The sequence below is a fragment of the Sceloporus undulatus genome, chromosome 6 (genome assembly GCF_019175285.1).
Source record: "Sceloporus undulatus isolate JIND9_A2432 ecotype Alabama chromosome 6, SceUnd_v1.1, whole genome shotgun sequence".
In the NCBI taxonomy this organism is placed as follows: Eukaryota; Metazoa; Chordata; class Lepidosauria; order Squamata; family Phrynosomatidae; genus Sceloporus; species Sceloporus undulatus.
Genome location: NC_056527.1, coordinates 160,279,447 through 160,536,768, shown reverse-complemented (window position 1 = coordinate 160,536,768; position 257,322 = coordinate 160,279,447). Strand labels below are relative to the sequence as shown.

The window sequence follows — 257,322 nt, the reverse complement described above, 5'->3', positions numbered from 1 at the left end:
TATACATATACATATTATATTATATAGATTAACGCTTCTTAGGATGCATCTGCACAGCAGAGAGAATGCTGTTTCTCACCACTTTAACTGCTTTGGCTCAATGCTAGGGAATTCTGGGATTTGTTGTGGCAATCAGAGCTCTCTGACACAGAAGGCTTTGCTCTGGTGCCACAATAAACCACAAATCCCAGAATCCCATAGCACTGAGACATGGCATTTAAAGGGCCAATCCACACTATAGAAATAATCCAGTCTGAGGCCACTTCAATGCTCAATGCTAGGGAATGCTGGGAGCTGTAGTTTTGTGAGGCACTGAGCCTTCTCTCTCAGAGAGCTCTGGCGCCACAACAAACTACAATTCCCAGAATCCCTAACACTGAGCCGGGGGGGGCATTTAAAGCATTCTCAAACTGGATCATCCCTGAAGCGTGTTTTCTGGCCCAAAGTGGTGTCAAACCGGATTATTTGTGCAGTGAAGATGCAATCCAGGTTATGTTCGGAGCAGAGGACATTTTGGAGCTCCTCCTGGGCAGATGGTTGAAATGCATGTCCTGGGAAAGGAGGACAGGTCTGGTCTGCCCCTGCTGTGTGTGTGTGTGTGTATGGGGGATTCTGGGAGTTGTAGTCCCTCCAAAGGAGCCTCCTACCCTCCTGAGGGCCTCCTTGGCTTCTGCCAGGCGTCCCTTGAGGGCTTTTCTGCGGAACTCCTGGAGGTTCTCGAAGTACCGCTCCTCTTCCTGGAGGTCCTGGGCGAAGAGCAGCTCCAGCAGCACCTTCCTCCCGCAGAGCTCCAAGGCCCAGCCCAGGTAGCGCTCCAGGCGGCGGCACAGCGCCTCCAGCTCCGCCTCGGAGACTTCGGGCACCGGGAAGAGCAAGGACCACAGGCCCCAGGCGCCTCCTCCGTCGTCAGCGAGGGCCGAGGGCAGGGCCGGGAAGGCGGAGGCCAGCTGCGGGTCCAAGGCCGAGAGCTGCCGGTGGGCGCCCTGCAGGGCCCGAGGGGAGTAGAAGCCCGCCCAGCTCGAGGCCTCCTCCTCCGCCTCCTCGTCCTGCTGCTGCTGCTCCTCCTGCAGGGTCCGGTTGTGGCAGGTGACGGCGAACATGCCCTCCACCCGGTTCCAGGCCACTAAGAACCGCAGCCTATGCGCCGGCTCCGGCTCCGAGAAGGCCTCCGCCTTGACGGCCACCCAGCCCTCCAGGCTGTCCGGCTGCGACGCCTCCGGCTCCGGCTCCATAGCTGGGGCTCAGGCCGGAGCGAGGAGAAGCGGGGAAGCAAGGACCCTTCCGAAGGCTCAGGGCCCTTTAGGGGACATTAGCAGCACTAGAAGGCGGAGGAAGGACTGCTTCGGCGCACTTCCGCTGACGTCATCCCGACGCGACGTCTGCGCGCCGCTCCCTGATTGGCTGAGTGGCTTCCAAATGGGGCGCCTTTGAGGGGCTTTAGATTCAAGTCTATCTCCTCAGAGGAGCATACAGTATACAGTATAGCCCGAAAAGGACTGTTAGCATTGGTCAATGGGGGATGACCCCAGCCATTGCTCTGCTTAGCAGTCCCTGCAAAGACATGCTTGTGACCTTAATAAAGTCCCTCCATCTAATCTGTGGTCTTCCTCTCCTTCTGCTTCCTTTCACCTTTCCTAGCACTGTCGTTTCCCCCCAATGAATTATGCCTTCTCATGATGTGTCCAAAGTACGACGGCCTCAGTGTTGTCATATCGTCTTCCAGGGAGATTTCAAGCCGCAGCTTCTTTCCGTGGTGCCATTATGACGCCGCAAGGTGCCAATGAAGGCGCCGAGACGTGCGGACACTAGGCGTCCGTCACGTCAAAATGGCGGTGCCCATGTGTATAGGGTGCCGCCATTTTTATGCCCTCATGTGCGAGGGGCAAGGCGCATCAGGAAGCACCACCCCAACGGCGCCTGATAGGCCCCATCTATACAGCACCTTTCTTAACTGTCGCATCTCTCACATCCATGTGTGGTAATAGAGACTGGCTTGTATGATTCAAACATATTATATTATTATATTATATTATAATTGCTGCAATTATAGTCTTGGCTTCCTCCATGTCTTCGGGGAAGCAGAAGGCGCTTGCGGACATCCATGGCCAGCCTTAAGGTTGCTTCCTCACAGCAGAAATAACCCAGTTTGAAGGGCTTGAAGTTTGTGGAGGCTGCAGTTTTGTGAGACATTTAGCCTTCTCTGCCAAAGAGCTCTGCTGCCAAAAGCAAAGTACGATTCCCAGCATTGAGCCATAGCAGTTAAAAGCTGCATCCACATTGCAGAAATAATCTGATTAGACTTTAAGTGCCTTGGCTCAATGCTACAGAATCCTAGGTACTGTCGTTTGCTGTGGCACCAGAACTCTCTGACAGAGGGTCCAAAACACACTGCAGAAATAATCCAGTCTGAGACCACATTAACTGCCCTGGCTCAATGCTAGGGAATCCTGGAAAGTGTAGTTTTGTGAGACGTTGAGCCTTCTCTGTCAGAGAGCAATACGGAAAAGTCAAAAACAGAACTAGTTGGTGCAATTGTGCTACAAATGCGTTGTGTGACATTTTTCTAGGGGGGGAATGTAACTGTGAGTGAGGAGATAAATCAGGGCCTTGCCCCCACAGTAAGAAATATTCTTTCACTCCCCAAACCTCTAGCATTGAAGTAACTTCCTCCAGCTGAGTATTTAGAAATACAATGAAGAAGAAAAGAAAAGGGGCAGACGGAGTTATCAAGGTAGGGTTGCCATAGTTGGCGAACTGAAAACCGGGACAAATGTAGGACAAGGTTTAAAAATGTAGGACCTTTTTTTTTAATTTCCTAGGAAATTAAAAAAAAAAGGTCCTACATTTTTAAACCTTGTCCCCTCCTCCTTCCCGGCCTGGGAGGAAGCCTCGGCCGGCTCCCAGGCCGGGAAGGAGGGCGAGGGTCGCCCCTCATCGCGGCCATCGCCGCGGTGGGAAGCGGCCTCCTCCTCCTCCTCCCTGACCTTGCTGGGGCCCAGGAGGGAGCGTCTCCGCGTCTGGAGCTCCAACCGCAGAGAGCCCTCCCAGGCCTCAGCAAGGCCTTGGAGCCGCCGCCGCGGCTGAGGTGGCCGCGGTGGGTGGGGCCGTCCCGGTTTGGGCGCCAAACCGGACCGGGACCAGGACGGCACCGCCCAAACCGGGACTGTCCCGTCGGGGGGCGGGATATGGCAACCCTATATCAAGGGAATGCAAACAACAAATTTCAAAGATCTAGGCTTGAACAATTTTCAGTGTCTGAATTTCTGCAATGCTAGAAATGTTGGAAACAAAGGAAAACTAGTGGAGGGCAGAATTCTTCTGGGGAGGCAATGCCTTGACTTTATTCCCCCTCCATATCTGCATCAGCATATCTCCATTTAATCAATTGAAGAACTGGAAATTAGAATTTCTATAAATCCCCCTGATTTGATGGGCCTATTCTATTGTACCTGGCATGTCCCTGTCCCCCTTTTGTCAATTTGGACCTCCCTGTCCTCCTTTATCCATATGTCCCTTTAAATAATTTAACACACCTACTAGATCAATTCCTAATATAAAGCCTTTCAGCTCAACTTAAAGTATCCAAATCTTGGAAAACAGGATTTGTGTCCCTAGATAATTGGTAGAAAAGGGTCTGGGGCCAATGGCTAATGGAGAAGTTACTTTTAAAAATGAAATGTAACGCAATTCAACAAAACCAAGAATCCTTCTATGAAAAATGGCTTCCTTTTATTGATTATATTGATACAAATTTTATAACTGTCCACCCTCCAACTTGCCAGTGGTCATTATGGTCTGATTTTTTTCCAAACAACTTAAATTGTATAGGATTCTGTGTGTGTGTGATGTATTTGAAAGTTTATAATTGTAAGGTTTTGTGGTGTTTTAACCATCTTTTACTGTTCTGTTCTTTGTACAGTTTTTAAAATAAAAATTTAATTTAAAAAATGCTAATATAAAGCTTTTAATCTGACCTATATTTCCACAAATAATAGATATCTAGCTCATAGATAATTATTCCAAAATTGTAGCTTCAAAAACCAGCATTTGACATTTCCACATTTTCAGACAATATGGAGGCTGCAATCTCATTGTTCACAATGTCCTCAGAAAGTCAGTTGCTAATTAATCCTAAAATCTGCCCTCTTCCCACTCTTTAATTCAAGAGAGGTTTGTTGTCCAAGGACCTAGCAAGATTTCAAACTTTTAGATCCCAGGTTTTCTCAGGAGCGTTTCAGATTTGACATTCTGCTTCATGGCGCTCAGGAGGTCATCATTTGAAGAACAGCTGATGCCAGGATATATTCGTTCCTCTGGGTCATCACAGGCATGCTGCTCTCGGAAAAAGCAGCTGTCTAGAATTACAGCAAGAAGGCTTCAGTTTCAGCAGTGGAAAGCTGGCAGGGAATGGCTGTCATACGAAAAAAAACAATGTTTGTTAGGAAAAATAGACTGGCGGTTTGCTGTCATTAGGCTGTAAGAAGAATTGTGGATCCTTAACACACGAGGCAAGTTTTTGAACAGCAATATTATCTGTTTTTTAATGGGCTATAGGATGCTGAAGCTCCACTACTTAAAGTACTGCATCAGTGTTTGTAAAGTTGGGCATATTATATCATTTAATCTAAACCTTTTCTACAGATCTTTAAGATGTAAGCGATTAATGATTTTTAGCCCAATGAACTGCGGATTAAAAGAGGGAAAAATGAAAACACTTTGTTGCATATTATAACAGGTATTCTGAAATCCACATTTTGTAATACAATAATGTATCCATATTTAAATAAATGGAATAGACATGTTCTAGCATGCAATTTGTCCCTTTATGATTGCAATGCTTTTTAATGTTTCTTTGATTCTTGATAAAAAGCTAGGTTTGCTTAATGGGCACTTTGTGGTCTTCTTAATGGAAGGTTTCTAGTGCTACAATTCAAAAGCATTGGTAATTGCTTCATCTGTGACTGCAGTCCTATTTCTAGCTCCACTAGAAAGTCCAGGATTCAACAGTTTGGGACCTTTGCTACTTGAGGCTGGGCCTTTGTCTTCTCTGTTCCTCCCTGAGCAATAAGATCAGTTTTGTGGGGAGAGCTCTGGTATGGTAATGGCACTCTCCATAAAGAAAGATGCACTCTCCCACTGGCTTATATCTTTCCATCTGCATGGAGTGGAGGGGCTTAGAGTCACCATAATTTGGAAATGACTATTGAAAACTGTGCACTTTTCAAAGACTGTTTGCTGCTCAGGACGTATTCTGTGCAAAATAATGCATGTGTGTGTGTGTGTTGGTGGGGAGCATAGAAAATGTCATTCTCAGTTCGGAAAGCAGGTTTCCTGCTCATAAAACAACATTTTCTGTGCAACTCCATTCCCCAGCAAATGCTATCTTCTGGCCAAGAACATTGTTTTCTGTGCATAAATGTTTTCTACATAGAAAATGCTATTTTCTATGCAGGAAACTTGCATTTTGTCCATGTTTGCATGTGCACCATCCATCCACAACATGCGTTTTTCATGCCAAATGAGTCCTGCCCTGCAAAGATGCTCACCCATTTACGATTCTTCTCGATCTTCTCAACACTAAAGAAACCCATTTTCCAACCATTTAAAAATATTTTTGAATAGCCTTTCCACCCCTAAAGAGTATACATTACATATGGGGAGGGCTCACTGCCAACCTCAGAAGAGTTTCCCCACTTAAGCCCTTGAGCACTGCTGCCAGCCTTGCTAAACAAAAAGGTTCACAATGGGTCCAAGAGCATCTCTCCCTGAGATTCCTTCACTCCTGGCTATAGTGGTTTGAGTGTTGGACTAGTCCAGAGTTTGATTCCCTGCTTGGCCACGAAAGCCACTGGTTGACCATGAGCAAGTCACATACTCTCAGCCTCAGGGGAAGGCAATGGCAAAAAATCATCAGAACAAATCTTGGCAAGAAAACCCCATGACAGGCTCACCTCAAGGTTGCCATAAGTCAGAAATGACTTTAAGGCACACAACAACAACAAACAACACACGTACAAACACCTTTGTGTTAAACCAAAGAGCACTGGAGGCTGGTGGGAATGGTCAGGAATGGATGCTGAGGTTTTAAGGTCAGCTCATGAACAAAAATCATGATCTTCTCTTCCAGTGCCACTCAGTCTGAGATTTGTCTCCTCACTTGGCAATCCAGAGAAGCACAGCAGTTCCCCAAGACTTTGGTTGACACCTTGAGGCTAGGCAACCCTAATTTTGAACCTGTTTTGCTATCTCTCTCTCTCATTCTTGTACTTAGGAGAATCAGATAGGTAAATAGACTAGATCATACTTTCATTTTTAAGATGCTGCAGGGCTCTGTTTTTGATCTATCAAACCAGCAGAGCTATGCTATGGATTACTAAAGTCCCTATATTGCTTCTCCCTCCCCTTCCTGTGACCTTTTCCTATACAGCTTTTCCTTGCCTTGTCCTGAAGATCTTGTAGCATATGGTGTCTCTCCTGCTCTTAATCCAAGAAGCCCTTCAGCGTGCTAGATTGGCAGCCAGTATTCCAGTTACCCCAATGGAGTCACAATCTGAAGGCAATGAGCCAGAAGGCCCCAGATTGTATCATCTTGAACTTTATGACTCAACTGAAGATTTAGAAATGTTTTCAGAACCTTTTCGAAGACGAGATCTGGCTGTGCAGGAAAACATGAAGCCTCAAGCCCCACAAAAACCCACAATCTCTAGTGGGGATTTTGGGGATCAACACCCAGAAAATGAGACAGCAAGCAATGAAAATGACCATGATGATCTTAAAACTATCTCTAGTTACAACACAGAAAACAAAGAGTCTTTCAAAGGCATGGATACGTACTGTATTACTTGCTGCGTTCCACTTAGAGCCCTTGATACACAGTGTAGTGACCATGAGGAGCATGAGGTCATTCCTCTTGTCAGTGTGGTTCAAATTGCAAAGGTAAGGGCAACAATGCAAAATGATGTGGTCTGGAAGAGGAAAATGTTGTCTTTAAAAAATAATATAGCATGCTAAAGCTGTTGTATTTTGGCAGGATGAGCTTCAGAAAAACATATGCAAACTGGAAAACCAGATCATTCACCTGGAGAGTTTTTTCGAGCCATTTGGAAGAGATTTTCATCACAGTAGAGGTAAAACATATCCAACCATTAATGACGAGAATAGTTTTCAATGAAAGAGAGAACCATTCCAGCCTGATTTAAGCTCTTGAATTTATTATGTGCACATTACTTCTCAAGGAAGTGAGAAGTTTGAAGCAAGGATTTTTCTCCAGATTGGGATTACTAAAGCACTCGTGAAAGATACCTACCCAAACTGTTTAAAGATCTCCAAAGATGGAGAGTCCACCATCCTCCAAGGCAGTCCATTCCACTGCAGAACAGGTCTTATTGTCAAGAAACTCTAATGTCTGGATGGAATCTCTTTTCTTGAAATCTGAATCCATTACTTAAAGTTCTAGTCTCTGAAGCAGCAGAACAAAAGCTTGCTCCAATACTCTAAATGACATCTCTCCAGATATTTAAAGATAGCTATCATGTCATCTGCCAGTCTACTCTCCTTCAAGCTAAATATAGCCAGCTCTGTAAGGTGTTTCTCATAAGGCTCTGTTCCTAGTCCTTTGATAATCTTAGGCCCGATACAGACAGGCCAAAATAAAGCTGCTTCAGGTCACTTTGGAGGTATGCTGTTTAAATAATACATGCACTCCAAGAGTCCAGAAGCTGCGCCAAAGCTGTGCTCCAGTCCTTAGGACTGGATCATTGATTTGGTGCAGCTTCCAGCCATTCTCAGTAGTCACAAGCAAAAGCAAACTGCTGCAGCTTCTCCTATCTTATGTGCTTTTCATAATTAAAAACTTTTGACATCTTGACCACACTCTCATGTTGCTTGGCCACATGTATCTTGGGTTTCATCTCTGAAATGTTGGGGAAAGGAGTAGGCTCTGTAGATGTGAATTTGGCATGGAAATTGGCCATAAAGAAACCAGCCCTAACTATGGGTATACGCATCAAAAATCACTCTGTCTTTCTACAGTTGTCTTGCTGTTTCTAATGTATGGACTAGAGAAATGGTATGTTCCCCAGCATACCAGAGTTTGAAACATTCCTCCATTTTCTAACTATAAACTCCAGAATCTGATAGAAAGAATGTCCAGTGGCCAAGTTACCTGAAGGAATCTGGGAGATGTAATTCCAAAAATAATGGCTGGAATCATTTAAGAGCCTTCCACGGAACATTGGTGATAAACTCTATAATCCAACCTAAAAATTATTTCCAGGAGAATTTTGCCAGGGAGGAGCACAAATTTGAGAGGCGTTATGATGATATGATGCAGATCCTTGAACAAAGATATGAGGAAATGATGCAGGTTTGGGGGGAAGAAAAGAAGGAGAAGCTGGAAGCCTTGTATGAGCAACTGGTCAGCTGTGGTGAAAACCTGGATACCTGCAAAGAGCTGATGGAAACAATAGAGGACCTGGGACAGGGTGCAAATAAAGTGGATACAATACAGGTAAGGAAATGTGTATGTGTACCATATTTTGCAGAAACCAGCCTAGTTGCTGTAACTAAGGAGATTATCACTGCTTTTAAAGTGCCTTATCCCCAATGGGATAAATATGCATTTAATTTTAAAACCGGGTGTTATCACACTCACCAGTAGTCAGGCAACCGGTATGCAGCCTGGATCCCAGCCACGCTTATCCAGCAACTTTTCAAAAACAACAAAATCTCATTTTTGAAAAGCTGCTGGATAAAAATGGCACAGTGCAGCTTGTACCCACAAATGCCCCATTTTGGCCAGTTTGTGCTTGGAGAAAAAAGTGAGCAGTGTGGACTGCCCATCAATGTTCAGCTTGTTACAGGAGCTGGAGATGAAGGCACCAAGTTCTTCCTGCAAACTGGGAAACCCCAGAGGTACCATTTAAACATCATTTTGTAAAATGTACCATTTAAACATCATTTTGTAAAAAATTCTCTTTGAGGTTATAAGAGTAAGGGGTTGTCTGCATGGGCGAAATGGCCTGTTTTACCCCTGGCCTTGTATCATCTAGTGCAGATGATGCAGGCCAAAAAAACCAGGGGCAGGATTGTGCCCAATCTTGCCTGTGCAGATACAGATCTGGAGGATCTGGTATCACTTTGGGATAAAGAGCCATCGTTTTCCACAGAGTTTGTAAGAACAGCCCCCCGCGTGCTCCTTACCTTTCCGGCTGTGGAGCCAACTAAGAAGTCACCCTGTCTGGTGGGGAAACCCACACTTTAAGAAGCTTTGCATTAAAAAAACAGATGACTGCAGTCTTTTGTATGTTTGGTAACCAGCACAAACAAGCAGGACCTATTTCTTGGTAAACATGAATAGTAGTTTTAATACAATACAATACTCTCTCTCTCTCTCTCTCTCTCTGTGTGTGTCTCCTTCTCTCTATATATATATCAATACATACACATATCTGCAATATTTACCCACTGTTAATCTCTCTCTTTCTTTCCTTCCCTTTTCCTCAGACTGCTGTAGCTACCATGGGCAGGTAATATTGAGTGTTGAATTTTTAATATATTTTTTTCTTATTAGCATATTCAAGACTAATATGTCAAATACCTTTATTACTATATTGCTATATTTAATTTGTAGTTTTAATGTCGTTTGATTATGTTGCTGCTTGTTTCATAAGTTGCTTAGAGTATTGCCTCAACAAAAGTGGGTATGTGTTGTAACAATAGAATAGCATACAATTTAATAGGATGCACCATCGCACAAATGTTCTGCATTTTTTGTGGTTTTTACAGATTGGAGAAATTCTTGAAAAAAGATTTGGATGTAGACCTCTCAACACCAACAGACTATGAAGCCAGAGTCATAGAGTTCTCTGATGTTCAACAACTAATGGATTCTGTTGATTGTCTCCCAGGTATTGTCATATATTTACTCTTGTTTCAGATGTATAGTCGGAGTAAGTAGAAACTGCCTATTATTTCAGTAAGGTGGGATTTACCTCTGAGTACATATGCTGAGAATAGGATTCCACTATTGCAATACTGGAATATGTTTGCCATTTCCTCAGACAAGCAAGAGTTCTTAAGGGGAGTGTCATAGATTGAAGGAATGATGATCAGCTCTCATTTTTTCTGACATTTATATTGAGTATGCTATTACTCCGGCAGCCAAAAGATATGCAAGAGAGCAATATCAGCAGGCATAGGAGAAGTATAGAAAATTTTAAGGGCAAAATATCAAAGGAGTTTATTACACGTGAGGGATCCCATGGAAAAACGGGATTTAAAGTGGAAAAAACCCACGAAAACAGATTTATTGTTAGACAACATCCAGGTTAATCCAACATTAAATGAAGCAGAAAGTAGAAAAGACATGCAAAAGTGCAATTGGTTTTCAGATGACGTCACTGTTAAGGTGCATTAACACGACGTTAACCCAGCTAGAAAATCAACAAAACACAATTCTTTTTTACTTCCAGAAAATCTCGAAAGTAAAAAGAATTGTGTTTTGTCGACTTTCTAGCCAGTTTCATGTTACGTTAACCCCGAAGTGTCTGAAAATCACTTGTGCTTTTGCCTGTCTTCTTAGGGTTTTTTCGGGGTTTAAATCCCGTTTCTGCACAGGTTGCCTCCCATGTGATAAACTCCTAAGACTGGAAACTCTAAAACCAACTCAGTAAGGATTACGTATTTAAGGGAAAATGTTTTCCCACCCTGGGCTGGGTGGATGAATTAATTTGAGTTTGTATAAATCAGCTTCCTATTTTGCCATGTTAAGTGGCACTGAAGAATGGAAATTTCCTGATCTTTGGCGGCCACCATGTAAAATCTATAAACAGATTTTCCCTTTCCTTCTTTCAGCTCCTTTGCCTCCTTGTGCACCAGTCATAAACCCCCAGGATCCCAGCTCGGCCACAGGTACCTCTGTGCGGGTCTGCTGGAGTTTCTTTTCAGAAGATCTTGTGGAAAGCTACCAGCTGTCCTACAAACGAATAAGCAATGATACATCCAAAGAGGAGCAAGCTGGTAAAGAATTGGATTGGCAACATCCATTTTTATGTGGTTTTCAATATTGTGTGGGTCTGTAATCAGTTCAGACAGTGGAGGGACTTTTACACTACACCATTATAGCAGTGATACCACTTTAACTGCCCTATGATAGGGATTTTGTAGTTTGGTGAGGCACTAGAGCTCTCTGGCAAAAAATTGCAAATACTTTTCTCTAAACTGCAAATCCCAGAATTCCATAGAATGGAACCATGGCAATTGTATATCCTCCAACATTTCACACATGAAAACCAAGACATGTTTGGCCAAGCTATGTCAGCGTATGATCAACATGTCAAAGGTTATTAAGAAGGAAGAACACGCAAGCTAAGAGAGCTTGCAGCAGTTTGCTTTTGGGTTGCCATAAGATGGAAACAACTTAAAAGCATATAACAACATATAACAATAACAAGGATAGGAACAGTACTTTTATGAAAATTGCCTTAAAACATTTCTTTTTTTACATAGGACCCCTCCATATTCTTTATTTCCACTGCTTGCTAATCAAGATGCTTGAATACAAGAACTGCAGTGTAACTCCAGAAACCCTTGTATAATTTCCCCCCACAATTTGTAAATAACTTTACCAAGTTACAGATTGTTGAAGGTTATGAGTGCAAAACTACCCAGGTCCAGATCAGCAATCTTTGTTGTATGTAGCCTGTGAACATGTCTTTTGATTTTAGAAAAGGGAGAATCTTGCTTGTCAACACAAGGTGTGGAAAAACAATCACAACAAAGTGTTTGGTTTGAATTTCTTCAATCTTGCTATGGCTTTCCCATCAATAGTGCACCTGTTACTGTATAATTATTACTGTTTCAGAAGATCCTCGAGGAAATGCCTGCTTAAAATAACAGTCTGCATCTTGTATATTCCCACTGCAGAGTTTGTGCTAAATGTGAAAGAAACCTATTGCACAGTTACAAACCTGGCACCAAATACGCAGTATGAATTTTGGGTGAAAGCACTCAACAGAGCTGGGGTCAGTTCATCGAGTGAAAGGGCTGTTTATATGACAGGTAAAGTAATTCTATACTTCAATTTATGAAATATTTTATTTTGAATTATGTGAAATGGATATATATAGAAATGGGGCCCAGTTCACTCAAGACTAAGCGCCAGGGACGGACATCGTGCTGCCTGGAATGAAGGGCAAGATAGCGCCCATTATGTTGTAAATTCTGAAGCTTTTTGGAGTGGCAATTGAACATGACATTCACAGGAGCAACAGGGTAGCAGACCCAGGAGAGCTGGGCAATGTAGGAGATATAACACAGGTTGGCTGGTAGTTTTGGCCTCAGAGGGGAGAGGAGAAGGCAATGGCTGGGAGCTCAGAAAAAATGTCCCTATTGTACCCCATTTATACCTGCTGTTTCAGGTGGCTGCTCCATTGGGCCTTAATCACTTCAATTCATTTAATTACTGTAATTAAAGGTGGGTCAGCCCCTCACTAAGCACTTGGTAAGTTACACACTAAGTAGTCCTCTCTGGGGAGGGGGAAAATGGCTGGGAACACAGAGGGAATGGCAGTGTTGCATCCCAGTACCTGTCACCTGAGATAGCTCCTCTACTGAGACTTGTTGACTTTGTATTCAGCTCATCTTTATTATGGTCCTCGACCAGCACAATGTTGACTTTGTAAATTGCAGTCAAAAAAGACTTGTGGCATATCATGTGATGAATTATTTATGTTTTAGCGCCTCTGCCGCCTGTTATCAAAAGGAAGGCAATTCAGAGCTGTGAACATGCAGCACTTGTGTGCTGGGAATGTGGCAATACCAACCCTGTTGATTCCTACACAGTTGAATTGTCCAGGCTGACAGATGGAGAGGATGAGAACTTTATTACAGAGTGAGTAGTGAAGTGTTTGATAAGCGTGTGCTTTCTTTGAAACCTTGTCACATTTTTGAAAAAGTCCTGGCATTCGAGGGAAAACAAGGGAAGGTGTTCTGTATGTCTTTTGCCAGGAACTGAAGACACATTATTCAATCATATCTCCAACACCTATTTTTATTGCTTTTACTTTTGATATATAATTGCTATTATCCTGATAGTTATGATGTCATAAATTAGACTTAGGATATTGCGGACACATTCGGGTTGGGATAGATGCATGCGTACATGTCCCTTTTGCATGTGGATCTGATTTTTCAGGCCCTGTGGAGGTTGGTATTCCTGTCTTCTCCTCCATACAGTGCCCAAAGCCCCCTTTCCTGACTTACTTTAAAGCACTGAAGTCACCTCATACAGACATTCAGTGGCAGCAGGATTGGAGAAGCCAAACACACAATGGTTACAGAAATCCTGAAACCTCTGGAGGAACCCAATGGGGGTAGTCAAACCTTTTCCAATCTTGCCGACCCATGTTGAAGTGAGAATGCCTGTGTGAAACAGCTTTGGGGCTATAAAGTAAGTTGGTGGGATGGTATATGGGTCAGCACAACATAAGGTCTGCTATGGGGATGTTGAATTGTAACTGTTTTGTGTTCTTATTTACAATCGTAGCACTATTGCTATGACTGCAAGTGACCCTGTAAGCCACCTTAAAAGCCAGCCAGCCAGCCATCTGGAGTGATGGAAGTCTAGGCTGTTGCCAAGTGGAGTGCTGCAGGATGATTTTACCAGCCTCTTCCCACCAATATTGAGGTTGTGACAGTTTTGCTTTCTGGCAAGAGAGGACTGGTCATGTCATCCTGCAACACCCTGCTTGGCAGCGGCACAGACCTCCATTGCTCCAAATGGCAGAATGGCTTTTAAGGTGGGTTTCAGGGGTCATGGGGAGTTAAAGCATAGCTATCACAGCTACGTGTTTGATACAGGATCTTGGCCGACATCTTTTACTTTTACTACTGCTATGTTTAGGTTTTGCTTTAAGTCCTGAATGTATGCTGTTACTGATTTTAGAAATTCCCTGTCATACTTGCATATTGGATTTAGGCCACATTTATTTGTACTCGGAATAGATCCACTGACATCAATGGGACTAATGTTGGCCATACGTTTTCATGAGTTGAGTTATTCAGATTGTCTGCTATGATTAAGAGTAGGATTTATTGGTGGTAGCCTTCCTTTAGATTGTTCACAATGTACAGTAGGCCCTTTGTATATGCAGGGGATCACCTTTCTTTTGCTGCTTTTTGGGGAAGAAGGGGAATCAATACTGATTCACAGATTTCTTTTTCTCTAGGTCCATTGTTGGAATTCCAAACTGTGAAACTCTGATTCAACTGGAACCACAGCAGAATTACATCATCTCTGTGAAAGCCCTCAATACAGGCGGTTCTAGCGAGAGGAGTGACACTGTCTCCATCTTTAGTACAGGTTACAAGAACAATAAACCATGTGATTTATGGTGACCGCATGACTTTCATAGGTTTTTTTTAGGCAAGGAACACTCAAGAGGTGGTTTTGCCAGTTCCTTCCTCTGAAATATCACCTATAGCACCTGGGATTCATTGCCCATCCAAGTACTGACATTGCCTATCCAAGTCCTCCCATCCAAATACTGACCAGGACTGATCCTGCTTAGTTTCCAAGATATGAGTATTTATCCCCCATAGAAAACAATAACTAGTATTTATACTGGCAAAATTGCCTGTATGATCTAAATTGTAGAATATTCCTAACAGCTGAACTTAGTGTAATGGGAGCAGGGAGCCTTTGGCCTTCTGAATCACAGTCTTTGAATTGGAAGAGACCTCAAGGGACATCTATTCCAATCCCCTGCCATGCAGGAATACAAAATCAAAGCACTCTTGACAGATAACCATCCAACCTCTGTTTAAAAACCTCCAAAGAAGTAGACTCCACCATACTCTGATGGAGTGTGTTTCACTCTCGAACAGCTCTTACTGTGAGAAAGTTCTTCCTAATGTTGAGCTGGAATCTCTTTTCCTGTAGTTTGAATCCATTGCTCTGGGTCCTGTTCTCTGGAGCAGTAGAAAACAAACACTCCATCTTTAGTATATTATCCTTTTAAATATTTAAACAGGGCTATCATATCACCTCTTAACCTTCTCTTCTCCAGGCTAAACATACCCAGCTCCCTAAGTTGCTCCTCATAGGGCATGGTTTCCAGACCTTTCATCATTTTCATCGCCCTCCTCTGGACACACTGTGGTTTGGGGTTTTTGTTTGTTTTTTGTTTGTTATAATGCCCAGAACTGGACACAGTATTCCAGGGGAGGCCTGACCAAAGCGGAACAGAGTGGCACTATTACTTCCCTCGATCTAGACACTATCTATACTTTGATGCAGCCTAGAATAATCTTGACCTTTTTAGCTGCTGCACTGTACTGTTTACTCACGTTCAACATGTGGTCTACTAGGACTCCTAGATCCCCTTCACATGTACTGTTGTCAGGCCAGGTGTCCATATCTGTATTGTTTAGTTTCCCCTTTCCCCCATTTCCACCTAGGATAGTCAATTTTAAGGGACTTATCTGAATCATGTGGAGGGCCAAAGGTTATCCATACTTCCTGGTGAACCGGCATTTAAGAAAACTATTTTTGGACTACAGGTCCCAGAATCCACCAGCTACACTAGCTGACAAAGAGTAGTAGTCCAAAAGTTCTGTAGAAGGGAGACTTATGAGTGGGTGAGAAACATACATTGCATGTCTCAACAATGCACTTCCAGTATTCAGATGCAGCCTCATAGGAACATATCATAGAGAAAAAAATATCACACCACTATAGGTTTGTGACTAAAGGGAGCCATTTGACAAGAATGCTTACAAGTATTTGGGGGGGCTTTTATGCCACATAGATGGAGAATTCTTATTCCAGTTTGATTGTCATGGTTGCATGCTAGGATTTGCAGTTTTGTGAGGCTTTAGAGCTCTCTGGCAGAAGATTCTAAGTACTGCTCCCTATACTGCAAATCCCAGAATTCCATAGGATGGAACCATGGCAGTTAAAGTGGAACCATAGGGCTACAGTTGCTTAGTGCAAAAGGGTCTTTAGTGATTCCTGCCAATGATGTTATTCTCATTCTCTTACAGGCACTTCCTTTACTTTGAATGAGGAGACAGCACACCCTTTCCTGTCTGTCCTAGAAGATGGACTGACAATTTTATGCCGGAAAACGGAGAGGCCAAGAAGTGATTTGTCTTTCTGTGAAAACAGTTTTACAAGGTATAGAATCTATATGCAATTTTATTTCACCATTTGCTTTCGAAACTGGTACGTACTGTATATTCCGGGGTGGAGACATTATTGGAAGTCTAAAATGGCTGTCCCTTGGACTGAGTTGGAGGAATAATCCAGGATAGAATAACAGTAGTATTGTATCTAGTATTTTAATGTTTGAAATTTGGCTTCTTTACATTATGGGGTATTGCTTTTTATTCTATTTTTGTATGTATCCTAATTATCTACACTGTAGACAAACAAACTCGACCAGAAGACTCTCTGGGGCTGGGGAAGTTTAAGTCAATTGGCCCAAGCTCTTATTCTATCTCTTTCACCACATCCATACAAAACACCCTTTCAAAAATGAACTTCCCACAAGTAAAAAGGTATAATTTTCATTTCGACTTTCCATTCACTTTATTTTCGCATTATTGCTGTTTGGTGCAAACATGTCTGAAAAATATCCTGCATTTGCAGGTATTTTCTACTTCTAAAATCTTGTTTCTGAGCGGGATTCATCTAGTGTGATGAGGCTCTATGAAAACCCATGCTGCCAACTTCTTTCTTTCAGTTAATCTCAAAGGTGCTACAAGATCTCTCTACAAAACACCAATGCTGGTCTCTCCTGTTAGCTGTGCTATGTTATTCGAGCTCCATACTGGCTTCCCCATTCCTCTCCTTCAGTTCCTAGATTTCAGGGGGCAAGAAGCAGAGGTTTTAAACATCCCATCACTTAGCCCTGAGCAGTGTGTGTGGTTCTTAGCATGCCTTCCAACACTTCACAAATTAACACTGGCACACCTATGGCCAAGCAACATCAGAGTGTGGTCAAGATGATAAAAGTTATTAATAAGGAAGAACACACAAGCAACTAGAAACTGCAGCATTTTGCTTTTGCCTAAGTCTACTGGAAAAGGCAAGATTCTTCACCCTCTGCTCCTCTTAAGCCAATTAAGTGAGTGCAATGTACTTTTGCACGTTGAACTCAGTTTCCAGTAAACTGGAGGGAGAAAATGGAAGGAGGCGAGAGAAACTGGGACAATTTAAAAGCAGCTGAAAATATAGGATGACAGAAGATTATTTGGGAAAGTGCATATCAAATCAGGGCTCTTAGAAGGTCTGTGCTTGTGTGGACTCCAGATCTTCAGCCGAGAGTCTTGCAGGTCAAAGGGGGTCAAAAAGCGTGTGCTTTCCCAAATCAACAGATGAATCACCTTTTCTGCTTCCTCGTTTTACTTTAGAACTGCACAAGATTATTTATTTTTCTAGGCAGAAGAAGACTAGTTTTTTAACAGATAATTGCACCATGGCCATTCTGCCAAGAGGAGCTGGCTCATTTTCATGTAGCATCTCTGAATGTAAATTCTTCACACTGTGCTTTTTATTACATTTTCCTCTTCCATCGATTCCACCTTGGTTCCATGATATAATAAGACACCCTCCTGCTCTGATCTGAATGACCAACAGAGAGTCTGAAATACAAGAAAGAGGATCAGTATCAGACGCATCAGAACTCTGTGCTCCTACTTCTGACCCTGTGGGGCTGAACATTGTTACACAATGCTGCCTAGTAGAAATCTGTCGTTTTACACCAGTACTTATAGAGGTGTGTGAGTGGGTGGGTGTTTCCCAGTTCTCCTTCCCACTTGATTCTAAAAATCACTGTGATTGCTATAGCAACCCTAGCTTACACGTCATCGGACATGCATGCGTGCATGCCAAAACATCTTTCCTTTTTTTCAGCACACAGCTGACAATTGGGGATAATGTTTATAGAAAGCCAATGAATCAAGAGATAATGAGGCCAGCTTAGGTGATGGATGTTATTTGCCTACTGCCCTAAGAGAGAGTAGATCACATTGATCACATTCCAAGAGAAGGTAAATTTGGAAATCAGGAAACTGTGAATTTGCCCAGCTACTAAACATGCCGGTGAAGAAGGTCTTTAATGTTCTCCTTCCTTCAGACTTTCAAAAGCTATGTTTTTCAGGTAATTTAACGTGTTGCAAAGCATGAAGAAATACCAGTTGTTAACATTGCAAAGCAGGGCCAGAATCCTCTGTTATGTATGTTATGTACCTTGTATAAAGGTGCTAAGAAACCCTGTTGGTGAATTGCAACAATGAGTTATGGGACACTGGCAAGAATATCCTGATGCACATTGGCACATTTTAGCTGGTGTCCCGATGCAAAATGGGATTAATGCACAACAGGACCTATGTGCATTGGTCCATTGCACACCAGTCACTTTGCTGGTGCCCCTAACAGCAGTCCTATACTTGATACAAATGTTATGGCCCAGTTCTAATCCCCACAGATCTAAGTCCACTTATAAAAATGTAAGTTCCAAGCAGGATTCTAGCCCAGATTTTGTTCATATTATGAAAAACATTATTTATTACAAAACAGTCATTATGTTACCCATTACTTTTCTATTACTTTTTAGTTCCTATTGTAAAAATCCATTTAAAAAGATAAGAAAATGATTTAAAATGATTTCCTTTTTGCCAGATCCATTGCAATATTGGGAAATCCAATACCATTTCGAGGAAAACATTACTGGGAAGTAGATGTTGATGAAAATATTGAATATCGTGTTGGCGTAGCTTTTGAAAATGCACCACGGGACAGCTACTTGGGCATGAGCCATTCCTCCTGGTGCATGAGGCACACTGTCACTGCTTCCAGGTACGACTCCAATACCCCTGTCCTTTCACCGTGATTGTCCAGTAAAGTGTGTAACAGACAGGGTGTCGTCATGCTTTGTATCTCTCAGGGATGGAGACTTTCTAGCTTTCCAGATGTTGTTGGACTGCAACTCTCACTATCTCTCACTGAAAGAGGGCCTTCTGCTACCAGGCAAATGGGTTTTAGAGTTCTTGGCCCAAAACAGACAGGACAAATAAAATGGCTTCTGGCCACTTTTGGGGCATAGCATTTAGATGATGCACACCCCTAAAGTGGTCCGGAGCCACTGCTAGGCCGTGCCAAGCTTCAAAAAGCCAGTCTAAAAAGAAGTCAATTTAGATGGACTCCTGGCTGGCATGGCTTGGGACTGCAATGGAGATCTGCTTTGGGAACAGACCATGTGGTCATTGCAGTCCTGGTCTGATTGGGGCTAGAGCTTCATGGCCATCCGCTTCACCCCCTTGTTAGCATTATGACTGGATTTTTATTTTTGTTTTTATCACAGCCAGACATTAACAGCTGTTTTATCATGGCCAGACACTAACAGCCTGAAAGGGTTTGCATTAGTGGTTTTGTTTCATCTATTGACTTGGCTGTTTAATCTGGGAAAAGATATGAACATTGAGAATAGACCAAGGAAGTGATTTTTCAGGGAGCCCTGATAGTTAAATGCCAGAACTGCAACCAACATTGCAACCACAAGGTTCTGTGTTCGATCCCAGGACTCCAGGGTTGACTCAGCCTTGCATCCTTCTGTAGGTTGCTAAAATGAGTACCCAGTTTGTTGGGGCAATTATCTTACACTAAGAGACTACTGAGTGCTGTATTAAGCGGTATAGAAATGTAATTGCTCTTGCTGTTGCTAACCTGCTTGCACCGCTCTCATAGCTATGGGAGGGAGATGATGCATACTGATTTTCTTTGTTTGCTTCTGCACTATATAACCCTTGGAAGTCCATCTTTCTTTGCCCTCCTCGCCATCCCAGACTCCCCATATAACCAGGGATCAGGAATCCTGGTTGGGGATAGCTTGGACATGAATTAGTTTGGGGATCCAAATCTACTATTGGCTGTGAGGTAATGCTGGACTCCACCAGGAAAGAGATTAAATATGTCCATATTCTGCATGATTTACCACCAATAAAGTGTATCTTATTGCAGTAATGTATGTGAGTGTTCAGAATCTTGGAAACTAATGCATTTCCAGTACAAAAGGCACACCTTTGGCTGCCTGGCTAGAAATGACTGGAGTTGGAGTCCAGCAACATCTGAAGGGATGTATGATTCTCATGAGTGATGCACAAAGATCCTTTCCTATTTCTAAATTGCTTAAGTCAAAATATGGAGAGTCAGTTATCATTGTATGACAGGAGAACACTGGCTGTATTCTTGTAATTAACAGGGATACATTACAGTTGTTTCCTATCCTGTAGATACTATGACATATCTCCATTGAATATTACTGCCAGGACCATAGATTAGGTGGGGCAGGGCCCTTATGAATGCAAAAAGTGGAAACCCTGCCTCAAAGATGAGCACCCACAGAGGCTCTAGGACGGGAGTGTGCCCCCAAACCACTTCCCAAAGCCCTTCCAAAGGCTTCCAAAGCTCTCCCCCCATTTAGACCAATGTTTGGGCCATCTGCAAAGCATTCCAGGCCATACTGCAGTTTCTGTAGCTCCATTTTGTAAATAAATAAAATGTTGGAAGAAGACACACAACGGAGCACCACATGTTCCATGGTTCAATCTGAGAACACATCAGAAGGTGCATTCAGTTCTTGCCAAAGATGCCAATGCTTTCTTGTGGTATATAAGTGGACATGTCCTATGGTCATTTCCTTCTGACTAGATGCATTGCACTGTACTACCAAATGCTTTTATTTTATACTTGCTTAAATACTTGTAAATTATATTCCTTTGACTTGAAATTTAAGTGGAGCATATGCTTTGGATCTTGCATAACCTTGATCTATGGGAAGTGGTGGGTAAGAAATAAATAATTATAATTATAATTATTTTAATTACTGTATACAATTATAATTATTATATCCTCATTGCAGCAAGCAAGACTTGCATTCTTAGCTCAGGATAATAAATCCTCAGCATCAATATGGCCAAAGTATTTTAACTACTTTATCTACATAAATTTGTATTATATACATTTTATTTTTGAATTTTGACCATCTTATATAAAAATATACATCTAACCCAGGACTATATTTTGCATATATATTTTTGACATCCCCCCTTTCCCTATTTTATATTCTTTTCAATTTTAGTTTTTAAAATGGGCTCTTAACCCAAGTGGAAAGAAAAGGGAAAGGGGAAATAATTATAAGGTTCTGAGGTTTCAAGAACCTCTCTCTCTCTCTCTCTCTTTTTCATAGGCATACCTATGAATTTCTGAACAATGGCATGACACCAGACATCAAGATTACCATCCCACCTTCCAGAATTGGCCTTCTGCTGGATTATGACAAAGGAACTCTCTCCTTTTTTAACACCTATATCATGCAACACCTGTATACTTTCCACAGCCTCTTCCAAGATTTTGTGTGTCCATGTTTTGCTGTGGAAGAACCTGGTATGCTCAAGATTCGAAACGGCATTGCAATGCCCCCATACACTCTTTCATGAAGGAGGTTACAATCCAACAACTACTGTCTTGAAAGTAAACCACACTGAGCTTAATAAAATTGGCTTCTGAGTAGACATGTCCTGCATTGTGCTTTTGTGCCTGACTTTCAGTTCACTATTGCAACCCTGCTCTTGCTTTTTTAGTTATAAAAATCACATTGTTTTTCTTGATGATGACAATAATTAATAATGAAATAATGGATAAATACAAATTAGTTTGCAAAGGCTGAGCAGTTATGACCTTGTTTTCTGCTGCTCCAGGGACTATGACACAGAGCAATGGATCGTGCAAAGTACAGGGAAAGAGATTCCATTAAACATTAGGAAGAACTATCTGACAGTAAGAGCTGTCGGAGAATGGTGGTTGGAGCCTCCCTTTTTGGAGGCTTTTAAACAGAGGCTGGATGGCTGTTAGAATCCTTGGATTCTATCAGAAGTAAATAGATATTACAAAGGTTGGGGATAATGGGATAATTGTGGGCTGAGAATATTAGTTTAGTTATAGACTGGATAAGCTTAGGAGGAGAGCAGATATTGCCACTTTGTTATTTGTTGCAAGAGGCCTGGAGTGTCAAAACAGTAGAATGTGGTGTTAGAAACGGTTAGTTAAGTAGAAAAAGGGGGGAGCAAGGGGGATTTGTAGATGGAAAAGGAGGGGAAAGAAAGTTGGGGGTGGAGTCTCTGGGGATTTTATGTATTGTAATTGCTGAAGATTGGGCAGTCTCAGTTTAGAAACTGAAGGAGTCAGAAGTGCTGCCTTGCAAATTATCAGTCAAGTGCTGTTTGGTTTTAGCTCAAATCTGACTTGATTTATCCAAGAGCTGACTGACCATTCTGACAATGGCCATTTGTAGGGAATGCTTTGATTGTGAGTTCCTGCATGGCAGGGGCTGGGTTGGGTGGCCCTTGTGGTCTGTGCCAACTCTGTGATTCTAGCAGAACTGTGCTCCAAGAAGAAGAATTAATACCATAAACATATACTATACATGCAACTGAGTCTGTGGGGTTGTATACATAAACAGACAGAAGAATAGAACAGCAGGTGGCAGAATAGCCTTGTGGTTCATGGGTTCCCTGTTAGGAAGAAGATATGGGTTCTAGCTCTAAAGCAAAGGGTTAGTTATCTCTTGTTTCAAAAATAGTAAAGTTGAGCTGGTGAAGTAAATTGGTTCAGTTGATGCTGCTCCCCTAAATTTCATGGTAGAAAAACAAGGCTTCTTCAAAAATAGAACCAGGCATTACTTAGTCTTCCAAACATCCAGTTTTGAGAAGGCCACACAGGAAAATAAGGTGCCATCTGTGATGCTAGGAATAAAAACACATTAAAGAACTGATTTGGACTGTATTTGCCTTACAAGGAAACTATCTACTGTCATCTAGTTTCCCCCTCCTTTCCTTACAACTTACTTTTAAAAAAATCAAATTTGGTGAAGGGCATCTTGTCTAGTCAAATATTCTGGGCTACAGATCCCAGAATCTCCTAGCCAGGAGAGATGTAGTGCAAACATTAACCTTTTCAAGGTTTTTAGAAAATAAATTTTCAGTACAGGTTGATAGGGAATCTCAGATTTGGAGTGAGTTTTGTAGGCCATGCAGACTAATCTAGGGTTGTCATACAAGAGGGTACTGAAAAGTTCTTGATCTGACCTAGAACTTAGGCAATGACCTAGAGCCCTGAAACTTACATACTATTCCACTCCAAAGTTCAACACACTTGGCACAGAATTTCTCAAGTTTCTTTAACCTTTCCAAAATAAATAAATATTTCTGATGTCTGATAACGTAAAATACAACTCTCTGCTCCTGCTATCACCTCTGAATCATTTCAAATTCGTTTCAAAATTTGGAAACAGGAAATAGTCAAATGGAGCAGAGTGGATGGTCTATGCTCTCAGACCCCAGATTCTTCAAAACGTCTGTTGTCTTGCCATGCCTGTGAGCATGATCCTGCATAGTCTGGCAAAAAGACCATAGTTTCTCTCACATTTTTTTCCTTCGATGCTGCCTTTAATGGACACAACAAATTAGATTAGTATTCTGCATTAACTGTTTGGCAGCAAGGAAAACAATCAATCAATCAAAGTTTATTGATTAGCCCTTAGGCCATATCAAAATAACACAAAAGCAGATAAAACATGCTACAATAATTCTATAGAAATTAGAAAAGCTAAATATAATAAATCTAAAATATGAATGAAATTCCATACAGATACCATGTAAATGCCATACAATTTAAATACAAAACCCATAAATGAAATATAATTATAAAACCTGATTATAAACATCTATATAAAAGATTCAAAATACAAAAATGGGTGAAATAGAGGGGGGGGGGGAGAAATACAACGTTAAAATGATAGTACATTACAACAAAAGATTTTATCAAAATTCCTCATCACTTCTACAGTTGTCCCCAATTGTCCCCACATATCTAGCTCTAAACTGTATTGCTTTACATAGAAACCGAGCTGTGGTCATAGATATTTTTGAATCTTGACCACTCATGAAGTATGAAGTTCTAACATGGGTATCCCAGAACATTGATATTGGGACCAAGATACTGGTCTCTTTCCTGTTGGTACAAATTACACTTGAATAGAATATGAGCTAAATCTTCTATCTCTTGGTCTCCACAAAGTTCGCTCATCGTAAGGAATACCATTAAATCTACCATATCTTACTATTGTGTCAAGCTGATCAAATCTAGTTCGAGTAAATGCCTCCCTCAGTTATTTTGGCATTTGTATTTTTAGATAATTAGGTCTTTGAAAAGTGCATTTAAAATGGCTCAGCCATTTTAAACTGCCTATCTTACTAAGGGTGGCTATATCTTTTGGTGCCTCGATGTCCTGTTTTCTCTGTCTCGCACTCTTTTTTGCTTGATCATTGACTGCGGGTTACAGGGAGACCACAGCTCATAATTGAGAGAAATGGATTTGAATCAAACACATAGGATTTAACAAAAGAGTTAGAAACACATGACTAGAGTAGAAAGGATTATATAATCGTATGCTATAATTAGTTTACATATATAGATAGTATGGAACCACATATATACATGTATACTATTATAATCAATATATCTAATGAGATTGTATAAAGTTCAGGTGAGGCCCTTTTACTGAAGGGGAATTTTATTAAAAAATTAAGTTAGTAAAAGAAATAGTTTTTAGATAAGTTTTTATATTATGCTCACTTTATAAAAATATATAGGACTTCAAGTTATTAAATATATAACACACTTGAACACCCACACCTGAACACTGTTATCTATTAAATAAATTGCTTTGTAAGAATTAAGGGGGTTTATATCTTTGATAAATAAACATGATACACATTTCTTAGAGGTCTTTAAACAGAGGCTGGAAGGCCATCTGTCAATGGAGATGTTTTGATTGAGAGTTCCTGCATGACAGAAGAATGAGGTTGGACTGGATGACCTTTAGGATCTCTTCCAATCCTATTATTTTATGATTTTGTGATTCTAGAATATGTTAGTTATTTTATAAAACATAGACTGAATAAGTTACTTTTGGCTATATCAAGACTATTAAGATGGCTACTGTTTTGTTTAGAAAATAAATAAATAAATAAATAATAAAGTAGACATGCATTACAAATATAGCAATTAAAATTAGACAAAAAAGCTTCAAAGGAAAGAAACCTTTGTCTGCACCTGCAAATCAAGGACAATGTTATAGGGAGAAATAAATCAACAGATAAGGGAGTTTTATTCTCACTAATTGACGAGAATACTTTTTTCATAAAAGGGTGACTTAAAGTTCACGCCAAAATCTAACTGACCATGTGTAATAGGGGGTTATAAATATTAGAACACACCTATGAATCTATAATGACTAATTTAAATGGTCATGAGATGTATGATATGGGTGGTGATGTTACATACATGCAAAGGAGGTCTTAAGACTAATCACATGTCTTGATCTGGCCAATGAAAAATATGATGATAAAAATGATGATATAAAGAACTGTATAAAGAAGGTGCAAAATCTGTGTAAACCCTGTGCTATCTCTCTCTTTGCTTAATTTTGCTGATAGATTGATTGCACCCGATTCTGCAGAATTGATTATTTTTTTCAAATAAATATGGCTTATTGCGCTTTCACCTGATTATTTGTTTGGTTGTTTTCTTAAGTCCTTCTTGTCTTTAGCTCAACAAATTGCAAAGTGGATTTTTATATCTCACTGTAATAAAGTTTGTTATTTGCCTAAACCAAGAGGACTATCAGCCCGTCCATTTATGTTGTATAATTGAGACTCTACTGTATTGCTTTTGCTATCTCTAGAACACCATTGTGGGTGGTTATCAAAAAATTCATCTGGCAAGTTGTTCTTTTTGGCAAAATCATAAAGAGATGGACCTAATTTGGCATTGAAGTCACCCAATAAAATTATTGAGGATTTAGAATTGAGAATTATAAGTTCTACCATTTGAGCTTCTAGAGATGTCCACAAATTGGTATTATAGAAGGGGAAAGTAATAGGGGACAAATGTTGGAAGCTACCTCTTTGCCTTTTTGGCCTCCAGTCTCATATTCAGAAATTAAGAGTTTGATAAATCAACTTAAACCAGCAAAGGCCCCAGGTGTAGACCTTATTACTTGTGAGATACTTAAAAATAATTTGTAATGTAATGTAATATAATTTATTTCAGCCAACAAGCCATCAACATCAAAATACATATAAAAAATATAAAACGTATAGAGCATTTGAAATATTTAAAACATTAAAAACATTAAAATACACAGACTTTTAAAGATAAAATCATGGAATATATATTCATAACCTGCGCAAAGGATAGAAATTTATATTTATTTTTATACAGAAAAGCTCTAAAAATAATAATAATAAATGTATAATACAAGGCCTTAGGCACAGAGCCTAGATAAATATTTATTTGGACATACCAAGTGCAAGTTGCAAAAGGCCAAGCTGTTCAATTATGTTGACTCATAGTCTTGCGTGTTTTAACAGCCGAACAAAGAAACTTAGCCACTATTTCCGTTTTACTTTTCTCAGCATCGTTCAGCAGGTATTCCATATACCAACTGTTCGATCTGCCTGGAGACTTGAGCAGGAGGGGAGAAATTAATCTTGCCCTCTCGTCTTTATAGAAGGTACAAAAGAATAAGACATGTTCTAACGACTCAATAGAACCATCACCACAGGGACAAACCCGTTCATGGTGGGGGATTCCCTTGAACCGACCCTCTAGAAGTGCTGAAGGAATTACATTAAATCTGGCTTTAGAGAACACAGCTCGGTACTTTGGAATAGTCAAGTTTTGCAGATAAAATGCCTCCTTCTCTGAGTTAAACTGTAGCCCTAGGCTAATGGGAGAGCAGGTGGTACAAGCAGAAGACAAAGAATATTGAGTATCAATATCTTTCATGCGGCGTATCATAATCTGCTGGGCTCTCGAAAGGTCTTGTGACATTAAAAAACTACTTGAGAAACCCAATCTCAGCAATTTCTCCTGGATATTTTTAGACCATAGGGTGGTATAATTGTCTTTCCGTATAAGATGCCAGAGACCTGAGTCAGGGCCTGCATAAAAGAGTTTCAACCAGTACTTTAAAGTCCACGTCCAAGCAGAGCATTCCACAGAGTGGCAGCCCGCTTCAAGTCGTAAAGCAGCTGAAGGGACGCAATTAGGTACTCCAAATAATTTGCGAAGATAAACGGAAAAGACCTGTTCTAATTTTACAGAGAAACCTTGGATCCAGATGGGTATTCCAAATAACAATTGTGGTATAACCTTGGCCTGAAACACCTTCAAGGCTGCAGATAAAAATTGGCCTCCTTTAGTATAAAAGAATCGGATTAGGGCTTTGGCACTACAGTGGTACCCCGGGTTACGAAATTAATTCGTTCCGCGGTTAATTTCGTAACCCGAAATACCTTCGTAAGCCGAATTCCCATAGGCGCTAATGGAAAAATAGCTCTCTGCTGCCCTCCGGTGGCGGAAAATAGCGCCGCGGTTTTTTCGTAACCCGAAGAAACCTTCGTAAGCCGAAGCAATAAATCCCTATGGGATTTTTTCGTATCCCGAAAAATTCGTAACCCGGCGCATTCGTATCCCGGGGTACCACTGTATTATTTGCTGATTGAACAGCTATTGAACTCTGGGATGTCCAGCCAAGAGATGCTTGAAAAGTTATTCCTAAATACCTAAAAGTGTTAACTTGTTCTAACCTATGTCCATTTAGAATCCACCTGGATCGGGTCTTTTTTCTTGAGAAAACCATAATTTTTGTTTTGCTATAATTAATGATCAGGCCGTTATCTTCACAATACAGTAACTTCCAAAAACTCTCAATATATGTTTCAAGTCTATTTCCGAAAAGGAAAGGAGAACTGCATCATCTGCATACAAAAGTAAAGGAATACTAACAGAGGCTAGTTTAGGAGAGTGGCGTGCTTCCGCGGAAATGGAAGCAGAGAGATCATTAAGATAAAGGTTAAATAATAAGGGTGCCAAAATGCAACCTTGACGCACACCTTTTTGAGTGGGGATAGATTTCGTAAAATTACCCTGAGTGCCACATCTCACCTGTATAGTTGTATCTCTATATAGATTCATAATTAACCAAAGTAGTCTCCTATCAATAGAAGAGGCAAAAAGTTTTATCCACAGCCTTTCTCTCGGAATAGAATCGAATGCAGATTTCAAATCAATAAATGCCACGTATAGTCCTTTGCTTTGGGAAGTAGAATATTTCTCAGCCAGGTGGTTTAGAACCAAACAGTGGTCGAGAGTTGTTTTGCCTTTCCTAAAACCAATTTGTTCATTACCTATAATATTCTCACTATCTATCCATTCTGCGAGGCGGTTATTGAGGAATCGGCCGTAAAGTTTGCCCACAACTGAGAGTAAGCTTATGGGTCGATAATTAGATGGATCGTTTCTAGATCCCTTCTTATAAATAGGGATTATAACTGCGTTTGACCAACTTGGAGGAATTTTGGCCGTTTGATTAATAAGAGTGAATACAGGAGAGACAATTGCCAGTTTTTGCCCCAATCGTATTTTACCACCAGAAAACAGTATAAACTACTTCTAGCAAGGAAAAAGAGGGAGGCTATTCAAAAACAGTGGTCATCATTAATAAACTTCTCCTTACAAAAAAATACTAAACTTTTCTGGGCCACAGTAACGGGGATGTTAGGAAACACTGGTGGCTCCCCCTCCTGTAACATTCCCATTAATGTTTGGGAAGATTACTTTGCCACACTTTATAGTGACTCCAGGGAACAAACCTCTGATGCTTCCAACTTGTTCAATCGACTTTCCCTTGATTGCTCGGATATTCCACAATGGCCCCCCGTATCCCAAGAAGAACTAAAATCTCTGATCACCCAGATTAAATCTGGAAAAGCCCCAGGGCCTGACTTAATTCTGCCGGAGCTTCTGAAAGTTAATATTTCTTGGTGGGCTCCTCTTCTTGCTTCCCTCTTCACTCTTATTAAAAAAAATAATTTGAATTGGTCGGTACCTGTGCTGTCCACACTATTTACTGCCATCGATCAGGGAGGATACCATCTGACTGGGGTCTCGCGACCATAGTTCCAATTTACAAAAAAGGAAAAAGAAATGATCCAACAAATTTTAGACCTATTAGTCTTCTCAGCCAGATTAGCAAAATGTATGCAAAACACCTGCTAGACAAATTAATGGATTGGCTGGAGACAGAGGAGATTCTGAAGGACGAGCAGGCAGGGTTCAGGGCTGAAAGGTCAATACTCGATCATGCGTTGGTGTTACAGCATTTAGTAGAAAAATATTCCAACAAAGGACAATCATTGTATGTAGCATTCATAGATTTCAAACTGGCTTTTGACACTGTCTCCAGAGCCAAACTGTGGGACAAACTAATGAATAGCACGATTGATAAATGCCTTCTCTTACTGCTTGTCAAACTGCATGAAAACAACCGCTTGAGGGTTAGATGTAGCTTTAAAGGACATGTATCTAAAGAAGTACAAGTCAATAATGGAGTTAGACAGGGGTGTGTTTTAGCACCAACATTATTCAACTACTATATAAACTCTCTAATCCCGTTTTTGAGCAACCTCTCTTATCACCCTCCCAAAATAGCAAATAGACACATTAATGTACTATTACAGTGGTACCTCGGGATACGAAATACCCAGGTTACGAAATTTTCGGGATACGAAAAAATCCCATAGGGAATTATTGTTCCAGGTTACGAATGTTTTTTCGGGTTACGAAAAAACTTTTGGTGCTTTTTTCGGCTTTTTCGCATGGAATCGCGGCTTTTCCCCATTAGCGCCTATGGCAATTTGGCTTACGAAGGCTTTTCGGGTTACGAAAGCGGCCGCGGAACAAATTACTTTCGTAACCTGAGGCACCACTGTATATGCTGATGATGCAGCGATTTTATCCTTGACTCCAATTGGCCTTAAAAGAGCCTTAAAGTCTCTAGCTATCTATTGTGCGGAAGAAAACTTAACTATAAATTACACCAAAACTAAAATTCTTTCTTTTGCTAAATGCCCAAAAATGAGAAAATGGAGGCTAGGAAAGCAATCTATTGAACAGGTCAAAATCTTTAAATATTTAGGAATTGTGTTTCAATCTACAGGGAGCAGAAAAGCCCACCTGGATTATGTTACCCGGAATGCCCAAAGATCGACAAACGCTATCCAAAGGTACTTTTTCACTAAGGGAGCCCAGTATATTCCAGCTGCAGTCAAACTCTTCCTGGCTAAAGTAAAACCACAATTACTCTTCGGAGTGCAAATAGGACCCTATAAAGACCCTATTTTACTAGAACAAATTCAATCAAAGTTCCTAAGGAAAATATTTCAAGTAACTAGCAGTGTACCAAATGAAGTTGTTAGAAGGGAAGCAGGAGTTAGCAAGCTGGAGAAAAGTATGTGGATTAACACTTTCACATACTGGCTCAAATTGAATAAAAACCCTGGAGGGTTGATCAAATTTGTTTTGGCAGATACCTATAAATTCTCTTGGGAAACAGCAATAAATAAGAAACTGAGCACACTGGGTTTTTCCAGGGACACCATCCTGAACTTAAATTTAGATCTTGCAAAATTGACTATTAAACAAAGATTGCTAGATATTGAAGGCCAGTTGGAAACTGCTGCTTTCCCCAACTATATTGTAGCTGATAAACAAATTCGGGTCACTTCACCTGCCGCATATCTGTTCCAAATTACTTTGCCTAAATTCAGGAGAGCTTTTTCCCTGGCCCGGTTCAATGCCTTACCTACAGCAGTATTGGAAGGCAGGTTTAAAAGAGTGCCCTATAAATCCCGTCTTTGCCCATGTGACACGGGTGTAATTGAAACCATTGAGCACGTTTTTTTATATTGTCAATTTTACAAAGATATCCGTCTCCAGTTGATTGCCCCCTTGCTGGGAAAATACCCTGGTCACTCTGACGTTTTTTACATCAGCAACTTACTAAATAGCCAGGTACCCGAGGTGATATTTAGGGTAGCAAAGTTCTGCTACATTGTATGCAAACTCCGACCCCAAATGGTAAATGGGAACTAACATAGGCAAGTCTGTAAATCTGTTAGGTTAAGACATTTAGGGAAGAACCTAGGAAGTAACGAAGTTCGACCTAGGACATGTCTGAGTTCAATGTTAGTCGACAAAAACTGGGATCATAATATTTTAGAATATGATATCCGCTGTTTACCATTTAAGTTGCCGCCTTAGTTTGCTTATGCCTCAAAATCTGTGCATACTATAGACAGAAAGTTTTAACGCAAGGGAACTGGGAACTAACAAAGCCAATTTTGTATAGACCGTATGATCTTAGGAGAACCCTAGGAGAGTTAACGGTTGGCACCAGATTTGCCTTAACTATTTTTTGAAATGGTAAGAGCCCTTGCTTTTATTTATGATTTTAATGCTTGTATAATTGTGTATGATGTTAATGTTCACAATCGTGTATAGAAATCTATGAATTTCTATTGTGACTTTCCATATTTATATGCTGTGATTTTGTTGGTCAATGACCGAATAAATTTTTATACATACGTAATAGGGGGGATGTACACAGCTACCATTACAACTTCAAAATCTTTATGGGTAAATTTCATAACTAGGGAATGGGAGTATTTATCTCCAGTATATAATTTCTAGCCATGTCAGTGTAATTCTTGTTTTAAAACAATTTATGAAGCTTCTTTTAATCTTCAGCCATGTCCACTACAACCCGTTTCTGGCAGAGTTGGGGCAGGGACAGACGTATCTTCTTCCTTTAATTAAAACTGATTATCAGTTGTGTATAACATTCTCAACTTTAATCTAATCTCACTAATATTATCTTGACCATTTAAAACATTATCTTAGAACTTTAATATTTTTAACATTAACAAGCATTATTTAATTTAAGATAGTCTTCTTAAACTCTTAGGCCAACTTTAGGGTCTCAATAAGTAATTCTCCCCCCTTAGACACTTAAAACTTTCCTTAACACCTTTATCAACCTTTAACTTTTTATCACATTTTTCTAAACCCATTTTTTCAAAATATAAACTGAGCATTGTACAGTCTGTCTATAGCAGTGGTTCCCAACCTTCCTAATGCCTTGACCCTTTAATACAGTTCTTCATGTTGGGGTCACCCAAACCCATGAAATTATTTTCGTTGCTACTTCATAACTGTAATTAAATAGGTGCTTTCCAATGGTCTTAGGCGACCTTCATGAAAGGGTAATTTGACCCCCAAAGGGGTCCTGACCCACAGGTTGGGAACCACTGATCTATAGTATTGACCTAACAGTATCAACAGAAAGTTGATTTTAACAAGTGTAAACTCTATCTCTTTTGTCTATTTTTTTCATTGTTTTCTTTCTCTTCTGTCCTCGATCCTTCTGTTGTCGAAATCTCTCCTTCTCTGTCTTTCTTTCTGACATCTCTGGGTCCTTCATGAGATCATATCTCTTAATGGTTTTTTTAAACTTTACAAACGTGCTTTTGCCTCCTGAATACATTTAAATTCCTTCTTTCCAAGTCTTTCAAACTTCCGACTGCTCCTAAAAACGTTTCTCCTGGCAAAAACGTTTCTCCTGGGACTTTCCTTTAAGACCCCAAGCCTTCTGTCATCTTTATTTTTATTATTATTATTATTTTACTTCTTTATTACGGTCAAAGACCAGCATCAATATAAAATAAAACGTTATAATGTTCACTATAAGAGGGGCTCCAATATATGGTGGTGTTAAATAGTTTTATATGCCCTTGCATTGTTTTTTCAATATGCCATTATTATTCTTCTGGGACGCCCGCGAGGGGCTATAATTTCACTATCTGTGCTCTCATAACTATCTGGATTGCAATTGTGACAGCAAATGAAATTTGTAATATGTGTTTCTGCTAGATTAATGAATAATAATTAACCCCCCTGCCCCCTCCCCTTGGCTACGTCCCTGCTAGTATGCAGACAGCCCATACTTTAAAAAGAAGCACGTACAGTAGAGTAACTTGATTGTGCGTCAGCATCCATGGAAGTAAGGGGCAAAGCTGGAACAAGAGCACCTGGCGCAGGATTCGCATTTGGCGTGGGATTAGCGGGGGATTAGCGGCTGCCTCTCAGCTAGGGTTGCCATAACTGTCAACCTCCAAACCGGGACAAATGTTAAAAAAATGTAGGACAAAATTTAGCCCCAAAATTTAGCCTTTGGCATGAGAACAATAAACCATTCTCGTCAGGCAGCTTAACAAATAAATATACAATTTAATACTGTCGGTAAAAGCTTGTGGTTCTATCTGGACACTGAGTTAAAAGATTCGTTGTAATTGAGGAATCTGAACGTTTAACTATATAAACTTTATGTCTGGAAAATTAATTCCTCTTGGCATGAGCTTTTCCCCCTTCCTTCTCTGTCTTTCCTCCTCGTCCCTTTCACCAATTCAGTCAAAATTCCTGGAAAATTCCTGTAATGTTAATATGGTGGATCTTTTGCAAATAAACGTAGCCCTAATTGAATAAAAATAATTGAAACTTGAAGTCTGAAGAATAGCCAAGACAATCTGACAAGAAAGAGGGCAAGGCAGGCAGGCAATTGGGAAGCCAGCCACAAGCACAGCAAGCCAAGCCAAGCCTCCCTCACTCCTCCTCGCAGCAACCGGCTGCAACCCACTGTAGCCTCAGAGCCGCAACACAAGTGACCCAGGCAGAAGCAGCAGCAGCCTGCCTCTCCTCCCGCCTCCGCCCTGGAATCATTTCCAAAAATCCCAGAATCCCCCCATATTTCCCAGAATATTCAGTTAAAAAGAAGAAGAACAGGTTGCTTACCTGTAACAGTATTTTTTTAATTGGTCATCTGCTAATACATACAAATGGGTTTTACTGCACTTGCGTGGGACCCACCCACCCACCTGTCCTTCTTCGTGGTCTCTGCAAATCATGCAAATGGGTTAGACTGACAAGCTCAGGTCAGTGGAGGAGAGTGTCAGGACTCCAGATATAATGTTCAAATGAAGTTGTATTTATTGAAACAACCATAATAAAGTTTTGAACCCAAAACACCTTGTTTTGAACATTCTTAGAACAGCAGTGCACTTTAAACGATCAGGCAGTATCGGTTTAACATAAAATGCATAGAAATGAACTAAGAAAGTCTTCGGCATTACAAAATAACAGCAATATAACTTAAATTAAAATAATTTAAAATAATTTCTGTCTGTGTGCCAGCCGTCACTAGGGTCTTATTAATGGTGGAAGGCAAACTGCCTGATGGGCCAGGCAAAGGGTCTGCTGTGGGAGCCGAAGCCATTGCGGGTGCCGTGGTGGGAGCTGGGGCCAGCGCAGTTCCTTGTGGGAAAGAGGCCGCGACAGCTTTTCTTACCACTTTGTTGACCAGAAATTCTATATATTGTTTGGAGGTTCTAGCAGGGGAGCGCAGCTATCGTATAGCCTTGACCGAAGAACGGTACACTCCTTCTATCTGGGATGGCCGTCCTCTTCCACCGAGCACGCAGCTTTGGGAGGGACGCACATGGAGTGGCGAGGGAGGAAGGGGACACCCACCTAGCCAGCCAGATCAGCCAAATCAACCCTGGCGATCAATGGGGTGACAGATGTCGCAGCCAGATTGCTTCACAAATGTTCTTCACAAGGTGGCAAAATCTTGCTACATTGTATGTAAATTATGCCCCCAACTGGTTGCTGATGAAAGCTGAAATGTTTACACCTGATCTGAAATTGTACAAACAATTTTTTATAACTGTACTGTGTAATTGTTATATTGTCAATTTTTGTATTGGTCAATGACCAAGTAAATTTTACTACTACTCTATATATTTGCTTGTCAGTATTAAAAGTATAATTAGGCCTAAAACCATAGAAAAAACTTCAATAAAGCCAAGCACCATGATGGCTATTCAAAAGAGATGTCTCTTGGCCAACTGTCACTGACTTCTCCTCTTCAGCAACTGAAGTAAGTTGGGGACAAAGGGAGGATACAGCAATAGCAAGTACATTTCTATACCTCTTATCAGTGCACTTAAGCACTCCCTAAGCGGTTTACAATGTGTAAGCTAATTGCCTCCAACAAGCTGAGTACTCATTTCAGTGACCTCCTCGGAAGGATGCAAGGCTATCGACCATGAGCCCTTGGCTGGTATTGAACTCACAACCTAGCAGTTTGTGAGTATCTGCAGTATAGGCATATAACCCCTGCACCACTAAGGCTCCTCCAAGGATATCAGAGAAGGAGAAGAGAGAGACTGGGATATTTTAGAAGCAGTGTGATGCCCCAAGATTAAGCAGGACTGTCCCTGCCCTCCAACTGTCCCTGCACAATTGAAAGACATGTTGTTGCCCTAGAGTATGGTCCAGGACATTTTCCCATAGTAAGGGTCCGAACAGACAGGCCAAAATAAAGCTACTTTGGGTCACTTTGGACGTATGCTGTTTAAATGAGACACGCATCTTAAGAGGCCAGAATCTGCACCAAAACTGTTGGTTGTTGTTTTTTTGTTTTGGTTTAACGTGTGGTCGCTTGAAGGATTTTTTTTAAAAATGTAATACTGTTTATTTTTGCTTCAAAAACATTTCAGCATTCTAAACATAGAAAAAACCAACATAACATTTTTGCAAATTTAGTTTCTTTTAAGTACAGAGTGTTTTTGAACTTCAGTTTTCTGCGCCCTCTCTTCACTTGACGCTGACATTGAAGAGACCTACAGCTTCCATTTAAAAACTACCCCACTTAACCAAAACGGGGAAAAAAGATTCCATACAATTTCTCATGCCAGCTGAACTTCCCCTCCCCTTCCACAACTAAGAAAGGCCGCAGAATGCTAATTTCCCTATATACAGAAAGACAACTTTAAGCTAAATGGATGCCCACTGGAGTGTACATAGATCTACTTTCATGGTGCATTCCATGAGACACATTCCCTCCAGGGAGAAAGCAAACAGCTTTCCATAAAGCTGTTCGCCTTTCTTCAAACAAGCTACAATATTGTGATCAGAATCCAAATTTTATCATTAAACCTAATAAAGGGCAAATAAGACACCATCTCAAATAAGAGGTTACTTTTTATTTCCAAATGTGTTTCCCCCTACTCTATGGTATTCACATGGGATACCAAATATAACAAAATATACAACTGTGTGCTGTTTTGAATTAACGTCTCTTGATTGAAGTCTTCTTTTTTGACTTTCCTTTCTTCTCCTCCTCCTCTTTCTCTTCCTCTTGGAAGTGGGAATGAAATGTTGTGTGGATGCAGCCTGGGTTCTTAGCTCAGCTCAGAAATTGGAATGCAGTGTCTCTGAGCATGAACAGGGTGGCTGCTGGTCGTTGCTTGAGCAGCTGCACTTTGCTTTATCGACTTAAATTTATCTGATGTAAACACCTTCAGAGGAAGAACTCAGTTTGCATCTGCACTGAAAAAATGCTGGGATTTGCTCCCATTCGCAGGGGCCTCTCAGCTAGGGTTGCCAAAACTGTCAACCTTCAAACAAGGACAAATGTAAAATAATGTAGGACAAAATTTAGCCCCCCTCAAATGTAGGACATATCCAAATTTTATCATTAAACCTAATAAAAGTCAAATAAGACACCATCTGAAATAGGTGCAGGTTACTTTCCATTTCCAAATGCGTTTCCCCCTACTCTATGGTATTCACATAGGGGCAAAACGGGACAAATGTAAAATAATGTAGGATAAAATTAACCACCACCCCCTCCAATGTAGGACATATTTTTAAAATGGAGGACACACGAACAACTAACAAAAATGTAATTATTTTAAAAAGCATTAATATAAACACGTTTCTTAGGGATGCTCAAAATGGAGGACATTTTGGCATTATTCCTAGACAGATGGCAGAAACGTAGATCAAGGGAAGTAACAGTGGCACTCTATTCCACTATGGTCAGGCCTCACCTGGAATACTGTGTCCAGTTCTGGGCAACACAATTAAAAAAGGACGTTGAGAAGCTGGAGCGTGTCCAGAGGAGGGCAACCAAAGTGGTGAATTTGCACCTGGGATGGGCTCCCAAGGGAAGAAAAAGGAAGGCCTACTCCATCTGTGAGCATACCCTCATTTTCTTCTCCCTCTGAGCTGAAACCACCTGCTACTTCATAATCTCAATTGCTCCCTTCCTTCCTTATCAATAAGTAGCAGCAGAAGTGGACCCTTCTATGGCTGGGCTGGGAGAGAAACACAGAAGAGACCTGCTTAAAGTAGGATCTTACTAGAATGCAAATGTCAACAAACTAACCAGGACTTATTTCTGAGCAAACATGGAGCTATTGGATTGTACTGTAAATGAATCAGATGGTTCCAGTTCTCTGTGAACTAACTCCACTTATTTCTTGTAAAAATTATTTACATCTCCCTGGTTTTCATAATTCCTCTTCCGGTGCTCACCTGTTTCTAAGCCTCATTTGTAGCTTGGGATCCCGCTTTGAGCATTGCAAGGATGACAAGAGTCCTCCCAGTTTCTTTCAGAAGACTACAATCCTCGTATCCTTTACAGAAAATGTGAGTGTTAAAATCACTTGTGAATCTGTATTAGAGCACTTGCCTCCGCCCTCAGATATTTGAGTATGATATGGTCCTACCCTATGCAGATATTTTACTGAATTAGGGGAGATTTATGTCTGAGTAGGAGGTAGGTGTATGTGTGTCAATTGTCATAAGAAGCTTCTGCTACCAATTCAGAAATCCATTATACACTTCATTAAAATCAGTATAGTTCAATAGATGCTTTTAAATATGACAATAGTTAGTACCACTCATTGGAATCCTATATGACTTATATTATGTAGATTTACATATACCTATGTAGCAGAGGTGCCAAGAAACCCCTTTGCTGATCAGGACCGATGCACATCGGGACTAATGCTCAACAGTTTTGTTGTGTATTGGACACCAATACATATTGGGCAATAGCAATAGCAGCTTCATTTATATACTGCTTCATACTGAACAGCTTACAACTCCAAGCTAATTGCCCCCAACAAGCTGGGCACTCATTTTAGCGACCTCAGAAGGATGCAAGCCTGAATTGAGCTTGAGCCCTGGCAAGTATTGAACATACAACCTTATGGTTTTGAGTGAGTGGCTGCAGGACAGGCATTTTAACCACAGTGGCACCAGGGCTGGGCACTTTGCTGGCTCTGCAACAGCAGCCCTCTGCTTTGGACCACAGGCCAGCTCTGGTGTTGGAACAACACGTCCATTTCGTTCCTCTTCCCAGTGCTCCATTGAGACTTTTGATAAAAACTTATTTTAATTAACATAAAATTGAACAATATTTCAACATACACATCTATCCTTACAGTGCAATAAAAATGTGTCCTCATTGTATGGCATTTTGCATCATGAAAATAAAATGCATAATGAGTATGAATCATGTAAATCTGTAATGCATCTACAGTTGGCTTTGGCTTTTAAAGTCATTATAAATTCATAGAAAATATTGAACATCTTACAAAATAAATAAAACAAATTTTAATCACAGATGCCTAACGATCAACTTCAAAAAATCTGTAGGTTGGTTTTGTTTTGTTTTCCATTTGCTACTAAATTTATTTTAAAGAGAACTTGCTCTCAGTAGTGCTCAAAAGTGAATGATTGCACCTTCTGTGATGTGAAAAAATAGAGCTATGTCCATTTTTCAGAAGATCAAAAAAGTCCTCCTTCATAAAGGGTTTGCAAGTCAAATGTTTAATTGTTCAATGTAACTGTTCTTTTTTTTAAAGTGCTTATTAAAAAGCATCCTCATAATCCACACAAGTCATCACTGCTCTTCAGGATTTTCACCTCCGCTGGCAGATTGGATGATCAGTGTGCTAAAATCTTTTCTTTTAAGGCTATCTTCAACCTTCATATTCTGGCATGAAGATCATGCAGAAATCAAAGACAACATCTTTGATAAGGTTCACCTTTAAACCTTCTTCAGTACAGGCAATGCAGCAATCCAGTGTTAACTCAGCTTGAAAGGCTTACTAGAGATCACTTGTCTTCTGTGACAGGTAGCCAAGGGTTCATCATTCCGGACCTCAAGGCTCTCCTGACTGTTCAAGACTTCCCCAAGACTGTTCACAGGAAGGCGTGATAATAATGCTGAAAAGACCAAAAGAAACCTGAAAATGCACAATTCAAATGCAAGCTTGCAGGAATGTGTTCCCAGATGGGATGATCTGGAAACCAAGAGGTCCAATCGCTATTCGGTTGGCAGCCGGAGTGTCCGTAATTTCCTGTCATCCAGACCTTTCCAATATTTGAAGTTGTTGTCCAGGTGTTGCATCAGATTTGGCAGGTCTGCAAATGCTGGTGAAGAAAAGAAGTGTTTATGCTCTCAGAAAGGGTTAAATCAGGAATGTGGAAATGGCTGTGGAAAATGAGGACTGAGCATGCTATTTAGAGAAAGTTTTAGCTGATGCCTCCTCTGTTTTGCGATGCCACAAAACCACCAGATAAAATGATTTGGCAGTGATGGATATGCTAACTATTCATCTGTTTGACAGACAGCTGATAGCTCTGATTTATCCTCTGCACTACTGATTAAATTTGTAAACTATTAAATATCATATGACACAAATTCAAAATAACTACTACGGTCGCCCCTCCTTATCCATGGATTTTTTTATTCACAGATTCAAGCATCCATGGCTTTAAAATATTTTTTAAAAGTATACATTCCAAAGAGCAAACCTTGATTTTGCCATTTTATATAAGGGACACCGTTTTGCTATGCCATTGTATTTAATAGGACTTGAGCATCCATGGATTTTGTTATCCACGGGGAGTCCTGGAACCAAACCCCAGTGGATAACAAGGGCCCACTTTATTAACCTACAATGTCCCTATTGTACTTCTTTGAAAAGTGCAGGCAACATTGTCAAAATAACAGTGTGCCCCCTTCCTGTGAAGAAAGGCTAAAGCATTAGGAAATGCTCAGTTTGGAAAAATAAAATATGGTTGACTGTGTCTCTGATAGTAGCCACTATTCCCATCATTTTTGGAAATCTAAAATGGTGGCTACCTCCTCAACAGAGCTTTGAATAGCTTCCAGAAGTTTCACTCTTGTCTGTGAAAACTGTACCTGAGCCTCTAAAAATATGGAAGATGGTTGGTTATAGGTTGCAATCCTGTATTGATTTACTTAGTAGTAAATCTTTACTTAGTAGTAAATCACACTGAATTTAATAAGAATCACTTCTGAGCAGTTATGCATAAGACTGCACCATAACGATGACTTGACAAAGGTTTTGTAAAATTATGCAAAGTGTGGAGTAAATGAATAGACAAGAGCTTTCTTCCCCCCATTCTCCCACAACGAAAGAATTGAAAAAGACAGAAAAGCAACAGATAAAATAAAGCAATTCTTCACATAACATGTTAATTAGTTAATGGAATTCTTTGCTGCAGGTCATGCTACTGGGCACTAGTGCAGCTAACTTTAAAAAGGGATTGTAACAGCTTTCCCTGGGCACCTTTTTACACCATACATTTATAGTACCGTGATTCTACTTTAAGAATTCTCACCCAGAGTGCTTCAGTGCCTCAACAAACTACAAACACTAGAATTCCACAGGGTGCATCCATGACACTTAAAGTGGAATCACAATGCTCTAACTATGAAGTGTGAAAGGGCAGCTGGTGCTCTTCAGATGTGTTGAAGTATGAGACAGGCAGAGCCGCTTCTCTGCCCTCTTCTGGGTTCAGTGTATCATAGCCCTTAAAATGTTGTGAAAGAATGTGGACAGAAGGACTGGAAAACCAATTTTGCTGTTACACACACAGCTAGTGTAAGTTCTGCCCAACTAAGGAGACCACCAAATGATGGCCATCAAGTGAGACTGCTTTCAAAAGAGGATAAGACAAATCCATGGAGGTTAATACTATTAATGGAAAATAGACAGCTACTAAGCATGGTGGTTTTATGTTCTCCTCAAGAGAGCTGCTGGAAACATGAGCAAGTTGGCTGCTGTGGGAAACAAAGTGCAGGGCTGGTAAAGCCTGGATAATCCCGCAGGGCCCTTATTGCATTCTTAACCATTCTATTTGGCTCCTAAAGAGAGTGAATTAAACTGGATGAGTCTCAAGGTTCCAGCCTACTAGAACAAGGAAGGGAGTCCTCCACATCTGCTTCATTATGATGTGAAATCATGCCATATACTCTTGAACTGAGCTGGAAAAAAGTTATTTATCTGGGTTAAAACTCCCCAAATCACACAATCAATCAGCACAGCTACTAAAATTTTGGGAGTTTGGGTCCAGTAAAGCAACTTTCTCAATCTTTGTGCTTGACTTTCTACTGCAAGCAAGACCAAGGTATTTTGCCCTTTGAAGCAAAGGACAGGATCCCACTATCTTGTCCAAAGGAGACCACATTGGCAGCTGAATTTTTGCATCAGTGCTGGTGATGAGACAATGCCCTCCAAGACACTTAAAGGCAGAATATTTTAGGAAGTGTGGGACAGCCTATGAAGTACACCCACTCTATCTTCTAACAGAGGGAATGGCTGGGAAGAATCAAGAGGTATGGTCAGGATTCTGTTACTGTTGTCCCCCACCAGCATCTGCCACTTGAGGCAGTTGGCCGACCCTTCCTAATGGGGGATCCCAGTTAGAAGTAGATGAAGAGACAGCTTACCATCCCAAGCGTCAAACATGTCAGTGATGAAATAATCAATGAACGATATTTGTGACTTGGGGATACTACAAGTATTTCTGTCAAAAACTGGCATCACAACTGGCAAGCCTTGCCTTTTCTCTTCATCTGTCTGCAAAAAAGAGAAATAAAAAAGCAGCTTTAATAATAATAATAATAATAATAATCAGGAATTCAGTATTGTAATTACAGAATTGCAACAGGGATCTTGCTTCTGATCACTGCACTGGAGATTACTGGAAGGAGGGTGGTGAAAATGTCAGTATGCTATACCCCAACTGATAGTAGAACCGACCTCCATCTCATGCAGCATGTGCTGTCCAGTAAAACAGGACTAAGGTCAGGAATTGATAATTGCTTATATATATTTAACTAAGTAGCTGATGTAGGATTTTAGATCTTAGCCATTATTGTTATTATATTTTATTAAAATATCTCCAACTCCAATCATGAGATCTTAGAGCAGCATATAAATAAAATAAGATAGTATTGTAAATGTGCTCTCCTACAGTGCAATCTTCTCATCTGTGGTGGCTCACTTCTGGGGGGCCCTGTGAATGGGTGGAAATGATGAAGCTCAAGCCCATATTAGTCAATGAGTGGCAACATGAGCTTACCCATGCTGCGTGGCTGCCTGCATGTACTGCCTTTGACTAATAAAGTCTTCAATTTATTTATCTGTTTAAAAGCTGCACTCTCAGCTGACAAACTGACACCCCAGTGGTATACAAAATCAGTCTAAAATGAATTAACCATGATTCATAAAAGGGGCACCATTCAAAACAATACATCATTAAAGCAATAAGTCTTTAAATTACAGACAGAATAGTTTCAAAAGCAAATCTACAGAGAATTGAAAATAGGTGCTTGCAATTGATCACTAAAAAGGCAGGGAGCACCACCTGTTTCCAACATCTCATGATAAGTTCAGATGCAAAATGCATGCAAAAGAATGCAGTCCAATTTCTTTGTATTTTTTCTCACATGCACACTATATAGATTTGCTTTCCTATGCAATGCAACCCTCTTTCACCCAGATGTTTCCTTTTTTCATTAAAAGTTATTAATTTAAAAATATAATGAAATGCTATGTCATTCATCTATAAACCCAAACATTCCCAGAATGCATCCATACCTCAATTACAACACACTGAATACAGTACAACAACAACTAAAACATTAACAACATTTTTAACTTTTACTGATGCATTTTAGTTTGTATTGGTTTTATATACATTAATGTTATGAGTTGTGTTATTTGTTGTTATTCTGCACTCAACACACAGGGTAATAAATTGTTATTGTTGCATTGTTGCTGTTGTTGTCATTGTTGTTGTGACTGTTGTTATTAAAATCCCAACTGGGAGTTTTTATTAAAACATGTAATTCATGGGAAAATATATTGCCTCTCGAGTTACTGTGAGAATAGCTAAATTCCATGGGAACAAATGGGTCCGAAAAGGGTAACAGATGATGTCATAGTCCCTGCTAATAAAAAAGGTTGCAACTTGACACTTTTACATCACAGCTCTTGTATCTTACCCACCTGTGCAAAATATTCCTCAGAGATGCGACCTGCCCACTCAATGCACTGTTCCAGAGGCCGACACGGGTTGGAGACATCAGCGCACTTAATTAGCATCCGCTTGATCAGGATTCGATTTTCAGGAGATGTGAGGACATTTTTGAGGGAATCACTATCTCCATTTGCACCCTTGTGAAATTAAATTAAAGTTTACAAATGTAAATCGTTATCATCATCATCATCATCTGTGAAGAATTTTATTTTATTTATCCTTTACATTTATCCCTATTGAAATTAATTTTGTTAGATTTAGCCTAGCTCTACAACTCATTAAGGTAATTTGAATCCAGCTTCTGTCCTATTCCATCATCCAAGTAGTTTATAAAGATGTTGCGTCACACCAGGATCAGATGGAGTCCTGAGGCTCCCCACTAGTAGCTTCTCTTCAGGATGAGAAGAACCATGGGTTGAACTCTTTGAGTTCAACCACTTGCAACCCACATAACAATAGCATTATCTAGCCCACATTTTCTCATCTTGTCTGTAAGAATTTCATGGGAGACTTTGTAAAAAGGATCCTACCAAAATCAAGGAAATCGTTCACATTATTTCCCAGAACAGATATAAGATTAGACTGACAGGATTTATTTTTGAAAAGCCCATGCTGGCTTTCAGCAGTCACAGAACTCTTTTCTAAGTGCTCTCACACTTTTTAGCTATCTGCGCTACAGCCTTTCCTGGTATTGATAACAATGACACATTATTAGTTAGACGGGTGGAAGATGGAGGTACATCCTTATGAAGGTGCAGAACTTCACACATACATGGGCACAAGGGGGGACCTGAAAACAGTGGTAGCAAAAGTCATTAAATGAGACACCCTGTCATTATGAAAAGTACCTCTCAGGTTTCAGGGCATTTTCATCCTTCTGTTTGGTTTCACTGTTTTTTTTGTTTGTTTGTTTTTTGGCTAAGTGGATGTGAATATCTGTATGCATTTATGATGTAGTTTTTATTTGTGCTGCAATGAATCTCTGATTTTAAGATACCACAATACTGAGGAGATGGAGTGTAACCTTACACTGCTGGGTTAATACAGTGGTTGTGTAGTGCTGCCTAATTGATGAATTGTGATGTTGTACAACCAAATCACAGAGTTGGAAGAGACCACTTAAATATGCATATTCATGTGCCACGTCCATCTGTGTGCAATGAACAACACACACGGCAACACTGCACATCCACGCTCAGTGTGAAATTGTGCACAACAGCAGTGCCTGTGCACCCCTGCTTCAGCAACTCTTGAACTAAGTATGGATGTTCCACAATGGACAAAAATGTTCAGCTGCTTCCAGAGGGAAACACAAAATGTTCAGAGACCAACCATATATTTTTTGCAAGTGCTACAATTAAAAGTGGCCAAAACCAGCCAGTTCTCTCTTCCACTACTTTTTCCACACATTTTAAAAAACCCGTCAATTGAATGCTTGAAGGAAGGTTTTTTTCCCCTTTCTTTTTCATGTATGTTTATGGGGAGAAAGTGTGATTTCAAAGAGCACTAATAACTAGGGAGGCAGCTGTTCTTGATAAATTAAACTATCACACAAAGCTTTGAAGGTATATGACAGAATCCAGACATTGACTCTGGTATCCAAATTCCCATCCCATGCTCGGCTTCCCCATTTGATCATATTTTCAAATGGTGTCTCAATGAGATTCCCATTGTTCATCAGGGACCAACTGCTGGGTTGGCCAAAGGAAATTGGTGCTTCAGTTCTTGTTTCGCTCACTTCAAAATACTTGGAGCCAATCCAATTTGAGGCTGAATAAATGGAAAGATCTCAAGGGAAGCTCAAAGAAGCCCTTTGTGCGAATATAAAAACAGCCACCTCCTGCATGGAATCATACAAAGAACTACAAATTACTTCCGCTCACTATGAAAAAGTAAACAATGTATTAAGGGAAAAATAGAACAGCTAGGGACTCAATTTCCAGTAATTTTTTTGTGCGCATGTGTGTGTATGTGGGGGTAATTCAGCAGTGTCCATTTCTTTTTCATCACAAGGAGAGAAATTTCTCCCTGCTGGGAGGCTGGATTATCAAACTAGTGCAAAACCAATTGGAAATTGGCAAGCTACTTGTTGGGAGATGCCAAATCTCCCTTCTCAACAACTCCAAATGTTGAAATAATTTCCTCAGTCACTGGTGACAGGGATGAATGGGTATACAGGAGGAAAGATATAAAAATTTCACTTCCTTCAAAGGCATTGCAGAGCAGGGAAAATTGAAAGGAATGAAAATAATGACCCAGGGACAAATGTAGTTCAAATTACCACTCAATTCTTGGCCAAGCAGTGCTTCATACACCAATATGAACATATTGACATATGCAAGTTTCATGTGTGTTTGCAAAATGATAATGTAATACATTTATATATGCCACTAGACACTACCAAAGTAGAGAAGAGAGAAGTGGTTGAGACAGAGCAGTGGTGCAGATAGGTAGTTTTCCATATGCATTTAGATCACATGAACGGCATTTTACGAATGGCGAAAAGGCTCAATGTCAGAAAATACCCTTTAGAAATTACCAGATGTAATGCCTGAAACCCAGGATAGGCCATACTAGTCAATGCAAAGTAATGTATTTCCACATAAGTAATTAATCTCCACCAGTAGCTGCTTTTGCTTCTTTAAAGGGACTCTTACCCCATTCTCTTCGAGGGCAGCCAACGGTTTGTTGATGCTGTTGACAAACTTGTTGACATGCTCAAAGTGCTTGGTCATTTCTGTGGCCAGGACCATGTCAATAATGGCTTGTCGGAGGGTTCGATATTCATTTCTGCGTAAAGAAGGAGTGGAGGAAATGCTTAGGAAGACATGCTCAAGATTATTTAGTCCTTCTAAATAAGAGGATAGGAGTATCAAAAGACAGAGCCTCACAGAAACATCTTCACAAAACAATCTGTAAAATTCTTAACATCTCATATGAATTTATTCCAGAGATATACCTCCTTAACATGATCTATAAAACACAAATAGGCAACAGGAATAAATACTGGAAAATGTTTTTGTATATGACCTCCACAGGCAGAATACCTCTAGCACAAAAATGGAAGATGGCAGAAGTTCCAGCTATTGAAGACTGGATGATAAAGATGACGAAGGCTATCAAGATGGATAAATTGACAAGAATTATTGAAGGAGAATCTCACAAAACACCTGAACAAGGATGGCAGATATTCCTCAATTATTGTGAAAAATACCTGGGGCTGTGATAATCAGATACACCAGTATAGAATACAAATAAACTAACCTTAACATGAGATAACATGAAAGTCATTTTACAAACATGGTTATTTTGTGAGAACATCCAAAACATTTCCCCAAAGTTCCAGATGTGCCCACGGCCATCTGAAAAGGTGTGAACTCCACATATTCTACATTTCATTTGTTTTTTTCTATATTACTGTGAATTTTAATGTTGTTTTAAGATACAAAGAGACTGTTGTTTTGGCATATAACCACTTCTTAAAATAAACAACAACAACTCACCGCTCCATGTTTTTAAAAATATTGCACTTATCATCTCGTATGGTGATCTGGAAGGCCAAAGCTGCATGATGACTTTCCAACACAGCAGTGTCATTATATAAAATGGCAAGTTCGCTTCCTGCATTGCACAGAAATGAATTTGTTCGACCTGGATGATCCACATCATGAACAGTGGCAGCTATCAATGCAGCAACTTCATCAATGGGATCCAGAGTTTGCTGAGGGGGAAAGGACAGAAGAATATTTACAATATCTGCAGTACAGTTAAAACACCACTGTTCACTTGTCCAGTGCTAGAATATCCCAAGCAAAGGGATCTTGTAACACCTTTGATATTAGCTGTACGAAAGAAGTTGTAGCATAAGTTTTCATAGGCCCGAAACAGACAGGACAAAAAGAGCAGCTTCCAACCACTTTGGGATCGGGGCATGCAGACAACACATGCCCCCAGAGCGGGCAGAAGTTGCTCCAAGACCACTTCAGGCATCCCAAAGCCACCGGAAAAAGGAACACTAAAAAAGTGCACCTCGCTGGCGGCTTGAGACTGTAGCAGCAGTCCACTTTGCATCTCCTTTCTAGCTTTTTGTTTTTCTTTATTCAGTTTGCCATCACAACATTTCTTCTTACATTTTTTGAATATTTTCAAGCCATGGATAGTTAAGGTGAAAACTTCTTTCAGACAGTTAATCTCAAATATGCTACAAAATCCTTTTGTATACTGATATGCCAGACCAACGTAATTATATCTCTTAGGAGTTTATCACACTGGGGCTGATTGCAACATTAAAGAGAGATTTAAGCGCATTTAAAGCATCCCGCAAATGAAGCGGAAATGGCGAGTAATTGTGCGAATGATTATCACATGCAATTGCGCAAATAAAGTGATATCAGAAATGTATTGTCGCTGAAATCCTGAAAGTAAAAAGATGCACATTAATGCTTCTTTGTGACCACTAGTCCTCGCCAAAGTAGAATTTTGAGATACACATGGCTAAGTTAACTGAAATCAATATTTTCATTGGGTATTCAGGTAGAACAAAAACTTGTTCATACCTACATCCTGATTGCCATCTCTGCATATCATGAATTTCAACTCTCTTACTGATATTTTGAAGCTCTGGCAATACTAGTCATCGCCAAAGTAGAAATGACAGTGGTACAACCAAGAATTGATGTCCAAACAAGTAAGTCGGCCCTTCTTATACACAGATTTTTTATACACTGATTCAAGCATCCACAGTTTGAAAATGTTCAAAAAAAGTATAAATTTCAAATATCAAATCTTGATTTTCCATTTTTTATAAGGGACACCATTTTGTTATGCTATTATATTTAATGGGACTTGAGCATCCACGGATTTTGTTATCCACGTGGGATCTTGGAACCAAACCCCACCACTGTAAATGTTCCCATCTCTGAGCTAGATTAACAAATAGTCTAATCCAGTATAAGGCAGTTCTTCCTATGGTCACTTTCTTCCATCCCTTTTTGGTGAAACTGCACTTACTTTTACCCTTTCTTTAGAAAGGAAATAGGCGGTGGCGTGTAAGACGTCAGCAGAGTGGGTCGAGTTATGATATGAATTGGATGAGTGATAATTAGCCTCAATGATTTGCAGCCATGACCGCAGAGTTGACTCTGAGCAATTGAGGAATTCGCAGAGCCGGAAACGAGCAAACATTTTGAGACCGAGGTAAACTAAAGGCCTAGAATTTTTTAAGAAAAGAAGAAGCAGTTTATTTCATCCTTCCCCAACATAATAGCATTGGAAGCAAAATCAGCAACAATAAAAGTAACAACTACCTGTCATTTTGGTAGTTCAAATACCCACATTCACTAATCCATTGCACCGGATTCAGATTTTAACACATGCAGCCCCTTGAAAATGCTAGGCAGAAGAGGAAGTAGTCTGACATCTACAAAACCTCATGCTGCCAATTGCTTTCTTTCAGTTAGTCTCAAAGGTGCTACAAGATCTCTCTACATACTGATTCTACAGACTAACACGGCTATATCTTTGAATTCTAATTTGCAATGGATTGCTAAAGCAAGTCTAAATGTATGAGCAAAATTCCATGAGTGGAAACGTCCTTCAAATAATCTGGTCACAAATCATTGTGGTTTATGGGCTGAGCAGATGGGCCAGGATAGCAAGGGCCAAGTTTGTGCTATTCTGACCCAGGTCCTAACCAGGACAGTGTGGGGAAAAGGTGGGTGTTTACATGCCTGCCTCCTGACATGCCATGGTCTGCTACCACCACAAGGCCCTAGCAATAAGACTCCCATCACCGCATCTGACATGGAAATGGGGTACCTGGATGTACCCACATGGCCAGCCACCCTGTTTTCACATCAGATGCAGCAATGGGGGTCTTCTCAGTAGAGGTGACTGAAGAGGAAAATAAGGGTGTATGGGGCCATCCAGTCTGCAGGGTGTTGCTGTTGAGTTTTGGCAAATGGTGTGTCTTTCTGACCTGCACTAAGATCCCTTTTTGCTGGGATTGCACCAGGACCACTGGATCGGTGTCTGGTCTGTCCAATCGCAGCCTAGGAGCATTTCCCTGCATTGTCCAAACAGGACAACATGAGGCCGGAGGGAACACAGACCTTTCAGCCCATGCAGACATCCCCTTAGAAATTACAAGTTTATTTCTATTCGCTTAATCTCAATACACATTTTTAAAAGGATAAAAGCTTGCATTGCATTATAGTGGGCAAAGTGAATCTTCAACAAATCCGTTCTATAGAGGTTCAGGCAACATGTGAGCAAAACCTGGTGTTTAGATGGCCCAAGACCTACTGGACCAAGCCCTGCCCTATGTTTTGGCTGGGTGAGGTGGCCAGTCTCAAGCAGCAAGAGGCAACACACTATTCGGTGTTATGTTTTTACCACCAAGATGGGATGGAGATAAGAAACATCAGTGGGATTTTCTGTCTAGAGTGTGAGATTGGACTGCCTGCCAATTTTGTTGCTGGGCAGGATTGTAGAGGGATTAAAAAGAAATCAATTATTTATATTCTGTACTGCAGATTAGAATGACACCTTCTGTATTTAGGATTTGATCACAAGATGGCTGTCCAAGTATGTTAATGCTTTTGACCTCTTATCGCACACTGTCATCCTGGCCAATCTGTTTTAGAGGAAAAGGAAAAAAAGAGGGGGGAGGAATATACAACCTTGAGCTTTTGGGGGGATAAAAATGGAATGCAACTCTACAGCTCCACTTGTTTTCTTTCTAACAAACCTTTTATGGGTCGCTGCTTCCAAATCAAAAATGTTAAAGTCCCAGTGTTCTTCATTCTCCATTGCTTGTGCTATCCTTGGTGGTATGTCATTAAGGGAGATTGGTGAGATTAAACTGCCCGGAACCTGATGAGTTTCTATAAAATACAACAAACATGGAGGGAAAAAATTAGAAATATACTCTAGCCTAAATACCCTAAAGTTACCAGATCCTGTCTGATCTTGTAAGCTAAGCAGGGTTAGCCCTGGTTAATACTTGGATGGGAGACCACCAACAAATATTAGCTGCCGTAGGCTATATTTCAGAGGAAAGAACAAGCAAAACCACCTCTGAGTATTCCTAGCCTAAGAAAACCCTAAAGTCATAGGTGATGGAGGCAGTTAAAAAGGCAAACAAATAGGTTCTTGAACAGATTAAGCCTGCAATCTCCCTGGAAACCAAGATGATCAAACTGAGGCTGTCCTATTTTGGCCATATCATGAGAAGACACGACTCATCAGAAAAGGAAATAATGCTACAAAAGATAGAGGGGTAGTAAGAAGAGAGGCCACATATCAGATGGATGGACTCAATCAGGGAGGATATGTAACAGGGCCGAGTTTGCAGGACCTGAGCAGAGCATCTTGGCTTCCAGTGGAGGACAGGGGATCTTAAGAGATGTCTCATCCACAGGGTCACCAGAGGTTGGGGCTGACTCGAGAGCAGTTAACCACAACAAAACTGAATGCTATGAAATACATTACAAAAATAAATTAGCATTGATATTTATCGATAGACTGATGATGTAAATTGGTCATTCATGTTGGAAATACTAAAAGAAAAGAAAAAAAACGTCACACTTACGCTTTGCTGATAATATATATTCATTCCCTGATAATCTTCGTAGGCCATCCTGTTTAAGAATGAAAATAATACAGATATTAACTGAGACCCTCATTCATTGTTCATTGTTCTAGATGAACAAAAAAAAATGGTTGTACAATGCAGCCAGATAAACCTTTAATAACGTAATGTACATCATAACTAGACTGAAACAGCTAGGGTTCAAACTGGGCTGGCTCACTCTAACACATTTTACTGGTCCCCAAATACCTTTGTTGGTTATGAGTTAATTCATGGGTCGAACAGAATGGAATGATTTTACACACTAAGACCTCAGATGGCCTGGGCCCTACTTACTGGGCCCAGTTTCACCAGTCCTTCCATGTTTAAAATACACTGTAGATATTTCATCTACTAGAGAAGCCCCTATAATGTAGAGCAGACTCTCCCAACTTGGTGCCCACTAGATTTTGGGGATGATAACATCCATCAGTCTCAGATATCCTGATATCTTCCTACAGTAGTCATGTTGGCCGGTGACCATGCTGGTTTATGTTTGTAATGACTGATGGGCATTGTGGCCTAAAACACCAGGAAGTCATCAGTTTGGGAAAGTTGATTTAGAATAAGGGTGGGTAACTGTGGCATATCTGGGAACCAATTTTCTCCCCATGGGATAATATGAGGTCTGTAAGGTCTGCATAATTGGCCCTGAAAATAAAATAAAAAATGGAAGTGACTGGAAGTTTACTTCTGGTTTTGCAAAACTGATCGATTGATTTATTGATTTTTTAAAAAGCTAAACAGTGAAAGGAGTGGGCTGTGACCTATTTAAAAATGAACTGCCACTCTTAGAGCCTTCCAGGAAAACCAATTCACCCTTTCGTGGGCATAGTAAATGTTCTGGGGAGTCTGACGGAGCAATGATCAAAGCCACACTTTGCCCATTGCTGATCTAGAGCCTTCTTGGTGTTGGCTTTCCAGTTGTTCAGGCTCTTGATTGAAGAAGCTTACAACAACAATTCTCTGTTTCAGCTATTTAAGAGAAAACATCTACAGATGACATTGTTTTAGGTACACAGTTCTCTGCTTCCCAGTGTTGCAATAAGGTCTCAGTGCAAAAAACATTATCATTTGGTTAGGAGAAACCTCTTAATGGTAATTGATATTTGAGACTAAATCATGGTGGTAGTGTCTGTTTTCCTAGGCATATTTAAGGAAAGATTGGGTGGCCATTTGGGAAGGGATGCTATAATTGCATCATTCCTGCACTGAGCAAAAGGCTAGACTAAATATAGGAATACTGGGTCCACATCTCGGGGCCACAGGTTGACAAACTGGAACATGTCGAAAGGAAAGCAACCAAGATGGTAGAGGCTCTGGAATCTAAGCTCTGTGATACAGAGATGAAAGTTCATGCTAAAATAAATCAGTCTCATTAGTATTGCTTAATGCCTTCATTCTCCCTTGCCTTCCATTTTATGCTGAAACAGACAGGCATGGCTATTGCTTTGAAAACAACTCCTATGAGGAATGGTTGAGGGAAATGAGGACATTTAGCCTGGAGAAGACTGACTGCTAAGTATCTGACTGTCATGTAGAGGAATGAGTAAACTTGTGTGCTGCTGCTGCTGCTAATGGCAGGAGTCAAAGCATTGGATTCATACTATAAGGAAAGATACCAGGAAAAAACCTCTTGAGAGTAAAAGCTGTTCAGCAGTAGAAAAGCCTAAGTCTACCTCAGAAGGTGAAGGACTATCCTTCACTGGAGGTTTTTTTAAACAGAGCTTAGATGGCTACCTTTCAGGGGTGCTTTAACAGCAGATTGCTGCATCTTAGGGAAGTTCCATCTCTGTGATTCTTCAGGACCTTTCCAGGTCTAACATTCTATTATTCTACTTACCGTCATCAAACCTCCAACAAGGTCACTTGTATGTGGGTCTTCATCTTTTGTCCCAAGCTGGGGAGAATACAACTCGGTAGTCCTCAGAATCTCAAGGACTCGATCTAAAGCTTCAGCGACAGGCATGGGACTACTTTCTTGTGCAGCATTGATAATATTTATTACCTATGTTGGAGGAAAGAAGTAAATCTATATATTTTTGTCTTTCTTTCTCTTCCATGAATGCTCCTGGGAACAATATTTATATCATCGTTTAGCATCCTCAGAGGGGGTCATCTGACTATATTTTCAAACAGAATGATAGCTGGACTCCAGGGTGTGGTCAAATCATCTCTTTGAGCAACACTTTGGCTCTCTTGTTCAAAAAGAACAAGAAAAAAACCTTACCTGAAAGGAACTATCCAAGGTCTTGAATCTACTGTTTTGAATCTATAAAATCCCCACCTCACTGAAAAGTAAATATACCCTCCCCAAAAGTGCCAAAACCCTTTTGCCCATCACTAATATTCTCCCCATTACTATGGGAGATTTATGGCCCCAGTTAGAGGGACAGACAGAGAAAGTTGCAGCTAGCAGTAGTGAATTCCAAGTAGTAGTTCAAATACAGTCTGTTTATGATTATCAGCATAGGAACATAGGAAACTGCATTAATAAAACCATGGGTCCATCCAGCTCAGTAGCATCTACACTGGCTTAATTTGAGCACAATGCTAAGTGATAGTCCACAGCATAACCATCTTCCCTCTTCCCTTCCTTGCTCTGCCAGGGCCACAAGGAAATCAGACATTTTTACATCCATTTATCAATTAGCCATAGTTTAAAAGGAACTATCTACCTAAAAAGAACTATCCAAGGTTTTGAATTTATTGTTGGAATAGAGTTCAGCATCTTGGATTCTTCCTTTAAAATCTAAAACCTGGAGTGCATTTTCCACCTCGCTAACATGGGAGACACCAGCCACCATTGAGCCTGAAGGTCATGGAGGCTCATGTACCATGGCTTCTCATTATGCATGAATTAGAATGAAATCTACAAAGCATGAATCATGAAGCAGTGATGCCAGTGGCTGAAAAACAAGCTAAAAGGTATAAGAAGCATGTTGTCCTGTGTAGTTCCCTGCAAATGTGTGTAAAGCATGACAACTGAAGAAGAGGAAAAATAAATTTCCCATTTTATTATTATTAAGCAACCAAAAATAAGATATAACCAAAAGAAAATCATTAATAAGCAATTAAACAGTACAGTAAAAGATAAAAAGAGGATTAAAATATTCAAGAAGGTATCAAAGTATCAAGAATTCAACAAACAAATGCAAAACATACAAATACACTTTTTGTGTGCATATTTCTTAGGAAAAACAATTAATCTGAATTATTCTCATGGGCAATTCTGAGCTGGATTATCTATATTCATGGCATAATGGGAACCAAGGCAACTTACCTTGGTAATAGGTGCTTCAATTGTCATGGAATGTATTCTGGCCATAGATGAGTGCCTTCTTTGTGAACTGCCTATGCAAAAATAAAATGGAATGAAATCAGTCAACAGATCATGATAGTCAAAATTTGCCTCCTCCTCTTCCTCCCCCCATCATGACCATCATCATAATCTCTTCCCACTTTTCAACTGATAGGTCTCCAAGAATGCTCACATTTGATGATGAACATCACCAAATAATAGCAAAATTCAACTTCAAATTGTTAATGACTACACATTTTAAAAGATGTAAATCCATGCTTATTTTGACCGGTTGGAGAGGTCATGGGGGGAAATGATCCCTAGAGCATATATGGATTCGTTTTCCTAAGGTTCTCTAATTTTGAAATGAAATCCTTTTCTATATCAGCCAAATGATAAGGAAGAATATACAGTTCTGAGGTGTTTTATTAATTTTCTTTGATGCAAGAAATACAGATACAAACAATTAATATCTATAATATATAGGGCAGGGAACCATCTATTAACCCCTCTGTTGTAAGCTGCCCGGATTCCCAGTGATTGGGTGGCATATAAATAAATCCTATTATTATTATTATTATTATTATTATTATTATTATTATTATTATTATTATTAATGTTAGGTACCACTCAAGCTGAGATATCAAGGGCATGAGGGTCTTCAATTAGGAGATCTGGTGGGTTGCTTTAACAGAAAAAACTAGCCTTCTATGCGTCTCTAAACAGAGGGGAAATAAAAAAGGACACCTTTATGGAACCCTTCATAAACTATACTATGGCTCATTATCTGCACAAGATCTATTTTCATTCTATCTAAACTTGTGGAATAACAGGCCATGAACTCGGATTGATTAATAAAACAACATACCATCACTGCCACGAGAAGTGGTTGATCGGACATCCAAGGACCCTTTCCTTCGGTCTTTATGCTTGCAACTCTGGATATCTGTAGAGACAAGGAGGTTGCATTGCTCCTACTGTGAAAAAGTGCATTCTTATTTACAGAGGCAAGAGAACCACACTGATTGCTGCTGTTGTGCACATGTAGCCACATCTCCAATTCCCTTCTCCTGAGAGGCAGTTTTTATTCAGAAAGTCTTTGGCCATTAAATGACTACACTGTTCTAACAACTAACCCCCCCCCCCAAAAGGGATGTAATTCTTTGCTATCTTTCTTCTGAAAGCAAGGAGTTATAATTTTAGCAATTTTCTTCCTGCTGCAACAAGGTATTTGAAAAACTATGCTATTTTGAAAGACTATTTGCATCTTGGGACTTATTCTGTGCAATATTTGCACATGGTTATTTTGCAAAGGAAATAATATTTCTCTGTAGAAATAGAATCTTCTGTACAGAAAATGCTGCTTTCTGCATAAAGTAATCTGGGGCAGAATAAATCTCCAACTACAGAATTTTCTGTGTGGGAAATAGCATTATCTGCACAGAAAACACTTCTTCACAGCAGTATTATTGCCTGCACCAAAAATACTGTTTTCTGTACAACACAATCACATGTTAGTTTTGCATGGAATAAATTTCAAACTGTGCAGATTTTTAAAAAATTGTCCCAAATTTATCTTGTCAGTATTTCTCGATACCTGAGAAATGTTATTCGGCCATTTAAAAAATATTCTTTCTTTTCTAATTTCACCTCAGTCTTAACTAATCGTATGTCATTCAGATATGTTGAACTAAGATTCTAGTCATTCCCAGCCAGCACAAGGGAAGGTGAATGTGTTACCCAACATACTTGGAAAATATTTTTTAATTAATGATTTGAAGATTATTTTGTACTGTCTGAAGTGCATTCCAGTTACCTAATATCCCAAAAGCATATCTTTTGGGGTCGATGTGGTCTCCTGTTTTCCCATCTACTAACTATCATCCTCTTTAAACTTCATGTAGACATTCTTTATTATAACAAATTTTACTTCCTATGTTTATTATTGTCATCACCCTGAAGATTATTTGCTTCAAAAGTAGATATTAATTTAAGAATAAATAAATAATATATCAATGTCTTCTGTTGGACTGATGACTGACTTTATTTTTTATCTGTCTCATACTGTATATTTTTATTGACTGCCTGTAATTCACCAAGACTTTTAAAATCCTTCATATAAATACGTTTAGTGAGAGCCAGCGATGAGAACAGCAGACTTGGATTCAAAATCCCTGCATTTGAATAGCACTACAGCTCTTTGCTAAAGACAAGTCATAGTAGCTTACAGTTACAATAACTTATAAAAGCAACAAATGATCAAACAGACAGGTGATGATTTTCCAGATACTAACATAAAAAATGGGGGCTCAAGAGGATGCAACAATGGATGGGGGTTGCACCCCATCTTCAAGAACATCTGCCACTTGTCTGGACTATTGCAGAAGGAGCCATGTAAGCACACCCTTCATCAGTTCCCTTCCAGCCAATACAAATCTCAGACTATGGCCTTGACATATGAAATCTAGACTCCGAGGAAGCCATATCAGCAACTCTTTCTTAGCAGAAAGCCAGCTTGGAAACTCTTTCTGTCCTATGTACCCATTAAGTAGTCAAGGTTGCTCTCCTTCCAGATTTTTTGAAACACAGCTGCCCAGGTCTAATAGTTATTTCCTCCCCCTTTTATTTAGTCTCCCCCCTACAATCCCACTTCATTTGCTATACAAACATGAATGCTCTCCTTGAGCTGCTTAATCTGAGCTTGAGCTTTTCCATTGTCATCATCTTTTTAACACTTTCTGCCTATACTGCAAGAGAGGAGGCAGGAGATGAATAGTGGGAAGTGGGGCTACCTCACTGTCCTGCGCTCAAAAGTCAGACAGACCACTTGGTTCTTCGTGCAGGTGTCCACTAGCAGCCGTGAAACCCATGTGTAAGCAGATGCCAAATCATGGAGACTTGTGGGTACCTAGAGGTAGCAGCACCCAATGCTCGGACCACTGTCCCACTCCCTACTAATCATATAATCCTGCAAACAACAAGAGCCACCAGGGTGTAGTGGTTTGAGTATTGGACTAGGACTTGGGGAGAGCAGGGTTGGCATCCCCACTGAGGTATGGAAGCTCACCTTGTGACCTTTTTACACTCTCTTAGACTCAGAGGAAGACAAAGGCAAACCCCTCTGAACAAATCTGCCCAAGAAAACCCTGTGATAGCATTGCCTTATGGCTTCCATAAATCAGAAATAACATGAAGACATACAACACTGCAAGTAACACATGAAAGAGCTGCAGTGTAGCATCTGGAACCGGTTTGGGAAGCTTTCAGCCCTCCAGTTGTTTTGGTCTATTCCATCAACCCTAGCATTAGAATGACTAGTGGTTGTGGGAATTGTGGTTCAAAATCTCTGGAATGCCAGAGGCTTCCCTCTTTTGGTCTAGACATCCTAGGAAAAGTATGAGCTGGGCATTTTAAAGTTTCACTCTCTATTCTACCCTCTACTCTACATGCCTCTGATGGAAGAGATTTGAGTCCTGCAATCTTCATGAGTGTGACAGTACAGGGGTTAGACACCAGAAAGTTTCAAAAGGGAGGGTGACAAGGGATAAGACCATATTTTGAATGACGGAAGTCCCAAAACTAGTGCTAGGCATCTTCAATTTGAGACAGATTAAAAGAAGATCTCTGTTAGTGTCAAAGAGTAGAAGACACTTGGCAAAAACCCTAGAGCACAGGCACCAGGTGCAGCGAGATAGTCAGCTTTTATGTACAGCTTGGAAAAGTTACTCACCCCAATCCACCCCAGCTCTGATATATAGAACTTCCATATCCTCGTAACAACCCACTGTTCTCATTGTCTTCATCTCCAGTATGGCGACAACAACAACAAAAACAACAATTATTTCTTACCTGCCTATCCTCATGGATTGAGGCAGGGAACAACAACAGTTAACAGACAAATAAGAGACTGTCTTACAGGCAGCAAAGTTCAACAAGCAACATACGTATGTGTGTCTGTGTCAAGGTAAAATTCTCACATCTGAGTTATATAATGGCTAAGCATTCTTTATTTCATCAAGGACCTGCCAGCACTTCAAGTCAGTTTTCAAACTGGATTGTATATTTTTAGTTGGAAGTCTCATCTTCCATCACTATCTCTTGCTCAGTTTCAGACTGTCTCATCATAGGGTTTTGAGGGTAAAAGACATTCAGGAGTGGTTTATCATTGCCTCCTTCTGTGCAGTTCTAGCAAGAGTTAACTAAAGTCCCATTGCCAATGTATCAGAGAGATCTGCTGCCAGTGTAACTCCCCCAACTACTGCTGCTGTTTCTCCTTCGCACTTTAAGGTATTTGCCAAATGTAGTCTGCCTCCTCAATAGTATTTTATTTTTTATTTATTAATGTCATTTGATTTATATGCCACATTTCTCCCAGAGTGGGCTTCCAAAGAAGATCAGTTAGAAATTAAACTTAATTTAAAAAAAAAACAGTCGAAAACCTCTGCATTATGTGATATTAAATCAAGCAAGCCTCCACTAGGCTTAAACAAACCAAAGAGCCTTACCCCAACAGACCCTCACTCTTGACCCAACACACTCTCCTAAAAGGCTTTCTGGGACTGGGGAGATTTAACCCATCTTTTCCTCCACACTCACATGAAACACCACTGTTTTCCAAACCTGTTTGCCAAGCTCCAGTGATAAAAGTCTGCAGTTGTATCGCCTTTTACTGCTTTACCTACAGAAGACTGATTTACTGATTTGTGGGGGGAGACTTCAACGAGTTCTGACAGAGAATGAGGGAGATCACCCAGTGGGTTTCCATGCCTGAACAAGAATTTGAATTCTGATCTTCCAGACAATTACACCATACTGCATTTTCTGTTTGTATTTCTATAAAAACCTTTTACTGGCATGTTTTGCATTGCATTTTTAATCTGATTTTACATTTCTATTGTATTTGCTTTTATGCAATTTGAAACCTTGTGTTTCATTTTTCAGCAAAAACAAGGGGCAGGCATTCAATAAATACATATTATATTTTATATGTATATTTTCAAGCACTTTTTTTGACTCACTGTGAGCAATAATATTTCAATTGTATTATAAAATAATTCTACATTAAAATTGTTGTTGGATGTCTTCAAGTTATTTCTGACTTATGGCGAAACTAAGGGGAACCTATCACAGGGTCTTCTTGGCAAGATTTGCTCAGAAGGGATTTGCCTTTGCCTTCCTCTGAAGTTGAGAGGTCAACCAGTGGGTTTCCATGGAGGAGTGGGCTGCAAATCCTGGTCCCCAGGGTCATAGTTCAATGCTCAAACCACCACATCATGCTAGCTCTGATATATTAAATACAAGTACATACAGTGAGCCTTTCTCTTACGTGAGGGATCCATTCTGGATCCCCCCCCCCGCGCAAGAGAAAAAATGCGTAAGCTCAAGCCCTGTAAGAAGTAATGGAGCTTGTGCCCACGGCGTGCCCCATTATTCCTTCCAGGGTGCTGAGCCTTTTTTTCCGGCGCAGCTTCCAGCGTATGTTGGAAGCCACGTATGGTGTGCCCGCGTATAATGTGGGTGCACTGTATATACAAAACAAGCTGAATTTTTACATGAACATGTGACAGATTTTCTTTTTATAAACTTGTACAGTGGGCCCTTAGTATTGGCTGAGGATCGGTTCCTGGCCTACTCATGGATACCAAAATCCGTGGATGGTGAAGTCCCATTAAATACAGTGGCATAGTAAAATGGTGTCCCCTACATAAAATCAAGGTTTGAAATCAAGGTTTGCTTTTTGGAATTTATATATTTTTGAGTATTTGCAAGCTGTGGATGGTTGAATTTGTAAAGAATCCATGGATACAGAAGGCAAACTGTAGAACTGTACCTGTCTGGGACTCTGCTTGAACACGTTCACAGACTCTTTCAACCTGCAAATCATGAAGGAAAAATACAAAATCAATCAGGATGCTAAGACGGGAAGCACTTTCTCGTGCTATCAATTAAGTTATGTCACCTTTTCCGCTTACCTTGTTGTCATTGCATGGTCTACTAAGTGACACATAGTGTCTAATTTTTCTGTAGGGGAAAAATTGGACAATAACATATTTTGGCACCTCAAATTTCAGCTCAGATTCTCTTAGATTTGAAACTTTTAAAAACAAAACATACCAACCCCCACCATGAAAGTTCAAACTCCTTCAATGGATTACACCAGAACTTAGAAACAACAGCCTTTATGTGAACACATTAACATTAAATATTTAAAGAAAATTATTTTCTTAACTGTAAAATATTAAGAGGAAACATAGCATTTATGAGTTATGTTAATCATTATTAGAACACAGTTAAAGTAACACTTTTAAAACTAAAACTGTTTAAAATTACTAAAAATAGCCAAGAATATCTCCACTTTATTCCAAAATTACTCCGCAAAGTGACAGAGTAATTTAATGAAAAATATCATTCATTAGAATTAATGAACTTGAAAGAAACTTGAAATACCACTGTTGGTATTTAGCAATTAAAATAACATATTTTGAGTGAAATTAAGGGAGCAAATTAATTTTAACTGAAACCTTTTCTCTCTCATCCCATATCAAAATTTCTAATGGCACTTTCTGCACATCCTTCTAAGAAAATGCAGCACAGTAAAGGAGAGTAACAGTATGTCTTCAAGAAAGTCCCTAAACTAGTATTGCTCCCTCCCCACAGCTTTATCCTATTAGATATGAAAGGCTTACAAAATACACTCAAACTGACTTCAGATGGAATCAGAGCACTTGATCTTCCCAGGAAATGAAAAATGAGCTCCATTCACTAAACGTACCTCTTTATATCTTGTGTGCTGTTGTAGCTAACAAGCTTAATACTGAAATACAGTATTTATTTAGGGAGTTAACAGAGAGGCTGTCATGAATGGGCCAAGTGATTCTTTTTTTCACCTCTACTGTAATAGTTGTATAACAGACACTTTATGTATAAAAGCTGCACAGCTTGATCCCTGATCAAAATTGCTCAGGCAGCAGTACTTTGGAAGAATATCTACCTGAGACATTGTAGGATTGCAGCCAAACAGGAAGACAATGGCCAAAATTCAGGTTCAAACATGCAGATCTGACTTTCTAGGCACTGCTAGGGTTGGTATTCCCATTCTCTTTGTATAGCACCCAAAGCCTCCTTCCCAACTTACTTTATCACACCAAGGGAAATCAGGGAGAAAATCAGGGGTTTAAACTATCATTATCCTGGGAAAGTTGTGCGATTGCGGGAAGATTTTCACACACATCACAATTAAAGAGGACATATTCTAGCAATTACCAGGTAATAACCAGAAACAATATGGTTATTGCAGGGATATGTCCTCTTTAAATTGCAACGTCGTATCAAAATTTTCAGTGCGTTCACGTCACTTTCACAGGATAATGACAGTTTAAACCCCTGCTTTTCCACAGTTTTCATTGTGTGATAAAGTTCAATGTGAGACGGCAGGATTGAGAATTGTCTGGTATGAATCCTGCCAAACACAGAATGATTACAGAAGTGCTAAGACCTGCAGAGGACCTCCACAGATCTATGTGTTTGGCTATGGATAAGGTAACTAGATCTTCTCCAATCCTGCCCTTTCATGCTAAAACATGGAAGGCCTGTATGAGGCAGCTTTGGGACTATAAAGTATGTTGGGAGGGGTGCTAGCTCTTGGAGAATTAAGATCACTATTAGTACATGAATTATGCTTTAACAATATTTTGGAGGCTGTGTCTCAGATGAAAAGGGAATAAAAGGAGAGAAGAGCACAAAGATCAAGAACAGATGAACAGAAAGGGCAAGATAACAGATGGCAAACCTTTCAGAAGGAGAGAAACAGTCCCCACTTAAATCACTGGAAAACGCATTCTCCTTTGCAACGAGAGCCACAATCTCCCTCTTTTAAAGCATTTGAATCCCTCCAGATTCCTGAGTTGGTACTTGATAAGAAGTTATTCTTCATAAATACATTCAGATTTATTTGTTATTTTTTAAATGTACAATCCCTTGCTAGGTCACACATCAATACTATGTTTTGATTTTCAGGCTTACCCTCCCTGTCCAATCACAGGTATTATCTTCACATTTTGTTGTATGCTCTCTCCATTTTTCTTTTTGGTGTAGTATGTTCCTTGCCATTCCTGTAGATGGGATTCAAGGTCATGTAAGAACAACACTCAAAGCATGCAGGCCATCTTTAAAGCATACTCTCTCTCTCTCTTGGCTGAACTCCATGCTCATATATTCTGCCAATTCTTAATACGTATTTATCTAATAGCTGATCCATTTATTTCCTTTTGGAAGAAGTCTGCTTTGATCAAAGATCCTCTCTTTCAGCTTTTCCACATGAATGTCTAAGCATACACAAACATGCAAAACATGTTATTCTGCAAAGATGCCAGGATATTGAACCTCTGAATAATTTAGCTCATTCTTGGCATTCTGGTCTTTTTTGACTCATGGTTTGTACATCCCTAACAGCACCCCCCCTTTTTTTTCCCCTCTTTTTCATGAGATGTGTCTAGATGTAGAAGAGCTATGCTATCTATGGTAATGAAGGTGGCTTTCCAGGAATGCTGCTTGGAAAAAGACTTTGGGGCTATACAGACTGGCCACAAAGGCCGCCTTGCATCCAGATGACGCAGCGCCAAAGGGGCACCATATAGCCATGGTGCTGTGGCTATGGTGCCCTTTCGAGGGCACAAAAAGGAGCAGATTTTTGCAGTTCCATTTTGCACTCTCAGAAGGCCAGATCGGGGCCATGCATAAGATTGAGGAAGCGGTGACTGGAGGCCACCCCTTCAGGGCTGTTTTTACTGCTCCTTTGTCCTTGTGAGTGAGGTTAGCATTCATAGGAAATTCACTCCCCTTGAGATAATTCAGAAATGCTAGAGGGAGCAACGTTTCCATGATGATTGAGGAAGCATGCCTGGCTTCCAGATACATGCGCTTCCTCCACCTTTGAGGGATGTTTGAGTGACATTTGAGCAGTGATTCAGCCAGGTATGGAAATTTTCTGTGTAAGGAAACCCATTGTCTCTACTTGTTCAGACCACAATTCACACCACAATTCAAAAAGGATGCTGACAAGCTAAAGCGGGTTCAGAGGAGGGTGACCAAAATGGTGAAAGGTCTGGAAACCATGCATTATGAGGAGAGACTTAGGGAGCTGGGTATGTTTAGCCTGGAGAAGAGACGGTTAAGAGGTGATATGCTAGCCCTGTTTAAGTATTTGAAGGGGTGTCAAATTGAGGATGGAACAAGCTTGTTTTCTGCTGCTCCAGAGACTAGAACATGGAACAATGGATGGAAGCTATAGGAAAAGAGATTCCACCTCAACATTAGGAGGAACTTCCTGACAGTAAAGGCTGTTCAACAGTGACACACACTTCCTTGGACAGTGGTGGAGTCTCCTTCTTTCGAGGTCTTTAAACAGAGGCTGCATGGCCATCTGTTGGGGTGCTTTGATTGTGAATGACTGCATGGCAGGGGGTTGGACTAGATGGCCCTTGGGATCTCTTCCAACTCTATGATTCTAATGCTATTTAGCTTTGATAGAGCACTTTTGAATGTTCATGGCTGTTCAGAAATATGATCACACTAATGCAGCCCACAATCTGTACATAATATAAAAAGACTGACTCATGTGAGACGCACTTTGGAATAAAGGAGGATGCACATAGATTTACAGCCAAGCAATTCACACACTGCGGTTGTCACAGTTTGAACCCCCAAATGAGAAGGATTCCTTTTGAAAGAGGGTAAATACATAAGTGGCTACTAGTCATTATGATAGTTATAGGCTAGTAATCTACTACTAGTTATCATAATTACTATATGTCTATATACCACTGGGACTGGAGGCAGTGTTAGTTTTATATCATTAGGTAGACAGACAGTTAGCTATACTAGAGCCTGGCAAAGTTACTTTTTGAACTGCAACTGTCAGAATCCTCCAACCAGAAAGTTTAGCAATCATGTGGGCTGTGGGATTCTGACAGTCCCAAAATGCTCCACATTCTGAATTATGTATAATAAAAAGAACAAATGCCACAGAACCATAATGAAACCCAGTTAACATCAAATACACTTTCCCAATAGTGCAAAACCATGTCATTTTAGCCTTTGTTTCTTCAATATATTCAAACACACTCCTGGGAAGAGTGTGTCACTTATGTTCATGGCCAGATGCAAATGGCAACCACAGCATTTTCTTTACAGATCATGCCTTTGATACATAAACTCCATGAGTCATTCCTTCTTTGCATCGTCTTCTGCATTCATCAATGCCTAGATGTGCGTAGTCCCTGTGATTAATTGTAGCATCTTCAACAAGCGTAGCATCAACATCTTTGTACTTCTTAAAATGGCATCCACCACCACATCTGACTCAGACAGGGCCACACGTATGCTGTGACAAATGCATATCTTTGAAGTGGCGACCCTCTCTCTTACTGTCTGTGCCAGCACTACAATGACTACTTTCTTCCTCTAAGAAACAGCAATGGTCTTTTGCACTCCATGGCACAGTAAAGCTACCCTATTCTGGAGAACATGCCATAGACCAAGGTATTGTTGAGGATTCTGGGTTGCACTTTCTGTGTACAGGGGGAAGCAGCCATGTCAAAGCAGTTGGAGAGCATGGCAATATTTTGAACATGGCTGAGATCTGCAGAAATAATGCAGTTTGGCACCACTTTAACTGCCATGGCTCAGTGTTACAGAATTCTGGAATTTGTAGTTTTGTGAGATATTTGAAGGACGCTATAAGAAGATCCCATATCTGGAAAGACACTGGTCCTGTGATTCCAGTCTAACAGAATCACTGGAACATGTACTTTTTCAGTGTCTATACTATAGAGACCTACATACTGAGCTTATTTTGTCAATACTCCACAAACATCCAGGATGTTCAGAACAGTATTTTGTTTCTTTGCTGTTTTCAGACATTAATCCTACTATAACACATAAAGTAGCTAAAATTTGTGCAGAAGCAATTTAAATACAACAGGTGATGACTTGCACTGCGGATTAGTAATTGAATTCTGGCTGGGCTTTGTTAGGATTAGCTGGACTCTGTTTCTTTGACAGATAGACGATTACCTGTATTTGTATTTTTAAATATATTTATTTTTATTTCTTTTATGAACTCTCTTGTTTTGTTACTCTTATGCTGGTCTGTGACTGTAGTAAATATTTATCTATCTACATTTTAGATGTACAATTCAGACACACTTACTGTATATGCAGAACTAAATGTAAAGATGGCATTTTATGTTACATTTCTGGCCTACTTAACTTGCAGTGACTTCAGGCAGCCATTCAAAGTGAATGAATTTTATCATTACTTCAGTGACTAAAGTTGGTCAGTTTAAGATGGGGTAGACAAACATGATCATCCAGATCTTGTTGGACTGCAACTCCTATCAGCTTTAGCCAACATAGTCAATCATGAGGAATGCTGGGAGATGTCATTCATCAATATCTGGGGGGTCACGATTTGTCACATTCTTCCCAAGTTTAGCTATGTGACAGAGGCTCAAGGCCCACATTATCCACTGATGCACTGTTAATGTTAAAGCGATGCAAAATTATAAAGGAACGTTCTTACCTTTTCTATTTTGATGCAAGAATTAATAGTATCAAGGAAATCAGCTTTTTTTTCATTTGTAGGCACTTCTGTTAGTTCCTTTCCTATTAATTCTCCTTTTTGATAGCCCATCATTGTTTCAAATGCAGAATTTACATACTGTGAAATTTGAAAAAGGCATTTCAGTGAAACTAAAATGATAACAGAAAATCACAGATTCACTGGCCATTCATCCCATTTTAAATCTTCCTGTGAATTTCTCAGGTTCATATAAAATTATTTTCTCTGTTCTATTCCTAACAAAAAAAGTTGATTAAAAAAAGCATCTCATCCCACAATACAGAATAAAATATATTAGAAAATCGGAAGGAACAGATATGTACAATTTTCTAAACCATCACAGGTTGTTGTTGTGTGCTTTCGCATTGTTTCCAATGTATGGTAGCCTAAGGCAAACCTGTAATTGAGTTTTCTTGGAAAGATTTGTTGCCTTTCTCTGAGGATGAGAGTGTATAATGTGCCGTGGCTACCCAGTGGTTTTCCATGTCCATGCAAGGATTTGAACCCTGGTCTTCCAGTATCACAGTAGTGAACTGACATTTCAGAGCATATCTATTTGGGTTTGCTCAGATGTTTGGGTCCAATAGACCTTACTTCATAGTAAGTGTGTTCATGGCTCAAATCCTATTATTAATCCCAGCTAGAGTAGACCAGTTGAAGCCATTCATTTTACCTGTGTGTTGATAATAATAATGATACAATAATTGATTCAGTGGATGTACTCTAGTTAGGACTAACTTATAGGATTCAGGTCCAGAGCTGCAACCTTTGTTAGACTGATTCCTTGATCAGATCAATCACAGAACATCAACATAAAACGTGAAAGCATAAAATAACAGGACAACAAAGGGGCAGCGACATCTTACTTTGTTAATAGTAATGCTAACATAAGAGTACAGAGCTTCCAACAGACCGTAACACTTGGATGATACCCTGCATTCAGTTTGTTGAGTTATAATTATGAAAGGAAAAATCAATGAATTTCAGTTTCACTAAAACCTGTAACTTTACAGGTTTACAAATCAGTTTGTAAACATGGCAAAATTCATGCAAGAAATAGCCATGCAAAAGATTCACAGGCATTTTTGTTTGCGTTTTCCCTTTGGTACCTATTTTTGGACATATTTAGCTGCTATGGGTTGTATGCCAGGAGACAGACAGGATCTAAATAATTAAATACACACTTTCTCTATGATGTAGACCTTTGCATTTGATTCCTTCATATACAGTGGTCCCTTGGAATCCACTGGGGTTTCCTTCCAGGAAACTCCATAGATCTGTATAAAATCCATGGATGCTCAAGTCCGATTATATACGATGGCATTGGTGTGTATGGGTGAATTCACAACCAGAATTTGTGGCTATGAAGGTGTATTTTTCAGTATGTTTCTGAGTTTTGATCTGCACTGCAGAATACTATAAAATGCAAATTTTGGGATACAGATATTTTCCTGATTGTGCTCAGTAACCTCATACAAATATTTGGAACTGACAAATTTCTCCTGCATCCCCAGTGCTTTAAAGCCTTCTATATCTCCACTCTCCAAAGTTAAATAAAATATTACCATTTGAAAGACATCATTTATACAACTCACTGCTATTCTGCCTCCCTCTTCAAAAAGTTTATGCCTAATCTTCAAAGCAGCAAAAGAAACAAAGCCTGTGTCATATTAACTCTGAATTAAATACAAAAGGCCATAAAGTTTTGTAAGTATGTTTCTCCATGAACACAAATGCTATTCTAATCAATGTTTGTTCATTATAAGTGTTATTTAAATCAGAAAGTGCTTAAGCTAACAGTGGAAAATATGCACAGACTCAAGAAAACCAAGATTCCATTACAGATAGACACATGCAAATATATAATGTCCAAATAACACTGTGAACTGGAACTAAGTTATACATACCCAAAGAAAAACAACCGACATTCATAAAAATAAGCAGAACAAACCTGTATTACATGGTCTTCACTTGTAATCTCAATGGCCTCCTGACTTTTCTCCAGTGCTGTAAATATTGAATTACAAGCCCTGAAAATAAAAGGGAAATAAGAAGCAGACGTGTGAGACCTGTGCCACATGACTTTTCTGTAGAGAAAGAAATAGGAAAAGCAACAAAATGATGCATTGTGGCGTGCCCCTGTTCAGGCCATGGCCTTCTCTTGAGCTATGGCCCCCTTTGTAGTTTCCAGGGATTGGAAAGGATTTCTGATGCCCTAGTATTTAACAAAGGCAGCAGATCCTGTCTGATCTAGGAATTTAAGCAGGGTCAACCCTACTTAGTACTTGGATGGCAGACTGCCAAGGAATGCCAGGTGCTGTAGGAGAAGGAAGTGGTAAAACAGCCAACTTGAAGGGACCTATGCACATGCACACACACACAGAGACAGAATATTTAACAAAAGCAGCAACAAAATGATTCCACTCCTGGTTTATGCCTGGCTTATGAAGAAAGCACAGAGCGATGTACAGGTTTGTAAACATATGCTTTGTTCTGGTATGTGTAATGAAACCAATCCCAAGAGCCTGAAGTTGGCAATCAAGCAACCATTGCAATACTTGGAGAACAAGGCCAAAATCCTCCATCGACTGGTGGGTCATAAAGTTCTCGCAGGTGTAGTTAAGTCTTGTACTCTAATGTGAAATCAAAGGCTTTCATGGCTGGCATCCATAGTTTTTGATGGGGTTTTTTTGGGCTATGTGACTATGAAGAAGAAGGATTTATTCCTAACGTTTCGCCAGCATCTGTGGCTGGCATCTTCAGAGAATGCTGGCATGGAAGAGAGTTGGGTATATATAGCAGGAAGGTTAGTGAGCAGAGTAGGAATAAACACTTCTAGAACATGGCCACATAGCCCGAAAAACCCACAAAAAACTATGGATGCCGGCTATGAAAACCTTCGACTAAACCCTGTGATAGGTTTGTCTTAGAGTTGCCATACGTCAGAAATGACTTGAAGGCACACAACAACAAAGTTAGACCTATGTGAGAGACAGGCTCAATTGCATCCCTGCTGTTTAACTGCTCAACTTAGTACTGAAGCAATAAAACAATAAAACCAACCAGAACATTGAATTTCAAATGGGAATTCCTGCCCCAATTGGAATGGGTGACCTCTGCCCTGTGTTTTAATTTTCTCACACTTCACCTGCCGGGAGAACAGTAAATATATTTCCATCCTTCTTCAGGGATGAGAAGAATTCTGACAGCAATTTACATCCCAACTTCTAAGTCACTACCTTCAGCTGTCCACTAGAACGGGGAACAGTGCATGGCACCAGAATGACCTCTTTCTTGTCCTGGTGAGGGCTGGCATCTTTGGGGTCGTCCACACTATGTTTTAAACCGGTTTGGAAAACAGTTTAAATTGGGGTCATTCACATTTGCGCCAACTTTTTCTGGCCCGAATACAACAGTTGCCTGGTGTAAATCCCCCTTCACTTGGGCTTTTTGGAAATGGGGATTTTAGAGGTTCTTTTGAAAAGAGCCAGTCTTTTTCTACCAGCCACAAATGGGAACTTGCTGTTGATTCAATTCAGTGCCGAGGAAGGGAGGGGTTAATGCACAGGGGTCGGATCATGCCCACCCCTTTGCTCTCTCCCTGCCAGCCAAAGCCAAAGCCAGGGAGGCACTTCTCCCAGGAACATTTAAGTGTACTTAAAAAAAGGATCCTAGATCTTTTTTCTTTTCTTTTTAAAAACCACTTTCTCCCTCCTTCTTTTCCTCAGGCAGAAGGGACAGCAACACTGCAGTTCTCTCCCTCTCCTCTCAGTCCCCTCGAAACTCGGTGGGATGCCTGGGTGCTACATTGCCTTCAGGAGATGCATAGTTTTCCCTAAGGGGAAGGAAGACATGGGGGAGAGAGATACTTATTATACTCCGCATTTAAATCCGTGGGGGTTTCTTGCCTGAGAGAGTGTGACTTCCTCGAAGGCAAACCTATCCCACGATTTCTTAGCAATGTTTCTTCAGAGGGGCTAGCCATCGCCATCCTCCGAGGCTGATGTGGGGGGGGGAGGGAATTTGCCCAAACAGTGTGACGTACGTGCACATCATTTGATTGGCAGTTTAAAAAACAAGTGAGAACGACCAAAATGGCAGCTCCATTTTAAATTGCTACTAATGGCAATGTGAACTCCAACAGGGTTAAACTGCCACGGAGAGATTCGATTGGGGTATCACAGTGGGGACTTTGATTTGGGATTGCATCATTGAATCTCCCCAGATCTACTCAGCACAAAAACATAAGTGTGAATGGGGCCTTTAATGGCAATGGTAAGATAAAATTACCTTAGTTTAAATTGTGTCCGCACTTCTCCAAATTCCAGCTGAATGAGTTCATTGTAACAGGCCATGATATTGGGATTTTCTACATATCTCTGTAAAAAAATAATAATACACACACAAAGTAAAAAATGTCAGAATTACTCCCTTGCTTGTTCATAAAGCCTGATGAAATAGAATTTTATGATTCTATGAATAGGAAAGTTTTCACTTGTCAATAGAAGGAGAGCAATCCTAACCATCCTTGGGAGGGAGTTCTGGGAGCAACTAATGAAAAGGCCCTTTCCCTTGTTCCCAACAAATTTGCTGGGGAAGGTAGTGGCACAGAGAGAAGGGCCTCTCCTGAAGATCTTAGAGCTCAAAGAGACTCATATGTATGTCTATGTGCCTTAAAGTCATCTGTTGGCTTACACAGGATTTTTTTTAGGCAAGGAATAATCAGAGATGGTTTTCTCAGTTCCTTCATTTGAAATAATGCCTACATACAGGGAGATAAAGATTTTCAAATATCCTGGCTGTATAACGCTTTATAAGGTCATAATCAGCACTTTGACTTGTGCCCAGAAATGGACCAACAGTGGAGCTGTTGCAACAAGGGAGTTATATCCAGCAAACAGAACCATCTTATATTTCCTGAAACAAATGTGGATCACAATGTAGTTATCCTTCTAGTTTTGCAGTTCATCAAGGGGTGTGATATAGTTATTGCCTCAAAAATGGGTCAAATGCACAGTCATGTTTGCTTTAAGCTAAGCTGCATATAAAAAGGCACATTTCAGGATCAGTGCATACAAAAGTCCGTATATTAGAGGTTCTTTTATCTTGCTATGTGCCTTCAAGTCAATTCCAACTTATAGTGATCCTAAGGTGACCCTATCACATGGTTTGCTTGGCAATAGTTATTCTGAGGAGGTTTGCCACTGTCTTCCTCTGAGGCTGAGAGAGTATGACTTGCCCAAGATAACCAACTGGGTTTCCATGGTTGAGTGAGGATTCAAACCTTGGTCTCCCAGAGTCTTAATCCAACACTCAAACCACTACACCATGCAGAGTCTCATATTTTAAAAGATAATGGCCTAAATTCCATTGTTAGTCCCAATTAAAGTAGACCCATTGAATGAATGGGATTTCCCTGCTTTTCAGTAACTTAGTAACTAACCTTCCAGTAGCTAAGTCACTGGATTTACTTGGGTTTTTAACTAACCAACATGATCCTAATGTACAAACATGTAATGTGGGAAGAAATATGCTCAAAGCTAATGTGGATTTTCTGTGTGTTTTTTTTTTTAATTGTAGATTAATGGGGAAACAAGAACAAACTAATGGAAGAAGAATAAAATGCTGAGCAAAGATATGAAACTGACATGGATCTGCATCATGATCCATTAATTCCCAGTTGCTACTCATCACACAAATATGATTGTCAACATTTACATAGTTGTCCAAGAAGTGGAGAAATGCAGCAGTTTCCAGGCATTTACAAAATTAATCTGGGATTGTCACATCTCAGTAAAGAAGCTAAAAAGGTTATTTTTTGGACTACAACTTCCAAAGCTCACCTCCAGCCAGCATGGCTACTAGGATTATGGGAGGGCAGGTGGTGAAAGAGGCAGGAATGGCAAATAAACCCTCTGAGGCCCTGCAGACCCCCTGTAAGGACATTGTGAACCCCGGGGATCCATGGATCACAGGTTAAGAACCACCAGGCTAACATAAAGTATATAAATATGCTTACTCTTGTGAAACCAGCAGAAAGGAAGGGTAATACTGAGGATTCTTCACGTTCTGCATGTCTTAAAAAGAAAAGAGGAAAAATAGCAAGATGCCACACATCATCATCCCCATCAGAAATATGCCTACATAGTAACCCCTTTGTACAAACCTAAGTGACTTACACACACACACACACACACACACACCCCTAATAAAGAAATACAAAAATCTAATAACTCAAAAGTATAACATCAAATGAAAAATGGTTGTCCCCCAATTAGTCATACTGACATTCATGAGGGATGGAAAGAATATTTGAAAACGTTCAAAAAGATGTGTTCCTTGAGTGTTGAGAGAATAATCCTGGACTGATGGAAATCTCTGCAGTTCATCACTTATTCTATGTAACTTGCAACTGGCTACTTTGCACAGAAGACATTTTCTGCTGTTTCCTGAATTTTAAAAAAAACACCCTATTTTCTGCACGTTGCAACCACATGCAGATTTTGCAAAGAACAGTCTTAAAGTGCAAATAGTTTTTTTTAATGGTGCTGTTTTCTAAGACTTTTTCACAGTGGGAAGTGGCTTCTAAAGTTACTCATTACTTCTTTCAAGGAGAAAATCAGTGAAGAATTACATCTCTAACATCCATAGCCTGCAATGGCACTCCTGGATCTGCTCTCACATGACACTTTCCAAAGAGGCTGCCTGGAGATACTTGCTATGGCAGTTATCCAGCTATGTTCACACAGCTATAAACTCTGCTGGTTTCTATGAAAATTACATTTTAAAAAATCTGCAGCGGCCAGTGCTATCCAGTATACGCATATGCATATAATACACACACACACACACCAAACACAGCTATAAACCAACATACTCCATAGAGTAAACATCATCATCTTTCTACTTGCCAACAGTCCAGGGACAAGAAAGTCTAAGAGCTAGGTGAGAAAGAATTTTCAAGGAGGGAAGCTACCTTACAGCAGCTAAAGTGAACTGTATGTCATACCATGCTCCTCTGTCTCCATATCTGAATATGATCACTGTATAATAGTCTACAAATGGTGTAAATTTCTGAAAAACTGTAACATTGCAATGAGTCACTGGGCAGCATCCTGTTAGTGATACACATGTACATAATTGTGGCTAGTGCATTTGCATGCTCCTTTTGGATGGGGCACAGGGAGCTATGCTCTATGTCTTTGCACTGCATCCAAACTCTCTCCCAGAGAGAGTTGTAAAGCCCCGACAGGCACCACTTCTGCTACAGTTTACTGGTGGGGAAGATCCACCTGCATTTCATACTCTCGAAAATAGCCCCTGCCCTAGTCAAACACAAGGACCTGTTGCCATCATGTGTGGCCTCAGCCTCAGTTGTGCAGATATCACAAAAACGAGGCATTTCTTTAAAAGAAATCCATTTTTAAAAACGTGTATGTGTAGCCGCCACAGTCTCCAAACCTGAAAATTCACACTCAGTAGCTACCAACTAACATTTATTATTTTTTTTAAAAAAATCATAGGAGACAAGCCATTATTTCAGAATTACAGGCCTGTTGCAATCATGGACTTTGCATTCATTTATGATTTTATTTGGGAACACTGTGATATTTCTCATTTACCTCCTTACGACACCGATAATAACAGTGTTTTCTGACGGCTTTGTTGTTCTAATGGACCTATAAAGAAAAAAAAGAAATGAAAATAAGTTAATAAGTTCAGCAATATCTTTTGAAAGAAAGATAATTGCATTTATTTTATGTTCATTCATGAGATACCTAAAAAGAAAAAAATAGAATCTGAATCCTAACAACTGATTAAGGCTGCATCCACACTGCAGAATTAATGCAGTTTGATACCACTTTAACTGCCATGATTCAGTGCTGTGAAATTCTTGGATTTGTAGTTTTGAGATATTCAGACCTTCTCTGTTGGAGAGCTCTTGTGCCACAACAAACTACATATCCCAGGATTCCATAGCACTGAGTCATGGCAGTTAAAGCGATGTCAAACTGGATTATTTCTGCAGTGCAGGTGCAGTCTGGATCAAAAGAACAAACACAGCAGATTAGAAATATTGGCAGAATATTATACTGCTTGTTTATTTGGTCTATGACCATAAATGTATGAATGAACGAATGCATATCACTTGTTTTAATCAATAATGGGAGGTGGATTTCCCAAAAACAGGGTTCATGAACCTCTTTTGCCATTGTGAGAGGATTCTGAGAGTTGCAGTCCAACAGACTACCTTTTTCCAAAATCATCAGCTGGGTATAAGGCAAGAGTCAAAGCAGGTCTTGGCCTCTCCTCTCTCTTACTGAGCTAGAAGGGAATGGTGCCTATGTGAAAGTTTGCCTTTATGACTGTTGGGGGACTGGACTTCTCACCATTCAGTAAAGATGCAGACAGAGGAGGGGGAACCTCCAGTCCACTCCTTGTTATCTCCACGTTGGAGAGGAAATAGGGAAATATGGAGCATTTCTCTCCTATATAGAGCTAGTGAATGTTGTTCTCCAGAGCATCTGGAGGGAAGATGGACTGCTCTCCTCAGGCAAAGAAGACTCACCTGCACAGTGCTTCTGCATCAAAGTATTTTGAATGTCGGTGATCAATAATAATGATTTCGTGATGTTTTTCCAGAAAACACTCAAGAGCAGATTCGGGTGTCTTGGCAATGTTACACCGGAATCCTGCTTTCTCACATGCCCAGCAGAATCCATTGCTCTGGTTGTCTTCTTTGGCAAAGACTAAAAGTACCTGGTTCAAGATAAAAAGACAACAAGACAAAACATTATTTTTAAAAACCACAAAATTTTGTAAATCAAATTAAGAGAGGGATATAAAGACATGCAAGTCTCATTGAAATTGAGGCACTCACAATTTTAAGTACTTTGCAGGATTCTACCTGAGCTATAGCAATCTTCTCCAACCTAGTACTGTGCAGATTGTTTAGACTCTATTTCCCATCAGTCCGATCTAACACAGCCAATGGTCAGGGACAACAGGGATTTCAATCCAGAAATATAAAGACTGCACCACTTGGGGAAGATTGTGCTAGAACTCTGAAACGGGGAAGGCACATTATTAGGTTACTGTTGTTATTGTGTACCTTCATGTATTTTTGGACTTATTATGACCTTAGGCAATGCCACCATGGTTTGCTCAGCAAGATTTGTTCAGAAGTGGTCTGTCATTGTCCTCCTTTCAGGCTGAGAAAGAGTGACTTGCCCAAAGGTCATCTAGTGACTTTCCATGGCTGAGCAGGGATTTGAATCTTGGTCTCCTAGTGTCTTAGTCCAACACTCAAAAATGCTGCACCATACCAAAGCTCCCTGTATATGGACAGTGTGTGGCAAAAAGGGATTGTACAGAAATTTCTGTGCGCACATTTGTGTGTAGAGAAAGATACCAAGTATAAAGTTGAAGAAGTATAGCACATCAGAAATATACAGCAAATCAGGAGTTCTATGTTGATTGCTGAAGAACCATACAAAGATGAACCCCACATTTTCTAGAAAGAGAGGTGGAAATTGCAATGAGAGAAACTGGGAAGAATACATCACCAGGAACAGACAACATTCAAGCTGAACTGCTACAATCCACACAGACAAAATAAACTCTAGTGTTAACTAAAATATGCCAACTAATGCAGAAAATTAGCACAAGTTAATGGTGTCAGATGCCATTAGGATGGTCCCAAGACATTTACATTGAGCCTATCACAGGCCACCGCCAGTATGAGGAATCAGCTACAATTTTAGTAGAGAGGGAACCTTTATAAGTCTGGAAATTACATTTCATTTTTTCGTTTCTCCCTTTTCCTTTTTCTCTTTTCTCTCTCTTTCCCCTCTCCTCCTCCTCTTTCTTCTTCCTTCTTCATTCCTTTTGTGGTATGCAACTCTTTGGATATATTAGTGATCACTATTTGTGATCTAAAAGTTAAATATATATCATTTTGGTCTCTTTAGTATGCTTTATTTTATTTAAAATATATTTTAATAATTTAATCCATCCTAGCAATGAAATTTGATTTATAGTTATTATTTTTATATTATTATACTACTACTATATATATATTATTTGCAGTTGCATTATTTAGACTTGATATGTAGTATTTATTGTTCCTATGTTAAACTGTTCTCATCCAGTGAATGGAATACTGCAGGAATTATTCATTCTTGCTTGTGAGGATGAAGAACACAAAGATTTACATCCCTAGAGTTCAAAGGTGTCAGAATCTCAATGTCCAATATGCTTACCTGAAGTTGATCTTGGTGGAGTCTCATAGGGCCAAACTGTACATCTGTTCCTACTGCCTAGGATCAAGAACAGGACAGTTTTAAGTACTCTGTGTTGCATCAAGTGCGTCAACTATCAAGTAATACTTCTTGGTCACATACAAGAGTGTTTGGTTTATTCCCACTTCAGAGATACTGCACTCATAGGAGACAAATTAAGTGATTGTTTTCTGACTTATTTTCAAAATCAGAGGAGATACTGTTGTATATATTCATGTATAAGTCTAGCAATTGTAGTCAAAAAATTGACCCAAAAAAACCTGAGGCGGGTTATCCACAAGTCAATGTAAGTACTGCACATTAACTCATATGTATGTATTTATGGGAACCATCCCCTGGCAAAAGGCAAAAGTGTAATCTGTCCTGGAAGCACTCACATCCCCCTCTTTACTCTCTTATCCATCCATAAGTATCTATGCCTGCTGGACATTTGTAAGTTCTCTGGCATTGTTTTCCTTTGCTTTATTCTTTTAGATCATTTGCTATATGCCCCATGGGTCATACCAAAATCCATAATTTTGGCCTCCAAACTGGCTCTCAATTTATACATGAGGTTAATTTACAGCTGAGCATAGAACTTTGCTTAATCACTACAGCATTTTCACATGCATTTTTACTATTATCAAAAGATCTTTTCAAACATTGACATTTGAAGCTAAAATCCAAAACACACTGCAGAAATAATCTGCTTTGAGACCACTTTAACTGCCCTGGCACAATGCTAGGGAAGTCTGGGAACTGTAGTTTTGGGTGACATTTAGCCTTCTCTGTCAGAGAGCTACAACAAGCTAAATTCTCGGGATTGCCTAGCACTGAGCCAGGGTAGTTAAAGTGGTCTCAAACTGGATTATTTCTGCAGTGTGTTTTGGACCAATGACAACTAAACAGAGTAAACCATGCATTTGACTTGGCAATTTGGATGAGCTCTTTGTTTTTGTGGTAGAGGTAACAGGTGTAGATGAATGAAATATGCCAACTCAGAGAGCCGAAGGAAGTTCAAGACTCTGAAAAATCTTAGACAAATGATGGAGGTGAACCAAGCTGTGACTTCTCCATGGTTAAAGGCGCTGCAGAGCTACAAAAGTACCTAACGGTCACAGTCTCTTACTGTCATGACGCAAAGTGCATGCGCTGGAATAGAAGATTTTACACACACACAAACACACACACTGTTCTGTTTCAGATTCTGATGACTATGAAAGTGGCGTTTTAACAATGTTATTCTTCACAGTAAAACCACACTTTATGATCAGATGTAATCCTCCCCTGTCCAGAATTTCTTCCAATGAGTAATTTTAAAGAGCCAGCAGGAGATCCCACATGCCACATAAAGGCCTTTGGAAATTACAGGGTTTCTCCTTGGCTCTATTACTTGAAACTCAGTCCTTAAGACTCCTCAGATGCCCTTTCATTTATTATGCTAGAAATTACCCATTTAATTTTAAATATAAACCAAGGCCAAACAAGAGAAACAGGAGCGGGAAACAAGGGGGAAGGGATGGAAGTTGGGGCAAGTCAAAACCATATCCAGAGTGGTGCATTTCATGCAGTTCAAATTCGTATTCTCCTCCAAGGTGACATCAATTCTGCTGTAAAAATGAGTGAGGGTGGATTTTGCTCCCTGAATAAATTAAATAATTTTTTAAAATGTATTTGTATGTCTTCTTTGTGTAGTTTGCTTTATTTCCTCTATTTAAAGCATTCGCATAATAACCAGGGGGTTGGTTTAGATGGCTTCGAAGATTCATTCCAACCCTAATATGGCAAGGGGTTGCACTGGATGTGGTCTCTTCCAATTCTATTAACTTTATCACACGAAAGAGATTGGGAGTTTATCCCATTAACATCCCGGAAAAATTGCATAATTATGCGAAACGATTTCACACAACGTTGCACAAAAGCTGCCATTAAAGTGGTCACAAAGAAGCATTAATGGTCAGCTTTTTACTTCCGGGATTTCAGTGACAATGCATTTTTGATATCACTTTATTTGCACAATTGCGTGTGGTAATCATTCATGCAATTATTTGCCATTTTTGCTTTATTTGCGGGATGCTTTAAATGTGCTTTAAGCTCTCTTACAAAAAGAGCCAATGTGGTGTAGTGGTTTGAAAGTTCAATACAACTCTGGAGGCCAGGGTTCAAATCCCTGCTCAGCCATAAAAAACCATTGAATGACCTTAAGCAAGTCACACTTGCTCAGCCTCTCAGGAAAGCAAAAGCAAACCCCATTTGGACAAACCCCATTTGGACAAATCTTGCAAAAAAAAAAGTGACAGGTTTGTCTTAGGGTTTCCATAACCCTTGAAGGCATGCAACCACAACACTGTATTGTTGCAATAGCAATAACGACAGCCAAATCTATGACAGACCTAGAAAAGTTTATGTTATTAGCAGTTCTAACCAGGTCTTGCATATTGAAGGATGCAGCTTCCTTTATTGATTTAACCCATCTGTAATGCTCTTCCTCTTTTCATGCTGCTTACAATTTCCCCCCAGCATTATAATCTTTTCCACTTCACTTCTAGTGCAAGTTCAAACTTGATTTGACCCATTCACATTTGCATCCATCTGTACCATTTTATGTTTATTTATGTAACTCAGAAGGAGCATGCCTCAAATATGGTTTTTTCCCTCCTCCCTTTGCACCATGTCTTTTAGATGGTAATTCTGTGGGTTCCTATAATGGTTTCTTTAAATTTGTACAGTGCTGAGAAAATGTCAGATTCTCAACAACAGCAGCAGCAACAGACATTCGTGGTAACTGAGCAATACCTATACCACATTTTCGCAACGCCATCACCCTTTCCCTGGGTTCAAATACCTGGAGATAGGTTATTTGCTAAGTTAAACAACAACAACGTTGGAAAGAATCCTAAAGCAGGCAAAGCCAAAGAAGTGTGACTGATCAGAAGAATCAAAGGGCAAAAAAACTAGACACTGACCTAGCATAACCCATAAAAGCACTTCAGGTTTCTCCTCCTTTGCCATGAGTCATTCCATGTCAGTCTAGCAGAGCAAAAACAGGGAGTGGGGGTGTTTCCAACTAATGGGTTCTTTTCCCACAAAGTAAAAAGCTTTCTGAGAGCTTGCTTCACAGGATACTTCACAAGTAGAGTGGAGGAGGGACTGGCGGAAGGTGGAAAAGTCAATGTCGTTACATTGAGGGTGATAGGAAGGTAAAGAACATTCACCTATTTTCTCAACCTTGGTGATGTCAGGGAGGGACATGATTAAAAGAGACATGATTTTCATTCTTGAGAAAGATGCCAGCCACAGCTGCTGGTGAAACGTCAGGAAAACACTCTTCTACAACACTGCCTCATAGCCTGAAAAACTCACAAAAAGCTAAGGAGAAAGAATTGTTTTCTTTCGCTTTTTGCTGGAGTTTCCTCAAAAGCATTATTACTGTTTGCAATTTTTTAAGGTATTTCATACAAAAGGCATTGGGATTTTGAGGGGAAAAGGCCATAGGGGGTTGTGCGCACACATATCCAGCAGGATTATGTATGGAATTCCATCAAAGCCCATTTTCCAGAGAAAATCGGTCATTTGGGTTCAATCCAGAATGATCCCCAATGAAACTGTGTCAGGTCAAATGAGTACCGGTGTTGCTCTCTGTGTTGCTGAGAGTGTGAGAGCTCTGTCAGTTTAACTGGCATTTTAGAGCCAGTGTGGCATAGTGGTTTGAGCATCAGACTATGACTCCAGAGACCAGGGTTCAATTCCCAGCCATGAAATGTAGTCTTGTTAAGCCAGGTGTCCCCCATTCTATATCTATGCATTTCATTTTTTCTACCTAAGTGCAGTACCTTACATTTCTCTGTTGAAATTCATTTTGTCAGTTTTGGTCTCTACCTTCCTGTCTCATATTGTGTTTCAAGTCCTCGCAAGATACCTTCAAGTCAAATTTCAAATTAACTCTCAAGTCTGGGGGACAACTTTAACAGGAAAAAAAAAAGGAGGTGGGACACGTTTCTTGGAAGAGAAGAACAAACACACTAAGTAATGGGCTTGAGGTGGGAGTGAAGGTTTACTTGGTCGCCTGTCCCTGCTGCACATCAGAGAAGCCTTCTAAAGCTTTTCAAAGCTTTAAAGCAGGGGTAGGCAACCTTTTTGAGGTGGGGGCCGAGTTGCTGTCCCTCAGACAACTGGGAGGCCGAAGTCAAAAAATAAATAATTAAATATTTTTTTTAAAAAATTATATAAATAAATAAACTGGGATAAATGTAGGACAAAATTTTCAAATGGATGACACTTTTTTCAAAAATGGAGGACACACGAAAAAATTTGCTGATTTTTAAAAAAAATGTTAATATAAATGCATGTTTCTGAGGCTTCTATATACAGTTGCTCCCCCTGCCCGCCGCTTGCCCACGCTTGCCCGCCTCCTCCTGATAGGCCAAAGGCCCCGGCAGCAATCAGTGGCAGGACCGGGCTGGGGCCAGTCCCAAGGCCTCACTGGGCCGCATTCTTACCCACTGCTGGAATTGAATGATACTAGCAACTCGGTTGCTAAAAATATACAGTTCACAAGTCAAGAGCTGAGTCAAGTTTATTGCTTGGTCAAGTCCAAGTCGAGTCATAGAAGCCATTTGAATCCGACCTGGATCCGATTCTATAGACTCGAATCTACATCACTGGTCCTAAGTACCAGTAAGAATTCTCCCCCACCATCACCACCACATTTCAAATGAGATTATCTTTCTCTTGTCAGCTTTCTTCACTCTCTAGCTCTCACACCCATACATAGAAATCAAAAATACTATGTTCCTCAAAAGATATATTTTTGCCTCTGATTTGTCTGTGAGTGTGATGTAAAAGAGATCTTTCTGTAGTGAATTTTTGGAGTGGGGTGGGCTAATTCACAGCACACATACAAACACCTGAAACAATCTTCTGCTGTTGGCTGGGGCTCGAATTTTTTACAGTGCTAGTTTTGCAATGCAAGCTGCTTTCGAGTGTTGAACTGGCAACCTGCAGAATATCAGAGGGAGGATCAGTCTTGTGTGCCATTGCATCCCAGCTCTGGTCTGGGAGTAAAAGTCACATCAGTAATGAGTCTTTTGAAGCCAGAGCAGGTTAGATAGAACTCTCTGACCTCTATTAAACCTTCAAAGGTTGCTTGTCAGTCTCAGCAACTAAGAGAGTTTCCACTTGCTGGCTAAAGATGACCCCTGCCTTGCTTCACTTTACCTCCAGCTTGACACAGGTCTCATGCTCATGACGACAGCCCTCCTGTGAAACTATGCTACTGAACAAAGATCCCCTTAATCCTCTTGCACTAGAAGAAAATACTTATGTTGCTTGAATTGCGGGGCATTTTTGGACTGAGCTGAGAATTCCAGTATATTCCAGTGTGGTGCATATCCAAAGCTGGATTTGCATTTCCAGGATCAAACATGTGCTATCTAAATACCCAGGTAGAATAAAATAAGTCACAAGGAGGAATAAAAGAAATGAAATAAAACATACACTTATCATACACATTCAGAGAAAATAAAACATACACTGCTTGTACATTGGGCTATTGCTTGACTACAATGTTTTAAAACAGAAAGGAAGGAACTTCTAGCTCCCCATCACTCCTTGTTTGGTTCTAGGATCCCCGTGAATAACAAAATCTGTAGATGCTCAAGTCCCATTAAATATAATGGCAGAGCAAAAAGGTGTCCCCTATATAAAATGAAAAATCAAGGTTTGCTATTTGGAATTCATACTTTTTTTTTTAAACATTTTCAAGCCGTAGATGCTTGAAACCGTGGATAGAAAATCCGTGGATAAGGGGGGCCGACTGTATCATAAAGGTAAAACTTTTCTCTTTGACAAGATTTGACAAGGCTTACCCTTTGACAAGTTGTGTCCAATTGTAGGGGGTGCTGCTCATCTCTGTTTACTAAACCAAAGAGCAAATGTTCTTCATGAGCATGTGGCCAGCATGACTGCATGGAATGCTATTATTTCCCACCAAAGAGGTACCTATTTATCTACTTGCACTTTTACATGCTTTCGAACTTCTAGGTTGGCAGAAGGTGGGACTAGTGATGGGAATTCACTTCGTCACATGGCACTTGGGCCTCGACCTGCCAATCTTGCAATCGTCAGAGTCAACATTTTAACCACTGAGCCACCACATCCCTTTTTGTATCATAATTTGCCCAAGACCAGCACGAGGCATTTTGTCCTAATACATTACAAAGAATGGGACCAAAAACGGATTACCTCAATGGTATGTATGTATGTATGTATGTATAAATAAATAAATAAATAAATATTTCTTGTCTCCTATTAAGCTTCCAGCTGCATTTTGTTGTAGTTAGGTAAAAAGCTGAGACCAGTGACAGGAGCTCACTCCATCATGCAGTAGCTGGGCCTCAAACTGCCAACCTTCCGATCGTCCAAAAAGGAAGGAACTTCTAGCTCCCCATCTTAACCACTAAGCCACCGCATCCCTTTGTAAAATACTTTATTTACAGTATTTTATTTCATAAATGCCTTTGAGTCCCAGTTCTGCAGAAAAGGTATAAATACATATAGTCAGAGATTAAACTTCATAATCATCATCACCATCATCCTCGAGAGTACTTATTCCCGATTGTTTCTTGTATAAGCACACATCAAATATCAAAGCAACACACTTTTCTGGCTGACTATCAAACATCACTGTTGCTAAACATTAGCAGCACTCAACACACTTTATAGCTCTAGGGCTGGCTTCTCACCTCATTTACAACAGCAAGGAAGCCACAGAGGCACAATTAATGCTGATGGGTTTACAACCTCCCCCTTGATACACAGTGGTGTAAAAGAATGGTACACTCAAACATCAACTCCTCTCTCATGCTCCTTTGGTAATTTAGAACTGGTAATCAGACGTTGGAACAGACAGGGAACAAGGAGTCCTGGTGCTGTTTTGCCTTTTGCTTGCCAGATTAAAAAAGGGACAAAGGTAAGAAGTCTTGAGGAGTTTGATACTGAACACTCTCAGTTATTAGTTAAAGATGGGCCTCTGATCACAGAATTCTAATTTACAGACAGAAGTCTTCCAGCATTCTCTACCCGATGCAACACACATACACACACACTGTACTTACTATATATACGCAATTATAAATCACCCTCATATATGTCAAGGGCATGTTTTGCAGTCAAAATTATGGATTTTCATATGATCTGTGCATAGGTTGAGCGTGAAATTTAGGGGCACATAACGATGCCAAAGGACTTGCAAAATTGCAACAGGCATAATTGTTTGTTTGTTGTTGTGTGCCTTCAAGGCATTTCCAAATTATGGCGACCCTATCATGGGGTTTTCATGGCAAGATTTGTTCAGAGGAGGTTTGCCACGGCCATCCTCTGAGGCTGAGAGAGTGTGACTTACATGGCTGATCTGGGATTCGAACCCAAGGCTCAAACCACTACACTGAAAAGAGTAGTATTTACTTTTTTCTCCAGGGATAAGTCGACCCAAGGTTTTGGGGTTTATTTTTTTACTAAAATTTCTAGACTTATACATCAGTATATACAGTATCTAATTTTTGCACAAAATCAAAAGGAGAGAGGAGAGGTTTTGTAAACATCCTCACATTTTTTAAAAGTATAAAGATATCATGAGAGCCAGCAGTGGTTTGAGCGTTACGACTATGATCTGAATACCAGGGTTCGAATTCCCCTCTGGGGTGGCTTTGGGCAAGACACACTCTCTCAACCTCAGAGAGAGGCAAAGACAAAGCCCCCTCTGAATAAATCATGCCAAGAAAACCCTGTGATAAGTTCACCTTAGGGCTGCCACAACAACATGAAGGTATCCCCAGCACAAATGCCTCTATAAAAGATTAAGAGATAGCAGTGACTATGCTAGAGTCTGAGAAGCATGCCCAGCATCATTTACCCACACAGGAAGGAGACCCTACATTTGCATGCATTTTTCTGCCACCATTTAGTGAGTATGTCCAGTTCTCTTTCCTACCAATGCCTGGCAGTTCTCTAGTGCCAGGAAGGGTCCCCATTGCTATCACTTACAAAGCAAGTGGAGAGAGGAAGGAGGTACCATATTTCAGACAATGGAGAAGCAGCTGGTCTCAGCTTCATTGGGAAAAGAAATGAGGGTCCCTTATCAAATGGAGTACACCCATTTTTTCCTTCTCCGAAAAGACCAGAGGAGCGGGATTAGATGAGATTGCTGGTTTACTATATTAAACTATTGGGAGATAATGTTTTATTTTTGTAGTCATTACAGCAGCCTTGACCGCCTACAGATTGCCACAGCCATATTATTTAATGGTGATGCACATACACGAGTGTGTTGATGCGGACACATGCACATCATCGCCCATTAAATAATATGAGGTGCAAATGTCTGTGTTTCCCCCCCCCCCCATCTTCAGGGGTGTGTGCATGTCCCAGAACCAAACCTACATGGAAAGGGTCTACTGTACTTCAGAGTTTCAAATGTTACTTCAGAAGTAATTGGTTACGGCATCAGTAGGTGTAGATAGTACAGTCAGCTCCATATCCATGGAATTTTTATCCACAGATTCAAGCATCCACAGATTGAAAATACTCCAAAAATATAAATTCCAAAAAGAAAAACCTTGATTTTGCCATTTTATATAAGGGACATAATTCCACTATGCCACAGTATTTAATAAGACTTGAGCATCCACGTATTTTGGTAACCATGAGGGGTCCTGGAACCAAACCCCAGCAGATACCAAGGGCCAACTGTAGTAAGTTGCTGTCAGAGGCACAGTTTCAAATAATTATTTACTTTCCATTCCCCAAACTAGGTAATTACTTTTAGTTATTACTTTAAAAATCTGAAAGTGTTTTATTCAGCCATAACAGGCACAGTTAAAAGCAGCACTAGAACCAACTGATATTCTTCCTTCATCATTTTGTGAGGCCACAGTCCCAAAACAATAAAAGTAACTAAAAATGAGAAAATTTGTCCCTTTTAAAGTTATAACTGGAATGTACAGCACCTATGTGTTGGCTGTTGGAAAGGGGCATTAATTACAAACAAGCAATTGATAGTAATCAGTTCTTCCAAGCTTTGGCCATCACAGGGGATGACTTGAAAGTTCAACAGTTTCTTCTGCCTCCTAGACCTAGATGCTTTTCAGGCAACCTTTTGGAGCTGGAAACTTCATTTTGTTGGTATGCAAATGTTTCCTACTTTGCCGCCCCATTTTTGCAACAATCACATCTGGAGGAAGGAGTGAAAAATGGAAAAGGAGCAGACCTGGCACAAAAACAACAACACTGCAATAGTCCAAATGTCTGCCAGTACGCCAGACAGATACGTGTAGCATTTGTTCCATTATTAGAAAGCTGTCCTTGTCTAGAGGGCAAACAAAGACTTTCACATCCCATGTACACGCACATGCACACAGACCAAGGGCTTGACTTTCAAATTCACCACTTAATTGTAAGACATTCTGAAATCAATGGCAGCTCATGGGCATGAACAAAAGTCACTCCAGTGGCACGCTAAAGGATTATAATATTATAACCTGTGTCTGATACAGAAGAAGGGGGACATCTGAATGGCAAAAAAGAACCAGCAACACAAGTTGGGAGAGTGCATGTTCTCTAGGGCAATGGTTGTCGACTTTTAACTTTCAAATTTTTCAAATTGTTTTTTTAAACTTCCTATTTATACTTTTTAATGCTTTTGCAATGTTTTTAAATTGTACTGTTGTAAATGTGTTGTTAGCTGCCTTGAGTCCCTATATTCGGAAAAGTGGGATATAAATAAATAAAGTAATAATAATAATAATAATAACAACCACCCTTGGCCCTCCAGAGGTCTTGGACTTCAACTCCCAGAAGCCCCTGCTAGGATGCCTGAAGTCCAAAACATCAAGAAGGTGAAAGGTTAAGCACCACTGTATGTCTGTATGTGCCTTTAAGTCACTTAAGGTTTTCTTAGACAATGACCATCCAGATGTAGTTTTGTTAGTTCCTTCCTCTGAAATATAGCCTACAGCAGCTGGTATTTGTTGGACTCTCCCATCCAAGTTCTAATGAGAGCTGATGGGATCTAGTGTTTTAGGATACTTAGACAGACCATTGCTCCAAGGGGATAAAGTCTTCCAGGTGCTCTGGAATCTCCCCCAGACCAGGAGGACTAAGTGAAAGAGATCATGGAATGTTTCAGATCAACCATTTTAGGACTGTCAGTGATCAACTGGAATATGCTGTCCCAAGCAGCAAGACCTCTATCCTAGCAGGACAACATAAGCAATCCAAATGTTTGCTTCAGGGCAGCAATGCTTTTGAATGGTATAAAGAAACTGTGTGATGCCTCAGAATGCAGAGAACCCAAGAGCAGTGCGTCATCAGCATTCTGTATGCCATAGCTAGAGGGAAATTTTTAATAAGCAAGAGCAGAAAGTTTAAGGACATGTGGATTTATTTTTTGAAGGTCATTTTGACTCTTGTGTCATGATAACAAGAAGGCATTAATCAAAGTATAAAGACAATATTAAATATAAATACATATATGAAAGATGGGCTTTTTGAGACAAATGTTAGGATTTAGTTCTTAATCTGCCTATTGCTTCCAAAAAGGAATGTGAGGATCTGGACGGAGAGTGCAAGCTGATGTATTAAGGAGCTGATACCTATTTCTCAAAAATCAAAAACATATCCTTAGCGTGTGTGGTGTTGTCGTTAGAGAGGGCAAAGCCTCACAGAAGCACCAGCATCTATGGCAACAGTGATCTCAGAAGATCTGCTTTCTCCTGGGAGTTCTCATTTTGCATAAACAGACCATGAGCAAGGAAAACATTTCGTACAAGACAGCAACACTTCTGCTTATTAATACTTCTGCACTTCTCTGAAGTCTAAAAAGTCTCCTAATAATCAACAGCTAGAGACCTTTCAGCATTTGCTGTCACCAATTTGATGGGTGGTGGGCAACATACAGCCCTTGGGACCCCTAACTATGACCCTTGAAGGCTTCCAGAAAGGGCCCAGAGTCCTGCAGAGTGGCCCCAAACCACCCACAAATACAGTGGTTTGGCTTCCCCAAATATATAGACCAGTGGTTCCCAACCTTCCTAATGCCGTGACCCTTTAATACAGTTCCTCATGTTGTGGTGACCCAAACCCATGAAATTATTTTCATTGCTACTTCATAACTGTAATTAAATAGGTGTTTTCCAATGGCCTTAGGCGACCCCCATGAAAGGGTCATTCGACCCCCAAAGGGGTCCCGACCCACAGGTTGGGAACCACTTGTATAGACTCCCACAATCCCTGCAAAAAGAAAACTGGCCAAAATGGCAGCCAGAAGTGATGTTATGTCACTTTGTTGCACTGAAATGTACTTATGCAACCCACTGGGAGAGCATGTGGCGATACGATGGCCCCTATCCCCCCCCCATGCACTTCCCCACCCCTCTCTACATGTTGGACGTGCAGGAATGTTTTTATGTTTTCTTCAGTTTAATCTCTGGAATCCACAGCATCAATAAGAGCATCTTATATCTTTTTTATATGGGCTGGCAGCTTTTCAGGATTGGTCCCCTCCAGCGATATCAACCACTGATATGGAAACATCCCCATATATCATGAGGATACACTTATCACCAGTGCTGTGTGCTTATCATCACATGCAAGCCACGCTGTAAGGAGTCCAGTCACCTTATATTTGTTGTGTGTTCAATTTTTACTGTACACCGCTATGATCATTGCGGAATAGCGGTCTATAAATAAAATGTATTATTATTATTATTATGTGTGAAAAGCCCTCAGGCTTCAGACCCAAGTTTCATGTGCATTCAAATAATGTTCACACGTGTGCATACATACCCAAGACACTTTTGCATGAAAACTGTGTGAGCCCTAGGCAGGGGCTGCCATGAGTGTGGAAGTAGTCCTTTGACTTAATTTAAAATGTTGACCATTTAGCCACTCAGCTGGTAACACAAGAACTGCATAACAGAGATCATGCGGGGGGGGGGGGGGGGGAGAAACTGTAAGGAAGCAACAGATGAAACAGCAGCTTTTGTCTCTCTGAAACATAAAGAGATTTGGGTTGAAATCATGTTCTTATCGCCACTGAATTCTTCAGCAGTGTCTTAAGGATGTTGCTAAGAGTCAGTGTGGACTACTGGTTATATGGTGTTATATGTTGTGGACTTCAAAGATCCACATTTAAGTCCCCACTGAGTCATGCAATTTTACTCTCTTTGCAGTCTGACTCATCTTCCAGGGTTTTGTGAGGACAAATGTGAAGCAGAAGAGAACCACATATGCTCATTAAATATGGAATATAAATGTAACTAACAATAATAACAATGAAGAAATGATGGTTCAGTTGGCAGCCAAGAATATAAAGGACAGCCCCTCTCTCCTTGTTCCAACTCCTATGGCTCTGTCCTCTGAGGGAGAGAAGAGCAGCCAAGCAAAGTTCCATCATGGCATGGCACTGAGACTGGTGAGAAGTCCTCCATTCATGCTTCAACTGCCACTGATCTGGCCTCTGAGAGGGAGAAGAGCAGCCAGCATCTGCTGGACTTAACCCCATGGTTAATTCTCCAAAGTAAGATCACACTGCTGAATACATTTGGTTTCCTCAGTTCATACAAATAGGACGGTGGCTAAGGCTATGCTGACCATTAGACAAATCCTAAAGGTGCTCAAAAAGCACAAAACTCTCTGTGCAAGCTTTCAAAACAACATGTTTCTTCTCCAGGCAAAGATGTTATTAAACATGAAGCAAAGAACCCTTGGCTTGGTTATTCTGAGAATACTGTCCATGAGGCCTAAATAAAATAGCTTGGGGTGTTGAAAACATAGCAAAAATAAGCCCAGGTACTCTAGAGGGCATTTGGAGGTAAAACTGATTTTTAAAAATTCTTTTTGCAAGTTGGCAGGTCCAGCCCTCCCATATCTCCTGGGGGCCTTCTACAGTTGCCTACCTTTGGTCTAGGCTGATTCACAGTAGCTCCCTAGCAGAACACTTTCTCAGCTTGGAAAATGTATTTTTAGAACGACCTCAGGAAAGCATGGGCCCAACATGCAGTCCAAAAAGGAATTTTCCAAATTCTGCCTTCTATCTGATCCTTTTAGCTGGAGATTCCAGAAACTGAACCCGAGGCCTTCAGCACAAACCTCTAAGCTAATGTCTCCCCACCCAACCATCCCAACAGTAGCTGTCCCAGAAGGAACACCTTTTTCATAGCTAGCACACATTCAGATTTATCATATAACAGTAAATTGATGTAGCATATCATAGAATCATAGAGTTGAAAGAGACCACAAGGCCTATCCAGTCCAACTCCCTGCCATTCAGGAAATCATAATCAAAGCATCCCCGACAGATGGCCATCCAGCCTGTTTAAAGACCTCCAAAGAAGGAGACCCACCACTTTCCAAGGGAGTGTGTTCCACTGTCAAATAGCTCTTACTGTCAAGATGTTCCTCCTAATGTTGAGGTGGAATCTCTTTTCCTGTAGCTTGCATCCATTGTTCCATTTCTAGTCTCTGGAGCAGCATAAAACAAGCTTGCTCCATCCTCAGTTTGACACCCCTTCAAATACTTAAACAGGGCTATCATATTACCTCTTATCCGTCTCTTTTCCATGCTAAACATACCCAGCTCCTTAAGCCTTTCCTCGTAAGGCATGGTTTCCATGCCCTTAACCATTTTGGTGGCTCTCCTCTGGACATGCTCCAGCTTCTCAACATCATTTTTGAATTGTGGTGCCCAGAACTGGACCCAGTATTCCAAGTGAGGACTGACCAAGGCAGAGTAGAGTGGCACTATTACTTCCCTTGACCTATACTTTTATTGATGCAGCCTAAAATCACAATGGTCTTTTTAGCTGCCACATCACACTGCTTACTCATGTTCAACTTGTGGTCTACTAGGACTCCTAAATTTCTTTCACATGTAGTCTTGTTAAACCAGGTGTCCCCCATCCTATATCTATGCATTTCATTTTTCCACCCTAAGTGCAGTACTTTACATTTCTCCACGCTGAAATTCATTTTGTTAGCTATGGCCCAGTTTTCTAATTTATTAAGGTCATCTTGAATTTTGATCCTGGAGTATTAGCTATTCCCCCTAATTTGGTGTCATCTGCAAATTTGATAAGCATGTCCTCTATTCTTTTGTCCAAGTCATAAAGATGTTGAATAGCACTGGGCGCAAGACAAAACCCTGTGACACTCCACTAGTCACTTCTCTCCAGGATGAAGAGGAGCCATTGTTGAGAACCCTTTGGGTTCAGCCAGTCAACCAATTACAAATCCACCTAACAGACACATTGTCTAGCCCACATTTTACCAGCTTGTCTGCAAGAATATCATGAAGGATCTTGTAAGGATTGGCAGAAAGGTATGAGGCTAGATGAAGTATCTGATTCTCATAATGCATAATGAAGGCAAGGCAGGAGCAGTTTCCTTTCTTGGTTGTGCCTGGGGAGCAACGCAACTATGAGAAGGGAGACATAGAGCTGGGTCCCAAAGGGTTACAGCATCACTTGAGGATCCCTGTGGAAATTCCCCTCAGGAGGAACAGAAGCTTGAAAATAACAGAGTTGCTCCCTATCCCCAATACAAATGACACACAGATGTGTTATAATATTGCTGCCATGACATCTTAGAAAGTACAGCCAGTCCAGTTTTAAGGCTCTTCCACTCAAATGAAAGTGTTGTGTGCCTTTAGGGTGACATATGGGTCCAAAACACACTGCAGAAATAATCCAGTTTGAGATCACTTTAATCGCTCTGGTTCAATGCTAGGGAATTCCGGGAGCTGTAGTTTTATGAGACATTCAGAGGAAGGGACATACTACTATGTACACAAACTGGAAAATATCAGGGAGCAAACAAAGCAACAACAGGCTGGAAATAGCTCATCTGTCATCTTGTTGGATAAATAAACAATGGAATCAAACAATAATATGATTTTATTCTGAAGCTCATGGGCTTGCCTGATTTGAAGAGGTTGACTGAAAAGTTCTTCTATTGTCCAAAACAAGTTTTCTGATCAAATTCACGCTTCCTGCTACTTTGACAGGCAAGATTTTTTTTCAACATAAAAAGATAATTCAACATAGCATGTTACTATAGCTACTCCTGAGTGAAAAAAGCCATCATGTTTTGGTAACGAAAGCTTTCTATCAAATCAAAAACAAATGTATTTTCTTCTCTTTCATGGGATTGTGCATCATGCTCTGCTAGGGCAAATGTTCTTCCCACATTCATAATTACGTGGTTTGATGTTTGACTCTGCTTCTTTTGTCCTCTTGTTTCAGAGACCAAACAAATGCAGGATTCTTTAGGTGTGTTTTAGTTTCTTTCTCTGGCATTTCATAGCTGCAGTAACAATAATAATAATAATCTATTTTGACTAACTATTTGAACAAGACATATGTATAGTCTACAGCTGTTCTGAAAGAACAGATGTGCAAAGATTTGAGATGAAAGCATTCCCTGCATCTGACTTCAATGAATATACTTTATCAACTCTCTTTCTTCAAGAACAACTGAATCTTGGGACTCCTTAAAGAGTGATACATTCATTGTGGCATAAGCCTTTCTGCTCTACAGTCCACTTCATCAGATGAAGTACTTATATATATATATATACACACACACAATACATACACATGCAAAAATTATTAATGAGGAAGGGAAAGACTCCACTTTCTCTTGCCCTGATGCTGAATTAATTCAGAGCAAATTACTTTTGTGCTCTGAACTCCTTCCAACTCAGTTTGCAGCAACTGAAGTAAGCTGGTAAATTAGCAGGAGGAAGAGAGAGAAACCGGGACATTTTGAGAGTGGCTGAAAGTAGGACAGCACAGGGGTAATTGGGATGGCCCAAATTGGGACCCCTGGAATGTATGCTATCTATCTGCCTATCTGATGAGCTTCTTGTCTACCTATTGACTAATCTATCTACTTGTTAAGATCCCACCTTTCCCTCAAAACTGGAAGTCAAGGCAGCTCAGAACAAACAGAGACAAATTTAAAAATTTATTTTAAAAACATCTGAACTAATATCACATTAAAACATATCAAAGTACAGCATCTACCCAGCCTAGCTGAATTTTGCCTGCCTCCAAAAGGAAAAAAGAGAAGGAACAGCCTTGTTTCCTTTGGCCATATAAGCTATGAGCAAGGTAGCAAGGTAACATACCAGGAGGTTTCTGGTCACTTTAAAGATGGCAGACCAACATCTCTCTCTCTCTCTCACACACACACACACACACACACACACACGCCTAATGCTGAAGTGCCATTTGCAAACAGATTATTTTTAATCTTTAATCTCTATGGTCCTGTATTTTGGAGTGTTTACAACTCCATTGAGTTCTTTTGAAGGCCCATGAAGAAGGCCTTTCTCTATGGCACGTTCCAGATGCGCCAATAGTACGTACTAGGTACGTACTAGGATTACGAAAGGGCATCCTTTCTGGACGCCCTAACCCTAGTACGTACCTAGTATGTACAAAATGGCGGTGCCCATTCTACATAGGCGCCGCCATTTTGACGTCGCGGATGCTTAGCGTCCACATGTCGCAGTGCAGAAATGACACCACAAGTGTGCCATTGGTGCCTTGTGGCGTCATTACCACGTCGCAAAAAGAAGCCGCTTTTTGCGGCTTCTTTTTTGCTGCGCCAGAGAACTGTGCGGTTTGTCTGCTGCGGTTCCCTGATGCAGCAATCACGGGCGCCCGCAGAGAACCCTTTTTGGGCGCTCTGTAAAGCGCCATTGTGACCAAAGCATGTTGCGCTATTTTAACACTGAATAAACAGCTGACCATCCCAGAGCATGCGGAGCTTGTCCCCTCATTGTGTTAAATTTCCAGGATAGAAAGAAACAATTGTACCCAATGGGTACAAATACAATGCTGGTCCTTGGCACAATGACAGTGGCATGTCTAGTTTCTCCAAGGGCTATCATCAGTGCAGCAGTCTTGGGGTTTTGCCTCCCACAACCTGTGGCAATAGAAAGGGAGGGATGTAAAGAAAGATTTGATGGATCAGGGTGAGTGGGATGAAGATTGGAAGAGATTAATAAAAATTAGATTTGAAAGAAGGCAGTTCCAGATGAACTCATGCAAGTTTGAGGGCCCATTGATGACTCATTGCTTTTAACTCATTGCATACAAGATGAACGTCAACTCAAATTTATGGGCCTGGTTCCAGCTTATCAACTACAGTAATACATTTATTTAATACCTCTCCAATCTGTATTCATTATTCACTCAAAAAACTATATAGATCTCTTTTAATGTTTTTATTTATTTATTTTTTGCATTAGCAAAATTTAAGATACTGGGACTATCCAGAAAGCTATTCATTTATTACTGAATAGAGAATGCTTTAAAAAAAATCTTGTCCTTTCTTTTCTACTTACACAAAATCTGAAAGACATCTGAATCACATCAAAGAATAAAAATGCAAATTGCAAGAGGAATGCAAAACAAGTGTTCTGAGAATATTTTCAGTGGGGTCAAACATCTGTTCAGAGAAAGGTGTCACTGCCTTATTTCTCAGTGAATAAAGAAACCCCAGGAAAATGATAAGACGTCGTGTTTAAGAACAAAAGCAAATGACACGTATACACATACACAATAACTAGAGAGGGAGAAAGAGAGAGAGAACTCCATTCAGTGTTGAAAACTGTCAGTTTAATCACTGTGGTGAGCAGACAGCTAACAGTTCAGTACTAGACACCTACTGTATTTATTTAACTATGCTGCATTTAACCACATATCCTGTCTTCTGAATGCATCTGGCTTAGTAGACCCCCATGCAATGAAACCTGAGCAAAGGGTGGGGGATATGCCTCCCCCCAAAAAACAGGAAATTTGATGATACTGTTCAGTGAGCAGACGTCAGCATGAAGTAATACAAAGAGTAAACAGCTTCCTGACTGCAACACACCGGAACTACAGTTATGAACAGGGTTGATCTTTGCATGAAAGTCAGACTTTACACTAGCCTTCCCCAAACCTGGTGCCCTCAAGATGTGGAGGCCATGATGTCTGGGAATGACGGGAGCTGCTGACCAAAAATGAGGGCACTAGATTGTGGAAGGCTACAGTTCAATTCTCCTAGCATGGCAAAATGGCATTGTTTAATCAGAAGACAAGGGGACCTGAACACCTTTGCCCAATGCTACTCCTTATAATGCAAGATTTTGTATGTGTTCCAAATGAGGCTGGGATAATCTGGAAGAACTATCATGACATGTTCACAATGGCTAGATTAATATTAATAGCAGAAATTCATAGCCAGGAGTGTAGTTTCCTTTCCTCTTTTTGGATCATCTGTCAGTATGACAGATAAAAAACCCCAATATATTTGTGGGGAAGGCAGTCCAGAACAGATCCCTTACTGTATATCAGTGGTGGCAAACCTATGGCACAGGTGCCAGAGGGGCACTCAGAGCCCTCTCTGTGGGCATGTGCACCATTGCCCCAGCACAGAGTTCGCCAGAGTTAGTACCCAGAAAGCCAGAGGAATGTGGCACTTTGCAATAAATAAGTGGGTTTTGGGTTGCAGTTTGGGCACTCGATCTCTAAAAGGTTCGCCATCACTGCCCTGTATATATCAAGGGCCAACAGTACTGCATCCCACATGGACTGCCACATACCTTTTAAGCAAGACTCTGCGGTACAGAGAAGGATGTCATCACAGCACCAGTGTTCAAATAAGATTCAACTTTAGTCCAATCAACTTTTAGTTGCCCCTCTCCTTGTGTTATATGTGTATATTTGTGTGTGTGTTGCTTTATTTTGCCTCAGACAGCAAAACATTTAGGACTGGGCCTGAAACCTATAAGTTTAGCTCAAGCATTTTAGAAGCACAGGCCTCTCTCTCTCAAAGAAGTACTTTTCCTATAGAGAAAGAGCTGCTCTGGACTGTAGCAAGGGGCTGGGGAGCTCAAAAATCCCAGGATTAGCTGCACCTACCATGCATCCCTCTACAAAGAGGAGTGTGTTGCTTCAGCAATTTCATCACAGTGGCAATCTTTGTTTCAACAGAGATTGTGACATATGGCCAAAGCTAGGCCTTAAATTAGAAGACTCCTTTTTCAAAAAAAGGCAGCACTGATCTTTTCATGGAAATGAATAGTGTATTCAGTGGGAAGAAAGGTCTTGCTATGGTCCTGTCCATTTTTTATCTATCTATGTCATTTCCTTTTGTTGCCTTTGTATAATATTAATAAGGAACAAGGTCATCCAGTGAGAAAGCATGCCTTTAACAACTGATCTCTGTGCCACATTGGAAACTATTGGGGAAGGCTGTTCAATTTTTATTTTTAAAAGTAGGTCTTTCAGTAGAAGATGTCAGCTGAAATCCTGTTGTTAGTCCTGACTACAATAAACTCATTAAATCAATGGGATATGCACCTGTCTGTTGAGTCACAACAAATGATTGATTGGGTCTACTCTAGTTGAGATTAACCAACAGAACGCCAGCTACTGTTATTATTTTTTCTCAAAACAAGTCATGCTAGACTAATCTTATCCCACTTTTTGTAGTGTTACAAGCTTGGTAGATGAAGGGAAATGTATCCTTTATACATTTTAGCCCATTTCTCTGGGGTAATATACATTTATACATCATTTTGTCCAGGTTTTCCTTGTACCTTTTACCATTGATCCATTCAAATATTATGTCCCAATTTATTTTGTCCAATTAATGATATATTCTTTAACCTGCTCTTCTTCATTGTCAAATATAAATTCCTCTAGGAGGAATTTATTGCAACCCTTAAAGACCAGGTTGATGGCAACCTCCCAGAGGACATTCTCTGCAACCGCTCCCAATTTATGGAATGGCCTGCCGGACAAGATCCGTCAAATTACCAATCTAGAGAGCTTTAAAAAGGACATCAAGACGGATCTCTTCCGGCAAGCCTTTCCGGAATAAAATGCTCGGCCACAAATAAGACTTCCCATCCAGTGATGATTTTTATTTAGCTTAGTCGGTTTTAATATGTAGTTTTTAAACTTACATTGTTTAATCTTGTTTTAAGGGGGGGGGGTATTATGTATATATGGATGTATTTTAACCTGTTGTACACCGCTTTGATTGCCTGGCAAAAAGCGGGACAGAAATAAAATTATTATTATTATTATTATTATTATTATTATTATTATTATTTAGCAATTTCTACATTTTACCTATCAAACGACTACCCTCTGTGCATAAAAACCTTTAAATTGTGATTTACCCCTCTTCATTCCAGTTCGTCATGTCCTCTCTCTTTCCCTTAACTGATAATATGGCAGCAATTGTAGTTTAAACCCTTCACTTTCTAAATTTTTGTCCTTTTTCAGAAATGCTCTTTCTGCATTTCATACATTTAGCTGGTTTTCTTTGATGTGGGTTCTTTGATATGAATAGAGATTATTACTCTGACTGAAGCTCTTCGCGCATTCCATGCATTTACTGTATATACTCATGTATAAGTCTAGAAATTTTAGTCAAAAAATTGACCCCCAAAACCTGTCTCGATTTATCCATGGGTCAATATAAGTACTACACTTTCATACTTATTTTAAAAAGGAACCATATCCTGGTGAAAGGAGAGACCATAATCTGCCCTGGAAGCACTAACTCCCTTCTATTTAGCTCATCCATGCAGCCTTTAGTATGAGCACAAACAGTTTATGTCTGCTACAAATGTGTATGTTCTTTGACCTTGTTTTCCTTTCCATTGTGCTTTCCATCCTTTGCTACATGCCCTTAAATTTTACCCTCAACTTATCCCAGGGGCAGATCCCTAATTTTGGCCCCAAAACCTGCCCTCGACTTATACGTGAGGTCGTCTTATAGTTGAGTATAAACGGTATATGGTTTCTCCCCTGTGTGGGTAAACATAGATCTCCACTCCGACAAAAGCTCTTCCCACATTAGATGCATTTATATGGTCTTTCACCTCTATGGGTTCTTTAATGTAAACATAGCTTTCCACTTGTTAAGGTACAACAATATTAAAATGGCATCTAAAATTAAAAAGGCCAGATGCAGACAATACATTGCATTTTAAAATGGAGTGTCAAGGTTTCTGTAGCACACTTCACTATTTAAACATTATTACATTTATGCATGTGCAAACATAGAGAAGCTTATTATAGATTCACATAATCCTTTCTAGTGGATTTGGGGGGCTAATTTATTCCTTCTGAATTGACGTCATCCAGTGAGAAAAGCTCTTATACCAAAAATGCACTATATTCAATACCGGAATTTCTTTCTCAGGGAGACAAATCTCAAGGGCTTCATAGAACTGAGTGGAAACAGCTAAGGGCAGTGTTAGTGCAGCACACTGGTTTGTCAAATAAAGATTCTTTTAGTATAAGGGTGGGTAACCGGTGGCATTTGCTTGAATTTCAGAAGCCCTTTATAGAGGCATTAGCTTCAGATCTGTGTATCTCTCCAAAAGCTTTCTGGGTTGGGAGGTAGTGTTAAGCAGAAGTGGGGTGGAAGCAATCTCACCCAGAACCCTGCAAGATAGAAGCCCTTGCTTCATCTCCATTACCTGATGCTGGACCCTGCCCTGTCCCATTTGTCCCTAGAGCCTGTCAATACATACAAGGAACTATATTCTGGGCTAGCCATGTTGACCATAGAGCAAAATACAAAAGGTAAAGGTCATCCCTTGGCATGAATGTCTAGTTGTAACCGACTGTAGCGGGTGGTGCTCATCTCCATTACTAAGCTGAAGAGCCAGCGTTGTCCAAGGATTGCTCTGGTGGTCATGGAGCCAGCATGACTGCACCAAATGCTGTTTACCTTCCCACCAAAGTGGTACCTATTTATCTACTTGCATTTGCATCCAAGGGCCTAAAACTCCCCACCTTTGCTTTAACTGATTTGATCCAATGAGCAGGGGACAGAACTGCAGGGAGATGATATACTGAATGATACAGTATTTATTTAATACATATCTGGATCACACCTTCTACCTAGCAGGCACCTGGGGTTAAAAACCAATTTTTTAAAATACCATTAAGAATGTCACATTGCTTTCACTCTGCTTTTTTGTACTAATTTACTCACAAATCATAATTCCCATATATCACTGAATCTAATGGTAATAGTTGTGACAAAACTGGCAAAATTAAAATTATTTTTAAATTACAACATCGCATGCACAGGATGAATAGGTTTACATATACATAGTTTTATGTGACTAAAGTGAAAATCTGGTTAAATGTGATGTTTCAAAAATTTTAAACAGCTTCACTAATTACTGATTGGTAAATAGTACTGTTTTAATGATTTTAAAGTCTTATCTATTTTTCATTTGCTTTTAATCTGTTCTTAATTTGTTTCTAATCTTTTTTATTATTATGTTAGCACTATTTTCAGCTGAAGTGTAAATAAAGAGACAAAGATACAAATAAATTTTAAAAATCCACGAAGGAAAAAAACATTGTCTTTTGGGAATGAAAATGCCAGGGATGGGAAGAATATTCAGAAAATATTCAGAAAACGGTAGAAAAATATGTTTCTTGAGTATTGAAAAATAAAACAAACCCCAAAACAAAACAACAAAACCACCCCAGCAGTTCCTGTCCTATTATTATTATTATTAATTAGTATTATTATCTGCACAGAAAATGCTGTTTCCTGTGCAGAAAATGCTTTATGTGCAAAAATGTCATGTGTAGATTTTACATAAAATAAATCTGCAAATAAATTGCAAATAGTCTTTGAAAACTGCACCATTTCTAGAGACTTTCTCACAGTGAGAAAAAAAATGTTCAATTTACTAGTTGCTTCCTTCAAAAAGAAAATTAGCAAAACATTACATCCTAAGAAGCACTCTGTGTTTCTGCAGCAGAGGCAGCTGAGTGTTCTCTTCGAAGCCACTGTAGAGACAAAGCAAAAGGATTACTACGTATTCCCAGCTCTCCCACTGAAAGGGAGCAAGGCTAGAATACTGAATCAGGCAGAGATACAGTGAACAGCCTCTTTATAGTTTTGTTTGCATGGCTTCAGGAGTGAAACAACATGAATTGTTTCATGTTTCTGTTGGTACACTAATAGTCCCCAGAGTAAGTGACCCGAGCCAGTAATTACTGGCTGCTAAAATATGCCATCATGCAAGGGGCCGGAAATATTAAAGAGACATCAAATATGTGTTTTCTCAGAAAAATGGGGGAACCCCTCCTTGAATATATGCAGATGTTTTACTTGTATGCCACAATTACCAGAAATAATCAGCTGGGCTGGAAAATAAACCCCAGAGAAATAATAAGACTGATGCTGCAATCCAATACTTACTTATCTGCAAGTATAGTCAGTCCTCCATATCGACTGATTCTCTATCCACTGATTCAACCCTCCCTAGTCTGAAAATATTTTTAATAATATAAATTCCAAAAAGCAAACCTTGATTTGGCTATTTTATATAAGGGACACTGCTGTATTTAATGGGACTTGAGAATCCACAGATTTTGGTATCCACGGCTGTCCTGGAACCAAGCTTCAGGGGATACTGAGGGCCCACTGTATGCTCTACTGAACTCAATGAGACTTATTTCTGAGCAAGCATTATGAAACTGCCCAATAAAGGATGCTCTACTGTAGGAATGGAAATTGTGTGGCCTTCCCAAAGCTGTTGACCAACAGCTTCCAACAGCTCTGGACAGTGATGAGAAATCTGTTGCTGTTGTGTGCCTTGAAACTGTTTCTCAGTTATGGTGGCCTAAAGCAAAGCTATCATAGGTTTTCTTCGCAAGATTTGTTGGGGGGGGGCAGGGTTGCCAGTGCTTTCTCTGAAGCGGAGAGAGCATGACTTGCCCAAAATCACACAGTGGGTTTCCATGGTGGAATGGGATTTGAACCCTGATCTCCATAGTTGTACTCCAATGCTGAGACCACTATGCCATACTAGCTTTCTAATATTGTGGGATGCTGTGAGTAAATGTCCAACAAGCTATAGAGAACTATTCTATCCCTACCCTTGTCCTAAGTCTTATAACTAAGTGCCTGACTCAGAAGGAAGCATGGAACAGGGAGCAAGGAATTAAGCTGGTGTTTGGCACTAAACAGGTCATTAAAAAGTATTGACTTTGGCTGTTGTCTTCTTTGAGTACATTAAAAATACACTTGGCAACCCAGGTTGGTCTAAAAAGCAATTGCAAAGTCAGCTTGCAATGTTTGAGTCCTCAGAAAGAGAGGAAAGTGAGAGGGGAAAACCTGATGTTGGATAATTCTCATGTAGTGGGTAATGTGTCCCGAAGACCAGAATGGAATGTCAGCTGGGGCAGGGATGTCGTTTTTTGTATGTTTCTCAATAGGTTGTTCTTTGAAAAGGAAAAAAAATCCTATCATATCAAGGAGAAAAGCTGGAGCTCAGGTCTCTCCTTGCTTTCCTAGTATTCTTTCAGGGAGATTCCCCACTTCCACCAACACTTTGGGAAGCATTCAAAACATGTAAGTCTGTAGCAGGTGTCTGTAGCAAGACAATCCATCCCAGCCCTTTTGCAGCAATCTGAGAACCTCCATGGAGGTCTTTTTGTATATTTCACCAACCCAAGAGGCTGCTTTTTTGAGTACAGAAGACAGGGCTTCCTCTGTAGTTGGAACTTCCTCTCAAGGGAAGTCAGGTTGACCCCATCTTTGGCGAGCCCCAGCAGAAAAATCAAAACTATGCTATTTTGCATGACTATTGGCCCTTGAAACCTGTTTTAAAACTGTATTTTACTGTTTTTCATCTTTTTACAAAATGTCCCCTTTTAGAAATGGTTTCAAAAATAGAGTTTTAAGTTGGCTTAAAAGAATCTGATTTATCCTTTTTGTTGTGCATTCGGTCAGGAGTCTGGTAGACAGAAAAGCTACAAATTTTTAAAATTAATAAACAAAGTGTAGATCCATTCCGACGTATATTTTTCACACAATAGCATTTACATTTCTATACAACAATACAGAACTCAGGAGTCTCTAAACCTAAATGGTTTACAATGTATAAGTTAATTCCCCTCAACAAGTTGAATACTCATTTTAGCAACCTATGGAAGGATGCAAGGCTGAGTTAACTCTGGAGCCCTGGGATACTGGCTGTAGTACTAGAATTTAACCATTGCACCATCAGGGCTCCTAATGTAATCAATCCATTTTCGCATGACGTACTTCTAGCATGATGCACTCTTGTTATTCTTCTGTGCTTTCAAGTCACTTCTGATGTGACTTGAAAGGAGAACCTAACACAGTTTTCTTGGCACAATTTGTTCAGAAGAGGTTGGCCTTTGTTTTTCTCTGAGGTTGAATGTGATTTGTCCAAGATCCTCCAGTGATTTCTGTGGCTGAGTAGAGGATTCGAATTTTGATTTCCCAGAAACTCAACCCAACACTCAAACCATTGTACAATGCTGTCCCACACAGGCACAAACCCAAAATTGGGCATGCAAGCTCTTCCTAGAGTTACCAACAATGGTTTTGGGCCTTGGTGAACATCTGCACGCCTGCTGTTCACAACAGCAGATCTGTACAATAAGCAGAGGAAGGTAGTGGGTGAGCATAGGTTGGCTGGTGAGCCAGGTAAGGATCTCTAGGCAGAGGTGGCAGCTTTGGACTAAGCAGGAAAAGGGCTCCTGACTGTTCATGAAAGCAAAGAATCTGAGGAACATATTTTTCTACTGTTTTCTGAATTCCTCCCTGCTCCCCTGCTGCAAAAAGACCTTGTAGTGGTTGTGCCTGCAGTTTTCCTAGCAGAAAGCAAGGTATCAATTTGGTGTAGTGGGCAGAAGACAGAAACAGAGGAGGGACTCTGGTGTCTAGAGCAGCCTGGGGCCCAGTTTGGCTGGAGGACTTTCCAGCTTTGTTCCTATGGCCAGGTCACTTTGCTTCATGGCTGCAGGAGTCTGGCTTCTTTTCCTGTCCTCCCTGGTGGCAGTTTTGAATCCCTGGCACACCTGTTCTGGAATTGAGTTTTGGTATATGGTTATTACTTTCTTTGAAATTCACTAGTTTTACACTAAATGTCAAAACAATTAACAAATAATGTTGCAATTTAAGGGACAAAAGCATTCTTGACCACTTGACCACTACAGTCATGCCCGACTGTAGGGGTCGGTATTCATCAGCATTACTAAGCCGAAGAGCCAGTGTTGTCAGAAACTACTCTATGATCGCACAGTATGATTGCACAGAACGCTGTTTACCTTCCCACCAAAGTGGTACCTATTTATCTACTTGCATTTGTATGCTTTTGAACTGCAAAGCTGGAAGAAGATGGGACTAGTGATGGGAGCTCACCCCTTCATGTGGCACCGGGGCCTCGAACTGCCAACCTGCCAACCTTGCAATCAAGAGAGTCAATTGTCTTAAACCACTTGAGTCACCGCATCTCCTTCAAAGACCCCAAACGTGACCTGGCTGATTTCTCCTTGGAATGAACTCTTCCCCTGTGTGAGGCGTTTACCTCTGACTCCATACACACTAAAATTTGTTCAAGGTTGCTGAGAACCCTTCAAACCAATCACCCATCTCATGTGGTAGGACTCCCAGTCCATCTGCCTGGAAGGTGGAGGTCACAATCCAACATATTGCAGAGGGGGGTATCTGAGAGGGGGAAGTCATACTAAACAATCTCAAAGCTCTGTATAAATGCTCTAATATCAGGGTGTTTTTCCCCCTTCAGACTGAGCAGAGGAGGAGAACATCTATAAACGAGCATTAAAAAAGCAAAGGCAAGTGTAACAACGGTTAATTATAATACACAAAACCTTTTTATAATGTGTACTCCACCTTGTTTTGGGTTTTCTTTTTAGGCAACAGCTTAAGTGTTGATTTGCCCTAGATATAAAAATGTTGCTCCCACTCACCTTTAACATTATTTGCTTGTGTTTTAAGAGAGCTCATTATCTCCATTATAAAATGACTAGAAAATGAAAGTGGCTTCGCCAGCATTTCCTTGCAGGCAGTGTTCTGCTTTGCTCTGCTCTATCGTTTAAATGCAACCCTCTTAGCATTTCGTTGCAGTAGAATCTTCTTATTGAACTGATTCATTTCTCAAAATAATGGAAACATTTTGCTCTGTCCAAGCACAGTTATGCTAAAATCTAAGCACATACTAAGTCAAACACTAAAAAGGTAGCTTTCACTTGGCAGAGGTTTGCAAGTGAGGTGAGGGTTATTTGAATGGCGATTGAAGCTCTGTTTTTAAAGCATCTTCCATTTGAAGGACTAGCAAAAAGACGTCAGGTTTAAATACTCTGATATCTTTCACCATGCAAATGAAATTTAGGACTATGAACATTTACAGTTGCTAAGTGGAAGTTCCGTTGTGTCTCTGGTTACCATAACAAAAGCAAAACCAGGAGAAACTGAGCATATAGAAGCTGCTGCTGAGAAGTTGTCATCTGCTTTCTGGAGCCCTGGGATTTACCTCTCCCAGGGGCTCTGTTGTCTTCTCCCTGCAACAAACACTGTTAACTCATTATTGGAGGACTTATATGGTCAACAACAACAATTATCATTGGGAAGACAAGCCGATTTCATTAGGACTTTTTTATCACACGTTGTCCAGATGGCTCAAGTAGACCCAAGGGCTGAAAAATGGGGGATATCAAGGAGCTTTCACAAGCCTGAGATGGGAAATCTGCAACCCTGTGCCTGTATATGATCCAGTGTTGAACTTTGCTTTTTTATCCGCCAAGTATGCTTCCAGCATCAAAGAGACCATTCTGTGTCATTAGCTATTGAGCCCTCCTGCCCTGTTCTTGAACTGTCCCACTCTTCCTTATGAACAGTCTCCCCCAAGGGATACCTCTTAGTGGACGATGATACATATTTATTATATGCCCACTTTTTCCCAGGATTGGGAGTCAAGGCAGGATTTCAATCCAAATTCCCAGCAGACACTGCTGGTAAGGCAAGCTGAAGATATGTTCCTAGTTTTATTTATTGATGTTACTAGTTTGTTTGCTTGCAGATATTAGTACTGCTTATATCCCAAATGTCAAAATGGAATACATCAATATTATTAAAGCAGTATGTATTAAACTGTACAGAGTACACTCATACAGGGAACACATACACATATTCTTTGAGTTCAAGAAACCATTTCAAGAAACGGAAATTGCTGCTACGCGCAATTCAGACGCTAGAGGCAAGGGGACGATTCCCTGACATTTCAGAAGCATGTCAGGCTTTCACACATGCTTGCTTCCCTGATGTTTTACCAGTGTTTTGCCAGCGCTTACCCCACAATAGTACTGGTGTGAAAGTTTCATTGTAGCAAAGGATAAGACATTCTCCCCTCTCCATACCATTACAGTTGGCTTTCCATATTTACGGTTTTGACTTTTGCAGATTTGATTATTTGTGGTTTTGATTAATATGTTCTCTCTAGGAATCTCTAGATGCTCCTGGCAATTTTTCTGGAAGTTGATCATAAAAGTGTGCTGGAGACCTGGAAGTTCCTAAAAAAACACTCTCTAGGCATTTGTAGGTCCTCCAGCATGATTCTATGATCAACTTGTGGGATGAGAATGAATCTTTATTTGTATACCGCTATTCCAATGATCACAGCGGTTTACAATCAGTTAAAATGACCACAGAGTTGCACTAGAGGACTTGGGAGATTCCTAGAGAGGTGTCCTCTTGGGTAAAAGCAAAACAATGGTGTGTTTTATTTGCGGTTTTCCCATTCATGGGGTCCTTCACCCTAACTCCACCGAATGTGGAGGGACCATGTATAGAACCACTGAATTGGCAACTGAATATTCACCACATCTGACAGGAAAAATCCTCCACTGCAGCCTGAGGCACATGTTGGTTGATTTATTTATTTACTATCCTGCTTTTCTCCCTACTCAAAGCAGCTTTTTAAAAAGCTGAATAGAAAAAGCTAAAACCTGATATAAAAAAGTTAAAACACAAGCTAAACAAGTTATTAAAATTCATTTATTTTACAAAGTGTAACGTCATTTCAGGTTCGTCTAGGGGCCCAACTGAATTTAGTGCAGGCATAATACCCATGTGCAAAGGTCTTTCTTTTTACCTCTTCCCACCATGTCCTTTCAAAAGAAAAAACAAACTCAAACTTGAGTTTATATTAGAATTGGAAAACTGTTCACCCACTATCTAGATTTTGGGGAGAAAAACAAGGAAAAGACAATAAGGTGCTTGATGAGAATGCCTGGTTATAAATGTTTCAGAACACACACACACCAAAGCAAAAGGAGCCCCTGCATTCCATAACTTGCTGAGCTAACTGCATAATATTCAACTCCAATTCAAGACCGTTTCATGTTTCTAGAAAAGATGTGGGTTCTGTGCTTGCGGTGGTATTTCCAGCGGACACAGCTCTTCCTGTGTTATAAGCTGGCGCTGCCACGAGAACATTGCCCAATTGTTTCGACAAAAACATCACCCGTTTTTTTAAAAGAGGAATCCTTTTGTGTGTATGGAAAACACTCTGCAGTATTTAAAGGCAATAGGGAGGGGGGGAGAGAGGAAGGAAGGAAGGAAGGAAAGGAAAGAAAGAAGAAAGAAAGAAGAGCAAGCAAGCATTGGCTCTTTAAAGCAAAAAAAAAGAGTACCAACATATGTAAGAACATGGAGGGAGGTTTGCTGATATTTTGGTGTGCAGCTGGGTAATTTGTTTGGTATCCATCCGGAACGAAGTGATCTGACTTTCAATGGCTTCTGAATGGAAGACTCTCTCACTGCTGAAATCAGGTGTTTCTTCGGCGCAAATCAATTGGATAGTTTCATATTTTTTTCTATAATATCACAATCTTTATCAATGTATCCACGGTCATTTAACTGTTTCAGCTGTTTAGACATGTTTTCAATGTGGGAACTTGCATTGCTGTCAATTTGCAGGGTAACATATATTTATTTTGAGAGATGGTGGCTTCTCTTCTTTTATCTTAGACATACACACGGGAAGATACGCAGGAGTATCATGGCATAAAAACCAATTCGCTCTATTCTTTTTTTATAGAACTCCACGTTCGTTTGTTAGAGCTTCAATTTTAAATTTCAGTTTTTCTAGTTCATTACTCAAGTCCTCCATGTGAAGTTCTAATGGCATAAATCTTCTTGAAGTAGGACAAACCTTTTGTTTTGTTGGACGTCTTCATCTTCTGGTAATGGCTGTGGGACATCCTTGCATGGCGTTGCTTGTAGTGATGTATTGGTCTTGTTGAAATCAACCAAACCTTGAACCTGACAACAACGTAAAATGATCAAAGGAAAGACCACTGGCCAATTTTGTATTTTGATTTTATAATTTATTTCCATGTTTCAAATGCATCCTGAAGTAATTTAAAATTGCTTGCTCGATCACAGTAAACTTTTGGCTCATAATTCACCAAGTCCATTTGAACAGACCCGGAAATATTTGTCCATTAGTTGACAATAAGAATTCCAGTGTTCAGTCTTCTACTTGGTAAATCTTGATTTAGTGTCTCTCTTAACCATTTTGATAATTCGTGTTCACAAGACGCATTGGGCATAAGTGATGGAAACCTAGTCTTTAAAGCCACTGCGGAACTGCTTATTCCTCACGGACCGGGGCCAGCTGCTGACCCTGGCCGGGTCGGGTCCCCTCAGGCAGGTTCGGCGGGGGAAAGCGGTGGAGGGTCGTAATGGGGTACCCTGAGAAAGAGGGGCAGCGCGGCGGCGGTGCCTGCTGCTGCGGCGCCTTCAACGGGCCAACATACAATGGATTAATATAAACATTATGAACATGAAGCCAGGAGGAGGGGGGGAGAAGAGGGTATTATAGGGGGGATGTCTGGACATGTGTTCATTGTTCCAAAAGGGTTTGGAGGCTGCTTGGATCTCATTGAGGGAGCATCAGGCAGACCCAGCAACATCAGGATTGCCTGAAGGAAGAGGCCCCTCCCTCCTCAACTGACCTCTTGCCTCAGAGGGAGCCATCAGGCAGACCCAGCAACATCAGGACTGCCTGAAGGACGAGACTTCTCCTCATTTAACTGTCACCTTTATTTTGTTGTGTGTTCAATTTTTACTGTACACCGCTTGTCATTGCGGAATAGCGGTCTATAAAATAAATTTTATTATTATTATAGGAAAGCTGCTTTCGTCTTTAGCTTTCCCTCTTTTTCCTCTCTAGCTAGTGGCTTTGTGGCAAAAATACAAGAGCTGTAAAATTTTATTGGTTACAGGGAAGTACTATTCAGAACTCTCTTATTGTGGGAGCTGCTTCTGAAGTATCCAGATCTCCACCTCTTGGATCACACAAGCCACACAACCTGTCTGAGGATTTCTTCAGATGAAGTTTTGTTAGCCGAATATACAGTAATATCATTCACGCATCCCAGTTTTCTTGTTCACGTTTTTTTTATCAGACCCACATCTATGCGCATCCACACTAGATATAGGATGGGGGACACTTGGATTAAGGAGACTACATGTGAAAGGATTTAGGAACATGAGTCAACAGTGCGATGCAGCAGCTAAGAAAGTCAATGTGATTCTAGGCTGCATCAACAGAAGTATAGTGTCTAGATCAAGGGAAGTAATAGTGCCACTCTATTCTGCTTTGGTCAAGCCCCACCTGGAATACTGTGTTGAATTCTGGGCATCACAATTTAAAAAATGAGGAGCTGGAGCATGTCCAGAGGGGTGACAAAAATGGTGAATGGTGGAAACCATGCCCTATGAGGAGAGACGTTGGGGTTGGGTATATTTAACTTGGAGAAGAGAAGGTTAAGAGGTCATACGATGCCCTGTTTAATATTTGAGGGGTGTGTCATATGAGGATGGAGCAAGCTTGTTTTCTGCTGCTCCAGAGATAGGACCTGGAACAATGGATGCAGCTACAGGAAAAGAGATTCCACCTCGCATTAGGAGGAACTTCCTGATAGTAGAGCAGTTCGACAGTGGAAAATACTCCCTCAGAGAGTGGTGGAGTCTCCTTCTTTGGAGATCTTTAAAAGAAGCTAGATGACCTTCTGTTGTGGGGCTTGCTGTGTATTCCTGCATGGCAGGGGATTGAACTGGATGGCCCTTGAGATCCTTCCAACTATGGCGGGTTACAAACCGCCACTTACGACGCGCTCCGTGCGTGCTAGGGTTGGAAGGGGCGTGTTAGGGTTAGGAAGAGTTGCCCCTTCCTAACTGGCCCTGGCCCCAACACACGCGGAACGCGTCGTAAATGGTGGCGCCCATCCACATGGGCGCTGCCATTTTGATGTCTTGGATGCATAGCGTCCAGACTGTCGTGGCGTGGAAGTGACGCCGCGAGGGCACGCTTCACCTAGCAGCGCCACTACCGCATTTTGAAGGAGCGCCATTTCGGCGCTCCTTTTTCGCTGCGCCAGAAAGCCTCGCGGTCTGGCCGCTGGGGCTTCCCTCCACAGCGAATGGCGGCGACGGGAGAATGGCCGCTTGAGGGTGGTCTGTACCCACCCGTGATTCTATTATTATGCATCTCACTTTGTCAAAACTGCGAATAAAGTCATGATGCGAGATGTATTTGAAACACATCAGGCATGCAGAGTTTCATCCCGGTTTATCTTGGGTCTATCACATTGCTTATTCACATAACCAACAATGCAAATCTTTTGGAAAAACTCAAGAAAAAGCTGAGATCGATTATCCAGGTTAATTTTTTTTGCAATCCCCCCCCAACTTAATTGGATGCATTCAAAATGCACGTGAACAACAAAGATTCAATCCACATTCGAGCAGGATTCTTTTCACCATCTGTATAATCCCTCTAAGTGGAAAGGACAAAATGACAGAAGTGGTTGGTTGCAATAAAAGAGAAGGGAGGCTGATATGATGTGGGGAAGGCAAAATGAGGATATTGCTCCCCCAAATAAATCCTGCTCTCCAAATGGCATTTTCCTTACACCCCCAAAATTTGTCATACTGTAGTAATTTAAAACCTAAGTTGAGAATTTAGAAATATAGTTTAGGCATCCGGAGAAAAGGGAAGGCAAAGTGATGCAGGGAACATGAACACAGCAAATATATGAGTTCTAGGTGTGAAGGATGTACAGTGCCCCACTGTACAAAGGCACCAATGACTTTTCTTTTTTGTGTTAAGTAATCTAATGGTATAGGTTTCCTTAGTGAAGTTAAACAGCTTTATTTTTCTTTTTGGCCCAGTCCGATCTGGCCTCTTCTTGCAACATAGCACAAGGGATGGGAAGAATGAGAATCTCACAGATTTTGTTGTGTTTGACAAGGACATCCCATCCATATATCCTATAGAGATAAAATGCTAGCTTGGGACTTTTTTGGAGGGGATCACTTGTGCAAAATTCATATTTTTGCAAAGTTTATTTTTCTGCACAAAATGTAGTTTTTCTGCAAACACATCTCTCAGTTCCCCTCATCTGCAATAATTAAATAAATGTGTGCCAAAAAAGAAATCTCATAATCTCACCCAGAGGGTATATTCAGGTTTGTTCTTGAACTCAAGTAGGTAATGAACAAAAAGGTTTACCACCTTATTTAGCACACACAGCTCTTCCATTCTGGAGAATAACAGGGGAGAGAATAAATGAGAGAACAAAGTGACCCCAAGGTTTTTTTGATTGATATTTGTATTTAATATTAATGGAATTAATGTGTCTAATAGATTGATAGTGTTGCTTTTATATACATAACTGGTTTTCCTGAACACATCTTTTCTATATAGTAGACACGTTCTATGCTGCTTCTTATGACTTTTGGTTAAGACAGGGTCTTCCAGAAATTCTAATTCCCAGCAAACTTAGCCAACAACGGTGAAGGAATGACAGAAGTTGCAGTCCAGCTAGCAACATTGTATGGTCATTTATATTTTTAGGACTGTATCCTTGGTTTGTTTACAAGAGCATATGAAGCTATCTTGATACTTCCAGCTCTTGATTCCAGCATGAAGGATTAAGTCAAGATTAATATGGCTAAATTGTAAACAGCTGAGTTTTGATTTACCCATTTGGAAGCAGAAGCTCAACCACACAGGGAAATGTTGCATTCTTTCTCTTTCTCTCTCTGTATAAAGTTCATTTCACAGTTTCTTCCCAAGAAGGCAGCAAGAGAGGCCAAATATACTCACCATAAAAAAACACAAAACAAGTAGTAGTGGTGTGCACTCCCTCAATGCTGCCTTGACAACATGGTTCTTTCCTGCTCCAGGGAAAGTCACCTTGAGGACATTTTTGAGTACAGTTCTGGCTTCAGCAACACAGAAAATGTTGCTAAAGTATGATAAGGAACTACTGTATATACTCCTGTATAAGTCTAGAAATTTTAGTCTAAAAATTGGCACCAAAAACCTAGGTCGGCTTATCCATGGGTCGGTGTAAGTATTGTATTTTAACTCTTATTTTAAAAAAGGAACCATCCCTTGTGAAAGAGAACAATGTAATTTGTCATGGAAGCACTGACTCCCATCATTTTCTTCTTGAAGAAAGCAACAAGTAATTTTAACAATTTTATTTCCTGATGTGAGAAAGGCTTTGAAAAATGCTTGATGGTACTGAAAGCTGCTGAGAGGACAAGCAGAACCAACAAGGACACGCTCCCCCTGTCCAGTTCCCGGCGTAAATCATCCACCAAGGTGACCAAAACTGTCTCAATCCCATAGGCAAGTCTGAAGCCAGATTGAAATGAATCTAGATAATCCGTCTCATCCATAAACCCCAGGAGCTGGAAGGCCGGCATTCGCTCCAGAACCTTGCTCAAGAATAGAATATTAGAGACTGGCCAATAGTCATCCAAAATGTTAGGATCCAGAGAGGCCCTTTTCGGTATTGGCTTCAGCACAGCCTCCTTTAGGCAGGATGGAAATTTGCCTTGCTGCAGTGAACCATTTACCACTCTCTTTACCCACTCAGCCAGTCCCCCTCTAGCTGCTTTCAGGAGCCAGGAAGGGCAAGGATCCAGTATACATGTGGTGGCTCTCAGTTCTCCAAGGATCCGGTCCACATACTCAGGCTGCACAAATTGAAACTTATCCAATAATACAGGACAAGCAGGAGCCAAGATTGCAACCACTGGGTCTGTTTCAACTACAGTATCCAAGTCAGAGTGGATCTGAGCAATTCCGTCTGCAAAGTGTCTTGCAAACTCTTCACAGCGAACTGTTGAGTGGTCTTTATTTCCTTCTTGTGGGCCGAAATGTAAAAGGCCCCTGACTACTTGAAACAACTCTGCTGGATGGCACCGTGCAAATGCAATGGTGGCAGAAAAGCATAATTTTTTTTCCAATGAGCTCTAGCCCGTGTTCAGTCAGACACACTCCAAGTCTTCCACCATCATCATTCTAGTCTCCATCCCATTTGTTTAATCACTCCCAGCTCCTTAGTGAACCAGCTTCCAATTATGTAATTTATGTAAAATGATGTAAAATTCATATGTGGTAATATTTATATTTGGAAATATATTCCCAATTATAGCTTTTTCTGCATGGGAGTATGCAGAAATAAAAAAGTTCTATTTTCTGTTCAAAAATGCCATTATCTGTGCAAAATAACTACATGGCAATTTTGTGCAGAATAAGTCCTAAGCTGCAAAGATTCTCGTCAATCCAGAGTTCTTTTCATCAGAATTTCTCAAAGCTTGGGGGGGGGCATGTTTTATATCTGCTTTCTGAATATTTTCAAATATATTATTTCAGTTCCTAGTTTGGAAACAAATCATATACACTAACAACAATCTCAGGCCCATAATTTGCAGAAGTACAAAACCAATAGTCATCTGAGGACTGGGCATAGCTGGTTGCCACCCTAAAAAAAGGGAACCATTCACACTGCAACATTTTGTTGCTGTTTTCATTTCCCATTCTGTTTATCAGTACGATACATTTTTAAATCTACAATTTCCAAAGGGTTAGCAATTTTGCAGCAAAACTGTAATATTTCAAACTACAGCTGAGCTTTCATGAAATACGGTTCACTTCTAGTGAGTTTTTAGCCAAACTTTAAAACAGTGTATTCTTTACTGAAAATACAATACAATCCTTCTCCTAAATAGCTTTCTTGCCAGTGATACAATATAATGTTTGTCTTAAGTATCTTATCAGTTTAAAGATGAAAAAGAGCATGTCATGGTCTGTTAGTTTGTTTGGCTATCAGTGAAGCAATGCGTAATTTATTGCACACAGCCATTTACTGCAACACAAGTATAAGAGCATGAATTTGCTAATCTAACACACACAAAACCTCAGATGTCTAAAATATGACAGCTTTAATCCACTGTTTTTTTCTGATCATCCACACATCATAAGATAACCTAGTAAACACAACAAGATGTGATTAGTTACAGCCAAGTACTTTGGTCAACATCATATGATACAGGAAAATTAGGGCAACTGTTACAAAAACAACAACAACAACCTTAAACAGTGTTTTCCTATGGTTATAATATGAATATTCTTCATTTTTGAGAGGACTATTTGTTCCTTGGGAAAGTAAGGGAGGGACAGAATCATATAATCATAGATTTGTAAGAGACCACAAAGGCCATCCAGACCATGCCATGCAGGAATACAAAAGCAAAGCACTCCAAACCGATAGTCTTCCAGTCTCTGTTTAAAAACCTCCAATGAAGGAGACTCCGTTTGTACACTTCATTTTTACTGTCCAAGTATAGTGCCTTACATTTCTCCCTGTTGAAATTCATTTTGCTAGTTTTGGCCCAGCTTTCTAATATGTTATGGTCATTTTGAAATCTGATCCTGTCCTCTGGGGTATTGGCTACCTCTCCTAATTTTGGGTCATCTGCAAATCTGATAAGCATGTCCTATATTCCATCATCTAAGATTGAAAAAGATGCTGAATAGCACTGGCTACAGGGTTCTATCCCAGGCCTTTTGAGTATACTTATAAAGATAAAATGGGTAGTGGATGGATGGGTATGGAGAACTACTGATACAAACCTTTGCAGCTGTAGTAATAATGCAGGCAGAATTATTTCCTATAACAATATGCTTTAGATGGCAATCTTGGGTAAAGCTACCAATGAACCAAACTTGCTAGATGCAAGAGGGAACAGCTGCTCAGGAAATATATGCAGAAATGGGCAGCTAAGCCTTATTGTCAATATGTACAACCCTGGTGAGAAAATGGCGAGAATGTTCACTACTCATTGGCAAATCCCAAATCCATCTGGGAAACACATTCCTCAATATTTTATTAGTCCTAGAATCAAGTTGAAGGAAGACTCCTCAAGCTGCTCTTCATGTTGAAATTCTGTTAACACCGCAGCTATATGTCATTGATCTAATGAATGAGTAGCAGATGTGGGTGAAACATGGCGGTAACTTCAAATACAAAATTCTTACTCACTAATTAAGCCAAAATACAAGAAAGGCTTAGACAAATATTCTCAACAATTGGCAATAAACACTAATTATACTGAGGGGTCAAGTTCTCATCCAACTGTAGATCTCTCTGTTTGGAAGGAAGTTATTTGATACAGCTTCCTCTTGTGAAAGAGATACTTTTAAGAATAACAATATCCTTTAGCAAGATCTCTTAATTAGCCACTTAAATACATATTAAAAAAAGTCTGGAACAATCTCTACATAATAACATTTCAAACTTTAAGTACAGTACTCTTCTTTGTCTTCTTAATTGAAAGGGTTCACAGAGTACTCTATAAGGAAATAGAATAAAACTGTGGACTGGAAAAGATCACCGTTAAGTTTTCTACCTCTGTTTCAGGGGATGCAGGGATCTCTTCAAAGTTTATCCTCAAAGCAAAAATTGGTAAGAGCAATTAAGCTTTTCAAAAAGACCGTTTGTCACCAACCTCCTCACTACTAGTGTTTTAAGTATATTTTGAGTTCATTAAGGATTGATAGGGAGAAAGCAAAATTTGGGGAAGTCATCCTTGGATGACAACGCTCATAAGCCACACCAACATCCCAGTAGGAGGGATTCTGGTAACTGTACCAGACATAACTAATGTTCAGGCTTCAGCCAGAATCGAGCAAAAGACACTCCTTTGGAGCATGCAAGAGTTCCATAATAGATGTTTGGCAGAAATGTTGATGCAGTAAAGCTTTTCAGAGGATCAAAAGACACCGGAATAGCCAGTGAGTTTCAGAAATGAAGATGCCTTCTCCTAATTCTCAAAATGCTCTTAGTAGTTCTAATTTCCCACGGATGGAAAATTAGAATGAAATTAAAATTACAATAAGATCCCACCAATGGGACTACCTTTCCATGGTGGTGGGACTGTGTACTCCTGTGAGAATGACAGCAGGAGCGCTAGTAGGGTCTCCCATGTCAGACAGGCTTCTGCTGAGAAGCCAGGCTAAATATGCCAAACAGCTACTGGGCAGCTGCAGTAGTGTGTGTTTGTGCATGTGCATGTGTGTGTGTGACACCAGCAGAAGATAAAGTTCCCAGGTCAGAAAGCACTCAAAGAGCTAATGGGGTATGACAGAGGATAATCATGAGTAGTGTTGTGGCTTATGATGCATCTGGATTCAAGCAGAAAGGACATTCAGCTACTAACATGCTCAGAGGTGAAAGTACAGTCCAAAGCTGCACAACACATACTACTGTATAGGAACATGGAATGTGAGATAAATGAATCAGGGGAAGCTAGCCATAGGAGAGGGGGAGGAGGAGGAGGAGGAGGTGTATGTATAAACATTGCAGTATTTGGGGTGAGCACATTACAGTGGACAGGAATGGCATAATTCCTTGGGCCTTTTGACAGTATGCAGTTAGAGAGCTAAAATTCCACTTTAACTGCCATAGCTACATCCTATGGAACCCTGTGGTTTGTAGTTTGATGACCACTAGAGTTGTCTGGCTGAGAATTCTAAATACTCCTCGGTAAATTGCAAATCCCAGGATTCCAAAGGATGAAACAATGGCAGTTGAAGTGGAATCACAACACTACAATTGTTTAGTGGAAAAGGAACCCCTGTTGAATTACACTGACGTTCTATCTAGTTTAACATCCTGTTTTCCACACTGAATTCCAGAAACTTTCCAGAAGTCCAAAATCCAGGCTGGAAAGCCATGGCTCTCTCCTGTCATTGGACTCCAGTGCCTCTCAACCGTTGCATAAACAAGCTGGATGTATTGAAATCCCATATCTATCCAATTATAAAAGGCTGCATGTATGTGTCCTAATCCATGACAAGATGATGGTAAAATACAAAAAGATCCAGCATAGAATCTTCAGTCTAATTTGCAAAAGCAACCCAGAGCCCAACAGTTTTAAAATATCAGGGAAATATTTATTTCATACCTGCATATTCCCGGACTGTAAAAACCTGGAAAAACATGCAATCTGCATTTGTCACTGTCTGATCTCATCCACTAGATCTTTTATAGAGAAGCAAACTAAAGAAATCAGAAATCCCTGGAAATATTTCTGGCACACATGGATAGTCATAGTGTTACTTAGCACAGGCTCACATAGCATTTGATTATCAACTGAGATGTGAGAAATCCATTATCTTATCTAGCTCCTGTTGCTCATATTAATAATTTACCATCAGATCTTTAAAAGGTTCTGTACATCTATAAACAACAGCTCATGGAGACTCTAAATATTCAAGCACTTGCTGGGTTTTTTCCCCTTCCCTCTCAGACGTCAGACACAGAAGCTTCTGTATAGCCAACTCTATTTACAGCCCTCAAGAAAATGTAGCTGGAATTAAAATTCAAGATGACGTGAAAATAAACAGGGAAATTCAACTATGTGAACATTTATGCAAACTATTCAAAAAAAATCACCACTAAGCCATCTTCTAAATTTTTCCTTCAATTTAATAAAAATGGGAAATATGAAATTCAACATACGGTACACAAGTACTTGGAAAATTATTTTGCTTCTTATGAGTGGACAATCCCCGTCCAAGTGCCAGAACTTGGAAAAAATGCCCAAGTGCTTTCTTTTTATTGATATCCCAACAGAAAATGGTTTGTTGCACACTTGCAAACAAATAATAATTAAGCATTGTAGTAATTTTTCTAATTTATCATTCTGCTTCCTACTCTGGATCCCAGAAGCTTTCAGGAAGCCCAGAAACGAGGCTGAAAAGCCATAGCCCTCTCCTAGCAATGCTCTCTAGCATGATGCACAGTGCCTCTCAACTATTGCATAAACAAGCTGGATTTGCTGAACAAGCTGGATCTGACAAACTATAAATAACTATGTATTTATAAATACATAAATAACCACATGAGGAGAAATAAAGGGGGGTAAATAAACTCAGTATCCATTTTAATGTGTTTTCAAGAAATGAATACTGAAGATCATAGAATCATAGGGTTGGAAAAGATCACAAGGGTTACCCAGTTCCCTGCCATGCAGGAACACACAATCAGAGCACTCCCAAAACATGGCCATCCAGCCACTCTTTAAAAACCTCCAAAGAGGCAGCATGTTCCATTACTGAACAGCTCTTACCATCAGGAAGTTCTTCCTAATGTTGAGATGGAGTCTCTTTTTCTATAACTTGAATCCATTGCTCCGGGTCGCTGTTTCTGGAGCAGCAGAAAACAAGCTTGCTCCACTCCCTACGGATCGAGGCGGGATTACATCCAATAAAATGAATACCATACAAATACAAAATACAATCAATAAAATGCTGAAATTACATAGTGATCATAACAGCATGCCATAGCAACCAGCATGCCTTTGCCTCCTTCACCCTTTCAGAATGCACATCAATTAATGCTACATAGTTGGACAAGTCTCTCAGCCTCAGAGGATGGTAAAGCCCCTCTGAAGAAACATGCTATGAAAACCCCATGATTTAGGGTCACCAACTCAGAAACAACTTTAAGGCACACAACTACAACTACTACAACAAAATGGCTGAAAAGTGCCGTGAAAAAGAAAAAAAGAAAGAAAGAAAGCCAGCTTAGAAAGCACCACTACTACCAGGAGAGATCCTGTGAAATGTTTTGAAAAATGCTCAACCCTCCCCTCATTTTCTCCACTCACAATAAATAAATAAATCTATATACTGAGAGCCAATGTACTTAGATTGTCTCAGTTTTGTACTAAGACTCCAAGAGTTGTTTGACTGCAATGCAAATCTTTAAAAAAAACAACTTGGGGGAAAACCCGCTATCAAATTTTCCCAGGTTAAGCAGGTTTTTTGGCTGCTCCCCAAACTTAATCAGATGCATTTGAAATGCATGTGAACAACAAAGATTCAGCCCAGATTCAACGCAGATTATCAAGGTTTGAATCTGCACTCAGCCATGGAAACTCACTCAGCCATGGGCAAACTTGGACAAATCACACTCTCTTGGTCTCAGAAGCAGGCAGTGACAAACCTCCTCCGAACAAAACTTGCCAAGAAAAGCCTATGATGGGGTCACTGTCAGTCACAATTGACTTCAAGGCACATAAAAACACAAAACAATATGATGAGCCAAATATTAGAACTTATACTTTCAAAGGTGCCTCAAGTTCTCTCTATATCTCACTCTCATGTGCATGCACACATGCACGCACACATACACCCCTCAAAAAGACTACCAGAACTTAGGAAGGTAGAAAGCATGACCAGTTTGTTTTTTAACAACAAACAGTGGCAAAAGGAACGCATAAGGATGCAAGACTTTTTTTTTTAGTATTATCACTATGTAGAGTTATTATATGTCCTATGTTACCAATGACAGTCCTCTTGTTTGAAAGCACCGTGGTATTTTCATATGTGTTTATATAGTGGGATCAATCAGTCTGTTTATTCCAAGAGCAAAAGAAACTGCCAGAAAACAAACTATGATGAAAGAAAACCACGGCTTTGATTCCTCCCTTTCAGCATCCTGAAAAATTATCTGAAAGATGCTGGAATGGAAGTTTCCCTTCAGTCCTGGTACAACAGTGGCCATGTGTCCTAATTTATAAAGGAAAGGTCTCTGTTTGAATTTTTTTTTTCATTTGATGGGCTCCCAAATCTAATTCTGCTTTACAGCCATAAGAAGAAGAAACAGCAGTGCCATCAAAGCTGCTCATCAACAACCCCTACCCAGACAATATCCAGTGAACACTTTGCCCACTATGGTGAGATGTACTGTATTCTCATTCAATAACTATTCCTTCATTTGTTTCTCCATTTGCATCTAGACAAATCTGTGTTCTTTTAAGGAGATATATCTTGCTCTCAGTCTTTTTTCTTTTTGTGTGCATTCAGTTGGCTGCACCTTGAATATTTCAGAATGCATTTCACTAAAGAGCAACTGCACCAAGCTGAAATGGCTCCATGGAGCAGTGGGGCTGGAGCCATCTGTGGACTCATGAGCCAACCATTCACAGCAACACCATTTGTATGACTTCATTGTGTCTCTTAGGAGACAGGCAATTTGCAGTATTGTTGCAGCTGAAACAAAGGACTACTACATGGGATTGCACAAATAACAGGGTGCGTGTATGACTATCCCACCCCACCCCGTGCCAAGTCATGATTCAAGCTACCATGATTTCAACACAAACCCAACAATGGCCTCATATGCATTTCATGGCCATTCTGCAACCACTGGGCCATTCTGTGACCACCACTGTGTATATGAACCAGTACCAAATTAACTCGCTCCAGTGCACAGCATATTATGTTTTTCATCTCATTATACACAATTTCAAAACTAATGACACTGATTCCCAGTAAATGATCCAGCATGGAACCATCTATTTTGTATAGATATAAGCTAAGCATAGAATCATAGAGCTGGAAGAGACCACAAGAGCCATCCAGCCCAACCCCCTGCCATGCAGGAACACACATTCAAAGCACTCCCGACAGATGACCATCCAAGCCTCTGTTTAGAGGCCTTCAAAGAAGGAGATTCCACCACTCTCCAAGGGAGCATATTCCACTGTTGAACAGCTCTTACTGTCAGGAAGTTCCTCATAATGTTTAGGTGGAATCTCTTTTCTTCTAGTTTTATGCTATGGGTCTAATTCTCTAGAGCAGCAGAAAACAAGTTCCCTCCCTCCTCACTATGGCATCCCTTCAAATATTTAAACAGGGCTACCATATCGCCTATTAACTTTCTCTTCCCCAGGCTAAACATACCCAACTCCCTAAGTCTCTCCTCATGAGACATGGTTTCCAGACCCTTCACCATTTGGGTTGCTCTCATCTAGACACACTCCAGCTTGTCAACATCCGTTTTGAATTGTAGTGCCCAGAACTGGACCCAGTATTCCAGGTGAGGCCTAACCCAAGCAGAATAGAGTAGCACTGTAACTTCCCTCGATCTGGACCTATACTTCTATTGATGCAGCCTAGAATCACATTGGCCTTCTTAGCTGCCGCATCACAGTGTTGACTCATGTTCAACTTGTGGCCTACTAGGACTCCTAGATCCCTTTCACATGTCATCTTGTTAAGCCAGGTGTCCCCCATCCTATATCTACGTGTTTCATTTTTTTCTGCCTAAGTGCAGTACCTTACATTTCTCCCTGTTGAAATTCATTTTGTCAGTTTTGGCCCAGTTTTGGTCATTTTGAATTTTGCTCCTCTCCTCTGGGGTATTAATTACTCCTCCTATTTTGGTGTCATCTGCAAATTTGATAAGCATGCCCTTTATTCTTTCATCCAAGTTGTTGATACAGATGTTGAATAGCACTGGGCCCAGGACAGAACCCTGTGGCATCCCACTAGTCTACTTCTCTCCAGGATTAAAAGGAGTCATTGCTGAGCACCCTTTGGGTTTAGCCAGTCAACCAATTACAAATCCACCTAACAGTTGTATTGTCCAGATCACATTTTACTAGCTTTTTACATTATGAACACTGATTACTTTTTACTCCTGTGAAAATATCTGATTGCTGGGGGTGGAGGTGAGGTCAAAGAACATTGTGTTGTAACATATTATACCTCCTTCTGTGACAGTGAGAGCAAGGCTGGCAAAATCTCTCTCCTTTGCTTAGGGGGAGGTGTAGAAAGGCAAAACAATTTGCCCTCATTGTTTGCCTTAAGCCACCAGAAAGGGATAAGAAAGTTGTTGAGATTGCAAAAAGAATTTTGGATTTCGTGTCCAGCAGCAGTCCTGTGTCAGTAATTGTCAGACTGGATTGCCCACTCAGAGCTGCCTAATCCAACACAGCACTGCTAACTTGGAGATTAATTATTTCAATTATCATTGACTATTTTATGCGAGGGGAAAGGAGGAGTGCAACAGAATGCAGAACCACATCAACAGAACAGCAACAACTAGGCCTGTGGACTTGCATGTTGGGGGCCAATCCTCTCTCATTCCGTTAGGAAAGCTGCTGTGGCAAAGCTCTTTTTCATACTATGAGATTAATATTGAAAAATACAGTTTCTTGTATATTTGGTCTGAAGCAAAGCTCCCAGCATGCCTTGTTTCCCAGCAGAAACACTGGATTTTTTTTAATGGCAGAAACTTCAGCAGTGTTAGAAATTCAGTAGTGGTAGGGTGCAGCCCCCATAGTGTTCAGTGCAGAAAGGGGCAAACCTAGGGAGCTGTCCTTTCCTATCCTGGCCAACACTAGGTAAAACAATTAATGGTCTTATTCTGTACCCTCCAATATTTCACAGGTGAAAACTGGCCACGTGTGCCCACATCAGAGTATGTTCAACATGGCAAATGCTATTAACAAGGAAGAACAAATAAGCTAGGAGACAGCCAGTGTGGTGTAGTGGTTTGAGCATTGGACTATGACTCTGGAGACCAGGCTTCAAATCTCTGCTTAACCATGGGTGACTTTGGGCAAGTCATACTCTCTCAGCCCCAGTAAAAGGCAAAAGCAAACACACTGTGAATTAATCTTGCCAAGAAAACCCCACGATAAGCTTGTCAAAAGTCAGAAATGACTTGAAGGAACACAACAACAACTGGGAAGGGAAAAATTCTGTCCCTTCCTCTTCTCCCTCTTCCGAAATAACTACTTTTGCACTGTGATCTCACTTTGCAGCTATTGAAGTAAGCAGAGAACATGGAGAAAGCAGAAGGAGAAAAGTAAAACTGAGACACTGCAATTGCAGATGGAAATTTGGGATGATAAGGAATTAATTGGGACAATCCCTGCCCAAATGGGGAAGTATGGCCTGTTACAGACTGCCAAAATAAAGCTGCTTCGGGTCTCTTTGGAGGTATGCTATTTAAATGATGCATGGGTCCTAAGAGTCCGGAGGTTGCGCCAAAGCCACACTCCATTCCTAAACACTGGAGGGCAGCTTTGGTGCAGCTTCCGAATTCTTAGGATGCATACATCATTTAAATAGCATACCTCCAAAGAGACCCGAAGCAGCTTTATTTCGGCAGTCTGTAACAGGCCTATGTGATTCATATAGGACAGTTTCTACATTCTGCAACTAAAACCAATTACTATACTTTAAAAAAGCTTAAGAATATCATGTAATTGTTTCAAAGCATTTAGCAAGTTTCTTTTTCAATCAGTCTTTCAATTTCTTTGGTACTGTTTCATAGTATAACGTAGAATACAACACACAGGCAAAACCCCAACCTGTCTGCTTTCAATGCAAACCTCAAATGCCCTTTTATAGAAAAAAGTGTTCAAGCAAGTGGTGGGTGGGTGGGTTTGTCAATGTTGATTTCGGATTGCATATGTGTGTTTTCAGAGAAACAAATTTTCTTTCCCTTTTATCACGTTTCTTGTTCCCAGCAAGCCCAGGGGCATTGGACTACTTTTTTGCACTATTGCTTCTAGAATCCCTTCTACAACTCCCAGAATCCCCTAGGCAGCTTGACATCCTGGCAGGGAGCTATAGCCAAAAAGTAACGTTTTCAAGCTCTGAGACAGATTGATACGTAAAGCAGAATGAAGGGGGTGCTGCACCTTGACTTATGACAGTGCTAGGTCCCATCTGGTGCACCATCTCAGGTAGTAAAATGTCCTGGGGTGGCCCTGTTTGGAATTCCCTAGGCCTGCTCACACCACCTCCTTTTGCACAGATGGTGCAATTTTCACAACATAAACCTGCAGGTTTGGAGAATGGGTTTGCTCTTATCAATGCATAAAAATGGCCTTGCACCCAACTGTTTGTGGTGAGGACTAATGCTACTGCTAAGCATTCTTTCAAGAGACTCCATTCCATTTCTTTTCCCTCAGTTTTCACTCCAATCTCCCAATATCTGTCTGTCAGCATTTCATGGCCATGCAGCAAGTTGAATTATTACTAGTCTTGTTTGTGGGATGTTCCCTCAAGGTGTTTGTGTGATTGTTTTTTTAAAGGCCTTTGTACATCTGCAAACTTTGGCATTACTCCAAGCCTTCGGAAACCCTGCTTTTGTGTGTGGAGGGAGCCATTTTGGCTACAAAAGAACCAACACTCATACCTGAACTGGAAAATAAGAGAGTGGGATGATGACCCATCTACTTCTACAACTAATGTAATTTTTAATCTAATCAAAGTACTCACTGAATTGTATTTATTTTACTTTGGTCTCGTTCACTGAGAGGTCAATATTGTAAGTTAATATTAAATATATTTGTTGCTGTGTGCCTTCAAGTCATCTCCAACATGTGGGAACCCCAAGGTGAACCTATCATGGGGTTTTCATGGCAAGATTTGTTCAAAGGAGGTTTGCCATTGCCTTCCCCTGAGTCTGAGTGCATGTGACTTGTCTAAGGTCACCCAGCTGGTTTCATGGCCATTCTGGGAATCAAACTCTAGTCACCAGTAATTGTCCAACACTCAAAACACTACACCACACTGGCTATAATAGCAGTCTGGTTTTGTTTTAATTCCAACTCATTTAGTGTTAGATCTTATGAAAATGACCTCAAAAATGTCAGAGACCCTCTCCCCATCATAACTATTCTAGTTAAGCCAATTACAGTGTGAAATTCTGCATCCATGGGACTGCTCCTGGAACAGGGTGCTTAGACACATATCCATGAGAACACATGGTTTTGCCCAAAGGGCTCCCTCCCTTAATCTGTTCATCTAAGATCTCATGAGCTGGACCAGATGCAGTTCATGTGACTGCCTGCAAGCAAGTTGCCCAAATGAACTGTTGGAAGCCAAGAAATAAATGCTAACCCATGTGAGGATCCACAGAACTCAACTTTTTGGTGAAGCACATGCTTTTCATGAAGACTGTCCAATTCCTGGCATCTCCAGGCAGAAAGAATATGTGGTGGTTGTAGAAACAGATCTCTGTCTGAATGCATAGAGAACTTCTGACAGTCAGAGTAGATCAATGATCTACACTGGTAAAAAGCTGCTTCCTAGGGTCTTAAGCTTGGGATAACTACGTTTAAGGTCACCATTCCCAGAATCCCCAGGCAAGGCCACTGCCCATGCCAGCTGAGGGTTTCTAGGAGTAGGAGTCCTAGAAGGAATTTTTGCAAGCTCTTTACCTAATAATCTAAAGGTGCAAACTGTTACTTTTAGAAAAAGATATTCTCCATCTATCACCAGGATTGGATATACAGTATGTCAACATTGCATGTAAAGAAAATACAGGCTGCAGTAATGAGTCCAGCTTCCTGGGAACAAGTTCAAATGCAATGGTAAAGTACGTTTTCCCATAAATATGCATAGCATCAATATCTGCTCTTTCCTTTTCTTCAGTGTGTGTCACAAGAAGAGGTTCAAATTTTTCCTCTACTCTGAATTCCTGGTTTGTGGGAAATGGGAAACTAGGCTATTAGAACCATAGGCTTCAAATTTACCAGTATGCAAAGTAGATACTCCACACTTATCAGCAAGTTGGTTTTATTCAGACACAACAGCAACAAATAGTATTGGATTATGTAGCTTCTTCCAAAGCAAGCTTCTAATTCTCATGGAGATACTGTATGCTTGAAAGTGTGTGGGTAATGCCTACTGAAACCTCATTAGCCATTCAAAAGGGGCCATTGTGTGCAAACCTTCAAAGTTGCCTGTCCCATTATGGACACCCCATTAATTTCTTAGGGTTTTCTCAGGCAAGGAATGTATAGAGGTGGTTTGCCCATTCTTTCCTTTGAAATATAGCCTACAGCATCTGGTATTTGTTGGTAGTCACCCATCCAAGCCCATTAAAGAAGCTCAAAATCCTGAGTCAGCAGTGTGTCACCCCATGGCTACACTCCTATACATAGTTACCTAGGTGTAGGTCCTATAGAAGTCAATGGAAGTTATATTTGAGTAGACGTGTACAGGATTGCCCTGTCAATCATGCAAAACAGGAACATAACCAAATAAATTGTGCAAATTAGACAAATCATCAAGTTAAGCAAATCCGTATACATTTATTAAAGATTGCAGAATTCCCTTCTGCTTGGATTTCCAAACACAACAGAAACATTTTAGAGAAAGTACATTGCTGACGAAAGAACATTTTAAAAGGCATCAAGCCTGAAATGCAAGGAGACAGATTATGCGAAGCATTGGGTCATACTCTTCCCCATGAGTACCACCTCCCCTTCCAGCATAAACCAGTCTGCCAGCAAACTAAGATCTCAAATCCTTCCAGGACTTGGACAGCTTTCAAAACCTCAAATATTTTCAGCTGGACACAACCCAGAGCAAGGATTCTATTCATCGGCAAGTTGATACTTTGTGCTTCTACAGCTTGGCATTTACAGCAAGTAATTCTGCTTGATTTTTTTCAAAAGCCCTATGTTTATCTAGCTAGCATCTTTCATAATGACTAAAACACTGCAGTCAACATTTTCCAAAATTTTTTTTTAATTTAAAAAAAATTAAGTATGAAAATTTAAAAATCACTATGTTTATAGGTTCAAATCCAACTGTATTTAGATCAGACCTATTCAAATCAACAGGATTTAAGTTATACATTGAATAGATGTAGTCTAAACATGATTCAATCAGGATCCAATCCAATGATGAGCAAATCTGGACTTTATGCAGGGACTGCATGCCTTAATCAGAGCCCACTGTATATAAGGAGATAGAGCATGATTCTTCCTTTTTCTAAAGGAAAAAATCTATCTTTAATCATTTTTCTATAATTATAAGGAGGGCGGGAATAATCTACTGAACAGTCTGAAGCTGCAATGCCATCACCTTTTGATTTGTTTTACAGACTTCAATCACCACCTTCTTCCTTACTGTTTGTTTTGTATTTTGCTATTTCTTAAGCACACAATTGCATGTAAAGCCATGGACAGATTTACTACCATGACTATAAATTGACTTCATGTAGAAGTTTGGAGGCGAAAATTATGGATTTTGCTATGACCCATGGATAGGTCAAGGGTAACACTTAGGGGCATATAGCAAAGGATCTAAAGGATGAAGCAAAACACAACAATGTCAAAAAACTTACAAAATTCCAGCAGACCTAACTCTTTGTGCTTACTCTTAAGGCTGGATGGATGAGAGAGTAGAGGGGGGTCAGTGCTTCCAGGACAGATTATACTCTTGCTTTTCACCAGGGGATAGTTCCTTCTTTTAAATAAGAGTTAAGATACTTACATTGACCTGTGGATAAGTCAACTCAGAGTTTTGGGGGTCAATTTTTTGACCCAAATTTCTAAATTTATACATGAGTATATACAGTATATAGAAAGGCACAGAGAGAAAACCAGAGTCAAACCAGCATCTGACACACAAACAGCCCAGATGCACAAACTACTGACCAATTGTGTTCCCATCACACAGACTGCTTTGCCAGTTAGTGGCATCATTAAGGGGGGGGGGGGTTTACTGGGGATGTGGACAGAACTGGGTGACACGGGGGGTGGCACCAGATGGGCAGTATACCTGGAGGGATTGGCATGGCTACTGGGCAAGTGAGAAAGGGTGCTTTCCTGTTTGCCAAGCAGCCACACAGAACCCTAAATAAGCCCTCCAGAGGCCGCCGCAGCATCCTCTTAGCAGCAGTGGCTGCTGGAGGTGAGGTGTCTTCAGGGTTTGACATGGCTGCAGCCATGCCATAATCTAATGGCCTTGGCCAGGAGTATGCTGCCTTCAGAGTCTGTCATGGCTGCAGCTGCACTGGACCCTGAAGGTCTTTCCAGAGGGTGCTGCCTTCAGAGTCTGCCAGATTCCTTGGGTACACTGCAGTGATCTCAGTGTGCAGAGGAGAGGACAAGGCAGTTCTCCCCACACACAAACCAGGTGACACCATCCTCAGGGACACCACTGCCGCCAGTTATTTTTGGATATGTTTCTAAAGCTGCAATAAGAAAATATCCGTGTGTGTGATTTGAGAGGGTGTGTGAATCAATACCCTAAAATGTATTTGATTTTCAAACAGCAGTTGATCAATACATTTCATTGCTTATACATTCATAAATTCTTAACTTGAATTGGCTGTCTTTGCTATGAGGGGGAAAAAATCCTTCCAAGTAGAACACATTTTTCTCACATTTCAAGGTCTCAAGAATAATAACTGGCTTATGAAAAGGAGGCATCTGATTAGCATTAAACCTTACTCTGTTTAAGGCCAAGAAAATCAGGATTGCACCTTATATTTATGCAAAGTTTCCCAAATTGCAACACTTACTGTACGTCGAGGGAAAGATCCCTCCTTTTGCCACAAAATAGCTGTGGCTTTTCATGTCGCTGAAGGGTACATATCTTGGCTTTCCACCCAGCCAAGTGACTCATCAGAAACCAGGGTATGGCTACAGAATGCCAATTTTTTTTTGTTAGATCTGCACAAGATTGACACAAAACACACAATTTTGAGGTAGACAGCCTCCAACTAAAATCAGCCATATGCAGAAGCAAGCACATTCAGTCTGTAACCATTTTACTTGTTTCACAAGAAACAGACTGCTTGCTTTTAATGTCCAGCCTGTTGATTTACCCTGTATTTCACCTTGTGAAAGGAAGGTGCTTAATAATATGAAGGAAGCTTTCAGTTAACTAAACTAGTTTTTTGAATCACCTAGCAGCCATCCCTGAATAATGAAAAGACTAACCCCTGGGCAACTCCCATTTATAATTAAAACAAAAAAAAACCTACTGAAGTTTGAATTGAGCTGAAGATGAAGTCCAATTGTTTCAGCATCTTTATTGATCTGAGGAATGCACACTTCCTAGAACAGAAATAGGACTATGTTTGCAGTCTGTTTCCATCTTGTAGATGACTTGGAGAAGCATTAGCTGAATCCTAGCTTGTTGTTAAGCTTGTTAAACAAACCACTTTCATAACTCATGGTTTCAAGGTGGCTTGTTGAGCAACTGTTTGGAATTAATTTTAAAGCAGAAGTGGGAATCACATAACCTTCTAGATTGTAAGCCCGAGGGCAGGGAACCGTCTAACTAAAAAGATTGCATGTACAGCACTGTGTAAATTTACAGCGCTTCATAAATAAAGGTTGATGATGATGATGATGATGATGATGATGGACTACAACTCCCAACAGATATAGCCAGCATGGTGAGGAATGCTAGGTGTTGTAGTCCAACTAGCTACATGAGTCCCATCCAGGTTTTAAAGCATGATTTTCTCAGATGCATATGATCCATTGAGCCAGTAACTGGGCATAGTGAAACTGTTGATGTATTCCTTCTCTTGCTTGCAATGAGAGTTTACAGAGGTCCACAAAGCCAAGGAAGTACAAGTGGAGTGGCTCAAACAATCACCTGCACCACAGGACAAGCTAAGCCCCTTCTTCTATACTGCCTTGGCTCCATGGACCACATTAGTAACCAAACATTTCAAAAGCCAGGGGGATTTCTTCTCCCATCACCACTGTGAGCCATTTCTTTCTTCCCTTGCTACCAATGCTTTGCTCTGCCACAACTGTCTTCTCCTCCATCTGCTCTGCCACCCCTACCTCCAGAGCCAATATGTGTATTGCTTTGGTTGTTGGACTAGGCATCTGGAATACCAGGGTCCAAATCCCTGCTCAGTCACAGGTGGCCTCGGGCAAATCACCCTCTCTCAGCTTCAGAGGAAGGTAATGAATGCCAAGAGCCCTTTGAATAAATGAAAGCCAGCATGTGGCTGGTTGTCCGCAAGAGAACTGGTGCTGATGCTTGAATACTTAATTTGGATTCCAGGAGACCAGGCTGAATCTGTATTTGGCCATGGAAACTCACTGAGTGATCAAGTCACACACACCAGCCACAGGGGAAGTAAATGACAAACTCCCTCTAAACAAATCTTTCCAAGAAAACACCATGACAGCTTCACTTTAGATCTGTAATAAATCAGAAAGGACTTGAAGGTATACAACAACAACCCCAGCTTTTCTTTACTTAGAGGTGTGCTCCTGCGGAGAACTGACCACAGTAATTGCCAAATTAACTGAAGAATCAAGACCAGCCCAAGGTATGTCACTGCCTGGGTCAGAACAGCAAACAGTATCTTTTCCAAAAGTCAATATGCATAGCAGCCACAGGCCTGCCAATCTCTTGGTGCATGAAACAGATAATCACATAAAAACATCTCCCTATTCCTGGCATCAGCTTATAAACAATTACAAGAAGAAAATAACTAACCGTCACCTTTAATGGCACCGATTAATGGAGTCTTCAGAAAAGAATCCATGGGGATCCTATGGCCCATAACGTAGCAATGACATTTATGGAACATTTATGTCAGGCTCCATAACTCCAAAGGCCACCTCTGACAAAAGCAGTCACTGGGTCACTTCTGAAATTATCTTTGGGAAGATATCATGGACTTTCCCCCACCATTCTACCACCAGCCCACTGAATTAGCAAAATGAGACAAACTTCTTCGCCATTAAAATCTGGATTAGGAAAATAACTCTTCAAACTAAAATCAAACAGTGCTTTGAAAGGCCAAAAGAGGCCATTGCCTTGAGCTTCAGATGTCATGCCTTGCTATGGTTTATAATAAATATCATTCATGCATTGCCAAACCATATTTTGACAGCACATGTGAACTGCACTGTACTGTTCTTAGCTGAACGGATTTTCAAAAGAAAGCAACAAAGGCCAATATATATTAGGAAACTCCTAGAGAGCTGTGATTCAGCAAAATTTCCAGCTCAGCCAACACTCTGCTGGAAATCCATAGTTTCTTTATCACAGCATTTAATTCAGCTGTACTTTCTCCTTCCCTTGCATCCTCCCCAATGCAGCTATATGAATGTAGGGATTTCCTAACTTTGAACGTGTGACAACTGGTCTATAAAAAGGAAGCCTTTTCTTTCTACAAAAATTTGCACTCTTAAGCCTGGAAGCTTCATGTTATCCACTCTAAAAACCTCAAAACCTGTCAACTGGACAGATGTGATCCAACAAGAAAGCATTCCCCTAAATTCCTTGCCTCTAAAAATGGGCACTTCTAAACGATTTTGGTAATGTTTAAGAGAGACAGAGAGATCACTCCAATTGTTTTCCATGACCTTTATTATTCTGCTGACATGTAACAAGAGCCAAACCGATTCTAAGGCACAGGTAGTCAACCAGGGAGAGGGGCAATTTTTACAACCATGTTCACCCCCAGTAAGCCACACTGGTGTACCCCAGATGACTGGAAGTGATGTTGCACCACCTCCATTTTTTATTTTGTTTTATTTTCAGCATTCTTTTGCTTTTGTGAGTATACAGAGGACCTGACGACATTTTGCAAAGGTTTTGAGCTGGTTTGAGGGGCTGCAATACATATTTAAAAACTTTTTGTAAGGTCTTGGGGCTGGGGGGAACCCATGGGCCATAGCTTGCCCATTCTTCCTTGAAGAAGCTCAATGTTTATGATTGATTAAGAAACCAGTGTTTGAGCAGACTAAGAAGCTTACTCAGATCTGTTACTTTTTCAATAAAACAATTAAATATGTAACATGTTGCAAAGTCCCAGAACAAACTAGTTACCATTGGCATCATCTACCCCATCTTCATTTTGATTCACGGAATCATAGAGGCCATGCTATTGAGGATGCAGCTGCGCTGGGCAGGACATGTTTCTAGGATGAAGGACCATCGTCTTCCAAAAATAGTATTCTACAGTGAACTCGCCACGGGTCAGCATAAGAGGGGCACTCCAAAGAAGAGATACAAGGACTCCCTGAAACAACATCTCAGGCTCGGCCAAATTGATCACCAACAATTGTCCACCCTGGCCTCGCACCGGGAGGCATGGAGAAGCACTATCCACGATGCTGCAGCCTTCTTTGAAAGCTCATGCTGAATGAGTCTCGAAGAGAAACGACAACGCAGAAAGAACCACAGCCCGGAAACGTCACCCAAGGAGACTTTCTGCTGTTCTTTCTGCAACCGGACTTGTTTATCTCGGATTGGCCTTTTTAGTCATCAACACGCTTGTAGAAAGCGCGGGATGAGTCCTTCCTGAATCTTCGTTCGCAAAGTCAAGCCAGAGAGAGAGAGTTGGAAGAGACCTCAAGGGTCAGCCAGTCCAACTCCCTGCCATGCAGGAACTCACAATCAAAGCACTCCCAACAGATGACTATCCAGCCTCTGCTTAAAGACCTTCAAAGAAGAGACTCCACCATGCTCCAAGGGAGTGTATTCCACAGTCAAGCAGCTCTTACTGTCAGGAAGTTCTCCCTAACACTGAGGATCTGATAGACAAGAATATGGTGTAACATTGGGGTAGGGTGGCTTCATAATGCTCCAAGATGGATTTTTTTACTCCAAAAATCTATAAGGAAATGTTATGAGTAAATGCTACCCATAAGGGGGAAAATATTATCACTCATTATGCTATTTGCAAAGAATCATCATTATGTCCTCAGTGCCCTGCAAGGTAACACTCTATACATGTAATGCCTCACTTCCATTGTTGTTACTGTTGTATGTGCCTTCTAGTCTATCATAGGATCTTTCTTGGCAAGATTTATTCAGAAGAGCTTTGTCATTGTCTTCACCTAATGCTGAAAATCATCTGGTGGGCTTCCATGGCCAAGTGGGAATTCAAACTCTGGTCTTCCAGCATCCTAGTCTAATACTCAAACCACACATGATGTTACCTGAATTATTTTGCTTGTGTGTGTGTGTGTGAGTGTGTCTTTCCTTTATTGATCCACGCAAGACTTTGTTATTGGATACCAAGGCTGACTGTCACACATAATGTTTTAAACAGGCATCTGGGCCAAAATTAATCCTGAAGGATCTCTTGCTGGAGGTAATTCACAAGGGAAAAAAAAGGAATGGAGGGAACTGGAGTTGCAAAAACAGCCTTGGTGGGCACATGTTTCACCGGGTTTGCACTTTGCCCATTAAAGATATACTATAGATGCTCTATTAATTAGAAGCTGGCAACCTAACCTAATTTAGGAGTTTTTCAGCAGAACATACATAGTGTTCTGTATCTAGAATTTCGGAAGCAATTTATATTTGAATTCCAGCAATAATGGCCATCTGACCTTCAGGTAATTGATTCCCTTCTCCTTTCTAAAAAAACATCTCAGGACTCAAAAAGTGGTTATCTTGTAGGTTCATAATGAGGCAGGAGATCTTTCAGATACCCAGACCCTAAGCTGTTCAGAATCTGAAAGATTAAATCTACACCTTGAACTGAACTTGGAAACCCACTGTCAAGCAGTACAAATCTTTTAATAGAGGGGTGGCAAGACCAGAGGACCATGTACTGATTAGCAGACAAGGCTCTGTTGATGTATTTTAATGTACTGTTGTTGATGATGATTATGATGATGATGATGATAATATTTCTCCTGAGCATGCACTCTCGAGCTCTATATTTAAAGGCTGTGGAGATGACATGTTTAAAAGGGGTGGAGAACACTGATCCTGCAAAACTGAAGGCAGCTTATCCAGACTGCAATTCACACTGCATCCTATCTCTGGCTACTTGCCTAAACTCACCAAAAGAAAATGTAGGGATTTTTTTTCTCCCACTGCCTTGGTCCTTTTTATATAAAATTACAAGAAGGTGAAAACCAGTGGATACTTTGGGTTGCATAATAGTTCAAGCGAAAAAAACAAAAAACAAATTAAGCCCATTCTTATTAAGATATGAACCAAGCTTATTTTTTTCCACCTCCCTCCCTCTGGGTTAAGACCTACTGATCCAAATGAGGCTTGCTTCTGAGGAGGCATGTACAAGATTGCTCTGTTAGCAAAAACACAAAAAACCAGCTCAGTAAATATCCAAGGCAAAGTTCTCCCTTAAATTTAGACTAAACTAGCTGTGGATGTGCAAACAAATCGACAGAGACCTTGCACTTGTAGCATGTTATCTTTTACCAAGCAGACAATCTATCAAGTGGCCTTGATTATTATAACATCATTCAAAAGCTCACATTCTTGTACTTCGTGTTATTTTCTTTCCTTAGCACTGCTGACCCACAGAGAACTAACAAGAGCATCATGATTTTTAAAGACGCAGTGTTTTTCTGCAGACACAAAACACAATTACCAGTTACTCTGAAAGGCATAGAGTGCCCTGGAGGAACAGCTTTCATTGAAATATTAAACTTGCTTCATGGGTTTTATGACTATCTGCGTCGGATCACAGCTTTTGATGCATGATTCTCCTCTACCAAATTTTCCATCAAAATATGAATGCTGGAATCCTAGCTTCACTTACCTAGAAATAAGTCCAACTGAATTCAATGGTATCAGACATGCATAGGCTCAAAACAGTATTTTTGTTGTTGTTTGCCTTCAAGTTGTTTTTGACTTATGGAGACCCCAAGGCAAACCTATCATGGGGCTTTCTTGGCAAGTTTCTTCAGAGGGGGTTTGCCATTGCCATCCTCTGTATTTTGTGTGTGTGCGTGCATGAGTGCTGTGTGCTTTCAAGTCATTTCCAACTTATGGTGGTCCTAAGACAAACCTATCATGGGGGTTTCTTGGCAAGATTTGTTCAGAAGAGGTTTGCCATTGCCTTCCCCTGAGGCTGAGAGCATGTCACTTGGCCAAGGTCACCCAGTGGGTTTCATGGTCAAGCAGGAATTGAATTCTGGTCTCCAGAGCTGTAGTCCAATGCTCAAATCACTACACCACTCTGAGTCCTCTGTATTTTATCTGTTTGTTATTTCTCCATTCCCTATGTAGCCTAAAGGTGTAGCTATGGCTTGTTTCTCATAACGCTATTTAAGCATTTCTAAATCAGTAATTGTCTGCTTTTTGCCCTAGATGTTTTGGACTCCTAGGAGCACCAGCCAGCACAGCAAATGTAATGGGATCCTGTTAGCTGAAATCCAAAATATCTGGTTAGCCAAAGTTTGAGTTCCACTGATCAAAAAGATAACTCATGTTTTCTAAACCAATGTCAAGCACCCATGCTTTCATATCTGCATTTACTGTCAGTTCCTTAAACATGGATTGGACTCTAAACCACCAGTGGGCAACTGTGGCCTCAAGCTCTTCAGAGACATAGTTGTTAGTTGCTGTCAACTTCAACCCCTGGTAACTCTATGAATGAGACTTGCAAGAGCCCCAGTCATCAACTACCTTGATTTTCAGGTCTTGCAAACTCAGGGCTGTGGCTTTCTTGACTGAATCAATCCACCTGTAGTGTGGTCATACTCTTTTCTTGCTGCCTTTCACTTTACTGAACATTATCTTTTTCAATGAGTCACGTCTCATCATACATCCAACATATGACAATCTCAGTTTAGTCATCTTGGCATCTAATGAGAATTCTACGATTTAAATATCTTTACTCAATTTTGTAATAAAAAAATTGAATAAAGATATTTAAATCGAGAATTCAAGCCTGATTTGCTCTAGGACACATTTTCCTTTTTAGTGGTCTATGGTATCCACAGAACTCTCCTCAAGTACAACACTGCAAATGAACTGATTTTCTTCCTGTCATCTTTCTTCACTATCCAGCTTTCACAGCTACACACAGAAATTACAAACACTATCCTACAAATGATCCTGACTTTGGTATTTAACGGTATAATGATATTTCTATCATATTTCTACTGGACAGTTTTTGGACTGCAGCACCTATAATCCCTGCTGATGGGAGTTGTAAATCAACAACAATTGGAAGGATGGACTAAACCACAGCTATCTTAAAGCATAGTTGACAAACTGAATGCAAAGCAGGATATAAAATCATAGTTTAACATCACTTTTGTAAACAGTTCTGTACTGAAAAGGTCGTGTTAAGGCTGGCTCCCTGGCACTTTTTAAAACTTCTCTTTTTTGTGATCACCCGAGATGCACCCTCTGGGAAGCTTAGTGCAACAAACTCTGGTCTGTTTACTTTACCTGGCGAGACACTTTTTATGGACAGCCACTGAATTCTCATCAGTCCCATGCAGCTGGTAACCACCATTTTAATGTCCAGAAATCCCCCAAGCTTCATGGACAATTACAATAGCTCTGCAACTCTGAGGCACTGTAAGAAGCTTTGCTCAGATTCAGCCAAGAGTGAGGGCGGGCAACCATTAAGCAGTACACTAAGGGTCTAGCACAAGGGTGGGCAACTACATGGGAACCAAGAGTCAATTCTTCCCAGATCCTCCACCAAAGGCAACACAGATGCCCACACAGCAAGCCCAAACAAAACCATTTTATTCTGAAGTCCTTCTCAAAATGGTGGCAAGAAGTGACATCCTCTCGCCAGTTTGACAATAATATTTGGGGATATCATGGGTTCTGGGGTGCTTGTAGTCGTGCGTTGGTGTTATTTTTGCACGTTTCATGCCTTGGGGAAGGGGTTTGTAGCTGGTTTGTACCAAAAATTATCCCACATTTAACCATGTCAGAACCATTGAGACCTCATGGACTGGGGGTAGAACCATGCCTAGCAGGTTATCAGAAGTTGTATGCACTCAACAACTCCTTCCTATATATGACGAGATGCACTCAAATCCACGCAAAGCAATGGAACTAAAGCGCACCTGGGTCTGCATAAGATCAGGATTTAAGCCTCTAAATTGTGTTTAGATTTAGCTTTAGGTTTCTGTTAGTCTCCATGGGAAGAAGAGAATATTTAGGTTGGAATCTCTTAATCTCAGGGGGGGAAATGTATACGGTGGGCCCACCACATGAACAGACTATCTATCCATGGATTTGACCACCCACAGATTGCCACACATCATATTATTTAATGGTGGCACAAGCATGCAAACACTTGCACATGAATGCCCACTAATATGGAGTACAACTGTCAGTGTTTATCTCCATTTGTGGAGGCTGCTTGGAACCAATCTCTGTGCATGTGAAGGCTCCACTGTATAATGCTTCTTTTGTCTATCCTAAGCAGCCCTGACAAATTCAGACCCACCACAGCACCAAGTAAATGTGCTCCCAGTGACCCATGAACATCACAAGACAGATTGCAGTGTTTTGTAGCACCTGAATCTTTTCAGAGTATCATCATTTACACTGGTCCCTCTTTGGTTTTGCTCCATGTTTACCACGCACATATTTCCAGTGTTGTCTCCCTTCCATGGAAGTGAAAACAGACTCTGGGAAATATGAAGCATACCACATTGAAAATATTAAAACATGCTTTCAATTAAACACAGGCATGAGCTGTGTGATTGTTAGGGTATTAATCATAGCATTCACAAATTGTGCACTGCATGTAGATTTGAAGACCTACTGAAGTGTCTATGCAATATACATCTATGCTATCAAAAGGCTGTTAAGTTACAGTAAGTTGCACTTTATTTGTCCAGGGGTGGCGGAATGGTATGCATAAACATATTATCCAGCATAGCAGGCATCCATACCATTCTACTGTCATCTATGTGGCAGTAAAAAAAATTAGAAGAGAGATGAGTGCTGTAAACATTATGAAACCTGTCAAAAGTAATATTTAACAGCACTTATCTAAGCCTACATCAAGAGAAAGGCGTGTGCATATGACACACAGATTGTTATGGGGTATCTAACCTCAAGGCTAGCTGGCTTTCATCCAACTTTTTTTAAAAACACACACACACTCAAACAAATATGTTCCTATTTTAAGTTGGAGGCATGGAACAAGAAAGTACTTCTGCATTTAAAGTGAGGTTAGTTAGTTGAATTGACCATGAAGAGATAGTATGGTGGCCAAAGTCTTAGATAGCTCTAAGATGAGATTAGACAAATTGGGAAATAGGAGACTAGCTAAGCATTAGGAGGAACTGATGAGGTAGACTACCCCAGGAAGTAATGGGCTTTTCTTATGTTGTATTATGTTTATGTTGTATTTAAGCAGAGGCTGGTGTAGTGGTTCCAGCATTGGGTTACAACTTGGGAGATGATTTAAATTCCCCACTTGGCCATGGAAACAGACTGGGTGATCCTTGGACAAGTCATACACTCTCAGGCTCAGAAAACCCTTTATAGGATCACCTTAATGAACTTGAAGACACACAACAACAACAGCAGCAGCAGCAGCAGCAGCAGCATAGATGGCCATCTCTCAGTTGTATTCTGCATTGAACAGGAGGGCTACAGACTTTCCAATGATTCTGTCAAATGTACAGAGAATTTTACCAATGGCTATTGTTCATTTATTACATTTCCTCCAATGATCTCAAGGTGACATATATATAAGCCTCCTCCTCTTCACAACAGCTGTGAGGAGGTCACACTGAGGGTGTGTGACTGGTCCAGAGTCATCCAGTAGATTTCACAGCTTACTAAGGATTTGAATGTGTATTTCCCAAGTCCAGCACCCTAACCACTACATCACACTGATGTCCTTATCATTCTGAGGTAACACATCATTAAAGATCAGATACTGAAGGACAACAACAGGGGGGAGCAGTTACCTTCATACCTTGGTGACTTGATTAGAAGCACATGGTGCTGCTTTATACAAATCCCAAACTACTGGTGCACCTAGGTCGGTACTATGGACTCAGGCACCTATGGCACTCTGTATGCTGAACTACGATTCGTATCAGACTCAAGCAGGACAGCCAAATGACAAGGATTATGGAAGGCCACATCTCGAACACCACAACCCCAGTCTATACCGACTCCAAGGGATCAGCAAGTGGTTTCTCCCAGAACTACCTGGTAAATGTCATGGAATTAGAGTTGCCAAACTGGAAATGGTCCCCATATCTTTACTAGTTCTGTAGAAGAGGAAGAGTTGCTGAGAATCACATAGCTGGAAGCAACCTCAAAGACCATCAAGTCCAATCCCCTGCCATATAAGAAGACACAATCAAAGAACACCCTACAGATGGCCATCCACCCTCTGTTTAAAAACACCTCCAAAGAAGGAGACCCCACCACCTTCCAAGGCAGCGTGCTCCACTGTCAAACAGCTCTTACCATCAAGAAAATCTTCCTACTGTTAAGGAAGACACATACACACAGTGGAATGCATGACAAAGGTGTTATAATCCATGGTTCAATTTGCAAGCACCTTTCCTGGGGTGGAAGAAATACAGAGATCTGTGTGCCCTCCACACAGAAAACTCAACACATTGTGTTATGTACATGGTCTCTCTTTTCTCCCCAGGGACAACTGTTCTGCTGGGGAAGGGGCAGCGCTTTCTCGACCTCAGGGTTGTCGACAATACAAATGTATTTGAAACGCATTCAACACATGCAGAGTCTTCCATTTGAGTACTAACTAGGGATGACCCTGCTTAGTTTCTAAGTTCAGACAGGATCAGGTGCCTCTAGGGTATTAGGCCCTCTGTTTCAGTTGATATTGCTGTCACTGTGTGCCTTGACTTATGACTTATGATGACCCCAAGGCAAATCTATTATAGGGGTTTTTGCAGCAGAATTTGTTCGGGGGTGGGGAGGGTTGTCCTTGCCTTCCTCTGTGACTGAGAGAATGTGACTTGCCTAAAGCCACCTAGTAGGTTTCCATAGCCAAGTGTGGATTTCAACCCTTGTCTCATTGCCCTAGTCCAACATTCAAACCACTTCAACACACTTGCTCTCTCTGCTTCAGCAATGTGTGCAAAATTCCCCTGTCATCAGTGCACTGAAACTCAGTTTTGTTAGACTGAAACTCAAGCCAGCTCAATTCTCATACAGAAAGAAGGCGCAGGAGTGATTACTGTCAGTGATCTCATAGCAAATTGTTTTCATTTCGGTAATGAAATACAAAACAGTCATACAGAGACACATGTGAATACAAACATGGACTGTAAGGGAAGGTTAAGTACTACAAAAAAAAAACATGCTGTGGAGCAGCCCGGGACAAAATATGCATGCATGTATGGAGGTTATTGTTTATACATTATCACCATCACACATAGCATTTTAAAGAATGAGATAAGCAACAACAGCAGCAAACAAAAAAACCCAAACACCTTCCTACTCTAAATGCAGCAAAAGGAAAAATAGGCAAAAACAATGAGGAATTAATGGGGATACTAATCAGGTTGTATATTATTACAGAACAAGTCCATGCATGTACACTTGAAATCAGTTGAACGTGTACCCTGAGGTTTACCCCAGTTAACTGCATGCATTGTATTGTATTGTATTGTATTGTACTGTCTAGCCCAGTCTAGTCTAGCCCAAAAACAGAAGAAAGGCCCTCCCTTCATTCCAGCTGCCATCACCAAGGCCTTGAAGGGATAGAATAAGTGAGAGGCACAGCTCCACCATTTCTAATCCAGAGGCAGAAGAAAGGTCCTCCCTCCATTACAACTGCCATTGTCCTAGCCTAGAAAGAAGAGGTAGTTTCTGCTAGACGTTATCCCCTTCCCCGCTGCCACTCCCTTTCCTTGTGTGTTGTGTCTTTAGATTGTAAGCCTGAGGACAGGGAACTTTCTAATTCCCAATTTGTAAGTTGCTCTCAGAGCATTTATGAACACCGGGGTACAAATACAATAAATAAAATAAAATAAATATTTCAGCAGCCTGACATCTAAGGCATTAAATCCAAGATTTTATTGAGAAATCTGAATTTTAAGAAAAACAAAGCAGTGATGTTATGCAAATTTTCTGGGATTGACTATCGGGCTTTGAGGCATGAAGCATAGCTACTCCATTTGTAGTTCTGTGCCTTCAAGTCATTTCAGACATATGGCTACCCTATCATGGGGCTTTCTTGCCAAGATTTGTTCAAAAGGGGTTCGCCTTTGCCTTTCTGTAGACTGTGAAAGTGTAATTTACCCAAGGTCGCCTAGTGGGTTTGCACGGCCGAACAAGGATTCAAATCCTGGTCTCCAGAGTCATAATCCATTACTCAAACCACTACACCATGCTGGTCTCAACTACTGCACACCTTCCAACATTTCATAGGTGAAAACTGGGACACATATGGCCAAGCAACATATGGTTATGTGGTTATGATGGTAAAACTTATTAATGAGAAAGAACACAAACAAGAAGAGGCTGTTGCAGTTTGCTTTTCCCTGTGCCTATTGGGAAGGGCAAGATTCCACACAGCCCTTCTCCTCTTCCTTCTGCTGAATTGTTGTTGTTGTTGTGTGCCTTCAAGTCATGGGCTAAGGTAAGCATAATGTTTTTACTTAGGATGCATAAGGAGGTGGAGGGCAGTGAAGGGTTCTGAGGATGGTCTTCAGATGGTTTGCACATTATACTGGAACACTAATATCATACCATATCACACATCAGCTACATTTGCACATTATATTCCAAACTTTGCAGACACAAAACCAAAAAAAAAAAAAAAAACCCCAACAAGACCCAAAATTCATCCTGTGGCAATACATTACTGAGCCAAACAAAACCGTTAAATATATTGCAACATTTTTTTTGAACCTTCACGGACTTCTTCATCAGGCAGAGACACTAAAAAGTACATAGGGGAAATAAATTAACAATCCCAGCATCTATATTCTTTGGATATTTTAGGGTAGCCAAAGTGAAAACTGGAGGACACTCCTCTAGCTTTATTCGTTGTGTAGCTGTTCATGCAACCAGGTAACAAGTTAAACCTGCTGAAATTCCCTCATCTATAGAATCATTTAGCATGCTGTTACAATCGCTAGTTTTCACTCTGGCAAGCTAGAGGAAGGATGTGTAGATGAAAAGTGAGTTCTCTCATGGCCCTAAGCTGAGTGAGAACAAAAACAATAAAACAGCAGTAATAAACTTTGGCTTCTCCATTTGAGGTTACAAAGCACAGCCAAAAGCCTATCAATGGAGGCCAAATCAGGTTACATCATCTAAAGTTATCTCCATTCCTGACAATACAGAGACATCGCCAAGCGACTAAATGAGTTCTATCATAGTGGCCCCTGGAGAGATGCAAATACAGTTATAGGTGAACTACTTCAAATGACTAAGTCACACTTTACTGCATTTGTTCCCATTCAGCATTGCACTTGGTTCTCCTGATGCGAATCAAGACAGGAGGCTACCATCAGAACAGAATACAGAGAAACAGAATGGTTCCCAATCAGAAAAGGAAACAGATAAGGCTGCATACTATCACATCTATTCAACTTATATGCAGAAGAGCAGGTTTGGACATGGAGAAAGGAGCAGTGAAGATCAAAGAAAGGAGTATCAACCATCTAAGATATTTAGATGACACTATACTACTAGCAGAAAACACCAAAGACTTGAAGCAATTTCTTTAGTAAGTCAGAGGGGAAAGTGCTAAGGCAGGCTTGTTGTTGAACATTAAAAAAACCAAAACCAAAAATAATCATCATGGAGGAACTATAGGAATTCAAAGTAGATGATGAGGAAATTGAAATAGTTAAAGATTTTCCATACCTTGGATCAATCATTGATCCAAAGAAATTGCAGTCAAGAAATCAAAAGAAGACTAGGGTTGGGAAGGGAAGCTATGAAAGAATTACACAAGATCTTAAAATGCAAAGAAGGATCATCCAAGCCATCGTATTTCCCATCACTCTGTATGGATGTGAGACAGTGAAGAAAACTGACAGAAAGAAAATCAGCTCATTTGAGATGTGGTGCTGGGGAGCAGTACTAAGAATACCGTGGATCAAGCTTGAACTCCCCCAGGAAGCCAAGGCGACTAAATTAAGGTTGTCATATTGTGGCCACATCATGAGAAGAAATGATGCACCAGGGAAAAAATAATGCTAGGAAAGGTGGAGGGAAACAGAAAGAAAAGAAGATTACATACCAGATGGATAGACTCAATGAAGGAGACCACAGCCATGAGCCTGTAGGACCTGAGCAGGGCAGTAGAGGGGCTCTGGTGTCTCATTTACAGGGTTGCCATGCGTCAAGGCTGAATCAAGGGCAGTTAATAAGAACAGCTACTACTACTACAAATGCATCTGCCAATTTCTTTCTTTCAGTTAGTCTCAAAGGTGATAAAAGATCTCTTTACGTACTGATTCTACAGACTAACATGGCTATATCTTTGCATACTACTACAAACGTTCTTGCCTCTTTTGAGTCTCTTTATTCATCTAAAGAGATGTCATCATGACTTATCACAACCAGTACAAGAGCATGAGACAGAAAACTCAGCTCTAGAAAAATACATACAATGGGGAAGGCAGCATCTGGAAACAACACAATGATACTTCTGATGGCTCTTTTGCGTCCCAGGAGGAAGTTAAAGTTCAACATTTAAAGTGGGCGTTTAAAAAAAGAAGAAATACAGGAAGTCATTCATTTTTATTTGCTCAAAGAATCTGCATTTTACTTGTATGGACTGGATCCGGAAGCTGGAAGATATAATTTAAAAACGAAGCCATTTCATGACTGACACACTGCGTGTTCTTTTCACATAAGACATTTCTTCATAATCCTCTTATGAATAATTATTGAGAAGTGTACGGTACACACATACTGCTTTAGGGATGGGTAAGGATGTGGTCATTGGCAGGGTGGCACTGGACGCTGTTGCTGGAGCCCAGCCAGGAATGTGGGTTGCTGTACCTGAATCTAGTCTGGGAAGTTCTCCAGCTCAGGTTCTCCAAGGACAGTGGTTTGGACTGCAAGCTTGAGCCTGAGATGCCACAGACAAAAGATACTATTCTGTTCAGCCAAAGCAGAATGCCAAGCTCCTTCTATTTATATAGAACCTAGCCAATCCAAAGGCTTTTTACTACTTGCCAATCACAGAAATCACTGTTGCAAATTTATTTCTCTCTGTGTCTAGGAGAGCTTATCTTCACTAGCCGGAATACTCTGGGCTGCCCCCAGGAGTAATCCAACAGTGGTTATGTGTTGGACTATGGCACTAGGAGACCAGGGTTTGAATCCCCACTTTGCCATGGAGGCCCACTGGATGACCTTGGGCAAGTCACACTTTCTCAGCCTTAGAGGAAGGCAAGAGCAAACCCCTTATGCCGAGTATGCCAAGTATGCCAAATTATCCTACCAGAACCACCCACACCCTTGGGTTCAGTAAATCAGTCTTCTATACTCCAACAGCAAAAGGGCTGACTGTAATAGACAATACCAAGAAATCTCCTAAACCAGATCTTCATAGCAACCTAAGGAAAACGTTACTGACTCAGTAGGTTGAGCGTACCCTTCAACTGTCCCAATTTCACTGGGACAGTCCTGATTAAGTGTCATAATTCAGCTGCTATTAAAATGTTCCAGTTTCTCTCTCCTCCTCCCAATTTCTTCTTTTGTTCTCAGCTTACTTCAGTTGCTGCAATGGGAATTCAAAGTGCAAAAGTAGTTTGCACTTAATAAACTCAGTAGGGAGCAGAGGAGATGAGGGAGCAGAATCTTGCATTTCCCAGAAGGCTCAGTCAAAAGCAAATTGCTACACTTTCTCCTACTTTGTTCTTCCTCATTAATAACATCTCCCATGTTAACCACACTCTGATTTTACTTGGCCACACATGTCCCACTGTTTGTTTGAGTTGTGCCATTCTGTTTCAAATTCATATTATAAATACTGTCACAATAAGCCTTGCTGCTCCTATCCATTTCTCATGATGTTGCTAACAAAGCAAACGCTTCCTGGGAGCTATTATTTCTAAAGGGCATTTTGTAACTTATATTATTGCCATCTTAAGAGAGGAACTAGAATAATTCTATTCCAAGCTTTCAAATAGTTGCTCAGCTCTGATGAGCCTCAGCATCTCAACAAATCATATACAAATCGGCTAAAACTACTTGTTGCTTCCTTCACAGATAAAATTATTGAACCATTACAACCCTAACCCAAACATTATTCCAATGTGCAGCTGGACACATTTTGTGCAGCAGGAAAATAAAAAAGGCAGGAGGAAGTAGGATTTTGTTCACAATATGGGCTTTAACCAGGGACATGGTCATTGCTTGAAACAAACAGATGAGAAAAAGATGAATTTTAAAAAAATTAAATGACTAATGAAATGGATAATGAAATAAATGAAATAATGAATAATGAAAAAAAATGAGATGACTAATGCTACCTTTCAGTCTTTATAATCTTATATTAATAGTGTGGCATTGGGATTGATTTGCCTAACTAGTAAAAAAAACCCACCTCGGGTTAACTCATATTGAACTCTGCAAACAAAATGTTTATGAAGGCATACAACAATTACAGGCGGTCTATTACAAAAGAGAAGACCACATGGTTGTGCCATATGTTATAATATGGTAATGATCCTATCAACATTTCCTACATTTTATTTATTTATTTAATAAACTTAAGTGGTTGTGCAATTGGACAAAAAGTTTAGAATAAACCTAGTTACAAGTTACATTAGGCAATCTCACATGGCAACCATCCTCCACCTGGAACCACACAGCAACGTCTAATGCTGGTGATCATGCAGCTTATCCCTGTCATGTGGTTTTCAGTGTTGTAGCCAAGAACAGAATGGCATAAGTAAGCCTTCCATGCAGGAAGGGACTATAACTCAATGGCAGAGCACATGCAGAAAGAAAGATCCAGGTTCAATCACCAGTGTCTCCCATTTTAATTTAATTTACCACCCTTTGCTGTTATGTAGTTGTTCCCCTTTGTCACAGTACCTTGTTCACTGAGTATTATATTGAAATTCAGAAATCATGATTCTAAATGCATTATTATTGGTGCATGCTGTATATTTTAACACAATGTTTTATATGCTGGTCTTTGAGCACAATAAATTTTTCATTACATTACATTACACCCTTTGCTAGGTCTGTTGCTCAACAAAAATATCAAAACAACAAGAGTATAACATGATCAGAACCCAGAAACAACATGTTAAGGATCAGGTTTTATTTCCACGTATTGAATAATGGAGTAAGAATAATGAGGGAATGATTTCACATTCTGTTCGTACTGTATTTCAGAATGTATCTGCTTGTATTGTTCAAAATGAGTGAAACTGAGCAAGAGAGAGTCACTGCTGGGGCTTTCAAGCAGAGAGGAAAGAGAGCAGAGAGACAATTCAACAACTGTAGCTCCGAGGGGAAAGGATATGAGGGTGCACTCTGTCTGTGAACAGCAAACTCCCATTTCCCTTCCCCTCCACAAAGAGACAAGCCAGATTGGAAATTATCACATGGAGTTATAAAACAAGAGAAAAATGGAATGTTCCTATCAATGTAGCACAATCGCATGAAGATTTTCACATAATGCCATGCTCATCCAATACTTCTCCAGTGAATAACCTGGAATCGTCCAGTACTCATTAATGGGGAAACTGCATGAATGGTTTGCCAATAGCACTTCATTTGTGCTATTGCATTCGCACTATTGGGGAGCTTTCCCCAGATGGCACTTCAGCACAGACAGTTCACTCTCATTGCTAGGATCATTTTCATAGTAGTTTTCTGACATATTTTGAGGTATAGGGCACTATTTTATTTGAACTGGATATATATCATGTTCTTAAATATGTTTGGGATGGAACCACATTTTTCAGCCATGCGAAGTAGCGTGATAAGGACGCATGCGCAAAACGTCCAATCATGATGTACTAACAATACAGCAGTGAGATCGGGTTTTGTAGGCGGAACATCACAGCATTTTTCTTTCGTTCTTATAGCGCGATTGCACAACTGTTCGTAATTATAGACCGCTATAGCAATATGCTTCCGTTATCTTTCAATAGCGTGACTGTTGTGGAATTGGCCCTAGTATGCTCATCTCCATTGTCAACGTCATGACAAGCTGCTCCTCTTGTCTAGTGGGATCGGACAGGGCCCAAGGAGAGGAAGAACTAACAAAGAGGCCTTTGGGCAGCCATTGAAGGTATCACAGCTGGCAGAAGATTTGGGGACCCAGTGGAGCCAACTTCCAAGAGGCCCCATTTCTCTTTCCCACCCTCCTAGCACTCTCACATCGACACTTGTTCTCTCACACACTCAGTCACACTATTTCTCTAGTTCTTTCTCCTTTACAGGCTCAATCTCCCAGGGCTTCATTCACACTAATTTTCTGACATGCTGACCCATTTCTCTGAGAGGTATTTCTTTCAGTCTCAAAAGGTGCAATATAAGGTTCCTTTATCTCTTAGTTGTGGCACACACGTAACTCTCACTGATTCACACATATTCTCAACCTCTCTCACATGCTCATTGTCTCTCACACACTGTGACACTCTTTCAATCACCCACACATTTATTCTCTCACAAACCCTTGGCACCTCCCTTGGTGTGTGTGTGATTTTCTCTCACACACTAATTCTCTCTCACCCACACTCAGCAATGCTCTTTTTCTGTCTCTCCCTCAAATACGTTCATCCACATCCACAAACTCAGTCACAGTCTTCATCTCTTTTTTACTTACTTGCATATACACAAGAGAAGAGATATTTTTGTATGACTGTATGTGAGAGAGAAAGGAGCATGTGCGTGAGTGAAAAAATGAATGAACGAGCATAACTGACCATGCACATATTTGTGAGCACTGGCATATGTGAAACAGCATGTGTATTAAGTACTGAATTTGCTTAAATAAAACTGTTCTGATTTTAATCATGTTATTTCCTTACAAAAATGTATATATGAAAAAATATACATGAATGTGAGGATCAAAATATGCACATTAAAACAAAATATTTCTATTTATACACTATGAATAATGAGGTGGGGATGATGTTTGCATGTAAATGTAAATGGGGTCACAAGAGTAAAAAGTCTGAGCACCAACGGATTAACCTGTGAGACAGTGGAGAGCCAGCATGGTGTTGTGGTTTGAGCATTTAGACTATGTTTCCAGTGACCATGGTTCAAATCTCCACTCAGCCATGGAAACCGACTGGTTCTTTTACCATCTTGACCATGCTCTGATGATGTTTGGTTACATGTATCCTGATTTTCTTCTGTGAATGTTGGAGGGTATGCATCCTTTGCCATTAAAGTCATTAAGCCACTGATTAAGCCATAGATAGTATTCGCTTTCCTTTTTGAAGAAGAAAAAAATCAAAGATGCTTTTAAAAGTGCTTCACCAAATACATTTTATTACACTGTATAGCACACATTCCCACAACGTAGATTGGTGATGTCACAAGGCTAAGTCTTTCCTAGAACAGTCCAACAGAGTTAATGGATAGTTTAAGTCTCCCAAGAACTGAAGGCAATTCATTCAGGAAACTTTACCATGCAATCATAACTGACACATTTTCTATACAGCTTACATTTTAGGAGGGGAAAAGCACAGTTCTATATAATGTACCCCTATATGCACAAATTATAGCAGTACCCATTGCTTGGCAGCCTTGTTTTCTTTTCAAGATTTTGAATATCATTCTGTTTGATTCCTATATTTGCATTCCAGAAACACATATTTACATTTGTGTTTGGAAAACCAAACACAAGCTTATTTTTCTAACATTCCCCCCCCCCCAACATACACACACACAGCGCTATGTGTTTACTTCTGGAGAATCAAGTCCAACATTAGCATGTGGGCCTTTTTAAGAAGAAATATACAATCCTTGCTATTTTATTAGCATTGTTGCAAACAGCTCTGGCCTTTCTACTCTGCAGTCACTACATTAACCGAACTAAGGCAAAGGGAAATATTTGACAGTGCAAATAATTGGCTTTAAATTAGGCTGTGAAACAAGCAATTTAATTTCATTTGGGAATAACTACACTTCATTGCAATGATACTTGGTGCCATAATCTTTCTTTCTCTCTGTACCCCTTAATCATTCCAGAATATTGGGATAGTAGGGGATATGATATATATTTACTTATAGGTCAGCTTCACTGCATTCACTAGGACCATCATGAATGGTCATATGCATAAATACAGATCTATTTGGACCTAAAAATCTGGGACACAAGTTGTGGAGCAAATTTTCTGGAGGGACATACACAGCACCAAGGCCAAACAATGTTTCTTTAAAAGGAAAAAAAATGCATTTACAGAACATTCACACATACAAAACCTATCATTACAAATGTCTAATTTAGTCTGCCATCATACCCACACATACCTAAAGAGTAGTCCCGCTCAACTCTGCTAAATGTGCAGTCAATCGCTTTACTCCACATATAGTTTGTGAAGATTTTCCAATGTTACTTGAGGATGGGGGGGGGTACTCTTTGGCTAAAGTCAACAGAATTTGAACCCAAATGTATTTATCTGGGATTTCATTTGCTTTCCTGGTTTGCCAAATAATACACTTGGGCATTAAGAGTGGACTTACTGAATGATATGGAAACCATGGATTTCTAAAAACAGAATACTGTACTAGCCACAGGAAAATATAGTAACAGAAAAGAATTCGGCCACATAACATCACTGATCCTCCAAACAGAGGAGGGTTACAAGCGTTCAATCCTCCGATACTTCACCACACACTGGGTGAATATAGACAGTTATATGTCAGATTAATAATAATTCAAGATATGAGTGGACTTTCTGGCCTCACAAGCAACTCCCTTGTTTGTTACTTCCTTCATACAAGCAAATAAAACTAAGTAACTATTGTTAACTACTTAAAAACAAACCAAAATCTTATACCATGGTCTCAATATGATGGTATTCAGAGCTTGGTATAAGATCTTGGTTTGCTTTGAAGTAGTTAACTATAGTTGCTTGGTTTCATTGTATGAAAGAAGTTAGCAAGCAAGGGAGTTGCTGTATACTTTGTACTTTCTAGGTGTATCATCCAACTATAAATCCCATAATTCCTTAGAATACAGTCATGACATTTCAACTGATATGGCCAACCTGCCTGGTGGGTATGTTTTGAGCCTGAAAAGCTCCCACATTCTGTGCAGCCCTTACTTGGAGAATTGCAGTCTCAATCTCACTTGCAAATGCTCTGGCAAAATATGCTATATGCCATCCTTTGGCCATCTTGTAAAGAAATGTTTACTTCATTTCAATAAGGTGGGGGAAGACCTCTGTGCCACAGTCAACCAAAAATGCAATAAAAAGCAGCCACCTCTTCTAGCAAAACATCTTGCCCTCCGAGTGAGGCAACAGTAACAAATGGAGAAAATTTAGAACATCTCCTTGTGGGAAGCCAAATCTTTGTGCAAGAGGATTGACGTCACTGGAAACGGGAGGGAAAGGGCAAGGAGGGTTCAGAGCAACCACTCTAGACAGCAAAGCAATGCACAGTAAAGAAAAGGATGAATAGATTGTGTGGAAATAGAAAACATGTCTGAGAATGCGCTGCGGAAAGAGAGTCTCTGTCCCAAAGTTTCAACGAAGAGCTTTGGCAGTTCAGTGGAACAAATCCTGAGGTACCAACACACAAACTGCCATAGGTTTTCTATTCAATAATTTTTTTAGTTTTTTTTTTTATTATTTTGTGTATCTGCAGTAATTTGAACAAGGAAAAAAATTCCTAGGCTCAGGGCTTATCCCATTAACAAATAAACCAGTTTACCTCTTCTGGCTTGAATTCAGGATCCGGGATGCTCCCAGATGTTATCATACCTAAATTGCCACCTATCTATCTGGAATGCTGCCACCTGGATGCATCCCGGGTCGAAGCCTTGCTTAGCCGGCCAATTTTTGAAGTCGGAAGCTCCACAATTTTGAAAAAGTGCTAAGCGACACAGCTTTTTGGCATTTTTGTAGCATGGCACATGTAAGCACCGCACTGCCAGAATGCTGTGATGTCAGTCGTGAGACTTCCCGGTGGCATGGAGGCATATACTGCCTGAACGCCACACACCCCACGCCACCAGGAGACCAGCGCTTACTACTTATCTCTTTCAGTCCTAAGTAAATAAGCAAATTTAGTTGTGTAGCATAAGCCATTACAAAAAAAGACATCAAGTAAAACACAAAAATCAGACACATTTCAAAAATACTACATTGCATCACAAAGCTAAAATCATCCAAAGACATTATTCTTATAGGCTGAAATCAAACTAAATAAATACAAAAATCAGATACATTACAGATACATTGCATAACTACACAAAGCTAAACTCATCCAAAAATTCTCATAGGCTTGAATTTATCCTAAAATCTAACTGTCATCCTTACAGAATTTCTGTAAGGAGGCTCAAAGGTATATCACAGATACAACACATGAGAGAACCGTATATTAAGAACTAGTGGGGTGCAGTTGGACCTTTGTATCCATGAGGGATCGGTTCATGACACCCCCCACACACACACATAGATACAAAAAAAAACATGGGACCTCAAGTCCCATGCTCTCAAATGGTGGCATGGTGGGCATGAAGCCACACTAGTGGTACAGCACCATTGGGAACAACAGGGCTTGCCATCCACGGATGCTCAGATTAGTAGATGGCAGGCCCACAGATGGTGATGTCCCATTGTACAGTCGTTCGGTGGTTAGACGAAGACTGTGAAGACCAGGCTTCACTTCCTTGCTCAGCCACGAAAACCCTTTGGGGCAATCATGGGTAAGTCATACTCCCTGCCTCAGAAGAGGGCAATGATAAACTCACTCTGAACAAATCTTTCCAAGAAAACTATGGGATGCATTTGCCTTAGGGCCACCATAAGTCAGAAACAATTTGAAGGACACAACATCATCAACAACAACAACCCACATGATCCGTTGGAAGGAGGCTTATCCTACAGTGAGGGGAAGAGGAGCCCACTTGCTCAGACCAGAGACCACTGTCAGAGATAACAATTATACATTCCTGTTATTAAAGTAGTCAGGATGTTCCAATCCAGTTTCAAGTACTTATTTTACCATGAAAGCTTATGGACAAATACAGTCATCATCCAATCAATCACCTTAGCTCACAGGAGGGCAACTTATGGCATTGCAGATATTATTGAACTGTAACTCTCAATGTTCATTCCCCATGGGTTCAGCTGACTAGACTGATAAATACTGCAATCCATAATGCCTAGATGGCTATCATCTTCTCATCCCTGTCTTAACTGCTCTCCTGCTCATTTTGCTATCTTATTCTAGTGTTCAGCTAATCTCTCACACTGAAATTAGCTCTGTGCTTCTGTGTATGCATGTGCCTTCAAGTCACCTGTTGCCTTACGGGAACCCAATGAATTTTTCATAGGTATTTCTTAAGCAAGGAACACTTAGTGATGGTTTACCAGTTCTGTCCTCTGAAATATAGCCTGCAGCACCTGTTATGCGTTGGCAGTCTCCCACCCAAGTATTAACCAGGGTTAACCCTGAAGATTATCGCACTGCGTTCTGAGAACGTTCTCATCACGTGATGAGAACGGAACGCATTTGAGAATACCGCACGTATGTGTTCCAATCGGGTTCTCAGAACGCTTAAATGTGTTCCAAATGTGTTCCAGGAGGGAACAGATTTGAATGTGTTCTGAATGTGTTCCCAGAGAGCTGAAACGTGATGAAAACGTTCCAAGAGAAGTGTGTGCGGTATTCTTATCCGTTCTCAAATCCGTTCCCTCATTCCTCCGTCTCCTGATTGGCTGAAAGAATGACAGGCAGGGAGGGAGGCAGGCAGGCGAGCGACTGCAGTGAGGGAAGGTGTGTGTGTGTGAGGGGGGAAAGAAGGAGGGAGGGAAGGGAGGAAAAAGGGAAGAAAGGTGGGACAAGGAAGAGAAGAGGAAAGCAGGGAAAGAGAGGGAAAGGAGAGACCAGAGCAGAGAGCAAGAGGAGAGGGTCTGGCTGCTTCTCCGGGGGTCTCTAGTGTCATGTCCAGTGGGGCTCCTGTGCTGTCACAATGCAGGAGGCAGGGATGCCCAGGACCTTCTCCTCCTTCCCTCCAGGAGGGAACCCACAAAAGCTCCTCTGTTTGGAGCACCACAGAAAAGCAAGCAAACAACTCCCAGAATTCCATAGCAAAGAGCCAGACAAGAGTTAAAGCGGGGAGGGAAGCTCACAACCTGAAGGCACACATTACATGCACACACACAGGAGCAAAAGGGTGTCAAGGATGCCAAAAGGGGGGGGAAATGGGATGACAGCAGAGGACTCTTCTTTTCTAACCGGTTTAAAGAGCTGCTATGGCTGCCGGGGCTCTGCTCTTGGTCCAGTCCCCTCCCTTTCCCTCCGCTTGAAGGGACCTCCGTGGAGCTCCCTTAATGCCCAGGCTGCCAAGGAGGGGACTCTGCCCTTGGCCCATCAAGTTACATAGGTTTTATCCTATTTTCTTCAAACATATGCCAGCATATGAAGCCCCAGCGTTTTATAGGGGCTTGCCTTCTTTCCCTCCCAAGAGAATCTTCGGAGAGAAGACTTCTCAGTGAAGCTGAGAAGCACTCTCCCGGCCAGAGGCCCTAGGCTTACTGAAATCCCCCACCTCCCTTCCCCATAGAAATCAATCCAAAAACTGAGTTTAAAAGGAGCAGAGGAGAGCCCTTTGGGTCTGCATCTGGGAGAGATTTTAAACTCCGTTTTTGGATTCTTTCCTATGGGGAAAGAGGGGAGAGAGAGAGATGGCAGGACAACCCCATAGCCAAGCATCCTCTGCTCCCCCCAGATGAAGACCTATAGGGCTCAGTGCTCTTTAAGCTCCGTTTTTGGATTGATTCCTATGGGGAAAGAGGAGAGAGGGAGAGATGGCAGGACAACCCCATAGCCAAGCATCCTCTGCTCCCCCCAGATGAAGACCCATAGGGCTCACTGCTCTTTTAAAGCTCCGTTTTTGGATTGATTCCTATGGGGAAGGGAGGTGAGGGATTTCAGTAAGCCAAGCCTCCCTTTTCCCTTTTTCCTGGGGGCAGCGCCTCTCCCGAGCCGTCCAACCACTGAGTGGCGACGTCATCAGAAGACAGCCCACAAAACTTAATACAGCAAACCGTTCTGAGAACGGTTTCAAGAAAAAGGAATCGCAGTGCGGTAAACTGCCGTTCTGATCACGTTCTGATCACGTTTTGATTTCTAATGCGGTAATATCCGTTCCAGGAACGTTTTCATCACGTGATGATATGGAACGTTCTCAGAACGCAGTGCGATAATCTTCCCTGATTAGCTTCCAAGATGAGACAGATCTGGTACCTTTAGGGTATTTAGGCTTTAGTAGCTCTGTTCCTACTAGGAGCAAAAATGTACAATGTTTTAAACAAAGCCACAAACAAAATAGCAAGTTTATTGAGACTGCATATGAACATACCATCAGAACTGGTATTGTGACATGCCTTCAGACAGACTGCCATATACCAAGACGGAACATTATACTATCTATCCCAGTACTGTCTACTCTGGATTCTGCAGATCAACAGAGTTTCAGGTAGGACTCCTTCTCATCATATGGTTGACAGATCTTTTAATGAGTTTTGAACCCAGGTCCTTGTGCATAAAAAGCATATGACCTTCCATTCAGCTACATCCCCTTCTTCACTACTTTTTGAATAAAACTTACACATTTAGTTGTCAGGAGATTCACATACTGTTTCAACTATCAGCCTTACCCATCCCACATAGTTCAAGTAATCTATCCACCTTTAAAATATAGCTAAAATGTCAATTGTGCAATTAAACATTCATATGCTGCCTTATTTGTTTGTGTGTAATCCCAACACTAACCCAATTTCATAACAGCAATTTTTGAATTACAAGGAGGGGTTAATGCAGATGTGACACACACTAGCCAATCAGTGGTGTGTGCAGCTTGTTTCTGTTGTTGTAGCTGTGTGCCTTCAAGTCATATCTGACTTATGGCGACACTAAGGTGAAGATATGGGTCCAAAACAAACTGCAGAAATAATCCAGACTGCAACCACTTTAACTGTTCGCGCACTGAGCCACGACAGTTAAAGTGGTCTCAAACTGGATTGTTTCTGCAGCGTGTTTTGGACCACAGTTCCAATTAATTAACTATTGTGGCCCAGAATTTTTGTTTATGTGTTAAACATAGTGGTCATCACACTATCTTGTATGGAATTCCAAGTGTAGGTTTTCCATAGTGTATTTTTCAAGGCAGCACATCTCTGTGCATTAAAAAAAAAGCTTGACTAATAGATCATAACTAAGTATGTTACTCCATACTAGTCTTCACAGAAAAGAATAAAGAATAGCCCTTCTTAAAACAGTTAATGTTCTAGAAATAGCATTTAGAATAACTATATTTCAAGCAGAAATACATTTTTCTCACTTTTTATCTTTAGTCTCAAAGGTGCTACAAGATCTCTCTACATACTGATTCGACAGACTAACACAGCTACTGTATATCTTTGAATTTATCGCACAGTAGAGCTTTAAGAAAAAGGCTACATGAGACATATGCTCTGATAGCAAAGATATCATACATCATTCACAGTTTAACCAAGGATGGATTAGCTAATAACACACATATAACCACAAATACAGTATAAGCCTCAATGGCTATTTCATAATATTTATGTATTCCTGCTATTTTACAGCTATAGCTATTGAACAGGTCTTAATGCCAAATCTTGGTGATTTTATGAGTTACCAGGCCTAACTGCACTCCTTTATGTATGTTGCATGTATCAAAATCCAACCAAAGCCAGTAGGACAGCCACATGCATAAAATGTGCAAAGCACTCTAGTTCCTGGCATATTGAAAACTGAATAGTACTGTATCAGCATGTTTTGCTTATCAGACACGTTCTTCCAAAGCCTGGCATTTTATTCACATTTGTGCCGACTATAAAGATGAAAGGAAATACAGCATTCGGTCAACAGCATTCTGGTTTAAATTGTACCCTGGTACAGTGGGACACTATCAAGATTGGGCAGGCAGCTATCACACACACCTTCTACCTGCAACTACAGTGCAACCTGTTACTGCTGTAAATCTTTTGTATCAATCGTTAGGTCAAAGCATAGCATTTCTTTTACCACTACGAACCCTTGACTTAAGGGAAACAGCAACAGATAACTAACTCAGGTCAGAGTCAATAAAACTGCGTTAGAACAAGAGAACAGAGATCAGTCAAAGGTTGAAGAGGGTGGTGCTAGACATGTGGAGGTAAAGACTAGTGCTGTCCTCTAGTAATTTGCAGTGGAGGGAAAACATAAAGACAAAGGAGGAAATACATACAATTATATCATTTCTGCTTCAAAGGTGTTGCGCAGGTCAAAAAGCAACAACAATGGAGTAACATTCTGGAGGCCAACCCTGAAAATGCTTTCTATCTGAGGTCAACAAACTGAGCAGAGCTTACTGGTGAACCTACAAGAAGAGCCCACTTTAATGTCCACACATAGGAATACAGTGGTCCCTCCACATTTGCTGGAGTTAGGAGCACAGAATCCCCATGAAAGTGGGAAAACCATAAATAAATAAACAAACAAACAACTGGGATTTTTACCTGAGAGAACACCTCTCTAGGAATCTCTAGGTCCTCCAGCGCAAGTCAGCATCGGCCAGAAGTTGACCACAGAATTGCACTGGAAGACCTACCAAATGCCTAGAGAAGTGTTCTCTCTAGGACATCAAGTGTCTTCTGGCAGATGTTGACCAGATGTTGTCATGCTGGAGGATCTAGAGATTACAAGAGAGAACATATTACTCAAATTGTGAATAATCAAATCCACAACAGTCAAAGCCGCAAATATGGAGGGCTGACTGTAGTAACATCAAATCACTTCCAACAAAATCATTCCCCATAACATAAAAGGTTACAGGAGGAAGGGATGCACTTAATGTACAGCACACAATCCCAACTGAATATTGGGAACTGTGGACTTTGTCCCAGGGAACCTAATGGAATGTGGCCAGTTTATACCAACACACTCAGGTTGAACTGGTTATATCTGCTGCATATCTCCCTTTCCCCCCACCCCACCTTAGTGCCATTTAATCGTTTATTATATTGCTAATGATAAGGGATAAAACTTTTCTACACTTGTATAGATTTTTCTTTTTCTCTCTTTCTCTGAAAGGAAAATATTACCACAATATAAATGGAACATTTCTCTTCATTGCGTACCGAGTATTAACTTGTTTTATGGACCATAATATTTAAAATGAAAGAAATCCAACCCCTACCTCACTTTCAGGTTTAATTCATGAGTAAAAGCAATATTGTCTTTGGGAGAAAAAAGTGCACACACCTGCTTAGTCTTGTTGAAGGAGTCAAGTTCTAGAATACCAGGGCTGGGGACCCTTTGGCCCTCCAGATGCTGTTGGACTACATCTCCCATAATCCGAGGCTATTGACCATTCCAGTTTAGGGAGCTGAGAGGTAGAGTTGACAACTAGAAGGCCACAATAACGTCTAGAGGGTTACAGGCTGCCCATGCCCAAGATACAGATTCTGTGGTTGCAGAATCCATTCATTTAGGCTGCACTCTCATTCAGACCAAGGGTGGGAATCATGCTCCAGATGTTACTCAACTAGAGCTCCCAGCAGTTTTGAGGTTTGCATCCGATACCATTTGGCGGGTCAGGGTCATACAGTCTTGGAAAGCCAGTATCGTGTAGTAGTTTGAGCACTGGACTATAACTCAGGAGGCCAGGGTTGAATCCCAGCTCAGCCATGGAAATCTACTGGGTGATGCTGAATGAGTCACACTCTTTCAGCCTCAAAGGAAGGCAAAGACAAACCACCTGTGAACAAATCTTCCCAAGAAAGTCCATTAGGGTTGCTATAAGTCAAAAACAACTTGAAGGCACACAACAACACTACTACTACGACAACAACACAACCTTGGAAACTAAATAGGGTCAGCCCTGGTTGATAATGGTTAATCACAGAACCATAGTGTTGGAAGAAACCACGAGGGCCATCCAGTCCAATCCCCTGCTATGCAGGAACTCACAAGCAAAGCAGCCCTGACAGATGGCCATCCAGCCTCTGTTGAAAGACTTCTAGAGAAGGAGACTCCATCACCCTCCAAAGGAATGTATTCCACTGTCAAACAGCTCTTACTGTCAAGATGTTCTTTCTAATGTTCACATGGAATCTCTTTTCCTGTAGTTTGAATCCATTGCTCTGGGTCCTGTTCTCTGGAGCAGCAGAAAACAAGTAACAAGTTTAAATTATAGACACTTCAGCAGATTTTGGTTACTCTAGGCCACTCTAGTGAAGTTTGTTGTTGTGTGCCATTACACAAAGTGTTACTGATCTTATAGCAAGCCTCAGAACTATTTTATATCCTGTATTTAATAAACAAGATTAGGGGGAAAAATAAAATAGACTCTTGCTGTTTGCAACAACATCAGTCTTGGGCTACGTTTTGAATAAGGATGTTAGCATCCCTATCCAAAACATGGATGTGGCTGACATGCCTATGCCTATATTGAGCTATATAGGCATAGCTCAATTAACAAAGCCTCTGACGAAGAATCTCCTTTTAAAATAAAACAAAAGTAATGTCCTGCCTGTCCAGCCCTCCCTTTTCTTCATCCTCTTTCTAGCTGGAAAGTTTTTAGCACCATGGTAATTGGAAACACGAAGAAAGGCTGCAGGAACACAGATGTCAGGTTGGGGCAGCATGGCTGCAGTAAAAATGCAGTAAGACTTTGTTGTTGATGTTGCATGCTTTCAAGTTGTTTCTGACTTACGGCGACCCTAAGGCAAACCTATCATGGGGTTTTCTTGGCAAGATTTGTTCAGAGGAGGTTTGCCATTGCCTTCCTCTGAGGCTGAGAGAGTGTGACTTGCCCATGGTTACCCAGAGGGTTTTATGGCTCATCTGGGAATCGCACCCTGATCTCCAGAATCATAATCCAACACTGGAGCCACTACACTACACTGGCTCTCACAGTAAGGCTTAAGGTAGGGAAAAGTAGGATTGTTGCTATGTGTGCCGGCCTTACAGCAGAAAAGATGAATGGCCCCAGACGCAAGAATTGTGCAAGAATCAAGAATCTTGCATTTCAAGCATGAAATGCAAAAGGGGGAGGACAGATAATCATTCCCCTGTGTGTGTGTGTGTGTGTGTACACACTGATCTATGTATCACAAGAAAATCATAAAAAATAAAATAAAATAAAAAATATATTCTTTTTATCTAAGAGAACAAATCTTGAGGAATCTCCTGGTCCTCGAGTGCAATTCCATGGTCAACATCTGCCAAAGGCTGACCATAGAATCATGCTGTAGGACCTACAAATGCCTAGAGAAGTGTTTTCTCTAGGAACGTTTAGGTTCTCCAGCACAACTCTATGGTCAACGTCTGGCATAGTTGCGCCGAAGAGCCCAGAGGTTTCTAGAGACAACATATTAAGCAAAACCACAAAATCGCAAATGTCAAATCAAATAATCAAAGCTGCAAAAGTGAAAGCCACAAATGTGAGGGACCAACTGTAATGGGAACCTTCTCACACACTCCCCAACCTAACATACACAGCACAGGCTCAATGAAAACATTACACATATACCAATGAACTTACTGTTACAAGTAAAAGGCCCTCCCAAAAATATTCAAGTACTATATCCAGGACTCAGTATGTGCTCACCACCTCTTTTACTTGCTAGTTTGAATTCCAACCTTGCCTGAGCGTTGTACTCGATGATCTCTGGGTTCCCTTCAAGTTTCACAATTCTAAGGTCCAAAACACACTGCAGAAATAATCCAGCTTGAGACCACTTTAATAATAATAGTAATAATAATAATACCATTAGATAAAGAATTGGGGCGGTGGAGGGGACCTGTATTTGCCAGCCTTGAAACCAGGGTGAAGTATATAAATGAACCAAAAATCAACCATGGGTAATAAAATTCACCAAATGTTTTAAATGGTGCCATGCTTCATTTTCTTTTTCTACTAAGCGTGTGGTATAGCCCTGAATGGAAACAGTATAACCACGTAATACTTCAATCCTTTTTTTGGGTAAGATTTCCTTTGTCAACTTTCACTGGTTGCAGCTTTTTGGGTTGAGACCTTCACTCATTTGATAATGACATCCTCCATGTACAGTATTTGCTCAGAAAGCACACACCATCCTGGAGCATCTTACAAAAGGAGAGTGCAAAATGGGTTGCCATATAATTTGCTTTTCCCCCTCCCATATCCAGTGTATTTTTCACCTTCTACAAATTGGTTCGGAGGCATTCCCACTTTGCCATGTCTAGTAAATTTCCTTCCCTTTGGCCTTGCGCATTTGCAAACTTTATCCTCAAACTGGACAAGAACAAACCACAAACCCTCGCAGCAGCCCAGAGGACCAGGGCCCTTTGCGGGCAACCTATACGCAGCAAGCCACAGGCGCATTAATCCACCCAGTTTCTGCTCAGATGAGATTTTCAATGTAAACTGCTGCTTATACAAACAAAACTAAAATATAGACAAAATTTAGTAATCTCAAAAAGCTTGGTTGGGGCAAAATCACAGAGCTGTCCTGGCATTGCCAGCTGGGAGCTGACACAGGTCAGGACCCCTTCCTATACAAATGGCTAGTCAACAGGCCCAAAAGCAATCCAAGGTCCAAAACACACTGCAGAAATAATCCAGTTTGAGACCGCTTTCACTGCCCTGGCTCAGTGCTAGGGAATCCTGGGAACTCCAATGGAGTTTATCACACGGGTGGAATTTCTCTTAATTTCGAATGAAAAGAAAGTGGGGCCAGAACGCATTCACGTGAATTTGCAAGTTTAGCGAATTTACGTGAATTTGAATTGCGTTCGAACTGACTTCCCATTGCCTGAAAATAACATGCCATTGCCCGAAATTGCGTGAGATCACCTCTCACGCAATAACATGAAACCCCAGGATTGCGTTCGGACTGGCTTCCCATTGCCCGAAATTGCATGTGGTAGTCTATCACGCAATAACACTAAACCCCATGATTGCGTTTGGATTGCCATTGGATTATACTTCCAACTTCCCTTGTCTGATAATGTCCATTGAGCCTTCTCTGCCAGAGAGCCCTGGTCCCACAACAAACCACAATTCCCAGGATTCCCTAGCACTGAGCCAGGGCAGTGGAAGCTGTCTCAAACTGGATTATCTCTGCAGTGTGTGTTTTCTGGACCTGACTCAACAACAGAGCATAAGCAGAACCTCTCCCCCTTTCCCTCCCTTCAAAGGGAAAAGTGGTGAAAGAAGGGACTCCACAAAAAGAATAACCTGGAGGAAAAAGTAAATAAGACAATAAAATAAATAAATAAATAAATAGACAGATAGATAGATAGACCTGGAGGAAAAGATAGATAAATAAATAAATAAATCTGGAGAAATGAATAAATAAATAAGTAACTAGATCTGGAGGAAAAGATAGGTAAGCAAACAAACCTGAAGGAATGGGTAAATAAAATAAATAAACAAGAGGAACAGGCAAATAAGTAAATAAATGTGGAGGAAAAGGTAAATTAAATAAATAAATAAAGCTGGATGGAAAGATAAAATATATAAATAAATAAATAAACCTGGAGGGGGAAGTAAATAAATTAAATAAAAAAACAAACCCGGAGGAATAAACAAACAAACAAACAAACAAACCCAGAGGAAAAAATTCATAAATTGACAGAGAGACAGACAAAACTGGGGAAAAGATAATAAATAAATAAATCTGGATGAAAAGCTAAACAACAAACAAACTAACAAACCTGGAGAGAAAGGTCGATAGATAAATAAATGAACCTGGAGGAAAAGATAAAGAAAGAAAGAAAGAAAGAAACCTGGAGGGAAAGGTAGATAAATAAATAAATAAACCTGGAAGAAAAGAGAAAGGAAGGAAGGAAGGAAGGAAGGTGGAAGAAAAGCTAAATAAAGGATAGATAGATAGACAGATAGATAGATAGGAGGAGTAAAATTTCCCAGGCCAGTTCCTCCTTCCAGGTAAAAACAGAGCCCCAAACCAGGCAGTTTTTGAAAAGATCTCAACTCCCAGGAGGCCCCAACTCCCTGCCCTTCCTCAGCCTTGAGCCTAGGGGCAGTGACAGCGCGATGAAACCGGGATAGGTGCGCGATGTGGACGGAACCCCTGTCTTACCTTGGCCCTGTTGGTGCGAGGCTCTCCCTCCATCTTGTCCCGGGGCCCTCCTCCTCCTCCTCCTGCTGCTGCTGCCTTCTTGGCCGGCAGAGTCCTCCTGGCCTTGGAGGCGGAGGTGGAGGAGGAGGAGGACGCGGAGGCCTTGAGGCATAATCCCGGGGGCTGCGAGGAGTTCGAATCCTCCACTCCTGAGGCGGCGTCCTTGTTGCTGCGATAGACCACCCGGCTGTCCGAGATGTGGATGCTGGGGGCACAACCCATGGCCCCCAAAGGAGATCCCTCCAAAAGAAGCACACACTTGGGGGATCCTTTCCACCTCAAGAGATCCAGCGATCCACCCACATGGTCAGCTCTGATCCAGAAATGGGGCAGCAGCAGCAGCAGCCCCCCAAAACATCTTCTTGGAGGGTCCCATAGAAAAGAAGGGCTGTGTGTGTCCCTATGGATGTCTTTGCTTGTCCATCCCCTCCCCAAAGAGTCAGTCTTGCAAATGGGGCTCCACACAAGCTACTACTACAGGGTCCTCCTTGGTGTAAAGGAGGAGGAGGGCTTTCACCTGGGGGAGGCTGGAGGAAAGTGGGGGGAGAACCAACCTCCCCCCCCAAAAAAAAAAACCCAACAACAACAACCCTCCAGCCCCAGCCTTAAGAAGGAAAGGTCCCAGCCATACACTCCGCTTGGGCCATTTCTGCTCCGGGTTTGCAAAGGGGAGAAGGGCAAAGGCTGACCCAGCTCTGATCTGGTCCTAGTTTTGGTCCCAAGTCTGTTCTGGTCCCAATTCTGATCCCAATTCTATTCTGATCCAGTCTGGTCAAAAATCTGGTCCCAGTTCTGATCTGATCCCAATTCCAATCTGATCCCAGTCCTGTTCCCAAGTCTGGTACCAAATCTGATCCCAATTCTATTCTGATCCCAATTCCAATCTGATCCCAATTCTGGTTCCCAGTCCGGTCCCAGTTCTATTCTGATCCCGGGTCTGGTCCCAAGTCTAATCCCAGTTCTGATCTGGTCCTAAGTCTGGTCCCAATGCTGATCCCAATTCTATTCTGATCCCAGTTCTATTCTGACCCCAAGTCTGGACCCAGTTCTATTGAGATCCCAGGTCTGGTCCCAAGTCTGATCTCAATTCTATTCTGATCTCAGGTCTGGTCCCAAGTCTGGACCCAATTCTGTCTCCCCCCCCCCCCCCTACCCAGATTCCCCCCCCCCCCCCAAAAAAAAATAGGTCCCAAACTACCAAGCAGCCCCCCTCCAGGCCATCCTCACCGAGGGCCCTCCTTCCTGGGAGCCTCTTCTTCCTTCCTTCCTTTCTCTCCCTCCCTCTCTCCTTTCCTTCCTTCTCTTCCTTCCCTGCAGAGGACAACCTGGACGTGGGTCGTGGGCATTCACACGTTAGACCCAGCAAGAGGCCTCCCCTTCAGCTCCTTCCCTGGGCAGAGAAAGGGCAGCTTCCAAAGACACCCAGATCCCCAGGATCCCCCCTTTAAAAAGGAGGGTTTGGAAGAGGAAGAGGGTCAGGAAGGCATCTATGAGGAAGGAGGAGGGGAAAGGCAAGCCTTCTTTTTCCTCCTCCTCCTCCTCCTCTTCTCCTTCTCCTTCTTTTTCTTCTCCTCCTCTTTTTTCTTCCTCCTCCTCTCCTTCTTCTTCCTTTTCTTCTCCTCCTCCTTCTTCTCCTCCTTCTCTTTTTTCTTCTTGTTCCTCTTCTCCTTCTTCCTCTCCTCCTCCTCTTCTTTCTTCTTCTTTTTGGTAGCAGTAAAAAAATAAACCAATTTCCTTTTTAAATCCGGAAAAAGGATTAAGTCAAAACGAATTCAATCATAAAGTAAAATCCAGGTCTTTTCCCTTCAGCTCCATAGGTTTATTTCTTTTAAGTGTGGTTTTTCATTTGGCATCAATTAGTAATAATAATAATGATGATGATGATGAGGGAGGAAGCCATTAGTATTAATGATTAGGAGGATTAGGAGGGAGGGATGAAGGGAGAGATTATTAGCAGCCAATGATGATGATAATGATGAGAGGGATGGAGGGATGGAGGAATTGGGGAAGGAAGGGGCGTCCCTGTCTCTGTGTGGAGTGAGTGAATGAAAAAGGCGAGAGGGAGAGGAAAAGGAGGAGGAAAGGCAGAGGGAGCCCCCCAAAAAGGAGGGAGGCGCCCCAGGCTGAGGCTGAGAGGGCCGGGGGGGGCGGCCGCGGCGGAGCCTCCCTGGCCGGCCTCTGCTGCTGCTGCTCCTTCTTCCCTGGGCCCCGAGGAGGAGAGAGAGAGCAGGGTTCCCCCGGACTCCGGAGGAGGAGGAGGAGGAGGCGCCGCAGCCAATCAAAGGCCCCGCCTGCGCTGACCTACAGCCTTCGGTGACGTCAATGCAAATCCTGCGCAGCAGCCAATCACCGACCGGCCCCCGGCAGAAAGAGCCCCTCGCGCCAACTTCGAACGGAGAGAGAAGGAGGGATTCCTTCCAGATACACACACACACACCCCCCAGGGATGCCAAGATCTGCAGATGCCCAGGTCCCCTTCACCCCAATGGAAGCACAGCCAGGAAGCCGTGCCGCCATTGGAGACAATGGGACAAGTCCTCCCCCCTTCCCTCCCCCTTCCCTCCCTCCCCCCCCCCTTCCTTCCTTCATTCCCCCTTCCCTCCCTCCTTCCCCACTCCTTCCTTCCTTCCTTCCCTCCCTCCCTCCCTCCATTCTTTCTTCATTCCCTCCCTCCCTCATTCCTTCCTTCCATCCTTCCTTTCTTCCTCCCTTCCCTCCATTCTTTCTTCCTTCCTTCTTTCATTCCGTCCCTCACTCCTTCCTTCCCTCCCTTCCTCCTTCCCTCCCTCCCCCCCTCCCCCCCTCCTTCCTTCCTTCCCTCCCTCCCTCCCTCCATTCTTCCTTCCTTCATTCATTCCCTCCCTCCCTTCTTCCTTCCTTCCTTCATTCCCCCTTCCCTCCCTCCTTCCCCACTCCTTCCTTCCTTCCTTCCCTCCCTCCCTCCCTCCATTCTTTCTTCATTCCCTCCCTCCCTCATTCCTTCCTTCCATCCTTCCTTTCTTCCTCCCTTCCCTCCATTCTTTCTTCCTTCATTCATTCATTCCGTCCCTCATTCCTTCCTTCCCTCCTTTCTTCATTCATTCCTTCCCTCCCTCCCTCCTTCCTTCCTTCCTTCCTCCCTTCCCTCCCTCCATTCTTCCTTCCCTCCTTCTTTCCTTCCCTCCATTCTTCCCTCCTTCCTTCATTCATTCTCTCCCTCCCTCTCTCCCTCCCTCATTCCTTCATTCATTCCCTCCCTCCATTCTTCCTTCCTCCCTTCCCTCCCTCCATTCTTCCTTCCCGCCTTCCTTCCCTTCCTCCTTCCTTTCTTCCCTCCCTCCCTCCTTCCTTTCTTTCTTCCTTCCCTCCCTCCTTTTCTTTGGATGCTTAACCTTTATTTCTTATTTTATTCTTATTTTATTCTTTCTAGCCCTTTCGCCATTTTGGTTGCCCTCCTCTGGACCTCTGGTCTCCGGAGTCACAGTCCAGTGCTCAAACCACTAGGCCGCACTACCTGACTGAAGTGGAGCTAAGCTCAGAGATCCTTTCAAGACATTCTGAAAATGTTTTGGAAACTAATGACAATGAAACATTCTGGGAGGGGGCCATTAATGCTACACACATACACCACACTTCACAAATATATTAAAGTGGAATATTGCTCTAATGTGACACTAATTGGTATCAATTAGTGTGAAGTGTGAAATAGTTGTGGTATGAAGGAGACAGTGTCACTTTGGCTACATTGTCGAGACAAGTAGAGAACTGAGTTAATTATTAATATTTGATGATTATGGCAGTGCAAGTAAGACTAAGAGGTACATTGTGCTCATGGCTATTCCTGAGATTCACATTGCCACTGAAGATATATTCTAAACATCCCCACATAGCTTCCCTCCATACTCTCCCTATCCTCTCTTTCACCCTTTCTCTCCATCACATATTCACTGTCCTTCAATACCATTCAGTGATGGTTTTCACCAACCCACTTGACTGCTCTAAAAGGAAAAAACAATTACAAGAGCCCTGGAGTCCCATAGCATAGCACACACAGCTCTAAAGTCTTGCAAACTGTGTAGCGGTCAAGCACATGATGCAGGAGTAAGAATCACATGACCTACAAAAGAAAGTACACCAGCGTATGTGCAAACAGAAAGTTCAAATTATCACATAATATTATCTTCTGGGACAGTCTGACTTCAAGCGGAGGAGTGGTTGCATGGAACTACCCCAAAACAGGGGTGTGGGGTATACACTTGCTTTTAAATAGTGTTAGTATGTCAGGGAGAAGAATCTGCCCTAACCTAATACCTGGAAACTTCAGAGATGGATCTGATGGGGTGCAGTGAAAGGCATATAAACAGGCAAATCTCCCACTATTCATTGAATGATTGCAATAGCATGCTGTCTGGGAATCGTGATGGTTGTGGTTCAGTGTATAAACTGTCCCCAAGGACAGTTTTTAAAATGTTGTTTTCCCCTACAGCGTTAAGAACAAGGAGTTTAGTCAGCTCTTTCTGGGGACAAAGTACAGGTATGCAAGAATGCAGCTAAGAGAGAGGAGACGGGAAAGGAAAGAAACAGCATAGGTGACAGTCAATGCAGAACAAATGTTGTTATGTGCCTTTAAATTAACTCTGGTTTATGGTGACTCCATCACAGGATTTTCTTGGCACAAGAGGATGCTTGGCATTTCTTTCTTCTAAGGCTGAGACAGCGTGACACACCCAAGGTCCCCTGATGGGTTTTCAGGGTTGGGTGGGGATTTGAACTGTCATCTTTGTCTAATACTCAACTACGTCACACTGGTTCTCTGCAGAGCAAACATATCCTATATGCTCAAGATATTACATTTGAACTTTCTATATATTTCAAGCTGTACATAGTATATTATAGCGGAAACAAATGAATGCCTTCCAACTTTATTATATAGATCTCCTTGTATCTAAGAGAGGGAGTAGGCACACCAGATATTTTGAATTAGAATTTGATTGTTTATCTCAGCATGGTCAGAAACTGTAGAGGTGCTGGGTTACTGTCCTGGTTGTGCAATGTTTGTTGCAGGAAGGGGCACATACAGCCTTCCAGATGTTGAACTGCTGGCCCCATTTTGGCTGCAACAGATGGGATGTGAGCCAGCAACAGCTAGAGGCAGTTGATCATCTTGGCTTCCAAGGAGCAATCAGGTTTGATTTGCTCTAGGGCCCATTTATTTGTCTTTTTGGTCATCCATGGTATCCTCAGCTCTCTTCTCCAACACACATCTCAAAGGAGTTGATTTTAGGGTGACAAGGAATACAATGGCTTGGATAGTTCTAACTTTAGTGCTCAGTTATATACTTTTAAAGTTTAGGACAGTGATGGCGAACCTATGGCACACATGCCAGAGGTGGCACTCAGAGCCTTCTCTGTCTGTGGGCACACGTGCCGTTGCCCCAGCACACAGTTTGGCAGAGTCTGTTACTAGAAAGCCAGAGAGACATGGCACTTTGCAATAAATAAGTGGGTTTTGGGTTGCAGTTTGGGCACTCAGCCTCTAAAAGGTTCACCATCACTGGTTTAGGATCTTAGCCAGTTCTTTCATAGCTTCACTTCCCATTGGAGCTTATCCCATGGTGTTTGAATTCGGCATACTTCTAGCTGGTTTAAACCTTAATTTGGGCAACATCCTCATCAGATGGTTTTTGACATCTTGCCATCCGAATACAGCCCAGGTCCATCCCTGCTTCCAGGAGTGCTCTGTTGGCTATTTTCTCCAGCCGGAAAACTCCCAGATCTGAAAAGAGCCAGGAGGAGAGGCTCTGGAAGCAGTGATGGACCTGAGATATATTTAGGCAGCAAATTAGGTGGCAAAAACCATCTGAAAAGATCAGGATGCTACCTGAATTAAGATTTAATCCGTCTGAAAAGATCAGGATGCCACCTGAATTAAGATTTAATCCGGATAGAGTTAAACCAAATTAAAACGCCATGGGATAAGCTCCCTAGTCTTCTGATTTCATGACTGCAGTCTCCATTTTGATCAATGCTTGATCCAAAGTACAGGAAATCTTTTCCTCATTGAATTTATGTAGATTCTCCAGGATCATTATTTTTGTTCGGCAGTAAGCCTGCCCTTTGCACTTTCTTCTTGACCTTCCTTAGTAATCGTTCCAAGTCAGTGATGTTTTCTGCTCATAGTATGGTGTCATCTGTATATCTTAGCTTGATGATCTTCCTCCTTTCTTCGTTCCTCCTCCTTTTATACAGTGCCAAAAAAGAAAAGAAAAGGGGAGGCAGGAAATTGTCCAAAACAGGACAAGTTGTACAAAATGTGCATTTGGTAATAGGATTTGTGGTAAATGGATGGGGTTGCATTTTGTTGGACATCTGAGACATTCTTGATCTTAACTTTGATGTTTGCAAATCAAGATGCTTTTTATTCTATAAGATTTATACTCTTAGCGCAGCCAAACTTATGCTTCTGTAGCAAAGCTAAACTTCTTGATTTTCTTGGGGTTTAACTGTACTGTACAGTTTTCCTGATCCATGTGCTTGGCGTGTTTACATTTCAAGAAAGAGTACTAAGAATGACCATTTTTGGCTATAGATATTATACATGAGGAGAAACTAAAATGTGAAATACTGTATACACACAAGTGTTCCAAAAGAAGAAACCAAGGTCTAGAATAAGATATTTACTCAAAACCTTCTCAGCAAACACAGATCTTTTACTAATGCTTCATCCATGGTGAAACTGGGAGTGGCAACAAAGTCACTACATATTTTACAGTATTAGCTGGCAGAGCCTATAACAAACTAGACAGGCTGATATTCTCAGGCAGAGAAAGCCGCACCTGTCCAATTTCCAGCTCATAATATAGCCATTAATGATATAGTCACTAATGCAAAACAAAATGTAAATACCAATAACAAAAAATGTCAGTGGCTGAAATGCTGTTGGGGTCTTGCATCTTTGTTAGTAGAGAGCCAGCACAGTGCAGTGGTTTGAATGTTGGACTACAGCTCTGAAGACTAGGGTTCGAATCCCTGCTTGGCTATGGAAACCCACTGGGTGGCCTTGGGCAAGACACACTCTCTCAGCCGCAAAGAAAAACAAGGACAATCCCCTCTGAACAAATCTTGCCAAGAAACCCTGTGATTTTTCATCTTAGGATGCCATGAATGATTTGAAGGCAACAACAAAGTGGGCTTTCGTCTGGAAGAATTAGAACTAGACAGTCTGTAACATCTTTATCCAGTGGACGGCTGATGCTACATTACTACATCACAAAGGCAGAAAACTGTCCAATGCACGATGGGACAGATCACAATGAGATGTACATTGCATTGATCCCGATGCACATCAGGCACTCCTGTTGCACAGCTTTTGCAATTGTGTAAAGGGGCTCTTAACGCCTCTACTGCATACCTAGCCATACGTAAAGATATGTAACACAACAGGTCATATAGAATTCTGGCATCCCTTGGGAAGTGTCATAGGTACAGCTTCTCATAGAACAGTGGTTATGGATCAGACAAAGAGCCTACTTAATCCAACGTCTAAGTACTAAAGTTTTAGAAATGGGCAGAAGAGGGTATAGTGGAGGAGAGGAGACTAGTATGCTTTACAAGCTCTCTCAAAATATCAGTAGTTTGGCACCAAAGCAATTCATTTTCCAGCAACCTGTGGAAATAAAACTCCACTTGTTTGTTATTCTTCAAGACCTGATATTTCAGTGGGTTAATCACTAAACTCCTTATCTAAACAATCTGAAATTTCCTTCTGGGTTATTAAAATGCAGTTCTGCTTGCGCTAGTTTTAGCCAGCATTGCTATCGTCCAAGAATCCTGCAAAATTAGCAATACAGAATGAGACTAAATCTTTGAACCTTGCTGTGAACCGTACTCCCTCCTTTCCAAAATCTTTGGTGTAAACTTGGGTGAACAATCCACATAAGCTCCATTCTTTATGTAAATCTATAGTGTTAGCACTGCATGGATGGAAGGCAATGGGTGAGAGAAGGGCGGTTAACGAAGTCCATCTACAACCTGGAGCTCGTTCACAATACACAATTCTAGCATGATGGTTTTGTAGGATAGTTTCATCCTATGGAATTCTGGGGTTTGTAGTTTGGTGAGGCACTAGATATAGCAGCACTGAAAGATGTCTTACCTGCTAACTTGGAAGGGTGAAAACTCAGCCAACTAAAAGCAGCAACCATTGAATTAATATAAAAGTTAAATAACAATGGGGCTAATATACATCCTTGCTTGACTCCATTATGTGTAAAGGCTTTATCAGACAGCTGACATTCCAAATTACGCCTTATTTTCAGGGCTGTATTTTCATGTAGCTTGTAAATAAGCTAAAACAAGTGATGAGCTACTGAGGAGGCTTCTACCTTGTCCCACAATCTATTTCTAGAGGTTGAATCAATAGTAGATTTAAGGTCAATAAAGGCTGCTTTGCTAAACTATTTTCCCACCAAATGTTGCAAGATTCGGGCATGATCCAAAGTAGATCTTCCTGATCCAAAACCGCTTGTTCATCAACATTTTCTTTATCCATCCAGTATTGTAATTTCCAATATATTTCCATCAGAAATATTTGAAGGATGGATTTACAAACTTAAGAGGGTGGGTTTTTTGGGGTTTTTTTTTCATTGCATAACTGCCAGGTTTATGCAGTTACAAGCCACCAGCATTTCATTTCACTAAAAATCATTTTTTAACAGGAAAACAAAACAAGATCAAGATCATGTGGTCAGCTCTTGAAAGCTTAATCGTTTTAACTGGGGTAACAGGATGAGATTAATATAAACACATGAACCTGTCCAAATTGGCAATTTGTCAGTTTTCTCACTCATAGGAAACAATTTGGGGAAGGGCTCCCCCCCCATTTGTTTCCTTTTTTAAAACTAGCTGTCATAATTGTCACTGTATTAATAGGTGAACTGAGGACAAGGTCATTATAACACATCAGATTAGATCAGAAGCAGAACCAAATACAGCAAAGAATCTGGCAGCAATGTTAAAAGGTAGGGCTCATTCCTTCTCCAACAAGGCAGAGAGAAGTGATTCACACCTCATTTAGAAATGCACTGCAAAACCTTATAACCACCTGTAAACCTCAGAAATTACTTGTTGTTTAGCATTGGAAACCTTATAGCCACTTTTACAACTAGCTAGATGGAAATCCTAAAGTATTCTGCAACGGAGAGAGAAAGAGAAAGAGAGAGAGAAATGCCCATAAATGAACAACAGACACAATAATCCGCCATTGAAGGTAATGGCCAAAGAGCAACTGATAGTTCCTTAATAGTAAGGAACTATATAAGGAAGGAACTTAATAATAAGGAACCAACTGATAATTCCTTGATAGTCTTGGAACCAAGTATGCAGAAGTAATGTTGAAGTCACTGAGATTATCCTCAGAGGAAGAAGGTTTGCAAATATATCACTTTGTTGTCGCAGAGTAGGTCTGACTGTGGAATTACAATTCTGTTTGACATAAGATGGCCATTCGCAAGGGGGAAACAATGGTGTCCTATCTCCCCCAAAAATAATGCCTCATCCGATATAATACTTCCTAAAATGTGACAGCACAGAATCCTCTTAAAAGTTCTGTTGTGTTTTTAGGATTTCTTGCTTTAGAAACAAAACCATGTAATTTAAGGTTGTGTGTCAACAGTATCAAGAGTCTATGTGATATCGTAGTTTCAGTGCTGAACTATGACTCTGGAGTTCAAATCCCTGTTGGGCCATGGAAATCCGCTGGGTGGACAAGTCACGCTTTCTCGGCCTCAGAAGGAGGCAACGGCAAACTCCCCTTTGAACAAGTCTTGCGAAGAAAACCCCATGATAGGTTCACCTTGCCATAAGTCAGAGACAACTTGAAGGCACACAACAAAAACAATCAACAGCCTCACTGTAAGGTATTGGCTGGCTAGCATACCACAAGACACTAGCCTACAGCAAAGTTGTTTTTGCGTTGTTTTACCTTTAACGAATAGCAGATAAATCAAGCAATAAATATACTCTTTCTTAACCATGCATAGAATCATAGAGTTGGAAGAGACCACAAGGGCCATTCAATCCAGCCTCCTGCCATGCAGGAATACACAATCAAAGCAATACCTACAGATGGGCATCCAGCCTCTGTTTAAAAACCTCCAAAGGAGGAAACTGCAACATACGCCAAGAGAGCATGCTCCATTGTTGAACAGCTCTTAGAGCCAGGGTGGAATCTCTTTTCCCGTAGTGTAGATCTCTCCGAGTCAGAGCATAATAATATATTCTCTGTCCCCTGAATTTAAGCCCAATTCACCCTCCTAGTGTGCAATTCAGACAAAAGAGAGACACAAGGTTTCCCGCCCCCCAGCTTGAGCCAAGGGTCATTGAGATTCCAAAGCTTCTGTGCTTTCATTTTCGTCCATATTTTCTTGACTTCAAAAGTGTGGTTTTCCTATATAAACATAAAAGAGCCCTGGTCAAGGGACAAACAACTCTAGTAGAGTAAGACAGTGGAATTGAGCTGCTCCTGCTAAGCAGCTCACAGGGTTGTTGTGTTGCAAATCAGACCTCTTGGTTTCATTCTAGATTTGCAAACCACACTTTATAGATCTGCTAAGGAGCACGCTGCATGGTTGGTATAGGATGTGTGTGTTTTCCTTCTTTCCTCAAGACGGGCAAATCTTCCCTGATCTTATTCTGCAAATCAGTCGCCTTTTATAGCATGCATGGATGGACCCCAGCTGGTTGCTTGTTTCTCTCTTTATAAGAAACAGACAGTTCAGGAAAGAAAGTTCCCAAGTCAGAGGTAATCCAATAGGTCACCCACACCTCTTTGTTTTCAGCATGATTCTAAGTTATATATTTATATAAGTATATTATTATTATTATTTTAAAAAAGGTTGCTCAGCAACTGATCCTCTCACCTCACGAAAGGTAATAAAGTCAACTTACATTTGAACATAGCTGGCTGGATAAATATTGTTGTTGGATGAAAAGAACCTCAGGATGGAAAGGAACCATTATTTATTTATTTATCTATTTATTTGGCAGATTTATGCACCGCTCATGGGCTAATAAATTCCAGAGTGGTGAACAGCAAATATGCCATAAAGCAACCACTATAGGAGCTGTGTAGCCTCTCAAAGAGCTGTAAGTAATGCTAAGGCATTGCTCACTCAGTTTCTCCTTGTTTCTCTTTCTAGTTTTTGTTGTTTCTTTTTTCTCCTTTTCCATTTTTATTGCTTTACTGTACGATTGTCAATAATTGTCATCAAGTCCACTTCATGAACTTACGGCAACTTTATGAATGAAAGACTGTCAAGTTACTGTTCCCCCAATGTCTAACCTCCCTGCGCCTCCCTCTTTTCCAATATCAAATTGATATCAAAAAGGATGTTTAAGGCATGTAGCCGAGAGGGTGCCCCCAGTGTAAGAAATCCTTTTGCCTTTTTCTAATAGTCCTTGTATCTATTAGATGTTTCTTAAATCTATCCTTTAACCCTTACCTATACCTCTTAATTTTCTTAGCTTCTTGCATGTTTCCTTGTTTATCTTCCAGCTTTGTTTTCACATCCACAACTGTGTTATGGTTGATTTATTATGCCTTTAAGATTGACGTTGATTGACTTATGACTCCTGTACAATGCAGTAAAGTTGTGGCCATCCTGAGAACCCATATCAGCTTATTTTAGCCAAATTTTAACATTTCGCTGATGAAAACTGGGACACATGGCCAAGCAACATCAGGAGATGCTATGAATGAGGAAGTACATAAAAGCTTGTTTTTGCTTGAGACTACCGGGAAGGGCAAGACTTTTTTCCTTTTCTCCTCTTTCCTGTTGAGCCAATTGAATTTAGGAGTTTATTACATGGGAGGAATTTCTCTTAATTTTGAATGAAAAGAAAGTGGGGCCAGAACGCATTCACGTGAATTCGCTAGTTCAGCGAATTTACATGAATGCGAATTGCATTCGAACTGACTTCCCATTGCCCCAAAATAGTTTGCCATTGCCCGAAATTGCGTGTGATCACCTCTTACACAATAACGTGAAACCTCATGATTGCGTCCGGACTGACTTCCCATTGCCCGAAATTGTTTGTGGTAGTCTATCACGCAATAACGTTAAACCCCATGATTGCGTTCGGATTGTCATTGGATTATACTTCCAATTTCCCTTGTCTGATAAACTCCCCAGTCTTTGCAATACTTGAAGTAAGCCCAAGATGAAGGGGGAAAGTGAGAAGCGCAGAAAGAAATGCAATTTTTTAAAGCAGCTGAAAAAGTGGGACGACAGATTATTAACCGGGATTGTCCCTGTCAATCAGGATAGCTTGAGGTTATGATAAGATTTTGCAAGCAGTAAAAATAAGGAAGGCAGTTTATAAGCAAGGGAGATCAGGAAAGAGATACACTGCCTGGTCTGGCAAATATAGAAAGTGAGAGCATGAGAATGTTTGAAGCCTGCCTTGGTCCTTGGCAGAAAAAAACAGGTCCCTCAACCCAGGATCTGTAGAATTAGCAAGAAGGGTCCTTGAATAAAATAATTTTATACCCGCCCCGAAGCATAGGCATTTCTATTTTCTCTCCACCCCACACTCACTGATGTTAGCTGAACCACCAATATCTGTTTTCTTCCACTCCTTATAAAGAGCTTGGGATTTGCTTTGCAAATTCCCTGCTGAGTTCATTCATCCTGGGAAGGAAGGGGGCAGCCAGCCAACCTGAAATTTCAAATGGCTTTGTGTTGATAACGGGTTTATTTTGGTTCTTTTTCAAGGTCAGCCGCAGTGCTAGCAGCTCGCTTTATGAATCAATTTGAAATCTTTCCTCTCCCCAAAATAAAACAAGTCCAAGAACTTGTGCTTCTGTTGCACTTTCTTGCATAGTATTGCCAGCCCCATTTTTTATACACTCAGTATATTTAAGGCTGCAGTTCTATTCACAACTAAAGCTTACTTCTAAGTGAAGAAGTAAAGCATGGCCTGGATTGTGCCACTTTCTACTTTATGCCTTCACATAGAAAAATAGCATTTCAAGGGAAAGGGTTCAAGCCCTGTCATGCTAGATTTCCATATGCAAGGAAAATGGATGGTCCTATACCAGGTACTGAAATGATACAGTCCTGACAAATGTTTAGCATGTCAATGAGCTTCAGTTTGTACTTTGAATGTTTCCTACATGAGATTTTCACTATGTGGTCTCACTGACTCCATTCATGCAGCATCAGATCCTGGCTTCAGTTTTAAACTCTCCTACTTTTTCCATTGTTTTATCTGTCTTTTTTCTTACCTATTAAAGATAAATAGCTGCACAATGACTTTCAAGCGTGAATGGAAGAAATCCTCTTAATCAACATGAGTCAACAGTGTGATGCAGCAGCTAAAAAGGCCAATGCGATTCTAGGCTGCATCTGAACATTAGGAAGAACTTCCTGACAGTGTAGAAGTGCATTTTTATGTTTTAATTGTATTTGCTTTTTTATGGAATTTAATTTTTAGTTACTTTAAGTGCCATTTTGGGCAGAAAAGAAGATATGGATTTAATAAAATTATACATTAATAAAGATGATCACCAGCTCTTAGTGTAGAAGCATTTTAATGAATCATTCCCCAGGGGCCTTTATAGGAAATTGACCCAACATCTTCGCTGAAAGTTTACTTGCTGTTATCATTTAGGAGTGCAATGTTCCCAGGAGCACGCAAACAGACTTATAAGAACAGGTTAATCTGCAATGTTAATGCCATGAGCAAACAGCAAAGTGAGGTCTGAATATTTCCCCCCAAAGATAAGTTCCAAGGCAGAGCTCTGGGCTTGTGTGGGAAAACAGTGTTTTAACTGGGTAAGGTGCAGGCATGTACATGCGCACACAGACCTCTTGGCGCTTCTTAGGAAAGGTTTGTGAGCTGATGTCCCATGGGAAGAATGCTCTTTGTTTTCAATAGAGAATGGCTGGCCAGTTGCAAGAGACGATTCCAGTGTTCGTGAGTATGAAAAGAACCACTTCTGCAATCAAAGGCCCATTCACACTACAGAATGATAGCTCTTTGATTCCACTTCAATTGCCATGGTTCTGTCCTATGGAATCCTAGCACTGGCAATTTAGGGGCATTTCGAATTCTCACCTGGAGTGCTCCAGTGCCTCACCAAACTACAAACCTTGGACTCCATGGGAGAGAACCATAGCAAGTGGAAACAAATGAAGGATTCTCCTTCATATAAGATTTTAAGTTTTTAAATCAGGATGAATCTATCAGGTTTGCTGTGGATTCCTGCACTGGCAAGTGGTTGGACTACTTGGCCCTTGGAGTCTCTTCCAGACATCAAAATCTGGCATATTCTGTCATAAAATGATTACTGTTGTAATATAGAAGCACGTTTAACTGGGCGTTATAGTGTTTTAGATAAGTGGTGCAACAAGCAGGATTGTGTGATAATCAAATAGAATCATAGATCCTAGTCTTTCAGATCACTGCCCATTGAATGGCTAGTTATGGTTAGTCATAGAATCATGGAATCGTAGAGTTGGAAGAGACCAAAAGGTCCATCCAGTCCAACCCCCTGCCATGTAGGAACTCCCAATCAAAGCATACCCAACAAATGGCCATCCAGTCTCTGTTTAAAAACCTCCAAAAAAGGAGATTCCATCATATTCTGAGGGAGTGTGTTCCACTGTCAAACAGCCCTTACTGTCAGGATGTTCCTCCCAATGTTTAGGTAGAATCTTTTTGCTTGCATCCATTGTTCCATATCCTGTTCTCTGGAGCAGCAGAAAACAAGCTTGCTCCCTCCTCAGTATGACATCCCTTCAAATATTTAAAAAGGGCTATTCACAGTCCACTGGTGGGAAGGGGTTGGATGTATCATCCTTCAGTGCTCCGCTTTCCAGTGCCACAAAACGCCTTTGGTCCATGTGTCTGCCTGGCATCCCTGACTGTGGCAATGGTACCATGGTAATACATGTGAATACCAACATTTACCAGGTCATACATCTAGCTGACAACACATAAATACTGAACTAGATGCCAGCTAGCGAATTTTAAAATCTTCCTTACATATGGGATTAACTAGACACTACCATAGCACCCTCTAGTGTTACTATCCGCTGAATATTCTTACTATATCCTCAACGCTTCCAATATGAACCAGACATGTGTCTCAAGAAACAAATGCAAACAGCTAGATTTGTGAAATCAAAGACTCAAGGGGTTTCCCCACAAGACAATGGATTATCAACTGAATAGACACAAGTCCCCCTCGCATATCCTACACATAACACACCTCCAGGCTTTGCCGTTCAGCACAGTACAACACACAAACTAACTCCACTATTAACATGTAAAAACCACTTCCTCCAAAACAAGGGTCCCACAGGTTATATAAATACTCCACACACTTCCATGCCACCACCCTCTAAAGGTGCCAGCCACAACTGAAGACGAAACGTCAGGAATGAATTCTTCCAGAACATGGCCACACAGCCCAAAAAAACCCACAGATAACACCTAGATTTGTTAGCAAAAGTGTTTGGGGTCAGAGGGCTTTTGCTTCCCACCACTTCCCAAAACATTCATGGAGCTGTATAACATGGGTTCATCTCATTCTGTTTTAGGGTGGTTTCTTTATAGGCCTTACCTGGGACTTGCTGCATGCAAAGCATGTGCTCTTTGTCATTGGACTATGGGAAAATGTTAGCAAGGCCATTTGCCCAGGAAGTCCAAACAAGTTAGGACCAAACCTCCCTTCCAATGTGCAAAATGAGTTAACATCAAAACTTGACAAATGCAAACATGTTTTATTGGCATAAAAAAATACATATTGAAGAAACTGATTTTTTAAAAAATTTAATTTACAGCACCAGGAGGTATTATTAGATTTCTGTCATTTGTGTTTGTACCTATCATTTTCATCATCATCATTAAGACACTGCTATGTAAACAAGTTCACCAAATGAAATGTGTTGTGCTGGTGCGCATTGGAGGAACAACATTAAAAAAAGCTAATAATATAAATGTATCAAATACTCAATGAGAGGCATGATACACTGGGATAAAACTACTCCACCATAAACTATTTTTTCAACCTAGGTCACTGTATTCAAAGCATCAGGAACAAGGAAGTAAAACAGAAATGTTTGAAGATTTAAAATATAAAGATAATTATTTCTCTAACGCAGGCATTTATATGTGATGCTGGCTTAGGAACTGGGCACTGCACTAGAGTCACCAGGAAAAAACAACGGTTGTGTAGACGGGGGAATTTCAGCAGGTACCTTTGTATGACCAAGCAACCCCTGTGACATTCCCTCTTCTACACAACCATTAAAAGAATATGAGCCCTACCTCTTATTCCACCTGGCAACACTACACTGTACATCAGTGATTCCCAGACTTTAGTCTTCCTGGTGTTTTGGACTTCAGAAGTCTCAGCCTACTTTGCCAAAAGTCAGAAATATCTGGGAGCTGAAGTCTAAAACATCTGCAGGACCAAAGTTTGGGGATCACTGCTGTACATACATGCATATGCACATGCACACATATCTTCGCCAGATTTGGAAGTTACTTTTTAATTACAGTTCTCAGAGTCCATAGCTAGTCCAGGTTCTGACTCTAGTCTTTCTGATAGAGAACACTTTTTTGGCATGTGCCCATGAGTGATGGGGGTTATAGTTCAACAGTATCCAGGAGGGCCATAGGATGCCCACCTCCTGCATAATTATAGCAGGTGCAACACTTTTAATGTGTTTCTTTTAAAAGACAAACTAACTTGAACATTACCTATAAAATCCATTTTTAAAAAACCTGGGCCCATGTAAAATCTGTATTTTTAAGTCTTGTCTTAATATTTAGGAAGTGTGGCTACACACCCAACAACGTACATACAAATACAAATTATCAACTGGAAAGAAAATATCAATGTTAAACTCAGGTCTAACATTTCTAGCTGCCTTTTTGATAGAATTTTAAACAGAGGTAGATGTGTAGTTTCACCTGTTGAATTCTAGAGACCAGAAGTATTGTCATGTTTTGTATATCCTGAGACTTGAAAGGAAAAAAGCGATGTCCAAACGGAGAGGAAGTCTTTCAAAAAGCCAGCCAGAAGACCTGTGCTTACTGCTGATAACAAGTTACAAATTAGGCCTAATTGATCCAAGGGTCCTTTCACCTTTCACACATTATGCTGGTTGGGAGAATGACTAAAATGTTTTAAGAGTGCAGCAACTCATAGAGAAAGGGGCCTGAATCCAGACCACGTTAGGCAAGTCACATTGATTTCCTCTGGACCTTAGAGAAAACTACATTAGTCTGAGTCTATTCAGCATTATACAGTATACAAATATAGATTTTGGAAGTTATTTTCTTGGATTATAACTCCCAGAATCCCAGCAGCACAGCTATGCTGGCTGGGGATTCTGAGAGTTGTAGCCTGAAAATAACTTTTCCAAGCTCAGGTTCCGATATAGAAGTTCTTTACAAATGTTGGCAACTGATAGAACATCATTTAAAAACCAAGTAAATTTTCTGAATGATGCTGCAATCCTTTTATACATTTCCCTGACACGAAGCCACATTGAACTCAGTGGGTTTACTTCTGAAAAATGATGCATAGGAGCCAAATGTATGTATATACACCAGGGGTGGTCAAAGTGTAGCTGCAGGCCACATGCAGCCCCAAGAACATTTTTTGTAGTGCTTGGGGTAACCCACCCTTGGTATACATACACCCACGGACATCTTTAAAAGTATGATTGCAGCATCAGAAACTCATCTGCATCATACAAATCTGCTCACTAGGGACCAGTGGTCTCTTGCTGATTCTGTGGCTCATCTGTGTGCAATGTGTGAAAAGGCTCTTGGAAGAAATTGTGGTACTTTTACTGGAGGATGTGGAGAGGGGCACAATTCCAAGTGCTACAGCTCATGCAATCACATTCTGTTTTTAAGCAGAAAGATGAAATCAATCTCTTCTTCTTCATCATCATCCTATACCTACATCATGCAAACTGAAACGCACACAGGCCCCTGCCTAATCGAAGTAAGATTTCAGGGTGCCACGACGGCGGATGTCACAGGTCCAGCAGTGGAAGCCACCTCCTAAGGAATTGGCATGGCGGATGTTGACTTTGATTGTTGAAATGCCTGCCAAGTAAAAATGGAACAAGACACCTTTAAAATAACCGTGGTTACCATAGCTTGTGCCATAGCTTTGCTCATGTCTGGGTATATAACATGGCTGTGTGTCACAGTGATGGTGTTGGTCTAGATTGGGGTGAGCATAATGCATTGTGTAGGATGCATGTGGCCCCAGAAGCTCTCACCAGGTCTCCAAAGCCCCCTCCCTCCTTTTTTTAAAAAGTATTATTTCCAGGCAGTTTTTGTCACTGGATCATACAGGAAGCCAATGTGTGAAAATACATGAAAACAGTCCCATCCCACCCACCCCACAAAGCCCCCAAACCATGTATTAACCCCAAATAGCTATTAAGTTTGCATATGCTACCAACAGGATGCCAGCCTTTGGGTGTTAAAGGACCCTTCATTCATTTTAATTAGACTCTAAGGTTTAACATGTTTGTGGTGAAATTTAGTTTTACCTGTCATTTTTCAAAAGGGAATCATGAGATAAAATTTAGTATCATGTGACTACAGGCCTGACAATAACTACTTCATTAATGTTTTCTGTTTTGCAACACTGGTCCTACCTAGATTTTCAAAGAGCTTCTGAATCGAAGTTTCATTAGCATCCACCATCACACGTTTCTCATCCAGCATGAGGACATTCATGGACAACCATTTAGAGGACATCCACAATGGGTGGTCTAGATGCAACAAGACAGAACAGTTAGTGCTCACGGCTGCTTGCTGAAACATTTAAAATGTGGATTTCAACTTCACAACACTAGTCTTCAAAGGGAAAATTAAATTATAACATACTGTCAGGGATGAGTGGCAATGGAGGGTGAACCACTGTCCAGCCTGCCTTCTTGAAGAGATCAATCTAAGAAAGAGAGTGAGAGAGAGAGAGAGAGATTTTTAAATTTTATTTTCCAATTGTAAAATAGGAAATTTAAATTTTTAGCACTGGAAAATTGGATATTATCAGCTCCCTGCCTGTTTTTGATAAATCTTGCCTGGTCAGAACTTACCAAAGTTGAAATGACTATTAGCGAAAATAGCTGACAATATTTTGATATCAACATTAAGTAAGGCTATAGGGTGGTAATTAGTGCCGCAAGTATGGTCCTTACTAGGTTTAGGTATCAGGGTAATAGGCATCATTTAATGATGAAGGGAGGTAGCCAGATTCTAAAGGGCTGTGTAGACTGGTAATTAAGGCCGGCCTGGGAGCAGAGTTGGGTCATGGCGGCTACATGACGCATGCCCAGACTCCATCCCCATGGTGGCGTGACACCGCCTGATGCACCATACAGCATGCGGCATCACAGTGCTCCTCTGGCATTGTGTCCACATGATGTAGTGCCAAAGGAGCGCTGTAAATCTGTGGTGCCATTTCCAGGCCACCAAGGGAGCCACTTTTTGCAGCTCCTTTTTGTGCCCTGGAAAGGCCTACAATTCTCACAAGTCCCAAGCAGTGTGGCCAAAGGTCATGGAGCATGGTAGTTGTAGCCAAAAAAAGTCTTGCATCTAGGGGCAGGAACACAGCCAGACTCTTTTGCAATAACCCCTCACTCTTGTATAGGCATGAATGACTGAAGAGGATGGTAAGTCTGGGGAGGGGTTTGTTGTGGTGGGGGAAAGAAATAAAAATCTCCACAGTGACTTAAAATAGACATAGGCAGGTGTAGGATTGCACATGCTGTTGGTGGCATACCCACATGTAAATTAATCGTACACCTGCCTATGTCTATTTTAAGTCACTGTGGAGATTTTTATTTCTTTGCCCCCACCACAACAAACCCCTCCCCAGACTTACCACCCTCTTCAGTCATTCATGCCTATAGAAGAGTGAGGGAGTACTGCAAAAGGGTCTGGCTATATTCCTGACACTAGATGCAAAATTATTATCTCAGTTGATGAAACTCCCATAGGATCCTGATATCACTTCACATCTGACCATGGAGACATAGCCAAATGCTTCTACAACCCTCTCCCTCTCTCCACCAGACATGAAATGACTGTAGGAGGACCTTCAGTGGCAATATGGTAGGTCCAGGGGCTGGTGCATGGAAGAGTTGCGTAGAGTCTGCACATGGAATTACTGCACTATGCTAAGCCTTGCAGGATTGCAGCCTCTGAATGAGTGCATTTTATCATATAATTCCCCTTTCCTTCCCTTATGTATCTGGAGACTAGTTACCTCATTACACGGACGATCTGGGTTGGAAAGCACGAGGCCTGGTCCAATGATGTTAAACGTGGCATCAATGTGCATTGGATTGGGGTCTTTGAAAGAGATGGTGTGCACCCTGTATTCTGGTGCAAGATGCCTTCGCATCCACTCGATACCCAAGTAATTAGTAACCTGGGACAGGAAAGAGAAGGGAGAGTGAGCAAAAGCTTTAATGGCCAGCTTTTTTACAACAAACCTGTATTTGCATGCTGTACCTAAGAACATATTTTGAAGAGTACAACACAGGGAAGAGGGAACCTACTAGACCTCAACAGTTGACCAACTAAGACTGATGCTAGATGGACATGGTCACAGTGCAGTTAGCTCTGTTAGCAGAGACAGGAAGGCAGAGCTTACTTACTTAGCCTTTGCTCTTTAGCAGTCATGCAGATTAAACAGACCTTGGGGAAAATTTGTATTACAACTCTCAGAAACTTCCAGCCAGCATAGCAACTGGTTCTCATCATGACAAACTGGGTAAAAAAAGTCAAAGGCCTAGATCCTACATCGCCTTAGTTACAAATGCAAAGAAACACACCCTGGCCTGATCCTCCAGACCTACCTTGATAGCCAGCAGCCATACCAAGCAATGGAGACCTTTTATGTTGGCAATCAGGGTGCAGAAACATGATGTTTCCAAATCACAAGCAAACTGTCAGCGTGACCATGAAAAACAGGACCTCTGACACAACTTCTTGTCACACTGCAGCTTTCTGGTGGGAGGAGGATGGAAACAATCCTCCTACATCCTGATTGATAACAGACCAGAGGTCCACCATACGGTGAAGGTGCTAGCTGTTAAGCGAGGTTTGGGGAGACATTCACAATCATGGCAATAGTGTCACTATCATGAATATCTAGTTATTAGTTAACATGGAAAAGTTATGGATCTGTAAGTCTAGTTTAGGAATCCATAACAGCAATACAATGCCAGCCAATGTTCCTGTTGTTGTTGTTGTTTTAAAAAATATATAAGACACATCTGCCTGTGTTTTATCATTTAAAAATTGGAATGGCAAACCCATATTGAGCCTATGAGTCCATCTTGACAGCTTCAGTAACCTTCCATTCTTCACTCTGCTTCCTTAGGATAATTGCTACACAAACCCATTCTCACCGTAATTGCATCAGTTAATAAAAATGGGCACATTTTGGTTTTAGACCTCTTTGCAGTAGCACGACTGAAGCTGTTTCTGCCCTTGTGCTCTTTTCTGCACTCCCCCTTAACCCTTCCTCTTTACCCTATGCCCAAGACAGCATGCCTTTTGGCTTTTTTAAATTTAAATTTTACTTTTACACACATTTACAGAGTTATGTTAATGTGGTTTAACTCAAAAGAAAAGAAAAGAAACAAGAAAAATAAAGAAAACCAGCCTGCTTCGAAATGAATGAGAGCATGGAGAGGAGGAGACACTGACACCACATGACTGACAATATTGGAACTGGCGTGGCAGCAATGTTTCACACTTTGGGATAATGGAAAAGAAATGTGATTGGAAGCTTAGTGACAGGTTTCCCTTGTCAATGGAACGGTGATGCCCTAACCACGCTTTGGAAACACAACAGCTACGGGTTGGAGGGGATACTGTGCGATAGGTATTGCCAAAGGTGCTATTTTCTGTCTGTAATTGCTCTTTAAAAGCCATGTGTACTAATCTCCTTAGTCTCAGAGCTTGAAAATGTTACTTTTTCAGGATACAGCTCTCACAATCTCCCAGCAAGTATGGCTAGTAATTTTTTAAAACTCTGATTAAGAGTTTAGTGGATATCAGCTTAGTCACACCTTGGATTCTATTTATTAGCCACTATAGAGAGAAACTTGAAGAGTAATATAGTGACCAGAGCAGGGATGGCAAGCATGTGACCCTATAGGTATACATGGGACAGCAAGTTTCATCATTGACTAGAATGGGTGATGAGAGCTGTAACCCAACAACATCATCGCAACCTTGGGTTATAGCTCTCACCTTGGGTTAGAGCATCCAGACAAAAGACCTTGCTTCAAATCTTTACTTGGCCGTAAAGGTCACTGGATGACACTGAGCTAGACATTATCTTTCAAGGTACTCTACCTTACAGGATTGTTATGAATATAGAATGGAAACAGAAATTTGCCACCCTGGTCTTTTTGGAAGAAGTGCAAGGTATGAATGTAACCATAAAATCAAAACCAAATAACCGACTTGCTTAAACTTAGGAAATTTAAAATTCAAAGCTCAAAGAGATAGAAAAATATCTGTACCTGACTCCTTTGCACAAAGATATCCCTTCCAGCTCTTATGAAGTCAGCAGCATCAAAACATGGCTCAAATTCAGTTGTGACAAACTTGCCTTGAGCAGCCAACTTGTGCCTGTCTTCCACAGTGCGGATGGGATAATCCTGGTTTAAGGGAAATAGAAAGCACACACAGGGCATGTGAGCTACTAGATGATGACAAATATGGTCTCAGCTGTCACTGAAACAAGTCTGAAGTGTCGAGAAACAAGAGTAGAATATTTGGGAAGAGTGTTGGTCTTTTTCTTAATAGAGATCCAAACCCTGAATATCTGTACAGTTGCAAACTCAAAACTACAGGCCATAAGTAGGACAGGCTGCATATAGCAGGCTGTAATTCAATGGTCTGTAGGCTGCAGGTACCAAATGTCAGAGTAGCTAGTACTGAGCTAGATGGACCAATGGTTTGACATAAGAGCAGAATCACAACTATGCTCATATCTGTTTCCCAGAAATCAGACAGTGTGATTGCTGCATCTCATATACACTTAAAGGTTCTCTAGGTTTGTTTGGACAAGATGGAGAAGGTCATGAGTGCAGAAGTCATGTGGAAAGTTGATGCATAATACCTGGTCATAAAGTTCATCAGCCATTGTGGGCTTTGGAGCTGTGGTCCATTTAGCACCTTGGCGAAAGTAATCTTTAATGATTGGTCTGTATGCTCTGTACTCGAAGAAACGGGCACGCCAGGCCATTGGTGCTTCAATTATTTCATTTCCAATTACCAGCAAAATGTCTCTTGGCATGGCTGCATACATACCTGCCAAAGAGAACACACATACACATACACATCACAATCCTATTATTCTATTCATAGCATTTTGGGCACCAATACTCATTATTAATATATTAGATAGTGATCATGTACACATGCCATGACAAGCTGTGATGCAGTTTGTTGGAATCCAACTTGCTATAATGTGTGAACCTGCCTCTGCTCACAAAGCTGCTAATCAGCCACATAATATTATTAAGTTCCAAAAAACAAACCTTGATTTTGCCATTTTATATAAGGGACACTATTTTACTACACCATTTCATTTAATGGGACTTCAGTAGCCATGGATTTTAGCATCTATGGGGGAGTCCAGGAACCAAACTCCAGCAGATACCAAACAGAAACAAAACTCTTGAATCAAAGAGGTCCTACTGAGCCAGAGAGGTCCTACTGAAATCCCATGTGACTTTGTAACCAGCTTAAGTTCCACTGATTTCAGTAGTTATGAATGCATGACTACATTTAGTTCCAATTCATTATATCCACCTGATTGTTTCCTCTGTGACTTGGGGTCATGAAAAACTAGCTGCCCCATTGCCATTTGCAATCTCCAGTTCCCAGAGATTTCTGTCTGCAACCAGGTGGTAGACCTCTGTTGGCCCTCCATATCCATGCATTCTGTATCCACAGACTCAACTGCCCATGGCTTGAAAATATTTTTGAAATATACAAATTTCAAAAAGCAAACCATTTTATACAAGAGGCACCATTTTACTACACCACTGTATTAATGGGACTTGAGCATTCATGGATTTAGGTATCCATGGGGGCAGATTAACCCCAATGAATACCAAGACCAAAGCACATGTAACACTTATGCAAACACTATTTCACTAAGCACAGTACCAGGTAACAGTAGGGAGAAGATAAGTGCCTAGGCTTTAAACGTCAGACACCAAAACACCCCACAAAGTTCTCCTTTTCAGCACCCCACCCCAAGACCTGGGGAAACATGTTGATTCCCTAAGACTTCTGCTAGCACCCAGAGATCTGGAAACTCTATATGCGAAGGCCAAGCCATATGTTACATCAGTGATTCCCAAGCTTTGGTTGGCCAGATGTTTTGGACTTCAGCTCTCAGAATCCCTGACTTTTGGCCAAGTAGGCTCAGGCTTCTGGGAGTTCAAGTTCCAAACACCTGGAGGACTAAAGTTTGGGAATCACTGTGTTACATTAATGCCATATCAAGGGACATCCTTTACCCAGTCCTAGGTATAGAGGAGGTGGGATGTTCACTAGGGAATAGAGGTTCATCTCTTCCCTCCTTGGCAGTAACTCTGCTAGAAAATCCCTCTTCCTCTCTATGAGTAGGACTAAATGAAGAAAACCCACTGATGCAGTTGCTTGGCATGCAATAATCTAGAGTGTAATAACTCTCACAGAACCAGGCAAGGAAGGACGCAGATGAAGATAAAACCATAAAATAGCTCTTGGATCAGCTCCCTTCAACTGCCTCCTTTAACCACATGAAACTACATATATGTAAATGCATTTAGGCTGTGTGCATGATATTGTAAAGGTATAACTTTAATTTTGCAAGTTGTTTATGTGACAAGCATTGGCATTATATCCATTGATATATGGGAATAATGATTTATGAGTAACATAAATGGTTGGTGTGGTATGGGAGGAGACAGTAGCATCCCTAAAATTGGTGTCACCTGGTGCAATCACTCATGGTGTCATCCCCCCATTTACCTCCTCCCATACCACATGCTACATGATCCTTAGTAATGTTTTCTGCACTAATGTTACTAGTAAATGGTAATTCCCCTATATCACTAAACATAATGCTAATAGTTGTGACATAAACAACTAGCAAATTTAAAACTGTACCTTCAAATTACAGTACCATGTGCACAACATGTTTCAGGTATGCACATACCGTGACAGCAAGCATGTTAACATGGCACACATAGCACCCCCCTAACACCATGTTAGTGGAGAGCTCCTCATGCCCTCTAGCCGCAATAGCTACTCACTCACCCTACTTGTAGGACCAGCTGTGAAATACTCTTCACATATTAATGTTTTTGCTTTCAGGTTAAGTATTCCCAAATTCTTTGGTTCCCCCCTGTGATTTTTACCCCTTGCCTGTACTCTTCCCTCCAGTCCTTACCCCCCCTTCAAATATTCACTACCTTTCTCAATTTCATTTTTAAAATGTAAGATTTATAATTAAATGGCTTTACTTTATGAATCTTGTGAGTCACTTCGAGTGCCCAAAAGTAAAAAGAAGGGGGAACCAGCAGAAATCTAATTGTGTAGGAAGGAAATTCGTGACAATAACAAGGACATAAAAACAAACACTACAACAAGTTCTCAAGTTACAATCCATTCAGTATCAACAGCTACTACCGGTGGATTCAAAGTCAGGTGTTTTGTACACAGACGACCAGTCAAGGGGCTCAGGCCTCTTCACAACCACTCCTTCCATTTTTAAAATATTGCACATCTCTTCGATTTCATCAATTGCTTTTTTTAAGTGATCCTCAGGGAAGCTCTGGCCTCCGAACTTCTGGTAAAAACTCCAGTACTTTTCATAGGTGTTGGCCTGGTGAGCAACAATAAAAAGCAAAACAAGGCAAGTGTGAAGAATGTTGCTGCTTGAAGCTGCAGAGAATTTACTTCCTATTCCTTTACCAATACCTGAATAATAACAGATAGGGAAGGAAACTCATTCAGTCCTGATTTTCAGACAGCAATCACATAGCATACAGGAGAAATTTGCCTAGGAGAAGGAAAATGGACTGCTAACTGGCTGGGGAAATCTAGGCATTGCAATCCCTAAAATTAACTTTTCCAAACTCTGCATAAGATCCAGTGCAACACAGTGCATACAGTGCTATGTATGAACTGGGGAGACTTGCTTCAAATCCTTATTGAACCACTAAATAAATTTGAATAGCATACTCTGTGCAAACAGTATTTGATGTTTACTGTATCCTGCTTAATGACATCACTATGGTCCATCCCCTATAACATCACAAGGACCTGGGATAATTCTGACCTTAAACCCTTCTCTCTAGGTCTGATGAGGCTCCAGCAGAATATTTTCAAATGCTACCCACCAAAACCAGATACTAGTGTTCTTTAGTGTTCTGATCAGTACCAGACAGTAAGGCCCTATACAGAATGGCTGAAAGCGCCGGCTTACAGGCAGAATCAGGACGCAGTGTCCTGATGACGCTTGTCCTAACTTCACCCCCATAGTGCCATTTTTGGTGCATGCTGGTCCAAACGCACCTCCGGCGCCACATCCAAATGACACAGTGCTGAAAGGGTGCCATAGAGCTGTGCCACCGCGGCTCTATGGCGCCCTTTGGAAGGCGCAAAGAAGAGCCGCTTTTTGCAGCTCCTTTTTGTGCTCTCCAGAGGCCAGATCGGGGCCGCACCATGAAGTTGCCACAGCCCTGATTCGGCCCGGAAAGGGGAATCTGCATGCCTAACCTTAGGGGCAATCTGTACAGCCCCCAAGTTACCATTTTAATTTCCCTCAGTACTATAGAGCAGGGATGAAGAGCCTCTTTCTTATTGATGTGCAAACAAACATACTTGGTTTTGAGCACTATATAGCTTGGATTGACTTGGATGGGTGGGGATGCTGTTTGCTCTTCTGCCTCAGGCAGCAAACTTTCTTCAGCCAGCCCATGTGTGGACTGCATGCAAAGACCCAGCTCACGCTTTGTGCACATGCACTAACCAATATGTGCCCGAAACACATTAAGGATTTAAATTACTCAAGGTGTAAATTAATACAGCTTAAAAACCCTGAACAACCACCCAAGCTGTTAAAAAAAGATCATTGAGGCAGTTTACCCAACCAGGACTGAACATCTGCAACTGTATTCAGGTTTCATCAGGGAGATGGTAAGAAGGACATAGACAACTGGAAGATGAATGGCTTCAGTAGTAGATGCAGCCAAATATACAGTATGAGGCCCAAGGTAAGAGAATTCTGCCAACAAGACAGAATTTTGTAGCCCTAGAAAGAGCCGGGTGAAACTCTGTAACATGACCCACACAGGCTGCCTGCTCAGCAATTCCCAGATTATATTTGGAAGCATTTCTTCTAGGCTATCACATATGTACACATAAAAAACTACCATTCATTTGTTTCTCTCTCAGCTGCACGTCAGTATTTGAGTATACACTTCTGTATGGTTAGCAGAGTGAAAGGTAGAAACAGCTTCTGTCCCTTTAATGATAGTGTGGAAGTGGAAATTTCAGCAACTGTTACTTGTCACACAACCAGGTAACAAATGATACTTGCTGAAATTCCCCCTTCTGTACAACCATTAAAGGGACAAGCGCTGTCTCCATTTTTCACTTTGGTAACCCTGTGCGAATGGGAAGTCCAAAAGCTGGACATTAGTGAAACAGGTTCTATGCATAAGTACTCTCTAGAAGCTGGTACAAATAATTCATGGCTATAATATGGAGGGTGCTTTATAGCCAGTCTTGACAAGGAGACATTGATCTGATTATTTTCAAGTGTAAATTCACTGTTATCAGTTTGCTAAAGAGAATATTTCTTTCCACATAAAAACACACACTCCTGCAAAATCAACAAGGATTTTCCTTCTACTTGCTCTCCTAGGAGAGATGCATGCTAATATATGAACAAACCACCTGCTTCAACTAAACCTGCATCCTGAACTGTAAATGCAGCTGTACATTTCAAATCCTGCAAACAAATTTCAACCTGGCTTCTATTTTAAACTATGTGTTGAAATGTGCAGTAATTTCACTGATGAAAGAAACTGTGTCACGATTGTTCCTCTCTTTACTGCTTCTCTTGCTAATACCATAGCATTTTGGGGGGCTCTTGATACATATGATGATGGAACAAAAAGGCCACTCAATGAGTAAAACTTTTCCCCAAATCTCTCTATAAGTAAGATTTGGAAAACTAATGCTGTGCTCCAAACAGTGGTTTTCCAAAATATGTAATACATGTCTCCTCAAAAGTAATTCCTACTTTGTTCAGTCAGGTTGAGAGCCAGGATGGTATTGTAGTGAGAATGCTGGGCTAAGACTCTGGGAGACTAGGGTCTGAATTAGTAATGCTCAGCCATGAAAACACATTGGGTGGCCTTGGGCAAGTAACTCTCTCTCAGCCTCAGAGGAAGACCATGGCAAATCCCATTTGAAGAAATCTGTCCCCCCCCCCCCCCCACACACACACACCACAATAGGGTCGCCTTAGGGTTGCCATAAATTGGCAATGATTTCAAGGCACCCAACAAGTAGAAATCATTAGGGTTATTCCAAGGGTGAGAATAATGTGGACCTGTAGATCCTATTGGATTGCAACTTCTAGCAGTCCAGCCTAGCATAACCACTGGTAACAAATGCAAGGAATTACAGTCTAAATCTTCCATGTTGGATGGTGTTTCCTCTCTTTGAGAACTGGAATGCAACATAATGTAATGAGCACACATGTGCTACTACATGTAGTGTTATGATTGTTCTGCACTTCAAGGCTTAATGTTGTAAGTCACTGACCTTTACAGAGTTTGACCATCCATGAGGTGGAGGTGGGGGTTTTCAGTTTGTGTGGCAAAGTAAGAGAATATAGAGTATCTGACAGATTGATACAGAATACAGAAGCTGGCTAGAACCTGCAATTCTATCCATGTAAGAGACAGGTGAGACCTAAATATCCTAAAGACATCAGATCCCATCTGATCTTGGAAGCTAAACAGTGTTGACCTTAGTTAGTACTTGGACCATCAATGAACACCAGATACTGTAGACTATATTTCAGAGGAAAGAACTGGCAAAGCCACCTCTGAGTATTCCTTGCCTAAGAAAACGCTATGGAATTCATGGGGTCATCATAAATTGATGCATAACTTGAAGGCACATATGCACACAAGAGAGACAGGATTAAGTTCAGTTTTTTGGTCATAAAATTATTTCTTTTTATATAAGTGTATGCAAAATTTCAAGCAAACTCCTCAACACATTTCTTTATTTGCATAAGGAGAAAGCTATGAATGCAGATTAGTAGCTTCCTTAGCAACATGTATATCTTGCATAACTGAAAACTATAACTAAAAATGATAATCTCTGCCCTAACCTAAAGCATGATGATGATGACGACGATGATGATGATGATGATGATGATGATGATTTTAACAGATTTTTAATTTGCAGCAATGTTTAGGTAATACATGATTTAATATACTTTTATATTTTTTAAATTATTCTTATTATTTATTTTCCTAAAATCATTTTATTGTAGCATTTAGCATGTACATTTCTATACTTATCAGTGAACTCAGCACTCTATAAGCAGTTTACAATCTGTAAGTCAATTGCCTTCAACAAGCTGGGTACTCATTTTACCGACCTACAAAATGATGGAAGGCTGAGTCAACCTTGGAGCCCTGGGATCGAACTCACAACATAGTGGCTGCAGTGCTGGCATTTAACCAGTGTGCCACCAGGGCTCCCATTGTACTGAGATCTTCAAATATAAGGTATGATATAAATCTTTTAATAACAGTGGGAACAATGGAAGGGGTTCTGCCAGAGTATCTCTGATGCTTCCGTGTACAAACATTTCTCAAAAGAAAGCTATAATACTTAACCAGAAATTTAATCAGACTTAACCAGACTGCAAAGCATGCCATTGCTCCTGTCTCTAGTAAGCCTGCTGCAGAGAAGTTACTTTTGTCAGGGGCAGCATTTTTGGCAGATGGGCATCCCCTTGCCCCATCCAACTTCAGCTACCTCAATATATGCTCCTAGCAAGATGAGAACAAGAAAAATGTACACAGTGAACAAGTGGCCAAATATCATGCATCAGAAGGGATATTTGGGGCCCAGGGTTGTTTGGTGTTGGCCCCTAGAAAAAGAAAGAAAGGGACCATAACAGGAAATAAAGCTAACTATCTCTAGTCAAATGAAGCTAACTATCTCTAGTAACTTGCTTGTTTGTTTATGGTAGTTAGGAGCTAATGGCACTGATGGCTACAGCGACTTTCATCCATTAAAATCAATTATTTGGGGTGGCTGGTGGCTACTAGTTACAACACATGCAGCCCAGCCATGGCATGTTTTAATGCAAGAAGATTAATATTTTAAAGGTTTTATGTTTGAATATAACCAGCAAAGGAGATAAACATCTGGATTTTGTCAGTCAGCTCCACAAATGTAATTTGTTTATTTTGAACAATATTCTCATAAAGAAGCTGGTGGTTCTTCCTAAAACTTCCTCAGTATTTGGAAAAGTGGGTAACTGTAAAAATGCACACAAACCCTTTTGGCCCAGATAGAATCATGGAGTTGGAAGAGACCGCAAGGGCCATCCAGTCCAACCCCCTGCCATGCAGGAAATCCAAATCAAAGCATCCCTGACAGATAGTAAATACTTACCTTGACCTCAACTGAAAAAGGAGGAACACGGGCGTTTTCAGCTCTTCCCACAATGACCTCCTCAAGCGGGTCCCATTCATTGTATGAGCAGACAGGGCAACCTTCGGGAACAGGATCGGGGGCCTTATCATCAGCAATAGCACAGGTAGTCTGGGAGGCTGCAGGAGCAGCAGCAGCTTGGGTGCTCTGGTAAGTTCGCTGCACCCATCCTGTGAAGGCCTGGCGAAGCTTCAGTTGAAAAACAAACAACATGTTAGCCAGTTCAGAAGAGTTGATACAGACTTGAAACTTTGATGGAGTTATCATTCCACTAAGTGAAGAACCATTGTAGACACATATGCATATACCCATAGAGCAACACCCCAGAAGAGCAAGCCATCCTTGTAGTTTGCCTAGAATACTTGGAAGGCACAATACCTTCTTTTAAAGTGAAAAGTAAATTGTAGGACTTATTTTTATTTCACTATATATGGTTTTTTTTAAATTTGTTGTAAGCCACTTTGAATCCCAAACTGGGAAAAGGAAGGGATAGAAGTAATAACACTAACGATCACCACCACTACTATTATTAATGAAAATATCCTTATAATCTGCTTGTACTAGCAAGCCCATACATGGGTGGGCAACCTGTGGTCCTCCAGCGATCGGTGGGCTACAACTTCCATAAATGCTAGCAAATCCTGCTGGTGAAGTGGTCATGAGAACTACAGTGGTCCCTCCACATTCACTAGGATCAGAGGTTAAGGTCCCCCGTGAATGTGGATAAATTGCAAATTAAAAAAACAACAACACTATTCTTTTTACCTAAGAGTAAACATCTGTTGATCATAGAATCATGCTGGAGGACCTACAAAGTGTTTTCTCTAGGAACTTCTAGGTTCTCCAGCACAACTCCATGGTCAACTTCTGGCAGAGTTGTGCTGGAGGCCCTAGAGATGCCTAAGAAGAGCATATTAATCAAAACTGTGAATAATCAAATCTGCAAAGGTCAAAGCCACAAATGTGGAGGGCCAATTGTGCAGTCCCATACAGCCAATGGTGGTGGTCAGGAGAGCTGCAATCCAACAAAATCAGGAGGGCCGTAAGTTGTCCATCTCTGCCATCAACCCTTCAACAGAAGGGGCTTTTCTAAGTGTCAAATCCTGATCTCCCAGAAGCAGATGGAACAGATGGCTCCCTGAAACTAAGCAAGAAAGGCTATTTGCAGATGGAAGAAGGAGAGAGCAGAGGTGTTTGGGGGAAGAGCAACGTCAACTGCCTTAGATCACTAGAAAGCATTCCATGGATCAAGTCCAGAAGAACTTGGAATGCTGCTGAACATGACAACACTATTCCAAGTCAGGGCCCCAAAGTAATCAGCGAGTACTGTAAACATATCTACTCCAAGATTTACACTTGACAACTGAAAGAGCTTTCCTAAAGTTGTCTCTTCACAACTCATTAAAGAAAAAGAAAAAAAACATGCTAAGTGGGGAGGGGGATTAGTCTGAGGAGCAGAAAGGAAGCAAGACAAATTGCTTTGTAAATACATACAGGCAAATAGAAAAATGGATATTTATACACATCACTAGCTCACACCTTTCTGTGCTCCCTGCCCCAATATCAAAAAGATATGTAAAATCTAAAATGGCATTCCCCAACCTTGACATCTCCACAAAATATAATCTAAGATCATATACCCCTGAACTGTTTGAAGTCCATGGAGAAATATATACTTCATTCATGACAATGTGGCTCACACAGAAGAAACCCTGGTGGGCTGAGCCTCACAATGATTTGTGGATTCATGTATCCCATAGACCACATATATTTACTACAGTGAATAGTAAATTCTGAAATGCAGGTGGTATACACTCACAGAGAGGTGAAAGTAGGAAAACTGCAAATAAAAAAACACTACGTTTTTACCGGAAATAACACCTCTCTAGAAATCTCTAGGTCCTCTAGTGCGACTCTATGGTCAACATCTGCCAGAAGTTGGTTACAGAGTTATGCTGGAGGACCTACGAATGCCTAGAGATTTCTAAGTCCCCCAGAACAACTCTATGGTCAATTTCCAGCCAAGTTGTGCTGGTGTGAATTTTGTCTGCTGCTGCTCCTCCTAAAAAAAAGAACTTCAGAATGATCCATCTTATTCCCCTATTTGTAGCAAGGACAAGCTGCCAAATAGATGCATTTTTGAAGGAGAACAGCAAGCATGGTGCTGCTCAATATGCTTCTTAGGCATGGTCCAAATGGAGGACATTTTGGAGTGCTTCCTGGACAGAAGACTGAAATGTAAGATATGTCTTCTGTCTCCTCTGGCATCCCACTTTCATCTGTTTTTAAAATGGCCTGATTTCTCTCTCATCCTCTCACTTTCCTCCCCTATCCTGACTTACTACAGTTGCTGCAAACTGAGTTCAAAAGTAGTTGATGTTCAATTAACTCAGAAACAGAACTACTATAGCCCCTCTTAACTTGTCTGTCCTTCCTCATTAAACCACATCCTGATGTTCCTTGGCCACACATGTCCCAGCTTTCATCAATTCAGTATTAAGAGTGCTTGGGAAAGTTCCTTTTGGTGAAGGATCCAAGAACTTCCTAACCAGGCAGACAGTAGAAACTAGAATGCTGAACACTATGAAAATAATCTGGGATGAATCTGGATTATTTCCTTGGTGTTCACACTCACCCCAAATGCACTTGGTGCACTTTTGGGGGCGAGGGGGGCTAACCAAAATCCTCACTTAACCTGGGATATTTGATACCAAGTTTTTTTCTGAAAGATCCGCATCGATCCACATCTTCAGCAGTGTGAATACGCTTCTGAATCAGTTTGGATCGAAAGCTCCATTTTAACCTGAAACGATGGCATGTGTGAATAGCACAAGGGTTGAAATGACTCAAAGAGATTTGCAAACCCAAAATGTAATGGGAACAACAAACCCGATATGTATCAGTGCAGCGATCCACATGTCCTCTAGACAAAAAACTGAGTGTGAATGCCTCCTAAAATGCAGCTCCCCACTGTGTTTCATGGACCATTTTCAGTCTAGCAAGTTTTTTGGTTTAACTGGAACTGTGGGCCAGGCTTTCAGTCCATTCCCCTCTTCTGCCAAGCTAAGCATTCGAATTCCAGCAACTGAACAGAAGGTGCTGCAGTTGTTTCACAGCAGCTGTTGGGAAAGACTAGACAGCAAAGGTGCCTCCAGCCAAGCCAATACGCCCCTCTCGCCTTGCAGAGGGTTAATGATCAACATTCCCGACCCAATATGGGAGGGGTATGCAGGCCTGCCAGATCAGCAAAACAGAGCTAGTTATGGAGCTGGCAGAGGAAGGGGAGAACCTTTCCCTACGCAAGGCATTTGGGAGGATGGAAAGGGAATACGTGGCAGAAAGTTAGTCCAGTTAGTTGCAGAGTGGTGGGGTCTCCTTCTTTGGAAGTCTTTAAACAGAGGCTGAATGGCCATCTGTCAGGGATGCTTTGATTGTGAGTTGCTGCATGGCAGGAGGTTGGACGGGACGGTCCTTGGGGTCTCTTCCAACTGTATGAGTCTATGATTCTAGTTCCTCTCAAAGCCATTAACCAAGTCAGATCAGTGTAGACTGGCTCTGAGGTTCAGAGACTGGAGTGTCTGTAGCAGGAGTGGTCTCTCAGGGCAAAAACAGAACCCATCCTAACAGGAAAGCAGTTGCTACCTGGAGTAAAATGGCCAGGGTATCTTGGCAGCCTCTACCTGGACAGAAAGTATGTTAAGAAACAAACAGATGTAGTTGGCTCACCGCTGCTGTTATTATTGTTTAGTTACCAAGCAAAATGGATAAATCTCTCATGGCTGTTAACTCTGGCCTCAATCCCATTTTTGGTTTCAAATAGTCCCATTAAATCAAAGTGAATTAATAAGTCAGTACACTTGGCCCTCTGCATCCACAGGTTCTTTATACATGGATTCAAGCATCCACTGCCTGAAAATATTCAATATATATACTCTGTCTGTCTGTCTGTCTGTCTGTCTGTCTGTCTGTCTGTCTATCTATCTGTCTATCTATCTATCCCACAAACATGAAGAGCACTCCCCCGCCTAGGGCATACAACAATGATTATACAGTAACTGCAAAATATAACAAAGTCTAACAAAGCAGAAAATATTCATAAACACCTTCAAGTTTCAGTTTATATGTTATTTCTTGTACTAGTATTATTTGTTCACTAAAATGTATTGTAATGTGTGTGTGATTTCATTTTGTGTTTTACATAATCGTCATCTTAAAGATTTTCCAGTCCTATCGTCTCCAAACCTTGAGTTCCTCACAAGCTGCAGGATGCTACACTTCATACCTTTTACCTTCCGGATTCAGGTTTGATGCATTTATTGGCGAATGCTATGCCTGGTGTTCATTTGCTGTGACTGCACTCGAAGTCCAAGGAGCAATCAACAGAAAGATCAGGCTTTATCTAGTCCAAAACACACTGCAGAAATAATCCATTTTGAGATTGTTTTAACTGCCCTGGCTCAGAGAATCCTGGGAATTGTAATTTATTGTGGCACCAGAGCTCTCTCTGACAGAGAAGGCTAAATGTCTCACATAATGATAGTTCCCAGAATTCGCTAGCATTGAACCGGGGCAGATTATTTCTGCAGCCGATTATTTATTTATTTATTTATTTATTTATTTATTTATATCCCACCCTTCTTCCAAACTGGGACTCAGTGCAGCTTACAACATTAAAAAACACCATACAGTTAAAAACATCCAACAATATTATATTAAAATAGAATTAAATCGCTGCAACACAGATGCAGCCTAATATTCATCATGCACCTGTGGAAGTAAACCAAGCTCCAAAACACACTGCAGGAATAATCCAGTTTGAGGCTGCTTGAACTGCTCTGCCTCAGTGCTGCGGAATCCTGGGAATTGTAGTTTCTTGTGACTTCAGACTTCTCTCACAAAGTCTCACAAAAGTCTGGTTCCCAGGATTTCCGCCAAGGCAGTGAAAGCAGCCCCAAACTGGATTATTTTGAAGCTCAGTTACTATGGACATTTTCTTCACCTACTTCACACATGCAAATGCTTGTTAGAGGTAGAGTTGTTTAAATTGCAAACTACTCCATATAGCCAGATAGAGAAAACACCATCATACTTTTATTCCATGGAGCCATTCATTCATTCCTTCATTCCTTCATTCATTCATACACAGACAGGAGGAGTTGCCTGCCCAGATTCAGCCAGAAAGAAGGCAACACAACTTTGAGAAAAATCATTCCACACCGTTATAATAGGACCTTGGTATTATTCCTTGGGGTTTGGATCCAACAAGACACACACAAACACACACAGATACACACACCCCATGGGCATCAAAATTGCTGGATCCTGAAATTTTGTGAGTAGATAGATCTTGAAATAAAAAAAGTTGGCTTCTTTACTTCTCTCTTTTAGTTGGGTCCAAAACCCACTGCAGAAACCATCCACTTGGAGACGGCTTGAACTGCCCTGGCTCAGTGCTACGGAATCCTGGGAATTGTAGTTTCACCAAACTACACTACCCAACATTCCCTAGCACTGAGCCAGAGCAGTCAAACCGGTCCCAAACTGGATTATTTCTGCAGTGTGGCTTTTGGACCTGAGGAAGTTAAACCAACACACATGGCGTGTGTTGCGGCCCACAACATACTCCATCTCCCAGAATTCCATAGCCTTGAGCCAGACAACAGAGTTAAAGTGGTGTCAAGCTGGGTTCTCTGTCCAGTGTGGATGGAGGCGCCCAAGTTGCAACCAAAGTCCTAAGCTTGCAGAGCCTGGATCCGAGACAGTTAAAGCGGTATGGGAGCGGGTGATGTCCTGCAGTGCGGACCCACCTACCCTGGACCCGATATAATGGACGGCTTCTGCTCCCCGGCTCCCTCCGCGGAGGCACCGCACGCGCAGCATCCTCTCAGTGGCGCAGAGGAGGCAGAGAACACCTGGCTCAGTCCCTCTCGGGCTTTATAGGCAGCCTTGGCTGCGCAGGCAGCGCCCTCCCTTCGCCTTCTTTGGCCTTCTGCTCCCTCCTCCTCCTCCTCCTCCTTCTCCCAAAGCCAGACAAACCAGCAGCGCTGATGATGAGCCTCCTGCAGCAGCCCCACTCCCATCACTTGCAACACCTATGGAATCCATAGAATCCTAGATTTGGAAGAGACCCCAAGGGCCCTGATCCAGTCCAGTCCCATTCTGCCATGCAGGAACTCTCAGTCAAAGCATCCCCATTGACAGATGGCCACCAGCCTCTGTTTAAAGACCTCCAAAGAAGGAGACTCCATCACCCTCCAAAGGAGTGTGTTCCACTGTTAAACAGCCCTTACTGTTAGAAAGTTCCTCCTAATCTTGAGCTGGAATCTCTTTTCCTGGAGCTTGCATCCATTGCTCTGGGTCCTGTTCTCTGGAGCAGTGACATCAGTGTGACATCAAACAGGACTATCATATCACCTCTTATCCTTCTCTTCTCCAGGCTAAACATCCCCAGCTCCCTAAGTCGTTCCTCATAAGGCATGGTTTCCAGACCCTTCACCATTTTAGTCGCTCTCCTTTGGACACGCTCCAGTTTCTCAGCATCTTTTTAAAATTGTGATGCCCAGAACTGGACACAGTATTCCAGGTGAGGCCTGATCAAAGCAGAATAGAGTGGCACTATTACTTCCCTTGATCTAGACACTATACTTCTATTGCTGCAGCCTAGAATCGCATTGGCTTTTTGAGCTGCCTCTCTTGACTCATGTTCAACAGTGTCAAACCACTGCTGAATGGAATGGATCAGCAGTTCTGATTCGGTTGCCTGCTATCTCCCATTGCTTCTCTCCTTCCTTTCCCAAGAAGGTGAGCCACTACTAGCAAGGGCAGCATCTGACCCTGTAGACACAAATCATTCTAACATGTCAGATCATTTCAAAAGATTAAATATCTTTCTCCTCAAAAGCAAGCGCCTCTTCCTTGACCACCTACCAAGCGGAATGTTCTGATGACAGGATTTGTAAAAACAAACTTATGGAGGGACATTTTCAGCTCGCACAAATTTGAATCCATTGCTCCGTGACCTATTCTCTGGAGCAGCAGAAAACAAGCTTGCTCCCTCTTCAATAAATGGCATCACTTCAAATGCTTAAACAGGGCTGTCATATCACCTCTTAAGCTTCTCTTCTCCAGCTTCCCAAGTCACTCCTCATAGGGCATGGTTTCCAGACCCTTTTGGTCACTCTCCTCTGGATACACTCCAGTTACTCAACATCCTTTTTATTATTAATGGTATTTATACCCTGCCCTTCAGCCCTAATGGTTATCATTAGAATAGAGTGGCACTATTATGTCCCTTGATCTAGACACTATACTTCTATTGATGCAGCCTAGAATCGCTTTGGCTTTTTTAGCTGCTGCATCACACTATTGTCTCATGTGACACCAATCCAAGGGATGCCACTGCACCTCTTTACCTATTTTGGGCTTCAAACCATTCACTGCACCATTTATTCTATTTTCACTATGCTAAGCACTAAGTTCCTTTTAGAATTAGACAGAAGTACTGAAGGTGTTGGGCAGTTTCACTTTCTCAGTGTCACCTATTAACATTTCATAGTTCTTCCTGCAGTAGACCTATCACTTCCTTGTTTTTCCTCATTCAGCAGGCCCTTGGTATCTGCTGGGGTTTGGTTCCAGGATCCACCATGGATAACAAAATCCGTGGATGCTCAAGTCCCATTAAATATAATGGCATAGCAAAATGGTGTCCCTTATATAAAATGGAAAATCAAGGCTTGATATATGGAATTTATACTTTTTAAAAAACATTTTCAAGCCGTGGATGCTTGAATTAGTGAATAAAGAATCCATGGATAAGGAGGGCCTACTGTACTCTGATCATAGTTGGGCAACTCCCTTTTAGTAGGACCTTGGGAAGGATGATGTTTGGCAAGAAGGTCATAACGGGACCCCAGACAGAATCCAGATTAATTGACAAATGGCAAAGGACCCTCAATCCCTCAGGCTAAAGACACATGGATAGGGGAACCATGCCTATTTCCTGTCTACAAATGTTAGCTACTTGTTTGGACTCTTCCACCCCTAGAGATTTACCCTTTCCATTCCTTATATATGCCCCATTTTAAATCTCAACTATCCAAAATCTCCTTTTGCATCTACACTGGTTTCTTTGGATACCCGTCACTTTTCCTCCCCTCACTAGAATTGTTTGCAGCTTTAGTTTCACTGTTGAGAAATTCATCTGCCATAAAATCCTATCTCTGAATATTTCTAACCCAGGACTTCCTTAAAACCTAAACTATACTTGGGTTTCCTTTTCTTCTGTATAATGAATACTAGGAGGATGCAATCGCTTCCACCTGAGGTTCCCACTGCTTTCACACATCATTGAGTCCAGTCCAGTTCATCCCTGTTGGTGAAAATTAGCTCCAAAATAACCAGTCCCCATGTTCTTCTTGTACCTTCTTCTGGAAATTAAACCTGTTGGATCTTCTTAACATGTTTCTTGACGGCTCAGAATGGACTTCCAAACATTTGCTTTTCAGTTTCCTGTCCTCAGAGCATTTTTCAGTATATGAAATTTAAACTGACATTGAGCTTCCCACTCCTGATTCATGCCAAGAGGTGTTTTCATACATGGGATGGCATTCCAGTAGTGAGATCCACATCTGTAGGTCATACTATGCATATGGGGCCAGTTATTTGCCATGGCCCAAGTGACATATTCTACTGGCAACGGCAGAAACAGACTCACACATATAGTGGTGAAACACTGCACACTGAGGTTGCACATTGTCAATAGCACCCAGTCGTTGACATGTGTTGCACAATGTTTTTATTCTGCATGGGGGTTGCATAATGCCAATGCAATGTAAGTCCACATGCAAATGTTTACTCAATACTGGGGGGATGCTGGATTGCAGTCACAGACTGAGAAGTTGCTACATTCATCTTTTTATTGCCAAACTTAAAATCTATACTGGGCCAAATGTTCCTATGCATATGGATGCCTTATCTGCAAAAAAACCCAAGAATATTATGGTACCATAAAAATTGCCATGTTTTTAAAATGACATTTTTCTTCTGCATGAAAAACTTACTAACAACAAACAGAAGATAGCAGTTTGTGGGGCATTAAACCCCCCACCAGAATAATTTTTATTCTACTTTTTACATTTTTATCCTGCCTTTCTTTCAAGGAACTCGAGGTGGTATATAGATTCTTATTTTACTGCAATTTTATCAACACAACCATCCTGTTAAGTATCTCAATATGAGTAGGAGTGATCAGCTCAAGACCACTCCTCAGTCTTTATGAGAAAAGCTATGTTCAGTTCAGTTCATCTTTATTACAGTCATAGACCAGCACAGAGAAGAGATATGAACTGGGTTTCTCCCTAGTCCTAGTTCACTGCATTATTGTATCACACTCTTTCACCAATTACTAAGCCTACTAGAAGAAAGCACTGTAAAGCAAATGAACAATCCATCCCATGTGAGGTTTGTGTTGGCTTTGTAGACCCAAGATGGCGCAGTGGTTAAATGCCTGTACTGCAGCCATCCACTCAAAACCAGAAGGTTGCGAGTTCAAGACCAGCAAAAGGGCCCAAGCTCGACTCAGGCTTGCATCCTTCTGAGGTCGCTAAAATGAGTACCCAGATTGTTGGGGGCAAATTAGCTTACTTGCTAATTAGCTTACTTGCTGTTCACCGCTATGATCTTTGGAATAGCGGTATATAAATAAAACAAATTATTATTATTATTAAGAAAAGCAAGAATTATTAGAAAGGTGAAAATGTATCCACGGAGCTGAATCCTATTGCTCATTCCCAACTAGAGTAGAATCAATGAATGAATGGCTGAGTCGACACATAGGCAAATCACACTGATTCATTAATTCTACTATAGTTGGCACTAAGAATAGGATAATGATTGTGGTCTCTCAATCCTTCACATTTCTAAAGTTCTCCTGCAGCAGAGCTTGTCACAGACTGTGTGGTGTAGTGGTTTCAGTGTTGGACTAAAACCCTGGGAGACCAGAGTTCAAACCTCTGTTTGGTCATGGAAACCAACTGGATAACCTTGGGCAATTCATGCCCTCTTGTCCCCAGAGGAAGGCAATGGCCAACTCCCTCTGAAGTTGTAGCGCCAGAGCTCTGTGAAGTTTGCTGTAAGGCCAATTCTCTCTGACAGACCTTATCCTTATCACATTAGTGAGAAACGGGATTTAAAGTAGATTTAAATTTGAAAAAAAGCCCACAAATGCGGGAAATTTATCACACAACGTTTCGCTGGACCGGAAATAACGAGAAGATAAAGCGAAGGCAAAAGGAACTTCCGGAAAGTAAAAAGCTGTTGTTTTTGTCCCTTTTGCCTTCACTTTATCTTCGTGTTATTTCACTTTGACAGTAATGTTGTGTGATAAACTTCCTGCATTTGCGGGTCTTTTCTAATTTAATTCTAATTTAAATCCCGTTTCTGTTCGGGATTCCACGAATGTGATAAGGTCCAAGGCTAAATATCTCACAAAACTACAGAATCCAAAAATGCCAGTGCATTGAGTTATGGGAGTTAAAATGGTGTAAACTGCATTATTTCTGCCATGCAGATTAGACCTCAGTGAATTCCTAGTAGGTCAGATGTGCCAATATCCAACAAATGGTTGCAATGGTTGCCCATCTCAATGAACAACCATTGCAACCATTCGTTGGATACTGATACATCTGACGTACTAGGATTCACAGAGGTCTAATCTGCATGGCAGGAAATGGTGGGTCCCAATTTCTCAAAATACAATGATGTCTCCAGGAGATCTTCCTCTTGCCTTTGCACACAGGTTCCAGAGGTACCCCAAGGCAAAAATTCAAGGAAACATCATACTTGTAGGCAAAGCATCCCAAAAATTTTGCTGAGGTCATTCTCTTCGGAAAGCCCTTGCTTAGGTAATTAATGATTGGCTTGAAAATGACTTCAAAGGTCTTCCTCTGCACTGTAGTCTGCTTGACTTATCAGCTGGTTTTGAAACTTTGGATCCCCACTTTACAGCCTGGCCTATTTAGTTTTCCTGACTCTGCATATATCTGGGGGCCGGGTGGATTTGTACTTTAAAAAATCCACAGAAAGCAAAATTTTGCACCAAGAAATGCTGAACGTGTGCAATCTATGCCAATTGCCAGTTGCTTACTTTTCATCATTTATGGTATTTTTTACAGTACTTCATAATGCAAAGGGACATTGTAGTACCTTTGAGACTAGCTTCGAGAAAGGAGTTTGTAGCTCAGGTTTTACTAGACTAGGCTGCATACTTCTTTCTCTCAGTTAGTCTCAAAAGTGCTGCAATATCCTGTTGCATATTGTCCAGATTGACACAACTATGTATTTGGATTTTGCTTCCTCTTGAATGTCCCAAATTTAAGAATAAGTTATCCTGGTTTTCCTAGTCATGGGGCAAATGGTTTTGCAGTGCCAGTAAAGCCATGGAGCCAAACAACAAATTGACCTGCAAATACATCTGGACTCCAGTGCAGCTGTCCTGATCATGGTACCCCAAAAAATGATATATGATAAGAATCAAGATCAAGGAGTAAACAGACTGCACACAAGAACGTCATGCAGAAACCATGTGACACAATTTTTAAAGGAACTCCACTGCCAACATACTTCCAGTCTTAATTCAAGATTCTGGTAATAATGTTAAAATCCTCAGTGGCTTGGGAATTCAATCATTGAAAGGTCGCCTCTCCATGTGGCAAAGTTCTTCCCTATGTTCCATTGTGGGAGGACTTGGGACAGGGCCTTCTCTATGGAGCACTCTCCCCTTAGAGGCCTGCCTATCACCAACACTTTCCTTATCCTGGCATCAAATTGAAATGTGGTTGTTTCCTAAAGTCTTTAGGTCTAATTGTTTTTATGCAAATCTGTACATGTGCACAGTTTTAAAATATTTTAAAACAATTTCAACTGTTTTTTTAAAAAATCTATCTTCATTTAAATGGTTAAGTTGTTTAATATGGTCCAAAACACACTGCAGGCTTTTCTTAGGGTGCATTTACATTGCAGACATAATCCAGTTTGAGACTGCTTTAACTGCTCTGCCTCAGTGCTAGGCAATCCTGGGAATTGTAGTTTATTGTGGCACCAGAGCTGTCTGACAGAGAAGGCTCAATGTCTCACAAAACTACAGTTCCCGGAATTCCCTAGCATTGAACCAAAACAATTAAAGCAGTCTCAAACTGGATTATTTCTGTAGTGTGTTTTGCACCTATATTTTAAGTCTTTTGACACCATTTACATGTGGTTTCAAGCGAATTTTATTCTATGCCCCCTGATATCTTTAGATAGAAGGATAGATAAGAATATTTAAATACATAAATGCTGCCGAGCATCATTTCTCTTTCAGCTCGGTTAGTGTTAAGCCATAACCAGCTCTCCAAAAGGAGCCAAGAAACAGGAGCCAGGAGGACTTCAAAGCCAAGGGCTCAGCCAGGAGTCAGAGCCAAAAAATTAATTGGGCATCAGAGCCAAAAATCAGTGCCAACAAATCAGAGCCAAGACCAGAAGTCAGATCAGTACAGAAGCACAAGCCAAAAATCAGGACCAAAAAGCAGACCAGAAGGCAGAACCAAAGGATTAATTACACAGGAATGCACAAGATTTTAGGAGGAAGTCACTGTGGCATGGGCAGTGGTGTCATTCAGCTGGTTTGCACTGGTTCACCCAAAGCAGTTGTTAAAATTCATCAAGTTCACCAAGCCATATGTTGTGGGGACAGAAAACAAAAAAGTTTCACTATGCTCTCCCCCTCTAACCAGCACACACTTTCATTCATTCCCAGCAATAGCAAGTACAGTACATTTCTATACCGCTTGTCAGTGAACTAGGGGCCCATACAGACAGGTCAAAATAAAGCTGCTTCAGGTCACTTTGGAGGTATGCTGTTTAAATGACACACACATCTTAAGAGACCAGAAGCTGCACCAAAGCTGCGCTCCAGTCCTTAGGACTGGAGTGTGGCTTTGGCACATCTTCTGGCCGCTTAGGACGCATGCCTTATTCAAACAGCATAGTGACCCGAAGCAGCTTTATTTTGGCCTTGTCTGTACAGCCCTAAGCTGTACAAAATGTATTGTATTCATTACAGTAAAAAACTTAAAACAGCAATCAGATTAATGACAGCATACAACAGAGCCAGTATCATGTAGTAATCTGAGTACTGGACTATGAATCTGGAGAACAAGATTTGAATCCCACTAGGCCATGGAAACCCATGGATGACCTTGGACAAGTCACACTATCTCAGCTTTCAGAGGAAGGCAAAGGTTTCCCAAACAAATCTCGCCAAGAAAACCCCATGACAGGTTCACCTTAGGGGTGCAAAAATTGGAAACAATTTAAAGGTGTACAACAATAACAGAATTTCTGTGTTTCACAACAGTATTCCAGTCTACACCAGTTTATATTATATAGAATTGAGCTATTGCCTTTATACCATGGTTGTTTTTACAGCTGGATTCCATCTTAACTTGACCAATGCTGAAATGAAAATGCTTCAAGACAAAAAATTGGCAGAAAGCTTCAAGGTAACATGAAGGAGGAAGTTGAAATAGTAAGTGATTTTGCATGCAGCAAAGAGGAGGGGAGAGAAATGAAAGTTTGCAATCTAATAAGTTGCCCGGCTCCTGTGAGCATGCATTTTATTTGCTCAACTGCTCAGGGCATTCACACATGGCCTCAGATTCCCTGAGCATATATAACAGCTCATATTGATGTGATGTGTGCAGCCACAGAGCTGACCTACGTGATGAACCAGTCTAACCTATCTCTTTCCAGAAATTGTTAAGCAATAAGCTTGAGGTTAAATTCTCTCTGCTCTGCTGATCATTATTGCCACTGGCTTTCGTTAGTTATTTAATCTGAGCTATGTTTCAGGAATACCTCAGAGATGAATACTTTTCGAGGAAGAGCTAAGAAGCCTACTTTTCAATACATACAGATTGACAGCAGTTGTGAATCTGGAGATGGGGAAACAGCAGTGGCTTAATGGACAGCCAATGTGTTGTAATAGTTAGCGCACAGGATTGGAATGTATGAGGTGCTGTTTCTATTCCCACTGAACCATGAAACATATCGGCAGGCCAGCCATACTCTCTGAAGCAGATCTACTTCACAGGCTATTTGTCACAATACATGGAGAGGAGAAGAGTTCAATAGGTAAAGGCAGATTCAGCAGTGTAGTTGTGGGGTAGAGAACATAAGGACATGTTCTCTCAGTAAGAATTCTGCCTCCCCAAACATCTAACATTGCAGAGACGGGCTAAAAGTACAGACGGGCCAAAAGCAGCGTGGTGCCGCCAATACTAGGCTTTGCATGCTCCCGAACTCTAGTACTTATGAGCGCCGTCGATGCAAGTGCTGTGCAGCGTCCATATGTCACTGTGCTGTGCTTGCGTCACTGATGTACCACAGTGCGCTAATGGTGCACTTGTGGCATCAGGCGCTCACTCCTAAAAGAACCCGAATTTTCCAGGTTCTTTTAGGTGCAAAGGGACGCCGCGCAGTTTAGCTGCTGCAATGTCCCTTGGGAGCAGAAAGAGGTGGCTTTCAGGGTGGTTTGTACAGCCCCTAAGACACTCAAAATCATTCATGCATAGGAATTTTATACTTACTGTAACCAAAAAATACCAAACCGGAATTATACCTTTATTATACCAAGCAAAAAGAGCAAAGTAAAGCCTAGTAATGATATCACCACATTTCCCCCATACAGTATTTTGCTGCCCGGACAACACAGCTACCCCTGGATGTATGCGTTTTAAATTTGCTTGTTTTTGCATTGTTTTGGGAACTTGTACTGCACTACCTTTCTGCAATGGTGGGACTGTGTGATCCTGTGAGGCAAGAGACTAGGGCAGAATGCCTCTTCAATAAGCACACACACCCCCCAACCAGAGAATCATGTTACTAAAGGAGTAATAGATCATAGAGTCACAGAGCTGGAAGGGGCCACAAGGGCCATTCAGTCCTGCCATGTAGGAATATATTCCACCATCACCACCAAAAAATTCCTGCCTCTCTTTTGTCTAGCCTTTCTCACCTGCAAGACAAAAATGAATCTGTGGGAGGAGAAGGAAACACTACACATTGCTACAAAATGACTGACTTCTGGAAATAGTGGACAGTAAGACAACTTGAAGGTACACACACACACAATATCCCAGTCCCAAGCCTCTACTGTGTCATTCTGTTGAACTGTTGTCCCTTTCTCTACATCTTTCTTGCTTCTGGGTTATTAACTAGAGGACTTCCCAGGAGACCAGAGTTCAAATCTCTGCTAAATCACAGAAGGCCACTGGGTGATCTTGGGCAAAGTCTCTCAGCCTAAGAAGAAGGCAATGGCAAATGTCCTCTGATAATTCTTACCAAGAAAAACCTGGGACATGGTTGCAAAACTCAGAGTCAACTTGTCATCACAATGACAACAACTAGAGTAGTAGGACTCTAAAGGGGCCAAATTTGGCCTTGGGAGCCCATAGGTTCTGGGTCCTAATTAATATTTTTACCAACCCATAACAATATGCATACAGTACAATGAACAATAAACAGGAGACAAAATAAGATGGAAACATTTGGAACTCCGGACAGCAATATTAAATAGTTTATTTATATTTTAAACATTTTAAATATACAGATTGTTTTTTTAAAAAATAGTCTTCTGAAACTAACACTATCATTTAATATATTAGGGTCATAGATTAATGTATTGCATGAGAATGGGCAGACTGATTCTTATTGTCGTGTTAAAGGCTAAGGCATCCTAGACAATGGCTTGTAGAGGGCAGCATGGCAGCTGAAGGCCACACTGAATGGTGCATTCTGGAAAACTGGGCACACTGTAAAATTTCAGTCGTTTCTCGAGGTCACTTTTCTTCAGCATCAACATCTCTTTAGGCAATTTTGAAAGGAATTTCTCACTAGTGCAAGGTCCCCTCTTCCCAGAGCTGTCTAAGTCCATTGTCTTGAGATGGCATGACTCTCCAAAGTCAGCCATTGGCACACTGAAGGAGCGGGCAGTCTTTTTCTTCTTTTGGATAAATACGCTTGAGGGAAGCTTGTGGCTGGTTGCATTTGAGCCTTCTTCTACAAAACAGCTGTCCAAGTTTGGATCCTCAGGCACCGGGACATCTTCATTAGAGAGCCATGGGGGAGAACTGAGAGACCCTCTTCGCGGCTGCACAGTTACCCTGCTTAGAGATGGTTTGCATTCTTCTTTCTCTAAACAAAAAGGGGAAAAGGCACCCGTTGTTTTAGGACTAGAGCTAGTTACCATGTTGAGGACCTGGTCATCTTTCTCTGAGATGCCAACAGGCCTTGGCATATGTTGCAGGTTAACAGCTTTCACTGCAGCCTTCTGGATGAGGGACCAGTCTTTCCAGATGTCCTCTTGGGTTGTAAACTGAGATGTTACAGTGAAGCGAATGATTAACTTCTCTCTGAGCATTGCTGGAATAACAAAGAGCTTCCCCGACTTGTTTACATCTTTTAAGACTTTTTCTGTCTTCCAGTTGGGACCCTGTTTTTTTTAAAAAAAGGTGCATATTTTAGACACAGCGATGAGTTTCCAAGGTGTGCAAACAATTCTGGACCCAGGTCCCTCCCACAGTATCTCTTGGCTGGTCAAATATCTCTATCAGGCCTGTTAAAGAGAACATTGCCTACTAAATCATGAATTTTCAAGTGACAGGAAAGCATGATTTGGTGGAGAGATACATGAAAAGGTCATCCAGTTGAAAGACTGGAGCAACTTCCCTATGAGGGAAACTTAGAAAAAGTGAGTACTGTATAGGAGACACAGTATTATGCATGCTATGGAGAAGGTAGATCTGGGGAGAAAGATATCCTTCTTCCCCACTTCCTCTTCCTCCTTCTATTTTTATTTATATAGCATCATTGATGTACTCTATAAAATGATATGGCACTCTATTCTTCTCTCATAATACTAAAACCTGGGATCAGCCCACTCAGTGGGAGATTCAAGATAACTAAAAGGAAGTACTTCTCCACACAGTGCATTGTTAAATTGTGAAATTCACTGCTTCAGAAAGTAGTGACAACTGGAGGCTAAGTGCCCAAATCCCGTGCAACAGCTGAATCGTTTTCAGACACTGGGGGCATTGAGCATTAATCCGACATTAACCCACACAGAAAGTGGACAAAATCGGCCCCTTTTTTACTTTGGGGAAAATTCTCAGTGCCCTCAACGTTGTCTGAAAACAAACTGATTATATAGGTCAACTGTTAAATATTAAAGAAACCCTTTAGATTTACCTTTAAACGAAACACAACCAGTCCCAGGTGTCTCTTGGCAGGAATCTCAAAGAGAGGGTCGCTTCTAACCAGTGACTCAAAATATTTGGCCATCTCTGTACCCTATAATTAAAAAAACAAAAACCCAGAGATATTTCCAGTAGAGAGTTACAAAAATCATAGCATGCTGAATTAAAATAAAGCCACAGTCCTACTGTCTAAAATGAATCAAAGAATCATAGAATTGGAAGAGACCACAAGGGCCATCCAATCCACCTCCTTGCCATGGTAGAAGACACAGTCAAAGCATCCCCAACATTTGGCCACCCAGCCTCTGTTTAAAAACCTCCAAAAAAAGAGATGCCACCACACTGTAAGGCAGCATATTCCATGTCAAATAGGTCTTCCTATCAGGAAGTTCTTCCTAATATTTAGGCGGCATCTCTTTTCCATTTGAATCCATTGCTCCAGCTCTCTGGAGCAACAGAAAACAAGCTTTCTGCATTCTCAATAAAACATCCTTTCAAATATTTAAACATGGCTGTCATGTCACATCTTAACCTTCTCTTCCCCAGGCTAAACATACCCTTCATAGGGCATGGTTTCCAGACCTTTCACTATTTTAGTCACTCTCTTCTGGATATGCTCTAGCTTGTCAATATCTCCCTTGAATTGTGGTGCCCAGAACTGGATATAGTATTCCATGTGAGGTCTGACCAAAGCAGAATAGAATGGCACTATTGCTTCCTTCTATCTAGACACTACACTCCTATTGATGCAGCCTAGGATCATATTGTCTTTTTTAGCTGCTGCATCACACTGTTGATATATTCAGCTCCTCAACAATGTTCAGAACATGAGTTCAGAACAAGCCAGGATTTGAGTTTCTGCTCTGCCATGGAAACCCACCGGGTATCTTGGGTGAGTCACACATTCCCAGCCTCGGGAAACCTGATGAAAGCTTAACCTTAGGATCTTCATAAGTTGGAACTGACTTGAAGGTACACAACAACAATTATTTTGTAATTACATTAGGTCATTAATGAGTGTAGACATGAATCCTCAAAATTATGAAATCATATGTCTGGCTTATAGGTGTTTACATAATATGATCAGTTGTGTTATGTACTCCTGTTTCTTTTGGAGCTGAGCAATGAGACATTACTATAGATATACTCATGTATATGTCTAGAAATGTAAGTCAAAAAATTGACCCAAAAACTGAGTCCACAGGTCAATGTAAGTACTGTATCTTAACTCTTATTTAAAAGAAGAAACCATCCCCTGGTGAAAAGCAAGAGTATAATCTGTCCTGGAAGCACTGACCCCTTCTATTCTCTCATCCATCCAGCCTTAAGGGTGAGCACAAAGAGTTACGTCTGCTGGAATTTTGTAGGTTCTTTGACATTGTTTTGCTTTGCTTCATCCTTTAGATCCTTTGCTATATGCCCCTAAATTTTACCCTCGACTTATCCACTGGTCATAGCAAAATCCATAATTTTGTCCCCCAAACTTGCCCTCGACTTCTACATGAAGTCGACTTATAGTCGAGTATATACGGTATATTTACGTTTGTAATCTTAATTCACCTACATGTCTGACATGGTCTTGGAGCTTTTTCACACCAAATGAACGAATCACAAACCAGAGTTTCAAAGAGCGAAACCTTCGGCTCAGGGGGATTTGCCAGTGCTGTAAATGAAAAGCCATAGATGGGTTAGTCAAAAGGACTCTGTAAGACAGGCATGGGGCACCTCTGGCCTGCAAGCTGTATCCAGTCCATGGGGATTTTTTGTGCCCGCTACAAGCCCTCCAAGTCCCTGCATTCCCTCACTTTCTTTGCAAAAATAACCTCAAATCATTAAAGTGTCCCTCCTTCATCCAGGAGTGAGGAAATCCTGAAAACACCTCCCCTGCACCATCCCAACTACTAGTCTAAACCAGACGTTCTTTCTTTTTTGTTTTTGATGGATGGTCATGATGGGTCTCAACAAAGAGGCCGAAGAGTAAAAGATTAAGTCCCATGCCTTGCACAGTTGCTACTTTTGTTATGAGGCTGCCCTTGTGGTATCTCACCCTGGCTGGAATTCTCTTATGGAAATACACATGTGTAAATGATGCTATGCATGTGAGGCTGAAGTATCACCATTCTGCAACTGACATATCCTGCTGATAATGATGGAAGCAGAGTTACACAGATAGCCTTGTTACCCAAATGCCAGGGTCCTAGGAGGGCACCCACAATTAATATTCAATTAAGGAAATTTTATTAGCTCAATAGAAAACAGCAAGAGGGTTCGGGCAACTTAGAGCAGGGATCCAGCCTGTGCACACTGGTTCTGAAAAACAGAACTCCAGAGTGCCAGGTTCAAATCAGTTTTGTTCATTAATTAAAAGAAGTCATTTATTACATGAGCTCTGATTTATTATCATTTGACTCACCATGAAATCAGTAGCTGAACCTGAATTGGGATGTCTGAGGTAGACGGGATTAACACTGAAGGTTTGCTGTAGCTTGTATTTGTCCTTGACCCTATAAAACAGGACGAAATAGTATATGGGAAGAATTCCATGAAGATAAAACAACCAGATGTGTAAATAAGGTGACCTTTTGTGTCACACTTACCAAAATGCTGTGCAATCAAAGTGAACCATCATCCATTTGGAAGGATTGAAGGTGAAAGAATCGGCATATTCAATTCCATTCAGAAATACTCTGAATTCTGGGCAGAGAAATGCTGTGGCAGCGTATGCAGCATCAACATGCAACCAGAGTCCCTCTTTAGTACCTGGAGAGGAATTGACAATGGTATTCATGAAGATAAATTGCAAATTTAATGAACGGACAAGACCTTTGAAATGACAATTCATTGGGCAGGATTGCATATTTTGTGTAAGCAAAACAACCATTCAGACAACCAAAGGATCTTACCAAAGGCTAAATGGCTATTTGCTATTGCTTTGTCATGATGGCGGTAACTGTGGTATTTTTCATTTTGGGTCCAGCAAAATTCTAGCAGTCTTCAGTATTTGTGCTCATACATATAAAAGCAGTCTCCAGTATTTGCGTTCATCATTTTTTGAGATCTTATTTGACATGTAGATCTCTCATTTATTTGAAAATTGATATTTAACATTTTACGTATATGATTATGAATCTTCCCCCAATATTTCTTCACCTTGGGACAACAGCTGGATTTTTTAAGGAAGGATTTTGAAGAGCATTGCAATTACTTACATATCGGACCCAGCTCCGAAAGACTGTCAAAAGCACAGACGCCAGTTGTACCCAGAGTTGCACAAACCTAGACAAAACCAGAAAGTACAGTAGGACCTCATGAATGGAGATGCAAAGTATTAGCTAGCAAAAGTATTAGTATTAGTTAGTATTAAGTAATAGTATTAGTATTAAGTATTAGTTATTAGTATTAAGTATTAGTTAGCAAGGTGTTGGTAAAAGAGATTAAAATTTTACAGAAAGCTGAAGGAATTATACTTTATATAGGCTGTAGAAGCATGATGGTGTGCATGCTGGTTTCTTTTTACCCACTTGTGCATATGATCTAATAGTTTCACGACCTTTAAAACAATAATTTGAAGTAGATCTCACAGCTGACACCTAGTCATTATACATATGAAGAGAATGCAAAACTTACAAAAATTGGTACCAGGCCACGGCTTTTGTCCTCTTCAATGGCTTTTTTAAGGGTTTCACCTCTCAAAGAAAAATTTTCGTCAACAGACAGAAATCTCATCTTCACAAGCGAAATTAAGCCTGCCTTTTCAACAGAGGAGTGAGCCTGCACAGAAAGAGAAGCCACAGATTCTAGGCACTCAGCTGCTGGTGCTACTGGTCAGAAGATTCAGTACTGCCATAGGGTTAGTCCACCCTTCCCCAAACTGGTGTCCACCAAATGTGTTGTACTAGAAACCCCCCTCATCCCAACCATCATGGCATCATGCTGTCAGGAATTATAAGGGTTGTATTGCAACATCTCTGGGTAGCACTAAGTTGGGATAGACGAAAGCATGTGCAGAATAAGGCACATTATGTCAATTTAGTGTCATTATGGAAGGATGTACTCATCACCTTCCAGTGGTGTTATTCAAAATAATTAACAACCAAGTCTTCAGATGTTTGCTCCCTCACTGCCAGGATCCTAGGAGCTTGCCATGTTGTTTACTCAGTTCCACATCTGGATGGTGTTTCCTCCAGCCCTATTGGCACATCCCCAGCTCTCCTCAGCAGCTCCAGAGGATCCAGTCCTTCCCTCTCCTCTGATCTTTGCACTTCTCCATCCTCTCAGTCACTCCAGTCTCTTCCTCCCCTTTGCTACTTATGGCTCCCCTTTTAACTTCTCAAGCCTCCATGCCTTTGATCAATTTCAACAACCAGATCCAACGAACCAGTACAAATTGGTTGAACAACTCTTTGTATAATTTCCCACCCACCCCTATGGAAGGAAGCATGCATGCTATGTCCTTGTGGCCATTTAGTGGCAGGGAAAGACAGGGGAGCACCTGAGCAGTGTCGAACTGTAGCCAAGATATGAGATGTCATTCTCTTAGATCTCCACCAAATGCACACATCCTCAGTGGAGATCTGGAACAGCACCTACTTTTTTCATCCTTCAGTTACAAAATTGCACCTGGATATTGCTTAGGTAACTCCCGACCCACCCACCCCCATTCCAATCACAGCCACTAAATAGGCTAGGGAGTGATCTCCCATACTGGGAGCTGGACTGAAAGCCAGCCCAGTAAAATTGCTCTAGCAGAGCATTACTTTACATTCCATTTGCATTATGTAGGACCCCAGCCATTAATGGCTGGGATCCTCTCCACATTCCCATGTAAGCATGCACAACTCCTCACATTCCTACGTAAGCATGCAGAAGACAGCTGTCTTACTCTCCTCAAATCATACTGCAGTACTGACATACACATAGTCTGCATCAAAATTGGGTGACCCTAGATATGGCTGCCCCCTGCCATATCTAGGGGAAACTACAATGCCTGAAGCAGACATATAATCTATAATGATTAACAGTCAGGAACTCTGTCTCACTGCCCCCAAAATAATACCACTTGATTCCCTCGCTCACCAACCCTCACGTAGAACAAGAGGGCAAAGAGGAAATATATTGAACATAGAACTTGCTTTCTCAAAGTAGCTTTCCAGCAAAACTAATTTGTTCAGAGAAGGTTTGCCCTTGCCTTCCTCTGAGGCTGAGAGTGTGATTTGCTCACCCCATGATAGAATCATAGAATCATAGAGTTGGAAGAGACCACAAGGGTCATCCAGTCCAACCCCCTGCCATAGGTTTGTCTTATGGTTGCCATATGTTGAGGACAACTTTCTCAAGGCACACAACAAAAACATTATACTACATATACCAATTTTAGTGATATAGAAAATTACTTCACACATTACACAAACATACATAACAGTAATTTACCTGATCTGAGGCGTAAGCAATAAGACGAGAGTTCAAAGTAGAGTCATCTGTATCTGGCTCAGATCCTTTCATTTCTAGAATTTTATTCTTTCTTGCTGTCAGAAGAGCGATCAAGGTTGATTCACTAACAGTACTCTGGACAGAAGGAGGGAGGGAAGACAGCAATTATTAAAAACAACATATATCAGCATACAGAAAGGTGCCAGAATCATAGAATCATAGAGTTGGAAGAGACCGCAAGGGCCATCCAGTCCAACCCCATTCTGCCATGCAGGAAATCTAAATCAAAGCATCCCCAACAGATGGCCATCCAGCCTCTGTTTAAAGACCTCCAAGGAAGGAGACTCCACTACACTCTGAGGAAGGAGTTTGTTCCACTGTCGAACAGCCCTTACTGTCAGGAAGTTCCTCCTAATGTTGAGGTGGAATCTCTTTTCCTGCAGTTTGCATCCATTGTTCCAGGTCCTAATCTCTGGAGCAGCAGAAAACAAGCTTGCTCCCTCCTCAATATGACATCCCTTCAAATATTGAAACAGGGCTATATTTGTTCGGGGGGGGGGGGGTTTGCCTTTACTTTCCTCTGAGGCTGAGAGTGTGTGACTTGCCTAAGATCACGCAGTGGGGTTCCATGGTCAAGCAGGTATTTGAACCCTGTTCTCCAGATTCATCACTTACCTGCAATATTCCTCCACCTTTGCTGTCTGGGTGATAGTGCAAGAATGTATGTGGGAGACCCAACATTTTGGCCAACCAGTCCATCACATTCATTTCCAGTTCTGTGCAGGCAGGGCTGGATGCCTACATGTGACAGATAAACAAGGGAATCTTTTTTTGGTGGACCAAATTCTGCTCATGGAAGAATACATAAACATTTCTTCTTCTTGCCTAATGGTATTGTTCCTGTCCTAGTTAATTTATTTTGCATCCACTTCTTCCCACACCCCATGCAACTATCATATAGACAAAGATTTTGCCAACAGTTTGGGATGAAGGGACACTTACTATTCCAGGTGAATGGCTATGTCAATGGTACCGACTTTCTTACCACTAGCTATTGAAGAAAGAACAAAATGTGGGGAGCATCCAATGAAACCCACAAGAGAACAAAGAAATGCATTTCGGGATCTGGAAAGATTGTCTTTTATTAGCAAAAGAGCCTGTCACATTTGGGCATGTGGGCATTCATAAGCATACCTTCCAACTTGGCAGGTACAGTTGCTATTAATCCTTTGTTGTCCCATTGCTTTTAGCTGCCTTTGAAATACCCCATTTCTCTCTCCTCCTCCCTTTGTCTTCAGTTTACTTCTATTAGTGCAAAGTGAGTTCAAAGTGCAAAAGTAGTTTTCACTCAGTTAATTCAACAGGGAAGAGAGGAGGGCAGGGGTGGACTCTTGCCTTTTGCAGTAGACACAGGCAAAAGCAAGCTGCTGCAGCCTTTCCTACCTTGTATATACTTCCTCACTGATAACTTTTGTCATCCTGACCACACTCTGATGTTGCTTGGCCACACATGTCCTATGAATGAAGGCTGAAGGGTTTGTTTTGTTTTGTTTTGAATGTCTTGTAAGCAGATGATGGAAAAAGATTGGTAGCATTCAATAATGCATGGATCTGGGTAGAAGGGAAAGGGACCGTAAGAAAACTGAAAGATTCTACAGGGGTTCAAGCGTTAGATTCCAAATAAGTCTGTACAGGCCAAGGCCAATATTTGTTGTTATTTGCCAACAAGTCAACTTCAATGTATGGCAAACCTATGAATTAGAGACCTCTGGGAGCTCTGCTTAGGGCCATAGCTTTCTTCATTGCATCAGTCCACCTGCAGTGTGGTCTTACTCTTTTCCTACTTCCTTACACTTGATCAAGCTGCATTCCCAAGTCCAGAAAAGCAAGATATTTCAGGTAAGGTTATCAGACTGAAAATTGGAGAGGGCTTCTGCATATTTCATGGTTGGGGAATTTCAGCAGAAGCTGCTTGTCATGCAAATGGATAACAAAGAACAATTGCTGACAGTACCTCTTCTAAAGGTATAGGAGCCCTCTCCAGTCTTCATTTTGGTAACACTACAAAGTGTCCCCTTATGGGGATTTAAAGGCAAAAGGTATTCAGGAATGGTTTACCATTGCCTTCTTCTGCACCGTAATAACTCCTTTAGAGGTAGCTGAAGTGCCACTACCATTGTCTCTGACAGAGGAGTTTATCACATGGAAGGCTAAGTGCCCAAATCCCATGCAGAAACAGGATTTAAATCCTGGGGAAATCCCATAAAAGCGGGATCATTTTCAGACACATCGAGGGCATTTCAGAAAATCCCAGAAGTAAAAAGCAGCTGGTTTTGTCCACTTTCTGTGAGGGTTAATGTTGGATTAATGCTCAGTGCCCCCAACATCATCTGAAAACGATCCCGCTTTTACGGGATTTTCCTGATTTAAGTTGTAGCTCAGACTACTACAACACACTCAAGTCAGGTAAAATTAGCACCAGCAGTTCATTTACCCAAGTAAATCCTAGGCAATTGATGGCATCTGCCAGCATGTCCCCCAAGAGTGAAGGCCAAGAGTTGAGCGCTGGGAAGTAGGCATGCATGTGTGGACTCTGCCAGTGGACAACCTAGGTGGAAACAACAGTCAGGAAAAATAACAACTATACAATAGGAAGGGGCCGATTTGACAGCAATAGAGCAGAAAGTGACTCTTCAAAGCCTTGTCACAACTTGCTGTCTCATCCCTTGCCACCAGAAGCATCTGCCTCATTCCACCCCACAGTAAGGCAAGCCTTATGCAAGGATATGAAAAATACTATGGCTGTTGTTATTCTTACTCTCAGTTTCATAACTCAGTTTGTTACTTTGGGCCATCAATAGTTCAGATTCTATCCAAGAATCTAGGACTCGTCCATTTTCAGTCAGTTTGGAATTTGAGCACTGTCACAACTGGAACCACAGCAGCTTTCTTTTCCCAGAGATGGTGAATATCTGTTTGTAGGTTTTGAGATTCCATTCTTTGTATTTAATTCTGTCATCCCCAAGACTTGACATATCTATGGTCCAAAAGTTTGTTTTTCTCAACAGCAAGTACATTGGGCACACTATGGTCTAAATGTTCCTGATTATTTATTATAATTAATTTTTTTAAAAATCAGTTTTACACAGAAAAGATAAAATTGGGAGAAAAAACCCAGAGAATTATACAAACAGAAAAAGGTAAAGAAAGGTAGAGAAAAAAGAGAAATTTTTAAAAAAACTCATAAGAAAATATAAGCATCAAATACCATCGAACAAAAAACCCAACAAAATACTGTACCTTCTTTGTTGATTGCACACAAATTAATTTTGTCATATTAAGTGGAATGGTGAATTAGTATTTTGTTGGGTTTTTGTTTGCTGGTATAAATTGAAATTCAGTACCTCTGGCATCTGCAATCAAGAAATCAAAAGAAGACTAGGACTAGGAAGCACAGCTGTGAAGGAACTAGGCAAGATCCTGAATTGTAAAGATATATAATTGGTGAAGTTAGAATGGTTTTTGCCATCATATTTCCAATTTCTGTATATGGTTGTCAAAGATGGACAGTGACTGTAGTTTCAGTGGGGAAAGTGGCAATTCCAAATGGAACGATGAAACTTCTGGATGCATTCACCATAGAGAGATCACAACAGTGCAACGGAAAAAAGGGACACTACTTGCATTACTTGCAATGTGCCACATTATCTGATGATTCCTCACTGATTCCTAAATTCTTAGATATAATCTGCATCATTGACGGTCCAAAGCTCCAGTCAATAAAACTGGATAGACTGATAGACACTGAGAAGAATAAGAATAAAGAGGCCCTTCCTTCTGCACAACCATTAAAGTCAAGGATCTTTGCCCTGCTTATTTTACAGGAAAGGAGAGGGCTAAGCTCATTAATGCATCTATCTTAGATCTGATCATAGAAGTGTTGCGTTCTCAGACAAAGACAAAGGAAATACAGTCGTGTGTAGTGCAGAGATTAAATATTTCTGCTTTAGTGTGAAATTTATCTCAGTGAAACACATTCATGATATACATTTGTAGAGAGGAAGCAGCAATCATTTTCTGTTCTTTATATCTAAAAAGGCATCAAGAGGAGCTGCAAGGATAAGCCAAACAATTACTGTTAATGTTTTTTTTAAAAAAAAAAGCTAATGCAGCACAGCATAAAAGATACAGAATGATTTCAAATATACATCAGATATATTATCTTGGCAATCTTTCTAACTTCGCTGAAGTTGCTAGATGCTAGAAATCCCTTGCCTTTGCCATGTCTTTTAAAATCATCATCTAGGGCAGGAACTATCTTGCCTTTTCTTATTGATACATAAGATGCTCTGTGAGCCTTTCAAGCTGCAGAAGAGTATATAACTACTGTGAACACACGAATGAATGAATGATCTAAAGTTGATATTGTGAATGTATACTGAGTCTCCCATTTTAAACCCACTTTATGCCCACTACTTATTACAGTGTACTCTTACCCCAGGCATAATGATCTTCTCTATGTCTTTGAAGATGGTGTCCCAGCTCTCTGGCTCAAAGGGGGCTCTGTCCGGCAACTGGTCTTTCATGTAGCCTGGCTGAACATTGGGATACACTTGTCTGTCCCTCACATTGGTCAGGTATTGGCAGATGTAGTCCACCATCTCTTTTCCTGGAAGAAGCAATAGGCATAAACTCAGACACAAGAGTTTCTACAAATTTGGGGATAGTTTGTGTTGGCTTATACATGGGCGTTCCCTATCATAGGATGTCATTTACTTTCAACCCCAAATGCAATACTTTACAATGTTATAACCTGTTTACTGTTCTAAGTACCTCTGAGTATTCCTTGCCTAACAAAACCCTATGAAATCCATGTGGTCACCATAAGTTGACTTGAAGGTGTACACACACACACATTTATGGAAGCCTTTACTGTTACTTTCACACTGGCTCATTTGCAGTCAGTCCTTTTCATCTCTTATTTCTCATTCCTTTTGTTGGTGCCAGGTCTGGTCCATGATGCTTTGTTGCCTATAGCAGCAAATTACCTCTCTCCCTATTGCTCCTGCCCTCTCTCTCTCTCATTTGGCATTCAAGGCTAAAGAAATAAATAGTGCACAAACTTGCTGTCCCTTCATGATGCCCCAAACCTGCTTCCTGAGTTTGCCACTTCACTGTACCTTGCAGTAGGGCCAGCGTTCAGCTGATGCCATTTGTTGTGCTACTTTCCAGTTGCTTTGTCTGCTCTGTTTTATCAAACCACTTCTCTTTCCTGCTTAAGTTTTTCCTTGATCCACTTTTTAGCACTTATTTTTGATGCAATCCTAATCATTAGTTTCTTGGACCAGTGGTGGCTCATGGTTTCCATGTCAGTGAGATGGTGAACTCCATTCTGGGTTATGATTTGAACTTTAAAATCGGCATCTAAGGAACTGAACCAATTTTGTTGAGCACTTCTTTAAAGTTCAGATTAAAACTCTAAGCAGATTCACCCTTGGATTTCTAGTCAATACCTATCACTGTCCTTAATTCTATCCATGTTTACCCTTTGCCACCAATTATTACTAAGGCCAAATAGTAACTGTGAAGAAATGAATCTCTCCAAACTTCATTGAACTTTGGATCTCAAACGTGAAGACCATTAGCCATGTTGGCCAGTACTGATGGAAAATGGAGTCTGCTAACACCTGAAGACCTGAGGGTTTTTCATCCTTGGTCATGTCCATAATGTTTTCCACCTGAACTAAGGAGGTGTTGCAAAATTTTTAGCATTACAGTAACCCAAAATTTCAGTAGAGCATTGAAATATAGTTTAGGCCTCCAAAGAAAATGGTCAAGTAAAGTTACTGAGGGAATGGAAACAAAGCAAATGTAATAATTCCAGGTGTGAACTCACTCTCTGCAATGTTAGAAATTTGGAGACAGAACGAACTTTTCATTGGGGGACAGAATTCTTATAGGGAGGCAAGGGGCTCCTTTTGTTCCCCCCATTGCTACATCACTACATGTTGCCTTGAGAAGAGCTCATTGGGCAAAAGGTGCCTAGAACGTGAGATATTTTCAGGAATTTCACAGGGAATATTATAAAAGCCACAGCTTTGTCCTCTTGCTTTGCATCTGATACTCCACACTATACTCCCCCCCCCCCCGAACACAGGTCCTCTATGTAGCTCTTTTGATGCTGGTAGCCCACTGAGAACTAGCAATTGCTCTTCAGGGACTTGCTCATTTTAAGATGCCACCAGAGCTTGGAGAACCACAAAGCTCAGCAAAGCATTCATTCTCCCTCCAAGCCAATCTACTCACCTCTCTGCCTGTATTCCTCAGGGTCCATGCTGTTGCTTTCTATAGGTATTGCTTCTTCTTCCAAAGTTCTTTGCAATGACAGCTCGGTTGTTTCTCAGCTGATGCCCCCTTCATCCTGCTGCCTTTTTATACCCCCCTTTATCTAAAAAGCTTGGCAGACTCTACGTCATCAGGCTATTAAGAAATATATTTTGATGGCTCCTCCCTCCTTTTGCTTCTCCTTTCTCTGCTTGTTCAGGATTCCTTTGAAGTCTAGGAAATTGGAGCCCTCATTCATCTTTTCATCAGAACAGGAAACAGGACACAACGCATGGATCAGAAGGGTGGCCAGATATCATAACCGCAAAGGAGGACAAAGTACCACAAAATGTGGATCATTCAAGGAAAATGTAGGACATTGCAAAATAAAAGCTAAAAGCACTGGGAACTTCTTAGAAAGTTTTGTAAAAATCGATGGCTATAAATAATATAGTACAAAGAAAAATATATAAGATATAAATTAATAAGTTCAAAATACAACTAAGGGGAAAACTAAGGGTCATAGATATGTAAATATAGCTTGGATAGGCTGGAATGTTGTAAAGAAGAAAAAGAAAAGAAAGTGTATAATCTTGTTTCTCTTTGTAAAATGCTGAATCTTAACAAACTTAAGGTTTGAGGTTTTTTGGGCTATGTGGCCATATTCTAGAAGAGTTTATCCCTAACGTTTTGCCAGCATCTGTGGCTGACATCTTCAGAGATTGCTCTGAAGATTCAGAAATTGCAGTCTCTGAAGAGGCCAGCCACAGATGCCGGTGAAACGTCAGGAATAAAGTCTTCTAGAACACAGTCACATAACCCGAAAAACCCACCAAAAACAATAAAATGTTACCTCTGCATCACTATGGGTACTGATACCTCCCTATGTGATAGCTGAGTCTTCCTTCCCTACTACTGTTAACATCATCCAAACACACTTAATGACAACAAAGTAGCTTGGGCAAAAAATAGCTTGTGGTTCCTTAAAAACTAACAAATTTTGTTTAATGTAAGTTTTTAGCTTGCCCCAAGAAAGTTTGATGTAAGCTAAGTTATGTCTCACCCATCTGTTCCACTTATTCTGTGTAAAACCATATCCTTCAACTGTCCTGATCTGTCAGGAACAGTCCCAGTTAATTCTCTTTCATCCCACTCTTTCTGCTGCTTTTAAAATGTCCTCTTTCCTTTTCCAGCTTGTCCTCACTTTACTGCTATTGTTGCAAACTACTGTAAGTTCAAAGTGCAAAAGTAATTTACTCTCAATTAACTCAGCAGAGTAGAAAAAGGGGCAGAATCTTGCTGTTCCCCATAGACTCAGGCAAAAGCAAACTGTGTGGCAGCCTCTCCCAGCTTATGTGTTCTTCTTCACTAGTAACTTTTGCCAACTTGATCACTCTCTCATGTTGTTTGGCCACATGTGTCCCAGTTTTCCTCTGTGAAATGTTGTGAGTCAGGATATGTAAAACTAGTTACTCTTGATGATGCTACAAAACTCCTTCTTGCTTTGGTTGCAACCAATTAATATGATTAATATGATCACCTTCTGGAAGACAAAATGGCACATTGAATGCTACACATGATATGCTTAGTTCTGCGCCTCACTACAAGACTAATAGTAGGGTCTGTACTATCTAACTATGGTAATACACTATTTCGGAAGCACACAAGTTTTATCAGTAACGAAGTTTCTCGTGTCCAAAACATTTATCATATATTGTGGCACATTTCAGTTTGCATAAGAATGGGTGAGTGAACAGAGTTTCTTTGGCCTTTATTAAGGGTATGTTTTTCTCACATTTGATATCTGCCATCAAATATCATGTAACAAGCTGTGTCTGTATGGTTTTCTTTCCATTCCAAATAAGGTAGTCACAAAGCTTGCAAATATATCCAGCTCTGGACAATTGTGGTATGTGTGTGTTTGTACCTTTCAACTGTGGGTTCAAATTGAACTATTTCAACCTGACTCAGTTGTTTGGCTTCAATTTCAGACAACTGGAACCTCAGCAAACATCTGGAATGAGTTCCAAGCTGTTACCTAAACTGCAAGGAATCTTGACATGACAACCACAAGTTGTATTCAATGTGGAAATTAATTTAGCGCCATAATTTAGTAGCAAGAGGGCCAGGGTAACTTCTGGCTGGGAGCTTGGTCTTTGTGTAACAGTTCCAAACCCAGAGAACTCCAGAGGTGATTTCCAAATTAATGTAATGTATTTAAAAGGGGAGTTCACACACAAGCACACACTTTCATGCACGCACACAAGAACTAACAAAGCAAAGGTTGCAGGTAATAGTGAGTTACAGGATTGCAAAGAGGTAATACTCTACTGATCTTGAAGTGTAGCTCCAATTTCAGGACAGCAGGGTTGAAAGTAGCTCAGTAGCGGAATATGGGGTGGCCAGCTACTGAGGTGACGATTCAAAATCAAACAAGGGTTCTGTCTGGTTTGAGACTAGAATGATTTGTTATAGTCTGGGCACATGTATTTATACCCAGAAATGGGTCTTAAAGGTGGGAGTTGATGGGCTTAAGTGACTTTCCCAGGGCATAAGAATGAGGTGGAATATGTAATAACGACTGGACAGTCAGTGTGAATGTTCTTAGACCAAAATAATTTCATTCCCAGAAGTAAACTCTCTTTGTCTGCTATATGCAAAAAATCTCCCAGTCCAGCTCACTATCACCTTTCCATAGTGAAGAATTATGCTGATTCCGATCTTAAGAGATCCCATCATGGCTGAGTGCCTTAGGCTTCTCCCATGCCTAAGTGTAAACCATTTGAAAATTTATATAACAATTTAAAAAACAATATTGTAATTTTTTATATGGAATTCAGCAAACATACAGTCTCCAAAAGTTCCATGCGCACCACAGAATACCAGTGCAGAAATCTTGCTGCTCAACAGTTATCAGAGGCAACCTCAAAGCCCTAAATAAAAATATAAAACAAATAGGATAAATTCAATATAATGGTGATGCATGCTTATCTATTTTCCCCATTTCTCTCTGTTTTTCTGTCCATACATGCTACAAAATGAACACACATTCAGAAAAGAGAGAGGTAGTAGTAATGGGGGGGGGGGGTTCATCTAGTCTGATTTTTGCTGGAAGTCAAACTCTACCAAAACTTTAAGGTCCAACAAATTCCTCACTTGCTTTAGAGACAATTTCACTGTCCAGAAGGTGGAAGATGCAATTTGGGGATCAGTTTTTTAATTTGACAGACAAATTCCCAATATACAATCTTAAGCCTTCTCAAGTTTATCCTTGCTGTTCATCAGAATGAAATAGTTATCTCTGGTAGCAGATTTTCGGCGGTCAGTTTAACGGCAACAAATCTTACTAAATTTACTCTGTTATTTTAATACTGTGAATCTTGGTGAAGTTTTGTAGAAATTAGGGACAGTACTTTTTTTGACTACAACACCCAGAATCTTCAACCCAGTTGGACATTGAGAGATATCAGGAGTTGTACAGTGCCAAATGTAGATCTGCCAAGTCTTTCACAGCTATGGAAATAACTTGAGTGCCCTGTGGTTCCATGCACTTCAGCCTTGGAGAGGAGAGGAGGCATTTGTTCTGCTTCAGGCAGCAAAATGTCTTGGGCCCACACTGCAAGATACCTAACCTGAGCAAATGGAAGGGGTTCATAAGATGAAGACTACTCAGTTAAAAAAAGGTTATTTAATACACACACACATATATACTTTGAGAATGTGATGGAAAGGGGGGAAAGGAGTTAAAATATAGGCCTTCTTGAGACTGAGAAATTCTTAGTATGTATCGCAATTACTTTCTGTTTCCTTCACAATCTAAAGCTTAGATACCTTATGAGGGACAGCTGATAGGTCTCTGTTATTTAGATACGGAATATCATACAATCATGATATTGTGATACAGGGAAGGAGGAAATGTTGATAAGAAAGACACTGTGAGCAAAAAGTGCAAGAAGAAAAGGACTGTCGTTGAGATGTGTATTTTTCCATTTTGCATTTAGATTGGTCTTGTGTAAAAAAAAAAAGAGAAAGAGAAGAAGAAAAGGTGGAAAATCAAAATTAAAAATATGGGGCCCCATCCCCTTAATTTATCTAGACAGAGATTTAGAATGCAGTTGAACATGCTTGAGCATTTCTAAGACCTGCTGTTTCTTTAAATTGGATACAAGCAAGTGCTTTATCTCACTCACTTATCCCACAGCAGAGTTTAGCTTTGGTTTTCCCTTTTTCAAAATATTTTTTATTTCCATTGAATTGAAATACACAGGAAGGGTGCCAGAACACATTTATCTATCATGTTTTCCACCAGATCTTGCAAAGTTTTTTTTGTTTTTAAGTTAAACTTCCAAAGTATCCCAAGAAGTATGGTAAACATACTCCCCAACGATCCTGATTTGGCAGGGACAGTCCCAAATAATTCTCTGCTGTCCTACTTTTTCAGCTGCTTTTAGAAGGTCCCGGTTTCACTTTCCGCATCCCAGCTTATTTCTCTTGCTGCAAACTATGTTGAAAATGCAAGAGTAATCTGTATTCCATTAACTCAGCAGAGAAAGAGGAGAGGAAAGAGCAGAATCTTGTCCTTCCTAGTAGGTTCAGGCAAAAGCAAACTGCTGCAGCCTTTCCTAGCTTGTATATTCTTGCCATCTTTCATGTTGCCATCTGCTTTCAGGTTGCTAGCTACTTTCGTGTTGCTTGGCCACTTGTCCCCATTTTCATCTGTGAAATGTTGGAGGATATGAAGGCAGCAGATCCTGTCTGATCCTGGGAGCTCAGAAGGGCCAGCCCTGGTTAATACTTGGATGGGATGGGAGACCACCCCGAATGCCAGCTGCTGTAGGCTATATTTCAGAGGAAGGTACTGGCAAAAATCGCCTTTTGAGTATTCCTTGCCTAAGAAAACCCTATGGAATTAATGGGGTCACCATAACTCTACTGAAGATTTGAAGGTACATATGATTTTACTGTAATAACATTTTACAAACCAAGTGGGAGTAGAGGAAGTGGGACTCTTTAAAAGCTGCTGATATAATAGTATGGCAGAGAATTAATCAGGACTATCCTTACCAAATCAGGACAGTTAGAAGGTATACATCCTCAGCACATTTTGCCAAGTCTCTGAAGAATCTTACAAGAAAAGGAACAAGTTCCAGACCCATTTCCTCTAAACAATACTAGTAACATAGCTACTTAATGTATTACTCCGGAGAGGAATCTGTACATAATATACAGTACCTAAGTTTTATGGAGCCATGGAAAAGGTCATTGATTGCAATTATGATTTCGTTTTGGAAGAACAAATAAAACATAATAGGAGTGAACAAATGTGGCTGTGTCTTGTTCATGAAGGGAATGAATTAAGAAACCAAGGGGAGATAGAGGAGATCAAAATGGGCCATTAACAAATATTACTGGATGCAAACAACTGTTTTGTTATAGTTACCTTGCATTTGGACTGAGTGGGTTGGAAGCCCAAGCTGGGAGACGTATTTGCTCACTGGGTGCAACATGAATAGGAATAATATTAATTGCTAAGATCTTTGCAGTCACAGCCTTGGGAAACATCCATATGGTCATGAATGAATCCAGCTCATTATGAAAGTATAATAGATGTTTCTTGTTATATCAAACGTCATTCATGGAGCCTTCCTACTTCTCATATTATGTATTTTATGACTGTTTCAAAAAAGGATGGTGACTAACCAGCTATGTTGTAAGAACCCATAGCAAACAGGGAGGACATCAAATAACTAAACAGCAATACCCTAAAGGCAGCAGATCCCATCTGATCTTGGGAGCTAAGCAAGGCTAACCCTGGTTAGTCCTCGGATGGGAGACTGTTGATAAACACCAGGTGCTGTAGGCTATATTTCAGAGGAAGGAATGAACAACACCACTTCTGAGTATTCCTTACCTAAGGAAACCCTATGAAATTCATGAAGTCACCATAAGTCACCAGGCGACTTGAAGGCACATATACATGGACAAAGTTGTAAAGATGACCAAGGCTCAGCAGCTGCCCCTGTCTCCCCAAAAGTTGCAGTAGATTTTGATCCAGTAAAACAAAGTAATACTTGGGACTGCTAAAAGGACCCCTGAGTGGATCTTAGAGCAAATCAAGGCTGAACTTTGCCTAGAGGACAAAATGAGTAAACTGAGACTATTGTACTTTGGACTTGTCATAGGAAAACAGGAGGGGCGGAAGCAAGAGTACCCTGAGAAACACCTCTGAAAATAATCTTAGAATCAGAACAGGCATAAATGGGAAGAATTTCCTTTTGACAGCTGGCCCCAAATGGTTTAAAGTTAATATTAGCACTTACGAATTGGGCCTAGATGCCAGTGCAGCTAATGAAGCATGGGGATAATATACTGACATTATAAATCAGAACCACATTGCTCTAACAGTGTTTAAAAAGAAGTTAGCCGAGACTGCATTTCTGGAAAAGATATTTAATTGTAAATAGAAAAAGTAGACCAGAATACAGTTTTAAGGGTAATCATTTTTATAGGTAATCTAGACGATTTATAAAGTTATACGTTTTCATAAAAGCAGTGGAAACAAGACACGGCAAAACACAAATCAAATGCAAGGTATACTTTGAAATAAAGGAGCTGCACAGTAGTTTGACGTGTAATGCAGTATAGCACTCAGGAATCTTTAAGGCAGTACGGTCGAAGTGAATATCAAAAAGTCATACTTTTCCAAATGTTTCTCTCAGTTCTGTGAAACTGTGGTTGGCTCAGCACATGCAAAAGGATGGTGTGACAGAAGAGACTGTACCATTTGAGGATCCAAGTTAAACAACACTTTTAAAATAATATTTCTTGATGTAAAAATGCCTCCTTGCAAGTAGTAAACTAGCACATCAGGGAGAAGGCTAGGGTAGAACCATCAACTGGTTTTCTTCTTGCATTCACAAAATGTCAGCTCCCACATACAATCTGAAGTGATACAGTCCAATCTACCCTCATTCTTCCGTATGTGTCTGTATAGCACACCTGAGCTATCAGGTTCTAGATACATAATGTAATATTTATTTACCCTTTATTGTCAGTTTGGGACCAAGTGCTTATCTACCCACTTCCTATGGGTCTACTAAAAATTAGGGTCCCAATACAAGAACACACTTATTTCTATCAACTGGAAACTTTTCTGGAGGATTTAGGATCACTGTTTATGAAAATTAAATGCTTTAAAGACCTAAAGCACTACACACTGGAAGTTTTAAGTATATTCTTGATGTTGCATAAATCTAAACGTAATTATAGCTGTTACAAATAATTCTAGATGCAAATAGTATCAGCCCAGCAAAATAAAAATAAAAAAATGTCACTGTTTCACTGCAGATTTTCAAGTGCAGAAATGTCTCTGGAATTCATGATTAGGGCAATCTTTGTTTTTGGTTTGTTGCATGAATAACACAACAAAAAATTAACTATTTAAAAATATATTTCCAGTCGTACTACGGTGAGGGGACATCAACAGAAAGCCTGGACATTTCACCTGTGCAGCACCTGTCTAAAGTGGCTCAGGAGTCCATCTTTTATATTATTCCTGTTCATTTAGGTCAGAGGAAGAGGATGTGTATAGGGGGGAAAAATCTAAACTGTGCCAAACTTCCTTGTATGTTACATTGCTGGTACATGAAAATCACAATCTTAAAAGAGGAGCGTAGTATAAGTGAAGGAAGAAACTCAAAGATGGTTTCTATCTCATTTCCCCCATCATCTCTCCATGGCACACAACAGTGACTTGCATTCACTTTGAGCCAAGGTCCTTCCATGCCTTTTTAAATGTTGTTTCTCTCATATTCAGTCTTTTTTGTGCAACAGCCCTTTCTTCCACCCTCTTCAGTCATATGCACAGCTCACGTGAAACAAACTTTGTTACGTGCATAGATATTGCCAATTGTTCTGTGAGCTCAGCTCTGTTTTTGATCTATAACAATTATACATAGCTTATCATATAGATTTCGTAAAGGGAAACTCCTCCTTAACCATTCACCTAATAGTCTTTCTTCCTGTGGGGCTCCTTGCATCCACCTTGGTTTACAGTGCTCTACAATGAAACTCTGTCAAAAGACAGTCCATCAAGCAAAGGGCAGCAGAGTAAGGAAGGGCGAGTTGAGCTTGTCTGGCATTCACCTGCAGAAATGTGGCCCAGATTTGTTAGATATACTGGAAATGCAATTTCATGCCCCAACTGTAAAAATTCCAGATAATTTGCATGTTACATAAATACCGGTTTTGATTTTTTCCCCTCTGAAGTTACATTCCTATAAGAAAAGCCAATTCCAATTAAAGCAAAGCACAAAGCCAAGAAATATCTATCCATTTGTTTCCCTCCCTCCATTGACCTATAGGTTCTATTTTTCTCATAATTTTCCCTCCTCTTTCCTGAAAAATACTTACATAAGATGTATATAGAAATTACATTAAAAAAACCCATGCAGCATATGTACAAACTGAAAAGTTTAAAAATATCAGCTTCATATACATGTCAATCTACTTGAATATATCAGAAATTAAATATTTAAAAAATTACGTTTTTTGTTCTAAAAAAGGGAACAGAAACTGGACAACTACTTAAAGCTGTACAAATGATTTCTATCTGGAAATGTATTTACTCAAGAGTTTTTAAATTGCTTGCCTTCAGGGTTGGTTCTGACACATAATTCATTTTCACGCTGTCAGTTCAAATCAACAATTATCACCCTTAAAACTGATCTGTAGTTCTGCAGTTTTGTAGTAAAATTAAAAAGGTCACAAAAACATTGGCTTTGCATGTTTGCAGATCCCTCCAAAAAGAGTAAGCAACTAATTTTGGAACTGTAAAAAAAACAACTATTTACAGTATTTCTTTTTTAAATATTTTTGCACATTTTTTTCTAAATTCTGAGGTGTTACGTATGATACAAGAAATTCAATCAGAACTCATGCCTTAAGTCCAGTTTCAAACCCACAGCATCTTCGCTAGTATGTAATCCCAGGTTTGTGCCCATGTGATACACAGGTCCACGTTGTACAGCAGTTTGGTTTTTTTAAACTGGCTTTATATTATGCTTGCTTCAACCATTCAAACAGCTTCTTTGTTAGTCTGGTGGCGACTCATTGCTTCCAACTTCTGCCTACAGGCTTCAGCCTCTTGCTCCTTCTTCAGAAGCTGCTGACGGTACTTCTGTGCTTCTCGATTGGCCTCATCTAGCTGTTTCTGTAGAGTTTCTCTTTCCTATTAAAATTAAAAAAAACTTGTTAAACACATATCATGTGAAAAACATTAATATCTAATTCCCATTTTTTTAAAAAAAAAAAGCACATTAATTTGTTGTTCTAGAACACAAAAAGTGGCACATTCTTAGAACTTAACTTATTCTGTATAAACAAAATAGCTGTATTTAGACATCCATCTCTTATTAAGCCTTGTGTCCTTGCATGGAATCATTTCATCTGTCCTTATGCATGAACAAGTAGTTAAACCAGGAAGATGTAGAATCAGAGTATCATGGAATTGGAAGAGACCATGAAGCCCATCCAGTCCAACTCCCTGTCATGCAGGAAGACAGTCAAACCACTCCCAACAGATGGCCATCCAGTCTCTGTTTAAAAACCTCCAAAGAAGGAGACTCCACTGCATTCTGAGGCTGCACATTCCACCACTGAACAGCTTTTATCGTCAGGAAATCTGTCCTAATATTTAGGTGGAATCTCTTTTCCTATAGTTTGAATTCATTGTTCCATGTCCTTGTCTCTGGAGCAGAAGCAAGCAAGCTTGCACTATCTTCAATGTGACACCCTTTCAAATATTTAAATAGTGCTATCATATCACCTCTTAACCTTCTCTTCTCCAGGCTAAGCATACCTAGCTGCCTAAGTAGCTCCTCATAGGGCATGATTTTGAGACCTTTCAGCATTTTGGTCACCCTCCGCTGGACACACTGCAGCTTGTCAGCACCCTTCTTCTATCAACTATGGTTTCCCCTGCAGGCCATCTATGAAATTACAATCAACCATTTGTCACAAGCCAGGATACGAAACCATGGTTTGTGAAGTTGGGACAATATTTTGGCTTACCTGGTTCTAAAACTTAACCAAAGCTTCTTTTTCTTGACATAACATGAATAATTGGTAAATGAAAACATATTTTGGCAAGGTGACTGAGTGGAAGGCACAAGGTGGATTTTTATCTCAGCATATTTAGTCATAATTTCTCAAACACACGCAGTGTCACGAGAAAAAGAAATGCAAAGCCTTTTTTTTGGACAATCCTTTGGTGTTTAAGATGGTTTGCTATTGGGAGGCATTTTCAACTAACTGATGTGTTTTAATTATGCTATTAAACTATTTTGAAGTTTTTAATTGTTTTACATAACATGGCAAAAAAATAAGTGGATAAGGGTATGACAGAAAAATAATACTGTGGGCTGGAGTTTGGTTTCAGGATGTCCCTCCCCCAACTCTGTGGATACCAAAATCCATGCAGAAATCATTGGGATCAGCAGGACATAATGGGGGAGGATGGATGGGGTTGTGTGAGTGTAAGAAGACCACGGAAAGAACTACAGTTACAGATATGCACCCTGTCCTTCTCCTTCTCTGTACCTTACACAAATAGGAGACCAACAAGTTACACACAAGAAGGAGGTAGGAGTGTCATTGCAAATAAGTAGAAACTTTACTGAACATTAAGTAAAATGCAAAAACATCAAACATGAAACATCATGCCTCCCACCTATACCAGGTACAAATGGTACCAAAACAGCTTCAAGGAATGGAATTCTCCTGTAACATGAAAACATAGAACAGAATTTAAAGTGCAAAAGAACACTGAAGGCACTCTGGAATGCAGTACATTCAAGGCAAACCAGAATGCAATACAGCTCTCCCAAAGGCCGTGTCAGCCCTAGACCTCAAGCCCACTTGGTAGTGAATAACAAAAGTCACAATCTGCAATCAGGCAGCCAGTACAACAAATGTCCTCCACTGGTACACCCAACAGAAAGGCAGAAGATGCAACTACAGACCATGTGGGATGGGCTCAAACTCAAGTCAGAGGGTCCTTTTGAGCCAGTTCATATGCCAGATGGATGGCCGATGCAAAGCACTGCAACAAGACAGATAGTCCTATTTTAGAGGAATAATAGCATACAAACAGTCTGTGTGAGGCCAAAAAGACTGCAGTCCTGTCCATGTAGAAGGGTAGAGCTTTCCTTATGTTGAGATACTATTAGGGTCTCTCTGAAGCTGGATTTGGTAGAAAGGCAGGGAGAACAATGTCCTGGTCAAATAGAACGCTGACACCACTTTTAGCCAAAAGGTGATATTGGGTATGAGGATGGTCCTTTTGGGATGGAAGCAGAGATATGGGCAATCAACCCTGTGCGTGCAGAACTGGCCATCATGATAGCGAACAGAAAAACAGTCTTTCAGGACCACAACCAGATGTCACATTTGGCCATGAGCTTGAAGGGCTTCCTGGAGGACATGCTCAAGGCTCCACCTTGGCATTGGACTTAGGACTGGGTATGTGTGGAGATTTTTCTAGACCTTCAGGAACATCTTTACCAGCGGATCAAGGAAGCAAGGGGGCTTACCAAGGAGCTGGACGTTTGCTGAGACCATAGCCATGTAGTACCAGATCAATGAGAGGGATAGTCCCATGGTTGATAATGACAGCAAAAAGTCTAATACCTGCCTGATGCCTGCCTCCAAAGGAAGAACTCTGAGAGTGATTTAAAATGCCCTAGATTTCTTTCTATTTGTAGGAATATGAGCTGGTGGAAGAATGATGGGTGGCAGTGATGACCTCCTGGAAACCAGCAGGCAGAGAAGTTGGAGAATCATCCTCTACGCTGTTGAGGTTGGGGTACCTGACCTGGCTTTGGTACAGTGTGAGGAGATCCAGTCTGTGTGGAAACCAAACATAGACCCCTTGAGAGAGATGGAATAGTAAGCTGAACCACAACTGCTGAAGCCACCAGGGCATAATCAAGATGCAGCCGGCCTCATCTTGGTTCAGCTTGGCAATCACCCTCACAAGAAGTAAGAAAGATGGAAAGGTGTACAGGATGGTAACTCCCCAGTGGTACAGGAAGGTATCTCCTCACAACGCACAGGAATGGAATTGGTTGAACTGAATGTTCTCAGACACAGAGATTCAGTAGTTTGCTCCAATGACGGAAGATCGGTTCCAGCAATTTGGGAAGGAGCAGCCATACATGTGTCACACTTGATGTGCTGCTCAGAGCGCTAGCTGGAACACTGTCTTCTCCAGAAAGATGAATGGCCAGTAGGATAATGCCTCTCTTGATGCACCAGTCCCAGAACTGTAGAGTGAGGACAAAATGAGAGTGGTGGAGTGAATACCTTCTTGCTTGTTCAAGCAGTACAGGACAGTGGTGTTTTTGGTCAGTACTTGTAATATTCACAACAGCATCTTGAATAAGTGAAACATCTTCTCCATTGCAAGCAGTTTTGGTGCTTGACCATAGTCCCTGTAAGAACAGTTCAAACGAGGTGGAGCCCCATCCCGACACTGACAGGTCTGTCATGACCTGGGACTGTGGAGAGAAGGACATCCTGCTCTGGATAGTGGAGAGTGCTAGCCATTGGTGGAGAGATCACTGGATTGTTCTAAGGTTGGTTAGCCACTACATCAGTCTTGAAGTGGATCAAAGTTGGCAATAAACCATGACTGGAGAGGCCACATCCAGAGCCTGACTTGGAGTGTAATAAATGGCTGGCGCCATACACCTCAGGATGACCTGCATCTGCCTTGGTCTCAGTTATCTATGGTGAAGACAATGGAGAATGGACTGGTAGAGCACTTCAAAGCAGTCATCTGAGAGGAATGGTAACTGTGCTCTCAAACCCAGCATTACTCCAATGAATCTGATCTGCTGTGTTGGAGACAGATGTGATTCTTCCTGTCAGCCCAAGGCAATGGAGGAGATCCAGGACTATCTCTATGTCTATTAGAAGCTGGCTTTTGGAGGGAGCCGTGATGAGCCAGTTGTCTATACAGGGATACAGGATGATGCTGCCAAAGTAAAGCTGCCTCCACTGCCATGACTTTCGTGAAAACATGAGCTGCCGTACTTAAGCTGAAGGGTAGGTCCTGGAACTAGTGCACCTTCCTCCCAACCACAAAGAAGAGGAATCTCTGCTGGGATGCCCAAATCAAAATGTGAAAGTAGGCATTCTTCAAATCCAGAGTGGCAAACCAGTTGCCATCCTACATCAAGAGGAGGATTTAGAGTCACCATCCTGAAGTGGCATGGGCAAACATAATCGTTTACACTTCATGTAAATATCAGAACAAATCAACAAAATGTTAGGAATCATAACTAGCTTATCTGAAGGCATCACTATTGTGTCATCCATGAAAATGGAAGAATCCCATGGGGCTGGTTCCTTTGGAGTCAAGAGTTCTTCACTTGTAAGGCATGGTAATCTCAGGCATAGTCATCAGTCCAAATCAAGCCAAGGGGATGCAGATTCAGTGTTATATCTGGTTTGAAGCTGACCCCAGTGGTCTAAGATAGTCTTGCTTTAGAAATAACTGAGCAGACATGGTGTTCTTGAGGCCTGCGTGACACAGAAATGTCTGATGGGGCATCTATTCTTTCTCCTTATTCCTTGCATGATTGCCATGTGAAGTGGGAACTGTGGTATCCATGCACACTGGTAGTGTACGGGGTTCCCAATAAAGGAATACTGAGATCTAGAAGCTTTCAAATGTTCACTGAGCAGGCAACCCATGTGTGTGTCACAGAGACTCCAAAGAAGAAACATTTTTCCAAAGGCTACTGCTCTTTAAATATTGTCTTAATTTCTAAATTCTAATTTTACAAGTCATTGAAGAAGTCAACTGCTGATTCAGCCCACCTGATCTTTTACTGTCTGATGACAGTAAAAAGCTTATGGGTAAAAACAAAAAGAATACTTGAGTTCAAAGGAAGAGATGTTTTCTCCATCCTGCAAATCAGATTGCATTTTTGGTGAAGGCAAATTATCTGTTTGAGATGCGACCATATTGCAGTGATGCAAAAGGCAGCAGGCATTCCTACTGTATTAAAAATAATTGCCTAGGCTTTGTTCTAACCCTTGTACAAGCTCTTTTTTTTTTTTAAAGTACTCCATTCGTTCATAAATAAGCAAATTTCAGCCATGACTTCCACTTTAATCACTAGGTAGTACTATAATAAAAGGACTGCCCAGCTCTCAAGCTTTGCTGAAATGAAACAAAAGATTAAAAACTAATTACAACCTTCTGCCCCGTTCATCAATATCCATTTTCTTTATTGATCTTTACAAAATCTACTTCTAGAAAAATATTTTTAAGCTTCCATCCTAATTCCACATTGCACAGAATTTTAGAGATAGGATGAAAAATTATTTTTAGAATCTTAGAATTGTAGAGTTGGAGGAGAACACAAGGGCCATCAAGTCCAACCCCGACATTAGGAATAGATAACAAAACTCTACTGGGAATAATAATATTTCTCTCTAGTTATAGAATCAATAGTCATAGAGTTGGAAGAGACCTAAATGGCCATCCAGTCCAACCCTCTGCCATACTGGAACACAGAATCAAAGCACCCGTGACAGATGGCATTCAACCTCTGTTTAAAATCCTCTAAAGGAGGAGACTCCACCATCCTCTAAGAGAGTGTTTTCCATTGTCAAACAGCTCTTACAGTCAGGAAGTTCTTCCTAATGTTAGGTGGAATCTCTTTCCCTGTAGTTTGCATCCATTGCACTGGGTGCATTCTCTGGAGCAGCAGAAAACAAGCTTGCTCCATCCTAAGTATGACATATTTTCAAATATTTAAACAGGGCTGTCATATCACCTCTTAACCTTCTTTTCTCCAGGCTAAACATACCCAGTTTCCTAAGCCACACCTCATAAGGCATGGTTTCTAGACACTACACCATTTTGGTTGCCCTCCTCTGGACACAATCCAGCTTGTCAACATCCTTTTTGAATTGTGGTGCCCAGATCTGGACACAGTACTCTAGGTGAGCCTGACCAAAGCAGCATAGAGTGGTACTATTGCTTCCCTCGATCTAGACACTATATTCCACTGATGCAGCCTAGAATTTCATTGGTGTTTTTAGCTGCTGCATCACACTGTTGACTCATGTTCAACTTGAGGTCTAGTAGGACTCCTAGATCCATTTCATAAGTACTGTTGTCAAGCCAGTTGTCCCTCATCCTACATCTGTGCATTTCTTTTTTACTGCCTGAGTGTAGTATTAAGAGTGCTACCCGGTACCAGACTGCAGGAAACAAAAAAGAATTACAAATATGAATAAATTAAGAAATACTGTAGGAACTGTATTAATATTGTAATGCAAAACATTCAATAAAACATAAGTAAACACACAACAATAACATGCATATCAGTAACATATGTTGAAGGCATATACAAGGTGAAATTTAACAATCAAATGCATGATAGTAACACATATTCAAGATGTATATGGCTTGACTGAATCTCACATATGCCATTCATCTTTTCTTGAGATACCTTCCATTTTCCCTCCTTACTGGAACTCTTTGAAATTGTACCTTTAGTATCTTTTTTTAAAGAAACTCCCATCTCTCCTGAACACGCTTCTCTTTTACGAATCTTGACCATGGGATCATATCCAGTATTTCCTTAAGTTTACTTAAATCAACTTTACTAAAGTCTAGAATGATCACTCCCACCTGCCAACACTTGCATCCCATTTAACAGGTCATCCCTGTTGGATATGATCAGATCTAAAAAAACCTGATCCTCTTGTTGCTGCTTCCACCTTTTGGACAATCTGTGCCAGGCAATTGAGGAGTTTGATGGACTTTTAATTTTTGTCCAAGTTTGACTTCCAGCAAATATCAGGTTGGTTGAAGTCACCTATTACTACTACATCTCTCCTTTCTGAGTGTGTGATCTGTTCCAGAAAGGCATCATCCAATTCCTCAGTTTGACTGAGTAGTGGACTCCTACAACAACATCCCTGTTGTTTCCCTTCCCTTTACTTTTTATCCAGATGCTCTCTTCCTGGCTTCCAGGATATAACTCCTGGATCGCTTCATATGTGTAAACATCCTTGACATATAATGCTACTCCTCTTCCCTTCCTGTTTGGCCTATTTTTCTTTAAAAAGCTATATCCTTCTATTGCTACATTTCAATCATGAGTCGTATTCTACTAGGTTTCAGTGATGCCTATTGTATCACAGTTGCTGCTGCTCCAGAAACTAGAACATGGAGCAATGGATTTAGGGTTAAGGAAAAGAGATTTTACCTCAACATTAGGAAGATCCTCCTGATGGTAATAGCTCCTTGACAGTGGAACATGCTGCCTCAGAATGGCGGAGTCGCATTTGGAAGTTTTTAAAGAGAGGCTGGATGACCACCTGTCAGGAGTGCTTCGACTGTGTATTCCTGCATAGCAGCGAATTGGACTGAATGGCCTTTGTAGCCTCTTCAACTCTATGATTCTATGATTCCAGAAGGAATCACAATGATGAAAGGGCTTGGTCCTGCGAATATAAATTTTTAGCATTCTACACACACCCAGATCGTGTCATAACCTCTCTTATAGATATGGTGGGTTAGGAGAGAAAGAGGGGAGAATGATTTCCTGTGAATGGTAAAAGTTAGACAGTACTTTAGGCATGAAGGAAGGATCAAGACAGACAGAAATGTAGTCTTTGTTAAATGCAGAAAGGTGCTCCCTAACTGAAAGGGCTGCCAACTCCGATACAGAGTGAGCAGAAGTGATAGCTACCAGAAAGGCTACATTTAAGGAGAGAAGCTGCAGGGGAACCTTCCTAAGAGATGTAGATGGATGCACTGTGAGATGCTTCAAAATGAACGGCAGGCTCCAAGGTAGAAGCCATGCCTGACTGGAAGAGACTCATAGTAGTACCTCTAAGAAACATCTATAGATATGGATGAGAGGAAAGTGCAGCTGCTTGAGGACTAGGCAGGACTGAGGACAATGCACCAGCCTCCTCTGAAGTATTTGGTCTAAGGGAAATCTCCAACCCTTTCTATAGGAAGGCCAGGAGGTGCAAACAGATGTCCTATTATACTGAATGGATTTGGTTTTGTACCACCTAGCAAAAACCTTTCACATGGCCCTATAAATCCTTGCTGTGGAGCACCTGTGAGATGAGAGAAGCATGTTAATAGCAGAGTCTGTGTACCCACTTTTCAGAGCTTTCCATTCAACCTCCAGATGGCTAGTTGGAATTAAGCCACACAGGGGATGGCTAAGGGGACCTTGAATCAGCAGCTTGGCTGGAGTGTTAGATCCTATGGAGCTGTCAGGAAGAAGGTACATAGGTTCCGAAAACCAAGGTCTCCTGATACAGTATGAAGGAATGTGTACTGCTTGAGCCTTCTCCTCCCTCACCTTCCTGACTGTTCTGGCAAGAGGAAGGGGATGGGAGATACAGGAGAACCTTCAGTCACCAGCACTGTAGGGTATTTATGCCCTCTGCTTTTGGACATGATAACATAGTCAAAAATTTGGGGAGCTTGTGACTGGCTGAGGGAATGAACATGTCTGCAGTGAAGGTGCCAGTTGGAGGAACACCTCTGTGTGCAAACTCAACTCACCAGGGAGTAAGGCATGTCTGCTCAGAAAGTCTGCATGGAGATTATTTCCTGTACATGCTGGGCTGAAATATATACGACTGTTCTCTCCACCCACTGGAACATCAGAACTGCCTCCATGTAAAGTGATTGAGACCAGGATCCCCCTTGCAATGTAGGAACATGAGGTTGTGTTGTCTGTGAGAATCAGATGTTTCTCCTTAAGCCATGGGTGAAGTGGAGGAAAGCTAAATAGGCCGCTCTCAACTCCAACCAACTGATGCTGTGCCTCTTCTCTATGTGAATACAAAGGCCCTGAGCTACACTCTTCTGACAATAAGGTTGGCATCTGTTCAAATTTTCCATAAGGAACCATCATCTACATCCCAGATCGCCTTTAAAATGGGATGAAACTGGAGGTTGTAGAAAGGGGGGGAAATCCAGATTTCATTTGCCCTGCCACTATTGGAGAGGTGCGAGGTTCTGAGGTGCTCATCACTTTTGATGGCTGGAGAGGAGCCTTTGCTTACTGGTGCCATTATGATTCTCATGACATCTTTCCTGATGGCCGGTGTTTACTGGATGGTAACAACTTGCAGCCCACTGGAACAAAAGATAAGAGTACTGTCATAGCTTTGTCACCTTTAATCAGTGCTTATTCATGTAAAGGAGGAAAATAGCCGTGGACTGGCAACATAACAATGAATATATGTCTTCTGCAGTAGAGAGTAACTTACTGTGGTCTAAATAGCCTGTTAATGCTAACATTGAGAGAGGAAGGGGAAACCCACCTAGTCAACCAGATCAGCCAAATCACTCTGGTGATTAATGGGGTGACAGATGTCACAGCCAGATTGTCCTCACATTCTGCTAACATTGAGTAATGAGCAGGAGCCACTTTGCTTCTCCATCTTTTATCTAGTCCTGTCTGTCTCATCTCCATTTGTGGCATAAAGATGGATGTTTTTCAGCTTTCTATGGAATAACTCGGAGCCAGATATATGTCTTCCATAGAGGCAGAGTCTATAGAAACTTATTTGAATATATCTTCATCGGTAGCATAAAAGATAGATTTCAGTTGAAATCTATGTAAAACCCTTCCTCCTGTGTATCCTATTTCATTGTTAACTGCCCTTGAGTTGACTTTGACTCATGGCGACCCCATGAGTAAGACATCTCCAAGCTCCCTGTCTTCAACTGCTCTGCTCAGGCTCATGGCTGACAGTAATAATATGCTTACAGTAGAAGCATTACTAAACTATCATAATCAGGATGTATATGATAGTAATCATGGCTTTTGGTCTTCAGTTAAAAGAGGAAAGGTATAATAATTTGTTGTCTTTATCTTAAAATTTGTAATGCATGCATTAATATTTGCAATGGTGAATTTCAGAAGTGAATTGTTTTAGTTATGTATTTCATAGTGTTTTGTTGTTTTGCTTTTCCTTTTTGTTAGTAAATGTGGTTTTTAAATGTTGTTTTATATATATATGAAATTGTGTGTTAAATAAAAATATTTTTAATCTGGCTGTGAGGGAGAGTGGGCAACCAAAATGGTTGCTGCCATCTTGCTGTGAAAAAGTGATGGGAAACTGCAATGTCACAATGGCTCCTGAATGCTGAGGTGCGTGCCACATTGCAAGTAGAGGTTATGGCTTTTAGCCATGGCTAGAGGCAGGAAGGAATGAAATAAAACCTGTTGCTGCTCCTTTCCCCTGGACTCCTCTCTCACCAGTGCCATGAACATCAATTCAATTTGTGAGGCACTCTTGCAATCTGAATTTGACTCTTCCATGCTCTCTCCAGGTGCTGATGTGACCACAGCTTCAGTGGCAGAGGAGCTGCAGACTCAGAGTAGTCCAATTTGGCCCAATTCCCTGGCATGCTGTTTGAAGCACAACTTCAAATAGGATTCTTTCCCTGTTTAACAGTCTCACTCCTCTCAGCCATTGCAGAACCAGAATGGGGAAAAAAGAAAGGGGAAAGGAAAGAAGGTTCAAGCACCCTAAGACTAAATTTCCTGAAAATCAAGAGTGATAAGAGCTGAGCTCTGGACGAAGGCAGGAAGAAGAACTGGTCTTCTGGATGAATGATGGGGAGGAGCCTGCAAAGTCTGTTTTGTTGTCTAGCTATCAGGAGACTTCATTGGTTCTTCCTGCCTGTCTCTGGGCAGTGATGGAGAAACCCACGTCCTTTCTTGGAGGCCAACTGGGACAAAATACTAGACCAAGTCCATTAGGTAGACAAGACTGTAGCAGCTCTAGTTGAGTAGAGAAGCTTACCAGTCAAGTGAATACATTTCTCAGAGCCCAGGCACACCAGGTCAGAATGATACAGCAATCCACAATGTCAGTCTAAGGGACTGTTGAGCTGCATGGTAAGTCATGAAACAGGATTCAATGTTCTTCGGAAACTGGAGCCAGGAATTAAGACATGAAAATGTTGCTTCCTTCAGAATGGTTAGTTGTCAGCAATGGCTTCCTAAGGAAGTTGCTGGAATATTTATGGTTTGTCAACCTCCCACAGCTGTTGCCTGATTAATGAGTGTTTCCTGTTTAAATGCTCTGAGTGTCACAGCCTCTCCCTTTCTAGTCTATATTTGGATGCAATAGGTACTGTCAAATCCAGTGGTGGAGCCCCTCCCTTTCTCGTATGTGTTTGGCTGTGGTAAGTGTGATGTGGCTGCTGAGGAGTGTCATTATCTGTCTCAAGCACTGGCACATACCCCTATCCTTCTGTTTCCCTGTCTGTGTCATAGTGTGAACTTAGGTCATGGGAATGAAGCATGACACCAAGCTGTATGGATTCCTCCTCTCATCAACCAAAAGAATGATTGGCTTAACATGGGATTGTATTTATGCAGTCTGTAAGACGGTGCAACAATTTACACAATCATTTTTTACACTAGCATAGTGCCTCAACCGGATTCTAGTGCCTCAACCAGAATCTAGCAAGAAAAAACACTAAACTCATCTCTCAAAGAATGAAGGTTTTCAATCTGACGTCATGCAAAAAGAAATAATAACGTAAGGAAGATGCTAAGTTTACTGAACCAGTATAATGCAATATTTCTTGTGGTACACAAAGCAAGTATTTAATATGATACACAAGTTTAACAACAGTGACTTTACATTGCCATCACATTTGTGGCATTCATAAACTTTTGATCAAAATAAAGATGAAAAATGAAAGTATAGTAGATTATTTTAACAAATCGCTATTCAATAATGTTCTTGTTTTAGACAAATTATAAATAAGAAGCCTCTTTTTAAAAAGTATCTGTTACACATTTTGTCTGTACCACACTGTTATTGTTTTGTGCCCCATAAGTTAACATAAAAACATTTTTGTGGTAAAAAAAATAATAGTATGTAAATGAGCTATTCCAAAGTTCGTTTTCTTGGCCATTTTCATCAAAACTTGGGTTATTATTGAGGAACTGACAACTCCATTTCTAACCATCATCATATGTGTAAAAATTTACATATTAAATCCATTTAGAGAGGAATCTTTAATAACCCTATAAAATCCTTATTGTGCACATCACAAAAATATAACTACAAGTACAAACAGAATAAACATTCAGTTTAGAAACTCTGAACAAAATACATCTCAACTAAGATTTCTTACTTCTATTTCTGCTGAATCCACCTGGTTTTCAACTATCTCGATACACTGTCTCTTGACTGGTGGCTCTTCACTGATCACTGTTTCTTCAGCAATGTCTGTTGCTGGTACTGTAAGCACTTGAAGCAAAATAGGTTTGCATTAAAAATATGAAGATTGCAAGGCTGTGACAGAATGCCCCACTCAGTATGTGACCAAAGTTTATGCTGACTCCAGTTAAGTCAGGTCTGTGTAATCAACATGCAATTGTATGGTATGGATTTTTTTAAAAGAAAAAAACCTTAGTGTTAAATATTTGCTTGTTGGTCTTTTTTCTTACTAACCCACCTGTATCCTTATTTTCCATTATCTCCAACCCACCACCACCATGTACTGCAAGACATCTTTGGACTACAATGTATACTGAGTTGATAGCAATACACCAAATGCGTATATGCATTTTAAAAAGGGGGTCTAAAGTTTTTGTCTTCCCTCCTCCAGTTTTTAACTCACCTTGCTGCCCATCTGGCATGGTCACAATAATGGGCTGACCCATCCCACTGGTTGGAATTGAATGGAGGTTTCCAAGCTGAATACCATCCGTTACTATGGTAATCACCTGTTGGCCTCCAGAACTCACAACCTGCTGAATTGCACCATCCACAGATTCTGCGGTTACTACTTCCTCTGTTGCCACAACTATTGAATAAAATTAAAAAAAAAAAGATTACAACCATTAAGTGCATTTATTAACCAAGTTGCTTTTAGAAATGACAAGTGGGACTTACACAGTACTTTATTCATTTTTTCAGTCAGCTATGCTCCGCTCCTCCAAGAAACTATTCCCGCCACCAACTCATTTCCTCCATCAAGAATCAGTCACCATCCTGTGGCCACTGAGCACTATTAGACCTCACTGAGCTATTTTGACGTTTTACTTGTAGCAGATTTCCCCCCCAACTTTCTTGGACACCTGCACATTTGGTCCTCTGACAAGCCCAGCAACACTTCAGCCCTTTGTTTCTGACCATACTCTGCTTACTGGTTTTTAACACTAACAATCTAATATGAAATCAAAATCAAAATGATATACATTCAGAAAATGCATATAGAAAATGAAACAAAGAAAAGAAAAAGAGAATGGAAAAATATGCATAACTAAAACACAGTAGGGCTCTGATCCCTCCGAGTTTTCCATGCCTAAGAAAACCATAAGAAGTTTGTGGGTTGCCATAAATCAACAGGTGACACAGACACCTTATTTCTAAATTTGAATGTCTGTGATTTCTACAGCCCAGTTTTCCATATATTAGTGCAATGCAGTTTTTAGCTTCCATGAACATGTCTGAAACAAAACAAAATGGTTTTACGTAGACAGAGAAAGATGCTTCGCTGACTGACCAATGAAGGATATTTAATTGTTGAACTACTTCCTCAACAGATATAAATTTGACTGTTTCCTCTTCTTTCCTCATTCTTATTCCCTTTGGATTCTGTCATTTAGGCCGTAAGTCTTTAGATAGGAAGTGTTTCATTTCTGATATCTGATTAGCCCCTTTGGGAGACATTTTTGGATGTAAAAATATGGTAATACAGTAAATAAATCTGATACACACATAATTCAAGACATTTCAATTGCTAATAAAACCTGCAGCTGAATCATTTTGAATCCACTCTTTCTTTTTGTCCTAGATAGAAAACCTTTCATAAGAAATTTCTTCATGCCAACACAAAGCAGGGCAAGACAAGGAAGCTCCACCTTCACACAAGCCTCAGATTGAAGGAAATGAGATTTGCAGTAGGATGGAATGAGAATTTGTCAGTTTCCTGAATGGGGGTGAACTGGGAGTTCCTGGCCCCTCAAGTAACTTGTATGAGAACAAAAATTGCATGCCCAAAGTTCCTGCAAGCAGCAGGGGCTTCTTTTTTTTTGTTTGTTTGTTTGTGTGTGTGTTGTGTTGCCTTCAAGTCGTTTCTGACTTATGGAGACCCTAAGGCATGGGGTTTTCAGAAACTGCACAGTCTTGCAGTAAAAACCTACACTTGTAATCTTTTTACGTACTGCCTTTGCCAGTTTGAATGCTGTGCAAACCAAATTTTACATGATAGGAAAAGAAACTTGAGCTGATTCGTTTAAAGTCCTTTCCCCCCGGTTTATAGGAGGACTGCTGAAATATGGAGCCTCTTCAGGAATACTGCCACTAAGCTCAGTGGTGCTAGGTTTTCACCTATAAGCAAACAATGTTTTCCCTAAATTTAAGGAACTTGTGCTTGAGATAATAATATTTTAAATATCTATTGTGATGATTCTATGTTATTCAAAAATTATCTGATTTTTAGGAATGGTGATAACACCAGACAATGTTCTCATTTTGCTTGGATATTTTGAGACTTCTTTAGGAGGTTTCATCGGTACTACCTCTTCTAAATTTTAACAGAAAAAAAGTTAAAATGATGAGATACCTATTGCATTTACATTCAAGGATGGTTGTCTTCAAATCAAGACCTTTGAAGTTTATAGAAAATAAGATGGGCACTAGAAGGCTTTCAGACATCAGACAGAACTCAGGAGCTTTCATCTTTGCCATTAATTACATTCCTGTTTACAATGGTATTTTGTTTCAGACAAAATAGGCAAGTACTGCTTTTAAATATTTTTGGCATTATTATGCCAAATATTTTTGGCATCATTATTTTTATTTTATTTTTTAAGATTAAGAAAAGCAAATTATGCCATGAGAGATGAATATAAGCATACTAAAGCTCTCTGTTTTAAAACCGAAAAAATACGTGCACATATGTATACAAACATGTAAAAATACAGACACATGGGTCCTAGAAAAATCAAGCTTAAACTCCCCCTAAAAGCCAAGATGATGATGAAAATTATCATTTCTTATGTTTTAGGTTTGCGTGTTTTAATTTAATGTGTTAAACTGTATAATTTGGGGCCCAAATTGTGGATTTTGATATGAGCCATGCATAAGTCGAGGGTAAAACTTAGGGGCATGTAACAAAGGATTGCTCACCCTAAATGTTAGATGGATGAGGAGCAAACTACAGTAAATGGTGTAATGTGAGATACTGAGGACTTAAGGAAAAATTTCATTGTTAGGACAAAATTCATATTTAGGATGGTAATGGTCTAATTTTGGCCTCCCGGTAGCAACACTCTTGGATTGGAATCATGCAGCCCTCCAGATGTCAAGACTTCCTCACCACTGGCTATTTTAACTTGGGATGCTGGAAACTGCAGCCCAACAACTTCTGGATGGTCACACCACACCTACTTTAGAACTTATTTCCACATAAACCTAACATTTCTTTATATGTAAACTCATGGAACAAAAACTACTTGTATTCAGATTTGTTTGGAGGCCACATTTGTGGAGGGAGCTGCACATTCCCACCACCAATCAGGTTGTTCTGTCGGGGAAACATACAATTTCAATGGGAATGACAGTTCACAGAGATGCTTATCTTTGGGCACCATCTTACCCATTTAAATTACACTTCTGCAGAAAATAATGAGACAGCATAGTGCAGACGTTTCGATGTTGGAGCAGGAGAACCAGAGTTCAAATCCCCATTAAGCCATGGAAATCCAGTGGGAGATTTTGAGGAAGTCACATTCTCTCAGGCTTAGTGAAAGGCATTGGCAACCTTTCTCCAAGTAAACCTTCCCAAGAAAACTGTTTGATAGGGTTGCTGTAAGTTAGAGTTAACTTGGAGGGAATATAACAACAAAATAAAGCAAACTGAAGTTGCAGCCATTACTACTTTATTTAGGGGTATGATCCCCTCATACAGGATGCACAAGAAGACAAAGAGAAGTCCTTGTCAACTACACAATCTGAGTGGAGCATCTTGGAAGAAACTTCATCATTCAGTGATGTTCCAAACAGAACGGAAGACAACAACAGCAACTTCTGTTTATTTAACCTAGGCTTGATTCTCTAACTTCCAGGCCAAAAGTTGAGCAAATGTACTCACATTCCTCAGGGTTGACATAAGGTCCCAATTCAAGATTACAAAACTAATCTAAATATAGGATTACATGAATTTTGAAAACTGAACGGGCCCACTGCTTTATTTCTTTCTCTGAAAGATCAATTTGAATACATTTCTGACAGGCAATTTCTTTTTGTCTTACCTGGTGTTTCTGATGAGTTGGAAAGTGGAGCTGAAGCTTCTGCTAAGGCTGCCAAAGTTGCAAGTACTGAAGTTGAGGAATTACCAAATTGGACAGCAGATACTCCTGTGTCATCTATCAAGAGAGTATACAAAGTTAATTCAAACCTCCTTCAAGAGGTTCCCTAAATATTGCTTTCAAATTTAATGTAACAGATCATATCATGTTATCTCCAAATCCAGGGCATGACATGTGCTCCAAAAGAATTCCTATTTGGTTACATCTTGCCAATAATAGGTGAAGTATAAACTTGAAATCAATGGGGAAATGCTAACAGTAATAGTTGAAGGCTTCCATAGCCGGCATCTATAGTTTTTTGTGGGTTTTTCAGGTTATGTGCCCATGTTCTAGAAGAGTTTCTTTTCCTTTCTTTTTCAGGAAGAAACTCATCTAGAACATGGTCACATAGCCCGAAAAACCCACAAAAACTAACAGTGATACTTTCACGGACATTTCCTGAATCTTCAAGGAATCATTGGCTGAGGATATCATCTTCAAATCAAAATTGCAGTTCTAAAACCAAGCTTTAAATAACTTTAAAATCATTTCCCACAACCTGAACTGCTATTTCAAAATGTAAAGCCTAGGAAACAATAATGATAAAATAAATGATATACATTATTTCCTAACAGCTTTGCTGAACTGGGTGTGCTAATCATTTACAAACTCCTGTACATCTGAATACCTGCTGCATATGAGGTATTTGCAGAAGATACTAGACCTGTTAGATTCACCACCCCGCCAGGTCCAATGATGAACTGCGGTGTTGCTGCATGTATCGTCACAGTGTCAGGACTTTCTGGGTTTGTATTGATTTGGTTCTGCATTGCAATCTGTGACAAAAAAAGAAAACTGTAGCAATGTATTTCCACATACGCTAGGACATATTATATCAAGCTTTAAAAGGTGTCAGTATGATTCACATTCAGAGGTAAGGCTGAAACTTAACATCAAGAACATTCAAGGGACTTTGAGAGGGATGGGAGGACAGGACAAGAACCTAGTTAAGGGCTAGTTAAGAACACCAATGAAGACAAGATGATCTAGAAAAAGACACTGGACATCAGTCAAGATCTTCCTCCCTCTTTCTCTCAGATTTTCATCTTTGGTTATAAGGTTAAAAATCCAAACAACCCAAATTTAAAAATGCATGTGCATGAGCCTGCAAACTACATCCAGTAAAACAGGCAGGAGCTTTGTTGTCCACATAATCTGACTATGGGAAGTCTCAAAGTTATACAACCAAAAAGATCAGAAATGTGTTCAAGACTTTAGTTCTGTCAATTAGTATAGGACCAGAGGCTGTACACAAATTTTTCAGAAGAGGTGATAGTGGATTTTTTATCAGTAGATTGCATCAAATGATATGTGACATCCAAATAGCCTCATTTTATTTCTAACAATACAATAAAACTTGGCTGGTGCCTTATGTGTAAGAATGAGGACATTCTTGCCATCAACTAATTAAATCCACACACACACAAAAACAACAACACTATTCACAAATTAGCAGGGCACAGGTACCATAGCATACAGACTTCAAGACTATAGTTTATAAGATTCCATTGCAGGTATTTGACAGAGAACAGAAGTATTACAGATGAGTTTCAGTAAAAAAGAAAAGAAAAGAAACATAAATATTGCCCACCCTGCACTCCTTTACATAGCTTGGTTGCTTGAATCTCACTGAAATAAACAGAATTTATACAGAACATGTGGAGGATGGCATCCATGGCTTCATGTAAACTCACTTATAAACAACTATTATTATTCACTGATGTACATGTAGCACCAAGGGTCTCTGACACACACTATACAGAATAAAAGATTGGTACATTCCATGCCCAAGAAACCTATAGTAAAATCAGAAACAGGCAAAAGAAGAAGGGAAAGTGCTGAGTGATAAAACAGCAGTAACGAGAAAAGTGTGGTTCATTAATATATACTGAACCATGTAGAAAAAGTGAGGATGTAGAGAAACAGAAATAGTTTTATGGAAGAAAATTCTTACTGGTAGTTACCTGTAGTATTTCTGCTAGGTCTTCAAATCCATTGTCTATAGCAATGTCAAAAGCTGTTTTGCAAAATTTACTTTGTGTATGGACGTCTGCTCCATACTTGATTAAGAGTTCAACTACTTCTTGATGATTGTGTTCTGTAGCCCAATGAAGAGCAGTCATCTTCAGCATGTCCTTTGCATTTACATCAGCACCATGCTACAATTAAAACCACAAATTTGATCAAATTTATGTCAGGATTAAAAAACTGAAAAACAATGCAATAGTAATTTTTGCAATAGTAACTTCAATGCAATAATTACTTGCATTTCTGCTACCTTATGGTTGCTGTTTTGCTAACCATAATCAAGTTGTTGTTGCTAATACAACAATCAAGTAAAGATTTCCCAAAAGTGGAGGGAAGTTTAATGTAAGTTTTTATTTCTTTTTTTAGGTATAACAACATCGTTATGAGCATGATGCTTATGTTTCACAATAGAAAGGTTTCACAAGCAACACTGAAAAAACAGCAGGGAAATACATTGACTGCACCAGAGGTTGTTAGCACCTGAGGAAGTATATGGACATAAGTGGGATACAGAGCTCCTTAGGCACTTGGATTGTGAATTTAATGTTTTACAGAATTATTGCAATGTGGTCAATGTATATAAAGAATTCATTATTGTACACATGTTAGAGTGGTGGCTTCAGTCCCTTATATATTTATTCTTTAGATATATCACAGTTCAGTGCATTGCCAGTTTTCTCCTGTTGTTTTTCAGCTTACCATGTTTTGTTAAACTAACATAAACAAAAACAATAATTCATGGGTGCCGAGAAACAGGGCCATCAATTAGGACAAGGAACTGCTTCTGTACCACAACAGGTATTATATCTCTCGGCAATGCATTTTCATTTTGAGAGGCATTTTTCCAATGTTTTATCTTCATCTTTTAACAATCCAGAATCCTGACTGGGGCTGGCTACAGGGAACCTATATCTGATGAAACAGCTTCACTGGCTGCCTGTTTGTTTTCAGGCATATTATTCAAAGGGCTGGTTGTGATCTATAAAGTCCTATACTGCCTATTTGAAAGACCACATCTCCTCATATGAGCTGCCCACATTTTAAGATCCTTAGGAAAGAGCCTTTTCTCAGCAGTCCACCATAAAGGTACAATTGGTGAGGACAAGGGAGAGAATTTTCTCAGTGGTTGCTCTAAAGGTATGGAATGCCCTTTCCCAATGAAGCTCTCTTTCTGCTGGCATACAAAGACTTTCTTATTTACATAGGTCTTTGACTGTTAATTGGTCATTCATTGCAAAAGGTCTTTTAATTGTAGCATACTAATCTCATAGCTAGATTAAAGGAGGCAGTAAATAAAAATAAAATAAATCTTCTTTAAGTACCATGTTAAGGTGCAAGCAAATTATAGATCAACATTTGTACAAAACTAAGACTTTTTGTTACCTTGAGTAAAACTTCTACTATGCTTGCATGGCCTTCAGAAGCTGCCATATGCAATGGAGTCCTGTCCACTTTGGTCCTGGCATCCCGACTCACACCTGCTCTAAGTAACACTTCAGTTGTTGAATAGTGTCCATATTGTGCTGCTAGATGAAGTGGGGATGTTCCCAACTGTAATATGTGAAACAAACAGTTGAAGGGAAAAATCAGTATGAGGCTTTTCTTCCAACTTTGAATCATAAATATAAATGTTATTTTAAGTTACCATACTTTTAATAATAATGCCATGATTACTTTAAAGCACCATTAATAAACAAAAACAAAAATGAAAAAGAACATTTGTTGCTGATTACCATATCTGAGTCGATCCTAACTCATGGCGAACCTCTAGATGAGACATATTAAGACTCCTTGTCCTCCACTGCTCTGCTTAGGTCCTGTAAATTCATACCCATGTCCTTGCTAACATTGGCCCAATACAGACCACTTCCATTCAGCAGCCCTACCATTTCTTTGTTCTTCCTTTTGCTACAGACATAACAATAGCAACAACAACAAAAGCCCTTTTGTTTTTAACCTCTCTAGCAAACTTGAGCTTCTTCTGTTCTTTAGCTTTTCTGACTTTCTCCCTAAACTATTTGGCTATTTGTCCATCTTCTGGACAATGAAACTGTCTGCAAGGCAAGTGAAGAATTTGTAAACCTTAATTTTTTGCCAGAGTATGACTTTCAACAAATATCAGGATAGTTGAAATTCCCCATTACTACTACATCTCTCCTTTCTGAATGTGTGGTCACCTTTCCAGGAAATCATCATCCAAGTCATGCGATATAATTTAATAAAAGTGTTTTCATTACCCAGTCTGTAGTAAAAGGTGCGCCATTGGCCATCAAAATGCGAACTTCATCATCTTGTCCTGCTCGTGCAGCCTCTAAAAGCTTCTTTCCCAAATCTACCAGGGACATCTAGTAAAATATTTTAGATGGAAAAAATTAGGATTGCATCAGTTCTGAAATGAGTGTGTGCTCCTCTCTCTCTCTCTTTGAGAGAGAAAGCACATGTGTCAACATTGAAGCAACATTCTTGAGAAACAAACAAAGCACATTAGTACTTAGTATGGTACTTTGTGCAACATACAACAGCCAGGCTGAGGTCAAGAGAAGGTACTACTCTAGTAAATCAGAATGGAGAATTTTTGGCCCTTTGGATGTTTTGGATTTCAGTTTTCAGAAGCCACAGTCAGCATGGCTTAGGGTAAGTAAGGCATTATGAGATTTTTAGGCTGAATTGTGTCGAAGGCCAGAGGCTCCCCATCTTTGTGGCAACTCATCAGCAAATGGGTCTTATATTTTTCATATCCTGATGGATTTTGAACTCTTTTAATACTACTCAAATCTATTGAAAAATCTTAAGCAAGAAAAAGAGTTGTTTGTAATGGCACTGTAGAATATCCAGAGAGATACAATGAGAGGTTACTTAATGAAAGAAACACCTTTCACTTTAAAATATGAAATAGGGTTATTAATTAATTAATAGACTACACCCCAGAGTAAAATGACAGTTGTAGCTTGTGGTCTCATGTGTGTGCCATATCGTAGGCTGTACAGCAGATAGCTAAAGAAAATCTGCATTCATAACCTATATATACATCTTGACAACCTGCAAAACTTGTGATGGGTAGCCCACAAAACACTACTGCAGTCTGCAGCTATTTCATAATGTCATTGTGTTCACTGTTGTTGTGGCCAATTTACAACCTGGTTGTCAGCCTTCCAGTGATGACTCTCTCCATATTTACCTAAGTTGGACAGCAGACATACTGGTTAGAACGTACCAGAACATACCCTTTAGAGCTTACCCTTCATTGGCATGGCCTTTGAAAACCCAGTTTTACTTCTATACAGTGATTAGGTGTACAACTGAACTCTGTGGAAAATGTCAGTCCAACTACATTATTCAATACAATAATAATAAATTTGTAGATAAGAAGATAATCAGATTGGGAGTTTATGCTTAAGCAGCAATTAAATGGTGGTAAGAATCATAGAAAAGGAATAGGAACAGGCCCAAGGGCCTTGTCAAAGCACCATTGATAGAAGGCCATCCAGCCTGTTTAAAAACCTCCAAAGAAGAATCCACCACTCTCTGAGGGAGTGTGTTCCATTGTTGAACAGCTCTTACCATCAAGATGTTCTTCCACAATTTCTTTTCCTGTACAACGGGAGCTTGGTATCCACGGGAGATCCCCCTGCAGATACTACCAACTGTGGGACCTCAAGTCCTGTTGTCTCCAATGGTGGTGCAACTGCTTGTATCTGCCACCACTAGGGACAATGGGGGCTGTCCCTAAGGGTGGCGCAGCCATGTACACATGACACCACTTGGGACAAAGGGGGTTTACCATCCATAGATGTTTAAATCTGCGAATGGCAAGTCCATGGATAATGAGGTTTGAATCCATTGCTCTGGGTCCTATTCTCTAGAACTGTAGAAAACAAACTTGCTTCATTCTCAACATGACATCCTTACAAATATTTAAACAGGACTATCTTATCACCTCTTAACCTTCTCTTCTCCAGGCTAAGCATACCAAGCTCCCTAAATCACTCCTCATAGGGCATGGCTTCCAGACTTTTCACCATTTTGGTCATCCTCCTGTAGTCATGTCCAGCAAGTGAGGAATTTGTTAACCTTAATTTTTTTGGCAAAGTTTGACTTGCAGCAAATATCAGGATAGTTGAAACCACCCATCACTACTACATCTCTTCTTTCTGAGTGTGTGGTCATCTGTTCTAGAAAGGTATAATCCAACAACTCAGTCTGATTTTGGGGTTTGTAGTAGACTTCCACCTACCCCAAGATGACACCAGAAGCCAGTCATTAGAAATGGATATATTTAGACACCTGAGTTCTTAGATAAGATACTACTACTGCCATACATTTTGTAAACACTCTGGGGGCTGTAGCAATAGCAATAACAAGTACATTTCTATACCATTTATCAGTGATTTAAGCTTCCTAAGTGGTTTACAATGTGTAAGCAAAGCTAATTGCCCCCAACAAGTTGGGTACTCATTATAGTGACCTATGGAAGGATGCAAGGCTGAGTGGAGCTTGGAGCCCTGCCTGGTGGCTGAAGTACAGGCATTTAACCACTGCGCCACCAAGGCTCCCTTCATTTCCCCTCTTCCAGTCCACTGGGACAGTTCAGTGTAGAGACCCTAAGGCAGGACCTTGTACAGTGAGACCTTGGTATCTGTGTGGAATCCATTCTGGACCCCCCTGCAGATACCAGAATCTGTGGGACCTCAAGTCCCATTGTCCCCAATGGCAGCAGGTGCACATGGCCATGCCGCCATTAGGAACAACTGGACTGTCCCTAATGTTGGCGCGGCCACATACATGCACTGCCACAGGGACATTGGGGGCTTACTATTCACAAATGGGAAATCCGTGGATAGCAAGGTGCCACTGGGTTGATATACGTAGCTGGTTGCTGATTGCAAATCTGAGCAACCTTCAATGCTGTGGTTTGGACCTGAGAAGAAGAAGTTCTGTTTCTGCCTCTTGTATTGAAGTTAGTCCTGACACTGATATAACTGATGGCTGATATAGAGATGTTGAAATGAAGACAGACCAGCCAACGAAGTCTGCTGTTACAGTTGTATTGCAGTTGTTTTGCCTTCTTAGATTATTTATACTAAAATCCAGAAGGTGGAGCTGTTAGATCTTGCAGTGTATGCCTTTTCCTTGAAGATTTTCCCTGGGAAGCTCTAACTTCCTTAAACACTGATACTGTAACCAACCATTTGCCCTTCTGCCAAACAGTGGCAGCTGATAGGGTCCTGGTCATAGATGGAACTGTGGTTGGCGTCAAAGTTGTTGGTACTAAGGAAGCTGTTAGTTCCGTTAGATACGAGGATGTCATATTGAAGCCATTAGAATGGAAGTTTTCTTCTGCTTTCGTTTAAATGTGTGTCTGAAGCCCTTGTAGGGGAAATTTGCTGCAGCTTCTTCAAAAACATGGGAGAGATTTCTCCCAGTAATAAGCGACCCCATGAATTTCATAGGATTTGCTTAGGCAAAGAATACTCAAGAGGTGGTTTTCCAGTTTCTTACTCTGAAATAAAGCCTATAGCACCTGGTATTCATTAGTGGTCTCCCATCCAAGTAATAGCCAAGGCCAATCTTGCTTAGCTTTCAGGATCAGACAGTATCTGGTGTCTTTAGGATAGATTAGAAAGCATTCTCCTACCTAGAGGGGAGCTAAGTGAAATGAATTAATATTTATTCTACACTGTGTTTAGGAGCAATAGGAAGGAATGACAGCTTGACAAAATTCTGACCTCAAAAGGGAAGATCCAATGCAAAACAGGGACAAAAAGGTGCAAAAAAGGTGTGGGGAAATGGAGCAGAATTAAGTGGACAGAGGATCCACAGTCCTCTTAGCCTCTGAGAAAGAGAAATTTTAGACATACCTGAGTGTAAGATAATGTTACTGTGCCTTTGAAAAAGAGATGAAGGAAAGAGATTAATTATATGCAGATCAACTATGATGCATTTTGCACTAGCTCTGCTTTCAGAATTCATGAGCTTTTCACAAACTGCTCTTCTCAGAATTTCTTAGGCTACAAAATTAAAATGTGTTGGTGATGAAGGAAAAAAATGCTTCAATGCTGGAGCCTGCAACATGTTCAAAAACTTTCTGTGGACTTACTTCTGGGTAAAGAGGAACAGTACTTTTAGTGAATACACCTAACGCTAAATAGACTTGAGGACCAAAGCACACTGCAGAAATAATCCACTTTGAGACGATTTTAACTGCCCTGGTTTAATGCTGGAGAATTCTGGGTATTGTATTTTTGTGAGACATTTAGCCTTCTCTGTCAGAAAGCTCTGGTGCCACAATAAACTACAATTCCCAAGATTCCCTAGCACTGAGCCAAAGCAGTTAAAAGTGATCTCAAACTGGATTAATTCTGCTGCATGGTTTGGTCTTGAGAACACAGAAAAGATCATGAAAAGTTGTTCACTGAATAAAATTTTAAAAAATAAAATATAGTCATTATTACATGGAATCTACTATGAATCTCCAGGTCTTCCATCACAACATCTGGCTAAAGTTGACCACAGAATTGCACTGGAGGACCTACCAATGCCTAGAGAAGTGTTTTCTCTAGGAATCTCTAGGTACTATAGTGTGACTCTATGGTTAATTTCTGGCAGAGTCTCACAGGACAACCTAGAGATTGCTAGAGATAACATATTAATCTAATCTGTGAATAATCAAATCTGTAAAAGTCAAAGCCACAAATATGGAGGGCAACTCCAATGCACTTACTGCTCATATCATACTGATTCAAAAGGCCTCTGGTATTATGCAAAAGCTACTAGCATTAAGACAAAAAGTGATGTAGTAGTGATGGGTGACATAAACTAGCCTAATATTTGCTGGAAGTCAAACTCAGCCTAAAATTTAAGGTCCAGCAAATTCCTCACTTGCTTGGAAGACAATTTCATCGCCCAACAGGCAGAGGAGGCAACAAGGCAAACAAAGGTTTTAGATCTGATCCTAGCCAACATAGATGTCTTGGTTAATGGGGTGCAAGTGGTGGGATCCTTAGGTGGGAGTGATCATGTTCTCCTGGAGTTTGTTATACAGTGGAAAGGAGAAGCCAAGCATAGTCAGATACACATTCTAGACTTTAGGAAAGCTGATTTCAGTAAACTTAGAGAAATACTGAGTGTGATCTCATGGTCAGGAATAATAAAAAGAGAAGGGAGTTCAGGATGGATGGGAGTTTCTCAAAAGAAAGATACTGAAGGCACAATTTCAAACTGTTCCAATGACGAGGGAAAATGGGAGCTGTCTCAAGAAGCCAGGATGGATGACTAAGGAACTTTCAACTGAGCTAACCCTAAACCAAACATGTATAAGAAATGGGAAAATGGGGAAATCACCAAAGAGGAATTCAAACAAATAGCTAGCCTGTGTAGAGGTAAAGTCAGAAAACCTAAAGCACAGAATGAGTTCAGGCTTGCTATAGAGGTTGAGAACAATAAAAATGAGTTTGTGGGGTATGTCCATAGCAAAAGGACAAAGAAGGGATGGTAGGGCCACTGTGTGGAGAAAATGGAGAAATGCTAATAGAAGACAGAGAAAAGGCAGAACTACTCAACACAATCTTTGCCTCAGTCTTCTCACAAAAGGAAAAGGGTGCTAGACCTGAGGAACATGGAGCAGATGATGCAGTAAGGGAGACACAGCACAGAATAAGTTATAGTATAATAAGTCAGTACAGAAATCTACATCTAAGAATTGGCAAATGTAATCTGAGCCATTGGCAATAACCTCTGAGAATTCCAGGAGAAGAGAAGAAGTCCCAGCAGACCGGAGGAGGGCAAATGTTGTCCCCATTTTCAGAAAGGGGAAAAAAGAGGACCCTAAGAATTATCTCCCTGACATCAATACCAGGAAAGAGTCTAGAGCAGTTCATTAAACAGAGGAGTTTATCAGACAAGGGAAATGGCAATAATGAACGCAATCATGGGGTTTCATGTTATTGCATGATAACCCACTACATGCAAATTCGGGCAATGGGAAGCCAGTTCGAACGCAATGCATATTCACGTAATTGTGCTAAACTAGCGACTTTAAGTGAATGTGTTCTGTCCCCACTTTCTTTTCATTCGAATTTAAGAGAAATTCCTCCCGTTTGATAAACTCCTGAGAATCTGTAATCGTTTAGAAAGGAATGCCATAATCTGAAAAAGTTAGCAAGGGTTTCCAAAAAACAAGTCATGCCAGACTAATCTTATCTTCTTGATTCTGTTCCTTCATAGCAGGGGGTTTCTGTGGACTTACTTCTGGGTAAGTCTTCCAACCCTATGATTCTATTATACTATTTATGACTGTGTGGCAGAAGAGGAAAACAAAACAAAAAGGGCAGGATTATTTTCTATGAACCTCAGTAAAATACTTCCAAGTTGCTTTGTGTCACATTCCTACATGAACATCTATAGCAAATTTAACTAACGGCATCAATTCCATGCACTTGGGATGCGATTGTCCTCTCTCTCTTTTAACTACAGCCATTTCAACTACTTTGAAAACAGAGTTTTACACATGAGAAGGCCTGATGATCAAAGTAAACATGTAATAGATGCAAAAGCTTCAGTTTAAATTAACCACTTTATTTTAAGGTTTGCAAGTACAAACCCAGCGTTGGCCTAACCCCAGATGCATGCAAAAAGGTTTAAATATCACTATTCATATATGAACACTGGACACATCTATGGACCAAAGTTGTTGTTGTGCATCTTCAAGTCATGTCCAACTTACGGCAAACCTATCACAGGGTTTTCTTGGCAGGTGTCTTCAGAGGGGTTTGCCATTGCTATCCTCCGAGGCTGAGAGAGTGTGACTTTCCCCGGGGTCATCCCATGTGTTTCATGGCTGAGTGGGGATTCGAACCCTGTTCTCCAAAGCCATAGTACAACATTCAAGTCACTACACCAATTTGTAGCTGCAGGACATCCCCAACATACACATTCCTACACGACTGGGAAAAGTATGGAAGCTTTTCTACCTTTCCTTAACCAGTTTGCTGTTTTGGACAAACCAACAAACTACTTAATGTTTACTACAGCTTCTTTGAAACAAACCTGTATAAGGTTCAAGTTAGCTTGTTTCAAGTAAACTTTTTTAACTACACCATGTCCTTTTGGATTAAACGGCACTGTGGTTACATAGGAATTTTTCTGAATGTCTAACTTCTCCAAAGAGAAGAGAAGCAAACGCAAGGGGAAGCTGCAAGGGGCGCATACTTAGGCTCAATCGCATCATGTACCTATGGTTTAGCAGAGACTGCAGTCACTGCAGAGCATAACAGGGGTTAACATGATGAGAATAAATACACACATTTGATTAAATATATAATAATAATAACATTATTTATATTATATTATATTTATATTATATGGAAATAAACATGCCATTTCAGAACTAGAATTATTTCTATAACTATTATCCGAAGGACACCCACAGAGACAAGAGAATGTCATACTGAGGAGGGAGCAAGCTTGTTTTCTGCTGCTCCAGAGAACAGGGCAATGGAGCAATGGATGCAAGCTCCAGGAAAAGAGATTCCAGCTCAACATCAGGAGGAACTTCTTGACAGTAAGGGCTGTTCGACAGTGGAACACACTTCTTGGAGGTCTTTAAGCAGAGGCTGGATGGCCATCTGTCAAAGGGGATGCTTTGAAGGAGAGTTCCTGCATGGCAGAATGGGCCTGGATTGAGATGGCCCTTTGATTGGGAGTTCCTGCATGGCAGAATGGGGTTGGACTGGATGGCCCTTGGGGTCCCTTCCAACTCTATGATCCTATGATTCTTTCCTTTGACTGAGAGTCGGATTGAGACCCCTTTAATTGCTCAAGGCTAGGGAATCCTGGGAAGTGTAGTTTTGTGACACATTGAGCCTCCTCTGCCAAGAGAGCTCTGGTGCCACAGTAAACTACAGTTCCCAGGATTCCCTAGTATTGAGCCAGGGCAGTTAAAGTGGGTTATTTCTGCAGTGTGTTTAGTCTGGTTTGAGACCGCTTTAAAGTGGCTTGACGCGATGCTATGGAATCCTGGGAAGTGTAGTTTTGTGACACATTGAGCCTCCTCTGCCAAGAGAGCTCTGGTGCCACAGTAAACTACAGTTCCCAGGATTCCCTAGTATTGA

General features: G+C 40.8%; 6 protein-coding genes and 1 long non-coding RNA gene across 10 annotated transcripts in view; 1 reads left to right on the top strand and 6 right to left on the bottom strand.

Moving 5' to 3' along the window:
* The window catches only part of WHAMM (WASP homolog associated with actin, golgi membranes and microtubules), a 23,253-nt gene extending 21,899 nt beyond the window's left edge, over positions 1-1,354 (bottom strand). For both annotated transcript variants that reach the window (XM_042474655.1, XM_042474656.1), the window contains exon 1: positions 648-1,354. In XM_042474655.1, coding sequence (XP_042330589.1) covers positions 648-1,232 — 585 coding nt within the window. In that variant the 5' untranslated portion in view covers positions 1,233-1,354. The remainder of the gene's footprint in view (positions 1-647) is intronic.
* Positions 1,355-4,289: 2,935 nt separating this feature from the next.
* Positions 4,290-18,366, bottom strand: LOC121935482. Its single transcript, XR_006104805.1, has 3 exons — positions 17,389-18,366; positions 6,835-6,965; positions 4,290-4,411 (listed from the first exon to the last, which is right to left on the bottom strand). It is a non-coding gene; the product is annotated as an uncharacterized LOC121935482 (long non-coding RNA).
* FSD2 (fibronectin type III and SPRY domain containing 2) lies at positions 4,359-21,581 on the top strand. The gene is given in 14 exon segments (XM_042477050.1): positions 4,359-4,508; positions 6,428-6,936; positions 7,031-7,087; positions 7,089-7,127; positions 8,276-8,509; positions 9,505-9,527; positions 9,787-9,908; positions 10,855-11,019; positions 11,926-12,060; positions 12,739-12,892; positions 14,229-14,362; positions 16,045-16,177; positions 18,686-18,862; positions 21,252-21,581. Coding segments are annotated over 13 exon segments (2,097 nt in total). The 5' UTR covers positions 4,359-4,508; positions 6,428-6,462; the 3' UTR covers positions 21,502-21,581.
* Positions 21,582-36,899: 15,318 nt separating this feature from the next.
* PDE8A (phosphodiesterase 8A) lies at positions 36,900-161,024 on the bottom strand. Its single transcript, XM_042474406.1, has 22 exons — positions 159,856-161,024; positions 76,051-76,107; positions 74,358-74,548; positions 73,411-73,467; positions 71,808-71,865; positions 70,079-70,167; positions 67,740-67,818; positions 65,750-65,887; positions 62,191-62,279; positions 60,141-60,189; positions 59,999-60,041; positions 55,037-55,114; positions 54,151-54,221; positions 52,711-52,875; positions 50,829-50,877; positions 49,986-50,121; positions 48,248-48,446; positions 46,741-46,958; positions 45,895-46,027; positions 43,207-43,374; positions 41,643-41,772; positions 36,900-39,313 (listed from the first exon to the last, which is right to left on the bottom strand). The coding sequence occupies exons 1-22, from the start codon at positions 160,114-160,116 to the stop codon at positions 39,207-39,209; spliced, it is 2,565 nt and encodes an 854-aa protein (XP_042330340.1). The 5' UTR covers positions 160,117-161,024; the 3' UTR covers positions 36,900-39,206.
* Positions 161,025-175,641: 14,617 nt separating this feature from the next.
* GATM (glycine amidinotransferase) lies at positions 175,642-196,641 on the bottom strand. The gene is made up of 9 exons (XM_042476408.1): positions 196,507-196,641; positions 190,657-190,884; positions 185,629-185,824; positions 183,062-183,252; positions 182,460-182,597; positions 180,185-180,349; positions 178,801-178,864; positions 178,569-178,685; positions 175,642-178,005 (listed from the first exon to the last, which is right to left on the bottom strand). Exons 1-9 carry the CDS (start codon positions 196,573-196,575, stop codon positions 177,893-177,895), a joined length of 1,281 nt encoding a protein of 426 aa, XP_042332342.1. The 5' UTR covers positions 196,576-196,641; the 3' UTR covers positions 175,642-177,892.
* Positions 196,642-206,294: 9,653 nt separating this feature from the next.
* Positions 206,295-219,802, bottom strand: HDC (histidine decarboxylase). Its single transcript, XM_042474695.1, has 12 exons — positions 219,723-219,802; positions 217,913-218,085; positions 215,911-216,024; positions 214,092-214,214; positions 213,417-213,551; positions 211,614-211,757; positions 211,196-211,262; positions 210,584-210,746; positions 210,400-210,490; positions 209,551-209,649; positions 207,979-208,080; positions 206,295-207,223 (listed from the first exon to the last, which is right to left on the bottom strand). The coding sequence occupies exons 1-12, from the start codon at positions 219,748-219,750 to the stop codon at positions 206,468-206,470; spliced, it is 1,995 nt and encodes a 664-aa protein (XP_042330629.1). The 5' UTR covers positions 219,751-219,802; the 3' UTR covers positions 206,295-206,467.
* Positions 219,803-226,174: 6,372 nt separating this feature from the next.
* GABPB1 (GA binding protein transcription factor subunit beta 1) lies at positions 226,175-250,702 on the bottom strand. Of its 3 annotated transcripts, XM_042475565.1 has the most exons (9): positions 249,451-250,702; positions 248,597-248,764; positions 247,150-247,344; positions 245,814-245,961; positions 245,090-245,203; positions 241,450-241,635; positions 240,961-241,076; positions 237,861-237,933; positions 226,175-228,969 (listed from the first exon to the last, which is right to left on the bottom strand). In XM_042475565.1, exons 1-9 carry the CDS (start codon positions 249,556-249,558, stop codon positions 228,938-228,940), a joined length of 1,140 nt encoding a protein of 379 aa, XP_042331499.1. In that variant the 5' UTR covers positions 249,559-250,702; the 3' UTR covers positions 226,175-228,937. The 3 variants fall into 3 exon arrangements, with proteins under 3 accessions (XP_042331499.1, XP_042331497.1, XP_042331498.1); XM_042475563.1 differs by lacking the exon at positions 237,861-237,933 and having other exon boundaries at positions 249,451-250,699; XM_042475564.1 differs by lacking the exon at positions 237,861-237,933 and having other exon boundaries at positions 245,850-245,961; positions 249,451-250,696.
* Between the last annotated feature and the right edge of the window lie 6,620 nt (positions 250,703-257,322).

Bases quoted from the DNA above. Each gene is read 5' to 3' on its own strand.
- PDE8A (XM_042474406.1), bottom strand. From the start codon at position 160,116: ATGGGTTGTGCCCCCAGCATCCACATCTCGGACAGCCGGGTGGTCTAT. The intron at 60,042-60,140 runs GTAAGCGGAAAA...CATGATTTGCAG, and splicing joins GACCATGCAATGACAACAAG to GTTGAAAGAGTCTGTGAACG. The intron at 41,773-43,206 runs GTGGGTAAGATA...TCTTTTTTGCAG, and splicing joins CTGAGGAATATTTTGCACAG to ACAGATGAAGAGAAAAGGCA.
- GATM (XM_042476408.1), bottom strand. From the start codon at position 196,575: ATGCTGCGCGTGCGGTGCCTCCGCGGAGGGAGCCGGGGAGCAGAAGCC. The intron at 190,885-196,506 runs GTAGGTGGGTCC...TTTCAACTGAAG, and splicing joins TCCATTATATCGGGTCCAGG to CTTCGCCAGGCCTTCACAGG. The intron at 183,253-185,628 runs GTAGTAGCTGTT...TCTCTTTGGCAG, and splicing joins ACCTGACTTTGAATCCACCG to GTATGTATGCAGCCATGCCA.
- HDC (XM_042474695.1), bottom strand. From the start codon at position 219,750: ATGGACCCTGAGGAATACAGGCAGAGAG. The intron at 214,215-215,910 runs GTAAATGAACTG...TGTCACATGTAG, and splicing joins ATTGCCTAGGATTTACTTGG to GCATCCAGCCCTGCCTGCAC. The intron at 210,747-211,195 runs GTAAGTAATTGC...ATTCCTCTCCAG, and splicing joins TTCGGAGCTGGGTCCGATAT to GTACTAAAGAGGGACTCTGG.
- GABPB1 (XM_042475563.1), bottom strand. From the start codon at position 249,558: ATGTCCCTGGTAGATTTGGGAAAGAAGCTTTTAGAGGCTGCACGAGCA. The intron at 245,962-247,149 runs GTAACTACCAGT...TTTTTGTCACAG, and splicing joins ACCTAGCAGAAATACTACAG to ATTGCAATGCAGAACCAAAT. The intron at 241,077-241,449 runs GTGAGTTAAAAA...TTTTGCTTCAAG, and splicing joins CATGCCAGATGGGCAGCAAG to TGCTTACAGTACCAGCAACA.